This window comes from Lissotriton vulgaris, chromosome 4_1 (assembly GCF_964263255.1).
Source record: "Lissotriton vulgaris chromosome 4_1, aLisVul1.2, whole genome shotgun sequence".
NCBI lineage: Eukaryota > Metazoa > Chordata > Amphibia > Caudata > Salamandridae > Lissotriton > Lissotriton vulgaris.
Genome location: NC_141691.1, coordinates 535,464,596 through 535,752,953, shown reverse-complemented (window position 1 = coordinate 535,752,953; position 288,358 = coordinate 535,464,596).

The window sequence follows — 288,358 nt, the reverse complement described above, 5'->3', positions numbered from 1 at the left end:
CGCACTGGTCTGGCCATCCTACAATGCTGCGCCGAAAAACGGCGTGGGGCACCCCGGGGGGGGGGAGGAGTCCCAAACGGGCCTCCCCCGCCTTCCCAGGTGGAGGCTCCTCAGCTGCAGTGGGGCGCCCCTTGGCGTTTCAGTCGCCATCCAGTTGAGTTGCGCCCGCTCTTGCGTACAGTGCCTCACCCGCCATCTAGCTGAGTTGCGCCCGCTCTTGCGGCTACAGTGTCTCGCCCACCATCCAGTTGAATTGCGCCCACTCTTGCGGTGCAGTGATAGGCGGCTGCCACAGGACTCTCAAAATGGCGGCCGGCTCTTCGGATTTGGGCCTGGTCCACTAAAATGGCCCTGGGAAACCTTGGAACTCGGACATTTGCCTGCTAGGGCATGGGCCCCATTCCCAAAAGCGTCCCCTCAGCCTTGAAGATTCTACAAAAGTCACCGGGGCCCCGACTCCCGCAGGCTTCCGGTGGGGAGTGGCTGCCATGATTGCTTGCGGAATGGCCATGACGGAGCCACGAGATGGTGGTGCTCTCATGCTGACGCCAGCTTCAGTCTGAAACATCCAGAAACACTGTAGACTACCAATTCGATCAGTTCCGGTGGAGCCCGAACGTGACCCGGTAGGGAAGAACTTTCCCTCCCCTCTTTTGACTGATGGTTCTTGTTGCCTATCTCCTCTGTTGTCATTTAACAGAACCTTTTTTGACTGCCGAAAGGGGTTCTGGTCTGACCGCTGGTTGGTTGAGACATTTTGACTATATCCTGGACCTGCCCGGCCTCGCCCAAAATGGCGCCGGTATAAATGGGACTCGCAACTCCTTGTTGTGTACTGGTTGCCCAGCCTTGATATCACGAGATACGTATGCAGTTTTGAAGCACATGGCGGGCGGGGACGAGTACTGATTGAACATTTGGACATTCCTATTGATATTAAGTTCTGATGTGTTATTGATTACTGTACTATTGAAAGTTCAAATTAACGTCACCCATGTTACTTGTCCGCAAATGTATATCTAGATAATTTTATTGTAACTGGCCCTGTCGTACTTTAATTATAAAATTTACGTCCACCGATTCCGCAACTGTTAGACACCTTAGTTCTTCCAACCTAATGGCCTGCCCGTTACGTTCTTCTACAGTGTAAATGTCCCCTCATCATATACGATTTCAGATTTCTCCGTGGCCGGCCCACGTGGGTATAGGCCCATATTTGTATACTGACATTTTCACAATAAAGGTTTTTAAAACAAAACATGATAGTAGTACCTAGATTGGTAAAGCTTTGAATAATAGCCACTGTTTTCGAATCAGTAAAAGGCAAGTGATATAAAGCAGCCCGATTACATGACGGTTAAAAGGTATAATACGCAGGAATGCTGTAAAGATAAATGGTCAAGGGCTGTTGTGTTTTCCACTCCTGCAACATAAAGTGATCCATAAGAATCCGATATTCAGGCCTATCAGCGACTAAGACAGCAGGCCGAGCCTCTTTTGCTCAACGGCTCCCTCATGGGACGAAGAAACGCCCTTTTTCTCGAAATAGGAATATTTTACTTGCAGCACAGTTGTAAATTTCCCGGGAAAATACATTAGCCTGGAACATTGTTAGTGATAAACTGTAAATGTATCTGGGTCCTTTGCTTTACAAGTCAGGGTGAGAAAAAAAAAGGTGGGGCTTTCATCATTTGGGAATAAAAAAATGTTCTAAACCAATGAAAAGTGTTATTTTTAGGTCATATGACCAAGCCTTCCATCATTAGGAAACCAAAAGTATAATGAACCAATGAAAAGTTTAATTAACAAGTCACATGACCTGTTATGCTTATGTCCGCGCCCCGGATCGCTTCCTGGAAGCTGCGCTTCAGCCTCGAGCAACGGAGCACGTCCGGGTGCGCTAACGCGGCGCGTCATATGACGCATTACGCGACAATGCAGGTCCAGAATATAGTCAAAATGTCTCCACCAACCAGCGGTCGGAACAGAACCCCTTTCAGCAGTCCAAAAAGTTCTGTTAAATGACAACAGAACAGACAGGCAACAAGAACCATGAGTCAAAGAGGGGAGGGCTAGTTCTTCTCTACCGGGTCACGTTGGGGCTCCACCGGAACTGATCAAATTGGTAGTCTACAGTGTTTCTGGATGTTTCAGACTGAAGCTGGCATCAGCATGAGAACACCACCATCTCGTGGCTCCGTCGTGGCCATTCCGCGAGCAATCTTGGCAGTCGCTCCCCACCGGAAGTCTGCGGGAGTCGGGGACCCCGGTGACTCTTGTAGAATCTTCAAGGCTGAGGGGACGCTTTTGGGAATGGGGCCCATGCCCTAGCAGTCAAGCGTCCGAGTTCCAGGGTTGCCCAGAGCCATCCTTGCAGGCCAGGCCCAAGTCTGTGGAGCCGACCGCCATTTTGTAAGCTCCGTGGCAGCCGCCTGTCGCTGTACCGCAAGATAGGGTGCAATTCCGTTGGATGGCGGGTGAGACACTGTAATAGCAAAAGCAGGCGCAATTCAGCTGGCCGAGCGAGGCACTGTGTCGCAAGAGCGGGCGCAAGTCAGCTGGTCGAGTAAAGCGCTGGGGTGTAGCTGAGAAACCTCCACCTGGGGAGGTGGGGGAGGCTCGCTCGCGCCGCCTCTCCCTTCTAGTGCACCCCACGCCGTCTCCTGGTGCAGGTATATGTGATGGTCAGATCAGGGCACCGCAGGACGTGTCTTCAGGTCAAACGGATTGTGGGACAAGGTGTGGAGCAGGCGCAATTCAGCTGGCCGAGCGAGGCACTGTGCCGCAAGAGCGGGCGCAAGTCAGCTGGCCGAGTGAAGCGCTGGGGTGTAGCTGTGAAACCTCCACCTGGGGAGGTGGGGGAGGCTTGTTCGCGCCGCCTCTCCCTTCTAATGTACCCCACGCCGTCTCCTTTTGCAGGTATATGTGATGGTCGGACTAGGGCACCGCAGGACGTGTCTTCAGGTCAAACGGATTGTGGGACAAGGTCCAGAATGGAAGAGTCACCAAAAGGCAAAAAGTTCCGCCTGACCCCGGGAGCCGGCCGCCTATGTCGGGGGCGATCTCAGGCCACACCAGGGCAACAAGACTTGGGGAGGGGGCAGGAGCCAAGCGCCCCCTCCGAGTCCGCACCACCACACCGCCCCTCGGGGGCCTCTGTCAAGCGGTTCAGGGAGGCACCGCATCACATTGCTTTCCAATGCAGTCAGGTCATCAAACAGCCCCCACTTACTTTGAGAATAGTGAAGCTGCAGCAGGTGCAAATGAGCTTCAGACAGTGTTACAAGCGCTGCTCAGAACCCTCAACTATGGCACCCAACATCCAGGACTTATGCCATTTGTGCAAGGCAGTGACATCAAAGCATCTCAGGCACCAAGCAACATACCATATCCAGAGTCCTTCCTACAGCCTCTGCCTTCCTTCTTACCTAGTTATGGTTCTTTCAGTCCCACTCCAGGCTTTTAGTCTGTGGATGGAAAACCATGAACCTACACTCACCTATGAAAATCCTACTATTGATGCTTGACTGAGGCCAAGGAGATCAGAGTGCATGTCTGTGTAAGGTGATGAACCTCTGGGGAGATGATGTTACGTTTAAACGTAGCCCCTGAGTGCTTAGTTCGCTTCTGTTCTCTGTCACTGTTGTTGATTTTGAGCCCCAAATACAAAGGCTTGTTGTTGCTTGTGAATCCCCAAGTGTATATTTGCCCATACTGATCCATCTCGTAGGCCACAGAATAGTCGGGGAGAAATCCCGGGAATGGGGGCATGCATTTGGATCGATGTTGCAGCAGGCTGCCATGTAAATAGTTATTTAATAAAATGTTTTACCGTGTTACTTTGCTGGTGTGTTGTATATATTTATAATATTTGCATAGGGTTTGTCGTTATTTTGGGCAGGGTGGGCAGCGGAGCCGAGCTGTCTTGCAGCCATCATGGTGTCGAGCTCAGTTCCTCTCACTAGTTTCGTATTTCTCATGAGGGGTTGTTCCTAATGTTTCTATTTTAGCGAGGTCAAAAAGAGATCCGATTAGTGGCCTGTTGATTTTGCTTGATTCCTTTTGTTTTTTTTAACGATTTTTCACTATCTGCAAAGACTAAACAGAGTATTGCGACTCTGTGCTTGTTTGTAAATAGAGAATGAACGAAAGAGAACCAAATCTAAAACAGTAAATGCTTGGACAACAATCAATCAAATGGAGAGGGAAGCAGGCACGACGCATTACAACAGGGGCAAAGGCCTGCGTTCCCTACCCTTCACTATCTGCAAAGAGAGAATTCTCCTAAAAGAAAAGAGGGGGGGCAGCGTTCAAAGCACATCAGCGTGCATAAACACGAAAATGTTTTTACCTACCACGTACTTCACATTTTAAAGCTTTTGATATTTGCTATTAAAAAACCATTGAAATTCACTGAAAAAACCATAGGTTATTGACCATATATAGTTAGGAATTAGCATTTACAAAACCTTGAAAATTCACTGAAAAAAACATGGGTTATAGACCATATATAGTTAGGAATTAGCATTTACAAAACCTTATTTTACTCACACAAACCATTGAAATTTCATATATAGTTAGTTGCACTAACTATATATCGCGCACCCGCATTCCACTGCTGATGATGTCACATATTACATCATTCATGACATGGTCAGTGACATCACTGATGACATCACTGATGACATCTCAAATGACATCACTGATGGCATCACTGATGACATCTCAAATGACATCACTGAAGACATCTCAAATGACATCACTGATGACATCTCAAATCACATCACTGATGACATCACTGATGACATCACAAATGACATCACTGATGACATCTCATTTGATATCAATGGTCATATCACTGATGATATCATTCATGTGACAATACAATGCATCTCCTCACACTTTAATATAACCTCTATTACATCCAGTGTAAAATACAGAATATAATTTTTTAAACCATTGACACACCAATACTAGTTACTACATACGCACTCACTGATTCCTATGTCTACACACACATTCACTCATTCACCCATACAATCATTCATACATACAATCACTCATCTTTACAACACTATCATATGCACTCATACACCTATACAGACACTCACACTCTGCCACTCATCCATGGAGTTACTCACACACCTAGTCAGTCCTGTAAAGAATCAATCACACTTCCATTTTCTAATCAATACAGTTAAACATAGAGTACCTTACATTTTCAAACATATACTAACACATACTTACTCTCTTATACAATCATTGATACAAGAACACATTGATCTGCACAGAGTCACACATCTCCCAGCCAGCCACACACACACTCAGTCTCCCATACAAATACTTGGGCAACCAATCAATAACCCATATAGTTACTCATATAGCTACTGATTAACACATGCAGCAGTTTACAGAACAACAGACATAATGATGCACAAATTAAGACAGTTTAGTCACTAACCCATGCACTCAGTGAGACACATTTAATCACTCTCTCATACAGTCAGTCATGCACCTACTAAATCCTTCATCCAGACACTTATACATCCACTCATGCTTCAATATGTAAGACATATTTTAACTTTACAGAAACATACAGTCACTGGATGATGTCATCAGTGATGTCACTGACCATGTCATGAATGATGTAATATGTGACAACATCAGCAGTGGATTGCGGGTGCGCGATATATAGTTAGTGCAACTAACTATATATGCGAATTTCAATGGTTTTGTGTGAGTAAAATAAGGTTTTGTAAATGCTAATCCCTAACTATATATGGTCTATAACCTATGTTTTTTTCAGTGAATTTTTTATGTTTTGTAAATGCTAATTCCTAACTATATATGGTCTATAACCTATGTTTTTTTCAGTGAATATATATATATATATATTCAGTGAAAAAACCATAGGTTATAGACCATATATAGTTAGGGATTTGCATTTACAAAACCTTATTTTACTCGCATAAAACCATTGAAATTCCATATATAGTTAGTTGCGCTAACTATATATCGCGCACCCGCAATCCACTGCTGATGATGTCACATATTACATCATTCATGACATGGTCAGTGACATCACTGATGACATCACTGATGACATCTCAAATGACATCACTGATGACATCACTGATGACAACATCCAGTGACTGTATGTTTCTGTAAAGTTAAAATATGTCTTACATATTGAAGAATGAGTGGATGTATAAGTGTCTGGATGAAGGATTTAGTAGGTGCATGACTGACTGTATGAGTGAGTGATTAAATGTGTCTCACTGAGTGCATGGGTTAGTGACTAAACTGTCTTAATTTGTGCATCATTATGTCTGTTGTTCTGTAAACTGTTGCATGTGTTGATCAGTAGCTATATGAGTAACTATATGGGTTATTGATTGGTTGCCCAAGTATTTGTATGGGAGACTGAGTGTGTGTGTGGGTGGCTGGGAGGTGTATGACTCTGTGCATAGATGTGTGAGCAGTTGATTCACTAGATGTATGGGCTCAAGAGTGCATGTGGAAACAGCTGTATGGGCGGTTGACTGTGTGCATGAGTGTATTGGTGAGTGAATGGATATCTCAGTGCTACATGTCAAAGTAAGTACATATGTAAACACAGTACATGTGAGAGTTGACATATATAAATTACTGTGCATAAGAGCCAGTGAATGTGTGAGTGGCTGTATGGATCATTGAGAACTTGTATCAGTGATTGTATAAGAGAGTAAATATGTGTTCGAATATGTTTGAATAAGTAAGGTGTGTATAAATGTATAGTTGAGGAAATGGAGGTGTGATTGATTCTTTGCATGACTGACTAGGTGTGTGAGTAACTCCATGAATGAGTGACAGTCTGTAAGTGTCTGTTTACACTGAGTGTATCTAAGGTTATATTAGAGTCTGAAGAGGTTTATCGTATTATCATATGAATGATGTCATCAGTATTGTGATCAGTCATGTCAAATGAGATGTCATCAGTGATTTCATCAGTGATGTCATTTGAGATGTCATTTGAGATGTCATCAGTGATGTCATCAGTGATGTCACTGACCATGTCATGAATGATGTAATATGTGACATCATCAGCAGTGGATTGCGGGTGCGCGATATATAGTTAGCGCAACTAACTATATATGGAATTTCAATGGTTTTATGCGAGTAAAATAAGGTTTTGTAAATGCAAATCCCTAACTATATATGGTCTATAACCTATGGTTTTTTCACTGAATTTTCAAGGTTTTGTAAATGCAAATTCCTAACTATATATGGTCTATAACCTATGTTTTTTTCTGTGAATCTCATTGGTTTTTTAAAAGCTAACATCTGTAACTGTAAAATGTATTCTTCTTTAAATCTTAAAATATATTTTAGATGTTTATTAATAATTTTTTTTTTAATATTTTTTTTCCTTCGCTTCTAGTTCGCGAACCGGGAAGCTTTCCGTTAGCTCATCTTGATGCCGCGACCTAGTCCGCGAACCGGTCAACGTTACGTTAGCGGAACTGTGACGCGTCGCGGAAGCGCGACGTATCACGTTATCGCGTAATGGGTCTAATGACGCGCTGCGTTAGCGCTCCCGGAAGTGCTCCGGACCGCGAACCAGAAGCTATCCGAGACGCGGCGCGCACCGCGTAACGTAAGCGGAACAGGTCATGTGACTTGTTTATCAAACTTTTCATTGGTTCATTTCACTTTTGGTTTCCAAATGATGTATGACTAGGTCATGTGACTTAAAAATAACACTTTTCATTGGTTCAGAACTTTTGCTTTTCCCAAATCATGTAAACCCCTCCTTCTTTCCTCACTCTGACTTTCATCTTGGTGAGAGAAAGACCATTTACCTGAAGTTCAACAATGGCTTCCATTCTTGCTGCAGCTGGTGCACCCCCACCACCACCTCCACCTCCTCATAAGAAGAGAGGACCACCAAGCCAATTTACCTCCAACAGAGAGCAGGAAGAGGAGGAAGAAGAAGAAGAGGATCCACATTAACAACAATTTATCCCAGAGTTGCCCCGTGTTTCAAAGAGAAAAACTAGTTTCATCTGGCAGTTTTTTTCCATCCCTCCAGGGGAGAAGAAGGTGAATGCGAAATATGTCACCTGCCTCATCTGTGATTACAGATTGTCAAGAGGCACAGAAAAGAAATATAGTATGGGGAACTATACTATGCATCGACATATGACCAGGTGGCATCCCTTGAACTACAGCCGGGCTGAGTTAAGGGACCTACAAGACAATCCCCCGACAACTCCTGTTGCCAGATCTACCTCATCAATGTCTTTGTCAGGAAGAGAGGCACAGGCAACTGTGCCAAATATTCAACCAAATTTCCAACATATGAGGTTTACTTGTATATATTGCGGTGCAATGTTGTCGTATGGGAACATGAGCATCAACTTGATTAATATGGTGTTCGAAAACCATAAGTGCCCTAATGCACCCAAGAAGTAATTTTTTTTTTGCTCCTGTTGAGCCGTTTTCAATGCCTGTTTTTTTGTTGTTTCCCCTCCATAAAAAACACAAAAAAACATAAAACTGTTCTAAAAATACAAAAAAATCAAAAAATGTTCAGAAAAAAAAAAAATATATATAAAACAACAAAAACAAAAAAAAAAGTTCTTTTCAGAACTACCTCCCCTTTCAAATAAAATTGCTAGAATGTTTATCACTCTGGCAAGCTCTATTTCTTTTGGTTCGCTTCAAGTTCGCTGACCGGTTCGCGAACTTTAAGCGAACTAAAAAAATATTTTTTTTAAAAAAAGAAGAGTTAGTATAAGGGAAGTAAACAGAGAATAATGTAAAAAGAAAGACAGCTATAGAGAGTAAATGAGAGATAGTGTCAGTGACATCATCAGCAGTGCATTGCGGGTAAAAAGAGTAGAAAACATTTACCTTATAATTCTTGTTACCTTTTTAAAATATTTTTTCATACTTTCCATCTGTAAAACAGAGAACAAACATTTCCAAAAATATTAAAACATGTACTTAAAAATTAGAAAAGACAAGGGAAAAGGTTCAAGAACAAACAGTTTTTCAACAACTTTGACATTTCCAGAAGTCTCTGCTTCTCTACGTCCCCTAGACAATCCTAAATATATATATTTCACAAAAAACTGTATCTTGATGTTGAAGAACTGAGGCCTATTTTGGAACATGGTGCTTTTTTTGCACTGCTAATGTCTCACAATAGTGATGCAAATGCAGCGCAAAAAAGATGTAAAGCCATCATAAAATTGTGTCTAACATTTTAAATGATTGTTTTAGGATGCAAATAAGATGTGTACTTTCAAGAGCTTTCTTTGAGGTGAGGCCTATTTCTTTTTTTTAAAAAAAAAACAGTACCCAGAAGTACAGCACTGTAAGCATTAAAATTGACACTTACAGAAAACTCAGCTTCTCCATATCTACCTCACATTTCTAAATGTATATCATAAGTACAAAAAGCATAACATTAATTATACATGTTAAATGGTTTATTTTTGCTGTTCTCAGAATGTATCAAATTTCACTTAAATCAGTGACTTGAAGATATTCATCATGTAACAGCGGGGAAAAAAAACACAATCAAAATGACTGTGTTTAAAAAACCCATACAACCTAAGAAATCTGATTTCAAAACTCCTTAAAATTAACTTACTTTCAATGACGTCGAAGGATCTCCTATGAACAGCATCCACTCTGTTGTGCTATAAATATTTTCAGCCCGCCACTTTCTGAAAGAAAACCTCCATCGATACGAAAAATATGTTACATAGAAAAAAAGACTTCTCTCATTCTATCACATGTTTCCACTAGGCCAAATCATGTTGCCGCGATTCGCAAGTCTTGTAATTCTTCCAATCAAATCCCGACATTTTCTATTTTCGCAACTTGCAAAAAGAAAACATTTGAGATTATTTTCACAATCCTGGACTACTAATATCTTACCCTTCTTTGTCACTCATGTTCTCCTTTTCCTATGACACTGATACTGCTTACTATGAAGCAGACTTACTTGCATCAGGTTTATATAGTCGGATTTTACAAAATAACATTATAATTAAAAGTTTTGGGCCAATAATCTAGACAGCATTGCAGACTTACATTCCCTCAACTTGATGAACCTTTTCCAATTCTTCACAGGAAATCTCGAGATTCTTTCTTTAAAATTTTGGTTTTAAAAACACCAGGTAAGAATTTTTAAGGTCAAACGGCAATTTTTTTTTGAAACTTACAACGGAATCATTGCAGAATGACCAGCCGTTTCGAGACTTTAAATAAGCTGTATAATGTCCTGAAGTTGTTGAAGGACCATCGTGATAGATAATTGCTACAGTTACAAAAGTCCTTCCTGATATTGAAAGCTGAGAAGCCACAAATTTTTTTATTAAAGTTGACAATTTTGATCCATCAGGCCTACATCGTTGCATCATTAAAATGACATACTGTCCATATCTACGTATAAGTAATGTTGACATCATTTCAGATTTACATTGGCTACACTCCATGTTGTGATCCGCTGCATTTACTAGCTTATTAAAGGAAACTGATTTACTGTCTGGCAAAGTTAAATATATAAATCTTTCTGAGTCTACACTAGTAGTACTTGATACCCTACAATTCTCGCAGTCATGCTGCCATTGATAAGAAAGCCCAAACAGGTGATCTACATCTACACCCTCAACTTGCAATATATCAAGCATATACATTAAAAACTCCTGACAATCTTGCTGATTATTTTCAGAGAAGTCTGTTTGACCTGAACATTCATCTAACAGATAACGAACTTCAGACACACTTTCTACTTTTGTTCGATCAGTGCTACATTTCTCGAAAACAGAATTCAACAAACAGCATAAAATTTGTTCAGAATTCAACAGAATCTGTTCTTTTAAACTCTCTAGTGAAAAGAGAACATTAACCACTACATTTGCATAGCAGTTGACACCAGAACTGTTTTCAAATTGAAAACCGACAACATCTTCAACAGAATCCACTTTCTTTCTGCTAACAATTTTCGGTTCATTGACTTTTAGTCTTTTTGCAACAACCTCCCTACTATTACTGCTATTTCTACGTTTGCGGCCTACCACACGTTTCTCAAACAAAGGATATTGAGGCAAATGTGGCGCATACTCTCTTCTTAACCTATTGTATTCCTTAACACAATCTAGATCCGCACAAATGTTTGTGACATCACAGTCAATCAAGTACAATCCCGATAAAGTTCTAACTCGTGACAATGCCACATATGCCATACCCTCCTTGAACACAGAACTGCCAATATTCACCAATGCACAGTCTACACTTAAACCTTGCGATTTATGGATTGTCACCGCATATGCCAAGCAAACAGGAAACTGTTTACGGCGAACATATAAGTCTTTAACAAGCAAAAACCTAGCAGAACAACGACCAATTTGCTGTACTTCCTCAATGCCATCAAATTTAATTTTTAAAAATTCTATTCCATCTCTATTTCTGTATTTCTCAAAATCAACAACATTACCCATTGATCCATTTACCAGACCTCTTTCTACATGTAAATTCCTTCTCAAAATGATTCGGCAATTTAAACACACATTCAAAGTCTTTTCAAAACCCGCTGTTTTAGATATAGTCTTCTCTAATGAATCCAATTTTGATTTCAAATTGTCTGACAAAATAATTGTTGATCCCATATGCTCTAATTTGTCGATAGCTTCAAGTTTCACAATCTCTTGCTTTTCTAAATTCAACATTTTGTTGTTGAAGATGGCACATTCTGCAAGAGTTGGCATGAGACATATCCCGGATTTCTTCTCAGTAATTTTCTGAAAAATATTCTCAGGCACAATCTCTTGTTTGGGATATAAATTTGACAGTAATCGTGCATTTAAAGCTTCTTTCCCATGCTCAGTCACTTTTCCAATTCTAATATCTTGTAGAATATTCTTGTAATCTTCATCCTTTGCCTGACGCATATTTTGATGCAGTTCTGCATAATTGAAGTTTAACCATATATTGACGTTGCCAATGCTCCCTAGGCACTTCCTGGTATCTTCATGCGTGAGTATTTTGAACACAGGTTGACCTTTTACTGGTGTCAGCTGCAGAAGATCTCCGAAAACAATGATGTGTTTCCCACCAAATAACACATCATATTCAGTTTTAAGTACTTCTTGCATTCTCAAATGCACAAAGGCAAGCATGACATTGGAAACCATGCTTACTTCGTCAATGATAAGTAGTTTCATTTTCCTCAAGACTCTTGAAACTTCACAGCAAGCATCACCAGATAACTTGTTGTATTGTAATTTGTTGTCATGCTCCACCGGCAGCATCAGTAGACGATGCAAAGTAATACCTTTAAAGTTATGTGCTGCCAGTCCAGTAGGAGCGGTGACAACACAAGACAGCGATGACTCAGTCCTTTCCTGCAAATAACAAGAGATTGCTTTAATGAGGAAACTTTTTCCAGTTCCCGCTTCTCCACTCACGTACAGTCGGACAGGCTTCAACGATGTACATGAGCACTTGTTCTTCTCATGACTTAATCCGTGCTCAATTTCCGTGGTAACTTCATCATATATTTTCCTCTGCTCAACGTTGAGTTGTTTTTCCAAGTCTTCTAAGTTAACTGAATCCTCCTGAGCATGTGCCATGGCTCTTTCCACTTCATTCATAGCAGTGGCAGCTTCATTTTCGATAATAGGTCCTCCAAGTGGATCTTGACTCAATGAAACAGAACTCTGACTGTCCTGAGAACTGTCTCTGGCAATCTCGGCTGCAATCGTTGCTTCCTGCTCAATTTCCAAAGTTAGCATTTCTTGATATTTAGAAAAAGCAGGACATTCTATGGACTCCTTGGCTGCATTGAAAGAGTCTTCGTAACAGAGGAAATCTCCAAGCAGTTCCTCTTCTGCACGCCAAGGCTTGAAAAGTTGCAAAAGTCCTAAATAAAAAAACTCCTTTTTTTCTGGAGATTCACCACTCAATTTTCGATGGTTTACTAATTGGCATTTTCTTTGCTTGACCAGGCATCCCTCACTTCCAATTACAGCATACACTCCTTTCTCAATATCTTCTTTGATGTTCCTCTTGAATATATAATTTTGGAGAACCTCATATAGACAAACATTCTCAAGGTGACTGCTTCGATTTGGATAATATGTATCCAACATGTTGGTCTTCAAAATGTCGGTACTGTTTGGTTCCTTTTCTGCCAAATACTCAATTTCCCGGACAGGTTTTAGAACTCGATTTCGCGTTGCAGCAAGACCAAGACTCGCCCAAACGATACTCCTAGATTTGGCATAGAGACTTGCTGAAGACAACCGGTCAGAACATTCGTAAGCTCCGATTTCTCGATGCGACAACATCTTCAGACTGAAACTGTACAACTTCTTGCTGAGGCTCTTTTCATGGGAAATGTCCTCCCACATATCCTTCAGTTCGGTCTTTTCTTTTTTGGTGATGTAAGATGTCACATACCGAGCCACAGCCATACAGTTGTCAGCCACAAACTGTATATCCATGTTAGCATTCCACATGGACAAAATCACTGGGTTGTAGTCATTGATGTACTTGGACTCTTCGTTCCTTTTCAAATTGTATGTATTCTTGGGTGATTTCCTCGTCACATTATGTCGCAGCGAAGACATCAAACTGTTCACTCTTCCTTTAGAAATCACCGGTCGTGGAAAGTTGAAACGACATTTGGTGTAGAACTTGTCCTTGTTTCTGAATTTACGACGACAGTACTTTCCACAACGATGGCTTTGGAAACGTAGAACTTGTTCTCTTAGACTTTTCTTCTCCGTTGCGTTTGGAACAGCACACGTAGAATACTGTTCGATGAAATTCATCACTAAGTCATCCGGATCTGTTCCAAATTTAGGTGCATCCTTGATCCACAACAACATATGTATATGAGGGGCACCTCTTGCTTGGTACTCCTTTCTCCAGAAGAAATCCAACACCTCTCCAAGAGGTGGATTCTTTTTATTTGTGATGAAAGACATCATAGCTTCAAATCTATGATTGAAGTACCTGCATACATTCACTGGATCCAAAGAACACAGTTCTCCAGGTGTCTTGAATTCAATGTTTTCAATATTTCCATTTGCCTCTCGTAGAAATTCAAGTAAGTCTTCCCAGCCATACTCGGCACAGCTCAGAGTGAGGAACCATGTTGGAGTTCCTAAGTTCCTCAGCATACATTTTAAATCACCATGACGACGGTACCAGTACTCATTAGTACCACGCTGACACGCCATGAGATTAATTAAGTGAGAATCCAAAATACTGTCTTGGACATTGACTTTATGCATAAAGTCACTTGCCGAGATGTTTCGCATCTGTACACCACTTTTTAAGATGTGGTTCACTGCATATGACAGTCCAGACAGATCGCTTTCAAACAGGAGATGAAACAAATAGGGAATGCATTGCCGAAACCTAGGATCTGCTGCATACAATCGTAAAGTCCGGTATTCAGACGCAGGAATTTGATGAGGTCGCTCATCATATCTTCCTCCTTGACCTGTGGGAAATAGCTGTGGGAAACACCGAGCTTCCAAACTTTCCTCCCAAACACTAATGGGACTCCCTTTGGCTTGTTTCATTTGAAACAACTCAATAGCATTCCCCATGACTTCCTTGGAATGCAAAGGATGAACACTATAATGTTCATATATTTCTTCACTTTTAGAGGCCTCTACTTTCTCAATTTGGCCAGCACACAAATCGCTATCCTCTTCATCACTTACTTCCTCTTCTGCAACATATACATTCTTATAGTACTTATTATTTTTCTTCAAATACACTGTTGCCTTTTTGACTTTCCTAACATCCACTAAATCTTGCCATATTTTCTTATTCTTTGTCGGAACCCCATTAACCAAGATAACAAGAGGTTCCTCTTCCACTTTTTCTATTCCAATTGTGTTAATGTTTTTTTTCAAATCTAGAGGCAAATAAACAACTCTTCCCTTTAATCCTCTCTGTAAATCTGCTGGAGGCAACTTCCCTGTCTTTGGCTCCATTCTTACAATAGCCTGAAAGGGATGGATACTTTGAATCAAAATAGATTCATAAGTATTTAAATCCTTCAATTCAGAAGGAATCTCAACCAATTCCAGATTATTATGAACTGCCCTAGCAGGCATCTGGTTTTGGTTTAATTTATTACAACAATAAGTACACACACGTTGATCCGATCCCAAATCAAAATAATTTTCTACCATCAAGTATGTGGCAAAATCCTTCCATTCACTATTATTTTCCCTTTCACTTTTTGCATATAAATCCACTACCTTAGTCTGATTCTTATAATAAGTGCGTCGACAACATACACAAGTGAAATTAGGCCTCTCACTTGATTTCATCTGAAACGTGGCAATTTCCTTCTGAAAATTATCTGTACTGGAAACCTGTACATTATCTTCCACATTACCCTCTTCTTCTGGGTCAATTTGAACATTCTCATCTTTACTACCAAAGTAACAAAACTCAATTTCTTCACAAATATTCTTCACATCTATTTCAGAACCATGCAAAAGAGCAGCACATAATTGTTTAAGCATAATTGCTGGACTCTTAGCATAATACAACATTCTCACTAATTTTCTCACTTTATTATGATGCACTGCTAGCATCCTGAAATGATGAAAAACACTCTGGCATACTCTCCTGGAAAGACAAGCCAGTGAATGACCACGCAAACCTGTCATTTGTCTCACTCTGCAAGGATCTAAATCTTGCAACAACTTCATTTTCTGCTTCAAACTTTTCTTATTAAATGTCCGTATAAAATCACAAAGCAAATTGATGGAAACCTGTCGCACACTGCAAATAGAACTACACTTCCAAATGTACACAGGACCCTTAGGACGTCTTCCTAAAACCTCATCACTTAGCGCCTCTTCTGTCTCTGTTGTCACAAGTTGTTCTTTTTCAACTGGACAACCATCCTTCACTTCATAAGCTCGACCACTGATGTCAACTGCATGCACCAAATCATTATCCTGAAAATAAGTCTCCTCATTAAAAAATGCCTCAGAACTTGAACTATGCATCCATTCTCCGGAAAAAACTTCACAAAAGTTAGTACGATTTACTACTCTCTTCCATCTACTTTTTGTTTTGAAATCAGAAATTACCTTGCTTAGTTTCCTAATTCTATTGATTACCAAAATAAACAACTTTCGCTTAATTTCAAAAGCATGATCAATAATTTTCTCTACATTTTTCTTCTTCTTATAAAATGCCGCTTTCTGTTGGCCTTTCTTTTTAATATTTTTCAATAAATTAACTAATATCCTATTACGGAACATTCGATTTCGAATGTCCCTAAACTGTTGTTTCCTTCTACTATCATGCACAGAGTTATCTCTTCCTCTACCAGTAACATTTGTGATGGGTCTCTCCTTTCCATTTAAATTACTTTTCTTTTTGTGAACTGAAACATTTTTTTGAGCAAAACTTTTTTTACTACAAATATTTCTTAAGAATGATTTCGTGCTCTTACCCGGACCTTTCTTGGTGTTTTGACAAGTATTTGGGGAAGAGGACTGCTGCAATAAAACATCATCCTGCTGTCTTTGACGTTTTCTAGCCTTTCTTATTCTACTTTTGGAAGGCATTTTACAAACTATGAAAGAATCTGCAGTTGAATCTGTGGAAAAATATAATATAAAATGTTATTAACCACTATTACCAAACAGTAAATAAATAACAGTCATCTAAAACTTAATGCCGTACTAATTATTTAACATAGCAAATATTTTCCACCAGCACTGCATCACAAAAATGACACTCAATGGTACAAAACAGGCATACAACACTCATAAATCACTCCCTAATATTTTAAATCATTAATTCAGGATGACGATAAGATGTAGCCTATCTAAAGATTTGTTTAGGCCCAGATCTTTAGACTGGGGTGAATGTGTGTCATTGATCCACATTCAGTCCATCACCTGTTTTGTTTATTTGAGGTGAGGCCAACATATGGTTGCAGATAAGATTATCACTGAAAAAAACCAAGGTAAAAAAACATGTGAAGGCCTACCAATGAAGTAAATCATTAAATGAAAACCAATACATTTCTGGAAATATGCACTACTAGTGCTTCATAAGATGTTTTGGGTCATATTTATAAGGCATTTGAGTGTCTAGTATGCTATTTTACGTTGTTCATGGTGCAAATTTATTGTAAATACGCTCCCACCTGCGATTGGCAAATTTAGATTTTGATTATGGGAGTTAGATAGGCATGTTAATAATTTCCCAAAAATGGTGTATAACCCCAAACAACCTTTGAAGCAAATGCTCTTAGCCATGTTATCCACCTCCCATTGGATAACATGACTAAGAAGTGCTTCCAAATGTGAAAAAAAACGGCCGCAATGCATGAATATCGCAGAAAAATCAGCGATATTCATACATTTTCCAGCAAATGCTCTTAGCCATGTTATCCACTTCCTATTAAATAACATGGCTAAGAACTGCTCAGGGCCCCATGAGGAACGCTTTCCATTTAAAAAGGGAAAAATAACATCAAAGACACTAAAATGCCTTCTAAATATAGCCCCAAACAACCTATGAAGCTCTAAAAGTACATATCAAGAAATGTAATTGTTTATCACAAATGCGATTAAAAAGAGCCGCAATGCATGAATATCGCTGAAAAGTCAACGATATTCATGCATTATCCAGCAAATGCTCTTAGCCATGTTATCCACCTCCCATTGGATAACATGGCTAAGAACTGCTCGCAAATGCGAAAAAAAACGGCCGCAATGCATGAATATCGCAGAAAAGTCAGCGATATTCATGCATTTTCCAGCAAATGCTCTTAGCCATGTTATCCACTTCCTATTAAATAACATGGCTAAGAACTGCTCAGGGCCCCATGAGGAACGCTTTCCATTTAAAAAGGGAAAAATACCATCAAAGACACTAAAATGCCTTCTAAATATGACCCCAAACAACCTATGAAGCTCTAACAGTACATATCCTGAAATTTAATTGATTTCAAAATTCGTTTTTAAACACAGCATATAAATCAATTGTATACCTGCATTCATGAAGAAATGACTAAAAATGTCCTTGAGACACATGAAAGTGTTTTCTGGAATGCCCTAGCACCATTTTTGGGACACTATTAACATGGCTAGGTAACTCCCATAATCAAAATCTAAATTTGCCAAGCGCAAGTGGGAGCGTATTTACAAGACACTTGCCCCAAGAGGAACACTTTCCATTTAAAAAGGTAAACATAACATCGCAGAAAAGTCAGCAATATTCATGCACTTTCCAGCAAATGCTCTTAGCCATGTTATCCACTTCCTATTAAATAACATGGCTAAGAACTGCTCAGGGCCCCATGAGGAACGCTTTCCATTTAAAAAGGGAAAAATAACATCAAAGACACTAAAATGCCTTCTAAATATGACCCCAAACAACCTATGAAGCTCTAACAGTACATATGCTGAAATTTAATTGATTTCAAAATTCGTTTTTAAACACAGCATATAAATCAATTGTATACCTGCATTCATGAAGAAATGACTAAAAATGTCCTTGAGACACATGAAAGTGTTTTCTGCAATTCCCTAGCACCATTTTTGGGACACTATTAACATGGCTAGTAACTCCCATAATCAAAATCTAAATTTGCCAAGCACAAGTGGGAGCGTATTTACAAGACACTTGCCCCATGAGGAACACTTTACATTTTAAAAGGAAAACATAACATCTTAGACACTCAAATACCTTATAAATATGGCTCAAAACAACCTATGAAGCTCTAGCAGTACATATCCAGAAATGTAATTGATTTCTTAAATCGTTTTTAAAAGCAACATATCTGTTTCAGCTTACATAACAGACCATGGAATGGGCTCCATGTACCACAATAACTTGTGTTACTGCATGCCAGAATGTTACACCAAATATGCAATTACAATTTCTCTATGAAACTAATTCTATTACTATATCACTAGAGACAAAACCACATTTTAAAAACACAGCTTTCTTCATCATTTTCTCCTTAAATCATACTATTCTCTATCTAAATTAAATAAATCTTTTCTCACCTTAGCAAATATTTTTTGAGTTTTGAAAACAGTCTAAGAAATACACCAAATTGTCTTCAGCAGAAGAAAAAGGATGCACTCCAAAGGCTGTTTTTTTTTTTGCGTGGTAAGCGCCAAGTTCGCGAACCGGATAGCTTTCTGGGCAGCAAACTTTATGTATAAAAGAATGAAAGACTTTTCTAATACTGTATGTTAATTATTTGTTGGTTTTGTTGATTATTTTTTAATTTTTTTATTTTTTAAGCAATTATTTATTATTGTGATTGTGTTTCAAAATTTAATAACATTTCTAACATTTAACTAGTTTATGAATTACATATAAAAATGATTAAAGACTCAAACAATTTTTTAATATTACATACAATTTTATTTTTCGGATTGTTTTTCAAAATTTAATACAACGTCTAGCATTTCACTGTCTGATATGTGTTCTTGTTCAGTGAACATAAGTTCCAACATTTGACCGTCATCATAATGAAGTAAATGATCCACAGATTCTATACATTGAACTAATTCATGGTCCCGTGATTCATCCATGAAATCTGAGTCATCATTGTCCTCAATAACTTTTTCTGTGTTGTTCTCCAGAACAATTTCGAAGGAAACATTTTGCTCACCTTCCATTTTATTGCTGTAATTTGCATAAAAAATAAATATATCAGTAGAGATAGGGCACTGTTGGGTTTAAGTTCAGACAGGCACTTGTGAGTTTATAACAGAGAAGTAATCTATGGGCACTGTATGGTTTCAGGCGTGAAGTAGTACTATTAAAAAGTGCCTGTGAAGAAGCCTAAGTAAATTCATAATTATACCACAGAAACCTAAATCAGTCCATAATTATAATAAAGAAGCCTTTCTCAATGTCTAACTCTTACAGAGGGATAGTATATAACTATCTGAAAAAGTTTACCATATTTACTTATAGTGCACAATATACTTCAGTTTTAAAAATAACAACTTACCTTTAGAAACAAGTTGATGTTATTAGTGATATTCTAAATGATATATACAACAACAAGTAGTAGTCAAAATGGCTGTGTTTCCTTCTCTCCCTTTATATATATACAGGTATATAACCAATCAAATGTCAGGTAATAAAAGTAGAAAATGAAAGTAACATTTTCATTGGTTGTCAATTCCAACAATTCAGATGTGTTTTGTGAAGTAATTTACCTCACGGTACTTGGAGAGGTCTACAGGCTAAATGGCTAAATGGAATTTCAATGAAATTTGTGAGAATGGAAGGGATTGTTATGTAGTATGAGCTAATCTATATTTGGTGAGAGTGTCTCTAGTCGTTTTTCTGTAAATTACTTTCCCGCCTTTTTTTAGGACCGCTTTCCGGGAAGCGGCCCGGTTAGCGAACCTTAAGCGTCACGGGAGTCCACCATTTTGTGTTTCGGTCGCATTAAGATACAAGATGGAGGGCAAATAATGTTTAGAATGGGTAGAAGGGGTCATGGTAGACTTATCTTGACCCCCTAGGTTTTCTGAGCGTGGCTGAGGAGGCTTATATGTGCGGAAAAAAAACTTTTTTAAAAAAAATTCCGCGAGGTTAGCTTTCGGTTAGCGAACCGGGTAGCGCTCCGGGGAGCGAATTTTGTGGAAAATTAATGAAAAAAGTTAGAGAAAAATAATAATTGTGGGTGATCAGATGTAGGGTAGCTCTGAGAAGAGCTTTTGGGTTTATGGTACATTTAGGTACTTATAAGTAGGTACCAATGCACAGTCTTAAATTCAGAATGAAAATTCTGTTGCCCTCATCTGAGAAGTGAACTCCATCTCCTCTGTAGATATCTTGCATGTAGTAACGCAAGTTATTGTTGTACAGAGAGCCCATTCCATGGTCTCTCATGAAAGCTGAAACAGATTTGTTTACATGCTTCCTCGCTTTCTCAATTTGTGGACAAAATTGGTTGGACCACCTCCATTTCTGTCTTTGGCATATATTGGAATATACCAAGGCAGTTTGAGGAAAAAGTGCCATTAATTGCTCAAAGGTGTCCTTTAAAAGCATTTCCAGACCTACCCCAGTCAAAGTGCCCAAATCATTACCTCCACAGTGCACAATTAACAGGTCAGGTTTTGGCAAATGCATAAAGGTTTTCACCAATGGTATCAATTGGTGACATTTTAATCCTCTTTGGCCCAACCACTTAATTTCCACATCTTGTAAATTGAGGTTAGGTAAATTTCTGCTCTCAGCATACCTTTGAGCCCAGTGGATGTAACTATGTCCAACAATCCAGACCTTAAACATGGTGGGAGAAGGTTGTTCTGCAGTCAGATGAAGTGTGGTAATGAAAGGGCAGTTGAAACAGTAGGAGTTTCTAAAGAAAAAAAACTGTGGATTTCCAATGCTAATGATTCATTAGCAGTGATTGGTGAATTTCATTTCTGAAAACAGAAAGTTAGGGTGCATGGATGTGTTCTTTGAAAGATGTAATTTGAATGGTCAAGGAAGAAACATTTAATGAAAGATTGCACTGGATACGCAGGTGCACTGAGAGTTCAGAGTTCAATTGAAACATTGTTGTGTGAATTTGCAAACATGAGAGGTCTTCCAGGAGGTGGTTGCTATGGAAACAAGGCAGACAGGGCAGAGGGGGGAAGGGTTTTGATTTGAAAAAAGTGAGGGAAGAGGTATGATTGGCTAATATGAGAGATATGTGAAATGAATATCTGTATTTCTGTGCTTTCAATAGCTGCAGCCTTTGGAGTGCATCCTTTTTCTTCTGCTGAAGACAATTTGGTGTATTTCTTAGACTGTTTTGAAAACTCAAAAAATATTTGCTAAGGTGAGAAAAAATTTATTTAATTTAGATAGAGAATAGTATGATTTAAGGAGAAAATGATGAAGAAAGCTGTGTTTTTAAAATGTGGTTTTGTCTCTAGTGATATAGTAATAGAATTAGTTTCATAGAGAAATTGTAACTGCATATTTGGTGTAACATTCTGGCATGCAGTAACACAAGTTATTGTGGTACATGGAGCCCATTCCATGGTCTGTTATGTAAGCTGAAACAGATATGTTGCTTTTAAAAACGATTTAAGAAATCAATTACATTTCTGGATATGTACTGCTAGAGCTTCATAGGTTGTTTTGAGCCATATTTATAAGGTATTTGAGTGTCTAAGATGTTATGTTTTCCTTTTAAAATGTAAAGTGTTCCTCATGGGGCAAGTGTCTTGTAAATACGCTCCCACTTGTGCTTGGCAAATTTAGATTTTGATTATGGGAGTTACCTAGCCATGTTAATAGTGTCCCAAAAATGGTGCTAGGGAATTGCAGAAAACACTTTCATGTGTCTCAATGACATTTTTAGTCATTTCTTCATGAATGCAGGTATACAATTGATTTATATGCTGTGTTTAAAAACGAATTTTGAAATCAATTAAATTTCAGGATATGTACTGTTAGAGCTTCATAGGTTGTTTGGGGTCATATTTAGAAGGCATTTTAGTGTCTTTGATGTTATTTTTCCCTTTTTAAATGGAAAGCGTTCCTCATGGGGCCCTGAGCAGTTCTTAGCCATGTTATTTAATAGGAAGTGGATAACATGGCTAAGAGCATTTGCTGGAAAATGCATGAATATCGCTGACTTTTCTGCGATGTTATGTTTACCTTTTTAAATGGAAAGCGTTCCTCTTGGGGCAAGTGTCTTGTAAATACGCTCCCACTTGCGCTTGGCAAATTTAGATTTTGATTATGGGAGTTACCTAGCCATGTTAATAGTGTCTCAAAAATGGTGCTAGGGCATTCCAGAAAACACTTTCATGTGTCTCAAGGACATTTTTAGTCATTTGTTCATGAATGCAGGTATACAATTGATTTATATGCTGTGTTTAAAAACGAATTTTGAAATCAATTAAATTTCAGGATATGTACTGTTAGAGCTTCATAGGTTGTTTGGGGTCATATTTAGAAGGCATTTTAGTGTCTTTGATGTTATTTTTCCCTTTTTAAATGGAAAGCGTTCCTCATGGGGCCCTGAGCAGTTCTTAGCCATGTTATTTAATAGGAAGTGGATAACATGGCTAAGAGCATTTGCTGGAAAATGCATGAATATCGCTGACTTTTCTGCGATATTCATGTATTGCGGCCGTTTTTTTTCGCATTTGCGAGCAGTTCTTAGCCATGTTATCCAATGGGAGGTGGATAACATGGCTAAGAGCATTTGCTGGATAATGCATGAATATCGTTGACTTTTCAGCGATATTCATGCATTGCGGCTGTTTTTAATCGCATTTGTGATAAACAATTACATTTCTTGATATGTACTTTTAGAGCTTCATAGGTTGTTTGGGGCCATATTTAGAAGGCATTTTAGTGTCTTTGATGTTATGTTTACCTTTTTAAATGGAAAGCGTTCCTCTTGGGGCAAGTGTCTTGTAAATACGCTCCCACTTGCGCTTGGCAAATTTAGATTTTGATTATGGGAGTTACCTAGCCATGTTAATAGTGTCTCAAAAATGGTGCTAGGGCATTCCAGAAAACACTTTCATGTGTCTCAAGGACATTTTTAGTCATTTCTTCATGAATGCAGGTATACAATTGATTTATATGCTGTGTTTAAAAACGAATTTTGAAATCAATTAAATTTCAGGATCTGTACTGTTAGAGCTTCATAGGTTGTTTGGGGTCATATTTAGAAGGCATTTTAGTGTCTTTGATGTTATTTTTCCCTTTTTAAATGGAAAGCGTTCCTCATGGGGCCCTGAGCAGTTCTTAGCCATGTTATTTAATAGGAAGTGGATAACATGGCTAAGAGCATTTGCTGGAAAATGCATGAATATCGCTGACTTTTCTGCGATGTTATGTTTACCTTTTTAAATGGAAAGCGTTCCTCTTGGGGCAAGTGTCTTGTAAATACGCTCCCACTTGCGCTTGGCAAATTTAGATTTTGATTATGGGAGTTACCTAGCCATGTTAATAGTGTCTCAAAAATGGTGCTAGGGCATTCCAGAAAACACTTTCATGTGTCTCAAGGACATTTTTAGTCATTTGTTCATGAATGCAGGTATACAATTGATTTATATGCTGTGTTTAAAAACGAATTTTGAAATCAATTAAATTTCAGGATATGTACTGTTAGAGCTTCATAGGTTGTTTGGGGTCATATTTAGAAGGCATTTTAGTGTCTTTGATGTTATTTTTCCCTTTTTAAATGGAAAGCGTTCCTCATGGGGCCCTGAGCAGTTCTTAGCCATGTTATTTAATAGGAAGTGGATAACATGGCTAAGAGCATTTGCTGGAAAATGCATGAATATCGCTGACTTTTCTGCGATATTCATGTATTGCGGCCGTTTTTTTTCACATTTGCGAGCAGTTCTTAGCCATGTTATCCAATGGGAGGTGGATAACATGGCTAAGAGCATTTGCTTCAAAGGTTGTTTGGGGTTATACACCATTTTTGGGAAATTATTAACATGCCTGTCTAAGTCCCATAATCAAAATCTAAATTTGCCAACCGCAGGTGGGAGCGTATTTACAATAAATTTGCACCATGAAGAACGTAAAATAGCATACTAGACAATCAAATGCCTTATAAATATGACCCAAAACATCTTATGAAGCACTAGTAGTGCATATTTCCAGAAATGTATTGGTTTTCATTTAATGATTTACTTCATTGGTAGGCCTTCACATGTTTTTTTACCTTGGTTTTTTTCAGTGATAATCTTATCTGCAACCATGTGTTGGCCTCACCTCAAATAAACAAAACAGGTGATGGACTGAATGTGGATCAATGACACACATTCACCCCAGTCTAAAGATCTGGGCCTAAACAAATCTTTAGATAGGCTACATCTTATCGTCATCCTGAATTAATGATTTAAAATATTAGGGAGTGATTTATGAGTGTTGTATGCCTGTTTTGTACCATTGAGTGTCATTTTTGTGATGCAGTGCTGGTGGAAAATATTTGCTATGTTAAATAATTAGTACGGCATTAAGTTTTAGATGACTGTTATTTATTTACTGTTTGGTAATAGTGGTTAATAACATTTTATATTATATTTTTCCACAGATTCAACTGCAGATTCTTTCATAGTTTGTAAAATGCCTTCCAAAAGTAGAATAAGAAAGGCTAGAAAACGTCAAAGACAGCAGGATGATGTTTTATTGCAGCAGTCCTCTTCCCCAAATACTTGTCAAAACACCAAGAAAGGTCCGGGTAAGAGCACGAAATCATTCTTAAGAAATATTTGTAGTAAAAAAAGTTTTGCTCAAAAAAATGTTTCAGTTCACAAAAAGAAAAGTAATTTAAATGGAAAGGAGAGACCCATCACAAATGTTACTGGTAGAGGAAGAGATAACTCTGTGCATGATAGTAGAAGGAAACAACAGTTTAGGGACATTCGAAATCGAATGTTCCGTAATAGGATATTAGTTAATTTATTGAAAAATATTAAAAAGAAAGGCCAACAGAAAGCGGCATTTTATAAGAAGAAGAAAAATGTAGAGAAAATTATTGATCATGCTTTTGAAATTAAGCGAAAGTTGTTTATTTTGGTAATCAATAGAATTAGGAAACTAAGCAAGGTAATTTCTGATTTCAAAACAAAAAGTAGATGGAAGAGAGTAGTAAATCGTACTAACTTTTGTGAAGTTTTTTCCGGAGAATGGATGCATAGTTCAAGTTCTGAGGCATTTTTTAATGAGGAGACTTATTTTCAGGATAATGATTTGGTGCATGCAGTTGACATCAGTGGTCGAGCTTATGAAGTGAAGGATGGTTGTCCAGTTGAAAAAGAACAACTTGTGACAACAGAGACAGAAGAGGCGCTAAGTGATGAGGTTTTAGGAAGACGTCCTAAGGATCCTGTGTACATTTGGAAGTGTAGTTCTATTTGCAGTGTGCGACAGGTTTCCATCAATTTGCTTTCTGATTTTATACGGACATTTAATAAGAAAAGTTTGAAGCAGAAAATGAAGTTGTTGCAAGATTTAGATCCTTGCAGAGTGAGACAAATGACAGGTTTGCGTGGTCATTCACTGGCTTGTATTTCCAGGAGAGTATGCCAGAGTGTTTTTCATCATTTCAGGATGCTAGCAGTGCATCATAATAAAGTGAGAAAATTAGTGAGAATGTTGTATTATGCTAAGAGTCCAGCAATTATGCTTAAACAATTATGTGCTGCTCTTTTGCATGGTTCTGAAATAGATGTGAAGAATATTTGTGAAGAAATTGAGTTTTGTTACTTTGGTAGTAAAGATGAGAATGTTCAAATTGACCCTGTAGTAGAGGGTAATGTGGAAGATAATGTACAGGTTTCCAGTACAGATAATTTTCAGAAGGAAATTGCCACGTTTCAGATGAAATCAAGTGAGAGGCCTAATTTCACTTGTTTATGTTGTCGACGCACTTATTATAAGAATCAGACTAAGGTAGTGGATTTATATGCAAAAAGTGAAAGGGAAAATAATAGTGAATGGAAGGATTTTGCCACATACTTGATGGTAGAGAATTATTTTGATTTGGGATCGGATCAACGTGTGTGTACTTATTGTTGTAATAAATTAAACCAAAACCAGATGCCTGCTAGGGCAGTTCATAATAATCTGGAATTGGTTGAGATTCCTTCTGAATTGAAGGATTTGAATACTTATGAATCTATTTTGATTCAAAGTATCCATCCCTTTCAGGCTATTGTAAGAATGGAGCCAAAGACAGGGAAGTTGCCTCCAGCAGATTTACAGAGAGGATTAAAGGGAAGAGTTGTTTATTTGCCTCTAGATTTGAACAAAAACATTAACACAATTGGAATAGAAAAAGTGGAAGAGGAACCTCTGGTTATCTTGGTTAATGGGGTTCCGACAAAGAATAAGAAAATATGGCAAGATTTAGTGGATGTTAGGAAAGTCAAAAAGGCAACAGTGTATTTGAAGAAAAATAATAAGTACTATAAGAATGTATATGTTGCAGAAGAGGAAGTAAGTGATGAAGAGGATAGCGATTTGTGTGCTGGCCAAATTGAGAAAGTAGAGACCTCTAAAAGTGAAGAAATATATGAACATTATAGTGTTCATCCTTTGCATTCCAAGGAAGTCATGGGGAATGCTATTGAGTTGTTTCAAATGAAACAAGCCAAAGGGAGTCCCATTAGTGTTTGGGAGGAAAGTTTGGAAGCTCGGTGTTTCCCACAGCTATTTCCCACAGGTCAAGGAGGAAGATATGATGAGCGACCTCATCAAATTCCTGCGTCTGAATACCGGACTTTACGATTGTATGCAGAAGATCCTAGGTTTCGGCAATGCATTCCCTATTTGTTTCATCTCCTGTTTGAAAGCGATCTGTCTGGACTGTCATATGCAGTGAACCACATCTTAAAAAGTGGTATACAGATGCAAAACATCTCGGCAAGTGACTTTATGCATAAAGTCAATGTCCAAGACAGTATTTTGGATTCTCACTTAATTAATCTCATGGCGTGTCAGCGTGGTACTAATGAGTACTGGTACCGTCGTCATGGTGATTTAAAATGTATGCTGAGGAACTTAGGAACTCCAACATGGTTCCTCACTCTGAGCTGTGCCGAGTATGGCTGGGAAGACTTACTTGAATTTCTACGAGAGGCAAATGGAAATATTGAAAACATTGAATTCAAGACACCTGGAGAACTGTGTTCTTTGGATCCAGTGAATGTATGCAGGTACTTTAATCATAGATTTGAAGCTATGATGTCTTTCATCACAAATAAAAAGAATCCACCTCTTGGAGAGGTGTTGGATTTCTTCTGGAGAAAGGAGTACCAAGCAAGAGGTGCCCCTCATATACATATGTTGTTGTGGATCAAGGATGCACCTAAATTTGGAACAGATCCGGATGAGTTAGTGATGAATTTCATCGAACAGTATTCTACGTGTGCTGTTCCAAACGCAACGGAGAAGAAAAGTCTAAGAGAACAAGTTCTACGTTTCCAAAGCCATCGTTGTGGAAAGTACTGTCGTCGTAAATTCAGAAACAAGGACAAGTTCTACACCAAATGTCGTTTCAACTTTCCACGACCGGTGATTTCTAAAGGAAGAGTGAACAGTTTGATGTCTTCACTGCGACATAATGTGACGAGAAAATCACCCAAGAATACATACAATTTGAAAAGGAACGAAGAGTCCAAGTACATCAATGACTACAACCCAGTGATTTTGTCCATGTGGAATGCTAACATGGATATACAGTTTGTGGCTGACAACTGTATGGCTGTGGCTCGGTATGTGACATCTTACATCACCAAAAAAGAAAAGACCGAACTGAAGGATATGTGGGAGGACATTTCCCATGAAAAGAGCCTCAGCAAGAAGTTGTACAGTTTCAGTCTGAAGATGTTGTCGCATCGAGAAATCGGAGCTTACGAATGTTCTGACCGATTGTCTTCAGCAAGTCTCTATGCCAAATCCAGGAGTCTCGTTTGGGCGAGTCTTGGTCTTGCTGCAACGCGAAATCGAGTTCTAAAACCTGTCCGGGAAATTGAGTATTTGGCAGAAAAGGAACCAAACAGTACCGACATTTTGAAGAGCAACATGTTGGATACATATTATCCAAATCGAAGCAGTCACCTTGAGAATGTTTGTCTATATGAGGTTCTCCAAAATTATATATTCAAGAGGAACATCAAAGAAGATATTGAGAAAGGAGTGTATGCTGTAATTGGAAGTGAGGGATGCCTGGTCAAGCAAAGAAAATGCCAATTAGTAAACCATCGAAAATTGAGTGGTGAATCTCCAGAAAAAAAGGAGTTTTTTTATTTAGCACTTTTGCAACTTTTCAAGCCTTGGCGTGCAGAAGAGGAACTGCTTGGAGATTTCCTCTGTTACGAAGACTCTTTCAATGCAGCCAAGGAGTCCATAGAATGTCCTGCTTTTTCTAAATATCAAGAAATGCTAACTCTGGAAATTGAGCAGGAAGCAACGATTGCAGCCGAGATTGCCAGAGACAGTTCTCAGGACAGTCAGAGTTCTGTTTCATTGAGTCAAGATCCACTTGGAGGACCTATTATCGAAAATGAAGCTGCCACTGCTATGAATGAAGTGGAAAGAGCCATGGCACATGCTCAGGAGGATTCAGTTAACTTAGAAGACTTGGAAAAACAACTCAACGTTGAGCAGAGGAAAATATATGATGAAGTTACCAAGGAAATTGAGCACGGATTAAGTCATGAGAAGAACAAGTGCTCATGTACATCGTTGAAGCCTGTCCGACTGTACGTGAGTGGAGAAGCGGGAACTGGAAAAAGTTTCCTCATTAAAGCAATCTCTTGTTATTTGCAGGAAAGGACTGAGTCATCGCTGTCTTGTGTTGTCACCGCTCCTACTGGACTGGCAGCACATAACATTAAAGGTATTACTTTGCAGCGTCTACTGATGCTGCCGGTGGAGCATGACAACAAATTACAATACAACAAGTTATCTGGAGATGCTTGCTGTGAAGTTTCAAGAGTCTTGAGGAAAATGAAACTACTTATCATTGACGAAGTAAGCATGGTTTCCAATGTCATGCTTGCCTTTGTGCATTTGAGAATGCAAGAAGTACTTAAAACTGAATATGATGTGTTATTTGGTGGGAAACACATCATTGTTTTCGGAGATCTTCTGCAGCTGACACCAGTAAAAGGTCAACCTGTGTTCAAAATACTCACGCATGAAGATACCAGGAAGTGCCTAGGGAGCATTGGCAACGTCAATATATGGTTAAACTTCAATTATGCAGAACTGCATCAAAATATGCGTCAGGCAAAGGATGAAGATTACAAGAATATTCTACAAGATATTAGAATTGGAGAAGTGACTGAGCATGGGAAAGAAGCTTTAAATGCACGATTACTGTCAAATTTATATCCCAAACAAGAGATTGTGCCTGAGAATATTTTTCAGAAAATTACTGAGAAGAAATCCGGGATATGTCTCATGCCAACTCTTGCAGAATGTGCCATCTTCAACAACAAAATGTTGAATTTAGAAAAGCAAGAGATTGTGAAACTTGAAGCTATCGACAAATTAGAGCATATGGGATCAACAATTATTTTGTCAGTCAATTTGAAATCAAAATTGGATTCATTAGAGAAGACTATATCTAAAACAGCGGGTTTTGAAAAGACTTTGAATGTGTGTTTAAATTGCCGAATTATTTTGAGAAGGAATTTACATGTAGAAAGAGGTCTGGTAAATGGATCAATGGGTAATGTTGTTGATTTTGAGAAATACAGAAATAGAGATGGAATAGAATTTTTAAGAATTAAATTTGATGGCATTGAGGAAGTACAGCAAATTGGTTGTTGTTCTGCTAGGTTTTTGCTTGTTAAAGATTTATATGTTCGCCGTAAACAGTTTCCTGTTTGCTTGGCATATGCGGTGACAATCCATAAATCGCAAGGTTTAAGTGTAGACTGTGCATTGGTGAATATTGGCAGTTCTGTGTTCAAGGAGGGTATGGCATATGTGGCATTGTCACGAGTTAGAACTTTATCGGGATTGTACTTGATTGACTGTGATGTCACAAACATTTGTGCGGATCTAGATTGTGTTAAGGAATACAATAGGTTAAGAAGAGAGTATGCGCCACATTTGCCTCAATATCCTTTGTTTGAGAAACGTGTGGTAGGCCGCAAACGTAGAAATAGCAGTAATAGTAGGGAGGTTGTTGCAAAAAGACTAAAAGTCAATGAACCGAAAATTGTTAGCAGAAAGAAAGTGGATTCTGTTGAAGATGTTGTTGGTTTTCAATTTGAAAACAGTTCTGGTGTCAACTGCTATGCAAATGTAGTGGTTAATGTTCTCTTTTCACTAGAGAGTGTAAAAGAACAGATTCTGTTGAATTCAGAACAAATTTTATGCAGTTTGTTGAATTCTGTTTTCGAGAAATGTAGCACTGATCGAACAAAAGTAGAAAGTGTGTCTGAAGTTCGTTATCTGTTAGATGAATGTTCAGGTCAAACAGACTTCTCTGAAAATAATCAGCAAGATTGTCAGGAGTTTTTAATGTATATGCTTGATATATTGCAAGTTGAGGGTGTAGATGTAGATCACCTGTTTGGGCTTTCTTATCAATGGCAGCATGACTGCGAGAATTGTAGGGTATCAAGTACTACTAGTGTAGACTCAGAAAGATTTATATATTTAACTTTGCCAGACAGTAAATCAGTCTCCTTTAATAAGCTAGTAAATGCAGCGGATCACAACATGGAGTGTAGCCAATGTAAATCTGAAATGATGTCAACATTACTTATACGTAGATATGGACAGTATGTCATTTTAATGATGCAACGATGTAGGCCTGATGGATCAAAATTGTCAACTTTAATAAAAAAATTTGTGGCTTCTCAGCTTTCAATATCAGGAAGGACTTTTGTAACTGTAGCAATTATCTATCACGATGGTCCTTCAACAACTTCAGGACATTATACAGCTTATTTAAAGTCTCGAAACGGCTGGTCATTCTGCAATGATTCCGTTGTAAGTTTAAAAAAAAAATTGCCGTTTGACCTTAAAAATTCTTACCTGGTGTTTTTAAAACCAACATTTTAAAGAAAGAATCTCGAGATTTCCTGTGAAGAATTGGAAAAGGTTCATCAAGTTGAGGGAATGTAAGTCTGCAATGCTGTCTAGATTATTGGTCCAAAACTTTTAATTATAATGTTATTTTGTAAAATCCGACTATATAAACCTGATGCAAGTAAGTCTGCTTCATAGTAAGCAGTATCAGTGTCATAGGAAAAGGAGAACATGAGTGACAAAGAAGAGTAAGATAATAGTAGTCCAGGATTGTGAAAATAATCTCAAATGTTTTTGTTTTTGCAAGTTGCGAAAATAGAAAATGTCGGGATTTGATTGGAAGAATTACAAGACTTGCGAATCGCGGCAACATGATTTGGCCTAGTGGAAACATGTGATAGAATGAGAGAAGTCTTTTTTTCTATGTAACATATTTTCGATGGAGGTTTTCTTTCAGAAAGTGGCGGGCTGAAAATATTTATAGCACAACAGAGTGGATGCTGTTCATAGGAGATCCTTCGACGTCATTGAAAGTAAGTTAATTTTAAGGAGTTTTGAAATCAGATTTCTTAGGTTGTATGGGTTTTTTAAACACAGTCATTTTGATTGTGTTTTTTTTTCCCCGCTGTTACATGATGAATATCTTCAAGTCACTGATTTAAGTGAAATTTGATACATTCTGAGAACAGCAAAAATAAACCATTTAACATGTATAATTAATGTTATGCTTTTTGTACTTATGATATACATTTAGAAATGTGAGGTAGATATGGAGAAGCTGATTTTCTGTAAGTGTCAATTTTAATGCTTACAGTGCTGTACTTCTGGGTACTGTTTTTTTTTTAAAAAAAAGAAATAGGCCTCACCTCAAAGAAAGCTCTTGAAAGTACACATCTTATTTGCATCCTAAAACAATCATTTAAAATGTTAGACACAATTTTATGATGGCTTTACATCTTTTTTGCGCTGCATTTGCATCACTATTGTGAGACATTAGCAGTGCAAAAAAAGCACCATGTTCAAAAATAGGCCTCAGTTATTCAACATCAAGATACAGTTTTTTGTAAAATATATATATTTAGGATTGTGTAGGGGACGTAGAGAAGCAGAGACTTCTGTAAATGTCAAAGTTGTTGAAAAACTGTTTGTTCTTGAACCTTTTCCCTTGTCTTTTCTAATTTTTAAGTACATGTTTTAATATTTTTGGAAATGTTTGTTCTCTGTTTCACAGATTGAAAGTATGAAAAAATATTTTAAAAAGGTAACAAGAATTATAAGGTAAATGTTTTCTACTCTTTACCCGCAATGCACTGCTGATGATGTCACTGACACTATCTCTCATTTACTCTCTATAGCTGTCTTTCTTTTTACATTATTCTCTGTTTACTTCCCTTATACTAACTCTTCTTTTTTTTTAAAAATATTTTTTTAGTTCGCTTAAAGTTCGCGAACCGGTCAGCGAACTTGAAGCGAACCAAAAGAAATAGAGCTTGCCAGAGTGATAAAGATTCTAGCAATTTTATTTGAAAGGGGAGGTAGTTCTGAAAAGAACTTTTTTTTTTTGTTTTTGTTGTTTTATATATATTTTTTTTTTTTTCTGAACATTTTTTGATTTTTTTGTATTTTTAGAACAGTTTTATGTTTTTTTTGTGTTTTTTATGGAGGGGAAACAACAAAAAAACAGGCATTGAAAACGGCTCAACAGGAGCAAAAAAAAAATTACTTCTTGGGTGCATTAGGGCACTTATGGTTTTCGAACACCATATTAATCAAGTTGATGCTCATGTTCCCATACGACAACATTGCACCGCAATATATACAAGTAAACCTCATATGTTGAAAATTTGGTTGAATATTTGGCACAGTTTCCTGTGCCTCTCTTCCTGACAAAGACATTGATGAGGTAGATCTGGCCACAGGAGTTGTCGGGGGATTGTCTTGTAGGTCCCTTAACTCAGCCCGGCTGTAGTTCAAGGGATGCCACCTGGTCATATGTCGGTGCATAGTATAGTTGCCCATACTATATTTCTTCTCTGTGCCTCTTGACAATCTGTAATCACAGATGAGGCAGGTGGCATATTTCGCATTCACCTTCTTCTCCCCTGGAGGGATGGAAAAAAACTGCCAGATGAAACTAGTTTTTCTCTTTGAAACACGGGGCAACTCTGGGATAAATTGTTGTTGATGTGGATCCTCTTCTTCTTCTTCCTCCTCTTCCTCCTCTCTGTTAGAGATAAATTGACTGGGTGGTCCTCTCTTCTTATGAGGAGGTTGAGGTGGTGGTGGGGGTCCACCAGCTGCAGCAAGTACAGAAGCCATTGCTCAATTGTAGGTAAATGGTCTTTCTCTCACCAAGATGAAAGTCAGAGTGAGGAAATAAGGAGGGGTTTACATGATTTGGGAAAAGCAAAAGTTCTGAACCAATGAAAAGTGTTATTTTTAGGTCACATGACCTAGTCATACATCATTTGGAAACCAAAAGTGAAATGAACCAATGAAAAGTTTGATAAACAAGTCACATGACCTGTTCCGCTTACGTTACGCGGTGCGCGCCGCGTCCTGGATCGCTTCCGGTTCGCGGTCCGGAGCACTTCCGGGAGCGCTAACGCGGCGCGTCATTAGACGTATTACGCGACAACGTGATACGTCGCGCTTCCGCGACGCGTCACAGTTCCGCTAACGTAACGTTGACCGGTTCGCGGACTAGGTCGCGGCATCAAGATGAGCTAACGGAAAGCTTCCCGGTTCGCGAACTAGAAGCGAAGGAAAAAAAATATTAAAAAAAAAATTATTAATAAACATCTAAAATATATTTTAAGATTTAAAGAAGAATACATTTTACAGTTACAGATGTTAGCTTTTAAAAAACCAATGAAATTCACAGAAAAAACCATAGGTTATAGACCATATATAGTTAGGAATTTGCATTTACAAAACCTTGAAAATTCAGTGAAAAAACCATAGGTTATAGACCATATATAGTTAGGGATTTGCATTTACAAAACCTTATTTTACTCGCATAAAACCATTGAAATTCCATATATAGTTAGTTGCGCTAACTATATATCGCGCACCCGCAATCCACTGCTGATGATGTCACATATTACATCATTCATGACATGGTCAGTGACATCACTGATGACATCACTGATGACAACATCCAGTGACTGTATGTTTCTGTAAAGTGTAAATATGTCTTACATATTGAAGAATGAGTGGATGTATAAGTGTCTGGATGAAGGATTTAGTAGGTGCATGACTGACTGTATGAGTGAGTGATTAAATATGTCTCACTGAGTGCATGGGTTAGTGACTAAACTGTCTTAATTTGTGCATCATTATGTCTGTTGTTCTGTAAACTGCTGCATGTGTTGATAAGTAGCTATATGAGTAACTATATGGGTTATTGATTGGTAGCCCAGGTATTTGTATGGGAGACTGAGTGTGTGTGTGGGTGGCTGGGAGGTGTATGACTCTGTGCATAGATGTGTGAGCAGTGGATTCACTAGATGTATGGGTTCAAAAGTGCATGTGGAAACAGCTGTATGGGCGGTTGATTGTGTGCATGAGTGTATTGGTGAGTGAATGGATATCTCAGTGCTACATGTCAAAGTAAGTACATATGTAAACACAGTACATGTGAGAGTTGACATATATAAATTACTGTGCATAAGAGCCAGTGAATGTGTGAGTGGCTGTATGGATCATTGAGAACTTGTATCAGTGATTGTATAAGAGAGTAAATATGTGTTCGAATATGTTTGAATAAGTAAGGTGTGTATAAATGTATAGTTGAGGAAATGGAGGTGTGATTGATTCTTTGCATGACTGACTAGGTGTGTGAGTAACTCCATGAATGAGTGACAGTCTGTAAGTGTCTGTTTACACTGAGTGTATCTAAGGTTATATTAGAGTCTGAAGAGGTTCATCGTATTATCATATGAATGATGTCATCAGTGATGTGATCAGTCATGTCAAATGAGATGTCATCAGTGATTTCATCAGTGATGTCATTTGAGATGTCATTTGAGATGTCATCAGTGATGTCATCAGTGATGTCACTGACCATGTCATGAATGATGTAATATGTGACATCATCAGCAGTGGATTGCGGGTGCGCGATATATAGTTAGCGCAACTAACTATATATGGAATTTCAATGGTTTTATGCGAGTAAAATAAGGTTTTGTAAATGCAAATCCCTAACTATATATGGTCTATAACCTATGGTTTTTTCACTGAATTTTCAAGGTTTTGTAAATGCAAATTCCTAACTATATATGGTCTATAACCTATGGTTTTTTCTGTGAATATATATATATATATATATAATGCAATGGGGCCAGTTTTTCTCCAAGCTTCGCCTGCGTGCACATGGGAGCTTGGGAAGAACTGGTCCTCAGGGCCTGCTTTCACTGTGAAATGAAGAACACAGTAACAGCATTGCACCGCTCTATAGATGACCTTTTCGTGGTATGGAGACGTAGTCAAGAGGAGGCCGTGAATTTTGTAGATAGACTCAATGAAAATCAATATAACATCAATTTCACGGTCACTACGAGTCAAAAACAAGTACCCTTTCTTGACACCGAGGTGTATGCCAACGGGAATAAATTGGAGACCAGATTATATTGAAAAAGTACCGCTGGCAACACAACCTTACACGCAGGTAGCACACACCCGGCTCATTTAATAATGAGTATTCCATTCAGCGAAATGATACGCATCAGGAGACTGTGCAGCAATGATAGAGATCTACAACAGGCACAGGCAGCCATTACAGAGAGGTTTCTAGAAAGAGGGTACCATCGCAAGATCATTGACAAGGCAAGGCAAAAATCCCTGTAAATGTAAATGTATAGGCATTTATATAGCATACTACTTACCCGTAGGGTCCCAAGGCGCTTCGACCGCTGCGAAACCCTTCCTGGCTTCCCTGAGAGATGGTCCCTTAATGGGTATCTCCAGGGTGAGACCAGGCATCCCCGGCGGTCTGGTGGGGCCGTTAGTGAAGATGAGGCAAGCTAATGCCCAGAGTTGCCGAGTGTGATCGCTGATCAGAGTGGGCACCGAGGCGAGAGAATTATCGAGTCCGCTGACCCTGGTCCAGAAACCTGCCGCGCCGGGAATCGAACCCTGGTCCCGGGCCGTCCTCTGCTCTCGTGTCTGCCGCCTCTAACCAGTGAGCCACACTACTTCACTGATGATTAGTTGCCCTGCATTACTACCCAAATATGATGCCTCGGCTGAGACATCAGAGAACAAAAGTTGTTGGACAATGCAGGGAACACTGATGCAGTATATCCCTTTCAGTTCATCATTGGTTATTGTAACCAACATAAAGATATTCATAAAATGGTCAACAAGAACTGGCCCATTATACTCAAGGACCCTGTAATTGGCCATATACTACCCAAGAAGGCATCCATAACTTATAGTAGAGCCCCGAATATGAAGGATAGGTTGGTTGATACTGACCCTGAGGTGTTGGAAAAAAACATCTTGGCTACAAAGCAATAGAGGTTTTTTCAAATGTAAAACCTGTAAAGCCTGCACACACGGCATCAGCAGAAGGTCTTACAAGGATGATTTTAGCAATCAAGAACATCAGATTAGCAAAATCCTAACATGTAAAACCGAATTTGCGGTTTACATCCTTGAATGTCCCTGTGCATTACGCTATGTGGGGAGCACCAAGCTCCCCGTTCATAAACGTTTATTACAGCACTTTAGAGCCATTACCTCCCAAGACAATACCTATCCAGTTGCACGACATTTTAAGCAGCATCATCAAAGTAATAACAAGGGACTCAAATATTATGTTGTGGATACAGTTTTAGCGAGTAGACGTGGGGGAAATAGAGAGTCAAAATTGCGCAAACTGGAAACAAAGTACATCCTACAGTTAAACACCAAGCAGCCTGGGGGGTTAAACCTCACGGAGGACTTATACACATGTTTTCACTAGGCTTTGTAGGACAGTAATAAGATTTTTTCAGCAATTGTAAGGTGCTAGAGTCAATTAAGTTCTTTTAAATAGTGTTTTATGAGATTGTTTACTATTTATTGTTTTAACATGACTCCAGTTTCAACTATAGCTTATTGCACCATGTGTTAATTTATTGACTCATGATTAGTTATTTATTGCGCTGTTTTCACTACTTTACCCTGAGTCTCCAACCACTTGAGTTGTGATTAGTGGATAAAAATCTTCCCTTGAAAACTGTATATTCTAGTATTCTCTACCTCCTGTTCTTAGATTATTTTTCTAGCAATATTCTCCTCTGCAATTGATAGAGTTTGTCTCTCAACACATACTAAGGGAGCATATCTGGCAGCTCAAATCTACTGGAATAGACAGGCTGGGCTCAATCTGTCTGAATATATGCCATTTGAATTTGATGTTTTAAGTTTCATATTTCCTTGCACATTGCACTTTGCACTTCTACATGAATTTAGCACGTTAGGTATAGGTTGATTATGAAAACGTTGTTTAGTTAAGCATATGATTGCACTTTACCTCAGGATATTTAACACATAATTTTCTTGGCAATAATATATTTTGACGCATGAGAGTTACAATGTGACAAAATGCACTATTTGTAGCATGTGATTATGTGTCAAGGTTGTGCAATATGAGTAATTCAGTGTTGGTATTTTACCTGCATTATGACTTGTTTTTTTTAAATTGTACATATCGTTTATTTTAAAATGATATTGTATCAGGTCTGTTTACTATGTTTACTAAACTGTGACCCAATGAAACGGTAGCACTTGCACTTTAAAAGCACACTCATTTCCATGACACGCTGTCATGTGATCAAGGCTCGAGTGAGCCGAAACGTTATGGCGACAGCAATAAAGTAATTCCTGCATCCAAGACTTTGGTCTGTGCCTGGTTCCTGTACGTGGCTGAGTGTGAATCGGCAGCGTGAGGGAGACGGAGGTTTTGGTATACATATATATATATATATATGTATGAAAAAAGCATTCCTTGTTCCGTCTATGAACGGCGGAACTCAATAGGTCTGCACCTCCGAAGCCTCTCACAGTACAGCGAAAATACAGCCAAGAAACAGTCATTCCTCAAGTGAGTTTGCAGGAAGACGGTTTATTCAATGGAAGATGACGCGTTTCACTCCACTAGGGAGCTTGTTCACATAGCGCGCCCAAAACACTGAGAAATATTTATAGTAGCAATAAAGGTGGGACAATACAAAAAAGTGTGCACGCCCTCTCTGCATTTCATCATAAGAATAGTGAAAAGACTAACTGACATGCAAGTGCACAAAATAATAGAGGTCAGACTAGTATTTACAAAATCTATTGGAAATTCATATGTAAATAATGTGATCAAAAATATCTATACGATTTCAAACATAGAATGTAAAATGCATTATTAAAGAATTCAAATACATTAATGAGCAGTTTTTTCATAAATAAATGTTATTTTTCCTCCTATTTCATTGTGAAAAAACAAAGATTACTTTCAAAGAGAATAACGACATAGTGCCATAGAATAGAAAGAATCATGAATATTCACAGTGATTAAATGGAACCACAAAACCCATGTTGCGACATAATGTCTATAGTCAAATTTCATAAGTGATCACGTTATGATGCTAACAGTAAATTCCACTGTCTGCACAGAAAAAATTATAACCTAAAAAAAGAAGATAAGCTACGGTGTCAAAATATATATGAAAGGGTGGACAGATAAACAACAGAAATTGTTAAAAGACCACCGCCAAAATAATGACAGATGAAACCAATTTAGTCTCACACTGTGAATTTACAGTGTGGGAATAGCAATACTTAACACAATATTTCCATGTACAGTTTCTATATTAGTGTATAATATAGGTAGTCACCAGTCGGGACTAAATCAAAAATGTCACAGCCAAGCGGCCAACCAAGAAGTGAAAACAAGATAATTAGAAAATAGAGAATATCTGAAGGATTATCTAGGACTAGGGAACATAATGGGGATTTACAAGGACCAAATACATTGCAAAAATTAGAACAGTTCATAAAAAATTCATAAAAAATTACTCAGATCTTCTGTTAAATTCAGCCCGTTGGGGGCCATAGTATCTAAGGACAGTATGAGATGTGATTTCTTCTGCCTTAGTAGCCTCATACGGTCCCCTCCCCGGCCGGGTTGAGGTACCCAACACAGAACAGTATATTCAAAATCTTTGAGTTTTTTGTCATGAACTGAACGAAAATGTCTTGCAACAGGGTAACTGTTGTCACTATTCACAATCGCACGAATGTGCTGAAGAATACGTTGGTGTACAGGAAGCTTAGTACTTACAATGTACTCAAGATTACAAGTGCATTTCAATTTATATACAACAAATTCAGACCTGCAGGTGAGATATTCACGAATGGGAATCGGTGTTGTACTGAATGCTGTGACATAATGTGTGCTATTTTGGCGAAAGTGCAAGCACGACAGGAGGTACATTTAAAGAAACCTGTTTTGTTTACAAGATTCTTTTTGGTTGGCCCTTCTGGCATCGGCCTGTTGAGTGCATCACTCCTTCTGAATGTTATATTTAGTGTGTTGGAAAGCAATGGCCCAAGGATGACATCAGTCAGTATTATGGGCCATTCTGTGCAAATAATGCGTCTGATCTTACGTTCCTGTGTGCTAAAGTTGGTTATAAGCCTCAGAGTACATTCAGAGGTAGAAGTGTTGGGAACCTTTGGTGCAAGGAATGTGCTGCGATCGAATGAGCAGGCTTTCTGAAGGGCTTTTTCCAAAATATGATCGGAGTAGCTTCTATTAATGAAGCGTTGTTTGGACTGATTGAGACACATATCAAGAGAATCTTTATCACTACAGATCCTGCAAATGCGTATGAATTCCCCATAGGGGATACTGCTGATGGTATGGGCCGGATGAGCGCTCCGAGCATGCAAAATTGCATTGCCCGCTGTGGTTTTTCGATGTAGACGGGTTTCAATTTTGTTGTTCTTAATGAAAATGTGGACATCTAGAAACTCTGCTGCATCTGTTGTGATATTGGATGTAAATTTGAGATTTAATTCATTAACATTCAAATCAGTGACCAATGCATTAGCTTCCACTATTGACCCCTTCCAAGTTATACAAACATCATCGATAAAACGCCAGTAGTGTACAATGTTAGGTAGCCATCGTCGGTGCGTGGTCCTTAGCTCGTGTTCCTCCCACCAGCCCACATGTAAACATGAGTAACTGGGGGAGAAACATGAGCCCATCGCCACACCACGCAACTGTTGGTATATCTGACCCTGGAAACGGAAAAAGTTAGTGGTGAGGCAGATTTTAATCATTTCCATTATCATTGCATTATGATCCCGAAAACAAATGTCTTTCTTGCCCAGATATTGATCGTAGGCATACATTCCTTGCTGGTGGTGAATCGAAGTGTAAAGTGACTCAATGTCCATTACTGAGAACAAATAGTTGTCACACCATTCAACATTCATGATCTTGTGCAGAAAATCTGTGGTGTCCTTCAAATATGATGGGAGATTAGACATATGGGGCTGCAAAAAATAATCCACATATTTGGAGAGATTTTCATTCATGCTACTAATGGCAGCAATGATTGGGCGCCCCGGAGTAGGAGTCAGTTGTTTGTGTACTTTGGGGAGGAAATATAGGACTGGCGTGACTGGATGTTCATTAGTAAGGAAATTACATTCATATTTTGTTAACAGTCCCAGTCTTTTCCATGCTTGAATTTTTTTACGAGTTGTGTCATGGCTCTGGGTCATGGCAAATTGAGTAGACAGCAGATAGCATGAAGTGTCGCGTAAATGTCTCTCTGCCTCGATGATGTAGTCTTTTGTTTGCCATAACACCGTATTTCCCCCTTTATCAGCGTTTTTGATTATGACATCCTTATTTTTTTTAAGTTTGCTGACAAGTTGGTGGTATTGATTGTCATTACATTTGGTTTGTCCCTTTTGATTCAGAATTTCTCTGTTGAGTGCTTTTAGTTCTGTAATCACCCTGTCACTAAAGATATCCACTGCATCACGTGGTTTGATAGGTAGGAAGGTGGACTTTGGACGAAAGGGCGTAACAACTGAGCGTCCGACATCAATGTTTTGACTTACATTGGGAGTTGGTTGAGAATCATTGTCATAGGCTAGATCCAGCAGGTTCTGCAACCCCGTGATGTCCCATAACTGAAGGGAAGATGTTGATGCCTCGTCGGTATCCGCAGTCATGGTTTTATTGCGTTTAGATTCCAATTTAAAGTATTTAATTAGTTTGATTTTGCGGATAAATTTGTAGACATCTATTCTTGTCTGGTTGTAGGAGAACCTGTTGGGTGGACAATAAGAAAGCCCAAGTGAAAGCAATTGTTGTTCAGCTTTAGTCAAAGTGAGATTGGTTAAATTAATGACAGTATTTTCAATCGTACTTGTCATCTTCTCCAATTCTTTTTTGTTTTACGTCGCGAGGTACTTGCGTTTGAAGATCCACCTCCTTGAGTGCCTGCGCTGGCTGATTGATTGCCTGGTTTTATTTGAGGTTGCCGGGAGCACAGGGAATAACGCCGGTCCTCGCTGACAAAATTCAGCTCCTCAATCAATGAAAAATTCTCTCGACCACAAATGCCTGGGGTGGGTCTCACTGGTACGCTTTCTTCATCACTGGCAGAGGTGAGAGAGTTTATTGACACATTATCGCTGTTGTCTGTTAGTAGGGTACTAGTGAAAGTTGTAGGTTGGATGTTTGTTAAGTTGCCACTATTTTCCACCGCTTTCCGTTTTAGATTGTCATATTTGCGGGAGAAAGTGAAGATCCTGCCAGTGGCATAATCGTTTTTGTCACGTGCAAATTTTGTGATCTTCCTCTCAATAATTGTTTCCTCCAATATTTTTATGCGAATGTCAATCTCTGCTTTACTTTTAGTGATGAGATCAGTTTCACCTGAGGCTTCCAGAAGGCCAATAATACGATCAATCTTAATTAATAATTTATTCCGGTCTGATTCTGCATACCTGATGAGTATGTGTAACATATTCATTGAGCTTTTTAAATTATTATCGGCCCATTCTTGGAGCTTCTGGGGATCTGGATTCTCATAGGGAGAACCCTCAGACCACGTGGTATCCTGTCAGCATCTCTATATTTCTCGAGGGATTTTTTCTCCCACCACTTTGAGATTTCACCACGTAATAGTTTCTCTAATGTCTTAAAAAGTGTTTTCACATCGCTATTGGCAGCAATGGGTGCCACATCAGTAGAATTAGAAGTGTTCGTAGGCAAGCTGTCAAAGCGAGCTTCAGCTGTGGCTTCTCTGTTTCTGAGAGCGTTGCTTGATATCATGTTAAAGTGAATAAATGCAATTTTTTACACGTCTAGCTTGGTAGAATGAAATCCAAGAACTCTGCAAAAGCGTGTGATGTGTCTCTGCATGCAAAATAATAGAGGCAATCCCGTGACCCGCTACAGCTAAGTAAGGTAACCAGACACACGATCAAAAAGGGAAAGGGGAGTGTCTTACCGGAATCGGTGCCGGGCTGCCTGCCAGTCGGCCGACCGGTTATCCCCACAGTCACCACGCCGAAAGACCAGGCTCCCCAGCTCCTTAACGTGTGGCTTGTGATGTTGAATATTGAGCACGAGCGGGGGGCACAGCAAAAGCTGATTCCAACGGATCTAAATCCAATGGGCGCCGAAAGCGCCAGAAGGTACGCCGACGCCGTGCCTCTTCAAACGGGAGGGTCCAGAAGCCGGAAGCAGCCAATACCAACTTAGATGAATGAAAAAAGCAGTCCTTGTTCCGTCTATGAACGGCGGAACTCAATAGGTCTGCACCTCCGAAGCCTCTCACAGTACAGCGAAAATACAGCCAAGAAACAGTCACTCCTCAAGTGATTTTGCAGGAAGACGGTTTATTCAATGGAAGATGACGCGTTTCACTCCACTAGGGAGCTTGTTCACATAGCGCGCCCAAAACACTGAGAAATATTTATAGTAGCAATAAAGGTGGGACAATACAAAAAGTGTGCACGCCCTCTCTGCATTTCATTGTGAAAAAACAAAGATTACTTTCAAAGAGAAATATATATATATATATGAAAAACGCAGAACCATCCAGTACCCTAGCTCTCCACAGTGTGGATGCACAGTCTGCGTAGACGGCAACCCGAATAATATTTCAATTAACCACTTATCAACCACAGAAGAAACCACATTGCGCACTCCAGCTCAATTATGAAAATGTCTTTAATTTATTTCTGAGAAAATAGGTAACACACTTGTTCCAGCACCCTGGCCTTCTCCAGTGTTAGTTTGCTTAACATTTCATGACCTTTAAATAACAAGTTCACTTATTTGTCCGTCAGTGCTGTCCATTGACATAGACAAAGGACTTAGCTGTACATCATCCTGGCTCGCGTTAACATGGTGACCATCTTAGCCTGTGCATTGAATAGAGAGTTACTGCTCAACAATATTCATCTGTGTACAGTTTCATAAATTCTGTGTTGACCAAATGGTACAAATTTCACGATGAAGGAAATTAATTTCGATTTCCTTCACACAATAGGAATACACACATATTTCAGACATAAAATGAGCAATTATTCTTTTACGTGTATATGGTCGAAGAAATTATGACCACTTGCAATTAGATTTTTCTGGAGCTGTCAAATCGTCATCAATTCCACAATTGAGCCCTCAAATGGGCTTTAGCTCTCTTATCACACTTGCACAATGATAGTTCATACTGTTTCTGATAAAATTTGTGTACCATCTGTTACAATTATCCTATGATGTGTCTAGGGATGTGACAGTCATTGCTAATTAATATTACTCATGAGAAAAATATTTCATAATACAAAAACAACATACAAAAAATTCATTTACAGAAAAATTCAAAGAAGTTCCCAACATTTTAGTGTACCCAAACAAACTAACATTCTTTTAACCCCTTCCTTGCTGCGCACATTCCCCTGCTGAGCACATTCCCCTGCAGAGCTGAGTGGCACAGCACCCCCATGCTCATGACGAGCTCAGCTCGTCATGCAGTACAGTGCTCCTGTGCGCATGGCGAGCTGAGCTCGTCATGGCCACACCCGTTTCTTTAGAACGCTCAGCACAGCAGGGGAATTAGCCCAGCGTGCGAGCGATCTAAAGGCCATGACGAGCTCAGCTCGTCATGAGCACAGGAGCACTGTAGCTCATGACGAGCTGAGCTCTTCATGAGCATGCAAAGGGTTAACGAGGGGAAGGTACAATTCAATATAGAGCAAAGATGCCCTGCTTCCTGTAGGTATATGTAATGTCTATGAGAGTCAAATGTACATCATACATCTATGGAGAAGTTTAACCAATGAAGGACCACAATTCCTCTTCTATATTAAACGCCCCAGGGATACGATTCTGCAGCTCAATAATGTATCTTGCTTCAAGATGATGTAACTGCTTCACCCTATCTCCTCCCCTTTCAGTCACAGGAACATGGTCCAGACAGAAGTTACTTAGCCTACCGCTGCGTAACTCATGCATTTCAGCGAAGTGCCTCGCCACTGGATAGGCACTATCGCGATTGGTTTCGCCTGTGTGTGCTCCCATATCCCTTTTTTAGCAGGATGGATTGTGCTTCCGACATGCTGAAGACCACACAGGCATACCAAACAATAGACAACAAAACTTGTATTGCAATTCATTAATTTGTCAATACTGCGCTTCCACTTTCTTCCTGGAATTGGATACTCTTTTACTTTAACACTATTCTTACATGCCTTGCAGGTAGTGCATGGATAAAAACCTGTCACGTTATTCTTAGATACTGTCTCCGAAAAATGGCTACGCACTAGAAGATCTTTTAAAGATTTACTCTTCCGGTATGTGATTTCATGTCTGTTTGGTACGATTTCGCCAATTATACTGTCTGTTTGTAACACTTTCCAATTTCTCCCAACCAGCCTACTCATGGTACCTGATTCGGTGGAAAATCCCAGAATCAGTCTCACATTATCTGATTTCTCACTCTCTTGTGCATGACAGGTTTTTGTCCATGCACTGCCTGCAAAGCATGCAAGAATGGTGTTATATATATATGTAGCAGTGTTTAAAAAGAAATGATGGGCGAGGCAACTGTGAAAATTCAAATTATGGGGAGGAGCGGACATCTCTCTCCCCGAGCTTCAGCGTGGCTCCAGCATCCCCATCCCCGGGGACTGAGATTTAAATATAAAGGAGGGGGTACCTCCCCAGGCTGTTTATGGCCCTGGGAAGCCCATCCCCAATTGCCAACTCTTTAAAAGAAGGGGAGGGAGCACATTGCCCCCCTCCCTGAGCCAGCGCAGGCCTCAGGAACCTCATTCCCCAGGTCTGATAAATGTTTTAATAGGGTAGGAGGAGTGCAATCCCTGAACCAGCAATGGGCTCGGAAACCCCATATACTGAGGCCAACATTTCATTCTACGCTTGTTAGCATCACTGCAACATTTCAAATAACATCATTGATGACAAGGCTGTGCATAGTGAGGGCACGAGTTACTGCTACCTCAGGGCAAGAGTTATAGTTACTATACCTAGTAAATTCATATGTTTTTGTTTTGTTTTAAATGTTACGTTGTCACTGAAATTCTCACCTTACTAAAACATCACTTTAACCTTTGTTTTTGTTCTCATTGAATCTATCTGTGGTAACACCTACATAGCTATCATTAGATCAGACTGATTTTGTTTTTCTAAAAGTTTGGTACTGTTTGATGCAATTAATGTGCACAACACTTTTTAATGGGTTCTAATGGGTTTTTGATTAACAAAATAAGGTGCTTCAAATGTGACATTTTCGATTTTAATTCAAATAGGAATCTTTACTCCTCAATACAAAATTAATGGTGAATGAAAGTACCAAAAAGTTGAAAAGCATGACATTATAACTTTCTTTGAGGGGGTCCCTTTGCATGATTTGGTGTAAAACTGTTTGTTAATGTTTGAAAACGAGGGCACACTTTTTGACTTAGGAACTTTTTCTCCTGTTTTCTATTTTGGATTTTTGAATCTTACTCTACTGGAGCATAGCACTCCTCTGCGGCAGAATACAAAAGCGTCTTTTAAGCAGTGGTGTATTCTGTCCTTTATTACATATCATGTATTGAAATGAAACAATCTGTGTTACTTCTGTTGTCTTATTTTTGTAAATATGCTGTTTTAAATATTTTTTATTGTAAATTTTTAAGTACATGAGTATGTTCTTTTGTTTAGTGAATGAAGAGGTTATTTACTATTACATTAGTTTCACTCTCCGTGGATAATGTGGAAAACATGTCTAACCAACATTTTAAAGTACTAATAATTCTTGTTGTGTTTTTGAGAATGTTTGTTGGCTATTATTCTTCACTTTTTTCTAGGAAGTCAGATGTGACTCCTTTTCTTTTTTTAAGGTACAATTCATGAATGAGAAATTTAAGCAATGGAAATAAATACAAAGTTTTAAGAAAGCTTCTTCTTCTAATAGAGTAACGCAGGAGTAAAACATGATTAAAAAAACAGGCTAAAAGGGGCAGAGGTTTGGAATACTTAAAACTCGTAAGCAGTAATTATTGTAATCCTAGTTACAAAAAATATTAATTGATTTTCAACTACAAGCAATGTGCAACATCCGCAAACTCTGATCATCATAAAGTGCAAGTGCAATACAGTACAATCCAACCTAATACAAGCAATGTGCAACCTCCGCAAACTTTGATCATAAAGTGCAAGTGCAATGCAGTGCAATCCAACCTAGAATAAAGTGCTTTTGCTGAGAATTTTGCTTGTTAATTGAGTCTAGCAACATTTCATGACTGCTTTTAAAATCATATAAATTTAGTTTTAGTATTTAATCTTATTTCTAACTTAACCCCCCTTTTATTGCCACCAGATTCTCAAAATACTTCCATTTTCTTTCAAAACTCCTAACTGCTCCCACTCTACAGGCATAAGCTTTTCGAAATTCCGGGACCTCCTCATTTTGTTAAACTATTTTAGATGGGATGGAGGTTCCTTAGATTTCCAATTTTGGAGCATTAGGGATCGAGCGACTGTACAGGAAATAAACACAAATATTTCCTCGCTCTCATTGAGAGTACATTTATTCTTTAGATATGCCAAAGAGGGCTAATTCGGCAGAGGGTATTAGTGTTTTCCCTATAGCCTCCTCAATGTCTAAGGGTATGGCCTCCCAAAAAGATTTCAGTTGGGGACAAGAAAAAAAAGTATGGAGCCAGCCCCCATGGCTAGCGGCCTGGCATTTAAAGCATGTACTCTCGACCTCTGGGAACCTTTTCTCAAGTGCTTCCGGAGCCCAGTACGCCAGCCAGTGGAACAAGAAGTCCATCCTCTTAAAGTTAGCGGCACGTAATGATTTATAACCTAACACACTTATATTTTCCCATTCCTTATGTGTTAAAATACATAGTGTTTGACTAGGTATTTTCTCAAGATGGCTATCCACCATGTCTAATTGCCCGGCACAATGAAGCCTCTTGTACCAATTTCCTTTGCAGCTGGTTTTAGCCTCATAGAGAAGTGTTACCAGCTCACCCATTGTGGAGAGAAGTACACCAATAGTTCTTCTCAGGAAGTGGAAAATTTGGAGATATTCAAAATGCGTTGGTCGCACAGGAGTGGTTATTCTAGCCATCACTTCATGCCACGAAATCATTCTGTTCTGAACAAAGAAGTGTTTTAACTCTCAAAATCCCAAATTCTCCCAGTTTAATATTCGGCTATTACTAATTTGGAGGCCCAGACAGAAATACTCTTGTAAGCTTAAAAACTCGGAGGCAGAGGAACTAAGATTTTCCTTAAAAAAGGACTGTAATCTGGATAGATGTTCTTTCAGAGTCTTATATCTTGTCCTTTTCGGGAGTTTTGCGGTCTTTAAAAATACCTGAGTTTAAAAATCGGACTCTTGTAACATTTTTCGTAAGAAGAAGCTATCTCGTTTGTATTTCGAAACTATCAGACCTGCCACCAAATCCAGAAAGGCTGCCTCATAATATGTTTTTATGTGTGGAAGAGCGAGTCCCCCCTGCTCAACTGGAAGTTGAATTACAGATAGTTTTACCCTTGGGGTTTCCCCCCCCAAACAAAACTTCTGATCTTAGATTTGATATCTTTAAAAAAAGTAGAATTCAATTTAATAGGAACATTACTAAATAAAAATATTAATAAAGGTAGAATTGACATATTGATCAGAGATATCCTGCCAATCAAGGAGAGAGGGATTAAAAGCCATTGGGAGAGAAGATTCTTGATTTTATTCTTCATTCTCACATAGTTAAGGAGATAGAGCTGATGATAATCACAGGTTACATATATGCCTAGATATCTAATAGGGTCTCGACTTACGGCCTGGACACGCAAGCACGATGAAAGGTGGCTAGGACTGGTGTTTAAAGCGAGGACCTCCGTTTTTTTAGTATTAATTTTATAACCTCCTATTTGTTCATAAGCTTTAAATTCTTTTAAAATGATTTCTATTTTCTCCTTGTTTGGCTTTGCATAAAGGATAATATCATCCGCGAAAAGCTTGAGCTTCGCCATCCCGGAGATAGGGGGGAGAATATCAGGGTTGTTTCTAATTTAAATAACCAAGGGTTCAATAAAAAAAGTAAAAAGGAGGTGAGACAAAGGACAGCCCTGCCTTGTCCCGCGGTTAACTTGGATTGAACCAGCTTTTTCTGAATTTATTATAATCTGTGCTGAAGCACCTTGATAGATGTTCTGCAGCCCCTTAATCACTTGTTCAGGGAACCCGAATTTGGTAAGAGAATGGAACTGGATTGCCCAGTTAACTATGTTGAAAGCTTTTTCTGCGTCGACCATAAGAATACAGGCAGGGGTTGATTTAGCATTAAAATAGTCTAGTGCCTGGATTAGGAATTCGGTGTTAGAGGCCATAACACGGCCTGCTATGAATCCAGACTGATCGTTATGTATAACTTCTTGCGCCGCGTGCATAAAACGTTGGGCCCAGATTTTCATTAAGATTTTATAGTCAGAATTTAGAAGGCTTATTGGCCTGTAAGAATTAATATCTTCTGGACTTTTGTCTTTTTTAACAAAAGATATTAATATTGCTTGTTTAAAGGACGTGGGCACCACGCCTCCTAGCTTGATGTAGTTAAATAACGTCATTAGGGGAGTTACTAGTTCTTTTATGAAGATTTTATAGAATTCGATCGGGAACCCGTCTTGCCCACAGGCTTTAGCCCCTGGTGTTGCCTTAATAGCATCTGCTATTTCCCCTGTGTTAATTTCTACCCCAAGTTGTAAAGCCCGATTGGGAGTGATCTTTGGGATGTCTAAGTGCGTAAAATAATTCTGAATCTGACATTCCCCTATTTGATATTCAGTGGTGTATATGCAACTAAAATGCTCCAGAAAAGCCCTTTGGATCGAACTATTGTCTACTATCTCTTGGTCATTTAACGGGTTTCTGATTTTTACTATCGCAGCAGACTCTTGTTTTTTCCTCACAGAGTTCGCCAATAGCTTTCCTACCAATTGGCTATCCTTGTATATCCTTTGTTGGAAGGTTCTAGAACTGTTGATCTCTTCCAATACAAAGAAATCCCTTAACTCTGTCTTTGCTTGCTCCAGATGATTCGGGCAAAGGGGGAATTGTAAAACATATTCTTTATCTACGGCTTTTTGGAGCGTAGATATCTTTTGTCTCCTCTTTTTGGCCTGGGCAGATGTAAAAGATATTATCTGGCCGCGTGCTGCCACCTTGAATCCCTCCCAAACCGAGAATGGTTCTGCAGTATCATTGTTAATTTTTAAATATTCTGAGATTCTTTGAAACCAACCACCCATTCCTGATTCTGGAGCAGGGTGAGGTCCAGCTGCCACCTGGACTGTTCCCTGCCACCACCACCTAAATAAACTTCCAGCTCTATTTTCCCATGATCAGAAAAGGGATTACATCCAATAGATGAACTTAGAATCTGAATCGATCTTGATATCAAAAAGTAGTTGATTCTTGATGCCGTCTGGAAGCGGTGTGAATAGCAGGTGAAGGATGCCCCTTCAGGGTTTAGTAAACGCCATGGATCTATAAGCTGGTATTCCAAGATAAAGGCGCCCACAACTTTTTAAGTATTAGGCTTTAGTTATTTCTTATTTTTATTAGAGGTGTCTTGTATTGAATTGAAATCTCCTCCCATGATAATCTGTCCAGGGGCCCCCCTTAGAAGGTCGGTGATTTCTAAAATACTAGACACCTCGTCGGATATTTGCCCATAATAGTTTACAAAATTCATCACTTTCCCTTGGATTTTAGTTGCTACCCATAACCATCTCCCTTTGGGATCTCTTCTTATTTTTAAGATTTCCCCGGATAGTCTCCTTGAAAAGTAAATTGCAACGCCTCTCTGAGCCACCCCAGCTGAAGCGAAAAAAACATGGGAAAAATATTTTGGGATAAATAAATTGGGGGTGTTTGTTTTTAAATGGGTCTCTTGGAGAAATATCACATGGGGCTCTAAGAGACTGCCCATTTTATGAGTGCACCATATTTCTGCTTATTTAAAACACCATTGGCATTTACTAATAGGATACTACATTTGTTCATTTCCATAAAGTTTTCACATCATTAAATCCTTCATTCAAAATTTGGTACACACCCTGCCTAGAACTTCTGCTCCTTTTTACTGCTTTCTTTCCTACCCCCCTCTCCCTCCCCGGGTGAACCCCCACCCTCCCCTGAGATGTGGTCCCTTCCCTTCCTCCCACGCTGACCACATTTCCCCCCCCTGATGACCTGGGTGTCTTCTTGTTACACCCTTAGTGACCCTTTAAGCCCGATGCCCCCCTCGACAGTCAGGAACGTTTATCCTATTCTATTTTATTACCGGGAGACACAACATTTTTAGACTAATTACAATTTTTCCATTAGCACAACCATTCTTACTCAGCGAGCTGGTAGTGATTACTCAAAGATTACTAAAACATTTGTTTCTGAAGTTATCTCCTTTAGGAGAGACTGAGCTTCTTCAAGGTTGGAAAACATATAGAACTTTCCCTTTACAAGAACTTTTAACTTAGACTGCTGAGCGATTGAGGCTTGGGTGCCGTTCATTTTTAACAGGTGGAGAATTTTAACAAATTCTTTCCTCCGGCATGTAGCTGCAGCAGTCATGTCCGAAAACATTCTGCATTTAATTGTCTCAGTAACAGAAAATTGCCTTTGTTGAAATGCTTTTGATAGAATCTCTTCCTTGATCCTGAAATCAGTAAAGTTCATTAAGATGGTTCTTGGAAAAGTTGAATTGGCAAACCTCTGTGCCAGGACCCGATGTGCTCTCATAATGGACAAATCTCCTTCAAACTTTGGTAGTACTTTTTGATGAATAAAGTAGTAAAGGATGTGACTCATTTTCCATCATAGGACAATTCATGCCCGAAAAAAATCATATTTACTAAACAAGTGACTATGCATCCCTACTGGCCACCGCCCGCTCTATAGTTTAGTTTTAGTGAGGGGTCCCAAATCATGGCTTTGTAGAATAGCATATGTGTGGATGGATCTGCACACCAAAGTAAATAGCTTTCAGAACAATAGGAACTGTGTTATTCAGTTTCAAACTACTTTACAGCATGGTAGAAAAGCAGCCATCATGATGTCCCTTCTCCCTTAGACTCTCTACGTAATATAAATGCCCCATCTACAACCACCTCCTACATGTTCTCAAAAAGGCTACAACAGCTTATCAAAACATTTATCTGGGTTGGCAGGCGGGTACGCCTAGCTAGATAGTGCACCTACCTGCTAGTGATAGAGGAGGGACTGGTTATCCCTCTCTTGGTGTGCTACGATCAGGCAGTGCAGTTGAGGTACATGGTGGATTGGCAGTGGTCGAGCACGGAAAAACATTTGTGTCTTATAGACCAAGCAATCAACAGCATACACATATGGAAAATACCCTGTGTGAGACCTGGCTTTTTTGTGGGTATATCTCCTGACTTTTTGCTTTTGAGCCTCTGGTTTTTTACCCCATTTTTGTTGGTTTTAGGACTCTGGGAACTGTACCACTGATGATCAGTCCTATAGTGCATATGCTCTCTGTGTAAATTGTTATTATGGATTGGTATTTCCATGACTGTCTCATTTGATTTACTACTAAGTCTCTAGTACAGTGCAATGTGTGCGCCCAGGGCCTGTAAGTGAAATGCTGCTAGTGGGCCTGCAGCACTGATTGTGCCACGCACACATGCAGCCTTCAAAGGGTCCTCAGACGTGTCCCTGCAGTGTCTGTGTGCAGGTTGGTACTGCAATGTCGACTTAGCAAATACATCCACTTGCCAGGCCCTAACTTTCCCTTTTATTACATTTGAGTCACCCCTAAGGTAGCCCCAAGGTACCCGTGTGGGCAAGGTGCAGTGTATGTGAAAGGTAAGATATGTCCTAGTGTGTGTGACATGTTGTGATAGTAAACTACAGTCTATTTTGTTTTTCACTATTGAAATACTTTCTGCCCCATAGTATAGAATGGGAGTTTATTTATAACATCTTATAAATGTAACTTCCCATTCGGACTAGATAGAAAGGTGGAGCTTAGTATGCCTGAATTCAGAATATCAAAAATGCATCTTTTAGTAAAGAAGATTTTGATATTGTGTGTTTGGAAATGCCACTTTTAGAAAGTGGGTATGTACTTGCTTTGCCATCCTGTGAGCCTTTGATGTTTTGTGGATTTATTGTCTGGCTTTGGAGAGAGAGGGGCTGGGGATGTGCATTCTCTCAAGATAGCCAATGGGAGTATGGGGGTTGATGCGCGTCCTGCCTTTCCTGGATGAGTCTGGGCTGGGCAAAATAGACCTGGGCTGCATTTAGAGTAGAGGGAATTGATGTTGTGCTAACCATGTAGTATGTTTATCAGGTGTTACTTGTGAGGCTTCAAAGGCCACTCATAATTTGAGACATTTTGTGTGAATCCATATTTTGGGTATGTAGTTCATCTTGGTTTCATAATACCTTTTCAGTCATATTCCAAACTTGCTCGATCAGGCCCACTGATTTCAGCTGCGTGGACCTCATTGACAGTTAGCCTATTGCTTAGTGTACCCATTTACATTATTAAAATATATGTCTCAAGCAGTAATTAACATAATTCAATCCATCCTTAAAGAAGGTTAACACATTTCTTTCATTGTTTGGTGACAAGAAAGATCCACTACCAGATTTAAAACAACGATGGGCCCTAGTTAGAGTTTGTCAGACAAGAGTCTCCATCACAGATGTGGTGGATGTCACATCCACTGTAGTACAAGTGCATTATAGCCTATGGCATTTGCAATATGGGGGACGAGGCATTAGCCATGTTTGTGATGAGTAACCCATCCGTCAAACTCTATACAAGGCCCCTATTTTGTAGGAAGAGCCAGGGACGGTGCTAGGCAGTGCCCCATGCCAGCTCATAACTACGAGTCCCAGCACCATTGCATTACCATTTTAAAGGCATCATGGTTACAAGTTCCAAGTGGGTAGCCCGCTCCCTTGGTTCTTGCAGCTGTGGAACACTACCGTGAGGGCCATGGGAGGGAGGTGGCACTGCTCCCTTGGTCCCTTAGACATTGGCTGAAAGGGTAAAATGATCCACAACCTCTATATGAGATGCCCGATCTGATTAAAGCATTTTAATCACCCTTCTAAGGACATTTTCTTCTGAGCATGCTTTGTTGGCACCCCTCCCTTGCCCTAACTACTGAATCAGCATTATAACAGCGATTAGCAGGCACCTGAAGTTGCCTTAGTTATGAAGTGAGCCATGCCCCTGCATGAAGAAAAATCATGGTATCCTACAGGGCTCACAACAAAAGAAAGAAATATGACTTCACATTACAAAAGGTATTACTCAACTGGGATAAAGGGACAGGAAAATAGCAGGGAAAGGAGGGAGAGGCAATGTTATAATTTACAATTCTGTTTTATTGTTTTTGTATACAGGAATATGCATCCGAAAGTAACATAGAACTAAAAGAAGAATTAGCCCTAGCTGAGCACACGCAAGTGGTGTGTTTTACAATTGTGTAAATTTTATAAAGCAAAGGAATAGTGAATGATTGGGTCAGTAACAGAGCATCTAGAGATGGAGTTGAAGGGGTTGGAATAGAAGAAGGATTAGTCCGGCCTCCACCATTACCACCCAGAAAGCAGCACAATGAACCCTCACCATTCCTTGTTATGCACATCATAAAAGCTTGCACTAATTTGCAGCATCAGGCATGTTCACATATGATATTACAGCTTCCTGTGTTTGCTAGGAGCCTAAGGAGATCCGGTATCCCCCTTTGCTTTTAGTAGAAGTCTTTTGGGACGGGGAAATATAAAGGGGTAGGCCAAACAAAAGAAAGAGGCGGAGAGATGATAGTTGAAGAGTACAGCAGTGAAAGGAAAGGTGAAGGTAAGGATTATCTATCAGAAAGGGGAGAATGGACTATATAAATCTCAATAACAGAGACTCAGAACTTTTTGTCTTGGAGACCCTCAACCACATGTTCACAGACTGTAGTGTATGTAATATCCACTTAGTGTGGTTCGGTACATAGCGTCATCATTGAATCTTGTCACTTGAGTGTCCCGTTCTACAAGTGACATGTCAAGTCAAGTCAAGTCATAGGATTTATATAGCGCACTACATACCCAGAGGGTTTCAAGGCGCTTAGGAAGGGGAGGAGGATTATTTGTCAAATATCCACGTTTTAAGCTGCTTTCTGAACGCTAGGTGATTCTGGGTGAGGCGGAGGTAAGCGGGGAGTGAGTTCCATGTTTTGGCAGCCAGGTAAGAGAAGGATCTGCCTCCCATGGTGGTCTTATTGATGCGAGGTACAGTGGCGAAGGCTTGGCTGGAAGAGCGAAGTTGGCGGGAGGGGGAGTAGAAGGACAGTCGAGAGTTGAGGCAATCTGGTCCGATGTCGTAGAGTGATTTGTGTGCGTGGGTGAGCAGTCGGAAAGTGATCCTCTTATTGACGGGTAGCCAGTGGATATCTTTAAGGTGACCAGAGATGTGTTCGTTGCGTGGGATGTCTAATATGAGCCTGGCTGAGGCGTTTTGGATTCGTTGTAGTTTCTTCTGGAGTTTAGCGGTGGTACCTGCGTAGAGGGTGTTTCCGTAGTCCAGTCGGCTCGTGACCAGAGCGTGGGTGACTGTTTTCCTTGTTTCGGTGGGGATCCAGCGAAATGTTTTTCTGAGCATGCGAAGAATGTTAAAGCAGGAAGAGGATACGGCGTTGACTTGTCTGTTCATTGATAGTGAGGAATCCAGGATGACGCCAAGGTTCCGTGCGTGGTCTGTCGGGATGGGTGCATTTCCGAGGGCTTCCGGCCACCAGGAGTTGTCCCATGCAGAGGGGGATTTACCTAAGATGAGGACTTCTGTTTTGTCTGAATTCAGTTTCAGTCGGCTTTGTTTCATCCAATCGGCGACTTCTTTCATTCCTTCGTGAAGGTTAGTTTTGGCGGTGCTGGGGTCCTTGGTGAGAGATAGGATCAGTTGAGTGTCATCCGCGTAAGAGATGATGTTGAGGTTGTGTTGGCGGGCGATGGCCGCGAGGGGGCTCATGTATACGTTGAAGAGGGTAGGACTGAGTGAGGATCCTTGCGGTACGCCGCAGATGATTTCAGAGGCCTCGGACTTGAATGGTGGGAGGCGGACTCTCTGGGTTCTTCCGGTGAGGAACGAGGTTATCCATTCCAGTGCCTTTCCTTGGATTCCGATGTTTCTGAGGCGTTGTAAAAGGGTGCTGTGGCAGACTGTGTCGAAGGCTGCAGAAAGGTCGAGGAGGATGAGGGCGACTGTGTCTCCATTGTCCAATAGAGTTCGAATGTCGTCTGTTGCTGCGATGAGGGCGGTCTCAGTACTGTGTTTGGCTCGGAAGCCAGATTGTGAAGGGTCGAGTGAATTGTTGGCTTCGAGGAAGGCGGCGAGCTGGTTGTTGACAGCTTTCTCGATGACTTTGGCCGGGAATGGAAGAAGCGAGATGGGGCGGTAGTTTTTGAGTTCGGTGGGGTCTGCTGTTGGTTTTTTCAGAAGGGCGGTGAGTTCAGCGTGTTTCCAATCTTCTGGGAAGGTAGCGGAGTTGAAGGAACAGTTGATGACGTCTCGGAGGTGAGGAGCTATGACGGAGTCTGCTTTGTTGAAGATGTGGTGAGGGCATGGGTCTGTGGGGGATCCAGAGTGGATGGAATTCATCAGGCGGATGGTGTCCTCAGTGGAGATAGGGTTCCAGGCGTTAAGGGTGTTAACGGGGGGCAGATGGTCAGCTGATGGTAGGGTGGGTTGGCTTCCGGGTTGGTTGTCAAAGCTGTTGTGGATGTCAGCAATCTTGTTGTGGAAAAAAGAGGCTAGGGAGTCGCAGAGGAGTCACCAGGAGGGAGACTGTGGTTACTGAACAACAAAAAAGAGCAAGATTGTGGGGATTTGGATGTACTATATGATATGACTGTGGGGTCAAATCGTACAATACACACACAAATACTGTCTTGGATTCAGTCTGTCTCATTTACTTACCTTTTAGCTAAACCTTTCGTTGCTGTGGGTGCAAGCAGTAAGGCTTGACAAAGAAACTTAGAGCATTTAACAGCACCAAACAGGAAAGTTACACAGCAAGAAAGAGACACAACAATATATAAAAATAGAAAATATTTTTGTGAATTTTTAGAGTCCTTGATAATTAAAATCCCTCAGAGGGTTCCAGCGACACTGATTTTTGAAAAAATAAATACTTTTAACTGCAACTGCAAACAAGCATTGGTCAACAAAAACTTTGCAAACTTTGGACAATGTTGAAACAGTAAGTTACGTGACTTGGCCCAACAGGGCAGAGGCCTAGGAGTTCAGAAAGGTTACTTTGGGTAGTTACCTAGCCACCGGAGCCTTTTCTTGTTCAATTCCAACCGTTAGGAGACAGCCACCATAGATGACAATAAAGTGGTCCTGATGTTGGGTATGCAGGAAAAAAACATGCTCAAATATGCCCGTGGTGCTGTACTGTCAATGGGGGTGAAGTGTGGTTTATCGATCAGTTCATGGATAAGGTGATGCAACTTTGACCACGGCACTTGGGGTAACCTTGATGTCCTCTTTCCAACAGTAGAAGGCCAGATGCTGATGGGCTACCAATTTCACAACACAGCAGTCACTGCGAATATCCTTGATCGGGGCTAGTGTCCCTCTTGGGTGATGAATCCTAACACTGATAGCACTTCCGGCTCCAGCATGCTCTGTTGCAACTTCTGGCTATTTCAGATTTGTATCTTGGTGTGCCAGCAGCGGTTCCTCATACATGACTACTGCTTTGTAGGTTAGGGCTTCCTCCGCTTTGATGTAATCTTCAAGCGAGCCAGCCAACTGACCCTTGGAGTCATTGCTTCAATCTGGGGCCAGGAATCAACTTTTCCCTGGGCCAAGATACACAGGCACAGTCCTAACTCACAAGTCCAAAGTGTAGCAGGTGCAGTCCTTCCAACGATGCAGTCTCTCTTTCTGCAGCTTCAAAGGCAGAAGGGCAGTCCCCTTTAGGTCCTCTCTCCAAATACAACATGTACTAAGGACTAGGTTGCCAGAGGGATCTGTTTTATCATGGGAAAGTTCCCTGGGGGGACAATGTGCTGCTTAGCCGATGGGATAGTAGGTCCCTTCCTCTTTCGTGACAAAGTTTGGATGATGTTTGGTATGTGGCAATCCCAGAGTTCAATTTTCTTGCCACTCTCAAGATGCTTGACCTTTCCCTCAACTGTCAGGAGCTTGGTAGCCCCTCACAGAGGTATGATTACCTAAGAGCTACAAGACCACAGGAAAACTGGTTCAGGGACTGACTTTTCCTCTTTCTTCAGCTTGTCTGCAGGAACAAAAGGCATCCTGCTCTGGTATGTTGTTACAGGTGGCCCTTCAAAGGCGACTTCCCCTTTGAAGCTCGCCTTTTGGTCTAACACCTGAGTGGACATCCAAGAAGAGGAGGAAATACCTCACTCTGTGACAACTGCCTTTGTTTCAAAGCCTGGGATTTGCTCAAGTGTCTTCCCAGCTGGGCAGAAAGTTGTCTGTAGGTCAGGGCTTGTGCAAAGTCACTAGGCCAGTGGGGGCACACAGTGCAACTTTATAAAAATTACTCAACTTTAATAGGGACATTCATTACAACTTGGGCATCAAGTTGGACTTAATGCCATGGTTAATTTGATACTGGACAGTACCCAGTAAGGTAGTCCAATTCAGAAGTTAGCCAGGCAGGGATGCTAGCCGGTAACCCTGTGCTAGCCAAAGGAGGTACTAACTTCCCTCAGCAAAACAACAACTTTAATGGTTTTTCTGCTAAGACATATATTATCCTATATGTCGGGCTTACTGATATACAGTTCCCTTCCATAGACCTTGATAGGCTGTCTTTAGGGAAGACTAACACCTTGACTGCTAACAAAATCTAAACACTGGTGGTGAAACTGCACAATTGAGTTTTAAGGTCGGAGAGGTAATTGGGAGTATGTAAGGTAATGCCCCTTTTGGATGTGATTACGGCAGCCACTACAGAGGGAGTCAATGTGCCATAGCTCTACAACGAGATTAAATAATAGGGTATTTTGTTGAACAAGTGGCTATGACATACGGTGGAGGAAATATATTGCCCTTAATAGCTACGTTGAAATGGGATTTTGAGAAATGAGTACAACTTCAGTGATCACCCTGGGCTCAGGCCATTGAATTACTTACAGCTCACAGTTGCGACTACATTATAGACATATTACCCATCTCCATACTATATACCCTGTTAAATAGAATAAATTCAGAGACTTAAGTTTTAGTGTGAAGTTTGTATAGGCCTAAACTTAGGATGTCAAAACTCCATGTGATGACCAAAGCCGGTATATTAAGAATGCTGCACCTAGGCACCTATTTCCTGACATACCACCTGTTCAGTTGGCTTGTTATTTACACAGCATTAGGGACACTTCAGTTAGGATAGCTGTGAAACAAGGCTTTTTTGCTGGGGTGAAAAGACTCAATACCTTATACGTATTTAAGCAAACACACCTGATCTGGATACATTCACACTCTACTGCTGACTGACCCCTGGATTAATGCTATGGAATCCCCTTTGGTGCAAGACGAATCTGTGCATGAAATGCAGGACTGTGATGTGGCAAGACTAGGAAAAAACAGAAATATACACTATTGAGCAACAATTTTCCAGGTACAATGTTGCACCTTTCCCAGAATTGAGAGCTGGATATGGCATAGGACAGCAGCAATTATGAAATTCTACTCGGATAAAGCACCATCTCAGAGAGTGCCTTGGCAAGGACCCTCCCAACACCTCCTGTATCCCTGATTCATTCCCACTGACACACATGAAGTTCTTTCCAGGGTGTTAGTTTAGGGTATCTATGGATATCTTGAAGACTAGCTGTACGTTCACTGACATAAAATTGGCCTACAAACTTATCATTACAGTAATATTGATAACCAAAATATAGACAATGTATACTTAATAAAAAATACACATATACTGAGAATATATTATTGTCAGAAAAACATTGATAACTCATATCGAACACACAAATATCATTGACAAAAATATTGTCAACATTAAATAAATATTGCACGTAGCAAAAATATTAAAACTAAAAATATCCACTACTTAAATTTTATGCAAACATGAAAAAGATCTCTATAAAAGGATGGATTTCACATTTAAAATATAAACAAAAATATTTAAAAAAGTCACATATAAATAGATATGTTATTTTTAAATAAACCATACTTTACAAGTCTAAAATATCACAGTTTAAACAACTACATTGACCACCCAAAATAAATGACACATAGAAACATCACAAAATAATTAAAAACATATTTCTTAAATTAAATGGCTTACATGAAGTAGTGTGGCTCACTGGTTAGAGGCGGCAGACCCGAGAGCAGAGGACGGCCCGGGACCAGGGTTCGATTCCCGGCGCGGCAGGTTTCTGGACCAGGGTCAGCAGACTCGATAATTCTCTCGCCTCGGTGCCCACTCTGATCAGTGATCACACTCGGCAACTCTGGGCATTAGCTTGCCTCATCTTCACTAACGGCCCCACCAAACCGCCGGGGATGCCTGGTCTCACCCTGGAAATACCCATTAATGGACCATCTCTCAGGGAAGCCAGGAAGGGTTTCGCAGCGGTCGAAGCGCCTTGGGACCCTACGGGTAAGTAGTGTGCTATATAAATGCCTATACATTTACATTACATCAAAAAAATAAATACTTATATTTTAATAAACACACATTCAATCACATGTTTGTTAAGCGCTATTACTCACCCCTGAGCGTCTCAAGGCGCTGGGAAAGGGGGGTTTTGCAGATTCCAGTCCAACAATTAGGGGGTCTGTCGAAGAGCCAGGTTTTGAGGTTTCTTGTGAAGATGGGGAGAGATGTTGTCTGTCTGAGGTGGAGAGGGAGGGCGTTCTAGGCTCTGGCCGTGAGGAAGGAGAAAGAGCGGCCGCCTGATCTGGTCTTTCTGGTGCTGGGACCATGGCGTTGGAGATCTGGGCTGATCATAGGGTGCTTTGGGGTGTGTGGAATTTGAGTTGGCTGCTCAGGTATGCTGGTCCGGTGTCGTGGAGGGCCTTATGAGCGTGGGTGAGCACCTTGAAGGTGGCTTTAGCTTCAATGGGGAGCCAGTGGAGTATGTGCAGATGCTGAGAGATGTGGCAGTGTCTTGGCAGGTTAAGGACCAGTCTTGCAGTGGCATTCTGGATGTTCTGTAGCTTGTTTGTGAGGTTTTTGTTTATTCAGGCATTGAGTGCATTGCTGTAGTCGAGTCTGCTGGTGACCAGTGTGTGAGTGACGGTCTTTCTGTGTTCGAGGGGGATCCATTTGAAGGTCTTGCGTAGGAGGCAGAGGGTGTGGAAGCAGGAGGACGAGGCGGCATTGATCTGGCACTCCATTTTGAGTTCGGAGTCCAGGATGATTCCTAGGTTGCATGTGTGGTCTGTGGGGATGGGCAGACTTCTGCCGTTGGGAGGCCACCAGGTGTCATTCCAGGCATCGGAGTGTGGGCCCATGATCCATACTTGAATTTTGTTGGTGTTTAATTGAAGGCAGCTGTTTTTCATCCGTTTGGCAATGGCTTCCATGCTCTCTAGAAAATTGTGCCTGGCGGTATTCAGTTCGTTGGATAGGGAGAGGATGAGTTGGGTTTTGTCTGCGAATGACACAATGTTGAGTCCGTAGGTTCCGACGATGGGGCCTAGCGGAGCCATGTGGATGTTGAAGAGCGTAGGGCTGAGGGATGGCCCCTGGGGGGACTCCGCAGGTGGTTAGTGTAGAGTCCAAGAGGAAAGGGGGGTCTGACCCACGTCATTCTGCCGGAGAGGAAGGTGCGGAACCAGTTGAGGGCCTTGTCTTGAATCCCTGAGTCGTGGAATCTGTGTATTAGGGTGCGGTGCGAGACTGTGTCAAATGCCGCTGAGAGGTCGAGGAGGATGAGGGCTACTGTTTCTCATTTGTCTAGTAGGGTGCGGATGTCGTCTGTTGTGGCTAGGAGGGCGGTTTCAGTGCTGTGGGTTTTTCTGAAGCCGGATTGGGAGGAGTTGAGGATGTTTTGGTCTTTGTTGGCTGTTGATGGCTTTCTCAGTGACTTTCGCTGCGAAGGGGAGCAGGGCAATGGATCTGTAGTTTTTGAGGTCAGGATGGTCCGCCGTGGGTTTCTTGAGGAGGGGGTTGATCTTGGTGTGTTTCCAGTGGTCGGGGAACAATCCAGTTGCCAGGGAGCAGTTGATGGTGTGGCAGAACATGGGTGCGATGGTTTCGGCAGCTCTGTTGAAAATGAGGTGAAGACAGTGGTCCGTGTGGGCCCGGAGTGTATTGAGTTAATCGTCTTCAGTGTGTTTTTGGAGGTGAGGGCTGTGCAGTTGTCAATTGTTGGGTTCATGGTGTCGGGGGTGGTTGGTGAGGGTTCAGTGTGTTGGTTGTCTTCAATGAAGTTGTAGTTGATGCTCTTGATTTTGTGGTGGAAAAAGGTGCTAAGTTTGGGGCATAGGTCTTGTGAGGGTGGGATGTCAGTGGACTCATTGGAAGGTTGTGCGAACTCCTTGATGATGTTGAAGAGTTCTTTGCTGCTGTGTGCGTGGGTGGAGATTCTGTCTTCAATCTCTTTTTTCCTCGTTTTTCTGATGAGTTGGTGGTGGATTTTGGTGGCGGCTCTGAAGTTGTTTTGGGCTTCTGTGGATTTGGTGTTCTTCCGGTCGTTTTCGAGGTGTCAGCAGGTGCGTCTTGACTCTCGAATTTCAGTGGTAAATCATCTAGCATTCTTGGCGTTTAAAACTACATATACCATTAAACAAAATTAATTTGCATTTTCAATATAAGGATATAACTGAAAAAACAATTGAACAGATGCTACAAACAACAACAACCAATAAAACTATTCTACCAATTAAATAAACAATATAAAAATATTACAAACAAACTACCTCTAAAAATGCCAAAACTGGAGAAGAACAAAACTCTGTCAGATTTCTACCAAAACGCAGCAGCATTACATGTTAATGATATGTTAATATAATTTCTTAAGCGCAACGGTTACTCTAGGGTGTCCTGGCTATCGAGTTGCTGAGGTGTATGGAGACTATGTGGTGAAAAGCCATGTTTTCACGCCTTTCCTAAAAGAGAAGAGCTTGGTTGAGTTTCTGAGGTGGAATAGTAGTTTGTTCCAGGCCCTTGAGGCACATGTAATATGGCTCCCTCCACCCCAGTTCCCTTTTTTGACTGGGCGAATAATCACTCTTTTGCTCCCAATGAGTGAAGAGTCCCTCTGGGAAAATACCATTGGAACCGCTGTTTCAGATGGTCAGGGCCCACTTCCCTGAGGGCCTTAAAAACAGACCAGAGGGCTTTAAATTGAGTCCGTTGTTTAACTGGGACCGAGTGTAGTTGTTTTAATTCTTAGGTGTCCCAGTCAACCATCTGGCTGTCGCATTTTGCACAAGTTGGATTCTGTTTAGGTGTTTTCTTTAGATATTCAGATAAAGACTGTTGCACTAGTCTAGCCGTGTCATCACAAGTGCTGTGACAACTGTTCTGAGACTGTCTATCAGTAGAAAAGACTTTTTTTTCCTTATGATTCTAAGAAGAAAAAAAAAGTTTCTGAGACAACCCCACTTATCTGCTTCCCGAAAGTGAGTCTGTTGTCCACTATAACCCCCAGGGTATTTGTTTTCTTAGTCGGTTTGGGGAGGGTCCCCAATTCTTCCAGCCACCAGTCAGGCATCCAGAGGTTCATGTTGTTACCAAATATAATGACCTCTGTTTTGCTTGAGTTGAGTTTTAAGCAATTTGAGGATATCCACCCTATGATGGCTTTCATACAAGCATGGAACCTTTTTCCTATTTCAACCTCTTGCCCATGCAGGAGTGATAGCACTATTTGCGTGTTGTCAACGTAATGTGTCAATTGGAACCCAAAAGATCTTTTCAGGGCCGCCAAAGTTGTCATGTAAACATTAAAAAGTGTTGGGCTGAGGTACGAGCCCTGTGGTACTCCACATGGAAGGGAAAAAAGGTATGGAACAGTCTTTGTCTAGGTCCACTGTTTGAGTTCTTTCTGTGAGGAAACATTTCAAGAGGTTCCAGGCATTGCCTTGAACCCCAAGTTAAGAAAGGTGACCCCCTAGAAAAAAGATAACTTAAAGGTCAGGGAGCAGGGGGAAAGAAACAACCACAACTATAAAAGAGTATAATCCCTCTAGACTTATATTTCTTTAAGTATGGCTTCTACCAGCTCATAAGTGGGGCATAAGGATACACTCTTTTTCACACAAAACTGTTAGTTTTTCTTTGTTCACATTTTATTTCATTTTTTTCATTTTTTCATTATACATCTGGTACATTATTTTATTAAAAAAACATATAATATTGAGATTGACCAATTTTACAAAGATATACAAATCTTCATTATGCAGAAATTGTGCAAACATTATACAGTAAATAAAAAGCAGTTGAAATCAGCAATTAAGAATTCACAGCTAAATGGATGATCCAAACCTACATTCCCCTGCACTCAATCACACCTCTTTTCACTCCACATCCACATCTCTTGTACACTATACAGTCACACTATGCACCCCAAGACCAGACTGCATGCACAGATGGAAACATTGGGGTGATGAACTCAACCCTCAAATGCTGTGCTGAGAGCTGGGGTGTTTCACTCAGACTTGTCAACGTACGTTTCGATGGCTTATTGTAATTTCATTGCCATCTTCTTTAGGACCTGTTACTTTGAGAACTTGTAAAGGGCAGAATGGAGGGGGGAAAAGAATCTGTAATGATAACGAAGAGAGTTACTTGCTTTTTTCAGAGAAACCCCACAAAAGATATCTTACATTTCTCCAAATATATACATATTATGCGCAAATGTGCCGCTATAAGGAGTTCTCCTAGAGTATATCTGCAAAAGTAATCATCAGTGATGTGAAAAAAAGATGAAACATTGATACACACTGTTGATAGTTAATAAAATGTGTGTGTGTCCTAGATTGTTGCTAGTGCAATGTCTGAAGTACGAGTCACAGTTGTTTTTTATGAAAAAAGGCAGGTGCAAAAAAATACAATGCCTTGTACCCCGCCTTCTGATAACCGGTCCATCAAAACATTATGATGGACCGCATCGAAGGCCACTGAGAGATCCAACATAATCCGTCTCGTGTTGCCTCTATGGTCCAGGGCCTCTCCTATTTCCTCTGTAGATTTTATCAAGGCCAGCTCTGGGCTGTGCTCTGTTTTAAATCCATATTGTGTCGGGTCTAGTATGTTGTTTGTTTGGAGGAACATGCTGAGTTGGGCATTCATGGCTATCTCGAACATTTTTGCCAGTAGGGGGAGGCGAGAGATAGGTCTGTAATTATTAGAGTCCTTGGGATCAACATTTTTTTTTTAAGAACCAGGAGAATGAATGTTGTCTTCCATCTTTTAGGAAACTGGCCAGATTTGAATATGGCAGTGAACAGGGGGGGGGGGGTAAGGGCCGTACCAATAATCTCTGGGACTTGTTTGTTCTTGGACACAGGACAAGGGTCATATGGAGACCCTGATTGAGTGGAAGCCAGGAGTTTAATAGTCTTGTACCTCCATACTACACACACCAACTTTTCAAAGTAAGTATGCTCTCTAATTCCATACAATACCTAAGTAAAATATATTAAATGCAATTGTGAGTGGTGTGGCTCACTGGCTAGAGGCGGCAGAACTGGGAGCAGAGGGCGGCCCGGGACCAGCGTTCAATTCCCGAAGCGGCAGGGTTGTGGACCAGGGTCAGTGGACATGATAATTCCCACCTCAGTGCCTACTCTAACCAGGGTTCACACTCTGCAACTCTGTGTATTAGCTTGCCTCATCTCCACAACAGCCCCCACATACGCCGGGGGTGCCTGGTTTTACCTTGGAGATTCCCAGTAGGGACCATCTCACAGGAAAAGCCAAGATGGCTTCCCCAGCGGTCTATTCGCGCCAGGATACTCCGGTAGTAATTGAGTGCGGTATAAAACAGCATATAACATAGCATAACAATTGTTGACCCTCTCTAGCCATCTCTTCTTTATATCTGTAACTTAAGTTGTTTTCATCTCTCAAAAATGGAGTTTGACCATAACTGCTCTGTTTAGGCCCTCAATGTGAGTGTGAAGACCAGACTTTCGTGCCCCTGCCTGCCAATATATTAGCCACCCCACCTGTGTATTTAATCCGTGCTGTCTCATCAGCTTATCTTTTGCAGTCTGTTCTTTCTGTTGTTTGCTGCAACACTTGCAGGTCACGCATCTAAGCCAGCACATATTCCTTTGTGTTGATTTCCCCATGACTGCTAATAACCATTTTCCTTATTGTTCAACTTCACTGGCGTAACAGAAGGTTTGGTGAATCACCAGAAGACCCAGTGTGTAGCTGAAGGACAGTCTGTTTTGGAATTTTATTTAGGCACTTATCTGGAAACAATTAGTTCATCAAAGTAAAAATATCAGTTTTAGAAAGACCTAGGCCTTGCTTTTTTGCCCAGTTGGTGTATGTTTTGTATTTCCAAAAAACAGAGCTTACAGATATTTGTATTACATTTATTAGGGTTAATATTTGTATTTGCAATATCGATTCAGCAATATCGACTCAAGATAAGTAACTTCTTGCAAAGTTGCTTTAACAATGCCAGAAAATAAATGGTCAATTGATGCCAATTCCTGTGACATCACTTCCTGTGATTTAAAATCGTATGCAAATTAATGGGGCCTCGCATCTTCCTATTCAGCCCGGGGCCCCAAAATTCCTATAACCCTCCCTGGACTGAGATATATAAACATGTATTACATATTTACTGCATCACAGTAATGCTTTTCGAATGGCAAGAAAAACAGGTTACTGTGGTAGATAAACCAGAATGCCCCGGCCTGCCGGAGTGTTATCATCACACTAAAATGCTTTCGTCTTCTCTATAAAATATCTAGTTAATGGAAATATTAACATAAAGGCTAGACTAAGGGTTCGCTGCTGAATGTGGGCATGAGCAGTGGAAGAGAAGAGAAAGCAAAGGAGGGAGACTAACGAGCGTAAGATTGGTGTTTGATAATCAGCTGTGATGCAACATAAGTTCGTTAAAAATGCGCTTCAATACGGTGGCATTATTTTGAAATGAAGAACAATTATAGCGCGAATCCATCATGTCTGAGTGGATCTCGCCTTCCATCGGCATATGGCTGGTAATGAATCAGCGGGGCTCAATCAATCCTAGCGGATAGAGCAGCGAACATGCGGGCTGGCCCGGCGACCCTCCATATGCCGGTATCACGCCAGAGCAGACGAGAGGCGGCTCCACCTTGATGCCATATTTCCTGCGCCAGAAAATTTCTCCTTTCCCTTCTGTTTCCCAAAACGTGGATAATCATCTAGTTAAAAATTAAATAGCAGCCAAATACTTAACATTTTTACAACCTTTGCGTGGAAAAACAAGCTTCCTCTGCCAAGCAGGCTCTTTCGAAATGTTATGCGCCGCCCTTCTCGCTTATTGCAGTCTCCCGTTGTGGCGCACGGGGCGCTGGGGAAGATTTATGGCTCCGGTTAATAAGGATATGTACCTGGTTACATTTCCCTCACCACGCCGCGGGAGAGTGCAGGTGCGTGGCGCTCTCAGGAGAGCCACAAGCTAACAGGAAGCCGTGTTCTTTCCTTTTTCATATTCTTCCACAGACACCACGTGTTCGGCTTAATAAAATCCACAGCCTCCTTTTTTAAAGACAAACCAATTATCAAGGCAGAATAAAAAGCAACAGGATGCCTGAAAACTCTGCCAGAAGAGTGCAAGTTCAAGATGTACAAATGGCCAATTAAATCACAATGATGGACGAAGAGACAGGAAGGTCTGTATGCAAAAAGCATTTTCTTGTAGCTGGAAGTAAGCCCGCTCCGAAGAGATCACTTGAAAATGGCAATGATTATTGTGTCATTACTTAAAATCATTACAAGAAAAAATATTTAAAACCATAAAAATATTGTACTGAATAAGAGCCTTTTCTAAACGGTCTTTACACTAACATTGATATGTAAATTCATGTTCTTAATGTTACAATCGCTTAAAAATTATCAAGTACAAAAATCAGGGTATCCTTGGTGGAAGTGAGAAAGGAAAGCATAGCATTAAAGTGTTGAGTGCAGTGCCTGAAGGTATACTTTAGTGATGCAAACAAGGTGGTCCCAGATACTAAAGATGGATACTATTTCAAATAAATTCAAAAGAAGGATATCACAACATTGTTTTTAATCACAACGTGTACAGTAGAAAAATATTCATAACATACATCAATACTTAATCACAATTAGTTCCCCTAATGGAAAGGGAAGGGAAAGGTAGTGGTTGGAAGGTGAGGAAACTATACAAATAATGAAACAATGGTCACTATGACCTCAATAAAAATGCTAATAATTAATTATCACAGACTAAAAGTCACAATTCATAAAATAATGACTTAAACAAACTCATGCCTCACAAAATCACAAATGATACATCAGGAAAGAGGCTGAAAATAGAGAGGAGTGTCGACGTTTTGACCCAAATTAATGCAGGTATACAGTGGAACCTTGCTAGAGGGTCTTCATCAGGACAGGGACGGATAGGGGGCAGTCAATCTGCGTAAGAAATTTATCAAAATTAGTTATGGTCCAGCTGATCCATATTAATTATAAAAATATTGTACATGGTCTGTATCTGTCTCTATCTGTCTCTGACTGTCTCTGCATCTATCTGTCTCTTTTTGTCTGTCACTGTCTCTGTCTTTGTCTCTATTTGTCTCTGTCTATGTCTCTATCTATCTCAATCTGTCTCTATCTCTATCTGTCTCTGTCTCTATCTCTATCTGTCTCGATCTCGATCTGTCTCTGTCTGTATCTGTCTATGTCTCTCTCTCTCTGTCTCTATCTGTTTTTGTCTCTATCAGTCTCTGTCTTTATCTGTCTCTGTCTCTATCTGTTTCTGTCTCTATCTTTATCTGTCTCTATCTCTATCTATCTCTATTTGTCTCTGTCAATATCTCTATCTGACACTGTCTCTGTCTCTTACTGTCTCTGTCTCTCTGTCTCTACATGTCTCTATCTGTTTCTATCTGTCTCTGTTTCTATCTGCATCTCTGTCTCTATCTGTCCCTGTCTCTGTATGTCCCTGCCTCTATCTGTCCCTGTCTCTATCTGTCTCTGTCCAAACAGGAAGCTTCCTAAAAGGCCCTTTAGGATTCAGCTGTGAACGTTCTTACATCTGAATTTTAAAGGGCCTTTTGGGAAGGTTTCTGATGGTACCGTGATGAGCCCGGCAGTAAACACAGAAGATGGCCGCAGGAGCATACATAGTGAATACCTATTTAATACATATTCACTGTGAGAAGTTGACCTGGTATGTGATGCTCACTAATTCTAGTGATCACCTTGTACCATGCCAAGCAACCCTTATGATGATTGGTTGTAAGTCAACCTTATAGACCAGCTATCCTAGTAGCGTGGATAAAGCAGTCTTAGGCTAAACTCTGTACAGGCATGTGAAGCAAGCTGTTTTAACATACACAATCCCCTTGAATACCAAATGAAAGGACACCACACAGATATATATTGAAAATATATATATATTTATTTACTACAAAATCCCCTATACTCTTTATGAGCACAGAAGCAAATGCGTTAAAACAAAACACAGTTTAAATATACAAAAGTTGCACAATATGGATGAGCCCTAGGGGCCACCTAAACCATATACTAAAATAGTGGGATAAGAACCTCCTAGCTGATAGGAAGTAGGCCTAGGACCTGGGGAATCGCTGGAGCTGTTTGGGACTAACAGTGATGAAGTCGGGAAAGGCCTGCGTGACTCGGGTGCAGTGCGGAAAGTGCACGCATATACCAATGTTAAGTCAATGGTGCGTAAAAGTTACAAAGTTAGTTATTAAGGAACCTTCCGAGTGACCTAGAGGAGTGAAACTTCAGACACAGACACTAGAGGTGTGTACCAGTGTAGGAACACCGGCATTGCTGAGTTACCTCACCCACAGGAAGCGGGTGCACAGGTGCGAAGTAGAGTCGGGTTTCGTCACGCAGGTTGATGGTGCTTGGAGCTATGTGAAGAGTTCCGGTGGATCCAAGGGTGGATCTGAAGTGGTGAGGACCTGAAAGCAGAGTGGACAATGTTCAAAGTCACTAGCCAAGGGTGCCTCGGGTGCTACGCTGTCAGCTTTTCGGGGGTCTTCCAAGATGTCCGGTCCCACGTCTCTCGGTGCCTCCACGGGTCCCTTCATTGCAGGGACTGTGGATCGGGCGGTGAGAAGTCTGGGAGTCTGAGTCTCGTCAAGCTCTGGGCTCAGGCTCCGGCAGGAGGTGGCGGCAAAGCAGACATCGAGTTGCTGGATGGTGCCTGTTTTCACAGGGTGGCCACTCCTAGGCCACAAGGGAGATGCTCTTCAGTCTTCTATGCAGCAGAATGTCGAAGTCCGGCGTCTTCTTAGTTTTAAGTTGATTTCAGGATGATCTGAGGTGCTATGGCACTGCTCCCACTCTTATTCCCAATCTGAGGGGTGGATCACCTGCTAGGTCCCTCCTCTGGGTGGGACCAGGAAGGAGGGCGGTTACACCCCCTTTCCTTTGTCCAGCTCCTCGCCAGGCCTGGGTCTGGAAAGTCCCAGAACCAGTTTGGACTGGCTTATGCACGAGGACACCATGTGTTCCCCGGGCATGTCTGATTCTATTCAGCCCTGTCCTACCCAATACACAAAATCCTGTCTGGGGTGGTGCTCGCACCTCCCAAGGCAGGAAACCCTTTGTCCAAGCCTCCCTCGCTGGAAGGACTCCCAGCAGCAGGAGGTCAGACTTGTGTCTGTGGTGGCTGCATCCATTTTGTAATGCTGAGGCTCTGGTTAACTTTAACCGGGGTTAAGGCTATGTACATGTCGTGTCCCTCTAGAAGGGTGGAATGCTATCCCCGTCAACAGAGCTGTCGAGGGGATAGTATTCCAAATCGTATGACACCTTACTCGACATGTTTTGATAAAGCCAAACCAAAGTTAGCATATAACCGCAAGGATTATAATGCACTTAAGATTATATGGTATGGCAATATCCCGGAACAGCTAAGGGAGTTGTTCCCGACAGCTGCAGACAGGTCATGCTAGAGCACCATCTCACGTGAAACCACGCACTCTGCCCCCAGGATTGCTGGGGCCTTCCATAGGAATGGCTTATAGGTTAACATGTGTCCAGTTAAGGTTAGATATAGGGATACTATATCTAAGTAAGAGGTGATTACACCAGCTTACCCTAGCTGAGTGATCAGCCAGTTGCGTCAAAATATGGGGGCCAGGCCAGGGGTGGCACAATACATGCTGCAGCCCCTGGTAGGCCTTGGCTACACCTATGCCCCGGGTACCTATGGTACACTGTAACAGGGGCCTATAAGGTGAGCCAGTTCCAATTCGTAATGCACCTAGAGTGCATTGGCAATAATTTAGAGAGAGAACAGCAGGCTGTGGTGTGATTAGCAGGCCCACAGCCACATTAAGTCATAAATCAGTGAAGCAAAAAGCAAAAATTTGGGGTGACTATAGGATAGCAGACCCCACTCTCCTACATTCACTACGTTAGCTCCTGCGGTCATCTTCTGTGTTTACTGCTGGCCTCAATGAAAACGTTGAAATGGCAAGACAAGGTCCTTGGGTCGCTAATGAAGGCCTGCCGAGTCGCTGACGCCCCGCAGGCCGTACTATGAGTACAACGGCTCTATAGGATGGTTGAGATACTCAAGCAGTGCAAGTAAAGGGCAGGATCGTGCCAGGACGGAGGCGACATGTAGGTGTGAAGTTAAAATGAAAAATACAGTGCTGGACTTTGTGCAACATTTTAAAGTGCACATAATAGGTAGGGATACATTGGTTTTCTAAGAAGTAATAATGTACCCCTGGAAGTGCAATACAAATCGACAAAGCAACAGTATAAATCAGAGTTAGTTCTGAGTGCTGCAGACCGCTCTGTTCCAGGCCCTGATTCTGCTGGATGGTGGACAGCTTGTCTGCTGAGACGGTTGGTCATTCCTACTCCTTATCCTTAGCTGGTTACAGACTAACAAGATACAGTTCCCGAATTTGGCCATTTAAATCACTGAATCCAAGGTATATAGAAGAGAAATGGTTCATCACTAATATATTTCCCTGAAGTGAGAGTAATTTAGAACAGGCAAACCACCATATTATAATAGAAAATGGCTATTCACTGATGTATGTATCAAAACATTTAATTTTATTGTTTTGTATATAAACTGTATTTTTGAAAACTTTTTAAATCTTTATATTTCATTTACAATAATATAATTGTATATCTATAATATATGGTAAACGTAAGGATGATGGAGGCAGTGCGGCAGATGTCAACTACGCGCGTTTTGGCATACGTGCCTTCATCAGGTAGCCGTCTATTGCACATATAAAACTAAATTGATGCTTGTATTCGGATTTCTTAGCAGTGTTTCATAATCTTGATATATTTGGTTATTTAGCTTGAAGCCAATTTTCAAATTGCGGATATTAAGCTCGATCGTTAATCAAGAACGATCGTAATTTCTTTTCAGCAAAAATCTAAGTTTGTTTTCCCCCGTTGTATATATTTACGCGCTACATGGCGTTAACAATAAAGCAGCCAAAAAATGTTTTCGGGCTTTTCATGCGGAAGGAGAATGACCGATTTGACGGCAAGTGATTATGCACCTCTCTTCCCTTCGCGCCAAAATTTCCAAACGTGAAATGGCTGCTTTATCTCACTTCAGAGAAATATATTAGTGATGTACTGTTGAATCAATGCCTAGCTAAATTTTTCTTATTGTATAATTTCCCTATGTTTAGCTAGTCGTTATATAGGGGTCCCTTTTTTCCTAAAAAATATAGTTACACAATGGACAGCAGGTGGTGGTTTCAATACTCTGATTGGAAGCGGTACCAGTCTTGCTGATAGAATGTTTTTTAGGGCATGTTTAGCTGTAGCCTGGTGGAGATGGAGTTTGGCTCAGTTATTTAGTCGTGGCAGTTTTAGACACTCATGTGGGGCTTTGTCTAGGAGGGCTTCCATGACCAATTCTCATGAGCGCTGTTACAGTTGTTTCCTTTTTTCAGTTTCAATGCTTGTGTAGCTGATTGTATATGTGTCTCAGTTTCCCCCCGCAAGATGCAGATGTTTCATTTTTGCCGCTAACTTAGTGAACCAAGGGTTATTAGAACTTGAGAAGATTGTTTTTATGGACACTTTCATGGTGTTGGCTGGGCGGCCATTGCCTGGAAGTAATATTTTGACAGAGCTGCCAGATTTTAAAGGTTTTGTTGCACTAACCCGAATTCCAGCCTAATCAAGGTATTTTTGTGCGCTTTGAGAGCAGGAGTAGCATTTTGTAGGCTGTGCCCTGGATCCTTTCTAGGGCGGATGATAGCATGCCTGGAAATGCTTGTTGTTGCGCAATTGAGCATTGGAAGCAGTTTTGAGGGCACCACCCTTCGTATGGCAGCAGTCGTTGGCCTGACAATGGTGAAATTTATTTTGCACAAAGTGTACATGACCATTCTTGCCTTGCTTTTCGTCTTGTTTAGGTGCAGGGTCGATTTTCCAATTTCGCTTAGCCAGACTCCCAGATAATTGTAGTGTTGCACACAGTCCAACTTCAGTGGGCCTCTTCTTTGGATGTTTCCCAATGATCACTACCTTTCTTTTCTTCCCATTGCTGACAAGCTCGTTCCTTAGATTGCGCATGTTTAGAGTTGTGAGGGCTTTTTGCAGACCGTTTTTCGTGTGATCTATCAAGATTAATACACCAGCATACTTGAGAATTCCCAAAGAAGCCCATGTTCACACCAGAACATGGGCTTCTATGGGAATTCACAAGGGCATGTTATCAAGCCCATTATCGCCGCTGTAGCGGCAGTTTCCTGCTGCTAAAGCCGCGAAAATTTTAAAGCCGTTTCTTGATAATGTGCCCCTAAATTGTCAAACTCATATTTTATCCTGACATTGCAGAGCCTGTCACTATCACCAACATTTGGAACAGGTTATCAAACATTCTCTAGCTTCACACTCTGCTTTTCCTCTTTTTGTTACATATCCTTGTGTCTACTTGTGAGATAAATGTTGGAAAGCTTTTGTTATACAAAAGTCAAAATATTTGCTTTGTCAGTGCTTGTTTGGTCAGCTTTTATTCCTATGTGCTCTGATCTTTATATGGATAAAACATTATTAATACAGCAAGCTGGTCAAAGAAAACAAGTCGTGCAGGACCAAGTTTTGGAAAATGTGGCCTGCATTTAATCTTCATGCTCAATGATGAGCTTCACAGATGTAAATCTTACATAAGTATTTCACTGTCCTGAGTAACTTTCTCCATGATAGACAAGTTCTCTTTTTATAGGTAGAAAGGAATAGTTTTTTTTTGTCCAATCTTTGCACAAGGGCATAAGCAGAAGCATAGCAAGGTTACCATGGGCCCTGGTGCATGCAAGAAATATTGCTCCTTTAACTGCTGTTAGAACAGTGAAATACAGCAATTACCAGATTTGATTGGGCTCCAATGCCACTGCACGAATAGTAGCTTTTGCAAAAGAACAATAATAGATTACATTGCTTTTAGGCATGGGTAGATTAAGTGATTTTCCAAGACCCACAAGTACTGTGCTGAGGAAGGGGCTCACACTTGAATCCCCAATCCAATAGTTGGATATTCTAACAGGTAGGCCACATCTCTTTCACCCTTTTTGCCTTCTAAAATAGTTATGAGGTAGAGATTAGTGAGTTCAAGTGTTAGATGGGTTTGCAAGAGGAGCTGCTAGTATCATTGCTTCGTGTAGATACAAAAAAATGGCTGAATATGTTAACCCCTTCCATGCTCATGACGAGCTCAGCTCGTCATGAGGCACAGTTGAGCTGTGCTGATGACGAGCTGAGCTCGTCATGACACCAGCAAAATGGCAATTTCCAGCACAGGGGAAAAATAACCACAGCAGCGATGTCACACAACATTAGACAAAAGACAAATCACTAGCGTGAAGCTACACAGCACTTCACAGAACACAACACTTGAAGTCAATAATTTATTGCATTATTAAGAATCAGCAATCTATAACACATATTTAACACAGCCCTGTACTGTGCTGACATGTCCCCACTATCAAACTAATTGGTAATAGCATTATAGAGCCCACTGAGGATGAATACAATCATCAAATATTATCATAGACCTTCGGCATATTTAAATCCAAAATAAATGATTTTCTCTCCCCAAGCAGGGGCATAGTGCTTTGTGATTCCCTTCTGATGATCAATCTAATATGGCATGATGTGCTAAGTTACACAATGTTCTAATATAGAGGTGCATGCACTTAAAACTTGATGTAAGTGATATTGATGAAGAGGAAACACAACCAGTGCCAGAAAGGGAGGCACATATTCACACAGGATTAGGTAGAGAGTTTATAAATTCAGTTGCTGGGACATTGCCTGATAAGAGGGATAATGGAAAAGTGAATACACGTAGCACTAAAATGTATACATTTCAGCACAACTTCTTTTAACTGACCAGGAGGTGAAGCTCTGGTCTGTTGATATGGCGTTTTGCCCTTATCTTTATTTTTGATAGGTGCTGGCTATTTTGCATAACAAGTGTGTTAGACTTTTATGACCTATTAGAGTGTGTCTTTTCTATTACAGAACCTTTTGATTGTGTGCCAGGAAATATCTTCAGGCGGTGAAGAAAATGCAAGTTCTGGGTTAGACTCCACACAACTACCCCAGGTGCCAGAGCTAAGGGAGACATTTCTCCAGGGGATTCGGCTGGAGAGCAGTTCTGTACTTGAGCTGGATGATTTGACTCGACAGTTTAAGCATGTTGAACTAAACATAAGTGAAATCCGACCATGTTCTTTAATTTGCAGCCTCTCTTGCTTTGCAGGTATTGTTTCATACTGCATGTGGAGTGCAACATTGCACTGAAGGTTTCACCTGTATAGGAGATAACAGAAAAATAGACTAGTTGGGTAGGTAGGAATGGACAGAGTATTATAATAAATATGGTGTTTGCGTAATCTATGTCTTAGAATGAGCAGGCACTAGAAAATAGTGCAGGATAGAGAAGACTGACAGGAGCACCAGGACTCAATGCACAGATCTTTGAAGGACAAACATGCGCCAGAAAAAGGCCATCTGATCCAGCTGTCCTGGTTCCTTCACCAGCTGCACAGGCGCGCAATTAAAAATTGACCAAATGCAAGGGTATCTTTACGTGTGAGTGCATGATAAATTTCCTTTTACCCTCCTCAAGATGGGTTTGTGAGCAACTGAGGCTCCCCTTACCCTTCTTTCCCATTCCTTGCCACCCCTTCCTTACAGGATGAGCTGTGGGCAAAAGGGCTGCAGGCCATTTCTTGTTTAATAAGTATGAATGAAAGGGAAGCATTGGGGCAAAGAAATCTAAATAAAGCAACCCTCCAATGAAAGGAACTCCTGCTCCTGTCTGTGTTATGCATCATCAGTACATTAAAGTCTCATGCATTTTTCTGAAAAAGTGATTGGGACTCACTAGGGGCGATGGGAAGAAATACTTTTCTGAACACTCTACTGTAGATCTAGAACAGTGAGAGAACTTACACAAGAAGTTAAAAGATACTAAAAGCAAGATATAGGCCAAACATTGTCCTGCATTGTTTAATTGGCATAAAGAGGCCAACAAATGTAAACATGAATCAAAGGAGGCCAAGAAATGTGAACATGACTCCCAAGTCTGAAGTATGAAACCGACTCAGGAGAGACTGAAATACCAAGTAAGCCATGTTAGAATGAGTGATTATGATGTTGATATATACCATGACCATAGGCAATACCAATAAATGCAATGTCAACATATGCCATAACCTATGTCAACATAACAATGTCAATGCCCATAAATGCAATGTCAATGTATGCCATAATCTATGCACGCACAGCAGTGTTGATACAGGAAGAAACAATATCAATGTGTACCATAATCCACGCACGGATACCAGTGTCGATACCAGTAGAAACAATGTTAATGTACGCCATGATCTAGGCATGTATAAGAATGTCAATATCAGTAATGACATTGTTGATGTACACTATGACAACTGTAGGCACAATATTGAGAATGCCAGTAAAAATGATATCAATAACCACCACATGATTAGTAGAAGTTCTAAATAACTCGTATCATTGCAGTCGGATTCATCCAAGGTGACCTCCACATCAACCCCGAGTCAGAGAAATGTGGTCAGTCAGGCCCTGTGTCCCCAACTCACACCTATTGTGTGACAGGTCACAGGTGGGGGTCTCACTTAGCCTTAAGACAAAGGTGCACCCAGGAAAACCCCTGATAGATCCCACAGGTAGACAGCTGCACCACAAACAGTCCTGAGAAAACTGGCCCCAATAAAACACGTTTCACCAGGGGCACATGTTTCCCAGAAATACTACGAAGGTAGAAGACACATGTAGATAAAAACACTCAGCCATTCAGCACACAACATGCACAGCACGGGTAGTGATCACACGCTCCCCACACCCGACATCTGGCCACATACACACTGGCCCACACTAGCTCTCTCTGAGGTCGAGAGCTATCAGTGTTCCTTATAAGATATCAAAACGTGTTATTTAAGATTGATATGCTTTCCCAAGAATGCAGAATTGGTTTATTGTACCTCACAAGATGCATATATTGTTGGCTGAAACTTTGTACAAAGAGAGACTTTCTTCAGGTGCACTCTGTCGATACTCTCCTAGCTGCTGCGCTTAATTAAACAAACTTGCTCCTGCTTTGCCAAATGCCTCTTGTTTTTTAATTTCTTTCATTCCTACATATGCCTAATGGATTAAAGCGGTTCACAGGAGTTCCGCCTTCTTTACCATACCCGTTCATGAAAAGAGTAATTTCCTCTTCACATTCTTGTTTGGGGGATCTCAACATAGAAGACTTCAAAAGCAATTCTTCCTCCCTGTGTGCAATCATGGAATCTCCAGTGGAAAGCAACACCTGTCATCAGAACAGATTGAAGCCTTTCATCCACTGACCATCTGCCATTCCAGCTACAAACATTTTTTGGGTCTGGCTGGGTTTTGGAGATAGTGAATCCTTAGTTGTGCCGCAATGACAAAGCCCCTGCAGAAATATATGAGAAAAGAGACTATTGAACCTTTGCAGTGGTAAAGAAAAGCTGAAAATGCATTCATACTAATAAAACAAGCCTTTTCCTCAGCCCCCACATTGGGGCTCCCTCATTATGCCACATCATCCATTTACTCTCCAATGCCATGAATGTGATGGATTTGCCCTTGGTTTATAGTACTGGATCAGGGGAGCCAAAGACTGTAGCATGTTACTCTTTTTCTTCGGACCCTGTAACAGCTGGGCCTCATCCATGTCTCTGCTCTGTTTTGGCTCTTCTCATCACCACCACAACCCAGCAACCCTCTACTTCCATGTCCTCCCGATACAAAAATCTGATGTTGTCTTTTACCCATAATACCCTCGTCCATTGCCCCATCATAAACCTGGCATCTTTGATGCCCACCAGTGAAAGGGAGAACCCCGTGATTTTCTTATGGTAAATAAGATTGTACTAAAACCCAGTATTTACAAAACTGATGCACACGCACCAAATTTTGAATTAATGTGGTTTGTAGGCGAATCATGCCTTAGAAATGATGAAGATGAACTAGTTACTGAACTTGTTGCAATTACACAAGTCTGTGTCTTATTTGAGAAAAGGATTGTAACTTTATTCACAGATTCAAAGTATGGATTGTAGTCAAAGGGGATGACCAGGAAGACGGTTACCCAGACCCTCGTCACCAGCCGACTGGACTACGGCAACTCCCTCTACGCCGGAACCACTGCCAGACTCCAGAAGAGACTCCAGCGAATCCAGAACGCCTCAGCAAGACTCATCCTGGACATCCCCTGACACAGCCACATCTCTGGACACCTGAGAGACCTGCACTGGCTCCCGGTCAACAAGAGAATCACGTTCAGACTCCTCACCCATGCACACAAAGCCCTACACAACCAAGGATACCTCAACAGCCGCCTCAACTTCTACACTCCCACACGCCAGCTTCGATCAACCAACCACGCCCTCGCCACCGTCCCCCGCATCCGAAAAGCCACCACAGGAGGAAGATCCTTCCCCTACCTCGTCGCCAAGACGTGGAACTCCCTCCCGACCCACCTCCGCCTGATCTAAGACCACCTCGCCTTCAGGAAGCAACTCAAGACCTGGCTGTTCGAGCAGTAGCGGACCCCCCTTCCCCAAGCGCCTTGAGACCCTCCGGGTGAGTAGCGCGCTATATAAATGCTGTGATTGATTGATTGATTGATTGATTGATTGATTGATTGATTGATTGATGTTAACATCTGTGGGTATCCCCTCAACGAATTTTCTTTAATGTACATAATTTACTGTATGCTTTACTCTAACCCCTGAAAACTGCAGTTGTTAAATGTGCAGCTCGCCAATGTGCACATGATTAGGTGACCCGAGGGAATGACTCAGTGATTCAGCTACTAGACAAGCTTCCTTGTTGCAAGCTAATGATGCTGCTATGTGTGTTTTGCAAACCAACTTGTGTCTTCTTCCTTCTCTAAAAAAAATCCATCTCTATTACAAGAGCAAGCGTCTGAAAGTGAGAAACAGTTATGGGCTAACCAGAACTGTACAAGGGACCTGTAATGTTTATGGAGCGACAGTTCAGGGCATGTGGTTGCACCAACGTTCCTTCTCCCCTAATTTGCACAGTTGTATTATTAAGCTACTCATGTTGGTAGGGATGGCATGACCTGTGACACTGCAACTCGTTGGGATGCACCCTTACTCGTTCAGTTACCCAGAATTATTGCCACTCCTATTTCATCTGCCAGTCCCATAAAGCTGGGAAAAGGATCAAAACAAGGCCTGGGTGAATTTTAATTATGCAAGAATAATTGGAGTACTTTTGGACATTTTGTGTCTCTCTTTTGATGCAAAAGTACCTAAAATTACACAATAACGCCCATTTGCCATACCAACCCAAAAACAGTTATAACCTCTATGAGAGAGTTAGGAGATGTCCTATAATGTTACTTTCAAACCTGCTTGTCTTGGCTGTTAACTTAACTGGCAATTCATTGATGATGCTGTCCTCCAACACTACTGAAAACGTATTTGCTGTCTATACAGTCCATAGTCACATATTCAGTTGCCTTACCTGAGTGTCCACCAGAAGCCTGCCACAATCTCCAGTCCAGGGACTGGGTATATATCTGGATCAACCAGAGGACGGCTGCCCTGCAGCCCCACTGGCGCTGTTCATCAGCAACACAGCCGAGAGTTGCCATGGACTGCTGAAATAAGTTCATTCCTTCCAGTGCATGGGCTGCACTTCCCCAAGATGCCTGCCCATCAATGCCCATCTCTTGACTGGCATGAAGTTCCAGGATGGGGGCCCTCTGTCAGGGCAGCTCCTGTTGTTTCCTTAACAATTTCAAGTTGGCTGGCTCTCTGGGGCCCACCCTCTAAATGTGCCCCTCCACGGGTGTGCAATGATGCAATCATCATCTCTCATCGTCATCATCTTAACCCTAGTTAAGCAGTCACCTACTGGATACTGGATCTGCTTGGGGGTCGGGCATGCTCTCTTTGCTGCTGTCTTCAGTCACCGGCCACTCATGGGATACTCCATTACTGTGGATTGGTTAATTATTAGAAAGACACTCTGTATTGCACCTATCCTTGAACAAAGCTGTTGCAGGAGAAATATCACATCATTATTTCTTCTTCGTGCTGAATCTGCACACACTTGCCTGCTGATGTTTTAGTGGTGTGCATTTGATCATACTACCCCTTAGCAAAAGTGAAACTTGCTTTGATCTGTTTTAAATGGATATCAACAGCTGGAATGTGCCTTGTACCTCCCTTGAGGTTTACTAGGACCTCAAAGACAAAAACAAGCCTACTAGTTATTATCTGTCTGACGTCACACATCTTGCATACTTTTTTGTTTGCTTTTTATAGCACAAACTTGCCCTGAGGCTATCAGATTGTTTTACATGAGCGTCAGTTGCACATTCATTTTGTTAGGCAAGGGGTGATTTAGGGCCCGATGTAGGTAACCAAGTACCAGTCGGTAACGGCCGAAATTCGGTAATTTCGGCCTGACCAGTATTGAGCTTTTCAGATGTAGGTGGCATTTTTGAAAGATTTGGTATTTTACCGAATCGGTAATTTAAGGATTTGGTAAAATACCGAATTCTTAACATACCGATTCGGTAAAATACCGAATCCAGGATGTAGGAAGCACTCAAGTTAGTGCATTCCTCAGTAAAGGATTCGTTATTTACCACCAACTAGAAGTTGGTGGTAAATAATGAAAACCCTTGAAAAAGCATGTTTTTTGCTTTTCCAACAGTGCCATGTGCAGACATACATGCCCTTAGGGCATGTATGTCTGCAACATGTGCACCCATACACAATTGAGGGGTGAAACAGGGTGTCAAAGTGACACCCTGCCACCCTTCAATGTTTCCCCCAATTACCGAATCGGTATTTACCGATTCGGTAATTGACATTCATTCTTATGGGCCTCCAGGCCCATAGGAATGAATGGCAATTACCGAATCCGTAAATACCGATTCGGTAATTACCGAAAATTACCGAATCGGTAATTTTTTCGGTAAAATTACCTACATCCCATTTGCCTGTTCTTAAATACCGAATCGGTATGATTCGGTATATAAGAATCGGTAATCTTGGACTACCTACATCGGGCCCTAAGGGATTTGCCCAGAATCACAGGACGTGGATCTGTCCCTGCTGAGACTTGAACCTGGTCCCTCAGCTTTAGGGTTGACCACTCTAGCTGTTAGGCCACATCCTCTCCCCAGTCATTAGACCACATCCTTAAACGGGAACAGTTTATTAAGAATGGGGAATCACTAATTGGGGTATTTGTGTGGGCCAAAGTGAATGTGACACTGTCTTAGGGCCCGATTCACAGAATGAACTTAAGACTCAATCCTAAACTTACTACTATTTTGGTATTCACAGAATGTACTTACTACTTTTGGCATTCACAGAATGGACTTACTACTTTTGGTATTCACAGAAGTTAGGATTTTGTCTTAAGTCTGTCTTAAGTCTGTCTTAAGTCTGTCTTAAGTTTGTCTTAAGTCAAACTTAAGACAAAATCCTAACTTCTGTGAATTCCAAAAGTAGTAAGTTCATTCTGTGAATGCCAAAAGTAGTAAGTGCATTCTGTGAATACCAAAATAGTAGTAAATTTAGGATTGAGTCTTAAGTTCATTCTGTGAATCGGGCCCACAGAGACCAAATATAATGAAGCAGCACCCTACGAACACTGTCTTCCCTCTGGTATGTTGCTTGACAAACGTCATTATTAAAATGAGTATACACATTTCAACTGTGGAAAGTAAGCCTGCCGCTCACTGCCTAGAGACTGGCTAGGCCTGTAATGCTGATTATGTCGTTCTGCCATCAGACATTCACCCTCTCCAAGAGCGGCAAAACTAGTAGATCGTTTCTATGGTGTTTCTCAAATGTGGTGTGTGGCAGACTATCAGACTGATAAGAAAGACACAATGCTCAGGTACTGGAAAGTACTAGTAGAGGTAGCCAATGGCTAATCCATTTCTTTAAGTCTGATATTCCATCATCTGAATACCCAGAAGGCAATTCTCCTACAGAATAGATTAGCTCCCGATCATGTCCATGCAGCCAAGGGAGGGGGTTCAGAATGCTGTAATTTTCTTCCCAACACCTCAATCAGTATCCATGCACAGATAGATTAGTGGGGAGTGTAAGGAAATTAGATAAGATTCAAAGTGGCTTAGACTTCAGCGCGAGTGGCACCTGCTCTTGGTTAACTAGAAAATGTGGGAATTGGGGTCTGAAGATTTTTGATATAGTAATAGCAGTGATTCTTGTCGTAATAACACTGAATGTTTTATTGAACAAATGTTTTGCTTTGTCCAACATTCTTGCAAAAGTAAAGGCATGCCCCATGCTTATTTGCTTGATAGTATTGAAGAGGATGATGAAAATGCTAGCAATGAAGAACTCAAAGTTTAAATCAGCAGGCTCTGTCATTGAATAGTTGTAGTTTTGGCCTGACGGTCAAAAAGCGGCTGCCCAAGAATGCACATTTTTACATACCATGTGGTCTGTATTAGTAATTTCAATTTGGCAATTTGATTTTTATACCTGATTAGAACATTGGAATGTTGGGAGCTCCATTGAAAACAATGGAGTGCTCTGGGCTTATAATGGCTGGTATAAGCCCGGAGCTCCAACATTCCAATGTTTCTTTGTTCACAGCTCTGGCTGTGAACAAAGGCTTCAGGGAACCTGAGGGGATTCCAATCCCCTCATGCTCCCAAAAGGCTTTGTTTTTTTTTGTTAGAACATTCTGTCCTCTAGTGACAGAATGTTCTAATAGCCTTATAGCCCTTCGTAGGTGGGCTATACCGCTATTAAAGTCCTTCTCTCTTGTTAAAGGCCCTCCCCTTCGGCTCGGGGCCTTTAACGCTGGAGAGGGCCTTTAATAGCTGATATAGCCCTCTATGGCGGGCTATAAGGCTATATTAAAGCACACCAAAGCCTTATAATTATTTTAAATTTGCATGTATTTTGAGAATGTTACCCTTTTGATTTTCCATGTTCTACATTGCACTTTTCAGCTCCACTATTCTAGCAACTCTAGTATGAGTAGCCTTATTCTAAAGCTGAAAACTACAGAAACTGGTGGACTCAGCAGATTTATTCTAGTTGACTGTAATAAATAATCGAAGCATTATTCCTTCAAGAAGAGCTGAACACCTGCTTATTAGTGTCTATTTGAAGTTTCCATTTTATCACGTTTTCATCCATTTGTTTTTATTGAGACAAAGGGCCCGATTCCGATCCCTTTGGGAAAGCCCTCCGAAAAGACTCAGTCTGGGAGAGCTTTCCAAGCGATCAAGTTCTGGGAGTTCAAGCAACCTATTTCGATGTATCCGTATAGTGACAGACTCGGTTTGCTCGGACTCCCATTGAACTCTACGGGAGCCTGTGTACCGAACACATACACAGGCTCCTATTGCAAAAAGGGGTGGGGGAAAGCGTGCACCCTGTGGCGGACTAGTATGAAAAAAAATATACGGGGGCACACAGGCCCCCTGGGCCCCAAGAACCACCATCCCCCCAACACCACCACTTAAACATTACGGAGGGTGTCTGCACTGACCCAGTGCCCTGGGGATACCACGACCACTGGGCCAATTACTTTAAAAAAAGAAGGAGTGGGACCAGCACCTACCCAGGGCAGGCCCTGGTATAACAAAGGTGCTGCCCCCTCCTGGGTCCATATATGGTCCTGGGGACCACCCCCCACCAGGGCCGGCTCCTGCTATCTTCTGAAGTGCCCACCATCAGAAGATAGCTGTTTGCTTTTGCTTAGCAGGAGCTGACAGTTCACGCCAAGCAAAAACATACACTACCTCAGCGCCCAGCAAGCTGGAGCTCTCAAAGCCCTCCAGCTTGCTGGAAGTTGAGTTTTTATCTTTTTTCCTGCTCGCAGACATGGGCATGGGGACAGAGGGCCGAAATCAGCCCAGCATGGGGGGGGTGGCTCCCCTCCCATTTTTATAAGTAGTGTGCACAGGTCTTTCCCATTCTTCCACGTTGCTGGATTGCTTAACAAAAGGCACGCAAGCACATTTCCAGACGATTTTGGGGACGCACTACAGATTCAAAGGAATTCAAGAACAAATTTACCAAACAAAGAAGCACTTACTTCATTAAGTAAATAGGAAGTACCCCTGATTGTTGGAGATGCACCTCTTTGTAGTCTTGTCATCTTCTCTTGATGAGAATTCACGTTATCACATATTTGTGGATGAAGACACTCAAGGAACAATCACATTGCTGAAATTACCTGCATATAAAGTCACTGGAAACATTACCCTCAGTCCTTTATGAAGCTGTAGTGCAGAATATGCATGAGACATTTACTCAATGAGATAGCACTTATTCATTAACCAAATGAAACTACTCCAGTTGTGTAGATGTTGTGTATTTTATATAAATTAAATGTCCACGGAAGGCATTTATGAATATAAACATAGCAGGTCCCCTAGTTCAAGATCCACAAACATTTATAACTTCTTGGGCAGACAAATCAAATGTGTTTCCTCTAATATTACACATTGAAAATTAGTCTAAAATTCTTAATGAAGTTGAACGCGTTACTCATCTAATGGAGTGAAATCTGATCTGATCTGATCTGATCTGTATGTGAAGGTTTCTTTCTTGTCATCTCCTGGTGAGAGCAGAGTCCATGGTTCTCCCTTTGAAATGCCCTAAGTATGCAAATGCCCCAAATCCATAATGAAACTCACACACCCACTCAGAGACATACACAGGCACTCAAACACCCACTCACAGACTCACCCAGCCACTCATACAGCTACTTAGAGACCCTAGCACCACTAACAAACCCTGCTACAGATCCACACAGGCACTCACACAACCACTCAAAGACTCACACAGGCACTCCCATACCCACTCACAGACACACACACTCACATACCCTCTCAGAAACTCATATACTCCATAGTAATGTCTCATGTACCCACTCCCACACAACCACATATATACTCACTCACAGACCCTCTTACATTTGCTCACTTACCTGTACAGTCACTCACAGACCTACCCACTTACCCATACAACACTTGTGTACCCACTCACCCACTAATAAAGCCTCTCACACACCCCTGGACTAAGTCCAGGAAGTGAGCTTCGCACTGCTCGTGGAATATGCAGAGATTTCTCCACAGTCCGCGTTATGCGGAGCTTGCGAAGTTCGAAAAAACTCCACTTTGCTATGCAAAGCAGAGTTTTTTCCTCGCTCACGTTTGTCAACATCAAGTTGGTGAGTATGAACAAGGAAAACCCACCTCCCAGCATGATTTTTCCTCGTTCGCGTTCATGAACATCAAGTTGGCAAGCACGAGCATGGAAAATCAACGTCCTTGCGAGATTTCTCATTGCGAGTGCTGGCATATATTCGCATTGAGAAATTTGCAGCTTGAGTTAAAATCTACTCAAGCAGCAGAAAGGAAGCTGCTCCCACTTGCGCTGTGCATGTTGCCGTTAGCGATGATTGCACAGTGCGAACAAACACCTGGCACTGAAAATCACAGTTAACAGCATTTATCTAATGCACTCCGCTGCTTGCGGAGCTCCACGCAGCGCAGCAGAGTTTTTTTTGTACTTCGTGGGTTTCACAAATCGGAACTCCGCTAATTACACCCAGGCTTACCCTTCACTCAGATACCCATTCACTTACCTATACACCACTGACAGCTACACACACTCACTGACTTACAGCCACTCACACACCAATACAGCCACTCACTCACTCATACAAAGCCAATAGGTTTGACATATGTGAAATCTGTTAGATTTGTTAATGTTTTTCTTCATATGTTGGACAACAGTTGAGCTGCTGTGCAAAATAGCTTAGAATAAAATTAGAAAGTGCTATGATGTGATCAATTCTGGCCGTGTCATAGCTTTTCCTTGTATATCTTTTTAATCTTTAGTTAGACTAGGAAGCAGAAATGAGAACAGTTTAGATTTGGGAGATGTAGGGTCTGATGTTTTTTTTTTAATCATTTTCTCTGGTTAACCACTTCTGTGATCTCCTGTAGTGCCGACATGCAGAGAAAAAAAAGAATAACTGATTTTGGTTCTTTTTTTGTACCCCTGTGAATAACAAATGTGAATAACAAATGGTAAGACCCAAACCGGAAGAGTCAATGCTTAAACTATTGAAGTGATATGAAGTACTAAAGAGGAGCTGTTTAAGTGTAGGAATCTGTGGGGAGATGCTCAATTTGTGACACCTTGTAGAAAAAGCATTCCCATATAAACATTGATATTTTGTACAAAATGACCCATGCCATTGTCTTCGATGATATAATTAAGCAAAAACATTAGTTCACGCTCTATAACCAAAACCAAAAGTGCATTAATTTGGACAAGCAAATGAGCAAAGAGGCTAAATAACTCAATGGTGAAACAACCTCACTCAACGGTGGCACATCACACTGTGCCAACTACTGTTGCAAATGAGGAATATAAAACGTCTTAGCCTGTATTATGTGTTGTTTGCTTTTGAGCTTCAACCTTGTTCGAGGAAGAAAGATGGCAGGCTGATCTCACTGTGAGTGCCTTTCCACCCTTCATCTTCTCACTCACCACCACCACCAATGCAGCGATTCTGGACGGCAGGCAGAGTGCTGGATCCCAGGCAGTGTTTTCCAGCTGAGTTACAGTCAGTGTAAACCAACACCACAGTCTCTCTGTCGATGCTGCAGCTCTGATAATGTCTGATTCACAACAGTTTTCACTGGGTTGCTTGGTTCCAGTTCTATCAGCTCAGAACTCACTGCCAGAGACTTGTAATTCCCCCGCAGAAGGGTAGTGTCCCTTGAGGCCGCGAAACACGAGGGGCAGTGGAGTCCAGCCTGGAAGAACCAGAAGCACAGCCAGGGGGAGACAAGGTAGCGAACCTTGCAGCTACGCCCTGGGACACCCTATTTTGAAGCTGCTCAAAATGGGCAGTGAAAAAGCTGATGGAAGGTTCAACTAAAGAATTCGCACCTGGGGAAATCTCCTACTTAGCTCTGATAGTGGCAGCAGCAGCAACGGCAGGAGTGTGGCCAGGACCAGAATAATGAGTTTTGCAGTGGCAAGCCAACATTGAAGCCTGAAGATCCCTCCTGTCTGCAACTTGATAAAACCAGTTCATCAGCTCTTCCTCTCAGAGGGTTTTTACTCAGTGCTGGCAGTGCACAAACCATACAACCCAGGCAGGATGCCCGACCAGAGGTTTAGCTGGCTACATTAGGGTCAGCAAACATGAGTACTGTTACTGTTTTTTCAGGTTGGCCATGAGGGGTACAGATAACATTGGCCTGCCAGGTTATGCCCCCAGTGAGGGGATAGATTAGGATTTAACCAGTAAAGGCAATATAGAAATGCTAAAATGTCATTCCATGGCAGAGGTGCGCTCAAATATAACTGGTGAAATGGACCATTTATCTATCACTGGGAGTCTTGAGGCCCCTGCTCATAACCTGAAAACATTTTACAAGGTGACATTATCTCTAGTCAGGGGGTGTGATGCTCCAAGATCAGAGTGCACTAAGACAACCTAAGAAGAAACATATAGATCAGGTCACGTTTTACCATTTGTCTAAGCCTTCAAGACAGATTCAATCTACTAAGAAAGGCAATCAGGTGTCCAAGAGCAGCCCACTCAGGATGTGGGTGACTTCAAAGGGAGAAGTAAAATCACGAATTTCTCTATTATCTGTAACACTCCCAGATTCAGAGGTGAAAAAGCAACGTACTGTTCAGCACGCTCAACACTCTCAGCACACATGTTCTACCTCAAATCTCAGTTCTACCTAAGACATTTCCTCTGAGACTTTGCCTGATCAGTCCCTCCCACTCATGGCCATCGTGTTTTTGCTCACCATGCCATTCCAGTTTAAACCTAGCCATATGTAAATCAGTCTTGACCCCGATCCCCATGGGAACAGTCCAACTTAAACTACCAGGCCAGGTCCTCCTTTGATCGGGAAAAAGTATCCTTGGACCGGTTACTGGGTATCAGCCCTCCTGAGCCAGGGTAGCTTGACTACAATAGCATAGAGAGTACAGGATCCATGTCTGTGCATACTCGTCCCACTCATGGTGACAAATGCAAAAAGAACAATTAAGTAACAGAATGCTGACCAATGTCAAATATTCACCCCAGCTCAGATATCTGGGCCTTAATGCCTAGTTTTTTGCTCACCATGCCATGGTAAGCATTCGAATGATGGATTTAACTCAGATCTCTTGACTGGGGGAGAATGCTTGATATGTTTTGCATTTTGCCCATCATTTGTGTTTTTTGCTTTCTCGCCCCACGTGCGACGGGTATGCCCAGATGTGTGTCCCGCGCTCACTGTGCCACAGGATTCAAGCTAGCTGGCTGATCAGGGGTAAAACCCCCAAATTGGTCCGAGGATGCTTGTTTTTGGTCGATGGAGGAACTGGCATGGCATTTCGGGCTGGACTCTTCCCATGAGGAACAGGGTCAAGACTAGTGCATGTGGCTGGTTCTAAACTGGGGTGTCAAGGTGAGCAGAAGAACAATGGAGTTAACCTAGATCTCTTGACTGGGGTGAATGTGCATGGTAATTTTGCATCTTGGAACAACCCCTTTTTCTTGACCCACATGTGGATCACCCCGAAACTTTCCGTGCACAAATTAGGCAAAAAAGCACACTTTTTGGAACATTTTGTGAAGATTAATCAAAACGCAAAAATTAGCAATATTAGCAAAACAATAAAGGCATTTCCTATAGAAATTCTCACCTAGCTAAAACTCCAGTGGGGGTTACATTAACCTTATATTACTTAACATGCATTAAAAAAGTATGGCTGGCAAAGGCATGCATGATAAAGACATCTGTGTGGTACAGTGATACATTGTATCAACATATACCCATGTTTAGAGCATGGCGACTATGGAGTTGGCTGCATCTTCAATTGGTTTGAAGTAGAAGGTTCGGAAGGTGGATGCACTGTATCAAGCAGTGGCGTGTAGAATGTCAGCGCAGTTACAGTCAGAAACAGAGGCCTTGGAGGGCGTGACTCCATGAGCTAAGTGGACACTGAAGACAGAAACATCAATGTCCATTCGAGAAAGTAACCAGTGAATCCACCTTAAAAATATGGTGGCGCAGGGCGTGGCTAAGATGGCGGCTCGGTAAGACGTGTCCCGAGGAGGCTCCCCGTTACCGATCCACCGATCGGGCCTAAAAGTGGACCTTTTCGCCACTGAGCCCCGCTGCTGAAAGCCAAAGGCAAGCGGGACATCAGCTGGGCAGCCAGGTGCCTCAGCGAGACTCGGGGGCGGAGCAGCGAACCGCGAAACGACAGCACCGGCCGAGGCGGACCAGAGGCTCGAAACTACGACCCGGCTCCTGCAGGGAAAGGAGCGTACGGGCCCCACGCTGCATCCAAGTGACCGTGCTGCTGTACCAGAGGCTCCCCCAACGGGTACAGCAGTCCCAGAGCGAAGCCTGCTAGAATTAGACTGCGGGCCCCGGGGGAGCAGCCCGCGAAGTGAGGCGCCTACGGAGCCGGCGCCCGGATTCACTCGAGGCCCCAGCTTGGGCCTAATCGCCGGGGTGCGGTGACCACGGGCTGCTCAGCCAGGTGAGAAGGGCGGCGCGGCAAATCAGAGGGCTCCGCTCTGGGGGGCGAACTCACAAGTCCCCAGCGCCCAACGAAACTGAGAGACACTGCAAGGGCCCAAGACAGCGCTGTCACAGTTGAAACGATGGCGCCATAAGGCCTAGCATAACTAGGCCACAAACAAGAGCAGTGGAGCCGCCTGCACAGGGGCGAGAGAGAGGCAGCCCCAGGGCAGACAGGAGAGATCGGGGGGTGGTAAGCGAGCCTTTGAAGGGAGTCCCGGGCCCCTGACCGTGACAAAGCGAGTGGCCCCAACACCGCGAGCGCTGACCGTGTACCTCCATTGCCCACCAGGTCCACGAACTGGGAGAATAGGACGAAGGGAGCCGCCGGAACCACAGTAAAAAAGAGAGGGTTCTGGGGGCAGTGTTCGGGACTCCAGAGAGTGCCTACAGACAGACTAACGCGCCTGGGGGCTGACTCGGAAAGGGCTCAGCGATCTGCCAGCAGAACACGAGGCGCGGAGAGACCCTGCCGCAGGGGTAGCGACTCGGGGGGCATAACACGGGCCCCCGGTGTTGGGCAGAGACCAGGGGCCGTACCGAAGAGATGTGACCACGGAAGCACGATGGAGTGGGCCGCTGCAGGGCGCCACGAGACAGCACATTCCGATACCCTGGGCCTAGGGGTACACGACCCTCACAGAGACGCAACGCCATCCCGACGCACCACACCCCCTCCTCCCATTGTGCGCCCATCACGGACTGACTGAGGTCCCGCCAAGGAAAGCGACTCGACTGGGAGACTCCCGGACCGGCAGAGGAGAGGAGGATGGTGTCCTCCAACCGCAAAGGGGGCCGCACCATACCTGAGATGCTGACTAAAGGAACTTCTAAGAGCGACAAAAGCCCTGACAAACCAGCTCAGGCTCCCCCTCCTAAAGGAAAAGATCATGATGAGGGGGAGGCCCCGGTGACCAAAGCGTTCATGGAAGCCCTCTTCACCTCTCTTAAGGAAGACATCCAAACCCTCCGACAAGAAATGGCAGGGGACTATAAAGAACTCTGACGGGATGTCGGCGACCTTGGGGAGCGGGTGGCCGCGAACGAGCTCACGGGACAGGCCAGAAGCGAAGAGGTAGAGCTCTTGCGGCAGGAAATCATTAGGCTTAACGAGCAACAAACGACCTCCAATCTCACACAGAGGACCTAGAAAACCGTTCAAGGCGCAACAACATTCGGGTCCGAAATGTGCCATCCAAAGCAGAGGGGGACGATATGGCAGGATACCTACAAACCCTATTCCGAGCAGTGCTCGACGAAGACGAGGACTTTGAGATCCGTATTGATAGAGCCCATAGGGTGGGCCCAGCTCGCCCAGCTCAAGGTCCCCCGGCTGACATCCTGGCTTTCCTGCCTGACTACCCTCTCAAGGAATGCATACTGAAGGCGGCACGTCTCAAACAGCCTCTTCGCTTCCAGGGACACGCAGTGGAATTATTCCAGGATCTATCGGCAATCACTCTACAAAAGCGGAGATCCTTCAAGATAGCCACCGCCTTTCTTCGCAACGAGGGGGTCCCATACTCCTGGGTGCACCCGTTTCGACTGATCTTCAAATGGAACGGAGCCCTCCACCAGCTGCGATCCTTACGAGACACTTGCACCCTGCTGGGCATTCCACACGAGGAGGATCAACCGGACGACAACGAGGGAGGGCGGTCATCCGGGGCTTCATCCAGATCCCCACAGGCGACTGGCGACGGCTGGCAGAAGGTGAGACGAGGACGCCCCCCCTAAGAAAAGCCTCAAGCCAAATCCAGAGACAACGGCACAAGAACAAGCCGCAGCGATTCAGGAGGTCTCCAAAGACACTGGCGCCGAACCCTGAGAGACTGAAGCGATGGTCGTAATCAGCTAAGTTGTGGCGACACGGTTGGGGGGTCAGGACGGGGGTCTTGAACCGCCACTGCCACATAACCCACACGTTTACTCATCCACCACAGGCCGGGACAGACATTACAGAGGCCTGGGACAATGTTCACCAGTTGGGGTTCCATGTTTGGACTGGGGGGGTAGGGGAGGGAGGGGAGGGTGCGGGATGGGGGGGTTCAGGGGGTATGTCCAGGTGTGTTCCATTCGCCCAGGCAACAAGATCAGGAGGGCTGAGTGATCTTCCACTAGAACGTTGGAAGAGAGTGAGTGGATACATACCTCCTCATGGCTGAAGAGTCTATCCAGATTCTCACCCTCAATGTTAAAGGGCTAAACAACCCAATCAAGAGGAGAGCGGGGCTCTCATACCTAGAACACTCTGGAGCGGCAGTGTGTCTCCTGCAGGAGACACATCTATTAGCTAAGGACTGGCACCGCATGAGGTCCAGGGCGTTTCTGACCCAGCTCTACTCCTCCACCACAGAGAAAAAAGCAGGAGTGGCCAAACTCTTTGCTAAACATTTCAAAGGCCGGGAGGGGGAAAAAGTAGCGGAGATTAAGGGCAGGCTCCTAGCCCATACGATCCACATTGGGAACTTGTCACTCACAGTGGGGTCCATCTATGCCCCTAACACAAAACAAGAGGCGTTTCTTACAGGGGCACTCTCTGAAGTTCTGAGCACATAAATTTGGTCATGGATAACGAAAGGGATCGGTCAGGTCGTGGGTTTGGCGATTCTGGGGCTCTATCCATTGAAGGGAAATGTTGGCTCGCCGACCGGGGGTTCCTGGATACCTGGAGGGAAGCTCACCACACAGCCCCAGGGTATACCTTCTACTCTCATGTGCACCATACATATGCCAGAACTGACCATTTCCTCAGCTCCACTGACTTGGCCCCGATGGTGCGGGATATGGAAGTTACCCCAGCGGCCCTATCTGACCATGATGCAGTAGTAATGCGCTTACAGGTTCCACAACAACGAACACACAAGGGTAGTTGGTGTCTCCGTGAAACTCTGCTCTCCTGCAAAGGAGTCACGCAGCAGATTAGCCAGAGCATAACGCACTACTTAAGCCAGAACGACACAGGAGAGGTGGCAATGACAGCGGTCTGGGGGGCGCTCAAGGCGGTTATTAGAGGAGAGCTGATTGCAATTTCGGCTGCAGAAAATAGGGAAAGGAAGGAATGCCGCCAGGAGTTGACGGCACAAGTACTAGAATTGGAACAGGCGCACAGCTGAACGGGGGCCCCTAGAATCTGGCGCAAGTTGAATGCAGCCAGGGCACAGCTGGCGAGCATGGATCTTAATCGGGCGGAATACGCTGCACTGCGCCTCAAACACATGTACTACGTGGGGGGGGGACAGGACGGGCCGTTTACTTGCCAACAAGCTCAAAGCCAAAATCGTCCGAGCCAAAATCCCACTCATATGCGAGGAAGGGGGCAGAGAGCTTCGGGAAGACGACCATATAGCGGAGGCATTTAAGGCATTCTATGCCACGCTCTACACAGCTGATCCCGCCTCGGATGCTGAAACAGGAGCAGCATACCTAGATGGAGCTAATGTGAGGGCCCTCAATGAGGCAAACGCCCTAGCGTTGGATGCTCCCAAACAATTAGACAAAGTGATCTCCGCTATTGCACACCTCAAACCGCTCAAGGCGCCCGGCCCGGATGGATTCTCCATGGGCTTTTATAAGTCCTTCTGCCCCCTTCTGGCCCCGGTACTAACTAAACTGTTCAATTCCTTCCAGGGGCCTGGATCGATCCCTCCGGAGATGCTAGAGGCCGACATTATCGTTCTACCAAAGCCAGGCAAGGACAAGACCCACTGCGCGGCATACCGGCCAATCTCCCTCCTAAACCTAGACTTGAAACTTTTCACTGGGATCCTGGCTGCGCGACTAGGCCCATGTCTCCCTGGCATAATAGAGCCGGATCAGGCGGGCTTTACCCCCACCCACCAAAGCGCAGACAACACCAAGCGCCTGTTGCACGTGATCGATAAAGCATGTTACAACGCCACGGATGCGGCCCTCCTCTCAGTCGACGCTGAAAAAGCATTTAACCGGGTTGACTGGATCCATCTTGATCGGACGTTAGCGAGATTCGGAACGGGCGAAAGGTTCAGGGTATGGGTGGCAAGCTGCTACACATCCCCTCAGGCAACGGTTAAAGTGAACGGAACGAGCTCCAAACTGTTCGCCATATGCCGCGGCACGAGGCAGGGCTGCCCGCTCTCGCCCCTGCTGTTTGCCCTCTATATAGAACCTTTCGCCCAGCGCATGAGGGACAACCGGGCCATCACGGGCATTAAATTCGGGGGCGAGAAACACACGATAAGCCTGTACGCGGACAACATCCTGGTCGCCATGGACAATCCCAGGGTCTCGATACCAGCGTTCCCGGAGGAGATGGAACGATTTGGGGAGGTGTCGGGCTTTAAAATTAATATTAGCAAATCGGTCATTCTCCCCCTGGGGTGCAACACCCGCCAGGCCAACAGGGGCTCGGTAAAGCTGAGAGGTCTGTCCACACAAACTGCACTCCCATATTTGGGGATCGAACTAACGCCCAATACGGCTCAAACCGTGGAGCTGAATTACACTAAACTGCTCACACACATCCAGGAGGATACTCTGTGATGGAAACAACATCCACTCTCGTGGCTGGGTTGGGTAGCTGCGGTCAAAATGTCCCTGCTGCCGAAGGTGTTGCACTTGGTTCAAACCATTCCAGTCACCTCTCCGATAGGCATGATCAAGTAGCTGCAAGACACGATACAGCAATACGTATGGGCTGGCAAGCGCCCTAGGATGCGACATGACCTGCTCATGCGCGTCCCCGCAGAGTGGGGGTTGGGGTCCCCGATTTACGGCGGTACTTTCAGGCTACACAGATGCGATATCTTTTGGAGTGGTCCAGCCCGATGTCTGAGAAGCGCTGGCTATTCCAAGACAGGGCCGTGGCTGGGATACCGCTCTGGAAGATTCAGTTTTTGGCACGAACAGATAGACCAGCATACATTAAAAAGTCACCCATCACCAAGACGCTTCTACAAGTCTGGGATGCGCTAGCGGTAACAAAATACCTCACATCCTTTCCCTCGACAATGACGCCACTATTTGAAAATCCGGCGTTTCCACCGGGAATGGTTTGAGGTACCGGGTTTTTATGGACCCGGCGGTGCCAGGGGGAACACCCAAAGACCTCTTGAGTCCTTCCTGTTTTGGACCACAGAAACACAGAGTCTTCTAGGTGATGTCAAGGATCGAGTTTATTGGCTTCAACCAGTAACAGGTATCCTAGAAGTACAACAGCATATAGCGCATGTATGTTCTCAGGAGACTGCTCGTTTTTATAGAACCAGCCTCTTCCTTTTATACAAAATAATACACTTCGGGCAAGAATTCCTCAGTTTACAGTTGGTCATATAAATATTTCTAATACAAAGAAAAAGCAGAGTCATGATGGCAAGCCCATATTTTGGTTTGTCCAGTTCGTGATAGATTACCCAGCAAGGCCCAGAACTTCCATCAGATATCGATGAACCCCCAATAAAATCGTGCACCTCCTCCTTGTAAAACTAGTCATAAAGAAGAAACAGGGACAGGTGTGTGTGTGTGTGTGATAAAACATGGCTTGTATGCAATGAACGGTTTATGACATGTTGTGCTTTGATGCTAATCTCGCTCGGCCATTGGGATGGGAACCGCCCGAACAGGTTTGGCTTGAGGCAGTGGAGTCAGCTCGCCCAGGTCACAGAGGAGTCAGCAAAGATGTACGTGTCCTTTCAGATCGAATTCGGCCTTGGTCAATTGACTATTTAAGGGCAACCACAAAATGGATGCCGCTCACAAAATGGAACCCGAGGGTTCAAGACAGAAACTATGATTTCAGGGTGATTTCGTCACTCAATCATGACGCAAATGCATATGTATAATATCTCAATCATTACCGGTCTGCTGATACCAAATTCGTCATGATACGATGATATTTTTGACACAAGTGTAGAGCTTCTGCACCATACAATAGCGGGGTCCAGAATTTTCAGTACCACAGACCCTCCTTTTGCCCTTATATAGGCAATAACCTATACTCATGCTAATCTGAGACTAGGTCAGTATACATAAAGTCATTGAGATGCTGCTGTAGCATCATCCTGTTACTTAGTTCATCTCTTGATACAGGCTTCCTTACACATGATGTAGTACAGAGGCCACATATTGCAGGAGCGCACTGTACACACAGGCAGAACATGAACAGAATGGCTAAAACCATCCCAATGAATCACAGAGTTTTCCATCCCCAGGCAGATATCAGTTCTCAGAACCACCCCATTAAGGACCATTCCCCTTCATCCACGTGAATGGAATCAGAGATCTTATGTAGTTTGGAGATGGCCTGGTATACTGTCGGAGCGTTATCGGGGATGAAAATGCAGAAACTAGATTGGATCACTTTACATACCCCACCTCGGTCTGCAAGTATGACATCTAGGGCAACCCTGTTCTGAAGAGTCATAAGGCGATCCGACTGGAGCTCCGCAGTCAAGTTACTAAGGGCACCAGCCGTTTCAATCACGGCGGATTCAACTACCCTCGTCAATTGGCGAATGTTCCTCCTGTTCACCATAGGCCCCCAAAACGGCAAAAAACCTTTTGCGAAATTCCCAAACTCCTGTTCCGCAATGCCGTCTTTACTCACAACACCCCTAACTGTCCTTGTCCTATGGTATTCTGCCTCGGCCGTGTAGGTGGGTGGCAGCAGGAACGAGATGAAACATGTCCCCAAAAAGTCAGGGGGCAGCCATGTATATGCTCTATCATGGCAGACGAAGTAGGTACCCTTAGCTGCTAGGAATGAAGGGGAGGTCTGAGACGGGAAAACGTAGGTCTCAGTACAGACACTCTTCCCTAACTGAGCTCTGGGGTTTTTGCCATTTCCCTGCAGACATAGGTGATCTTGATGGGGTACTTTCCAGATTGGGGAGGACTTCTTTGCTTGCTGGCTCTCACTCAAGGAAATTCTATATTTCGTTATATTCCATCTACTGTACACCTTAAATTCATCTTTGGGAATCGTTCTATATGTGTCAATATCTCTGCTCATATTTCTGATTCCTGCGACTAGTGCCTTGTTGCTCGAGTTGCTTCCTGTGGGACGTGGGGGATGTGGTTCAATGGCAAATAGAAACATTGTTTGAAATGCCCATAGAGAACCATAGTAGGTAAATGGCAGGACAAAATACGGAATACCCTTATCTGTTGTGTGTGGCATAAGTCCACATACCCAACAATTTGTTGTGTTCATTACAACCTGGTGCTGGTGTAGGAGCTGGACGAATGAGTTATTTATAAATTCTAATCTTCTGGCAGACTCGTGTTCAGGTAGAGGGTGAAAAGAGTGCGAGGAAACAGTAGGAGGAGGTATGGGTTGTGTAGTGGGTGCAAATGAAACTCGAAAGGTGTGTAAAGCATAGCCAATTCGAAACATCCTTATACTACACAACATGAAAATGCATAATATTAAAATCGTGTTTTTGCCATCACAGTGCATATTCTCGTTTCAAAGTTCGTAGATCTGGCAGGTCTCTCCATCTTGGGAAACACCATCCTCTAAGTTGCTGCCCGCGGTGGGAGATTGATTCTGCTAAGGAGTGCTTCTGTCGGTTTAGGGCAATTCCCTTAGACCAACCAGAACTGTCGACCTAACAGTCTCCAGCTGCACTCCAAAGACTGTGGCAACCGCAACCCTAGCAGCAGAACCAGATGGCGGTTTGAAAATCAAAAATGAGCAAGTTTCTCGGAAGAGAGAGCTGGACAATCAAAAAGAAAAAGTATTTATTTGTCCATAGCCATAGGTCTCGGCCTCAAATTGTAGCGATCTCGACCAGGTGCTGTGTGGTCTAGAAACAAGAGTTCAGGCTCAGCAGTGTTCAATCGCATTGACAGAGGCACAGCTTCTTGTAAAATGTTATTGCTTTCCTTTTCAGAAGTAGTTCCTTTCAAACGTGCATCACTAAAGGGTAGGAAGCGAGGCACAGTCTCAGCCTCAGAGTCAGCAATTCCCTCCTGGACCCACCGGTCATAAGGCAGAGGTAACGGGACCCTCTTACAATGGGCGCCGTGCACCCAGTTCTTCTTGCCGTGGACACGTACTGCAGAGCGGGTAGCCAGCAACACTTGGAAGGGTCCGGACCAGCGAGGCTGCTCGTTCTTGGTTCTCTGGAAGTTGCGCACCAGGACCCAGGTGCCAGGTTCAATTGCGTGGCCTAGATCATCAGACGCTGGCGGGGAAGAACTGTGGACCTGTTGGTGTAAAACACGCAATTTAGTCGTCAATTCGCACAAATAGTCAAGCAGTACAGGATGCTCTATTTCACTGAACCTTGTGGGCCTTGGCACTCCCCATATGTTGGCTGGGTGGCCGAACACAATTTCATGTGGACTAAGTCCCACTCTAGAGTGAACAGTCATTCTTGTCGATAGGAGTGCCAAAGGCAGGGCGTCAGGCCATTTAAGACCTGTGCTTGCTTGAATCTTGGCCAGTTTCAAATTTAACGTGACGTTATAGCACTCTACTAATCCAGCTGATTGGGGGTGATTTGCAGCGTGGAACTTCTGTTGTATGCCTAGTCCCTCACACACTCTCTTCATCACTCGTCCCACGAATTCACTCACATTATCACTCCAGACTATTCTAGGCATTCCAAACCTAGGGAAGAACTCTTTGACAAGGGCTTTGGCTGTGGATAAGGCAGTATTGTCCTTAAGGGGATACGCCTCCACCCACCTGGAAAAGGCACAAACAACAACGAGTACGTATTTCAGATTGTTGCACCTTTCCATGTGGATGAAATCTAGCTGCAAAACCTCAAACGGATACGTTGGAGGCGCAAAATGACCAGCTGGAGTTGGGGTTCCCTTACCAGGATTGTACTTCAGACACCCCATACAGTTCTTGACCACGTTCTCTGCACACTTAGGGATTCCACTATTCTGCCATACTGGAGCCAACAACTTACAGATCCCTTTCACACTGATGTGCGCCATTCCATGAGCCATTGTCACCACTGCAAGCACATACGCATTGGGTAACAACCATCTCTGATGCTCTGACAATTCAATCCAGCAACCATTCGCATCCAATCTACCCTTTCTTTCTCTCCATTCATTCACCTCTTTCTCTGTGGCTTCGGCTTGGATGGACTTCACACTCTCAATCGTATCTTCACACATACCCACATCACCAATCCATCTCGCAGGACCTGCAACGTACATTCGACTCATTACATTCCTTGCAGTCTCTTTTGCGACTTCATCCGCAAACGCATTTCCATGACCAACATCATCAGTCACTTTTTTGTGTGCACTGCATTTCACAATCGCAACTTGTAGTGGCAAGGTCAGTGACTCGAGAAGCTCATTCACTAGCTGACCATGCTGGATCTTTGTACCATGCGACGTCAGGAACCCACGTTCTCTCCACAATCGTCCAAAACTGTGAGCCACGCCAAAGGCGTATTGGCTGTCTGTTTACACATTCACTCATTTTCCTTTTGCCAACACACATGCTCTTGTAAGTGCAATCAACTCTGCTGCTTGTGCAGAATTGTGTGGTATACGTGCAGCTTCAACAATTGTATGCAATGTCGTCACAGCATATGCTGCAGTCGTATCACCATTCTGCAACTTGAAACACGAACCATCAACCTGAGGTTCCGTGACGATTTGAACCCGTGTTTTCAATATTGTCGGAAATACATAATATTAGTATCAGCGAACCGCAAATGATCCATTTAGCATATCCTGGTGTTTTCGCTACGATACGAGCAAGAGCACTCCTGTTATGAACACATTGCTGATCTACCCACGGCATCCATCTTAGATCATGGCCGCCATTTTGTGTTTCTTGCCCTCACATACGCAATAAACCTCTGATCACTTCATTTCGATTAAGGACACGTAGCCTTAGCCGGAGATTCACCTCTTTCATGACACGTACACCTTAAACCAGATCACGCTGTAGCTGCATGACTCAACAAAGGCTGCCTCCTCTGCCCGAGGCCAGCCCACCTGAACTGGTTCTCGTGTCCATTGTCCCGATCATGATTAGGCGGCCGAAGCCGGTAGCCTTGCCCATTTACAACCCACAAACATCTCTTATCCCGCTTTCCTATCTTCTGCACCTGGCTCTGCTCCTTTCCTTCTGGGCCTTTATTAGGGGGAGGTAACGAAATTTACGATGAGGCGGTCCGGCTCTTGAATGCAATATTGACAAGGGATTGTGATGGACTAGTGGGAACCCCTCTTCGTGATGTTTGGCATCAGATATTATCGACAGTTCCTGTGTAACGCCAAATATTTATTGTTTAAGACACAAAGGTTTGGGAATGTACTGACATGTGAAATATTTGCCTAGAGCACAATTTTCAGTATATAAGGAGCAACCCTCTATGTACAAATCGAACAGGCTCCTGGTTACTGCCCATGCGTAGTTTCTGTGACTTCTGTGTCCCTGCAGTAATAAACCTTTGGTCTTTGACGCCACCATCGAGAAGCCCGTGTTTCTGTTCATTTGCGCACCAAGGCAGGTGGAACTCCGGGGTCTTTGGGTGTTGTTCCCTGACACCTCTGGACGGAACCAAAAAGTCCAGAACTCCAATTGGCGCCCAACGTGGGGCGACGTCATTCGGTACCGGTCCAAAAGCCTGAAGAGTTCGAGAAGCTTCGTGTGAAGATTCCTGAGGGAGGCGCCCCACTTCATCGATCCCGGCATATCGCAAAAGTGGCCCGAAGTTCTCTTCCACGAGGGTTTCCCGTTCAGGACGGCTGCAGTGGGCCGTTGCCTTGACCTTCGCCCTGTCTTGGACCCGAGGTGCAGCCCTCAGTACAGCGAAACGTGACGGGTTTCTCCTTGGTGACGTCTTCAGTGCCTCAGTTAAGTATTTAGTGATAGCTAGCTGGTTACTTTGTGAGGATTGTTAAAAATCCTTGATCGGTTCTTGGTTTGGTCTGGTTTTGTAGGATTATCACTAGTTGTTCTAGTTACGATAATCTATTTTGGTTCAGTTTGGGTATCGATACATCAGTTCGTTTTGGTAGGCCTAAGTTCTTGGTTCGAGTGCACATATTTGTTCCGTGTTTTGTTTGTTTTGTGTTCAGGACTGAAAATGGTAAGTCGGAAAATGTTGTCTTGTTTTGGTTGCAACCGTGACTCACGATTGGAGGACTCTTGTCTGGTTCCTCCGATTGGGACTCCCCTATATGACTTATATTGTAAACATGGTGTGGGTCCTATATCCTATAATGAGGTGTGGGTCCGCTATACTAAAAAGGATGGTGTCCTTAGTTGGCCACTGCATGGTAGTTTTGAACCCGAGATTCTCGACAACTTAGAAGCGAAATTGTTTAGGAAGAAAGCCCGGCCGGCAATGTTTGATTCTTTCCGTTACTGGCGAAAAGAATCCAAACAGAGAGAAATGAAAAGGTTGAAGAAAGAACAGAAAGAGAAAGAAGAGTTAACTCTAGAGCGAGCAACTAAACAGCTGCAAGATAATGAGTGTGAAAAGGCTATTGAGGTGGCCATTAGAGAGCATAACTTAGCGATTGACAAGTGCTATCCTGCCTTGCCATCGAAAACAGCTAAGATACTGGAGGACCCCGAAAACGATCCTCTGTTGTCTTATCTGTTACGGTCACCTCCACCGTATGCACAAGGTGCTACGGCTCCACTTGTACCGAATGTTCAATTGCCGGTTGCTGGACAACCTGGTGTTCCTGCCCCTCAGAATCAAGTTCCTGTACCTCCTGTGGTTAATGTGAATATTCCTACGGCTCCTCCTCTTCCTGGGTTGCCGACTTCTATACCTGTGTCTGTCTCGCTTACACCTACTACTTCACAAACTATTTTTCTCGATACTCCTACTGCCTCGCTATCTGTTCCTACCTCTACTGTGTTCTCTACGTCCGCAAGTGTGTTAACTCCACTTTCTGTTCGTCGAAGAATCACTGATTCTGTGTCTAATATACTGTCTCCTTTATATAAATCTTTAATTAAGACTCCTACTTCTGATTCTGTTCAGAGACGTAGTCAGCTACCAAGTACTGAAGAACGGGGAATTTTAGATTCCACGGCTCTCAGATGGATTTCGAAGAGTAGAAGATATAGTACGAGAGATGTGTTAGACACGTTTATGCAGTGGAAGGAACCAACGCAACGGTACGTCTTTGATGAGATGTGCTCGTTATTACGTGAGGACATAGAGGAAGATGATGTTGAATCAGACTTGGAAGATTTAATTAAAATTCAAAAAGAGTTTGCTGCTGGAATGATAGTGGGTGATAATATAAAAGAAGCGATGGAACTTATTCTACGTTTTAGGAATGATCCATCTCTTCGTTCGCCGAGAGATTTAGAAAAAGGTAAAATGAAGCTAAGTCGCCAATATCCTATGAGGGAGGTTCCTCCAATCTGGCGCGAAGCAATACAACGTGATGATAATGCGGGTATTGCTGCTGCTCCAGCACAGTTCCAACGAGTGTGGATACACATTCCGTGGAAGCGAGCTGAAGTGCTAGCGGTGAAACAGGCCTTGCCAGATCCGCGCAAGAATCCTGCTGGATATTACAAGGAATTAACACAGACAGTTGAGGCTTGTATAATGAACTTAGCGGACATCGATATGTTATTTGGAAATGTAGTTCCACAACCAGTGTGGGCTAAAATTCGTAGGGAGGATCATCAAGTAGCCTTAGGTGGTGATTGGGCAGCTATCACTGCAGCGGATGGTCAGCAAGTAGGTGGTGCAAAACCCGAACCCCTAATTGCTAATCTTCCAGGTAGAATAATTGACTTAATGAAGACTCTGATGCCTGCGTTGCGTGTTAATTGGGACAAATTATCTGCATGCAAGCAGAAGAAAGATAAAAGTGTCTCCGACTTCTTCACGAGGTTCGAAGAGACTTTTGTAGATCATAGTGGTCAGGACATGAGCACTGAAGGAGGACAGAGATTGTTTGTCGATAAATTTGTGCATAATTTGTTACCTGAGTTATGCAATAAATTAAAGGATTCAGAGAGTGCGTGGGCTGTTTCTACAACTGCGCAAATACTTGCGACTGCACAGTACTACGAAAATAGGGATAAAGAGGAAAAGGAAAAATCAGAAAAGAAAACGAAAGATTTAAAGACTAAGGTTCTTTTGCAGCAGGCGTATCCGCCTCGCACGAATCAGACTAATATGCAACAGAATTCGTATCAGAGGACAGATTATAGTTCAACGAGGCCTCAATACCAGTGGAATCAGTGTGCGTACTGTAAAAAAGAGGGTCATTACAAGAATGAATGTCCGATCTTAGCGCAAAATAATGCAGCAGCAGCTCAGAGAGGTCGTGGTGGTTTTGTGCAGAATTCTAGAGGTCGAGGACGAGGTGCTATGCCTCCGCAGACGAATGATCGACCCTCCAATCACTTTGATCAACGAAATGGACAGTCAGCTCAGCAGAATAGATCTCAGCAATATCTTGTTGAAGACTATTGTGAAGTGGATGAGGGATTTCAGCAAAATGGGTACTAGGAGAGCCATGGACAGAGAGAGGGAGTAGTATCAGTTCCAGTGGATCAGAGTGGGCCTTATGTCGCAGTAGCAACATCAGGTGTAGTCGAACCGTTTCTGTTGGATACTGGTGCCGCAAAAAGTTCAATCATTCATGCGAAACTCCCTGGCGCACCTTTGTCCGGCTCAACAAATGTTTCTGTAGGTTTTTCAGGCGCCCCTGTTTACAACCCGATATCTGGTCCTTTGTCTATTTCTGTTGGACCGTGTCAATTGAAAGCACCCTTGATTTTGACGACAGGTTGTAATGAAAATCTGCTTGGTTTAGACTTGTTAAAACGGCTATATGCGACATTGTACTGTTCTCCGGAAGGGGTACAGCTTACATTGGGTAAAAGAATCACCTCTCCGATGTACTTGTCAATGGATGCACTCCCGCCAGAGCTGTGTTCACTCCCTGATTCTCTTTGGGCGACTGGTCCTAATGATGTAGGCCTTTTAGAAATACCACCCTATGTAGTAACTTTGAAAGCAAATGTAAAATTTCCACGAATTCCTCAATACAAAATATCTAGTGAAGGTGAGCGTGCACTTTTATTGATTGTGCAAGATTTAATTAAGAAAGGTGTGGTTGAAGAAACTCGAGGAAATGTCTGTAACAGTCCTGTATTGCCGATTCTGAAACGAACTGATCCTACAAAACCTCCAGTGTACAGGTTTGTCATAGACCTTAGAGAAGTTAATAAGATTGTGGTTCCGCAGTTTCCTGTGGTTCCAGACATTACTGCCTTGTTAACATTGATTCCTGCTAGCGCCACTTGGTTCTCAGTCATCGACTTGAAAAATGCCTTTTTCAGCATTCCGATAGCCGAGGAAAGCAGGGATATTTTCGGTTTCTGTCTAGGAGGTCGAAGTTTCAGATTTAAACGCGCTCCACAGGGCTACTGTGAAAGTCCGTCTATTTATAGTCAAGCATTAAAAAGTCAGTTAGATTCTTTTGTCCTTCCTCCAGGTTCTGCCCTAGTACAGTACGTAGACGATCTTCTAGTGGCTGCCGATGACAAGGAAACTTGCAAAGCAGCTACAATTTCATTATTGCATCATTTGTCTGATTTGAATCACAAGGTGTCACCTTCCAAAATGCAATACTGCTGCCAAGAAGTGACCTACCTAGGTCATCTCTTGTCAAAGGAGGGAAGGAAGTTGACCCCAGAAAGAATAAAAGCAATTACACAGATGAGTGTTCCACGCACACAGAGAGAAGTACGTGCCTTTTTAGGTATTACCTCTTACTGTAGGCAGTGGATTCCGAATTTTTCTCTGTTAGCGAAACCATTGGTAGCCTTGACTGGGAAAAATGTTCCGAGTCCGGTACCGTGGTCTGATGAATGTCAAGAGAGCTTTTCTGAGTTACGAAAAGCATTGTGTTCAGCTCCTGTATTGGGTACACCCGATTACAGTAAGCCATTCACGCTATACGTTCACGAGAGAGAAGATTGCGCGTTGAGTGTTCTGACACAGAAATTTGGTGATAAACAACGCCCTTGTGCGTATTTTTCATCAACATTGGATCCGGTAGCCAGAGCGTTACCTAGTTGTTTGAGGGCTACAGCGGCAGCTGCGGCTTCCATTCGACAATCTGCTGGTTTGGTGATGAACAACATGCTAGTGGTCATGGTTCCTCATGCAGTGGACACACTCATGAACCGAACGAAGACACAACACCTTACTAGTGCAAGATTATCTGGTTACGAGCTGACATTACTAGCGAGTCATATTCAGATCAAAAGATGTAATGTATTGAATCCAGCAACGCTGTTGCCGGCTAATCAAGAGTCGAGTGATTCCGAGCCACATGATTGCTGTTTTAAAACGGAGGAAGAGACAAAAGGACGCATTGACTTGAGGGATACTCCATTATCAGATCCAGATGGTACGCTGTATGTGGACGGGTCATGTTTTAAATTGGAGAATGGTGATGTGACTGCTGCTTACGCAGTAACAACTTTGAAGACGATTGTGGAGACTGCAAGAGTGAGTCAGAATTCTGCCCAAGCTGCAGAATTAATAGCCCTAACAAGAGCATGTGTTTTAGCTGAGGGAAAGAGAGTAAATGTGTTTACAGATAGTCAGTACGCATTTGGCGTGGCCCATAGTTTTGGCCGTTTGTGGAGAGAAAGAGGTTTCATTACGTCCCATGGGACTAAGATTCAACATGGTCAGCTAGTTAACGACTTGTTGGAATCTCTAACTTTGCCGACTGAAGTTGCAATTGTAAAGTGCAGTGCTCATAAAGCAATCACGGATGATGTTGGTCGTGGGAATGCTTTTGCTGATGAAATTGCTAAACAGACAGCTAGAGACATGATGAGTAGAATGTATGTTGCTACATCTGCAAGATGGATTGCTGAGTCTGGAATGTGTGAGGACACAATGGAAAGTGTGAAAGAGATTCAGAAAGAAGCAACTGAGGAAGAGAAACGTGTATGGAGAGAGAGTACGGGCAAGTTGGACTCGAATGGATGCTGGATTGATTTGACAGAACAGCAGCGTTGGATGTTGCCCGATGCGTATGTGCTTGCAGTGGTGATGATGGCGCATGGAGTAGCACATATAAGTTCTAAAGGTATCTGTAAGATGTTGGCTCCAGTCTGGAAAAATGAGGGAATAAGTAAGTGTGCAGAAAGAGTGGTGAAAAACTGTATGGTATGCCTGATGCATAATCCTGGCAAGGGAACTCCAACTCCTGCTGGTCATTTCGCTCCTCCTTCCTGCCCTTTCGAAGTGATTCAGTTAGACTTCATTCACATGGACCGCTGTAATAATTTAAAATATGTCCTAGTGGTAGTTTGTGCTTTTTCCAGGTGGATAGAAGCATATCCACTGAAGGACAATACTGCCTTATCCACTGCCAAAATTCTTCTCAAAGAATATTTCCCTAGATTTGGAATGCCACGGATTGTATGGTCGGATAACGGAAGTGAGTTTATAGGGAAAGTTATGCAGAGTGTGTGTGCAGGCCTAGGGCTGAAACAGAAATTTCACAGTGCAAACCATCCCCAGTCTGCTGGTTTAGTGGAGGGTTACAATGGCACCCTCAAGCTGAAAATAGCTAAAATACAAGCATCCACAGGTTTAGCCTGGCCAGACGCACTTCCTTTGGCTTTGTTATCAACGAGAGCAACTGTACATTCTAGAGTGGGGCTTAGCCCTTACGAGATAGTCTTTGGCCGCCCAGCAAATATCTGGGGTGTGCCAAGGCCTAAGGAATTTAATTCTCTAGAATATCCTATGTTGATAGACTACCTTTACGACTTGACTGCTAAATTGAGTCTTATTCATCAACAGGTTTTCGATGCTTTGCCAAAGCCTCCGGAGAGTCCAGGGCATCAGCTGAAACCGGGAGATCTGGTTGTCATCAAGAACTTCGCGAGGACGAAGAACCTTCAACCGAGATTTGTGGGGCCTTTCCAAATCTTGCTGGCAACGAGGACAGCAGTTCGTGTAGCCGGACGCAAGCACTGGGTGCACGCGTCCCATGTTAAGCGTGTCCCTTTGCCGCTTCCTTACGACGACTGGGTGAAGAAGGGAATTGGTGCCTCCGAATCTGAAAGCACACCGAAGTTTATCCCTTTCAGCGATGCCGAATTGATTACTGATACTCCAAAATCCGACTCTACTCCTGAAAAGACTCCTTTGAACACTGAACATTTGTCTCCAGCATCAGAAGAAACTTTGCTATCTGCGAACTTAAACACTACAACAGCTGCTAGTGATACACTATTTGTCGACCAGACAGTACCTGCGAAGCAGAGATACAACTTGAGAAAACGTAACATGGACAAATAAAGCAGGCAACTGCATATTGTGATTTTGATATATTGAACTTTTGCCTTCAGCCAGGAAGTTTGCTATTGTTTATTGTTTTTTAAATTGCCTTGCCGTCTGGGTAGCCGTAGGGTCGTGGCTGTGTGCCTAGTTTGAATCTGCAGGGGTCTGACACAAGGTCGATCTTTCTGTTGGTTCTGGGAACTCCCAGGGCTGATAGAGGCATTTTCATCTACGTACACATCATCAGTGGTCGCGAGCGGATTGTAGAAGATGGAGCTTCCTGCGCTGCAACGAGAAAATGTGATTTATGTTCGCAGAAACAGACTTTATAGAATTCTTCATAGCAAATGCTTTCTGATGCAATGTGCCATTACATTCTTGATTGTTTTAGCAACATTGGTGGGTGGAACTGTTTTTAGTATAAATTTGATTTTTGTGCCAGTTACTACAGTACCTCCCCTTGATCCTGCCACTTCTACTGTTTCTTCTATACACTCTTTTCATTCGTTTCCTGAACATGAGCAAGCCCGACGTTCAGAATTCATTAACAACACTTTTGTACAGCTCTTGCACCAACACCAACTGGTAGTTAACACTACAGACTGCTGGGTGTGTGGCTTGATACCCCACACTATGGAGAAAGGTATTCCCTATCTGGTTTTGCCTTTCAGCTACAATGGATCATTTCAGGCCCTTCAAACCATCTTTGCTTATGCCCTTGAGACCTATCCTCCACGTCCACCACGTTCCACTAGATATGACTCTGCCAACAAAGCTTTAGTCCAGGGAATTATTGACATGATCAAGGATGTCAATAATACTCCATCATACCCTAGAGACGAACTGCGAGTGTATTTAAGTTGGAATACTTCAGAGTATCGCCTTAGTTTAGGAGAAAGCAAGCGTAAAAGCTCAACTCCAATCTGGGTCGTACCCCACCGAGGTCAGGTCTGTTTGCAAGGTAACGGGAGAAATCCGAGAGCTCAGCTGGGAAGGAGTGAGTGCGTAGAGACTTATGTGTTTCCGGCTAACTCTTCCCCTGCCTTCCTTACTGCTAGGGGTACCTACTTCATTTGTCGAGACCGGGCATATACATGGTTACCTGCTGACTTTTCAGGATCATGTTATATTGCTCGATTGTTGCCTCCGACATACACTGCTTCATCTGATTACCACAGAACCAGAATAGCGAGAGGTGTCTTCAGCAAGGAAGATACTGCTGGTCAAGAGGCTGGAGACTTCTTCAAAGGCTTCCTTCCGTTCTGGGGGCCTATGGCCAATAGTAGAAACATACGTCAGCTAACACGGGTAGTTGAATCTACTATTACCGAAACTGCTGGTGCCCTTAGTAATTTGACAGCTGAGCTTCAGGCGGATAGACTCATGACGTTGCAGAACCGTATGGTTCTAGATGTTATACTTGCAGATCGAGGTGGGGTATGCAGAATGATCCAATCGAGCTGCTGTGTCTTTATTCCTAATAATGCTCCGACAGTCTATGAGGCGATCTCTAAGCTACACAAGATTTCCGACTCTATACATGTAGACGAGGGAAACTGGTCCTTTATGGAGTGGTTTTGGACTCTGATCTCAGCGTGGGGGTGGAAGGTTCTAATGATCATCGGTGTCATCTTAGTATTCCTATTCTCATGTTGCTTGATTATCCAGTGTGGTCCCGCTTTGTGCAGTCTTTGTGCTGCAACCTGTTTTAGGAAACCACCTGCAATTGGAGAAAAGGCACGAGAAAGGATGATGATACAACAACATGTCACTGACCTGATGAGTATAGAACTAGACTCTGATATAGACTGAGTAATTGCCTATGTAAGGGCAAAAGGAGGGTCTGAGGTTCCGTGACGATTTGAACCCGTGTTTTCAATATTGTCGGAAATACATAATATTAGTATCAGCGAACCGCAAATGATCCATTTAGCATATCCTGGTGTTTTCGCTACGATACGAGCAAGAGCACTCCTGTTATGAACACATTGCTGATCTACCCACGGCATCCATCTTAGATCATGGCCGCCATTTTGTGTTTCTTGCCCTCACATACGCAATAAACCTCTGATCACTTCATTTCGATTAAGGACACGTAGCCTTAGCCGGAGATTCACCTCTTTCATGACACGTACACCTTAAACCAGATCACGCTGTAGCTGCATGACTCAACAAAGGCTGCCTCCTCTGCCCGAGGCCAGCCCACCTGAACTGGTTCTCGTGTCCATTGTCCCGATCATGATTAGGCGGCCGAAGCCGGTAGCCTTGCCCATTTACAACCCACAAACATCTCTTATCCCGCTTTCCTATCTTCTGCACCTGGCTCTGCTCCTTTCCTTCTGGGCCTTTATTAGGGGGAGGTAACGAAATTTACGATGAGGCGGTCCGGCTCTTGAATGCAATATTGACAAGGGATTGTGATGGACTAGTGGGAACCCCTCTTCGTGATGTTTGGCATCAGATATTATCGACAGTTCCTGTGTAACGCCAAATATTTATTGTTTAAGACACAAAGGTTTGGGAATGTACTGACATGTGAAATATTTGCCTAGAGCACAATTTTCAGTATATAAGGAGCAACCCTCTATGTACAAATCGAACAGGCTCCTGGTTACTGCCCATGCGTAGTTTCTGTGACTTCTGTGTCCCTGCAGTAATAAACCTTTGGTCTTTGACGCCACCATCGAGAAGCCCGTGTTTCTGTTCATTTGCGCACCAAGGCAGGTGGAACTCCGGGGTCTTTGGGTGTTGTTCCCTGACACCTCTGGACGGAACCAAAAAGTCCAGAACTCCAAACCTATAAAGCATCATTACATTCAGGAAGAGGAGTGTCCTGTAAATCTACTCTCCCTTTTGTCTCTTCTATTGTCCTAAAACAGCAGTCATGTTTTTCGACCTCATCTGTTTCTACTGGAATGGGCAATAACGTGGCTGGGTTTAGTGTATCACACCTCTTTATGTGTACATGACTCGCTAACAGTGTCAGCTCATAACTTGACAATCGAGCACTAGTTAAGTGCTGTGTCCTTGTTCTGTTTAGCAAAATGTCTACTGCATGTGGGACTATGACTATTAGTGTATTATTCATTACTATCCCAGCAGACTGTCGAATACAGACAGCTGCTGCCGCAGTGGCTCTCAAGCAACTTGGCAATGCCTTAGCTACCGGATCTAGAGTCGCTGAAAAGTACGAGCATGGACGCTGTTTGCCCCCAAAAGACTGTGTCAGGACTGATAATGCACAACCTTCCTTCTCGTGGACATACAACGTAGAAGGCTTACTGTAGTCGGGGGTACCCAACACAGGAGCCGAACACAATGCATCACGTAACTCGTAAAAGCTTTTCTGACACTCTTCAGACCACGGAATGGGTTTCGGTGTATCCTTGCAAGTTAATGCCACCAAAGGTTTGGCCACCAAGGAGAAATTCGGTATCCATTGTCTGCAATATGATGTAATGCCCAAGAAAGCACGCACTTCTCTCTGTGTCCTTGGGACACTCAATTTTGCAATTGCCTGTATTCTTTCTGGGGTCAGCTTCCTTCCCTTATTCGATAAGATGTGACCTAAGTAGGTCACTTCTTGTCGACAAAATTGCAATTTTGAAGGAGAGACTTTGTGGCGCAGATCACATAAATGACGCAACAATGACAAAGTGGCTTGTTTGCAAATCTCAGTATCCGCAGCGACTAGCAAATCATCTACGTACTGAATAAGGGTCGCGCCAACGGGTAAAACAATCGTGTCAAGCTGTGATTTCAGAGCCTGACTGAATATTGATGGACTTTCACAGTAGCCCTGAGGAGCGCGTTTGAAGCCAAAAATATCCCTGCTCTCCTCTGCAATAGGGATGCTGAAGAAAGCATTCTTCAAGTCAATCACTGTGTACCAAGTGGCTGAAGCTGGAATCATAGTCAATAGGGAAGTTATATCAGGAACAACTGGAAACTGTGGCACAACAATCTTATTCACCTCTCTAAGATCAATCACGAACCTATAGACAGGCGGTTGGGAAGGATCAGTACGCTTTAGAACCGGCAGAACAGGACTATTACAGATGTTCCCTGTTGTCTCTTCAATGACATCTTTCTCAATCAGATCGTAAATGATTGCTAACAACGCCTTTTCACCTTCGCTAGAGATCTTGTATTGGGGAATGCGTGGCAGCCTAACATTGGCTTTCAATGTTATAACATATGGCGCTATTTCCAAAAGGCCCACATCATTAGAGCCAGTGGCCCAAAGTATATCCGGAAGAGAAGACAAATCTGTTGGAAGTTTTTCCCTTGACAAATACATTGGAGAAACCACTTTCTTACCCAGTGTAAGTTGTACTCCCGAAGTAGAACAGTACAAAGTTGCATATAATCTCTTTTACAGATCCAGTCCCAACAAGTTTTCACCACAACCTGTTGTAAGAATGAGGGGTGCTTCTAATTCACATGGCCCAACAGAAAGGGACATAGGACTAGAGATCGGGTTCCTAACCGGGGTGCCAGAAAAACCTACTGAAACATTCATTTCGCCAGACAAAGGTGCGCCAGGAAGTTTTGAGTGCATAATAGAACTCTTTGTAGCACCAGTATCCAACAGAAAAGGCTCTGACACACCTGATGTAATCACCTCAACATAAGGTCCATTCTGATCTACTGGAACTGAAATAACTTCCTCTCTTTGTCCATGGCTGTCCTAGCAATCATTACCCTCATTCTCGTTCTTTGCATAGTAATCATCAGCATAGTACTGAGCTGTCCTGGAAAACGCATTATTCTGTTGGTCAAAACTATTCATAGAATTCTGGGGCGGAAAAGAAGGAGCATTCTGGGGGAAATTTCCACGACCCCTACCTCTAGGGGCTTGCTGAACACCTCTACCTCTTGTACCAGAAGCACCATTCAAACGCCGTAACAAAGCCAGACAACTACTCTTGAAATGACCCTCTTCCTTGCAATACGCACACTGATTCGGACCATATGGTAAACGCGGTTGAGAAGACTCGTTTCTTTGCGAGTTTCTCGAATACTGCTGAGGTTGCTGATAGTCGCGCTGACTATTATTACGAGGTGGATAAGCTTGCTGTAGAACGACTTTAGTTTTCAATTCTTTAGTCTTTTTATCTGCCTTCTCTAGCTCATCTTTGCGCCTATTCTCATAGTACTGGGCTGTGGCTAAAATCTGTGCTGACGTGGAGACAGCCCAAGCACTCTCTGAATCCTTCAGATTATTGCATAATTCAGGAAGCAAATTATGTACAAATTTGTCTACAATCTCTGGCCACCCTCAGTAGCCATATCCTGACCACTATGATCGACAAAGGTTTCTTCAACCGCGTGAAAAAGTCAGACACATTCTCATCTTTCTTCTGCTTGCACGCAGACAACTTGTCCCAATTCAAACGTAATTCAGGCATCAGAGTCTTCATATAAGTGATAATTCTACCAGGAAGCTCTGCTACCAAAGGCTCGGGCTTAGAGCCACCAACTTGTCTAGCATCAGCAGCAGCAATATTGGCCCATGTATCACCTAACTCTTGATCATGAGCTGCATGACAAATCCTTCCCCACAAAGGCTGTGGAACAACATTTCCAAACAACATGTCTACATCGGCTAAATTCATGATACAGGAGCTGGCAGTCTGTGATAACTCCTTATAATACCCTGCAGGATTTTTACGGGGATCAGGCAATGTCTGCTTGAGCGCTAAAACCTCAGATCTTTTCCAGGGAACATGTACCCATACACGCTGGAAATGCGGGGGAATGGCTGGATTAGCATTTGCATCGCCTTCCCTCCAAACTGGGGGAACCTCTCTCATGGGATACTGTCGCACCTTTTTCCTACCTGGCATGTCATGCTCAGATAGTGATCTAGAATTGCTTCCCTTACTCCTATAAGACAACAACGTCTCAATCGCTTGTTCAACCTCGGCACCCACAATCATGCCTTCTGCGAATTTGAACCGTACACGGAATAATTCAGGCATGTCGTGCTCTGGATCATTTCCCCTCAAATCTTCACGGAGATAGGCACACATTTGTTTCAAATACATATCTCTGTGTAGATGCTTCCCACTGACGGAAGACTTCCAAGACGGACTGGACGTCATATCTTACAGTATCAGTAACCCATTTACGTGCTAACTCATTCAGTACTTCTCTCTCTTGGTAGTCAGGCAGTCGACTCCACAACTGTCTTCGTTCTGTGTTAGGGGTCGTATTAGGCGACCCAAAGAAAGGTGAGAAAAGACCAGTGACAGTGATTGCCACTCTCTGTCGAACAGAAAGAGAAGCTGACGGAAAGGCAGAAACGCCAGAAAAGACAGGCTGATGTAAAGCAGAAGTGGAGGCAGTAGCAGAGGGAGTATTAGGATAGGCAGTTGGAGCAGTAGGCGAAGTCGTAGAAAAAGCAGATGGAGCATGTAGCAAAGGCGGCGGCCCCTGAGAGGGCTGCGCCGGAGGAGTAGAAACCAGCTGAAGAGGAGCTGGTGATTGTATTAGAACTTGTTGTCCAACAATAGGAGGTTGTACAACCAAAGGTTGTTGTGGTACTGTAGCACTTTGCGCATATGGAGGTGAAGAACTCAGTAGATGGGACATTAAAGGATCCTTCTCAATTGTCTCTTTTGATCCTTGTCCTTTATGTGGCAAAACTGGGTAGCATTTATCTACTGCTAACTTCCTACTTCTAAGCATTTGTTCATTTTCTTGTTCTTCCTCATTATCCCTGAATGCAACGGCAGCTTGTACCATTGACATACCTCTTTTATTCTTCTTTGCTAATTTCATTTCTTTCTGTTTGGCTTCTTTGCGCCATAGGCGAAAGGAGTCAAACATCGCCGGCCGGGCTTTCTTCTTGAAAAGTTTCACCTCTAGATTATCTAAAATCTCTGTGTCAAAGCTACCATATTGGGGCCATTTTAAAACACCATCGTTTCTGGTGTATTGGATCCATACTTCATTATATGTGATAGGGCCTACGCCATGTTTCACATAGAGCTCATATGTTGGAGTTCCAATCGCAGGAACCGGACACGAGTCCTCCAACCGGGAATCCCTATTACAACCAAGACAAAACAAGTTTCCAAGTCTGCTAAAACCAGGCATCTTCGCTCTCTAGTCTAGCTTCAAACTTCAAGGGATTATCGAATACGATAGTCTCGTTAATACACGAGTCCCTTGGCTTTGGCGCTTGCAAGTTCCAAATCAAAGCTATCCCAAAGGATGTCAAAGTAAGAACCAAACTAAGGACTGGGAGATGCTCCACTTATACTTAACTGAAGTATTGAAGATCGATGGCGTCACTAGAAGACTCGTCTATCGTTTCGCTCTACCAAGCATCAATGGGACCAAAACAGGGCGATAGTCAGGGTAGCAGTCCTTCGTAGCCGTCGGGACGGGGGGAAACTAGCAGCAAAGACCTTCGGAACCACGTCGACATACAGGGGTCGCTGAAGTGGCTGGCCGTCCTCTGGAATTTTCACTTGAAGCTCCTCACGAACATCTGGCTTGGACCGACAACGCTTGATACCGCCCCGAGTTGGGCGCCAACTGAGGTACCGGGTTTTTATGGACCCGGCGGTGCCAGGGGGAACACCCAAAGACCTCTTGAGTCCTTCCTGTTTTGGACCACAGAAACACAGAGTCTTCTAGGTGATGTCAAGGATCGAGTTTATTGGCTGCAAACAGTAACAGGTATCCTAGAAGTACAACAGCATATAGGCCATTTATGTTCTCAGGAGACTGCTCGTTTTTTACAGAACCAGCCTCTTCCTTTTATACAAAATAATACACTTCGGGCACGAATTCCTCAGTTTACAGTTGGTCATATAAATATTTCTAATACAAAGAAAAAGCAGAGTCATGATGGCAAGCCCATATTTTGGTTTGTCCAGTTCGTGATAGATTACCCAGCAAGGCCCAGAACTTCCATCAGATATCAATGAACCCCCAATAAAATCGGGCACCTCCTCCTTGTAAAACTAGTCATAAAGAAGAAGCAGGGACAGGTGTGTGTGTGTGATAAAACATGGCTTGTATGCGATGAATGGTTTATGACATGTTGTGCTTTGATGCTAATCTCGCTCGGCCATTAGGATGGGAACAGGTTTGGCTTGAGGCAGTGGAGTCAGCTCGCCCAGGTCACAGAGGAGTCAGCAAAGGTGTACGTGTCCTTTCAGATCAAATTCGGCCTTGGTCAATTGACTATGTAAGGGCAACCACAAAATGGATGCCGCTCACAAAATGGAACCCGAGGGTTCAAGACAGAAACCATGATTTCAGGGTGATTTCGTCACTCAATCATGACGCAAATGCATAGGTATAATATCTCAATCATTACCGGTCTGCTGATACCAAATTCGTCATGATACGATGATATTTTTGACACGAGTGTAGAGCTTCGGCACCATACAATAGCGGGGTCTAGAATTTTCAGTACCACAGGTTCCTGGCTCCTTCCCGCAATGGAAACAGACCGAGTGCAACTCGGCAGGTCACCTATTTGACACACAAGGCTTTATGACACTGAAAGCTATACAAGATGGGTACTCCATCAATAACCCATAAAACTTTCAATATTTCCAGCTGCAGCACTGGCTCACCAGTAAGGACATCATACCACACACAGGCCGCGCTCTTAAGCCATACGAGAAATGGCTTCTTGCCAAAACCTCGGATAAACGGGCGATTACGGAACTGTACAAGATATTAACTCCCCCCCAGCCAACAGCTAAATCCGCAGGACAGCAGCGGTGGGAGCGGGAGCTGGGCCGCGCGCTCTCACACAAGGAATGGCAGGACGTCTACTACCGGGCACATCACACGGCTCGTAATGTAGCCAGTCGGGAGGCGGCGGTTAAGGTGGCATATTACTGGCACTTAACGTCGGAGCGGCTACACAAAAGCAATCCTCGCCGGGACCCCCTGTGCTGGAGGGGCTGAGGACACATAGGGACCATGCTCCATCTGCTCTGGGAATGCCCGACGGTACTGGAATACTGGGAGGAGGTCCTCCGGGATGTAGACGACTGTTTGGAAACAGAGATTCCCCGTTTCCCCGCATACGTGATCCTAGGCCTGCACAACAAGCTCACCTTTCCACTCAAGTCCATTCGGGGACGCCAAATGGGGCTGGCAATAGGGGCAGCGACGCAACATATTTTCTCACACTTTTGAGCACCTCAAGGAAACTCACACACACAGGGTGGCTCCACAGACTATGGTATATACTGGGAATGGAGCGGATACAGGCGTCCCTAACACAGACTTCCGACATCTTTAGGGAAACATGGGCACCCTTAATCTCCCTGCTGTCACAAGAATTCCGCAAGCTCACCTGCCCAAAGTATCTCAAAGTCCTTAGACTAGTTGATGAATTCCATAAGCCACCAGAAGACGGGACATGAAAGGTCAACGGAGGATACACTTGTATGCCACACACCTACACAGCAGAACACACCGGACAAAAGGGGGAGGGAGGGAGGGGGTTAGTTCCGGGGACAGTGTGGTTGGGGTTAGGGAAGGTCTAGTTGGGAGGCAGGGTACGGGGGTTTTGAAAGACAGTGGATTACTGGGCGGGACTCGTGCCCTTTTGCATGGACTCATGGCACTTTGCTCCAGAGAACAGCCTCCTGATGCTTATCGCGGACTTTGGGGCGACAGACGCACTGGGGGCTATGTCTATCTGATTGCTGTAATGTTGTACTTGAATGCAAATGAAAATAAAATACATTTGATCTAAAAAATAATTGTGGCGCTCTTTGCAAGGTAAGAAAGGGTAATTGTGCCGTCATGGGTTTTGTTAAACTGTAGAGTATTCAAAATTATATATTATTTTGTGGTCCTAAGCATTTGACACCACTGATGCACAATTTGTGTCAGACAAAGTTTTTAAACAAATAGAGCTAATACCAAACAGTAATAAAAAGAGAGAGCAATAGCAGGGTGTATGGAAAAGTTCTGTTTGTTTTAATTATTCACAAAACAAAAATAAAATATACATGGGTACACCATTTGTTGCAAAAGCTACAATAGGAAAAATATCAATAAAACAGACGAATTGCTCCTGCCTGTTGAAATGCGAGGATCGCCTTCGACCTTTGTTTAACCAGGACCGCCGTTTTAAGTGAATTTCATTTAAAAGTGATCGAGGGCCTGCAAATCGCTTAAATACACAGATGATTGCACTCATCGCTACCATCTACTTGAATTTGAGGCCCATTAAAACTCCATGAGCTTCATTTATCTATAAGAAAGGGTATTCATGATTTGATTTGTCTGTCCTGAGGATGGTCTCCATAACGCAAGTCTAGAGACCGAAACGTCGACTGCGCTTATTCCACTGCTTTTAATGATATAACTTGTAAATGGGTGGATAAGCTACAACAATTGCTGCAAATAGGCTGTTTTATTGATATTTTTCCTATTGTAGCTTTTGCAACAAATGGTATACCCATGTATATTTTATTTTTGTTTTGTGAATAATTAAAACAAACAGAACGTTTCCATACACCCTGCTATTGCTCTCTCTTTTTATTACCGTTTGGTATTAGCTCTATTTGTTTAAAAACTTTGTCTGACACAAATTGTGCATCAGTGGTGTCAAATGCTTAGGACCACAAAATAATATATAATTTTGAATACTCTACAGTTTAACAAAATCCTTGACGGCACAATTACCCTTTCATACCTACCGCCCAAGCCCTCAAGGGTATATTGGGTTGCTCATTCTTAGTTGACTTTGCAAAGTAGTAGTCAGGGAGAAATGAAGCTGGTAAGAAGAAGGGGGTCTGAGAGGGCTAATGTATTTCTAATACTCTTTACTTAGAGATACAAAGTTGGGGATGCTTGGCAAAATAAGGGTAAACTATGGTGGAAGAGAATGTCTTGGTTGTCTGCGAAATGAAAAAGTCAACACCTAAGGTGAAGACCAGGCAAGCAATAGGCAAGATTTTGACGTCCAAAACAAATTTAAAGGAGATCGAAAATAGAAGAGTTGTGCGTTTGGTAGAGAGTTGCTTTAGGGGAAAGAATGGAATTGGGGGGCCAGGATGAGATTTCTTGGAGCTGTGAGCAGATAGCCCATGGAAGGGTGGGGGAAGATAGGAAGATGTCTCTCATAAGTGCACAGGCACAGATTGATTTGCTTACTTGTAGTTAGTTAAGGTGTGGACAGCCTGCATAATGGGGGATGGTTTGCATAAGCTGCTGCTGAAAGCCAGACCCCTGCTTCATTGTCATAGAAACTAATCAAGCTAATCCAGTTAGGAGTTTGTTGAGGATTAGGGGATGGGCATTCCCCCTTCTCGGTCTGTAGACAGTTTTGGAGTAAACAAGAGAAGAGGGGGAATTTCCATTGTGAATTCAAGGAGGGGAGGGGTCCCGGCGAGAGGAATAGAATGGGGCTATTAGAAATAGTTAGGCATGAGGGGGGCAGAGGTAGAGAAGGACATGGGGAATCACACAAAAGAGGAGAAATGCTTAGCCAAAAAAGGGCCCCAATTTCAAAGATCAGTGCATCTGTTGCCAAGACTTCATGATGTAGATGCCAGCTCACAAACGTCGGAAGTTGATTATTGAGACTGGAGGCGAACCAATCCTCTTCCAAGAGGGACCACAGAAAGGCAATCCTTAGGAAGCCATGCTGGCTGATCAATCAGTTGCTGAAATTGTAAATGTGATGAGAATACCAATCCATTATGGAATTGGAGCGCTAAGGAGGTTTTATGTTTTGATCCTGAAAATCCTTCCTAGACATTAGTTCAGCTATCTAACCAAAAAGAGGCCATGACTTCAGATTGCCCCCCCACCCAGTTTGTCAAAATAACAAACTACTGAAATGCTATCTAATCAAAGTAGGGGACAAAAATTTGATTTGTGTTTGAGTAAGCTTTTGATGGCAAAGATTTAGGGAAGGAGCACTTCAGAGTGGATACGCACCGAAGTCTCGACTTGGGGCCAGTGGCCTCCAAGACAAAGCCAAGATAAAGGCCTTGGAGATTGACACCCAACCTGACTGGCTTGTGTTAGATTTGATGACAAGGTCAGGGGAGGGTCCTGTCTTTCCCGGCTTCCATATTTTTTGCCGCCTCAGGAGTTCCACATGACAATCATGATCCGGGGAGATTTGGACTAAGTAAGGAGGCTAGCGTAAAGGTGCAAGGCTTTCCATTTTTCTAAGGGCTTTATAATGTACAAGACTTAAAAGACAAGAGTAGATCTGAGGGACAGAGGGGGGTGATAAAGAGTATGTTGCAGACCTTTTTGAATGTGAAGAAGTTTGCCCTTCGCAGCATCAGAGGACACAAATGAGAGTCTAGGGTGATTTCAAGAAACTCTATTGACTGGAAGGGGGGGCAGATCACATGTTTTGAAGTTCACAATGCAGCCCTTGGAGCAATGGAGGTTCATGGTAAGAGAGAGGTAAAGATGAAGAGTTCGCATTTGAGGATATTGAGCCATTAAAAATATGTCATCTAGGTAAAGGATTAAGTGAACACACTGAAATCATAGGAGAGAAACAACAGTCCATTGAAGCTTAGTGAAGTATCACACACCTTGGTATATATTTTTAACACTGCATCAATGTTTGTAATGGCTCTCTGATGCTCCAAGGTTCTCATCTTGATTGGATTTATTGTGCTGCCCACGTACTGTAGGTTGCATGGGCAAACCAGGCAATACACCTCATCTGTAGTACTACAGGTCATAAATGTCATTATCTTCCTCTTTTTGGTAATGCCCTATATTCTATATGACCAGACTCTTTTGCTGTTTGCGCAGGCCCTACACATTCCACATGGGAAGGAGCCGCTGAGATCTTGTAAGCCTGATTGTTGTTTTAATGCTAGTAAATGGTTCTCCACTAAATGATCTTTTATGGACCCTGATCATCTAAATGTTATTCCTGGTTCCGGGGGCAGGTCCCTACCTATTACGGTGTTGGTCTTTATAATTTTCCAGTTTTTTCGCAGAATAGCTCTAATTTCTTTTGCTGCATTCAAGTAATGTGTAATCATTCTAAAATTGCTGGTAGCTTCTTCTTCCGTCTGTCTACGCTCATTCTGTAGAAGTTCTCCCCTATCCTTTCCTTCAGCCTTTCCCTGTGGCGCTTTCAGGGTTTTCTGTGGGTATACCCTCACTCTATAGCATTGTATACTCTCTTCTGCTGCTTGTGCATAATCCTCCTGTCTTGAGCTGTTTCTTTTAATTTGCAAGAGTTCCCCATTGGGTGACCACTCTGCCCATGCAGGCCAGAGTTCCATGCAGCTGTTTTCCTATACAGGGCTGAATGAATCCTGTTCAAAGTCACAAATACCCTTAAATTAATGAAGTTCACCTGTGTGGTGCTTAATTCTCAAGCTCAGGTTAATATTGTTGAGGCAGGATATATATTGATCAGCTGGTTCTATTGACCCTCTCCAAATTATGAAGAGGTCATCAGTATACCTCCTCCAACAAACAATTTTGTCCACCCATTCATCCATCGTATCAGCCTATACAATTGATGAATTTATTGGAGGATTAAGTACCACACATGTAACTGTGTGTATGAGTGGCTCTTTGTGTAAGTGAGTGGATGAGTGTGTAGACCTATGAATCAGTGAGTGGGTATGTACTACCTGGTATTGGCTTGTCCATGGTTTTGAGAATGGTGGTCTGAATTTTGGAGTGGGTGTATGAAAGGTTATGTTAGGGTGTGAGTAGGTGCATCAGTGATTATGTGGATGATGTAATCAGTGATGTCATCAGTGATATCATTTGAGATGTCATCAGTGATGTCACTGACCATGTCATTAGTGATGTAATATCTGACATCATCATTACTGCATTGCAGGGGCATGAGTTATAGTTAGCTCAGCTAACTATAACGGCTGAAATCCACAGGTTTTCTACAAGTGAACGTTCCTGTAGCCAGGGTTTTTTCAGTGAATTTCCAAGTTTTTTCCAATGCAAATTCCTCACTATAACTTCCCTGAAACCTGTGGTTTTGTCAGTGAATTTGTAAGGTTTTTTAAATGCTAATTCCTAAATATAACATCCCTGAAACCTTTGTTTTTTTCAGTGAAATTCTAAGGTTTTTAATTACCAGTCATGTTTGCAGATTGGCCTCCTACCAGCTCTCAGGAATTATGCAGTGTAGGACTTTCAGAAGGTAGCAGGAGGCCCTCTTGGGCCCAAAGTGCCTCTGGAGTAAAGTGGTCTTCATCTTCCAACCAGTAGTGCACCAGGAGGGGTGTTTGCAGAGATGTGGAGAAAGGAGAGCGTGGTCTCCGAAGACCTCTTCAAAATCTTACTGTGTGAGACTTACTGGAGGTGACAAGAAAGGTAGTTCGCCCCAAGGACATCCTTGTGGGCCATCTACCCCTCCTGTTACCTCTCAGCAATCCCACTGTATGGATCTTACTGGAGGTAACAGGTGGGCTCATAAGAGAAGGAGACTTCATTCACCAACCAAGAGAGTGCCAAGAGGCACGTTTGCGCAGTACTGCATAGAGGAGGATGGGTCTCCTGTGAGTTGCTGGCTTTGTTTTTTTTTATTTTAGGAAGGTCTGCTGTGTGGCCCCTTCCCTTAATCCATTTTGGGCCCCAGGGACTACATCCCCCAGGGCCTAACCCAGTTGCTTTCAATAAAAACGGAGGAGGGCTATGTGGCCCCTCTCCTGAGGCTGATTTTGAGCCCGGGTACCCCATCCCCCGGGGCTAGGCCTTTTTTTTGTTGCAGGTAAAAAATGGGAGGGAAAGGGGCCTCTGGCAAGTTGGCAACTTTGTTTTGTTTATATTTTAGGAAGGGGGCTGAGTGGCCCCCCTTCACTTGATCCTTTTTGTGCCTTGGAGGCCCCATCCACAAGGGCCTGACCCATTTGTTTTGTAAATAATGAAGGAGATGGGCCCGGTGGCCCCCCTCCCCAGGCTAATTTCAGCCTTGATCCCTTTTTTTGTTTTTTACCTTTTTTCTACCTTTAACCTCATGACTGAGTTCAGCCGAGTCACAAAATGGCTGCCAACACTTCCTCGTTTGAAGTGTTGGCAGCCAATCAGATTGCAGGCATGAGAGATTGGGAGGGTTTGTGGATCCACCACTTCCTCACTTGGATATCAGAGAAATATTAACATTTCTCAGGAACTACTGAACTGGTTTACACCATTTAAAAAAGAGTGCTTTCTGAAAGAAGAGCTACCTTTTTGCCAAATTTGGTGCAATTCCATTCAGCGGTTCAGGCTGTAGCTGTGTCTAAAGTTTCCCATGGAAATTAACATAGAGAATCTGTTAGTGGAAGATTCTGCCATCTCTTCAACAGAAGATTAACCTCTTTAGAGACTCCAGCTATATTTGTTTTGGGGAGTTCAGTCAGCTCTTGTGTGATGGTTATTCCTAGATACCCTAACTGCTTTGCAGCCTTGAAACCCTGCACTTCTGAGTTCCAGGTCATAATCTCAGTTTATTGCTGTTAATCTCTTACCCTGACAGTTCTTCAAAGGACTGCACTTCTCTGAATAAACTGGGTAGAGCTTGATTGACATCAGATGTAAAAAGTATCAAATCATCAGTGTACAGTGCTAGTTTCCTTAAAAAAACATTTTTAGAGAAGGGGGGATATTTCTTTATTTAGCCGTAAACTTTGAGCGAAAGGCTCTATATATAAATCAAAAAGAATGGAGGACAACGGACAACCCTGTTTGGTACCCCACCCTATTGAAATTAGTACTGAAAAGTTTCCGTTTACTAAAATTTGGGCTTGTGGTTCACTATAGATTTTCCAAGAAGATCTCTAAAGGTGCAATCAAACCCAAAAGCCTTTAATAAACTGGAAAGGTAACACCAGTTAACACGATCGAGGGCTTTTGCAGCATCCAATGTTATAATTATTAGAGGAACTTTACCCACTGTTGCCAAATCTATTGCACCAATTAAAGAAATAACAAGGCCCTTCATCTGGCGCCCAGGGAGAAAGCCCTTCTAGACTTCATGTATTAAAGCACCTGCAATTTTACTTAACCTGGTGTTCAGAATTACGGTGATGATTTTATAGTCGCAGTTCAGCAAAGATATTGGGCGCTAAGATTGACACTTTTTAGGATCTTTTCCAGGTTTTAAAATCAGTGTAATTACTGCCTCTTTCCAAGAATCAGTCAATAGAGAAAACCCTCTTAGAATATTATTAAATAGTTTTCACCATATGGGGATAACTTCAACAGATATTACAGTATAGATCTCGTTCTGAATCAAGTCTGGACCTGCAGCTTTGCCTCTCTTGATTTTCTTAAGGGCTTTCACAATTTCACTTCCTGTTATATCTCGATTAAGTAGCATTAATCTTTCAGCACTCAGCTTTGAAAGCTGTTTTTGTGCAAGTCATTGATATAAAGTTGGCTTATCTTCGTCTAAATCCTCCTTGTACAGGTCCTGGAAAAAGTTACCAAATTCCCGTTCTATCTCACCCATGTTGTCAGAAAACTGATCGCCACCACTTTGTATTCTGATCCTTCTGATAAACTATTGAGACCTGTCCATTCTACTCTTTATTGCTAGAAGTTTCCTGCAATCCTCACCCTGACCAAACTCTCTCATTCTACTTGCTTCCCATTTCTGCAACATTATTCATTCCACCGCCAGCCAGTATTCGCGTTGCAAATTTTCGACTTTACTCACCATTTCATCTTTTTCCTCCTGCTGAGCTTGCCCGAAATTTAGACTTGCTTCGGCCTTTATCAGCCTCTCCTCTAATGAGGCTATCTTTTCTTTCTCCAGTCTGACCCAGCCTGCCTCCGCCCCTTCAACATCACTCTCAGCCAGGCTTTGAAAGAGTCCCAAACCCAATTAATGGGCGTAGACTCTAAGTTTTGGTTGAAAAAGGCAGCCGAGTCAAGTTTAATCTTCTCCATGACATCAGTTTGTGAGAGCAATCTTCTGTTCAGTGTCCACCTGCTAACTGAGGGAGTGAAGGGAATATCTATGCTTAGTTCTATTGCTCCATGGTCCAATATATGAATGGGCAAACATTTAATGTTCCTGACCTTATCTACTTCTGATACATAATCGATCCTAGAGAAGTGGCCATTCTTTTTGCTGAAAAAAAAAGTCCCTTGGGTCTCCCTTCTTCTTTTGCCATACATCAAATAGATTGGAATTATCTGGCATGGCAGAAAGACAGGCTCTAACTCGAGGTGCCCTTATTTGAGTACGCAGTGAAGATCTGCCCTACTTGTGTTTGGTAATAAATTAAAATCCCCACCAATTATCAATGGAGCCTCAAACTCGAGCAGAGAGGAGCAAAGACTATTAAGGAAAGTAACCTCATCCTCATTTGGACCATAATAGCTAGCCAGTGTATACGTGCTAGTATGGGGATTTATTTCTGCAACCACCCAGTGCCCTTTAGTGTCCACCTGCATTTTACCCAGCTCTATTCCTGTGTTTTCTTTGATGACAATTGCTACTCCTTTAGAGCAGCATTGCTGATCTGTAGCTATCACCTTATTCACCCATTTCTGCCTATTAAATTATGCTAAGCACTCTGACTTCAGAAGATGGGTCTCCTGGAGCAAAAGAATGTTAGAGGAGGTGTTTTTCAAATATTCTAAAATCAATTGCTGTCTCCTTTTAACTCTAAGTCCATCTACACTCCAACAAAGTATGTCCAGACGCTCCCTTCTTTTAACCATATTCCTATCCCCCATCTTCAATATTGTTGGCTATATCAAAAGAGGATGCTTTTCCTATTCTTTTTTTCTTTTTATCCCTATGCTCCCCACCATGCTCCCCACCACCACCCCTGTGCCCCCTTTCCCTGCTCCCCCGGGAACCCTCCCTGGCTTCCTATTGGCTGACGTCAATTCAAGCCGCAATTCAACACCCGCCTTCATTATCTATTAAAAGATAAAATCGAAACCTAAAGAAATATATCACATAGTGAATTCTCTGATAAAACCTCCCCCGCCCGCCTCAGATAATAACAATTCATCGTCCAAATGCAATGACTTGGTGGAATTATTTTTCCAAAAAGTGAATAAAATATACTCTTCCTTCCTAAACTCACCCATCGACCTGCCCCCTCAATGCCTGGACTCTGCTCTGGACAGGGACATTGAGCTGAAATCGTTTTCCTTGATAACAATAGAAACCCTAGAGAAACTAGCCCTACAAATAAAAACCGGCTCCCCATGCGATCCGGCCCCTCCAGGTCCACTGGGCCTAGCCAGTAACACCATCTTCCCCACCCTCTTAGAACTGTTGAACTCTTCTATACTGAGCAAGACAGTACCCGTAACCTGGAAGCACGCAATGGTGCGGGCCCTCCTAAAGAAACCTTCCCTTGACCCAGCTAACGCCAGTAACTACCGCCCAATCTCCCTGCTCCCATGGGCGTCTAAAATCCTGGAGAAGCACGTCAATACCACTCTGACGACATTCCTCGAGGACAACCACCTCCTTGATGCTTCCCAGACGGGGTTTCGCCCTAAACATGGGACAGAGACCGCCCTACTAGCTGTAACCAAGGAGGCAAGACGGATCATGGATCGAGGGGGATCAGTGGCAGTGATCCTCCTCGATCTGAGTGCCGCCTTTGACACGGTACACCACAAAATCCTGCTGAACCGTCTTGCCGACCTGGGAGTGTCCGGAGATGCCCTGCCGTGGCTGGAATCCTTCTTGTCAGACAGAACCTTCCAGGTCTTCGACGGCACATCTGTGTCCTCTAGTAGGCCACTAGGGTGCGGAGTGCCGCAGGGCTCTTCCCTAAGCCCTACGCTCTTCAATGTATATATGAGGCCGCTGCCTGGGATTGTTCGTCCGCATGGTGTCAATATCATCACCTATGCGGACGACACCCAGCTGGTGGTCTCCCTTGCACAGAAGAGCGGTCTCCAGTCCCCACCTGACCTGGCGGCCTGCCTGGAGGACGTAAAAAGCTGGATGTTGAGCTCATGCTTGAAGCTCAACGATGATAGAACTGAGCTTATGCTCCTTGGCCCAGCGACCCCCTCCACTCTCGAGCTAATATGGCCCCCAAGCATGGGCACCCCCCCACTCCCCAAAGACAACATCAAAAGCCTGGGAGTATGGCTCGACAAATCGCTGAGCCTTAATACACAGGCCACTAAGGTCTCAGCCACCTGTATCGGCCTTCTCAGGGTGATCAAAAAAATCCTTCCCCTCCTTCCATTCGAGGCCAGACAAATTGTCATACAGGGCCTGATCCAATCACGGCTGGATTTCAACAATGCCCTTTATCTTGGAGCCCGGGACTACACCCTACAAAAGCTTCAGCGCACTCAAAACTGTGCTGCCCGGGCGCTCCTGGGAGTCCCTCGGAGGACTTCAATAAAATCTGGCTTAAAAACTCTACACTGGCTGCCTATCAGGGACAGAGTAAAGTTCAAGGCTCTCTGCATCGCCCACCAGACTTTCTGGAAAACGGGCCCAGAAATCAACTCCTTCCTGATCTCCCCATACTTGCCCAATAAAACTCTACGCTCCTCAACTGCTACACTTGCCAAAATCCCTAGAATACTCAGAACTAGAGCAGGAGGACGCTCGTTCTCATACAATGTTGCCAAACTATGGAACACCCTCCCTCTGCAGATGCGAAACAATGTAAATCCCACCAGTTTCAGGAAACAGCTTAAAACCCTCCTGTTCAACAATTAGTAACCTCAGTGGTCAGGTCTGTTTTTAGCTCCAGCGCCTGGATGCCTCAGGGCAACTGCAGCGCTCTACAAATTTAATTTTCATTTCATTTCATTTCATAAGCACTAACCTCTCTAATTCAAATCAACTTATTCTATTTTATTTCTTTATAAACTCACTCAGCTAATTGCTTTCCTTACTACTTTACAGAAACTCATCAACCTCCTCAGGGGAATGAAAGTTGTACATTTTATTGGCCCTCATCACTTTAAGGTATGCAGGGATCCTCAACTGAACTTGGGCGCCCAGTTGTCTCAAGGGATCCATCCATTTGCCCAGCTCCCACCTTCTGTCTTCTGTAACCCTAGATATATCGGACCTTATTTTAAAGGAGATATCCTGAACCTGGATAGTTTTCAGTTTTAGAGCATCTTCTAAAAGTTTTTCTTTGAGGGAGTACGATTATATGTAAACCAGGATTTTTCTAGGCTTCTTCCGGCCACGGTTAAGTCTGAAAGAGGTGGAGGCGACTTGAGGGAAAGATTTAGACCGAATCTCTACCACAAAAGCTTTAATATTTTACCCTTCTGCACCCTCCTTTATATCCAGAATCTGGATGTTGTTCAGTCTTGAGTTGTTTTCCGTCCTTTCTTATCTGTCTGATAAATCCTTTTCCCTTGGCTTGAGGCTATCCAGTTTGTGAGAGTGGTCTTGTACATCTTTCTCTAGTTCTAAAACCTTATTTTCAAAATCCTCTGTGTGTTTTGTTAATATTGATAAGTTCTCCGCCAAGCTACTACATGTATCTTGGATTTTTTTCTGATTGGCTTCTGACGTAGAGAAGCGATCTTTTATCTCTAAGGAGAGCTGACTCAGTAGGCTCTTCACAGCTTCTAGGCCTGAAATGTCTTTGGTAGCCTCTTTAGCTGGTTTGTCGCAGATCTGGTTGGACCTTTCTGGCATTTTAGGATCCCCAGAATCTGAGTTGGGAGAGGCAATTAACTTGCTCAGGGGGGAGAACCTGTTCGAGACAGATAGCTGGAGAACTAGCTAGTTGTGTAGTTGGAATATTTTGTGACACAGCTTCTACCTCTACTTCTGTGGAAGGTTCCATGTTACACTGTGTATTAACCTGTGAGTTTAGCTTGAAGTAAGACTTTAGTGATGGGGTTACTCTAGGGGCTAGTGGGACTGGTCTCTTTTTCCTTTCTCTTACAGGAGTACTCTTTCCTGTCTTAGTAAGGGGGTTCCTGTTCTTCTTTTTGCCTAACGGGAGGGCTAATGGCTGTCCTGCTTGTGCCGCTATCTGGAAAACCACTGCTTTACCAAGAAAGTAACTAGATTATAGTATATATCTTCTTCCCAGTATTGGTTCCCTGTCTGTTATTTCTACAATTTTTTCCACTAAGTCTTTCCCATTAGGTAGTCTTGCAGCTCCCTCTCTAACTCACTCCCTTTACCCATCATTTTTATATTCATTTGAGGCGGGGAGGCAGTATCTATGCACACTGTGCTCATGCCATGCTTTTGGCTTACCTCCTTAGTCAGCTTTGTTTGCTCAACCCGCTCTCTGTCTATTGCGGCCGTCTCCCACTCTGAACCCTCAGCTTTCCTTGACTCCCCATGAAAGCCACTTGTGCTGATTCTGCCCTGCGTGAACCGGGAGCTTAAGCTGGCCTCACCAAGGCGGGGGTAGGTGCGGAGTGCAGCTCGAGATTCTCCGAGCACACCAGCCGCCCTACAAATTGCAGGGCCAACACACATCCAGCCACAAACTCCCCCCAAACTGGGGAAGACAAAAAAACAGAAGAAAGAACTCTTCTGTTTTTGTCAATACCACCGCCGCCCTGCCCAGATGTCCCGCAGAAGCACTACCGAGTGCGGTCCCGATAGAGACCAGAAGAAAGAAAGTAGGTAGGTTCACAAGTATGCAGAGAGGCTAAACACACAGATTTAATCCATTATGATGCGGGTGATAAAGAGCGACTCCCGGCCAGCTCGCTAGCTAGCCGCCTTGTTTGGCGATATTAACTAAAATCCAAATTTGTATTTGTATGGGCGCAGATCCTCAATGGATCGACAGTTCCCATGCTATAATCTAATTGGCTGCCAACATTTCTACCAGTTTGTGTTGGCAGCCTTCTTGGGTCTCGGTTTAAGCTGAGTCTCACAAAACACATAAAAAATGTAGAAAAAGTGGCAGAGTAGGAATACCCTAACGCGCTAGATGTTGTGGCGGGCTAGGGTTTAAAAATATGTTTTCCCAATTTTGCCTTGCAATCTGGATGGATCCACAAATTTGTGGCAAATTTGGACAAAAAATAAGTGTGGTCTCCTGTGGTTCTTTTTAATAAAGCCCTTTGGTGGTCCAGGTCCTGGGGGCATGCCTCTTTAATTAATTTGAAGGAGGGGGTGCTCGTGGTCCCCTCCATGGGCATATATATGTCGAGGGGACCACCACTTACCCTGGACTTATGATAAAATGTTGGCGGGCCCACATCGTCCCCCCGTTCCCGGAGACCACCACCTCCTCAGGCCTAAAAATAAAATAAAGTGTGAAAAGTGTGGACCCTCTGAAGCTCTGGGAACCACCACCTCTCCGGGAGTTATGTTAATTTAAAATGTGGGGAGCATCAAAGACCCCCGGTCTCCGGGGACCACCACCTCCCTTGGACTATAAATTAGATGAATAGGGGGGTCATGCAGACACCTCAAGCCTCGGGACCAGCACCTCCCTGGGGCTGTAATGAAAAAAAATTATTACCCTGGGAACCACCACCTTCTGGGCCAGTTCCTGCTATGTTCCAGGGTGCCCACCCGAGGGACATTGCTGTTTGCTTTTGCTTGGCAGAAGCTCAAAGCTTCCATCAAGCCAAAGCAAACACTTCGGTTCCAGCGAGTGGGAACAACCAATGTGCACACGCCTGCTGGAAGTGGAGGTTTCATCTTTTTCCCTTCCTGCAGATATGTGGGTAGTGAAAGATATGACACTTTTGCTCTTGCACACAGGGAGCAGCATTTGCAGCAGCTCCCTGTGTGAAATAGTAATGCCAGCACCCACAGGAGCAGAGGAGCCTGCTGGGACCATCGGGTCATTGAGGATCCTCCATTGTCCCATTGCACACTGGGTGCCCTGGGCAGGATTGAGGGCATCAAGGAGACATGGCAGGTTCCTTGGGAGATGGGGTCCATGGGCCTAAACCAGCATAGGAGGGGCTGTTGAACGACCCTCCTCCCCTGCAAAAAACAGAGGGCAGAAAAATTAACAGAAAGAGACAAAAATCAGAAGGCAGAAAACCAAGCAGGAAAGGAAAACCAAAGGGCAGAAAAATTAGCAGACTCATGTATCGATTCACAGATCCACACAGACACTCATGCACCTACTCATAGCCTTACTCAGAGACTCACGCACATACTCACAGATCCACTCCCACAGCCACTCATAAACCCACTCAGAGACTCAAGAACTCACTAACAGACCCACTCAGAGACTCATGCACTCATTCACAGACCCACTCAGAGACTCAGGTACCCACTCACAGACCTACTCAGACACTCAAGCTCCCACTCACAGACCAACTTAGACACTCAGGCATCCTCTCACAGACCTACACAGTGACTCATGTACCCACTAATAGACTCATGTGCTAACTCACAGACCCACTTAGAGACTCATGTACCCATTTAGAAAAGCATGAACTCACTCACAGAAAAACTCAGAGACTCATGTACTCATTCTAAGACCACTCACAGACACACACACCCACTCATTTTAACTACTGAGAGATTCACAAAGCCACTCACAGACCCATTTAGTAACTAATGCACCTGGGGACATGGCCTGGCTGAAGACCAAGATGACCACTCATGCCTGAAGCTCCAGGAGCCACACTGCTACTTTTCTGCCCAGAAATTAATCCGACCCATCTCCACACCTATAGAGCAGCATGAAGAATCGAGTTTAGCCTCTTCATATCGTCTGTGCTGTGGTCTGCTCACAACCTGTCCCAAAGTGTGGAGAGACGGCTACCGGTGCCCGCTGCCTGACGTGGCCCTCAGAGCCCCAGCTGCAATAGGGCCACGGGTGAGCCTGAGTGCAGGGTTGCAGGCGCGCCTGGCAACACTGGGAAAATCTAGACCCACAGGGCGGCCACACGGCTGGCTGAAACCACTGGACAGATGTGGCTTTAAGAGGTGGTGTCAGTGAACATAATTGCTGTGGTATGGCTGCTGTGAGGATCAGGCCTCTGTTCCATTGGGCTTTGATGTCTGCGCTGCTGTGTGGGGCAGAGAAGTGTACTTTAGAATACCAGAGTACCATCACCATCCTGGGCCACCGGACTGCAGGGCATGCCTGGAAGTGGGCATTTGTTCCTTCTCACTATCACTGGGGTTTAGTGAGTGCACCCTTTATCCAGTCTCAGGGACTAACATGCATAAAAAGGGTCCATGACGTGCTGCTTACATTCTGACAAGAAGGGAGTTCTGCATCACTCAGCCTGATAGTCCCCATGTTCCGGCACCACCGGTCTCTATTCACAGCTTTTAGGGTCTTTAACCCACCTCTGCACTCATGCTCACCCACGCCCACTGTTGGGGGTCACTGCCTTGGAATGCTCCCATGCATTGTAGTGTAGTTCCTATATTCCCAATAGGCAATGCGCATTGGAATAATATATCCTATAGATTTGACATAGGACTTATGTCTACTAGGTCTCTATTGAATATATTAGACTTAATTGTGAGTGCCAGCTAGCTCAGAGGTCACTAGAAACTTTCTTGAGTTCACAAGAAGGGATTTAGTTTCTGACAACTGCATAAACATGACAACTTTGTTACCCCAAGATAAAACTGATCTTCAGAATCGTGGAAACAATAGATAGATATTTTACGCAGTCAATCGTGCATGCTTTGTTTCACCAGAGTTTGTAGAGAAGTAGATAGTTGGGCGTTTTCAATAAAAGTATTAATTGAACAGTCTTCCTTCTCAAGCAAAAGAAATGAACTGCTACAATCATAATACTGGTTGCAAAATATAATGCATACAGTAAAAAGAGTAGGATAAAATAATACTGTAAGAGCATTGCATGGTTCCTAGACCATAGATAAATACATACATAAATATTAAAGGCTAAAAAGTACTCAACTGGTGCTTCTAAAATACGCCTACCCCGATGTACCTAACCTAGGTCGAGTATGAGGGAAGAAGTAAGTGAGGTGTAGCATGAATTTAGTATTCTTTGCCAAGAATCTATCCAAGATTTCTCTTAGGGTCTAATCAGCTCCGTACCTTGGTTTAGAATGAAGAAGGTCAGGCACAGGACTCGATTTCCCAACAACCCGCAAGGGTAGCTTGGAAACACTGGAGCGGGGTTTCTCGGCAAGAGAAAAGACAGTGTCTCTCTCAGTATGTCTGCTGTAGGGTCGGCTTCCTTCAGCACTTGCTGTAGTAGGATGTGCCAGGCAAGTAGATAGTAACTGCTCCAAACCACTGTGTGTCTGCTATGGCAAGTGTGGGCATATTTATACCTTGAAGGTGCCAAGTTTGACGTAAAGTTGGACATAAAAACGTCATCAAAGAGTCTCAGTTCTTTGAAAACTCCATGAGTTCTTGGACAAGTCAATATTCCAGCAAGGGGAAGTCCCTAGCTGCTGAAGCCGAGTTTTCCAAGAAATCGTTGTGGATTTTTGGAACTAGTGGAAGTAGCTATGCCGTATTTGGACTGCATGAGCTATGTCTAAATAAGGTTATGATTTCTATGCCTATATAAGGATATGGTGATTTATACCTATATAAGGGCTGAATCGGTAAATTTACACTAGGGTCCCAAAATGCTATACAACAGCATAGGATGCACACATTGCTCCATCGACCCATTTAGCAATCACGACCCTACTCTAGCTCTGGTACACATGCACTCCCCTAATTCTTCACCTTCCTCTTTAGCACCACCAACTGCAAGACCTTAGCGCTTCTACTCCTTTGCGCCATGGGGTGCACCGATCCCTGTCAATGCCCCCTTTCATTAGAGGTGCCCAGGACCCCCGGGTGAGGAGGACGAGGGACCACATAGTGCACCCTCAGAGTCACGGATCCTGATCCTCTTGCCCCAGATGGCACAGCAACTATCCTGGCAGAACTTCACACAAGCTTCAAATCAGTTGACAACCGCCTAGATTTAATTATGGCCAGCCTTGAAAGTATGAATGAGAAAACCGAGCAACATGAAATGCATATTACTGCCGCCAAACAGCTCATCTTGGACTTAGAAGACGACAGTGCCTCCGCAGGAAAGCATATGGACAAACTTGAGAGTCTACTCAAACAGAGGGCTGCAAAGGCGGAGGACTTGGAGGCACGATCATGCAGAAATAAAGCAAAGTTCATCGAAACCATCAATACTGACCGCATTGGCCTTTACGTAGAAAACCTCAAGCGAGCCCACAGAACCCTCGGCTCCTGAGCTCCCTCTCATTTGATAAGCTGTTCAACTACCAAGACTGTGACACAGTCCTGGGGCTGGCTTGTGAGCATGCCCAACTACAGTACCAAGGGATGACTCATCTACCCTGACTTTACCTCCATAGTGCAGGAGGCACACCACAAGTTCACAGGCTAACCTAAAGTATTGCATGCTATACCCAGCGCATCAGCGAATACAACTTAAAGGCAAAAGTCATATATTCGACACCCCTGCAGATGTCATTAGCTTCTGCAAACAGCCTCATGGTTCACGCAACCCACCACCAGACAATGGCCCCACCGGCTCCCCATTGCGCCTGCTGGTGACTTAATGAACATAATCACGCACTTCTTAACACTTATTCCATTCCCAACTTGTAAGCATATTTTGGCTGTAAGGTGCCGGCTCGGGCTGGAGCTCCCCTATGCACATTCTTTGTCTGAACAGTATGGCTCTCACCAGTACTTGCCATAATTTCCACTCAATGCATGGCCTCCTTGCTGCCAAACTGCATCAATGTTTCATATGCACTCTCTCTAGAGTGTTGCCCCCCCCCCCCAGGAGTATGCCGCTTGTTTTTGATTGGCATTCTTAGATTGATTTATTGATGGGATTCATCGGAAGCAGGCTGTTAGCTGTCCGATGTGGGTGGGGGGAGGGTGGATTTGCAAAATTGCATTATATAATTGTTCATTTGACTGTTGAACAAAGGAAGGCACAAACTAGAATAGCTGAGCCGCACAGTACTCCTACATTCATAAAGGCACTGGCTCTACTTTACATATCTCTTAATGATTATTCATACTTCCAAGGCCAATGAAGTACAGTTGAAAGGCATCAATTGGAATGTTCGCAATCTATCTAATCTCCGCAAGGGATGGCAAGTCTATTTTATCTAACTAGACATGCATACAAATATCCTATTTACAAGCGACTTATTTGCTTCCGGGCTCAACTCTGCACTTTGTCCCGAACTGGGGTGGGAATTGATTTTTTGCAAATTACAGCACATATTCAAGAGGGATATGAATGTTAAGTCATAAAGCAATTCCTTTCGCACAGTGAGAGATAGTTGCGGATCCAGATGGTCGTTACCTTTTAATATCAGGTTTGCTAGCCTTTAACCCTGGTCAATATCTATGCACCTAATGTGGATGCCCCAGCTTCTTTACATGATATATGTGCACACCTTACATGAATGCAAGCACACACTGTACTCATGGGAGGGGATTTCAATCTTACATTAGAGTCCTCTCTAGAAACAACTTGCTCCAGGTTAATTACTAAGCCTCACTCTACCCAAGCTCTCTCCATGATTCTGCAGTCTTTCCTTCTGATGGATGATTGGCGCTCTAGGTACCCCTCTACAAATGGCTACACCTTCTAGTCTGCCCAACATGGATCATGGCCATGCATTTATCATTGGTACCTTACTTAAAATCTCACACTTACACACACAAAGGTTGAGCATCTCCCCAGAACATTATCTGATTACGCTCCGCTGCTCCTGATTCTGGAGCTTCGGAAGTTACACAGCCCCAGGGCTTTGGCACTCCCCATTTAATGCCTTACTTGTTGACATATTCCGATTTGAGATCCAAGATGCCATACTCGACTATTTTCAACTCAATACAGGCTCTGTGTAACACCATTCCACACTTTGGTAAGTTTTCAAGGTATATATCATGGCATATGAATTGCCAAGCACTCAGAAGTACTTCGCTCCATACGTAGGGAACAAGCTTCCGTCTGGCAAATATTAAAAGACCTTGACACACAAGCATTGGCAGATGACTCCCTGTCTCTTGCTCATCAGTGTGCTACCTCACTACAGGAATTCCAGGAACTGGCATTACTGGAAGCCACTCACCTGTGCAAATGCACACGTCCCTATATTTATGAGAACGGGGGAAGACCAGGCCATACGCTGTCTAGTCTACTCCGCCCCCCTTATCAGGCCTCATTGATTATGCAAATCTAACCAGAAGACGGCTTCATAGCCATCTCCGATGATGCTATAATAGACACCTTTCTCTCTTACTACACTTGTTTGTACAAGACAAGATGTGGAGCCGCTATGGAAACAATCGCAAATTACCTGGCTGACATAGCCATGGTGTGGCTTGATCCGGGACTTACTTCCCTTATTTTGTGCGATGAAAGGCCAATGACAATTCAAACGGCTCCAGTGCCCTGGGCCTTGATGGCTTCACCTGTATTTTTTATAAAGCTCACAAATCAATACTTGCGGCACATCTACATGAGGTATTTGCAACGTCCCTAACGTGTGGTACTCTTCCACGACAATGCAAGAGGCCGTCATCACCCTACTACTCAAGACGGGCAAACATCCAGGCAAGTGCACATCTTATAGGCCGCTGTTTCTGCTGAGCTATGACAATAAAATCTAAGCCAAGATTCACGCTAGATGCCTCTCATTGTTAAGGTAAAAGATAATCTCCACTTACAATCGGCCTACATCAATTCATTTGCAGAACCATATTTGCCGTTATCAACCAAATCAATCCTGAGCTCCCTGCTGTGGCAGTTCTGCTCAACACCAAAAAGGCGTTCAATTTATTAGATGGCCTTTGCTGTTAGCCACATTAGAAATCTCAGAATACCCAACACATGTCGTGCGCTGGTCTGCCATCTCTACACAGCCCTTTTAGCTCGCCTCATAATAAACTGTGCCCTAACAGATGAATTCATACTGTCCCGGGGTACCAGGTAGGGACGCCTGCTGTCCCCACTATTATTTATAATTGCAATGGGCCCCCTTGTTCGACATTTCCAAGAACGTCATTTACAGAGGGGTCTTCGTTTCCATCACGGCCCGCTCCTGGCCTCCATCCATGCGGATGACATAATGCTATTCACCATAGACTGGGAGATTAACCTTTTGCCTCTGATTTGAAGAATAATCCGCTTTGGAATGCTCTCAGACCTTGCAATCAATTGGAGCAAATCCGAAATTTTCCCATTAACAGAGGCCACTTCGCAATGCTCCCTGGAATTTCCCTTAATATGGTGTGTGGGTCCACCTGGATACCTTGGCATTTACCTGCACCATCAAAGTTCAGAAGTAAAGAACTTAAATTACGACCCTCCGATAGACAAACTGACAACCCAAGTGCAACACTGGATCAAGCTTACCTTGTAAATGGAAGGCAGAATACTAATTATAAAGATGGCGGTATTGCCCCAGTTCCTATACCTATTTCTTAACATTCCTATAGGACTTACCTCTGCTTTCTTTAATACACTACAAAGCCTCCTCCCACAATTAAAATGGACCAGGAAGCAGCCTAGAATCAACTGGTAAACTTTAAATATGCCATATGAATGCGGTAGCTTTGGCGTCCCTGATTTCTAATTTTATTCCTTGAAGGTGCAGGCACACTTTGCATACCACTGGTTCCACTACAACCCTTGGATACAATTTATGAAACCAAAATGGTCACAGTCTCATCCATACCCACTTTCCACAATACTATCCCGGGGTCTCCCAAGTAATACATCTGAAATACGAAATACGACTCAACCATATTTGGGATTGTACTAAACTCCAATGGCATCTCGGTTATGACCATCTCTACTCCTCGCACATCCCCCTTGCCGACAATCCCTGGTTGCCAATAACTAATGATGCACTCACTAAACATACCGTATCCAATTGCCGGTTACTATGTTTTGGTGACCTTTTTGCTAATAATGAAGTGAGAACTGTTGCGTCCCTAACGAAAGGTCGCACCGCAACATACATCGATAGATTCATATTGCACCTGTTACACAATACAGTATGTGACATTATCCTGACTGTACCATTGGAGCCTGCTGAGTTTCCCTTATTATCACTGAATATTATTACCTGAGATGGCTCAAATTTAGTCTTGCGACGACCACATGGCACTCGTTTTGAAAGCAGTGCTGGAAAGGGGTGCATGAGTGGCCTGGTAAGCGGATTTGAGTGGCCCTTTATGGGAAGAGACATGCCAACACTGCTGTACCGACTAAATTAGTTTCCAATAACCATTGATTTAGGCACCTGCATTTTAAATATTTACATTGAGTTTACACTACCCCGTATCTGGTGGCCAAGAAAGCACATCATTGTGCCAGATGCCCCAAAGTCCAGGCAGATTTTTCCCACTTGGCCTGGGATTGTACATCCATTTTTAATTTCTGGGAAGAAGTAGTTTGTGTCTTATCATAAATGGTTGAAATAGAACTGTCTCCATCCTCATGAACAGCACTGTTGAGCTATGTTATGCCTATGGCCACTGATGTCAGGCGCGTTGCCGCTATTACACTCTTATTGGTGACGTGACAGGTCTCCTTACATTGGGGTGCTGCATAAGTCCAGATGGCGAAAGGATAGTTTTGTGACCTAATGTGTTGCAACACCATGTGCGACATGTTCATCACACTACAGCCTCTAGGTCCAAAAACATATGGCAACCATTACATAATTATTTATTACTTCACCCCCCAAATGAGGCCACACCTGTTTATTCTGAGAAATATCCCTGCCCATACTGGGTATGGGAATAGCATAACACAATGCAGAGACCAGTTCCAAAGATTGATGTAACTAGGTACTATCCCCCTAGGTCATTTGCTCCCTGCTCCGCCTGGAACCTCATTCTCTGATTCACTACTCCTTGAATCTATGACCACTAGATAGGCATCACGCCCTTTCCTTTTTTTGTTCTTCTGAGGCCCGCTGGACATCACCTATGTGCTAGTGAAATTTATGTTTGCAAACAATAATGATCCATGTATCCTTTTTGTGTGTATAGGAGTATGCAACTGGACTAGAGCCTATTTCATAAAGTGCATTTCTCATTTGTGTGTCGCTATTCCTTTTAATTTTTATTGTAAATCCCGTTTAAGCAACACCCTTTGTGTGTATTGTTTTTCCTGAGTTTTACTGAATAACCAATAAATACATATTTTTAAAAACCTCCTGCACCCACTCACAGACCCCCTCAGAGACTCACACACCCACTCACAGACCCAGTCAGAGACGTGTGCACTTACTCACAGATCCATTAAGAGACTTATGAACTCACTCACAAGCCCACTCAGAGACTTATGTACTCACATCCCCACTCACATACCCACTCATTGACTCACTGAGATACTCATGCAGCCACTTACAGACCCACTCAGGTACTCATACACTCACTTGCAGGTTGACTTACACACCTATGGAGGCACATGAAAACCCACTCAGACACTCTGACACTCAGTCACAGACCCCCACTCAGACACTCAAACACCCACTCACAGACCCACTCAGACAATCACACACCCACTGACAGACTAACAGAGACACTTATGCACTCACTCACACACTCTGTGCCAAGGTTTACTGGTTGCATTTAGGTAATAAAAATGTTAAATCCTTAGAAATTCACTTAAAATATGAAGATTACAGTGATATTATAGTTGGGTAATAACATTGAAAGCTGTTGAAATTCACTATGGTTACAGGGACATTATTGTAAGGAAATTGAGTTAAAAATCCTTAGAAATTCACTGAAAATCCCAAAGGTTACAGGGACTGTATAGTTAGGCTCATATTTGACTCATACAAACCATAGAATTCAGCAGTTATAGCTACCTGAACTAACTATAACTCGTGGCTCCGCAATCCACTGCTTATGACCTCAAATATTACATCACTCGTGACATGGTCAGTGACTCTAAGAGAGTTGCCTCTAATCCGGCATAACTCTGAGGAGTTACGCCGGATTAGAGCCAACTCTCTTACCTGCTCACTCCTCGACCCATTAGCTAATGACCTGGTGAAATGCCCACATTGTAACTTCGTATTCAGTCACGATACTGTGTCCTCAGTGCCTTCATCTTTACCCTACAAGTTTTGGAGCATTAATTGCCGCTCTCTGCCAAAAAATAAAGATCACATTTTTGATCTCCTGACTTACGCCCAGCCAGACGCTCTGTTCTTGACAGAAACCTGGCTTCATGCCAGCTCTGGTCCAGATGTGGCGAGTGCTCTGCCACCCGGCTATGTTATCGTCAGAAAAGACAGGTACTCTGGGAAAGGTGGCGGGATAGCTATCATTTTCAAGGCCACTCACTCTTGTCAATTGGAAGCTCTTTCATTCACCGACTGTGAAGCCGCTCTATTTAAACTCGCAGTCTCTTCTCAATTGACACTCTCGGGAAAACTCATCTATCGCCCCCCCGATAAATCTAGTCAGTGGCTATCATCGTTTGCCGAGCGAGTAGCCCTACTTGCGTTGAAGTCAGCCAATTTTACGATTCTGGGGGACTTGAACCTCCATTTAGAAGCCACTCAAAATAGCTTAGGTAGCATGTTCTTATCTGACTGTGAGGCTATTAACTTAATACTTCGGAATTATGGCCAGACTCACCAGGCTGGTCACTTACTTGACCCAGTTATCTCAAATATCTCACTTGACTGCAGTGCCCTTGCTCTTCCCCTTGACTGGTCAGACCATTTCGCCATCTACTTCAGCCTGACCATAGAGAGTGTTAGGAAAGCGTCTCTCTCTGGCACTATGGGCAGTTACAGAGCTTAGTATAAGCTGAATATTCCTGAGTTTAACGCCACACTACTTGCCAGCCGCCCTGACTCCAAGCTAATGTGTACTTCTTTAAATCAGGAAGTCTTCCACTGGCTGTCCTGTAACATTAACTGCCATCTGCCGTTAAGCTCCAGACGACCCATCACACATCTCCCTCCAGCTCCGTGGTTCACGGACGATTTGAAAATTTTGAAGTCCAAATGTAAACAGGAGGAGAGATCCTGGAGAAAAACATACACCCTAAGTGATAAACTGACATATCGTTTAGCGCTTAGGCAGTACCACCGAGCCTGCAGAAAGGCGAAAGCCTCCTACGTCTCAGAGTCCATCAACAGTGCCACTAGCCAGCCGAAAGCTCTCTTCTCAATGGTGAAGAAGCTAGCAGGCTCAAATACCTCCCCTACCCCACTTGCTTTGGGGGAAACTCAATGTAACGAAATCGCCAATTTCTTTATCTCTAAAGTTGATACGATGTATAATTCTCTCTCCTCGGCTCCCTCCAGGACACTTCATGACTTTCCCATCCTGGGCACAGATGGCTCTCCATCCCATGTGGTACAGATTTCAGAGTGGCCCCAGTTTCATCAGAGCTCGCTTCACAACTGCATGGCCAAGGTAAACTCAGGCTCTCCAATTGACCCAATTCCTATTGATATCTTCGACAGCTTTCTCCTGACCTACTCCTGGTCATTCAAGAGCTCTTGAATTCCTCACTACGAGAATCTATTGTCCCGTATGAATGGAAAAGAGCCATGGTGGCACTCTTAAAAAAACCTGGCGCGGATCCCAAGACATTCTCTAACTACCGCCCCATCTCCCTGCTGCCTATGTTCTCAAAGTAATTAAACAACAGGGGGTGGTGATGGACAGAGTTCCTGAATTAAGCAGAATACTCTCACCCAGTCAAGAGATTAGGGCTTAATCCAACACCGTTTTTTAGCTCACTGCACCATCCCAGCTCAGAACCTGGCTATATGCAAATTAGCCTGTCCCTGGCCCAGTGCATCATGGGAACAGGGCAAACCAAACTACCAAGCCAATTCTTTCACTGGGAAGGAAACAAGCTTCCGGGGACCGGTTTCTGGCATTTCAGCCGTCTTCAGCCCCGCTTGCTCGAATCCTGATGGTGCAATGAGCAAGGGACTCACGTCTGAGTATACCCTTCCACGCTTATGGTGGACAAAATAATTAAACAACAGGGGGTGGTGATGGACAGAGTTCCTGAATTAAGCAGAATACTCTCACCCAGTCAAGAGATCAGGGCTTAATCCAACACCGTTTTTTAGCTCACTGCACCATCCCAGCTCAGAACCTGGCTATATGCAAATTAGTCTGTCCCTGGCCCAGTGCATCATGGGAACAGGGCAAACCAAACTACCAAGCCAATTCTTTCACTGGGAAGGAAACAAGCTTCCGGGGACCGGTTTCTGGCATTTCAGCCGTCTTCGGCCGGCTTGCTTGAATCCTTATGGTGCAATGAGCAAGGGACTCACGTCTGAGTATACACTTCCACGCTTATGGTGGACAAAATAATTAAACAACAGGGGGTGGTGATGGACAGAGTTCCTGAATTAAGCAGAATACTCTCACCCAGTCAAGAGATCAGGGCTTAATCAAACACCGTTTTTTAGCTCACTGCACCATCCCAGCTCAGAACCTGGCTATATGCAAATTAGTCTGTCCCTGGCCCAGTGCATCATGGGAACAGGGCAAACCAAACTAACAAGCCAATTCTTTCACTGGGAAGGAAACAAGCTTCCGACGACCGGTTTCTGGCATTTCAGCCGTCTTCGGCCCGGCTTGCTTGAATCCTGATGGTGTAATGAGCAAGGGACTCACGTCTGAGTATACCCTTCCACGCTTATGGTGGACAAAATAATTAAACAACAGGGGGTGGTGATGGACAGAGTTCCTGAATTAAGCAGAATACTCTCACCCAGTCAAGAGATCAGGGCTTAATCAAACACCGTTTTTTAGCTCACTGCACCATCCCAGCTCAGAACCTTGCTATATGCAAATTAGTCTGTCCCTGGCCCAGTGCATCATGGGAACAGGGCAAACCAAACTAACAAGCCAATTCTTTCACTGGGAAGGAAACAAGCTTCCGACGACCGGTTTCTGGCATTTCAGCCGTCTTCGGCCCGGCTTGCTTGAATCCTGATGGTGCAATGAGCAAGGGACTCACGTCTGAGTATACCCTTCCACGCTTATGGTGGACAAAATAATTAAACAACAGGGGGTGGTGATGGACAGAGTTCCTGAATTAAGCAGAATACTCTCACCCAGTCAAGAGATCAGGGCTTAATCCAACACCGTTTTTTAGCTCACTGCACCATCCCAGCTCAGAACCTGGCTATATGCAGATTAGTCTGTCCCTGGCCCAGTGCATCATGGGAACAGGGCAAACCAAACTACCAAGCCAATTCTTTCACTGGGAAGGAAACAAGCTTCCGGGGACCGGTTGCTGGCATTTCAGCCGTTTTCGGCCTGGCTTGCTTGAATCCTGATGGTGCAATGAGCAAGGGACTCACGTCTGAGTATACCCTTCCACGCTTGTGTTTTTTGCAATTTTCACCCCGAGTGTGCTGGGTATACTCAGACGTGAGTCCCAGGCTCTCCACACCACTGGAGTCAAGCTATCGAGGCTGATGAAGGCTGATAGCCAGAAACCGGTCCTTGGATGCTTGATTCCGGTCTGGGAAAGACATGGCTTGGTAGTTCGGACTGTACTGTTTCCATGAGGCACAGGGTCAGAGCTGATTTGTATATAGCCAGTGTCTAACCCAGGGTAGTGTGGAGTGCAAAAAAAATGATGGATTTCGGCCCAGATCCTTGTACTGGGGGTGAATGTATGACATTGTTCTACATTCTGTCCATCAACTGTGTTTTTTGCAATTTTCACCCCGAGTGTGCTGGGTATACTCAGACGTGAGTCCCAGGCTCTCCACACCACTGGAGTCAAGCTATCCAGGCTGATGAAGGCTGATAGCCAGAAACCGGTCCTTGGATGCTTGATTCCGGTCTGGGAAAGACATGGCTTGGTAGTTCGGACTGGACTGTTCCCATGAGGCACAGGGTCAGAGCTGATTTGCATATAGCCAGTGTCTAACCCAGGGTGGTGTGGAGTGCAACAAAATGATGGATTCAGGCCCAGATCCTTGTACTGGGGTGAATGTATGACATTGTTCTACATTCTGTCCATCAACTGTTTTTTTTGCAATTTTCACCCCGAGTGTGCTGGGTATACTCAGACGTGAGTCCCAGGCTCTCCACACCACTGGAGTCAAGCTATCCAGGCTGATGAAGGCTGATAGCCAGAAACCGGTCCTTGGATGCTTGATTCCGGTCTGGGAAAGACATGGCTTGGTAGTTCGGACTGGACTGTTACCATGAGGCACAGGGTCAGAGCTGATTTGCATGTAGCCAGTGTCTAACCCAGGGTGGTGTGGAGTGCAAAAAAACGATGCATTTAGGCCCAGATCCTTGTACTGGGGTGAATGTATGACATTGTTATACATTCTGTCCATCAACTGTGTTTTTTGCAATTTTCACCCCGAGTGTGCTGGGTATACTCAGACGTGAGTCCCAGGCTCTCCACACCACTGGAGTCAAGCTATCCAGGCTGATGAAGGCTGATAGCCAGAAACCGGTCCTTGGATGCTTGATTCCAGTCTGGGAAAGACATGGCTTGGTAGTTCGGACTGGACTGTTCCCATGAGGCACAGGGTCAGAGCTGATTTGCATATAGCCAGTGTCTAACCCAGGGTGGTGTGGAGTGCAAAAAAACGATGGATTTATGCCCAGATCCTTGTACTGGGCTGAATGTATGACATTGTTCTACATTCTGTCCATCAACTGTGTTTTTTGCAATTTTCCCCCCGAGTGTGCTGGGTATACTCAGACGTGAGTCCCAGGCTCTCCACACCACTGGAGTCAAGCTATCCAGGCTGATGAAGGCTGATAGCAAGAAACCGGTCCTTGGATGCTTGATTCCGGTCTGGGAAAGACATGGCTTGGTAGTTCGGACTGGACTGTTCCCATGAGGCACAGGGTCAGAGCTGATTTGCATATAAAAGCTACACTATCAATACTGAGTCGACTAGATCTCAAAGTTTGTACATCACAAAAATAGTGTAAAATGACGACGAGAATAAAGAGGAGTGGACTCAACATGCATAGAAGACCGATACATTATAGAATATTCATAAGTGGCTGACCAGTCCAAAACCGATGATATAGGCTTTCCATCAAAAGAGACTTAATGATCAGTCATATCATCTGGCCAAACCCTGTTGTGTGGAAGGCTGGTCCCCTGATCATAGGGACCAAACCGCACATTGTTGATGTTTTGGGATTTGGTCCACCAACATTAATGAAACATCCGTAATGACTAATCAATGATGTTAGGAAAACAGGTGCAACAAAACAAAAGGTGACTTAAAATAGGATGGAATGCCCTCCTTTTGACAACTTTATTCTATGGACATGACATGCCTCCTAATTAAAAACAGAACAGTGCAAGAAGACAGTAACAGATATCTGCCTATAAATGGGCCATTTATAGGCAGATATTTGTTACTGTCTTCTTGCACTGAAGGCGGCCGGGGTGACTGGTCCTGCATTGGCCTGGCTTTCCTGCTTTCTGAGTGGTCATTCATTCCAGGTCTTCTCTTCCAATTCATCCTCCTCTGTCCGTTCGTCTGCGCATGGGGTGCCCCAGGGGTCCTCACTTAGCCCTATGCTCTTTAACATCTATGTGAGGCCCCTGGCAAGCATCGTGGAAGACGCTGGTCTCTCCCTTTCCTCATACGCAGACGACACTCAAATCATCTTTTCCCTCTCTCCGGCTAAGTCGTGTGTCCCGTCCGCTCTCAAACTGGGGCTTAGCCGAGTGGCGGAGTGGATGCAGACTAATCTCCTAAAACTGATCGGAGATAAGATGGAGGTGGTCATTCTGGGCAAACACAAACATCTCTGGGATCCACAACATTGGCCGCCTGAAATGGGCCCACTACCCCTGCCTGTTGCACAGGTACGGAACCTTGGCTTTGTTCTGGATGACTCGCTTTCTATGCAGCACCAAGTAGTTAGAGTGGCAGCCTCCTGTTTTTCCATCCTATGATGGTTTCGCATAATCCTCTGGATGCTCCCGGACTCGACAAGGCGCTCTGTAGTCCAGGCTCTGGTCATCTCGCGCTTGGACTACGGTAATGTGCTTTACCTTGGAGCTACCGTAGAGTCCCAGAGGAAACTACAGCTTGTTCAGAACTCGTCCGCCCGTCTTCTCTGCAAAGTTCCATGGAGATCCCCCATCTGCCCTATCTTAAAGATCTACACTGGCTCCGCATCGAAAGCAGAATCAAATTTAAGGCCCTCTGCTTTATGCATAAGATCAAGCAGGGGTTAGCTCCAGCTAACCTCCAGTCTCTTGTACAACTATACTCTCCATCCCCCTTCTCAGATCCTCTTCTCAAGGAAACTTTCTGATTCCACGTTTCAAATTGACAAGAATGGGCGGACGCTCCTTCTCCTGTCTGGCCCCTAAACTGTGGAACTCTCTTCCAGCTGCATTGAAACTTGAACCATCCCTGAAGAAATTTCGTAAAGATCTTAAAACCTCGCTTTTCCCTCAATGATAACTGCTAGACTCATGTCACTGCTGCCTCTAATTGGCGCCGGGAGACCCCTTGCGGGTAGCTGTGCGCATTATAAGTTTAATTACAATACAATACAACAATACATCACTGATGACTCCACTGATGTCTTCACTGATAAAATCATCCAGTGATTATGAATGTTTCCTAAATGTTTATGAATGTTAAACATATATACTAAGGTTTTATTTATTTATTTAAAAGTTTTATAGAGCGCGAACCAGACCCGTGAGGGTATCAGAGCGCTTTACAGTATTAAAGGAGGTGTACAGAGCGCAGGGAAGTGAGGGATCATTGGGTAAAAAAAGGGGATACATAATGCAAGGAAACAAGTAGTCAACGAACAAGCTACATGTGGGAAGGAACATTGAGTAAAAAAATGGATACATAATGCAAGGAAACAAGTAGTCAACGTGCCAGCTACATGTGGGAAGGAAGTTGCAACAGGTAGATACATTGTACAGGAAAGTACAAAGTCTCAACTCTTGCTCAATTTCAATAGAAGGATAATCATGTAACATGTTTGTTAGGCGAGGTATTTACCCATTAAGAAGGTTTTTGTCTCCTTCTTAAAATTTGCCAAGGACGGTACCACAAAAATTAAATTAGTATACTTCCTGTACTACTGAGTAATTCCATTTTATAACATAGATTATGTGAGTGGCTGTGCGACTGTGTGTCTGAGTGTGGCAGTGTGTGTCTGAGTGTGTGTATGGGTATGTGAGTGGGTGTGTGACTGGCTCTATGAATATGTACCTGGGTGTGGGACTAGCTGTGTGGGAAACTTAGTGGCTTAATATGTCAGTGGCTCTATGGGTGAGTGAGTGGATGTTTGAGTGGTTCAATGGGTGTGTGAGTGATTGAATGGGTAAGTGAGTGCCCAATATTTTTTTGTTGTTAAATAATCTTTTTTACTTTTCTCCATTGTTTACATAGGGCCATCTTCCTGCTGGTGGTGATTTCCACTCATGTGTAAAAAGTTACTTATAAATAAGGCTCCACGGTTCAGGTAGTGGGGATATGTAAGTCTACATTTTGTCAGAAATGTGCACTTGTAAATGGTGAATAGCCAAAACCAGTACATTTAGTGTAAGAGTAAATTGCCATGTGCATAGCCGCAAATTGTGATAGGGTCCTCTACAAAAACTGAAAGAGATTCAACATTTCAAGCGAAAACTTCAAAACACCTTAGTAAAGAACTATTCTGAACGTTTTCAAAATAAGTGGTAATTCACAAAGCAATTATATTGCAAGATAGGTGGTTTCTTAAAAAAAAAGCACACAAAAGGTGTGCCACTTTGCATATTTCCCTACCCTGTGCAGAAAATATCAAAACGTGTTAAAGAAAAGAAGGCAGGTTTTGCATGCAGTTTTTTCTTTAAAAAGCCATCTTCAAGCAACAATAAATGCAAATAGCAAGGTAATGTAAAAGAATAAACAAAACCACTCGTCTCCCTGGATAGAGCTCTATTGATTGCTGTAAATCAATCAAGAAAATAGAAAAATAGCCTGGAAGAACACTAACCAAAACTAGTCCAAACATCAACTTAAGAGGTCACCTCTGTGCAAATTCCAAGAAACCCGTTGTACTGATATCAAACTAAACAAATTGATTAAGAGCTGAAATTAGCATATAGTACAAATAGGCCTAAAAGGGAGTGGCTGGTAAAAGATAATTATGTTGATGGGAAACTGTTACAAGCATAATCAGTGGTAGACATTATTACGAAACTTAGTAGTTAGCAGCATCAAATGAAACAAGAAACTGTGTCCCACTTAACCAAAAAATCTTTATAGAACAACTTAAAATCAGGAAACCAAAACGGCCCTAAGGAAGAGGATGATTTCTAGCTTTCTCCTTGTCTTTTATATTATGTAAGTGTTCTGTATGCACGATAGAAGACTTCCCATTTGATGGAAGGACAAGGAGGTGTAGAGTATGTGCATGCTCAGTAACCCTCGAGTGCCCAACTAGCCAGATGCTCAAAGGGTCTGAAGTGGTCACCCTAAACGGCTGGAGATCAAGAGTTGAGTCACCAAGGGGGAGCTGAGTGAAGCTGTTTTTCTCTCTGGGGTCCATATAATGAAATCCACTCCCCTAAGGTTTAACCAAGAAGTTGTGGTTTTGTGATTGATATTTGGGCTCATGCCTAATATCATTATAGTGTATAGTAATGGACATACCCAAGTTTAGTTGTCCAGTAGACGAGGCAAATGATGTGCAAACTCAAGTGATTGCTGCCAATAATGGGAAAATGGTGGAGCTTCTGTTGTATTTGTGATAGGAGCATCTGTTGGCCACTGTTAGTCAGTCAAAAATTAACTTTATTTGGTTTGTCACAACCATAAAGTATACATATACATTTTACAGTTTTAGATGAAAAAAGATAAAATTTATTTTCTTAAAATATATTCCTATTTTTTCGATTCTTTAAAAGTAAAACATTATTTTACGGTTCCCACTATTAAATTAATTCGGTTTTTAAAAGCAAAGTCTCTACTTTATTCATAAATTTCACCCCGCAGCATATTAAGATGTTTGAACCCACTGATATTTTTCAGGATTGAAGCACCATTCTCTCCACCGGGTAAAACATTTTACAATTGCTGAATTCACACCCCTTATTGATGCATTTAAAGTCACAGGTTAATCAACTGATACCATTTTTTCTTTAGTAGAAGATGAACGGAGAGGCTCTACCAAAGTGTTTTAGAGCACGTAAGTGGCTGCTATGAGTGTTTTGGAACTGAGAACACTTTTTGAGGGATGAGGCATTATAGTCCAAATGATGTGCCATGATAGGTACTCAAATGTTATTCACTGTTGCTCTCTTAGAATGGCCAAAGATCAGACAAACTAGACACCATGCTAAACCATGTTCGAATACAATTTTTTTTATCACATCCACACTCACTTCCAATGTGCCCTTTTCAAAGGGGTTCTTAAGAGGAACCTCGTTAGACTATTAAATCCATGGGACACCAGAGGATAATGTACGATAACGTAGGTGGCAGGTACATCAGCCTCCTGGGTGAACTCAAAAGGAAACACAAGTCTGACTACAGTTGGCTGACAACTACGCTGAGTAGCAGAAGAATGCGTAGCCCCTAGTACTAAGACCTGAAAGCATAAAACTCTTTACTGTCAAATGGATGGGAGTGTAAAAGAATCGGAAAATATGGGCAAAGGGATTTTCAGGAATGTATATTGCTAATCACTTAAAATGCTCAACAATTTGACAATTTTAGAACAGAATCTAGGCATTGTATTCTGTGCTAAATCACTTGGCTTTGTATTGGAGAGACCAACCGAATGCACTACTACGGCAACATTAAAGGAAACAACAACGTAGAATTAAACACCTCATTACTGAATATGATGTTAAGTAAGTTACCCAGGCTTTATTGCTTTCAAAACTATACTGTGGCAAGTCTCTACTTTGTGGTATATTCAAAATTCACCTAGCTCCACTCCATGAATATCTCCACTCAGCAGACGTGCTCATTACTTGAACAATACATTTCAATCCTGTTACGTCATTGTTGATTTCAATCAGTTGGCAACCTCTAAAGCAAAATAAATATACAAACTAGTCTTGGTTGCATACACATATGTGTACAGAGGGTCTAACTAACTCACTCAGAAACTGTCCACCTCAGCTAACCAAAGCTCTGTGGAAAAAAAAGAAATTCTGAGTTAAATATTCTGAGTTAAAGAAAGAAAAGACTAGAAAACTGTGCTTCTCGTGAAATACACCCAGGAATTGAAACTCCATATCACCCCAGTCTTCACTATATCTTCCTAACTACCACATCTTCAAGAAATAACTCAAACATCTAATGTTCCTATTCTCAATAGTATTCCTCTGTCCTGTCCGTCCACACGAGTCTCACATGGGTGTCCACTTTCTCCCAGATAATATCAGATCTCTTTAGTCTTAACAATATTCAAGTACACTTCCACTTTCACACAGTATCTTGGCCTCCAGCTAATCTTCTCTGTTTTAAATATAACATATGTTATATTGTTGGCAGTGTGCAAGCTGTCACTAGTATTTGCAAAGCCATCACGTTTATAGGTTTAGTTCAGGCTGTATACAACTACTAATACATAAACAAATAATCATATCAACTCGAACAGCAATTACTTTCAGTTAATCGAATTAAAAGCTTCAGTTGTCTCAGCGATAGTTTGCTCTCTCCTCATGATCACCGTTTATATTGACCACTCAGGCAAATGAAAACTTGTCTTCTTTTGTGATTTGACTAATTTTCTTATGGCTACGTAGGGTTGAGGGAGAAATACTGTCTTACAATAAGAAGACTTTAACTTTAATCTGACTTATATTATCTATGATGAAGAATCTATCATAAAGAATGTTCAGCAAGATGTATATAGCCTGTTCCTCAATTCAAGGCAAAGGGACGAGTGGGCTAGATTTATCCTTAAACTCACTTAACCTGTGTGCATTGAATGGAGAACACTTCCTGACAACCCTATCCAGTTCATGCATTTCTTTTCTTTTAGAAGTGTCTTAATGCTTAATACTTGTATTTTAGCCCCCTTCTTCACAAATGTTTAAACCCTAGGTAAGTACAAAGCGTAGAGAGATATCATGCAGCCAAATGGCTGATTTTGGGAAAAGCATGCAACAAGATCGATCCGGTATGTTTCTTATGATAGGATATGGATCCCAAAAAACATAAAGCCAATATTGTGGCATATGAATGTAGATGAGAAGCACATGATGCCCTTAAGGAAGGGGCATAACATTCACTCTATTGCTGAAGTATGTAGGAATGTGTGATTACTTTATTGCAAAAGGTATTTAACACCTTGACCTCGACCCTGTTCTCAGGTCAGGTCGCCCCTCACACTGCACAGCTCCTCCTGTGAGCCTGTGGCTCTGCCCCACTGTTGCCGCTGCCGGGAGTTCGCCGCTGGTGCGCCCTGCGGCCTGGTGACTGTTTTTTCTCCCCTCTGTGCTGCTAATTAGACTTCATCTTAGCACCTGTATTACTGGTATCCTGTTCTTGGCTTTTGTTTACTGTTCTGTTTTTACTCTCTTCTTGCGCCCCTTGCCCTCTGTGCCCCCCCGCTCCCCGCTTCCTGCCGCTGCTCCAGTGCGGCCCGCCCCCTTTTTCCTTCTATGTTCCGTCCCTCGCCTATTGGCCACCCCGCTCCCGCCTCCCAGCTGCTCCTCCCTCCCACTTGACCTCTTATGGAAGACGCCGCGCGGAAGCGCAGCGGACGCGCCAAAGGCAAGCCTGTCTGCACCCGTCCGTGCCTGGACCGCGCCCAGCGCAAGAACCCCTGGATATCGCGCCCCCGCAACACCAGACTGCACTACAACTCCAGCACCCTCCATGCACTCAACATTGGATGGGACCACCCCTGCTACCAGGCCATCCCCGAAGCACACCCAAGGGTATACAACTGTTACAATGCATCTTTTACCACGCAATACCATTACCACGCATCTTTTACAACGCACAGACTTTTACCACGCATACATTTACAACGCATACTATTACAACGCAAGTACCTTTAGAACGCAGGTACCTTTAGAACGCATTTTTTTTGGAAATTAGAGTATTATTATTATTATTATTAGAGTATTTAGAGTATTATTTGTAAGTAATTTTTATTACATTTTATTTTGAATTATTATTATTACTAGAGTATTTTTTAAGTTGTATTAATATATTATTATTACTGGAGTATTTTTTTTATTTTTTAAATCTTAATTATAATGCATTATATTATTACTAGATTATTACTAGAGTATTTTTTGAAGTCTAAAAGAATGTTTGTAATAGTATAAAATAAATACTTGAGAATGTTAACTGTTTTTTTACAAAAAAATGTGCATATAATTATATTTTTAAAGATAATAATGACATATTTTAGGATGTATTTTTATTTATATGAAAAAAAATAATTTCTATAAAATGTAAAAAATTAAAAGTTATGCTAAGCTATCTGTAAAAAAAATTGATATTTTATAATACATAAAGATAATTTTAAAATACATTTTTTTTAAGAAAAAATGAGTATCTGGTTTTATACTACAGTATTTATTATAGTATTTTTTTAAATAATTACTAATGTTTTTAAGATTATTAAAGTTTTACCTTTATGAAATGTATGTATTAGAAAAAAATATAGCTTTACATTTAATTTTTTTAATAATACATAAAAAGAAAATTTTGGTTTAAAAAATTAAAAAATTAACATATTAATGTAAATGTCTATTTTAAGTATGAAAAAAATAAAATAAATTGAAAAGAATGTAAGAGATAACATTCATGAAAGTTTTGGTTCCCACGGTTTTACATTGATTTCAATGGGTAATATTGTCCTTCTTTTATTTTCAGGATATTTGCTATGAGTCCAGCGGAACAGAAAAAGAATGTTGAAAAGAAGAAGAAAGAAGATATAAAGAAGGGAGAAGAAAACAGAAAACAGGTAAGGAGACAAATAAGTAAATTTAGAAATTATAGAAAAATAAAAATAAGTATTGCATATATAATTGAACACAATAAAAAGACGATAACTTTTTTATAATAATTTTATTATTTATATAAAATTCATAGTAAATTTGTAGGTAATTTGTATGATTTATTACATATTTTTCAAAATTTTTAACTTAGGAAAACATTGTGTAAATATTCAAATACATTTTTTTATTATTATTAAATAAAGTAGTCCCTTTTTAATCGTTGCAGCATTCCATTACGTAACGACGTAAACGTGAGCGTAAGCAGCCATTTTGAAGAGTATCGAAGGAGGAAGCAGCTGGAGGCTGATCTGCATCCAGGTAGGAAACATTTTAAACTTTATTTTATAGAAATTATTTTAAAAAGGTATACATTTATTGTAAGGGAAGGATAAGGAGAGGTTGCTATATTTGAAAATTATGTTATTTACGTAAAAAAGCATGTCGCTAGTCGTATATTTGGAGTATGCCTATGTCGGGTCTGTGGGGAAAAAAGTTTGATAACTTTATCAAGTTTTGAAAAAGTTGTGTTTAATTGAAAAATTGTGAAAAGTTATTTATGTTTCTGACTTATGTTATCGCAACGGATGCAATGTTTAAAAATGCATTTTTGAATTTATCGATTGCTTTTGGTTCAGAAAAGAAAGAAAAAAATGAGGTTAGATAATTGTAGAAAAAAGCTTCTTTGAAAGTAAACAGTTGTATTATCAATGTTTTTGGTTATGGATTGTATTTTTTGGATTTGTGGTGTTGTTGAACACAGATCACAGAGATTACGTAGTATGAAAGGGATTTGTCGGTTTTTAAGTTTTAAGGTTAAAAAAAAATGTTTTCGGATTTTGTTGGACATATTTTTGAGAGTTATTTGTTTTGTCTTTTTTTGAAAATAGTTCATTTGTATAAGGAAAGTTCAGTTTGAAAATGTTATTATTTGAAGTAAAGATTGTTTACATTACAGTTTTTTTATTACGTTGAATTTTGAGAAAAGATTCATTGAAGAAACAAGAACATTTTGTATTACACATGGAGTGCTTTGAGAAATATGAACTTGTACAAGTGAAGTATGAAAATGTATTGAAATATTTTTGGAAAAAGAAAATTATTATTACATCTTTTTTATGATTAAAAAATATGTTGTGGCATTCTAGAATATGCCAATGAAGATGGGTGAATTTAAAAAAATCCAATCTGAAAAATGATGGATTGCTTTAAAATTTTGGAATAAAAAATATGTTGTGACCTTCTAGCATATGTCAATGTAAATGGTTGAATTATTAAAAATCCAATTTGAAAAATGATGGATTGCTTTTTTGTTTTTGAAATGAAAATAAATTTAGAAAAAATATATTTTCAGTATAGAAAATATTTTTACAAATCATGCTTACTCATTTGAAGAAGCTTATTTTTAACAATTTCTGTGAAAAGAGAAGAACAGAAGAGTTTTAATATTTTTCAAAAATGCATTTTTAAATGATTCAAAAATTGGATAAATATTTTGAAAAATACAGGATTATTTTTCTTACTTAATGGAAAGAAGAAATTTCTTGGATTATTTGGATTTTTGGATTGATTTGCAACTAAGGGTTTTTTAAAGTTGCATAAAGGAGAAAAAAAAGAAAATAGAAGACAACTTAAGGTAAGGAGACCCGACTGTATTTTTTGAAAAATAAAAATTTAGAAAAATGTAATAGCCAATTAAATTTAGAGAGGAATAAAATTTGGAACAAAGCAGGAAAGTAATGTGTAGGAGATAATTAAAAACTAAGAATGTTAGCAAGATTTTCCAGGTAATCTAGAGCCACACACAACGTAAACTGTTGTAATAGTGCCAATAGTCTCTCGGACATTTCCTTTGTTTTTTGAGTAATTTGTGAGTTTAGTCTACCTGTTAGAGTTTGAGAAATTCTCATTTCCTGAAAACTTTGCTCCTTCTTCAAAGTTTCCAAAAAAGAGTAGATATTAGGATGGGTTTTCCAATTAGATGGTTGAAGGAGTTATGCCATCCCTCAATGGCATTATTTGTTTTAGCCTCTCCCTGTAAGCAACTCGAATAACTGTTCCACCACTCCACATGGAAACGTGGCTTCCTCCCGCGACCCGGTCTGCTTAGGTGTCCAATCCATGTGTCTTCCATATAATTTAGAATGGGTGCCAATTTTTCCTCATTTACAATATAATAATCTGATTCTGTAATGGCAGTGTAGTACTCGTCTACACTTTCGGGAGGGACAAAACAAAGAGCAGTCAGTTTTTTTAATTCAACTTGTAGTTTGCTGTCTGAGGAGTATTCTGTAACTAAGGGTGTTTTTTGTAACTTACGCCAGAATGCCTGGGAAAAATGGAAAAAACACCCCTGAATTTGGGTATCCGTGTACGTTTTGGTGATCACATTGATCATGCTCAATTCAAAATCAATAATAATTTTCCTAGGGCTTTGGTTTGTTTTTGATTTTATAACTGACAAAAGTTCAGTGTACGTTGCAGAAGTCTTATCAGGCAGCAAACTATATACTAGGGGGATCACACTATTGTTAATTTTAGCATGTATAGTATAAATTTGGGTGAATGGATGGGGCGTACTTTTAAACGTCCCAGCCATCATCCAAATTTCACTAGTTTCAAGCTTTAGAAGGTTGCGGGGTATACTAAAAATTAATATATGTTTTTGAGGGTTTTCATTATCATGCCGAAGGAAAGGTTCATCAGCAAAAGAAATAGTGAGTTCGTGAGGAATAACTATGTCAGAAAAGGTATGTGGTGTATTTGTTTGTGTATTACTTGCCTGCTTTTGACGTTGAATAATTCTTCGCAAATTATGGATGGTAGGCATATCACTAGCGACATGACTAGGGACATGCTGAGCAACCTCTCTTAAAATGGATCCTGTAGAATCATTGGAGGTGCTTGCAAGTACTTTCATTTCGTTTACCGTTTCTCTGACATCAACCTCCATTGCAGAGGCAGGGTGGTTATGGTCAGTTGTTTTTACAATTACATCATCAACCGTAACCGCTCTGCTGCTGCAATGGGTTGAAAAGTATTGCACGCACCTCCAATGATTCCTAGGAAAACGTATCCTTTCCTTACAATAAATGTAACCTGCATGATTTAATAGTCGGTTTCCTTTTCTGGACTTAATATATTTCGCAGTTGGATGACTAGACATTTTCTGCAAGGAAAAAAATTAGGTTATTAAGTTTGTGCATATATTTACTTTTTAAACATAAATAAATAGTTTCTAGACTGCAACATTTTATAGGAGTTAGATTAGTAATTGAAAACTCCATATTATCCAGCACTTTTCCTACTGCAACACTTACCAGGAGTTAGAATAGTCTTTAATACCCCCACACTATCCAGCACTTTCCCTACTGCAGCACTTATCTGGAGTTAGAATAGTAATTGATACCCTTACACTAACCAGCACTTTCCCTACTGCAGCACTTACCAGGAGTTAGAATAGTAATTAATACCCCCACACTATCCAGCACTTTCCCTACTGCAGCACTTATCTGGAGTTAGAATAGTAATTGATACCTTCACATTATCCAGCACTTTCCCTACTGCAGCATTTATCTTGAGTTAGAATAGTAATTGATACCTTCACACTATTCAGCACTTTCCCTACTGCAGCACTTACCTGGAGTTTGATTAGTTAGTTATACGCTTACACTATCCTGCACTTTTCACTACTACAGCACTTTCCTGGAGTTAGAATAGTAATTGATACCCCTACACTATCCAGCACTTTGTCTACTGCAGCATTTACCTGGAGTTAGAATAGTAATTGATACCTCCACATTATCCAGCACTTTACCTACTGCAGCTATTTATCTAGCACTTTTTAAAATGTGTTTCACGTGTAATGGTATTTATATACCTCAAAGATTGCTGCTTGTATTTGTGGACTTCTTTTGATAGCTTGTTTTTCTGTTTTGTGGTTTCTTTAGATGTGGAATTTAGTATTGTTGAAAGATTGATTTGAGTTTCTAAAAAAAGAAAATAAGAAATGTAAATGTTTAATTTGTTTTTTGTTCAATGTTGCTGGATTGTCATGAGAAAATTACTCATTATATTTATTCATCACTATTCTTACAGCTGTACATTATTTGAGTGGGAATAGATAATTGACACCTTTACACTATCCAGCACTTTCCCTTATTACAGCACTTTCATGGAGTTAGAATAGTAATTGATACCCCTACACTGTCCAGTACTTTCACTACTGCAGCACTTACCTGGAATTAGAATAGTAATTGATACTCCAAGACTATCCAGCACTTTCTCTACTACTGACTTACCAGGAGTTAGGAAAGTAATTGATATCCTAATACTATCCAGCATATTCCCTATTGCAGCACTTACCTGGTGTTAGAATAGTAATTGATACCACTACACTATCCAGCACTTTCTCTCTTGCAGCACTTACCTGGAGTTAAAATAGTAATTTATACTCTTACACTATCCAGCATTTTCCCTACTACAGCACTTACCTGGTGTTAGAATAGTAATTGATACCCCAATACTATCCATCGCATTCCCTATTGCAGCACTTAACTGGAGTTAGAATAGTAATTGATACCTCCACACTATCCAGCACTTTCCCTAGTGCAGTCCTTACCTGGAGTTAGAATAGTAATTGACACCCCCACACTATCTAGCATTTTCCCTACTGTAGCACTTAACTGGAGTTTAAATGGTATTTGATACCCCCCACACTATCCAGCACTTTCCCTACTGCAGCAATTTATCAAGCACTTTTAAAAATTTGTTTTTCGTGCAATGTTATTTATTTACCTTTAAGATTGTTGCTTTGATTTATGGTCTTCTTTAGATCGTTGGTGTTTGGTTAGTCTTCTTCAAAGATTGTTTTGAGTTTCTAAAGGAATGAAATATGAAATGTGATTGATTATTTAGTTTTCGTTTGAATGTAGTTGGATTGTGAAATGAAAATTATTCATTTTGTTTTTATCAGTTTCTTTACTGCAACACTTTCCAGCAGTTACAATAGTAATTGATATTCAAACACTATCCAGCTATTTTTCCTACTTCAGCACTTATCTGGAGTTAGAATAGTAATTGATTTCCCCACACTATCCAGCATTTTTCCCTACTACAGCACTTTCTTGGAGTTACAATAGTAATGTATACCCCCACCATATCCTGCACTTTCTATACTGCAGCACTTACCTGGAGTTAGAATAGTAATTGATACCTCAATACTATCCAGCACTTTCCCTACTGCAGCACTTACCTGCAGTTAGAATAGTAATGATACCCCAACACTATCCAGCACTTTCTCTACTACAGCACTTACCAGGAGATAGAAAAGTAATTGATACCCTAATACTATCCAGCATATTCCTTATTGTAGCACTTACCTGGAGTTAGAATAGTAATTGATACCCCTACACTATCCAGCACTTTCCCTACTGCAGCACTTACCTTTAGTTAGAATAGTAATTGATACCTCCACACTATCCAGCACTTTCCCTAGTGTAGTGCCTAGTGTAGTGCCTACCTGGAGTTAGAATAGTAATTGATATCCTAATACTATGCAGCATATTCCCTATTGCAGCACTTACCTGGAGTTAGAATAGTAATTGATACCACTACACTATCCATCACTTTCCCTACTGCAGCACTTACCTGGAGTTAGAATAGTAATTGATACCTCCACATTATGCAGCACTTTCCCTAGTGCAGCCCTTAACAGGAGTTAGAATAGTAATTGATACCCCCACACTATCTAGCACTTTCCCTACTGTAGCACTTAACTGGAATTAAAATAGTATTTGATACCCCCACACTATCCAGCACTTTCCCTACTGCAGCAATTTATCATGCACTTTTAAAAATGTGTTTTTCGTGCAATGTTATTTGTTTACCTTTAAGATTGTTGTTTTGATTTCTGGTCTTCTTTAGATCGTTGGTGTTTTGTTAGTCTTCTTCAAAGATTGTTTTGAGTTTCTAAAGAAATGAAATATGAAATTTGAATGATTATTTTGTTTTCGTTTGAATGTAGTTGGATTGTGAAATGAAAATTATTCATTTTGTTTTCATCACTGTCCTTACTGCAACACTTTCCAGCAGTTACAATAGTAATTGATATTCGAACACTATCCAGCACTTTTCCCTACTACAGCACTTACCTGGTGTTAGAATAGTAATTGATACCCCTACACTATCCAGCACTTTCCCCACTGCAGCACTTACCTGGAGTTAGAATAGTAATTGATACCCCCACAATATCCAGCACATTCCCTAGTGCAGCACTTACCTGGAGTTAGAATAGTAATTGATACTACCACACTATCCAGCACTTTCCCTACTGCAGAACTTACCTGGAGGTAGAATAGTAATTGATAACCCAACACTATCCAGCACTTTCCCTAGTGCAGTAATTACCTTGAGTTACAATAGTAATTGATACCCCAACATTATCCAGCACTTTCCCTACTGTAGCACTTAACTGGAGTTAAAATAGTATTTGATACCCCCACACTATCCAGCACTTTTCCTACTGCAAGCAATTTATGAAGCAATTTTAAAAATGTGTTTTTCGTGCAATGTTTTGATTTCTGATTTTCTTTTTATTGCTGGTCTTTGCTTGGTCTTCCTCAAAGATTGCTTTGAGTTTCTAAAGGAAGAAAATTAAAAATGTGATTTGATGGTGTGTTGGTTCTAAGGATTTTATGTTGTTGATGATCTGGAGATTACTAAGATTTTTTAAAAAAAGGATACATGAAATGGCAATGTTAATTGAAAATAATACCCTTTTAACATCCTACACTTAATACATTGCTGCCACATTTGGAAATTTGTTTAGAAATTCTGACCACTAAATTATTCTATAATTTTCTTACAGCAGTTTCTTAAATAATTATATAATTACATTTTTAATTTGTAGACGTTTCAATTTTCGAAGTAGAAAAAATTTAATAATTTTTTCAAAAATGATGTTCTCTGTTTAAAAGGAAAAAAAATATGTGTATTAATAAATTTAATAAAGTTTCGTGTGTTTAGAATTGTTGAATAAAATACTTAAAAGTACCTTCAAATTATTTTTGAAGAGCAGTGTTGGCTGTGTTATAAAGTACTATTTTTTGATACTGGTCTTTTGCGGCGTTGTTTTGAGTAGTTCGACTAATAAAAAATCAACATTTTGACATGTTAGAAAAATATATTATATTTATTTTTTTGATTTCATTAGAAAATATTACACGCATTTTATTATATGTATTTCTCGGTTTAAAAAATGTAGGGTTATGTAAATATGTATATATGTTTAATTAATTGTACTAATATGTGTGTGGTTTAAAATTGTCATTAAATAATAAACTTCCACATATTAGGTGCAGCGTTAATAATGATTAAGAATATTATTTCGAAAAGTATTTCAGTAACTCACTTGTAAACCGAAAAATAATTCTCCGGAGATTCGATAAGGATTTCGTTTAGGTGAAGAGGTCAGAGGGTCAGGTTTTGCGTCTGATCACTCTGGTAGTTGAGAATCAACTGTTTTAAAAATGGTGTCTGACTCGTATTTATAAGTTTGGGTTACTGTCTCTGTTTTTTTTTAAACATAGCGTTGGTATGATAGTATTATATATGTTTTATTTCTGTGTAAACATATAATTTAAAACTTAGTTAAAAGATATGTAATTTGCGTTTATCGTGCCGTTTTGGCATCCATTTTGATTGTAGTGTTGTGGTATTATTTCATAGAAATAGTAGTAGGACTAGTGTATGAATTACATATTGAAAATGGCGACTGTTTGTGAGTACGTGTATGTATGAATTTGTTGGATATAAATAAATAATTTCAGTCATTCCTATATATGTTTAGTATATTTGTTACTAAAATCGTTGTGTTTGTAATATTTTCTTCAATATGGAAAATATGAGTATTTTTTTTAAATACTCAAGTATTAATTTTAATACTCGAGTATTCCTTTGTAAACATGATAGCATTTTTGTTTATTACGTTTTAGTTTATCTTATACATTTTTAATACACTTCCCCACCCAAAACCCGTATTTTCCCTGCATCCCGTTCCAGGTTTTAGAGTACAAAAAAATATATATATATATTTTATTTGCGTTGTAATGGTATGCGTAGTAAACGTTTTTGTTGTAATAGTATTTTTCTATTAATAGTGCTATATTGCGTTGTAATAGTATTCGTTGTAAAAACATGCGTTGTAATAGTATTTGCGTTGTAAAAAATGTGTTGTAAAAGTATGCGTTGTAAAAGTATGCGTGGTAACGTCATATATCCACACCCAAGGGCCCTTCACCTGCCGGAACTGCAGACTCACCAGCATCCAGCCCACCAAACCACCAACCAGAGAATTCAACCACCTCCGCTGCATCCTCCTCAACACCCGCTCCGCTCGCAAGCAAGCCATCGAACTCTGGGACCTCCTAGACTTTACCGCCCCTGACATCGCCTTCCTGAAGGAGACCTGGCTGAACGCCACCTCAGCACCAGACATCGCCATAGCCATCTTTGAGGGCTACAAGATCTCCCGCAGAGACCGCACCAACAGAGTGGGAGGGGGAAGCGCCATCATCCACAAGGACACCCTCAGAGTCTCGCCCAAAACCGATGACACCCTCACCACTGCTGAGCATATGCACTTCCAGATCCACACCGACCCCAACACGACCCTCAGAGGAACTCTCATCTACAGACAACCCGGACCACGACCATAGTTCAACTACACCATTGCCGACCTAGTCAGCACCCACACTCTCGCCTCCACGGACTACATCCTCCTCGGGGACCTGAACTTCCACCTCGAGAACAACAATGACGCCAACTCCACTGCCCTGATCGACAATCTCGCCAACCTCGGACTCAAACAGCTTGTGACCACACCCACCCATGCTGCTGGACACACGCTGGACCCCATCTTCTCTGTAAGCCCTCACGTCTCCTTCAACCACACCACCCAACCCCACTGGACCGACCACAGATGCGTCCACTTCACCTTCAGGAAACCTGCCACACACCACCGCACCCAACAGCTGCCACGCCGCTGCTGGGGCAAGGTCACCAAGGACCAACTGACTACCACCCTCGCCCTAAGACTACCGGCCAACCCCATCGACCCCGCCACTGCCACCACCAACCTCAAACAGTGGATCAACGACTGCGCCAACACCCTCGCCCCTCTCAAGAGCTCCACAACCAACCACACCAACAAGAAAGCTGCCTGGTTCACCGAAGACCTCCGGACCTCCAAGCGCACCTTCCGGAAACTGGAGAAGAAATGGCTCCACGACCGAACACCAGACAGCCACAGAGCCCACAAGAACGCCACACGCAGACACCACCAACTCATCAAGACCGCCAAGAGGACCGCCTTCAAGGACCGCCTAGACAACAAGGCACACAACACCAAAGAGCTCTTCAGCATCATGAAAGAACTCCCCAACCCCAGCTCCAACACCAACGACATTCCACCATCACAGGACCTGTGCGACTCCCTGGCCACCTTCTTTCACCGCAAGATCACCGACATCCACGACAGCTTCAACCGTGACACCCCGCGCCCACCACAGAGACCACCACCCCTGCGTCCTCCACCCGCACAAATCGCCTGACCGCCTGGTCCACCATCTGCGATGAAGACACCATCAAAATCATGAAATCCATCCACTCCGCATCCCCTTCCGACCCTTGCCCTCAACATGTTTTCAACATAGCCAGCACTACCATCGTGCCCCACCTATGGTAAACAATCAACATCTCCTTCAAGACAGCAACCTTCCCAGAAAGCTGGAAGCACGCCGAGATCAAAGCCTTACTGAAGAAACCCAAGGCGGACCCGTAGGACCGCAAGAACTTCCGGCCCATCTCCCTGCTGCCGTTCCCGGCAAAAGTGACAGAGAAGATCGTCAACAAACAGCTAACCCGCTACCTCGAAGACAACAACATCCTGGACGCCTCCCAATGCAGTTTCCGCTGCAACCACAGCACTGAGACCGCCCTCATCGCCGCCACTGACGACATCAGGATCCTGATGGACCAGAGAAACAGCTGCCCGCATCCTCCTGGACCTATCAGCAGCCTTCGACACGGTCTGCCACCGCACCCTATCAGCACGCCTCTGTGACGCCGGAATCTAAGAGAAGGCCCTGGCCTGGACCACATCCTTCCTCCCTGGCAGAACCCAGAGCATCTGCCTCCCACCCTTCCGCTCAAAAACCACTGAGATCATCTACGGGGTCCCACAATGATCCTCCCTCAGCCCGACGCTGTTCAATATCTAAATGTCACCGCTCGCCCACGTCGCACGACAACACAACCTCAACATCATCTCCTACGCCGATGACACGCAGCTGATCATATCCCTCACCGAAGACCCCTACACCGACAAAGCCAACCTCCACAAAGGTTTGAAGGCCGTCGCCGACTGGATGAAGGACAGCAGACTGAAGCTGAATTCAGACTAAACGGAGGTCCTCATCCTCAGACCCACCCCATCAGCCTGGGATGACACCTGGTGGTCCATTGGCTGGCACAGCCCCGGAACCCACCGACCACGCGCGCAACCTGGGGTTCATCCTCGACTCCACCCTCTCCTTGATCAAGCAATTCAACGCAGTCTCCGCATCTTGCTTCAACACCCTCCGAATGCTTCACAGGATCTTCAAATGGATCCCTCCCGACACGAGGAAAACCGTCACCCAGGCCCTCATCACCAGCAGACTCGACTACAGGAACATCCCCTACTCAGGAACTACCACCAAGCTCCTGAGACGACTACAACAAATCCAGAACGCCTCGGCACGATTGATCCTCAACGTCCCCCGACGCAGCCACATCACACCCCACTTGAGAGGCCTACACTGGCTCCCCGTCAACAAGAGGATCACCTTCAAACTCCTCATCCACGCACACAAAGCACTACACAACACTGGACCTACATACCTCAATGACCGACTCAGCTTACACACCCCCACTCGCAACCTCCGCTCTGCCAACCTCGCCACAGTTCCCCGTATCCGGAAAACCTCCGCCGCCGGCAGATCCTTCTCCTACCTCGCTGCCAAGACCTGGAACGCTCTCCCCATCAGCCTACGACAGACCCAGGACCTGCTGGCCTTCGGAAGACTTCTCAAGACCTGGCTCTTCGATCAGTAGCAGCCCCACCCCCCCAGCACCTTGAGACCCTCACGGGTATGTTGCGCGCTTTAGAAATGCAGTGATTGATTGATTGATTGACCTTGCTTGGCCTTTAGTGATACCAGTCGGCTTAACATTAGCACACCAGTAACAATACATAGCTTAATAATAAACTTAGAGCTAATAGGCAACAGATAAATTGTGATTTAAGGAACATAGGGAAGGCTTCCTTGAGGTAGGGAAAAAGCTGTACTATAGCTGCAATGAATGCACACAATTACAACAATGTGTGCAGAGCTGGTGTCTTCTAGGTGGTGTGACAAATCTAGAGGAAAAAACTTCACCATAGGAAACCTCCATAGAAAACCTCCAAGGACAAAGATATCAATAGTCTGGATTGAAAACGAAGGAAGAGTAGTTGAATTTTAGGTCCAGGCTAGGTTAGCACCAATAAAGTACTGAAGAACTGGATTGAGAAGTACTTGGGATGAAACTAGGGCTAAAGGAGCAATGATCCAACGGAAAAATACTACAGCTGCATTGCAAGACAGCTTAGTGGAAGAAATGAGCTGCTTATAAAGGGTGAGATAGTAACGGGAAATCCGGGAATTCATGTGATTAAATATCCTTATTGAATTGGAACTTTAATAAGTCTATAATGGTGTCAGCCATCTCGGTCTAGAGTCTAGAAAACAATCAATCCAAAGTCAGGAACATATAATGAAAAGGCCTTCAGAAAATGTGTCTCCGATTCCTCGACTGCAACTTAGGCAACATGATGATGTATCCAGTCTCTCTACCCGGGCCCAAGGGAAACCTGAAACGCTACCATGCAGCCTGACCACAACCATTGACAGTCATGTGACACTGAAATTGAATTACCAATGCGTTTCCTGCTGCAGATGAAGGTGAGCTGACCCAGCAATGCACCCAGAAAGAGCCCTGCAGGGGCTTTAACTACACAGGTAAGTGTGGTAGTGCAGGAACCCATCCTTGTGGAGATTTGCATATCCCCCTTCTCTGGCAAATGGACAGCATTGGGGCCCTTCATTAGGAGCCTTACATCCAAGATTGTGCCTTTTTGGCAGCAGGCATACAGTATAGCCCACTCCTGAGGCACCGGGTTTCCTTGAGAGAACCCCGAAGAAGAACCAAAACAAAATTGGCACTTGGACTTCCGAAGTAAGATCCAAGATCGCTTACTAGGCGGGTAACTTTTTCAGGGAACCAAGAGTTGAAGATGAATTTTAAAAAAGGAGTAACACATTTTACTGATCTCATCCTCAGAATGTCCCCAACTAAAATTGATGGATTCTGTGTCAGACAATAAAAAGGATCAGTAACATAAGATATTAACTGAGAAACATGGAATTATCCTTCCAAGAAGATGACAAATGTAGTGGAAAGTTACAGGATTAATTTGCTTGGTGACAGTGCAGGTTCCAAAAACCATGGACAAAATTTAACAGGCAGCGATCAAGAGGATAACTGTCAGAAATTGGCCTATTAGTAAAGGTGGGGTTGTAAAGTAATTATGCAGTAGCAAAACAGTAAGAAACACAACACAATAATAATTGCAAACCAAATGAGACAAACAGAGTGCATTTTAATAAATAAAATGTCACCAAAACAATAAAAATCCACTAAAAGTAACCAAAGATATGAAATTATAAATACATTTAGCAGCGAAAAGTGACTGCAATAGAACATGGGTTTTACCTTGGGGCTTGTTCTCAAACATGAAAGTCCAAATTCTTCAGTGCTGCAAGGAAGCATGTTATAGTCAAAGAGGGTTCCATGTGATTGGATAGCCTTTGGACTTGATGAAGAGCGGGTTTGGTAGGAAAAGCTCTAAGCAGGAGAAATTAGAAGTTTAAGCCCTGGTAAGATCTTTTGCCAGCCAGATGCTTTTGGCGCTTTTGACTGGTCAAGATTTCTACGTTCGCCTTTGTCAATTTTATGGAGCTCTAAATCCCTCAGTGGGTCAAGGATGAAGTCTAAAGCCAAGGTGGGCTCCTCAAGGCTCAATACCTTCTCCATGAAGTCCAAATGATTTGCTGCTGCAGGGAAACTCCGAGCAAGAGAAACCTGTATCTTCAGCCCAGTAGCAATGCAAGCAGCAATGCACCTTAAGAAGATCAGCTACGCTGGCTGTCCAGTCCTCCGGAGGTCTTGAAGTTAAAAACTTTCTAAAGCCCCAGGTTTTCAACAGGATTAGAGGGCCAGTCAGAAAAAGCCAAGGGTTACAGGATCTCAGAAAGAGCACATTGGGGACAGGATGCACTCCATCAGAAGCCAACAGCAGGGTCTATGGCAGGTTCAGTTAGAATGGTGAGTTGAGTAGTTGAAGTAAAATGCCTTTTGTAACTTGTTTTATCGATGTAGGTTGAATCAGAGGTCAGTCATATTACCATTGGAGTTCTTTTCTTTTTCCTGGGCACAAGAGAGGGTAAGTCTAGTCCTTAGGGCTCCTCTCAGGTCACACACAACATGTTCAGTTCTCTTCTGTTCTTCCGCAAGTCCATCACTGTTCTGAAGAAGGTAAATTGGGGTGCCATTTTTATGCCAGGCACTAGTTTCTGGGTGGAGGTGACTCATAGCCCCTCCATAACCAAAATGGTAAAAGTTCCCAGAGGTATCCTTACCCACTTTTGTACCAGTTCCTGTGTACCCCACAGCACACAATCCCACAAAGCTCATCACTCTCTAAATCCAAGATAGAAAATCCCTTCTGCCTTTGTGCAAAACCTGTGCGCCCTTCCAGAGTTGTGGCCTGTGTAGTGAGCAGACCTGATAAAGCAAATTAGTGTGCAGTTCCAAGGTGTAGGTGGGAATATTCACCTGGCATGGCATGCTTCATCATTGGGCTTTGCTCCTCGTCTGGCCGGCGTTGCAATGCCCGACGGGCACCCGGGAAGGGGCTCTTTAGCGGAGATCTTTTATTGATGAAGCTGTAAGGTGCATATGAGTCTGTGGGCTACCTAGCCCACCTATACTTAGGAACTGCACACTAATTTGCTTTATCATCTTACGTTCAGGAGTACATGTGCAGGACCTGGAAAAAACTCCTGGTTGCACTTATTTGAAGTAAAGGCAGACCTGCCACTGTGGTCACTCCAAACTAGTTTCTGTGGAAGATTTTCCCCCCACATGGTTTTGTGACACAAGAAAGGAGGCATGCGCAGGTGTCAGCTGACAGTAATTTGTAACAAGGGAAGCCCCTTTGAAGTAAATTCAATTCCTGGGCACAGCCCAACTGGCCTACCTGTCAGAGGAGCATAACATTTCCCAGACCCAGGACTTTGTCTATGCTCTGGGAGCAGTTCTCACGCCTCATAATGGTTAAGCACCGACTGGCAACTGTTGTAGAGCAAATGCAAATGATCCTTTAGTAGCTCCAGGTGAGAGAAAGATAAATTCCTAAAATGTACTTTTCCTTAATATGTATTTAAAATCCAATCTCAGTACTAAGCTGGATTTTTGATAAATATTAAACATAGTGGGTTAATCAAATATCTAGCTGGCCCCAATCTGGAGGTAGAGGAATTTGTTTTATAAGCGTCCCAGTGTCAGTCACCCTTCCTACAATGAAAATCACTTTTGGGTGCTAGTTAGTATAGGGACATGTTACCTTTATATTTATGCTTGTTCTTATTTTAAATATCATGCACTCTGATTTGTGGGCTGCAAGGTCTGCATAGGGGTGACTTATTAATATTTAAAAAGAAGGTTTTCTCCTGATAAAGAGGGGCTATTTTGACAGGTCAATCTACAGGTTTAGACTGCAGCTGCCATGCTGTAGTGGTAGGCTTTGAGTCATGTGTGTCTGGTCACTGTAGTAGATGGGACAGTAGTAGTCAATAGGTGACATTTAACTTGCCAACCCATATGGTGTACTTTGTGCCATGTGGCCTTATAGGAAAGGAGTTAGCCAGTTTCAACATGTCACATGCACTAGAACCTGGTTAGCAGTGTCCCAATGCAGAGAGCCAAAAACACATCAGCACCAGTCCACATTAAATCCACTGCGCATCCATCACCATGTTTTCAATGCCCTAAATGTGAAGGGTATGCTCATTTGTGGCTATGTTCTCATTGTGCCACTGGAACCAAGCTATACCTGGCTGATGAGCCCGAATAAGATTGAAACCTCTCCTGGGTTACTTTTATTCTGTTCAGGGAGGACCTGGGCTGGACTGTTCCAATAGCAGCAGGGTCAAGACTGATTTCCATATGGCTGAGTCCAAACTAAGGCACCATGGTTGGTGGTAAATTATCAATCGGAATGCAGCCAGTGGCTGAGATGTAGTGAACCATTCCACCCATCACCTTGTTTTAATGCCCTACATTGTGAGACCCAGCTGCTTTATTACTGTGACAGCTAACCCCACAGAATTCTGGAAAGTATCCGCAACATCACACCTCACAATTGTTGAAGCCAGGACTGTATCAGCAGCAAAAATAGACTCAAGAGCTGGTGACCAAACTTTAAACTTGCCCTGCACAAATGTAGAAAACAGGAAGTGATAGAATCATTGGTCTCCATCATTACTTCAGTAGGAGCTATGCTTTAAGAATATATGCATGTGACCTTCAAGGACTCCGGATCTACATTTACGTGTGTTTTTTTTTCCATAAGCTCTCAGCTCTCACAATTACTGAGAGCCAAGGTGAGCCTTATTGCGGGAAGAGGAAATAGCAGGATTGTCTCTAACACTTAGCATTTCAATGGTACAATCCCTGTTAAAAGGGTATGCCAGAGGTTAGCTGTTTGATGTTTCAGCCTACTGGCCTCGTGGATCCAAGGTTAAATGTGAGACACGAAACACAAAAAGGGAACAGCCAGGGGAAAAAACATATTCAGTCAAGCACGGCTCTTCTGCTTAGCGCATGCAGATACATTCATGGAAAACAAAGGGGCGCGAGCAGGTACTTAACGCTCGTCTGGCAGTTAAACAAATATTGATTGCAGCCGGTAACAGCTGATACCTTCCGTCTTGGCTCGTTGCCTCGCAGCGCGCAACGAACTGCTTTAGCTCAACACCGACTCGTACACGCGCTAGCAAAGGCATGCCATGTACATCAGCTCAAACGCGCTCTCCATCTGCTGCTGGAAGAGTGCCTTGGAAATTGTGCAGAGGCAACGAGCGGGGAGGGGTTGTGATCACTGCGGGAGGAAAGGGCCGTTATGGAGAGAGTCAAACCTTCGGGCTGAGGGGGCCTTTCCAGTCTCTGGCTGATGACCTAGATTGGACTGTGAAGTTAGTGCAGGGGCTTTTTAACTCTACTATGCATGTCCTGCTGCGGTCATCAGGAGCCAGCAGGTGGGATGCGACGCTTGTACCATAGTTAAGCAGACCCCCCAGGATATAGCGGCATGGATTAGCAAATTTAGCGGCACAAAATGGAAATTTAGCGGCACAAATATGGAAATTTAGCGGCTATTTTGCGGCATTTTATTTGGCCATTTTTCCTACAACAAACACAGATATCTTAGTTTTTTTTAGTTATTTAAAAACATGAAGCTATGTATATTTGGTTTATTTACAATGTAGACACTTTGTTTCCCTCGAAAAGCAAAAGACTGCCCGTCAGCTGCCCAGGGCATCAAAACAGCATTGCAGGCAGTAGGTGTGACACACTCGCATACACAACAGACGCAGTGAGTGCAAGGTTCTCTCAACCTAATATAAACTTATTTTCACTTGTGCTTGTGTGGGTTGTCTATTTACTTATGCTCTATTGCGCGACTTCCTCTGATGTGTATGCAAAACGTACCTTTTGTCCCGAATTTTCATCCTGAATTCTGACCTTCTGTCCTGACTTTTTGTCCTGAATTTTGACCCTTTATCCTGAATTTTTGCACTCACTTTCCTGAATTTGCACCCATGCCAATTGGTCACCCTAGTGGCGGCCTGGAATAGACTGAATTGTCACAATTGTAGGAGTGTTAGTAATTGTGTTTGTCCTGCCTGGGAGGGCAATGTGGGTGCAAACTGGAGTAGCCTACTGACAAGCGCCTCAGCACATATTTCTTCGCAAATTAAGCACTGGGGTTGAGTGGGAAATTGATCAGTGAGGTTGAATGAGGGACCATGAGGTCCGAGAAAGTTCAAATGGAGACTGAGGTCTGAGGGTTTGTTGGAGCTGGAGGGGTGAGGGTCTCTGAAGCCTAAGCGTGGGAGTGGGAGGGCGTTCATGTGTTTAACGGAGGGAGGTTTTTTCTGAGTTTGTTGTTTCTAGCCCCTGTGTTTTCCACCATTAAATGCAACCTTTCTTTCACAAAACTCCAGCATCTGTCTCTGTCTCAGACTGTGCTGCGAGAATATGAACAGAGATTTTCAGCCGTCTTTTCGTGCCCCAAACCCACTTCCGTTTTTTCGGTACTTTCAGCTTTAGGTTTTCCTGGCCAATAGCCTTTGACCTTTCACTTCCTCGAACTTTGTGACCTCTAAGAACTAGGTAACACACAGGCGCAGACTGGTTCATGGCACCCCCGCTTGGAAGTGAGACAACACCCCGTCAGAGCCGTCACCAGCCAATGAGCCCCCAGGGCTGGTAGAAGATAACCTATCAAGTGAGAAACAAGACAGGTGAAGATAAACACACGTCTGCGCATTATCTCGCTAATCTCTCTGGCAGAACCCCCAGGATATAGCGGCATGCATTATCTTTTGTACAAATGCTGTGATTTCTACAAAAGTGCCGATTACGCGGGCACTTTTGTAAAAATCGCGGCATTTTGACAAAAGTGCCGATTTCGCGGCAAACCGCAAAATCGCGATATCCTGGAGGGTCTGGTTAAGGGAGGAAACTGGCAACGTCGTGTCACACGAACAGGAAAATGCAACCCACCGAGCAGGTGGCGAGCGAGCATCTGCTTTCTGTGCAGTGGAGGTGTAGAAAACTAAAGGGCATTTTCATGCTGTACCTGGATACAAACATGCACTGAGACATTAACATTGAAAACCAGCAAATATGGACAAGCACCAAAGGAACTTAAATCGGAATTCCACTGCTCCGAAACACCGGGAGACACACTTTCATTCCGGTCGCTATTTCAATAGTAGATCGCAAATGACCAGTTCGCAAAACCTTTCTGAGTGGCTTTATTTCATGTCCTTGGTGGTAAGTTTAAGCAGTCCTTGGTACGGGCACATTTTACCACTGTATTATGAAAACAGGATCTGGAAGTTTGAGTATGTGCTCTTTGAGTACCTGTGAACTCGTGTAGTCATGGCTTAATACACAATCTCGTTTCCTGCCAGTTACTTTGCAGGTAAATTATCACCCGGTGTTCCTGGCGCAGGACCCGGTGGCCAGTCGCGGCTCGTCTGACTCGCGGAGTTAAAAAAAAACTTACCTCACCGGGTCCTGCGCTTAGGGGCGTAACACAGTACCCTGCAGCCCCTGCGGTGCGAGGGGCCCCTAAGCTCCAGGGGGCCCCCTCAGCAGATTACTCTGCCTGGAGAGTTCCTGATTGTGCCCAGAGGGGGCCCCTCCAAATACCTTGCAGGGGGCCCCCCTTCATTTTCGTTACGCCACTGCCCGCGCCTCCTTCGCTGCTGGCCGGGTTCCAAGTTTTCCTGCTGCTTCAGGAGAACAGGAAGCAGGCATCCTCCCTCCCCTCCCCTAAGCCAATCACACCGCTGCAATGAGGAGTTGTGATTGGTGCAGACGGCGCCCAGGCAGGCGCCTGTATGGAGTCAAATTTTCTCTATGTAGGCTGCCTGCAGCCTTAATAGAGAAAATGTAAAGTGTGCATGACTGCTTCGGTCGGCCCCAGAGGGCCAACCAATCAGGGTCCACAACAGTGGGAAACCCACTCCTCTCATGCCCACCCGCCCACCCCAACCCGGCAAACCCACCCGCCCCAACCAGGCATACCATTTTGCTTTCTCGCAGCACAATAAACACATTCGTAAAATGGTATTTAAAATACAATTTTATGTGTCTGATTCTCGCACTACAAGAAAGTAGTTGGGTCGCGCTCCTCCACCCTAATGAAGGAGACTGCCCTGGTGTTCGGTAGACAGTCGTGGAACAAAGCATTGGTTGGGTTTTGTCTTCCAGGAAGTACTAATTTTCAACAATGTCCATTATTTGTGGTTCATTTCAGACCTATCATGGGTCTAGTCAATATTTGTTCCATTTCTTTGGGATTCTGACCTTATAAAGGGTGTGCTGACTTTGAATAGTAGTGAGTTTGGAGCATCACATCTAATGTTGTAATGTAGGTAAGAAAAAAATTATTTTGTTTGACTGCAAGGAGCAGGAAGCAAAATTGTCCTTGCTCGAGCGAACCTAGAAGATCCGTGAAGACACAGCTGGGGGAAACCTATAACCCCCACCATCATCCCTGATGGTCTTGTGCTGAAAAGTACACCGCTGGTCTTGCCCAGGCAAACCCACATCAAGAGCGGTACTATCTGCACCGGTCCATGGCTGGAGGCGGCTGGGCTGGGCCCCCTTTCTTTGATTTTTGCCTTAAAAGGACCAAGTGGAATTGTGGGGCATGTGGAGTACTTTTTGTGTGAATGTGAGCTTCTTGACGCTAAATATAATGGGGAAACACAAATTGCAGGTGGTTCTGCTGCCACACACCCCTCTGTTTCAATCAATAGTATGCTTGAGTGGGTTGTTGGGATTGTTGCAAATGAATTAGAACTGACAAAGGGTAGACTCTCATTGGTCAATGAGGTGCTGCCAGCACAGCAACTTGATGTTGATGTTGTTGTTGATTATAGTGCCTTACCAGAGGTTGGGGCTGGTCAACTGCTAATTCTTGCCTGCCTCAAAAACAGTGCTGATGTACTTGATCCTGTTGAGGCCGTATCCAAACTGGGCAATCTTCCAATATTGTAGTCTGCCCCTTCTATAGCTGTTAAGCGTGAAAGACAATTGGGGAGGAACAAGATTTCAAATTGGAAACAGCCCCTACCTAGACACATCAACAAGAGTGAGTTACTTTCCTGGAATAGCCCTCATGGCACCTCAAACCCAAACACAGTCTTTTGCCAGCCAGACATGTGATCCACTATTACTTGATCCTCTGTCATTGAAAGCACTTTGCGTGACATTTGGAAATATTCTTGTGGGTAAACTAATCATTCTGGGATCAGGAAGACTCTTCTGAAATCCTATGATCTATTCTATACCAGACACCCCAAGATGGTTTAATTCGAAATGCTCAGCAGCAAATCAGGCAATTCACCTAGCCCTGGTATCTAAGCCTGCGGACTCAGTATTAGTGGCTCTCCTATGCAAGCAATACAAAAAAATCACTGCTAAACGGTGGCAGTAGGTAGTTGTAACACAAGGGGAAACGTTAGTCCAGGTGTCACAGTTAGGCAATAGTAAATCGTTTTGGACCGCTGTATCTGAGTTAAAATGTAATATTAGGCCCTCCAGTTCTATTACAAGTCAAATTGTTAGTAATATCTCGGAGGAGCATTTCGGTAAAATATATGCAGTACCATCATCCCCTCACACTTTTACTATATATCTCTGCTTTGTATCACGCTTTCAGGTGACCCTAATGAAAGTTGAGAATGCCATTAATCAAAGTGTTGGTGGCAAGAAGTCAGGCCCTGATCGGGTTCCTGGTGATTTCATAAAAAGTATGTTTATCTTCTGGGCTCCCCTTCTCCCAAACGTTATTAATATCCTCACCCACGTTTCTCTGCCCAGTATATGGGGTACATCTATCATAGTGCCTCTTTTTAAACAAGCATTTGCAATACAATAGGTCTCGCATTTGCAAAAGTTTGAGCTATTGGCATTGTAAATGACAAACCTTTTATTTATGTGTTGGTTTTGAAAACAGATGAAATAATAGCTTAAACTCTCACAAATGCGAGACCTATAGGTCTCGTATTTATGCGAGTTTAAACTATTGGCATTGTAAATGACAATGCCTTTTATTTAGGTTTCAAAAACCAAAACATAAATAAAAGGCATTGTCATTTACAATGCAATTTGCTCAGAGTCGCATAAATGCAAGATCTATTCCATTGAAGTTCCTGTCAGGCAGAAGAATAGGGCAAAAAGGCATCACGTTTCCTGGAGACTGAGGCTGGAGCGGAGAGGTCTGTTGTTCTTGTAAGAGCTCGCAGACTTTCCATTTGCTTGCTCCCGTAGATGCCAGTCGCCACTGGATATGACCACAGAAAAAGAAAAAAGTAATGAGTTTGTTGACATCTGTGAGGGGTACATTGAAACTACATTCACTCTCAAGACACTTGCCTGATGCAAATTTGTATACAGATGTAGGTCAAAAGCACCTGTTTTGTGACATCTGTATTGCTAGGAAAATTGTTGTGTGATAATGTTTTTATTACAAAACAACTGAAAATAAACTGGGCATGATAGTAGCTACAGAAGTATTTTTAAACATTACAAAAGCTTGCATTCAGTATACAAACTCAACTTGAAGAGTCCCATAATGCTGTAAAGTACTTCTGAACTACATTTAAAGTTGAATTTAAAGAGCTGGTGTTTATCTGTATTCAGTTTACCTCAATGTCAACCAAGGAATGGAAATACCCTCACAGAGCAGCGACTCTCTGGTTTATAGTATACCTAAATGGAGTGGATTAACCTCCTCTCCTTCGGTGGTAGGAGGTGACAGGGGTGACATTGTAATAAGGTTGAGCTTTGTAAAGCCACTGCAGGGGTCTATTTTTAAATGACCCTGGTTTCTCAGTTTTCTTAGTTAAATAATAAAAAAATAAAAATATATATATATTTCTATTTTTAAACCAACAGCAGGGTGCCACTGTGCACCAAAAAATTGGAACATAATCAAAAGATCTGATTTTCCCTTAAAGAAAATGATTGTTTCCAGGGAGGTGCAGGAAAGAGCATACATTAGAACTACGGGCTGGCTCTGCCTCCATTGAATTCGCCCTAGTGTAGAATGAAGCATGTAAGAGGTCCGCACAAGAGCAATATCAGGCTATGCGGCTTGGTTTACCAGCAGTGGACAAATCTTGCCTTCTCCCTCCCCTCCCGTCCAATTTTTCAAGAACTCTTACATCTGCTGCTGCCAACCTGCAAGTGTATGCAATAACCTCATTAACCCCTGTTAAACAAAAGTGAATAAAAGTATACATAACATTAATAATCACTTCAAGAGAGCACACTGCATTGATCTGACGGTGGGCACTTCTGTTTACAAAACATTCATCCAAATATTGGAGGGGGTAAAAAAAGAGAAAGTCCTTCCGCCTCTTTCTACTTTACTCATTTGTCTCCAAACAATGATTTTTTACTTTCGAAATCACTGTAGATCTTTTAAAAGAGCAAAAGGTTGATACAGCGTATTTTTGGTAAAGCGCTTTCCACCTTCCTTTTTGTCTAGTTGCACTTTGAATACAAGTCTCCGAAAAAACCTATTTTAAAATGAAAGTATGATGATGGATAAATCGTGGCTAGATATTTTGCTAAACTTATGAAAGGAAATACAGGAAAGATAGGTGGTCTCCGCAGGAGCAGTACAATGAAGGGAAAGGGAAAGCAGCGAGATTGCACACTTTTATCTCGCTCGTCCAATCAAGAAGGCAATGAGAGAGTGCTATATAATGTATAGATGTAACGCTCTTAATAAAGGTATTCCCTAGAGGATCTTTTGTGGTGAACAATCTAGATCGGGAACTAGTAGCATATATGGTCAAGTACTGTTAAAGATTGCATGGATCGCTGTTAGCATGAGCTGAAAGCCATTTTGTACTTGGCAGCCATCTTAGTTAGCCATGTGCTTGCCATGTGCTTTCTCCCTCTTCCAGAGCATTGCATATGCTCATAAAGACCTCGCTAGTAGATTGCACCTGCTCCTAGTATATAACTGTCAGGCTATTCTTGCTGATGTAAGGAGAAATGTCTCTCCTCCCACTTTGTTAAGCAAGCAAATTTTGTATAGCCATATTAGTCAGCAAGCATGCTTGTATGTGCCTGGACCTCCCCTTGGTTTTATGCTGACTATGTAAACCTATGCATATATAAGGCCCCTGTTCTCTGTACTCCTTAGAATACCTCCCACAGTGGCCTGAGGGTACTGTGTGACATAGTCTCCTTCATCTGAGGTTAATAAATATGTTTTCTTTATATTACTGCTTCTGTGCCAATCTCTTCTTCGTTGTTTAAGAGAACCAGGTGTATCAGTGAACCCCCTTAGGAGGTTTATATTTCTTCAGTACATATAAATATATAGCACACAGACATGACTAGACTCAGCCTTCTAACTCCTGCAGCCAGAGTAAACCCACTGTTGGAACTTCACCTGGTAAAGGTCTCTGAACACGGACTCCGCTGATGTCTCTGTAGTTTCAGCAAAGAGTTCTGCAGATAGGGCACATTATTGCTCTGAAGTGTTATTACTTGTAAAATCACACAAGGCAAGCAGCCCGAATGTCTTCAACTGCCAGAACAGAGCCAGCAATAATGCTGAAGGACTAGGGAGCCACCTAGAAAAGGCAGAGTGTAGATAACAAGGCTTCCGCAGAAAAGGAAAGCAAGTTGTTTTTCTTTAAAAGCCTTGCATTGAAAAGAAAAGTAGAATTGCAAAAGCTGCTTCAGCATGCCTCCTACCTAAAATTAGGTCCCGCTGAAGTGCTCCACCACCACGGACATTTAATGACCCTCAACTCCCACAAACATGTACCGTATGTGCTTCTTGGAGTCGCCAGCTCCAAGTCTAATTCCGGAGGCATTCTGGAGGAGTATCTCGCCGCACTGGCAGAGCGGGGGGAAGCTGCTGGTCTCGCGCTGCCCAGGAGCTACGGAAGAGCCGCAGGGCAGCGGCACAATGTCTTCTCGGGTGTAGTGGGAGCAGCACCAGCACAAGCGCAGCTCCCCAGGTAGCAATTCGGGACCTGAGTGCGACAGGATTCCCAGCAGAGACTGCATCATTGGACAAATAAGGAAGTAGTGCCTATGCGAATAGATAACGCCAAGCAGCGGAACACAACTGTAGTTGGTCGGTGCTGCTTCTGGCCGAACGGAACCAAAAAGGAAGTGCCACATTGGGCTGCAAGCCAACCATAAGCCCGCTAACAAAATTAATGCCACAGTTAACTAATGGCAAGCAGCAGGAAAAACTATCGGCAATAGGCTAAGTTCCACCCAATTATATAGATTACTTGATGCCTCGTAGAAGCAGCGCATGCGCTGCCTATGCGAGACCTAAAAAGGGGATCGCTAACTTCCAGGTTGCTACTAGGTGTGGGCGGAAAATCCGTTCCGCTCGCGGATTTTGCGGATTTTCGGGAAATTCGCAATCCGCGAGATTCGCGAATCTCCCGCAAAATCCGCAAATCCGCGAGCAGCGGATTTTGCTCGCACTGCTCGCACTGTTCGCGTGAGTTCGCGCCCCGCGAATAAGTGCAAAATTGCAGAAATACGCTCTTAGCAAAACTGAAAGTAACTACTTACCAGGTTCAAAAGTTCAGGCTCATCATTAGTAGCCATTTCCTGTAGTGCTTCCTGAGGGGCCCCTCCAGAGTTCAGTTGCCAGTTGAAACTATTATGTGACCCTGCTCTGAACCTCAGAATAGTTACACATATGCCACAAAGGTCCTGAATTACAGCTAAGGGAGACAAGCAGGAGCCAGGCTGGAAGTTAAAATCCATTAATCAGCCCCTAATTCATTATTGTCAGTTGGGGCAGGGCAGGTGTTGTAACTAATTTTGCAACAATGAAAGCACTTAGCAAGTGCAAAAGATCACTAATCAGGGCGCACTAAGGAAGCAGGTGCCAGCTAAAAAAATATTCTGTGACACATTAATCAGCCCCAAATTAATTCAGGTCACTTGAGGCAGGGAAGGTGTGCTTTGCTTTGCCGAAAATAATGTACACTGGACAACCAGAGGGTGTGGTGATGAAACAGAGGGTGGCATGGGTGGGCCAGAGGGTGGCATGAGTAGTCAGAGAGTGGCAGTGGTGACAGAGAGTGGCAGTGATGAAGAAGAGTGTCCCAAACAGGCTGGACACGTAGAAACAACAAGTTCGCAAAACTTGCGACCCGACAGGTAAGTTCGCAAATTGCGAAATTGTAAAAACCCTCGCGAACTGGCAGAAACACGGGCGAACACAAAAAAAAAAAAATCCGCAAATTCGCGGGAATTCGCGGATTTTGCGGATTGCGAATCCGCAAATCCGCAAAATTCGCGAACGCGAGATCCGCAAAATTCGCCCATGTGTGGTTGCTACCAGCCAATCTCACTAATTGATACTACTACTAAAATACTCTGTAGAATTACCTATAATAGGATTATGGATGGTGTGCAAGATGAGTCAGTGTGACATCAATGCCAATATGAGTTTAGGCATAAAGTAGGAATGATTGAGCAGTGTCTCAATTTAAATTTGGTTCTAGGAAAATACGTGGTGACTAAACAATCCCCTCTTTATTTAGCATTCTTGGACTTATCATCAGCTTTTGACTGTGTGAACTGTGTTAAATTGTGGTGTCTGCTTATTGCTTGGGCTTGGATACAGTGTTTGTTCATTTCCTTGCTTATCTACATAAGCTCATGAGAGCAAGGGTTCGTATCGGAACACAGGGGAAGGTACGAAGAGACATAGACATTAATCATGGAATGAGGCAGTAATGTGTGCTGGCCCCCTCTTTTATTTATACTTTATATTAATAATCTTTACCCGTTCTTAGTAAGTGCCACTCTAGATGCACCCATTATCAAAGGCAAGCCGCTACCAACACTCATTTATATGGATGACGCAGTGCTTACGGCACACACCCACGGGCCCTATATCATTGGGGAACAGCCATGACAACGCAGGGATTACCCCGCACTGCCATTATAATGCAGGGATTACATCGAAAGTCGTTACAATGACTTTCGCTGGAGGGCGCTGTTGTATAGGGAATAGTTTAATTTTCTATCCAACACCTTCCCTACTGTCAACGTGGGCTGGAGTTGGAATAGAAAATTAAACTATTCCACTATCCAGCGCCCTCCAGCGAAAGTCGTTGTAACGACTTTTGTTGTAATCCCCGTGTTGTAATGGCATGCGGGGTAAAAGCCAGCGTTGTAATGCCATACAACCACATCAGTTAATGCATGCCTTTGTTAATATTATGGCCTCTCTTGATCTACAGACTCATTTTGCTAAGTCTCTTATTAAGTATTGCTGCCCTAAGTGCAGACCCTTTTGAATATGACAACTGATACTCATTGCTAGAGCAGTATTAACTTTTCATATCTAGGCATTATTTTTTCTGCTCACAGGTCATGGTCTCCCAGTATTGTGCACCATTCTACCAAATTCTCTGTGGCCAATGAGTCGTTATGCAGCTTTCCACAACAGGGGGGATGGGGGTCTCTAGCATGCCGTTACAAATATATTAGTCGCAATGGTTATTACTTGCTATATATGGAGCTGAGGTGTGGGGGATCTTTAACTGTTGGGCCATCCAGCATGAATAGACCAGATTTTGTAGAAAGCTCTTATCTGTTGCTATATCAGCCTCACATTTTATTTATCATAAAGACATTGCTAAACGGTGGCAGTAGGTACAAGGCAGATTTGATAAAGGTGTGGCCAGTCTTCTTGTGGCTTACAATTTGGAGAATTCCTGAGGCTTCCTTATCAAGAGATATTATTATGGGCTGTTTATCTTTAAATAGAGAGTTATATTTCGTGGATTGCATATGTGAAGGTCGAATACTCAAAAATTGGGATGCAATCTATTTTTAGGCATCTATTTATGCCAGTGTAAATAAGAAGGGAGTGGCCAATGCATTTTATTACTCTGAGGAATATTGATGGATAAGGGACTTGGAGGGGAAGCCTAATGTGATTAGATATATTAACTTGAGCTAATCAAATCATACCACCGACTATGGGGGTCATTACGATGGAGGATTTTCCGCATCCTCCGGGCCGGCGGAAGCCACCGCCGGCCCGGAGGATGCGGAAAATCCTCTGCGGACCCACCAGGACCCACCGCCACATTAGGATGGCTGGTGGGTCATGGTTTAGGTCCGCAGCTTTTCCGCCGCGGCTGGCTTACAACCGCGGCGGAAAAGCACTAAAATGGTGACGGTGTCTTCCAGACACCGTCAGCCAGATTAGGATGTGCTTTTGAACATGCTTTTCCGCAGCGGCTTTTCCGCCGTGGAAAAGCATGTGTAACTGCACTGCGGGGGCCCGTTGCGGGCCCCCTAGGTGTAGTGGGGGGTGTGGGGTGCACATGGGGGGTACCTATGGTACCCCCCTGCATTTGCGTGCACAATGCAGCAGGCACCGCGCGGTGCCTGCCGCTTTGTGCACGCAAATGCAATGCGTGCTTTTTTAACATTGCCGCAGGTGCAGCTTGAAGCTGCACCCACGGCAATGTTAAAATAGAGGATGTGACCGCCACCATGGCGGTCACATCCTAATCTGCACAGAGGGAACGCCGCAGCCCATGCGGACGTTCCCTCATGCTCTGGGGTCGCGGACGGACGCAAGTCCGTCCGCGATCGTAATGACCCCCTATATTTGGTGTGCCTGCAGTTGCTGTGAACATTCTTTTCTTTGTCGTTTTAGATCAGACACCATGAAATACAGGACTGGATGAAGGCTTCTTAGGGCCCAAAGAGTTTGAATTTCTAAACAAGAAATCGCCAGTTCTCTACTTCTTACCAAAGATACACAAAAATGAAAAGGCACAACCAGGGAGACCAATAGTGTCCGGGTGTGATTCCGCGCTTGAGCCGGTATCAAAATATATCGATTTCTTCTTAAAACCTTTCATCGTACAAGTGAAATCATATCTCAGGGACACAACAGACTTCATCACCCGAATTGAGGGGCGCACATTCAACGAACAAACTGAATTGATGGTGACATTAGATGTCGCCTCGCTTTACAAGCAAATACCGCAAGATGAGGCACTTGAAGTCATTGAGCTTTACCTAGAACAACGAGACAGGCCCCACCGGGTGCCCACGTCATTCATTGTATCACTGGCTGAAATCACCCTCCGGAGTAACTATTTCAAGTTTGAAAATGATTTTTTCATTCAAATCAAAGGGACAGCCATGGGCTGTCCATATGCGCCGGAGCTGGCAGTGCTGTACATGGCACAATATGAGGAAAGATTCATATATAATGGCAACCCCTTCTCAGGTCACATCAACCAATGGCTGAGATACATCGACGACGTCTGGCTCCTGTGGCAGGGGAGCCAGACGGAACTCGATCAATTCCATGTATGGCTAAACTCACGGCACCCTGACATCAAATTCACGCTGAACTCCAGTCCACAAAAAATGACCTTCCTTGACGTCACTGTAGGTACCAGCGAATCTAGGTTGACAACCATTTTACACAAAAAGGAAACTGACAGAAATACAATTCTCCATTACACAAGCTCACATCCACAATGCTTAAAACAAAACTTACCTTATGGTCAACTACTAAGGATAAGACGCAATTGCACAAACTTGTCTGACTTTGAGTCACATGCAAGAACATTTTTGTAGCGAAATGGCCAAACGGGGGTGCCCCAAAAAACTATTAAAACATTCAAGGAACAGGGCCAGATTCACTCCAAGGGAGACATTACTCCAGACAAAAGAAAAAAGTGAATTAGACAAATTGGTGTGTGTCACCACATTTGGTCAACACACAAACCAATTTAAAAACATCATTCGAAAGAATTGGCACTTACTGGAAACGCTTGAGTACCCTCTATCAAAACCCATCTTCGCCATGCGCAAAAACACAAGTATTGGGCAACAACTCATAAAAGCGGACAGTCACATTCCGCCACCAAAAAGCGACCTCATAGCACAGTGGAATCTGAAACCTATATATGTGGGCACCACAAATGTGGCAATTGCGTGTCGTGTTCTACAACATTGGAAGGTGACATTTTTATCAATAATGGCATCAAATGGAAACACAAATCATTCACAAACTGTAAGACCCGAAATGTCGTCTATGCGGTGGTTTGTCCGTGCAACAGAGTGTACATTGGCAAGACAAGCCAACCCATCAATGCCAGAATAACCCAACATCGCTCACGCATAAAGAAAAAAGTCATGTCCGCGCCAATGGTTGAACACTTTGTAAACAACAACCACAGCGAAAATGACTTCAAATGGACAACATTGGTTTGGATAGATTCCAAACATCAGTCTGATGGTGATACCATGCTATTGCACAAGGAAGCATACCTGAGTCTTAAATTTGACAGTGTCAATAAGGGCTTAAACAGTCTCAGTGAAATCAATAGGGCTTAAGACTGATCAACCCCCGTACAAACACCATATCCCAGAAGGCATCAGAAGTCTCCACAGGCTCCGATTGGTCAAGAGCAAATCCCATGGGATATGTATGTCAGAACCGGCACTGCTGCGGACACCTACAACCAGAGTGTGCCGTGCTGGAGTGAGACTGACGAGTGGTGCTAATTGCACAGTTCTACGGTAAGCCCGAAACCCTTGACACTGTGACTCCTGTCCGCGCCAAAAGTAAACAACTAGCTGAGTGATCCTTCTTCTCCTCCTTGCCCCCCCAGAACCCAAAACAGAAATCAATCAAATACCGGAGAAAATTTCCCGCTCCGGCAGAACCGTTCACAAGTAAGTCTCCACACCCCGTGTTCACATTGATTTCACGGGCCAGCGGACTAAGACCAATCCCAATGTTTTGTAAATTTTCTTACAGAGATGTAACCAGGTCAACACACAGATATATTCCCGGGCAACGGCACACTAGCCGCTGGACCAAGAAAAGCAAAGGTAATAACCATTTTATCCCGCGCACACCGACTTAGGTGAGCAATTCCCGCCTGATCGGGGCACTTACCCAAATCTCACTCTGTTGCAGTTCAAATTCCACGGCATAGACGAACCCCAAAAACAAGAGCAACCTTGGGCAAGAACAACGCAAGGTATGTCGCATCCAGAGATGCGCACATTCTCAGTGATATATTTGGCTAGAGGACCCCGTTTTCTAAAACAATCCTTTTCCTTTTCACAAATAGTTCCCATGGACCCGAATCACACCGCCCTGATGAGAATCCTGTAAACCATGTAACAGGATTCGAAACGCGTCTGCATTTTTCCTTCTCAGACATTTATGCTAACGTTACTGGTGCAAAAATGGGCAATTTTTCCTGAACTGTAATGATTCATTCTATCTCAGGTCTTGGGATTTGATTTTGAAAAATTATTCTCTTTCTCCCAAGTTGTGTATTGTTGATTGTGATTTTTTCATTGTTTATAATTTATTTTGTTCACAATGTCCATGACTAATTTGTCCATGTCACAACCATGCATCCATTGTTGATGTATATTTTTTCACATGTTTACTGTTGATTTTTCGCACTGTATATATGTACAAACTGTTTTTCAAACTGTATATGGCCAGACATGAAGTTGAAGGCGATCTTTGGTTTGTTTGTGTAAGAAAAAACATTTTTTGATAACCGAGTTATAATCAAAAGACATAAATCAATGTCAGGGTAAACTAATAAAGTTTTGTTTATCCTTAACCATTCAGTGTTTAATTCGAAATTTGGAGGCATAGGCAAAAATCCCTTGGTTTATACAATTTTGTGGCCCTGCCTACCCTCCTTCCCACTGGGCCCAGCCACCCCTGTTTTTTGAATCCCCTTGGGCTGAGCAAAAAATCTTGAAACCAAGTCATGTCCTGTGATTATGTATCTGGCCAATCCTTGCTACATTTTATGTGTCTTATACATTTTATGTAAGGTACACCAGACTCTTTTTAATACCATTTAAAAAAAATATTGCTGTAATATTGGCGAATGTAGACCTGCTTTTAGATTTTTATTACCATTAATTAATGAGAAAGACGTTTTGCCCATTGGGTCTTTCCTAAAACTGCTGTGCAACCATGTTGATTTATACTGTCCTAAACCTCCGCTATTATTGCTACTCTGATCATCTTCTATTGTATTTTATGTATATATTTATAAGTGCATGTTATGAATTGTATATTCGCTATGGTTGTTGGCACTGTGAGATGCTTTTTATGGATGCTATAATGCCTCCAAATAAAGTTTTATTGAATTTAATTCAATTAACTGTTAATTATAAAATGTTTGGGCTATCATTAAGTTCTACATTTTTGAGTTACCATTAAGTTTAGATTTGTTCACAGACTTTCATACATTTACTGATCATATTTATTGGTTGCGTCTTAATCCATCCCAGAAGGGGGAACAACCACCCAGTGACCTTCTGGCCATCTACTGGCACTTCCCTCCTGACATTCCATGAATAATAAGGAGGGACACCGCATGACGGTGTGTAAACAGTCACAGCTTATTAACATCACATAATATCACAGATTATAATTATCACTAGTAAACTGTAATTCGTATGCTCCATGCATCATGTACAGTTCAACATGTGACAGTTATAATTCTTAGCATTCTGTCCCCTCATCCATTGAGTCACCCTAAGCCCTGATAGTACTTTCTGCACAGCCATGTTTGGAGGCCTCTTTCTTGGGGATTAGCTTTTTGCTGCTTCTATGCTTTCCTTGATACTGAAGTTCTGCGTAGGAGGCCCTCAGACCTTGCTTGGGCTGCAAGCGCTGTGTCTGCCTGGCACTGAGCCTTTGCTGGCATTAGGCTACCCCCAGCGCCCCTGCCTTGAGGCATCCCAAGGTCACTATTCTTGTGGCTCTTCTACATAGGTTATTGTTCTTTTATTAGCTGTTTTCTGTGTGCTGTCTTCGCCACACTGCCAATGGTTCCCTGACTGCCAGCAGCTCCCCCACTTTCCGTCCACTGTTCTGCCTACCAATGTTAACCTGGTTTCTCAAGTGAACGCACAATGTTAAGCAAGAATATGTCCATCCCACCCAGTCCAAATGGACTCCATCCGCTGCAATTTTTCCAGAGGTTTTGCGATTTATGACCCCATGCCTAATAAACCTCCATTCATTGACTTTACACGCTTTTGACATTAAGATGTTCCGTTTCCTCCTGGACCTCTCCACCACCTTTTGATCAATCCCCCCCTCCACTCAAACCGGGCTATCATTTCAGACTATATGCCTTTTTCTGGGTGGATCAGTCTAGCAAATGCCATAGGTCTGCTGTTATTGAATCAATAGCTCTTTTCTCCTGAGGCAGGCTACATCATTGGCCCCCAGATGGACCAGGACAGCATCAGGTCTTTCATTCTGTCGTAACATGTTCTGGTTAGTGGGTAGCAACTGGGCCCAACTGATCTATGGTATCCCACTAGGTTCATCCCTCAGCCCCACCGTGTTTGATACCTACATGATGCCCCTGGCCAAGAACGACAGAACACAAGACATACAAATGACGGTCGGAATGCAGAAAAAAATCGAAACATTCACCCCCAGTCAAGAGATCTAGGATAACTCTTGGGGGAGAATGTTTGGGTTGTCAGCATTCTTTCCATCATTTGTTTTCTGCAACAACGACAAAACCCATGGCTATCATATCCTATGTAGACAACACCCAGCTCATCATCCCACTGCCATATGACCTCTACACTACTAGGACCAACTGCCACAACTGCATGTTGAGCGCCACCGACTGAATGAAGACCACCTGCCTAAAGCTCAACATGGACAAGATCCGTGGAATGACACCTGGTGGCCTTACAAACTCTGAACCACACCCACATCAACAGATCACAATCGCAAGCTTGCCATTATCCTGGTTCTACACTTTTTTCATGCTCCGAGAGATCTTCAGAAGGCTTCCTGTCAGGACCAGGACAACTGTCACTCAAGCTTTAGTCATCAGCTGGGCTACAACAATGGACTCTACACAGGAATCACCACCCAACTCCTGAAGAGACTCCAGATAATACTGAACTCAGATGCCACATTTATCCTCAACCTCCTCAAGTAGACCCACATCACCCCCATCTCAGGAATGTCGACTGGTTCCCCATCCAGAAAAGATGCAGATTCAAGATGAAGACACACACCCACAGGGCACCTTATGACCAAGGACAAGCATACATCAACCACAGACTGAACTTCTACCAATTCTCCAGACACCTGCACTCTGCCTCCATCACCCTCACTCATATTCCCTTCAACTGTTGAAGCTACAGTGTAGGATATTCCTTTTCCTACCTTGCCGTCAAATCCTGGAGCAACCTTCCCCTTCACCTACAAACATCCTCTTCCCTCCCTGAATTTATAAAGAGGCTCAAGACCTGGATTTTTGACTGATCTCAGGAAGAAACTAGTACCTGGACACCCTCACCCGTGATTAGCCACACTCTACAAATCTAAGCTGATTGACTGATAGATTGATATCCTGTCATCCCAGCCATGTCACTGATGTGTTTTGCAGCGTAATCAACCTGTAGTCCTTCCTAGCTGTAGCCCATTGCGGGGATCTCATGATGTAGGAGTGTCTCAGGATCCAAACCTGCCACCTGCCTCCAGTGGGCACTGTTGTGAAAGAAACATTGCTCAGAGGACTGTGGGTTTGATGTAGCTTTTAAATGCTCCTGAAACTCAGCGGCCAATTCGTTTTATGCGTTCCTCGAGAAACCCAAAAGCTGCTGCTGTTGTGATGGAACATATGTGAAAGGAATGTAACCCAAATTCCATAAAGAGCCGGCCTACCTTGTCTATTGTCATATTGAAAACTGCTGTGAATTGGAACCAGCTGAGGCATGCTGCACCTTGAGGATTTCTCTGCTGCATTCATCCCAGCGTTAGGCACACTGGGAAGCACTCACTTTCCTCCATACAGTCAGGAGGATGTATGTGCCCGCTTTCCTTGTCTGTAGTTGACCAGCAGAGTTTTATGAACATCGCCCAGATAGATGTTCCTCGCACTGAGTGCACACATTCCCTGGGTTGGTCTTGGAAGGTGCCACTAGGTTGCTAACCCTTTAATGCCCAAAAAAGACAAGTGCAAAGGTTGCCCTGAATAGCACCACCTCATCCTCCCAGTTGCCTATGCAGGGAAACTCATGGAGCAGCAGCTTACGTTCTCCAAAGTCAATGGGCTGCTTCTGGTCAGGCAGTAAAAGGAGTATGCTGGGGTTCCTCTCTGTAACCAGTTTTCAAAGTATGATACTGCACTAAGATAGACATTTGCCCACACTTTGCTTCTTCCACCTGTGAATGGCCAGTGGCAGAACTATTTGACATCCTTGTTTTCTACATCGTCATAATCCTGCATGTCGGTTACTCTTTGGAATAGTACCCAGCACTTAAGACATTTTTGTGTGCTCCTGGTGGCTAGTGCATTGTCCACCAGTGCCATTAGGTTAGATCTGCCAGGCTTCACAACCAAGCGGGGACGGGTTATGTCTGGTCAGCTCTCTGAATCTCTTCTACTGAAAATGAGACAGAAAATTATCTTCTGAATTATTGCTACTTGAAATGTGCCTGTGTAATGGTTATGTTTGATCTCAACTGGCAACAGATAATCCAGCGTAACAAGCATACCTCTGCCGGGCAGCATGAAGTTCCCAGATTCAGTGCTTGCACTACTGTGTGATTGTCAGACTGTAGCATAATTCTCCTGTTGGCGAGTCTGTCCTCCGAGATAGAAAATGCCACATTGATGATGAACATTTCTAACAGCGGGATTTTTTTTGTGATTCTCCTTGCTTGCCCTAAGGCAGGTCAGCAGGCTGTGGACCAGGTCATCTCTAGGACAACACCAAATTCTTCCCCCTCAGCGGCATCCATAAACAGCTGAAGCTGGTTGGATGTGTTCCATGGTTCCCGCCATATGAAGGTGCTGTAGTAGGTGACTGAAAAGGTGGCCCACTGACACAAATGCGCCTTTACCCCATTTGTGAGGGCCTTTGTATGTAAACCAGCTTGTCACCTGGCAAACGTTCTGTCTACTGGGATTACTCTTGTGATGAAGTTAAGCTTGCCTAGCAGCTGTTGCATCTCCCCCAGAGTTGCCTTGTGCTTTGTGACGAGTATCTCAATTGCCTTCTTCCACACCTAACTCAATGACTAAAAAGGCTGAGCAAGTGGTGGGGCCTTCTTTTTTGTTTTGCACCTAGAGAAACCCTAGCTTCTCTTCCATTTAGATGAAATGAGGCAGGAGGGTCCCACATTGTCTATGCCTCATTTTCTGATGGATAGGGAGTTATCCAAATAATGCAGGTATCGCCTTCTGGGTGACTTGTTCACAGTTTCCAATAGGTAGTTGCTGTCAGGGTGTACCGAGAAAAGGCGGAATGCGGTTTTGGTTTCAGCCAACAAGTCCCCTTTCCCTCTTGCTCTCAGCATATCAATTGCATCATCCAGTGTGGAGTAGGAAATTGAGCATTTATGCTGGTCCAGTCAATCATTGACTGAGGCCCCCTTGGGATATGACAGATGAAGGATGAAGCATAATTGTCCCTCTTCCTTATTGGGGACCACACCCAAAGGGGAAAGCATGAAATGGTCAAAGGATGGTTCATGGAGCAAGGTTTCGGACGCAAAGCGTCTTGCTTGGACTCAACCCTCTCAAAATAATAGATAATGTATTAACCAACATGTTTCATCTTATTTACAATGCAAAACACGACATTTCTAGTAAGCTGGGGAAGCTTGCATATGTGCTTTTAGTAACCATAACTCGATTAAACTAAAATGGCCACCGCAACGCTGGAACTTTTCTGCGCATGCGTCTGTCACACTCACGTGACATGATGTATTCTCTCTGCTTGGTGGGAAATTCTTGCTTCTGCACACTAGAACTAAGATGGCTACTCTGTGTGTTACCGTGCTAACACTTGCAATGCTTTTTTTTTTAAGTTGATCATTCTGCTTAATCCTTAATGCTGTAGTTAAAATAATGTAATGGGAATAGAGTAGAGACAAGTGGCATACAGTGCATTCATTTATTCTTTGTTCTAAAACTGTTTCTCTTTGACTTTGCTATTAGGTCGTATTTGGGCCTGATGTAATCCATCTTGCAATCCTGCGACTGCGGAGAAGAGCTCAAGAGTCTACAAGCCATGGCATTGAATCCATGCCAACTCCTGACTTGCGAGAAGATGTTCATTTGAACTCGATCTCCTGAACTTTCAAGAGAATGTCAAATTATACATTGTATTTACTATTGGAACATTCATTGCCGGGTGGAATGAAAGTACATGGGAAAATAAAACATTGGGCGGGAACATTGACTTGAATATTGAAGAGCATGACTTCATGACTGGTATGGTGTCTGACCTCTCCTCATCTTTTAACCAATCAAATTGAGGGAATACACACATTTGCAACATTTGGGGGTGGTACAATGCCCTGGAAAAAGCGTATATCTAAGGTAGGCTTAGCCAGTTATATTGTCCAACTTGTCCGAATAGCTGACCTGTCACTCACCCAAAGCACTCAATAGGCGATCGAGAGCAGAGGTGCTGGCGGAGCACTCTGTCAGAAGATTCGGTAGCAGAGGTGCTGGTGGAGCACTCTGTCAGAAGATTGGATAACCCAATCGGGGTTCTGGGAAGGAGTTCGATAACCCAATCGGGGTTCCTGAGGGCGAAGATTCGCTAACCCAATCGGGGTCCGACTGTTAGCTACAGAGAGGGGTGTGACGTTGGTGTTGCACTTTAGCTGTGGGTGCCGGTCCTGACCTGCGCTGGTTCTGCCCTGATCCAATTTGGTACGTACTTATCCTGATTCTGGTGGGCACCTGTTCTATCCTGTTGGCACCTACACTATCGGGGTCCTGTCCTTTATCCCAGCCTGTGGCCAGGGTTGGTCTTCGCACCATTCTAGGTAAATATAAAGCTGAGCAGGATATGTCATTGTGCTGTTTCCCTCTTCTTGCCCATCCTATGTTTCAATGCTTAAAGAACATCTCATGATATTTCCACATCATCTTGCTTTGATTTTATTCTTATTTGATTGAGCTCTGATTGATTTAGTATGGACTCCAACATTTAAGAAATATTTTAGATAAAGTGTTTAAATCTTTCCAGAGTCTGTGGTTATTTTATGAGTGCAAATGTTTATTTACTACATATTTTCTTGCTAACTCCCTTGATACCATGGGACTCTAGGTACCAATGACAAGGATTGGTAAGTAGAGGTATAGGTCCTAAAAGGATAAAATAAATCACTGGTTTAGCATAGGTTTACCTGTTCAAAGTTTGTATGTGTTTATGGGCCAGGGTGAGTATGGTGAGATCTTGGGCAGGTGAACCAGTGCTCTATCAGGCGAGGCAGGGAAAAAGCCCACCAACCTACCCAGCTGCAGCTCCTTTGCCTTTCTCTGTCTGGCCACTTCAACATTTTCTCACACGGATTTAAGGTTCTTACTATGGCGAGTAACTTTTGGGCCTTGATATGGGATGATGAAACCTGAGGAGGACCACTGTGCTAACAACTGCCCTTCCCCCTGTTTGTAATATCTGTTTAGGAAACAAGTTAACTCACTCACCCATATTGGAGTGTGTACATTGGTGGGTCCAGGATCCATCTGCGCCTTGACTGCCCCAGTCAACCTGCTGATAGTTTCCCTCCTATCTAGTGCTCCCTTGACCTTTTCGCTGTCAACAGTTGGGTGCAGTCCCTGGCAATTGCTGAATGCATGCCTAAACTTGTGTGACTGCCTCCATTTGCAGTCATCCTTGTCATATTTCCAGCATTTGGTCATGCTTTTCTTACTGGATTCCCCCTGCATATGTTTTACCCCAGGCATTATGTGGATGCCTATTGTACTTCCCTTTGGCCCCTGACGGACAAAAAAGGTGCACCTGTGTGCTCACTCCTCCCTTGTCTGCTACCATGTGATTGGTGAAACCCACAATGTCCTGATGGTCCCACTCTATTGTTGGCCATGTCTGCATCTTCTTCCTACGTCCCTTGTCATACTACAGCCATGTGTCCCTCTGGTACTTCCGCTATGCATTGTGCACTTTCTGTTTGTAGCAATAGGGTGCAGCTGCGCTCTGCAGGAGATTTTCTACAAAGACGCACACCAACGTCCTAAATGCTTGCAGACAGTTGTCCATAGACCTTTCACCTTTGCACCTACCATTTTTTTCATCATCTTTTTTATTATGTGTTGTTAAGACTAGCCCTTACTGGCACAAGAGGGAAAATAAGTCAGTGTACTCCTTACACCACATCCTTTCTTCAACTACAAGGAGGATGAGGCTGACCAAGCCTGTTTCCCACGATATGATGTGTGGACACCCAGGGAAGACCTGATGTATTCACTGGCTGGCTTTCTGCACACTGCCCCTAATGGTCCTCCCCCTGTACAGGCCTTAGCAGAGTCAGCATCCTCGTCTGATTCCCTGGTCCGGTTCCCACCTTGAATGGTTTGCTGGTTTGCCCTGCGGGTTCCTTGCAGCTAGCCTTATCAACTTTTCCCTTCTCTGCACCACTCTTTGTCTGATTGGAACCTGTGGTTCTCCCTTCCCATTAGTAGGCTCTGTGCCCTGCACACCTGGCTGTTCCTCAATGTTTGGACCCTTTGGTACCTCTCTGCCAGGACCCCTGCAGGTCCATGGCCCTGCGAGGCCCAATGGTACGGAGATGACACGGCGCAGGGGCTGCAGCTACCTGCATTTTTTGACTTATGCTGGCCTCACTTCCTTTATTCCGATTGGATGCTTTGAACCACAGTAGCCTATTCTAGGGATGTTGTTTTGCTGGCTTGCAGCGGCCACAACTCTGGCTGCTCCGCCATTGGTAGGCATTCCTTGTGGTCCCCTCATTGGTCCAGCTTTGCTTCCCCATCCCTCGACTCTTATTGACCTCTTATAGATTGAATATGGGCTATTTAGTGAATTGAGTGATAATGATAATATAAGACAGGTTCTTTGTACCACAAAGATTTTTCTGATTGATTTAAATTTATGGGAAGCATATAAATGGACTCTTAGTTATAGTGAATTGAACTCATGCAATTGCTATGTGGTTAATCATGGTTTATTAAGGACGGTTGTATCTAATACGATGAAAAAGTAAATAAATCCAATTCTATTATGATGTTCAGAAGTAAGGTGATACTATATAATATTATGTACAGAAATCATGGGCAATCGTGGAAGAATTCCCTTTGCTATATCTGCTCCAGCCCTAGAAAAAAAGCATTTTTGAATTACTCCCATCATTGTTTGTTGCAGAAACCGTTTATCTTGATATATTGCTGCACAAATAAAAGTTCACATGAATTGTTGAATATACTGGTTATAATCTAGGACCATCATGCATGTACTATGTGTTGTGATGTAAATTCTTATAAAAAGTATATATTACAGTATCTCTTGCTTATTAGAATATATCTCCTAGTTTTTGCTATATTTCTTTCTCTTGATGTTTCCTATTTAAGTTTTAATTGTGTCCTTATGGTGTAAAATTCAGGGAACAATTACTCTAACGTTTTGAACGTAGCACTAAAGTTTAGCTATAAATATTATTTTGTGGTCCACTATAGCATATGTATTTTCGCCTTTTTTAATAAATCTTTAATGGATTTGTTATATTTTGACACTGACTAATTAGAATTGGATAATACCCATCTTCTAAACTGAATAGAAAACAGTATTAATTTGCAAAAATCCATAATGACGCCAATGAAAATAGGTATTTCCTCATTCAGGTCTTGAGGTAAATAAATTAACATCTATTTCACTTTTACTTCATGTTCTTCTCTTTTATTGATATTATCCAGTGACTTAATTATCTGTATTCATGGTTATACATTTCAGAAAATCTATTTGGAAATATTAAAAATTAGAGTTAGGGGAGTCAAATGGTATAACTATACAGAATAGTTTTTTAGCTACATCAACAGATCAAATTTGAACTTTGGGTATATTGGTGATAATAATGATGCATTCTTATTTTGGGCTTTTCTTACAGCATTGAAAAAGCAACAGGTGCCGCAAAACATGTGTTGGTTGTATACCACAACTTCAATTTAAACTGGAATATCATTTGTTTATTTCTCCTCATTGTTACGATTAACATTTATAGTGAATTTTGTGTCTTTTTAAAATGGGAAAAAATTGATCCAGCTAGTCTCCTTAAAAATCTCTTAAAGCTGAGGTGGGAGGAGGTACACACGTGTTTGTCCCTGACTGAACAGCCTCAAACAATCCTTGAAGCTTTTTTAATAATACAGGAAAGTTTAAAAAAGCTACTTACCCGCCAGTTTAAGCCAGGCCCTATTATTCCTAAAGGGTGGTTCGACAAAGACTGCACTAGAGCCCTAAAATTGTTGAAGAAAGCTTTACATTCGAATCCAAAGTTACCTATGGAGATACGTCAGGCTAGACTTCGATACCGCCTTGCTATAAATAGTAGGAAAAAATCTCTGAAGGCGGAAGCCTGGCGGACTCTGTTGCCAACCTGTGAAAGCCGCGATTCCTCAGCATTTTAGAAATTTGTAAATACCCCACACCCATGGGTCATAATGCCTGAGAGGAGGTTGGACCTTGCAATTGATGGAGATACATGGGCCGCTTACTTTCAACAGCTATACAGTAGACCTAGTTCTTCTAACATTTCTCCATCAGATCCTATTCCTTCCTCTAATAGCACTATAATGAATCTGAGAAAGGGTCCTTCTAACACTGTCTTTTCATGTGAGGAGGTCACGCTCGCTATAAGAGAGAGCCCTGCTGGGAAGGCTCCTGGCCCAGACGCCATCCCAGTGGATGTCTTCAAAGCGGAAATAGATTTTTGGGCCCCATTATTAACCTCTGCCTTGAACTCTGCTAATGCTTATGGTCAAATTCCAACTTGGGCAGAGGCCATTGTGGTACCCATATATAAAAAAGGAGATAGGCATTTACCATCTTGTTATCGGCCTATCTCCCTGCTTGACTCACTAATGAAGGTTGCGGGATGTATTATTTTAAAACGTATCCACAACTGGACTGAGGAGGTGGATGTGCTTTCCAGACTTCAATATGGCTTTCGAACTGGAAGGGGCACAGTTGAACAGAGCTTGAATTTATACTTCCTTATGTCAAAATACGTGGAGGCTAAAAAGGGTAACTTCTTTGTAACATGTATAGACTTGAGCTCAGCTTTCGACTGCGTGGTCCATGAACAGTTATGGAAAGTCCTTGAGCATTTGGGGATGAATCCATCTATCCTCAATGTTATCATTAATTTGTATAGAGATGCGGGGGCCAGGGTGCGGTATGGACTGAGGGGGGAGTGTTCTCCAAGATTCACTATTACTAGAGGGGTGAGGCAAGGGTGCATTTTAGCCCCCCTGCTTTTTTCTCTCTATATAAATGCCGTCGGTGACCATCTGAAAAACATTGAATGTGACTATCCGAAAGTGGGGGGCCACGCCGTCCCAATCCTGTTGTATGCCGAATATGCAGCTATATTGTCTCAAACAAGATTGGGGCTGCAAAGGGCAGTCACCGCTTTTACACACTTTATGCATGAAAGGGGCCCGAAAGTGAATATTGGTAAGACATTTTCCATGGCATGCAGTAAGGGAATAAAGAAAATCCCATGTCCCATATTCATTGAAGGTCAAAAAATAGATACAGTTGAACATTTCCCATATCTGGGCATCTGCGTCCACAGAAAGGTGACCTGGCAGTCTGCCGTTAAAGCTAGGAAACTTGCTTTTACTAGAGCGATTGGGGCGCTTCGAGACTTTGCCAGTAAAATAGGGGGGAGACCAGTAAAGCAGCTTATCACCATCTATAAAGCTAAATGTGTCTCAACTGCAATCTATGGGGCCGGTCTCTGGGGGATCGATAACACATTACCCATCCACATAGTGGAAAATCAGTTTCTAAGGTATCTATTAGGGATACCGAAGTCAACATCCACCTATATGATCCACATAGAGTTAGGGCTACCTTTCATTTCAGATGTAATTAAAACCGAGCCCCTTCTTTTGTGGCATAAGATGGACTACCACTGAGACTGCATTAAATTGAGAAATAATTTTGGACAATCAAAAGTTGGAGGGGGTGAAACATACAAAGTGGTTGGCATATGTTAAAAGTGTGTTCTGCGATATTGGTCGACCAGAGTTTTATACTGATCCTTTGACTCTGGAGCACATTTCAAGGAAAGCTCTGAGAAAGCTTCTAATGGACCAACTGGAAGCCAAGAGGTGGGCTATTCAAAAACTCAAGAAAACAATCCTGGACTTTCAAAGGATTACCTTGACTAAGGGGCTTCAACTGTACCTCTCCACTGACTTTTCTTGCTTTACTAGAATGCTTCTCTCCAGACTTAGACTGGGCTCCTTTTTTCGCCTAATAACATTTCCTTCCTGCAATGACTGGCCACGAAATTTGTGCCCCTGCCCATGTGATGACATTTCACCTCAAACGAACATCCATTCCATACTGTTTTGTAAATACTATGTAGCCCCTAGAAAATCTTTATTGAGACCATTATTGAAGAAATGGGGCTTGAGGTCTTGTAAAGATGCTTTTGACCGATTACAGTTGGAGGACAGGGATGTCATACGCATTATGGAAAAGTTCTTGAAATTGCTTCTTAAATTTAGGAACTCGATAGGATAGCTTATGTATATTTGCGTTTTTTAACCTTTGTTCTTCTAACCTTTAAAACACAGTTTATATGAAATATGTTTTATCTCCTGTTTTTATGCTTATGTTTCTATTCTGACTGTAGATTTTCTTTTTAAACAATGTAATGAATGCTTTTATGATATCCTTGTGAATATCGAATAAAGCTTATTTTGATTTGATTTGATTAATCACTTACTTAATGAATAATCAATATATGAAATACAAGCAATATGAAGTATTATGAATTATTTACAGCGTAAGGAAGAGCTTTTATGAATTGAAATGGAAAGCATATTTTGTATCACATGATCATGGCAACAGAATAAAAAAGTTTAAATTCTTCAGTTTGGAATTGGATTCTGGATTTTTATAGGTGCCTCTTAAATTTTATGATGTTAGCATTACACTATTAGTGAATGGTAGTGTAATCATCATCTTAGGGATCACTTAGAGTCTGCTGTACATTGACTCTATATACCCTCTTGTGAGCTGACTGGGTCCTCTCCCTCCTTTGGCGGGCTTGCTCTTGTGGCTCTTTCTCTCCTGATGCCTGTTTCGCTGACATTGAAACTCAGAGTGAGTAGTGTTTTTCCGTCACTCTGGATCTGTCTTGTTGCTCCATTGCCTACTCTGCATATGCTGCTCTACATAAAGATGCCTTCCTAACAACGACAATCGTTATTCTACTTGCCTACCTCCTGTGATATTGGCCCTCTGGTGGTGATTTTCTCGGTCGTCATTCTCTCGGTAGAGGTGATCAAGGGGGCTGTATGGCAGAAAAGTGCTGCTGGCGGGAGGTCTTGCATTGCTAACCCCATTGGACCACAGTTAGTGGTGAAGCAGTTCAGTAGTTTTCTGTCTGACGGTGGTTAGTCTTAACTTTTCCGGATATTTCTTGCTTTCTTCTTGATGCACTGTGGATTTGCCCCTAATACTTCGCTGAGTGAGTTGGCCTGTAGTGTTCAAAGTGTTTGTGCAGCACCTGCCTGGGCACAGATTTTCTATAGAAGAGGGATAACATTCATATTTTATCAAGGATTACAGGCTAGTAAGAAGTTGAATTTTCTAAACACTCCTACTTCCAGCCAAGAGAGAAAAGGTAGCCCCCATCAACCTTTTAGTAGAGTGGCTCATAGAGCCCTTAGTTCCTTGTATTTTTCATAGCAAAATCATTATTGGAACTGATACATTTTGCTGCGCCATTCCATTTTCTCATTGAGGCATTAAGCTGCCGGCAAAGTGGAGGCAATGTAAGAATCTACAATCTCCATCAATAAAAGGAAAAACATTGGAGGCCCAGAGTGAAGAGGGATCATTAAAGACTGCTACTTCAGAGCCTGTGGGCAACACTGTGCAGATGGGAAACAACCATCACAAGCCAACTTTTACAAAGCACTACCATCACAACGCAACTTTTCCAACGCAGGATCCATTACAACGCATGCCATTACAACGTATGCCATTACATCGCAGATGCTATTACAATGCATGCCATTACAACGTAAGTATGGGCAAGTATTTAATTAAAATAATATTAATTTATTTCTTAAATAATTTTATTAAAATAATTATAATTTAATTTATTATAATACATTTGAATATTTTAATTTAAGTTTATTTAAATCAAACAATTAAAATTAAATTAATCTTAATTAAATCCCCTGGAGTTAGAATAGTAATTTTTACCCATACACTATCCATGCACTTACCCTACTATTACACCCCCCTGGAGTTAGAATAGTAATTTTAACCCCTACACTATCCAGCACTTACCCTACTATTACACCCCCCTGGAGTTAGAATAGTAATTTTTACCCCTACACAATCCAGCACTTACCCTACTATTACACCCCCCTGGAGTTAGAATAGTAATGTTAACCCCTACACTATCCAGCACTTACCCTACTATTACACCCCCCTGGAGTTAGAATAGTAATTTTTACCCCTACACTATCCAGCACTTGCCCTACTATTATACCCCCCTGGAGTTAGAATAGTAATTTTTACCCCTACACTATCAAGCACTTACCCTACTATTACACCCCCCTGGGGTTAGAATAGTAATTTTTACCCTTACACTATCCCGCACTTACCCTACTATTACACCCCCCTGGAGTTAGAATAGTAATGTTAACCCCTACACTATCCAGCACTTACCCTACTATTACACCCCATTGGAGTTGGAGTAAGAATAGTAATTTTTACCCCTATACTATCCAGTACTTACCCTACTATTACACCCCCTGGAGTTAGAATAGTAATGTTAACCCCTACACTATCCAGCACTTACCCTACTATTACACCCCCCTGGAGTTAGAATAATAATTTTTAGCCCTACACTATCCAGCACTTACCCTACTATTACACCCCCTGGAATTAGAATAGTCATTTTTACCCCTACACTATCCACCACTTACCCTACTTTTACACCCCCCTAGATTTAGAATAGTGAATTAAATTTTATTAAATAAAAATAAATATTATTTAAATAAATTACTTTAAAAAATTGTAATAAATTAAAATTAAATCAATATTAATAAAATTATATACTTACCTACACTTACGTTGTAATGGCATGCGTTGTAATGGATCCTGCGTTGTAAAAGTTGCGGTGTGATGGTATGAGTTGTGAATGTATGCGTTGTAACGTCATCCATTACCCTCGTCTAGAAATCCACGAGAAAATAGGATCTGATCTCCCCTTTTTCCTGAGACATTCCACTGTTGGTCTCATCTATAAAATTATTTGCGGGGAAGAATTTAGGAAAAAATCCAAGGGTGTGACAAGTTCCTTGTCAACTGTCAAAAGTGGTAACTTGCACAAATAATCAATAATCAAGGTGCTCAATTTGCAGGGAAGTACATTTCTTTCCCAACAAGAGGTGAATTTGTCATATTTGCTAGAGTCACAATTATCTTTCTCCCCAGTAATTTGGCGGGTAAGTACGTCTCACCATGAAATGGAGCCCCCTCATATGATTACAGGACACTAAAGCCTCAGAAAGAACCACTATCATCAAATGGGGAATACATCTGATTGGCATATTTAATTTACGTATATGTCCCTTGCAGAGTAGTATGCCATATACCCATCACGTGTAAATTAAATGCTATTAGTGGGCCTGCAACACTTATCATGCCACCCACTTTAGTAACTTCTTAAAACAAGCCTCAGGCATGCCATTGGAGCCTGAGTGCAGTTTCAAACTGCCAATTCTACTGGTCCATATAACCCCCTTATTAAGTCTTAAACTCCCCTTTTTTTGCATATCAGTCAGCCCTAAAGCAAGCATTAGGTAGCCCGTAGGTCAAGGCACATCGTAAATAAAAGGTTAAATACACACTCTTACGTTATGCATGGCCCTGGTAGTTTTTCACTACTGAGAGGTCTACCTCTCCCATAGGATAACATTGGGTTGGATAACATTGGGTTGCCTTCTTACATTAAATAAGTGCTAACTTCTGAGTAGAAACAGGCACAAATATCTTGTTTGGTGTCTGAGAAGTTGTAATTAAAAATACCCTTTAATGGTAAAGTCGTATTTTAAGTTATAATTTTGAAAATGCCACATTTAGAAAGTTGACATTTTCCTTCCTAAACTATTTGGTGCCTGCAGCCTGTTCCTTGGACACATGACTAGATGCAGTTGTACTATGTTTTTTTTGCTTAAAGACAGTCACACAATAGAGGGATTACGTGTCCCTTGATGGGCCATCTTGTTTGTCTTACTGCAAAATACAACAATTCTCAAGCAAATCCAATATGGCAGTACCCTCTGCCTTTAAATGTTTTTGGTGTTCCAGCCAGGGATGTGTTTAGAGAAATGAAAAGTTCCCTCCTCCTATACTACACCAAACCGGTTCTGGGATCAGACCAGAACCCTCTTCCAAAGAGCTGGTGCCAAGCAGGCTGCAGATGACCCAGAACACAACATATTGTATTTTTCAGGTCCACTGTTACACTTTGGTATGAATGTACAATCCTCACCCTAGTCCCTTACAAATAATACATGTCCGGAACCCCTATCAGCTGCAGTTTTGAGAGCCTTTCAGCCAAAACCAGTGTTTCTGCTATGGGAGAAGTTTTCATGCCCCTCTAAGGGGATGCACTGATAGGGTCCAGCTACTAGCAGGCTAATGCTAATTAGCTGACTTGAGGGTCAGGCAGGAATAGAATTGATTTTTAAAGTGACTTTTCCTGAATATTTATTAAAAATTCAAATTCACTAGTAAATTGGATTTTTAGTAAACATTGCAAATAGTGGTAGAACCACCTCTGTAACATATCCCAAACTAACAATAGCAGAATTATTATTTTACCTGAACAGTTTTTTTTCATTGGATCAACTACAGCCCCATCCAGTATAGCTTTTGGGGACTAATCAATGTTTTGTACATATCAGCACACAATTCTTGCATGACAAGTAAGTGGTAAGTGAGGAGGAGGAGTTGGCTGTTGCCATTTCCACCACTGGCATCAAAGCCTCAACCTTTTTATGTAACATGGCAACATGACCTACTGTTGCAGCTTCCACTATGTAGGAAGAAGCCCAGATGTAGATCATACCCAGATCCAAAAATGGCACCATCGGGGGCGTGGCTTGGCGGGTGAAGATGGCGGTCGCAGCTTTGTAGAGCTCCCGCCGGCCCGGACTTAATCCGTTCATTTATCCTGGCCCCAGAGCCCGCAGTTGGTACCTGGCAAGTGGCATCGGTCCAGGAGCGTGTCCTGCCTTCTCCGGTGTCTTGATCCCGCAATTCCATCTCTTCTGGGACCCTGAGGCGACGGCGGTGACGTGTGGCCTAGTGACCGGCTGTAAACCGGGGACCTCGATTTTCAGGACGCCGAGTGGCGGTTGCGGGCGCGCTGCTGAAAGTGGCATCAGCGACGCGAATCTCAGCCCAGCCCTGCAGCTTCAGTTGCCCACGGATTGCAGGGGTGCCCTGACTCCTTGTGCCTTATGAGGACACTTGCAGGCGACACGGCGTGGTGGAGGCCTGTCCTGCCCTTGTGAAGCCGGGGCCTCGAGTTCCACAACACCGGGACCGCATTGGCCTGTCACTTCTCCCTTCGAGGGCACCAGAGCCGACGTCTCGACCCGGGGCCAGGGGCCTTCTGCACCCGCAGCAGCGAACTACTGGAATTGTCGCAGGTGGCGCCCGCCCCGTCCAGTGAGAGGATCCGCTGTGTCTGAGAGCGGCCATGACCAGGGGCGGTGGAGGAGGCCCGCCTAAGCATGGCCCTATTGATAAGTTTACGGGACCCAGTGGTGGCGCCGGGGCATCTGGCGGCGGTGGTGGATCAGGGCCGGACAATGCTACAATCCTTGCTGCCATTACCCAATATCGGGACATGCTTGATGCCAAAATCGGGGCAGTGGGGGCGGACGTCACACTGCTTCGTCAAGACCTCCGCAACGCGGTGGCGCGGATCACTGAGACCGAATCTCGAATCTCGGTGACCGAAACGGACATTGGCGCACTGAAGAAAAGAATGGCGGAGGTGGAGTGTATCCAGAAGACTCTTGCGGCCCGAGTGGAGGATGCCGAAGGGCGTGCACGGAGGAACAACCTCCGCTTTATCGGCTTTCCGGAGCGGTGTGAGAAAATGGCATGGAGCGGTTCTTGACCCAATGGCTGGAGAGCTGGATCCCCGAAGGGACACTGTCTGCGTGCTTTGTGATCGAGCGGGCGCACAGGGCCTTGAATCAGCGGCCGCCGGAGGGTGAGCGTCCTCGGCCAGTTATTGCTCGGCTGCTGAACTACCACGACCGCGATGTCATACTGCGGGAGGCGAGGAATAAGGGCTCGCTTACATATGAAAACCACACCATTATGATCTTCCCAGACTATACAAAAATGGTGCAGCAACAGCGACAATCCTTTGTGGCCGCCAAGGCCAAGTTGCGAGGCGTGAAGCTCCAATACTCTCTCCTGTACCCGGCCCGCCTGCGGGTGGTGCACCAGTCCCGGACACACTTCTTTGATACGCCCGAGGAGGTATTTCGTTGGACCGACGAGGCAGTGAGACTTCGGCCGCATGCCCAGCCGGGGCTGGACCCAGGCGGGTCCCAGAGATCGTCGCCGGAGCGGACGGACCGCACAAACCGAAAAGGACGACATCGGAGGTCCAGATCGCGGAAACGGGCGGCCTCCGCTAGTGCGACACAGACCAACGGCACGATGGACTCTGAACACTCTGATGCTGGCAGTTGAACCCTGGTGGGGCCTGGACTTTGGTGTTGCCCTATATCGTGATGGATCGGCTGGTTGAGACTGTTCTTTGAGACTCTATTCATGCCAGTCTGTATACTTCTGAGACACCCTGAGATTCTGAGTGGGAACGCTGTGGGGCTCGGGAGGCGGCTTCTATGGGCCTTAGACCCTCACGAGTTGTGGGTGTTGTTGGGGGGGTGGTGAGTTTGTGATAATCGGGGTGTTGGGATCCATTGGTATGGCGGGCCCTGGGTCCTCTGTTTTGGACCCGGGTCTCTCCATGCTGCGACAGATACTTCAATGTTCTATGAGGTATTGGGGTGGGGGGTGCGGGGCGAGGAGGGGTGTTGTTCTGTTGTTGGCGTTCGGGGGAGTTCGGGCCTGGGGTGGACTGGTGGGTGTTGGGGCTGGGGGGGTGGGACCACACGTGTATATTGCTGCTGAATCGATCGGATGGTGGGATGCACCGGGGTGGCGCGGAGGGTCTGGTGGAGGGAACTGCCTCGATGATGGCTGATAGTACGACAGTGTCTCCTCATAAAGCCATTCGTGTTGTGACTTGGAATGTGAGGGGGATCCTTGATAAAATCAAACGTGGAGCTGTGTTGCGCTGGGGGAAAAGGGAGGCTGTAGATGTGCTGTTGCTTCAGGAGACCCATATGTTGGGCTCCAAGGTCCTTAGTCTCCAGAGATTCGGCTTCCAGCAAGTGTATCATGCGGGCTTCGCGAGAGGCTCCCGGGGGGTCGCCATACTGGTTCATCGCAGGGTGGCGTATGTGCATGAAAAGCAATGGATTGACCCTCAGGGCCGTTATGTTTTCATCAAGGGGTTGCTGGGTACCGAGCAGGTGGTTTTTGGTAGCGTGTATGCCCCCCCTCCTATGCAGTGGGCCCTGGCTGAGAGACTGTTTACTCTATGGGACGAAATCCCGGATGTGCTGACTGTGGTTGGGGGTGATTGGAACGAGGTTATGGATGTGGGATCGGACCGCCAGAGACGGATGCCTATTGCGGTGGACCCCTCCCCTGTAGCTGCTCACACTAGATTACGTGCGACGGTGGATAGCTTGGGCTGGGTTGATGTTTGGCGCCACTTTCATCCTGCTGCGCGTGAATTCACGTATGTGTCGGCGGTGCATGGTTCCTTTTCGAGACTTGATTATCTGTTTGTGCCTGGTGCCTGTTTGAGTCGTGTAAGGGATGCCGCAATACTTCCCAGGGGTCTGTCTGATCACTCCCCAGTTGTGGCTACTGTGGACCTCCCCTCGAAGCGGCAGCCGTTTCGTTGGCGGATGTCGCGGTGGCACTTACAGCAACCCGAGTACGTGCATCACTTGCGTGAAGCGATCGATAATTATTGGAGGGATAACCTAGTGGGCGATGTGGATGCGATGGTGGTGTGGGAGGCACTGAAGCCCACGATACGGGGCGTTGATATTGCTTGGTGTGCGGCTGCACGGCGGAAGCATCGGGAGGCCATTGTGGCCGTTGCTGCTCGAGTGGAAGAGTTGGAACGGCGTGGCCGGGATGGGGGCGGTGAGGACGCGATACGGCAGCTCCTGCAGGCCCAGCAATCGTACGCCTCGGTCCTCTATGACGAGGCCCGGCAGGCGTGGCTCGCCACGCGTAGCAGGATTTATCAATGGGGCGACAAGTCCTGTACGATGCTTCACAGGTTGTGCCAGGCGACATTCCAGCCTCTCACGTTGCCGGGTCTCACGGCGGAAGACGGCTCGGTAGTGACAGACCCTGACGTGCTTGCTGCTAGCTTTGCCCGTTATTATGAGACACAATACGCCTCCCAGGACCACCTGGAGACAGAGGAGATCTCCGCCTATCTCGATGGCCTACTGCCACAGGTCGTCTCGGACGAAACTAGGACTGCGCTGGACGCCCCACTCACGGCCGAGGAACTCGGGGAGGCTCTGGGACAACTAAATACGGGGAAGGCACCGGGCCCGAGCGGCTACCCATGTGAATTCTACAAAAAGTTCCACCTCCAGCTGGGGCCTCAGTTCCGGCGCGCGCTGGAGGCGGCGCGGGCCCGTGGGGAACTGCCGCCTGACTGGCGCCATGCCGAGATCGTGCTTTTCCTGAAGCCGGGCAGGGCGCCGGACAGACACGACTCGTACCGGCTCATTTCTATTTTAAATATCGAGGCCAAAATTCTGGCTAAGGCCTTGGCGAACCGACTGCTGCCCCTTATTACTGACCTGGTCCATCCTGACCAGGCCGGATTCATGCCCCATAGGGCCACTCGTCATAATATTCGGAGGGCGCAGGCGGCGGTTGACGCCATGGGCGTTTGGGATGAGCAGGCGGCGCTCCTACTGGCGGACATGGACAGGGCCTTTGACTCTGTAAGCTGGGCATACTTGTTTACCCTGTTGACCCACCTTAATCTCGGCCCAGTGTTCCTGTCGTATTTGCGGTTACTATACACTAACGTCACGGCCTCCGTCCGAGTGGCCGGGGCCACCTCCGGGCGCTTTCGAATTGGTCGGGGCACTCGGCAGGGTTGCCCATTGTCCCCATACCTGTTCGCCCTTGCAATGGAGCCCCTGGCATCCCGAGTACGGGCGGACGCTCAGCTGCGCGGATTTGTCTGGAATGATGACCTCACGGATAGGATCGCGCTGTATGCGGACAATGTCCTCTTCTTTCTCACCGACCTGCAGCGCTCGGGTCCCCGGGTTCTGGAGGTCATGCGTGTCTTTGGCGAGATCTCTGGCCTTCGCCTCAACCTTAATAAGTCGACCCTGTGGGTACTGGGCGGCGGAGTTGTGACTGACCCCTGGGCTGAGGGACTGCGGGTGGCGACGGATGGTCTGAAGTATCTAGGCATATTCCTGTCGCGAGTCGTGGCTTGGCCTCGCGGCGTCCTGCCAGTGTGGGATCGGGTCCAGGATGATGTCAAGACTTGGTCCAGGATGCCCCTCACCATCTTTGGCCGATCGGCCATCTTTAAAATGGTGGCGCTTCCACGTCTCCTATATCAGCTTCAGAATTTCCCGTACCCTATCGGCCAACAGTGGTTTCGCCAAGTTAATTCTGTGCTGGGTCGTTTCCTATGGGCTGGCGGTGCGGCCAGAGTGGCGTTGAAAACTTGCTTCCTGTCTACCTATTGTGGTGGCCTGGCCACCTCAGACCTCCTCTCCTACTACCAGGCCTCCCAACTGCTTATTCTTAATGACTGGTGGTACAGTGATAGGGGGGACCCGGCGTATGCCCTGGAACGGTCGCTAATGGGTGATCATACACTCCACACCATTCTGTATTCGGCTCGCCTGCGCCGCGCTTTGCCGTCGGTTACTAGGGTGGTCTTTGCTGTGTGGAGGCAGGCCCTGCGCCGCATGGGCTGGTGGGGCAAGTTAACGGCCGAGACGCCGCTCTGGCACAACGGTTTGCTCCCGGAGCTGGCGGCCCTGTCCGGTTTTGAGGGCTGGGAAGCCATAGGTATCACGCTACTGGGCCAGGTCATGTCCGGCGCTACCCTTAAATCGTTCGAGGAGCTCCGCACTGAGTTCCAGATGCCTCAGTCCCAGTTCTTCCGATACTTGCAGCTGCGCCATGCTCTTACCCCGAGCATTGCTAACCTAGACTCCCTACCGGAGTTCAGCCCGGTTGAGGCAAAAGTGTTTATGGGGGATCTGGGTGACAGAAAGGTTTCCCGGATATACCAGACGCTGGTCATTCATTGCTCCTCTAGCCTACACTCTCTTCGGGCGGCATGGGAGGTTCACGTTGGCCCTCTCGATGAGGACGATTGGAGGGAGGCGCTAGAATCCCCACGTGGGACCGCCATTGCTGTCCGGCTCCGACTCATCCAATTTAAATACTTGCATCGGGCCTATTATACTTGTGAACGATTGTGGAGAGCTGGGTTGATAGCTTCCCCGGAATGTTTGCGCTGTGGGGCGGTGCCTGGGTCCCTGATGCATACTGTGTGGTCGTGTGGTCAGTTGTCTGGTTTCTGGAGGGGTGTGTGGAGTTGTCTGTCCGAGGTCCTGAGCTGGGACCTTCCCCGCACCCATCGGCTGGGATTGTTGCACGTCATGGATGGCATTGGTGGGAACATTTATAAGCGCCATCTGCTGCTCTTGGGGCTTGTTGTTGCCAAGCGGGACCTGGCCTGGGCATGGAAAGCGGTGAGGGCCCCCCCCCTGTCTGCGTGGAAAGCTGGGCTGGACTATTTCATGGGCCTGGAAAGGCCGATCTTTGAGGCGAGGGGCTGCCCGCGCAAACACTACAAAATTTGGAAGTGATGGGCCGACTACCGGGGTCTGTCATTGGATCCCCCAGCGGAGCGAGAGGAGGACATTTGATGGCAGAGACAGTGCTGGCCCGAAGCTGTAACGCCCCGGGTGCGCTACACCTATACTCGTTATTGTATTGCTGTATGTACGCGTGTGGTCTGGAGGTAGGGGGGGGAGTTTGGGAGTTGGGGGCTCGGGGTTGGGGGATAGGGTGGGTTAGAGGGAATTTTTATACTGAGCCTATTCTTAAGACCTGCTAGAACATTTGCTACCTATGTGATTTACTGTACCAAAATTGTCGTGGTGATCTCTGGTCTTGGGGGTGCCACGTTTTTATTGCTCATTTGCTCAATAAAATTGGTTGTGGAAAAATGGCACCATCATCACCCAAAGTAGATATGTCTCAGCAATGCTGTAACATGTAGACAGCAGTGAATTAGTAATCAAATTATCCCAGTAGCATATGGTATCTTACTGGAAAATACAACATCAGCTGCAGTGTGCTACTCCTGATCTTCCAGAGGTAGGAGCGGAACTGGAAGCTGAGCTCTCTGCTTTGCAAAATATTGTGACAGCTTTTCCATTGATTTCACGATCTCCTGCAAAGAAAAGAAAGCACACTCCCCCATCTTCTCTAATGTCCCTTCTGATTACTTTGACATGGATTTGACCCTGTTCGAGACCCCCCAAAGATAAAAAAGGAGGTTCCAGAAATTCTAAGAAGTGAGGAAGATGATGACCAGTAATTGTTCTCATGGAGACTGGCACAGATGAAGAGTAGATCACCTCCATTAAACCTTCTAGGATCAGTTAGTACCACCAACACTATCTGTTTCTATCTTTTCAGGAAGCCAAGAACCTATAGCAACTGCTGCCACTTTGATTGCAGTCACAGCTGACCCTAGAGAAAGGCAAATATAACTGCCTAACTCCACATCAACAAGCATTGACTTGATAGCTCTTCTCTCTTCTAATGAGTCAGTGCACAGGCACTGGCTGAGCAGGGGAGGTAAAACACCTTACAATATATATGAACGATACTACAAACCTCTTTTTAATTAAGCCGCATGAGGAGAAAATTACAGAAAGCTCACTTTGCTGCAAACCACTGTGTCATGTTAAGCCTGGAGGACGCTACACTAAACCTGGGCAGAACTCATGGAAATTCACTCTGCAGATTCATGAAGAGTTACATAAGCCCTCAGCGAGATTCAACAGAGTTCTGTCAATGGGTAGAAATGCATGTCATGCAGCTCATTCCCTGATTTTAGCATCAGTAGCATATTCCACACTGTAACATAAGTGCGAACTGCACCACGCAACGCCGACATTGTTTTATCCAGGCTGCACATTTTGCATTTAATCCAATGTCATCCATAAATCAATAGATGTATTAAAGAAACATGTAGCACAGAAAAGGTTTTTTAAAATACACCCCAAGCCAAATGCTGGTTGGGCATGGCCCATGGACAAACTTTTCCCCAGACAGTAAAATTAGCAAAATAATGCAAAATTCACAAACAACACACTGGAAAATAGAAAAAAAGTACTTTACACTTAGGCCCACAGCCCTCCTACAACCGTGCAAACATATTCCCTTAGAAAAAAATAATAAAGTTAATGCAAAATATGCCTGTACTGCAACTACAGGTCACCTACAATCAAATTTAAAAATTTGAAAAACCTAAAAAGGTAAAATAAATACTGGTGCATGCCGCCATCAAACAACAAACCTATCCAAAAGTTATTGAACTTAAGTTTTCACAAAAACCTAAAAATTAAATTATTTAGATACACAGAAGGGATAGCAGACAAAGAGAGTGATCCTTTACTCCAAATTCAAATGAAAAGTTACCAAGGGATGAACAAACTAGTGGGAGGAGCCTTCTGAACGGGAAGAGGAAGATGAAGACTTTGTTGCACTTCCTTCCTGTTAAAAAAACTGTAAAATAAAGAAATGTGTTTTGCTCTAAAAAAAGACTTTAACTATCCGTTCGGGTAGAATACTTCCTTGGAAATTATTCTGAACTTGATTTTGCTCTCGCTCGAGTAGAACATCAACTCAGGAACCAGCCCTTTGACCACGACTGTCATAGTAACCCCCTACTACGTTTATGTTCAGCAAAGAGTCACCACAATACCAAATCCATGAAAATGCCCATCTACCCACTGGGAAGCTAGCCAGCATTCTAGCAATTGACCTCCTGCCTCTTTATCAATAGAAGGAGAGGGGTTTCGTGAATTTGTACAGACCCTCTGTCCAAAACAAAGGTTTCAAATCGTAATTGCATGGCACCTGTGAGACATGGCTTGAGAACACCATGAATATATATGGTGTATGAAAGACACAACTCATTGATGTGTAACTCAGCTGAAACATGTAGGTGCATGTTCTGGAGGGAGAAACCATTAAGTTTCAGGATACATCCAGCATTTTATATTTTAACAATGTCACAGATATCCATGAAACAAAGAGCTATCTTGGGTTAATCAAAGGTATTTTTAATTGGAACCCTGCATTTTCCAGCAAAAAATGTACTTCGACCTCCAGGATTCATTCTAGTTGTACCCACTAAAGTGGTATCAACCTACCCTGATGAGAGGATGCACCCATGATGAAGCATGCAGTTAATTAACGGGTGAAGCGATTCCTCTACTCTCTTTGAGAGACCTTAGTACGACAGTAGGAGAGCACAAAATAGGAGGGATTAGGTTATGACCCATTGCACTTCTTGTGAGGAGAACTGTCTTCTACCAAATTGGCATATTTCATTTAATTATAAGTTCCTAGTAAAATGGCACTACCTGTGCCCAAGGCCTCTCAATTTGATGCTACTGGTAGATCCGCCTCACTGATTCTGCCACCCACATAAGTAGCCCTTACCATGGCAACCTGTGTGTGCAGTTTTGAAACTGCCATTTCGACCTGACAATATAAACCTTTTGCCGGGCCAAAACCTTCATTTTGTAATACATATAAGTCACCCCTAGAGTAGGCTATAATAACCCACAGGACAGTGTAGCAATTTAGTTAAAATGTAGGATATGTAATTTAAGTTTTGCATGTCCTGCTAGTGAAAAACTTTTACATTCATTTTTCACTACTGCAAGGTCTACCTCTCCCCTAGGATCACATTGGAGCTACGTTACTGCATTTTTAAAAATTGTAAATTCCAAATGGAATAGGTAATCAGTTTGTGATTGTTGTCTTTGAAATAGTAATGAAAAATACTCTTTCATGGTGAAGTTGGATTTTAAATTACAATTTTGAAAATGGCATTTTTAGAAAGTTGGCGTTTTTCTGCCTTAGGCATAGAGTGCATACAGCCTGTCTCTGGGACACATGACTTGGTGTAGCTGACAGCTGGATCGGCCATCACTGGCAGGATGAGAGGGCAATACTGGCAATATCCCTTCTTATCCTAGAAATGTCTGTGTTCTGCCTCCACACAAAGTTCTGCATGCCCCCGTAGTAAGTCTGAAGCCAGTGTAAGGAAGGTAAGAAGCATGTGAACTTCAAAGGGAAACCTCTAGAAGCTTCTCCCACTCCACAGGAAGGCCCAGGTATAAATATTAGACCTCAACATGAACCCTTCAGTGCTCTTCTAGACCTGTGGAACTCTGCCAGGAAAAAGGACTGCTGTGCTGCTTGAAAGGACTGCCACTCTGCTGGACTGCTGTGCTGCTGTGCTGAAGGACTGCTGCCCTGCTGTGCTAACCTGCTTCTCTTTTGCCTGGGTGAGATGGTCTGGACCTGCATCTGTGGAACCCAGGTCTCCAGAGTGACTCCAAGTGCTCGTTGGATGACCTCCTGGCTAGAACCTCAGGGACGATGGCTCCGACAACCTTGAACCTAGCAACTGGACTCGGCCATCTATTAATCTTACCCTGCCAAGTGGTCCCTACTCCTGGACCCTTGGAAGTGGGCCTGAAGGTGCTCTACCAGCCCATTGTTGGACCCAGCAAAATCAATGCATCTCCTCTGCTGAGCAGCGTAATCTAGAGCAGAACTAATGAATCGCCTCTGCTGCTTGATTTCTCTCAGCAAAAGGACTCGGCATGGATCTCGTAGCCTGCATCAAAACCACCAATGTGTAAAGTCTCTGCGACGCAGGCTCTCACATCACAACATTCTTGTCGAAGAAAGCCTCTACCATAAAACAGGTTCTAGCATTGCAGCTTCGCAGCTCCTTGGAACCAAAACATTGCCTTGACTGAATGACCCATTACAGATGCCGGACTTCCATTGCAAGTGCTATTCAACGGGATCCTAAACGATGATGCAGGATATTGTATCGCAGGTCCACAGAACCTGACACATCGCCCTGGCTGTGTAGTACATCTTCGATGTGGGACCTTGCAACACTCTGCAACCAGGACTTAGGGCACGCTTCTCCATTGAGCCTAACTGGGTCCCTGTAGCTAGCCCATTCTCCATCAACAGTCGCCCTGAAATTGTGACTTTGTGCCATTCCAACACAACCAGATAGCCACAGTTGGTGCCCTGTCCTTTTTGATGCTAGTTTCACAGAAATATTCAACGTTGCATAACTCTGGTTCTACTATTTTAATTTTTGTCATTTTGGTCTTGTTTTATTTATTGAAGATTGATCTATTTTACAGAATCTGATGTGGAATCATTTTGTGGTTTGTTGTCACTGTGTTACTGTTTAAAGTGTTGCACACATACTTTACTCATTGCCTCTAAATTAAGCCTGCTTGCTCTGTGCCAAACTACCAGTGGGTTGAGAACAGGTTGATTTTGGGAATGATTGTGACTATGCCCTGACAAGGATTGTGGTTTCTGCTTGAGTAGGGTTTTACCCCCCCTCACCCAGCAACCCAATTTCTTACACATAACAAAAAACAGTTTGACAAAAGTGTCAATAAAATTAGTTCATTGGGTGAAACTTTCAGTGGGCATTTAAACTGGTTTGAAAAAGAATAACTATACTACAGAGTTCGATTGCCATGGAAAAAACACCAAATTACATTTTTGCTGTACATTTTGTTTGACAATATTAAAAAAAATATATATTGTGCAACACTAACAAGCTCGCCTAGTGGAGCAGCATGATTTTTGGACAATTATTGATATACAGTACATAAAAACTGTTATAATTCCAGTGGCCCCGCTCTTTCCCTACTCCCAAGTCTTGTCCAGAGTCCAACTCCGAGTCCCGACCCACACCACACCCTCTTCCCTAATTAATTACATTAAAACAAATATATTATTCCTACTTTTGGAAACAAGTAATCATTAGGTAAAGTCTAAAATGTCAGGAGTTGGACTAAGTTTAGGTTTGGCTATGGACAGGCTGAGTCATGTGAAAAAAGCAAACACCAACAGATGATGGACGGAGTGCTGAAACTTTTCAGACACTCATGCCCAGTCACAGATCTGGGTTGAACCCATCATCATTCTTTAGCTCACTTCGCCACCTCAGTTCAGACCCAGCTATATGCAAATCAGTCTTGACCCTGTCCCTCATGGGAACAGTCCAGCCCTGAACTGCCAAGCCAGGTCTTCCCTGAACCGGAAACAAACATCCTGAGATCGGTTTCTGGGTAACACCCTTCATCAGCCAGGCTATCTTGAATCCAGTGACAAAGTGAGCAAGGGACACACTTCTGGGTATACCCTGCCAACTGAGTGCGAAAAAGGGAACACAAACAGATGATGGAGGGAGTCTTTAAACTTTTGTTTGACTATATTAAAAGAATATTTATTATGCAACACTAACACGCTCACCTAGTGGAGCAGCATGATTTTTGGACAATTATTGACATACAGTACGTAAAAACTGTTATAATTCCGGTGGCCCTGCTCTTTCCCTACTCCCAAGTCTTGTCCAGAGTTCGACTCCGAGTCCCGACCCACACTACCCCCTCTTCCCTAATTAATTACATTAAAACAAATATATTATTCCTACTTTAGGACGCAAGTAATTGTTAGGTAAAGTCTAAATTGTCAGGAGTTGGGCTAAGTTTGTAATGTATAGGCATTTATATGTATATGTATATGAAGTTTAGGTTTGGCTATGGATAGGTTGGGTCATGTGAATCACACATCAATTTGTGAATGGAAGGTTGTAGACAGACCAGTAGAGGCGAGAAGAAGAAATTTAGGGAAACGTTGTGGAAGAAATGCGGCACGTGCTGGGATGGAAATGGGCAGCACTGGGAGGTGGTAGAAATTTTGCATTGGCAGTGCGCCCTGAGCAACAAATCTAAGTGGCAGATAGGCTGCAGGATGGAAAGTGGACCATTTAAAAAAGATTGGGGACTGTGCCTAGAGGCATGGATGGAAGGAATACCTTAATGAAAATACTAGCTGTCCTTGAGAAAAGATATTAACTTACCACTCATACCAGCAGTGGTCGCTGCCTCCCCACTTGTTGATCATACCGGTCTTCTTCCTTTTTGGTGTCATTTCACTTGTATTCCTCCAAAGCATGGGTGCAGGTAGGCCACTTGTATAGGGGTGGCTGCTGAAAATCTTTAAATATTAGATCTTTTAGTCAACCTATTCTGTAAAGAGCTGAAGGTTATGCCAGTAGTGTGTTAACGATTTGAAGAAACCTTAGACATTTTGAAAAGTAATAGTAAGACATTTTATGAACGGGGTTTAATCTTTAATCTCTATGGCACTTGCAAATGGTTTTCTCCACGACATGTTTCTCTCAATCCAATTGAGGTAACCCACAGCGAAAACTGAATGATTTATCAAAATATGATCAATTATAGCAATGGTCACATCTTCATTTATAAAAAATATAAAAAATCCTGTATGAAATGTTTGAACCAAAATGAATTGTATAACTATTGTTTTCAGGATGATGTGCGCTACCTTGTAAGATAATGACTTCAACCGATGTTCGCTGATGTGCTGATCAATGTAAATGCAGGGAAAGGAAGTGGAGAAAACATATGCTACAAGCTGTAAATCAGAATACAAAAAAGAACAAAAAATATATCACTGCGCTATCAGAGAGGCAAGTTCTGCCTACTTACTATACATCACAAATAGATAAATCATCTAATTTAGCTAAAGGAGTATTTAAGATAGGTAATTATTTGGCAACTCCAATGCAGATGGACACTACGGCGGAGCAATCTGAGAACCACAGTAATGAACTGGCTAACTTCTTCTTAAGAAAAGTCAAAAATATATATGCCTTGTTCTCAAATAAGGCGATAAATCTAGAGGGCTTGACATCTCATACTCATGACATCCTGTCTGGTAAAACGCTCTCATAATTTCCCATTGTTAGTAAGGACGATTTAGCAGGTTTAATGAAAACAGTTAAATGTCGCACTCCGCTGGACCCTGCACCACTTCCTAACCTTCTACAAGGCATTGGTTAAGTTTTTCCTGGATTTTTCCTGGATCAACTACTGCAGCCCATCCAGAGGTCAGATTTTCCTGCAAGGTTGGTGCACTCCTTTCCCAACAGCTGTTGAATATTTCGCTTCAGGGTGATATAGTGCCTACTCCTTCGAAACATGTGATTGTGAGCCCTTTATTTAACAAAATATGTTTTTAGACCCTACATTAGTAGAACATTACAGGCTGATAGCCTTACTCCTGGGGATAAGTAAAATCTTAGAAAAATTATATCAATCACCATCTTTTATAATTTTTGAAAAATCGCTATAGTTTCCATGCCATCCAGATGGGTTTTAGGCATGGACATGGAACAGAGACTACGCTGTTAGAGGTCATGAACGAATTGAGAAAAATACTTGACCATGGTAGCTCAGCAGCAGTAATACTGCTGAATTGGAGTGGATCCTTTCATTGCAGAGACTGAAAGAGACAGGTGTTGTCTACCTGGTCTTGAACTGGTTTTCTTCGTTCAAGGTATGTGAGAAGCTGTTTTATTCAAAGATCCTGGCTTTGAAGAGTAGAGCACCTCAGGGTTCATCTTTGAGCCCACACTTTTAATCTATATGTATGCCTACTGGTAGAAATGGTGCAATCCTATGGGCTCACAGTAGTGTCAAATGCTGATGACACTGAGATTGGTATCTCTCCCACGCCTGATACAACTCCTAAATCAGATCAGCTTAAGTTAAGGAATGGATGTCAGATAGTTGTCTCAATATAAATGGAGACGAAACGGAATTTATGGTGGTTGGTAATGACTTAAATTGGTGGTCATTGATGTGCTGGCCAGATTCATTAGGTCGGCCTTGAAGCTGGGGATCGGGGGTCAAGTCTCAGCAGGGACACTCAAACTCCTGTGATTCTGGGCAAGTCACTTAATCTCCATGAGCCTAACAAATACAACAACAATAAATGTGTCCATCTGTAATGCAACTGGTGCTCTTGTAAAAGTGTTCTGATTCCTCCAGGTCGAGCTTGTGTTATAATAAACCTCTCAAAAATACAGTCATAAATGTGGGCATTTAGCTGGACAACAAAATCACCTTAGAAGTACAGGTATGGATCTTGGCAGCTAGTTGATTTGGAATTCGTATTTCTACCTTTTGCATCCTGGAGACTAGTGGTTCAGGCAGTAATTCTCTATTGTATAGATTACGGGAACTCGCTTTAGCTCGGAAGTCCACAATATATAGCTAAAAGACTTTAGGTAGTACATAATGCAGCTGCACGTCTCTTGCCAAGGATTCCAAAACACACACCAGTATCTGGCTTGTTAGCCTCTCTACTCTGGCTAGATTAAGTTTAAAGTACTGTGTATGGCTCACTGAGTCTGATTCATATTAACTGATGACCGCCCAAGATCCGGAACGCTAGAAGTGGGTCTGTTCTTTTGCATATCTTGCCCCAAGACTTTAAATTGCTTTACGTGAGAAGATATGCAACACTAGGGAGAATTGAAGTTTCAGAAAGGAATTAAAAACTTTGCTACTTGTTTAAACTAGCTAAATACGATCTTGATATTAGCTGCATAGAGTTGTGTGGCCCCCCTTGCCACCATTGTCTCACCCCCTCAGCTTGAGACAACAACTGATGGCCCATCACCTTCGGCCTCCCTCCAACCCCACGGCCACACCGGGAACCTTGGCATCATACTCTATTCTTTCCTCACCATGACCCACCAGATCAACGTCGTTGCCTCCTTGCTTCAACACCCTCTGCATCCTCCACAAGACTTTCAAGTGGATCTCCCCAGAAGCCAGAAAGACTATCAACCATGCGCTCATAGCAAGCAGACTGGACTATGGAAACACGCTCTACGCTGGAATCAACAAATCCCTGCAACGGAAACTCCAGACCATCCAGAACACCGCTGCCAGACTTGTCCTCAGCATCCCACGACATGAGCATATCACCCAACATCTACGAGACCTCCACAGGCTCCCCGTAGAGAAGAGAGTAACCTTCAAGATACTCACTAATGCCTACAAATCCCTCCACAACACCGGATCCAAATACCTCAACAAAAGGGTCTCCCTCCACATACCCAAAAGAAACCTCTGCTCCACCAACCTCGCCCTAGCAGAAACCCCCACGAATCCGCAGAACCAGAGCAGGTGGGAGAGCCTTCTCCTACTTTGCAGCCAAAGAATAGAACAAGCTACCGTTCAATTTCAGATGCTCTCCTACTCTGTACTCCTTCAGGACGAGCTTTAAGGCCTGGCTTTTTGGCTGACTCTGAGCTGCACCTCCCCTTCCCCAGAAGCTTGAGACCCTCACGGGTGAGTAGCATGCTTTAATCTCCATGATTGATTTATTGATGAGCTATAGAAAAGCCTGGCTAGACTAGACTAAAATAGGTGCTTCAGAGCCATTTCTTCGCATTATTGAAATAATGTAAAGGGAGTGAAAAGTTAAATGTACGGGCAAATAATTATGCTTTTTTATATTTCATTCTAATTATTAAAGAAAATAATACAACACAAGCTTGGAGTTTTCAGGAATTAGAAATACATTTCAAATAAACATATATGCTTTGAAAAATCCCTCTCTGATTTATGACTTTGCAAGGCGGTTGCTCATTTTAGCGGCTGAGTTTTAAGTCCTAAAGCCCTTATACATCAAATCCGCCTCTTGAATAATTATTATTCACCTAGCTGCAAAGATGGAAAACCTCTAAATGTTATGAATATACTTGTTGTATAAATTGTGTGATATCAGACATCTTAATAGACGAGTCTTATATTATCTGTTTAAAAATGCCTGAAGCCATTAAATAGAAATTGTAAATTATACAAATATTTTCTGTTTTTTCTACTTTTTCTTCTTGTCTTCTGCCGCTTTTTCTATGTCAACATTATAAATATATGTTTTAAATATTTCCTAATCATGGTAGTCAAATATAGACGTTTTTTAAAAAGATTTTGCATGCCCTGAGGAACAACTACCTAATTAATTGTCACAAAACTCGTGCTATCATTTTCGTTTACTGATTTGAGGATTTGGACAAGCAGTCCAAATTTCAGTTAATTCTTTAATGCAAATGACAGCATTATATTCTCATACCTTATAATAAGTAAGGATTTTCTTTATTGTGCTTTGACAGAGCTTCAACTCCTTCACAAGCACTCATATTATGTTGGCCATCACTAATCCCAATCGGTGTAGTTCTTTCCCAGGAAAGGACCACCACTCTGGGTCTCTTTGGAGCACGAAATAATGCCGTCCATGGTGGGTCTATCCAAAATATTTAGATACGCATCCCTACCATCTGTACTAGATGACCCAGTTGTTCGAGCTATGCTGAGTAAGTGGCATTTTGTGTATAAGAAATTAACCGTTCAACCGTAGGTGAATATGCAAAACACACCTGGCTAAACACAGGAGTACAGAATGGAAACAGATCATTTGCCTGATACGACTAGGATGACAAAAGGATATCCACGGTTCATCAATTGGCCTGTGAAGGTATAATTAAAACTGTTGATTTACTGTATGGCAAATTAGATCTGAGCAATATTGCAGACTATGCCACTGTCTGAAAAAAACGTCTTGAGCTTTCCCTTGCTACTTGATATGTCACCAGTTATATAGTACCTCAAAGTACTGAGTGGTTTCGCATCTGTATAACAAACTCATGCATCGTTCCTACTCGACTGTCACGAGACTTTAGCCAGTCTGTTTTGTAGGCTGCTCTGCAATGTGACAACACTAGGAAGACTAACTGAACAGATGAAATCACATGATAGATGTCTCGGAAAGCCAAAAAACAATTACTTTAGCATGTGTTTTAATTCTACACTATTTATATTGGCCACGACTTAGATCAAGGAGCTGAATTCCTACCACGCTCACTTTGCATCAGGTATACAGACTCACACTGTGATATACTACAATTACTCTGGAGATTCACTGCTCTGCTAAAATGCTGGCCTGATGTATGGGATGCATTGACCCCCACTTGTGATTTTCACTGGCCCTTCTTGGTCCACTTGGCAGTGCTGCAGGACACCTGTAATGCTGTAGGGCTTTCTGCACATAGATGGATAGCTACATCTGCAGTAGTGGTCAGGGTGTGTATATGAAGACACTGGAGATCTTCTACTGTGCCCATCCATGGGTAAAAGATGCCTGCAATGCTACATAGAGTAACATTTAAACAGGTCATATAAAGTGAATGATTATATGGAGGTTTTCATGAGCATCATGGGTCCCTTTCTGACTATTCTTGATGATGGTATTTATCTGTGTCCTGAGAATGTACTATATTTGGGGTAGTGGGGGGGGGTGTTAGGTGCCTTATACTCTGACTTACATAGGCCTGTCTGGGTTTTCTATACTAGTGGGAGCTACAGTGGCTTATGTTTGTTTTTGGTGTTATGCTCCGATGTGATGGTGCATGGAACTATACAGAGGGCCTGCTATTTGACTCCCTGACACTAAACTTGCATCCGAGTTACTGCTGGAAGTTGAATGTATGTTTCTTTTTCACTATATTCAGGGATGCACCCTCAATGGTGAGTGTGTGTGGGCAGGCCGTAGCTGTATCATTGTTTAGAAAATGTTATTAAACAATTGTTTCACAAAATATGCATATAATGGGCTTTGAGTTAGCCCATTACTTGTGATTGGATGGCTGTGTTGTCTATCTCAGATCCCTTAATGCAAGTGCAACAATTGCAAAATTGATTAGCAATCCTGATCACGCCATTCAAGCAGTCTTTCAGTCTCTTATTATTTGACAGCTGCACCAGGATCAACTACTGCAGCCCGTCCAAAGGTCAAATTCTCCTGCAAGGTTGGTGCAGTCCTTTCGCTCTCACTCAGACAGAACCCATTAGCTCCCAAGACAAGGTAATTCTACTTCTTAATCCAAAAGTAGAGGTTGCCCCTCAGCTCTGAGGAGCTGGCTGTCAGGCAGGCACCAACCCTGGTTGTGCAGTAATCCTCCTTGTACTCTGGGAAGCCACGCTCCACGTTTGAAGAGAACGTGTGTGAAATTCACGTATTTTGCGTTCCGATAATTACGCTAAATTTCTGTAAAAGTTTTTGAAATTATAAATAATTAGTTCCAAGGCAGATCAGTCATTTCACACTATATATCACATAAAATTCCTCCTCTCACCAATTTGTGACATGAGAACACATTTTGTGGTAATAAAAATAGTATGAAAAAAATACAAGAAACTTGAATAACAACAAGTCCTGTTCTAGCCATTCACTTTATTTCCAAATGTTTTTTTGAAATGTTGTCACAAAAGGCACATAATTACACAGTGTGGCACAATGGCACAATGGTGAGCAACACAATTATGCAAATTAATGTAAATTTCTCCTGGAGTTGGTTAGCAGCCAAAAAAACACAGGAGGTACTTTCAGTCTGAGTAAGGGAATGGACCCAAGTGGTGTCCAAAAATGCATGCAGACCACACAGTTGATCTTGAGAGAAGACAATATTATGTCAAGTCAAAGAGAAGATGAAAAGGAGAAGATACAGAGTCTTTGAGACTAGAAAACAGTACCCATCGGCCCACTCAAAAGCGGAGTATCGTCATCTGGGTAGTGGGAGAGAAGGTGTCCTATAGGCTCATCCTCAGCCGGAGTCTAAGGTTGCCTGATCATGGACCCTTTAGGTCGAAACATCCAACCCACAGAAGACAGGATGTGAGCAGACAGGGCAGAAAGAAAAAGTTGCAGTGCAGAAAATAAAGGAAAAGTGTTCCAAGTGTTTAAAAATGCCTAGTTTGATGACATAAGGTAACTTTATTGGGTTTGACCATCAAATTGGCATCATTAAAAGCAGTATGCTGATAGCATGGAAAAAATGGTTTGCTATCTGTCATGAGTGTTACTTGGTCGACATGTTTCAGCCTTTAACGGCTTTCTTCAGGACCATGATAAGCTACCGCAACACATACTTATCGTGAATAACGACCAATGTCCCATGGATTCAAAGGAAAAAGGTGTATCTTCTCCTGTATATATAGTGTGGGAAACAAAAAACAAGACATCATGTTAAGATATATACATAATGTAATACACATATCATGATTGTGCTGTCAGAGGCTATTATAATCAGCACTCACCCTAAATGCAAGGAGAGAAAACCTCACCTCGCCTGGCGACTGCTCAGGTAAGAAGGAGGCCACGCACTGTAAAAAAGTGCATGAAAAAGAAAGTTAATTTATATTGAAAAACGTGTTCCAAAAAGCAAAACCACTGAGGCAGATAAATAGGACCGGATCTCTGAGAGAGACCAGTAAAATCCAACTCTAAAAGAGATTAAGAGAGACTGGAGAAAACTCCATCTAAACAGAAGGGCCATTATAAACCAAAAAGGTTTCTTCAGAAAGACCGTAGCTTAAATCAGCATATTAGCGCTAGACAGATGCCAAGAAAAACGCTCAACTAGCTTTGGCCCTGAGAACCTAAAAGGGCGAGTGCAGAGCTCCAAGTACCCTACCTCTCCGTCGTTGCCTCGGGTCTGTAGACTGAGCCGAGGGGGAGGTAACGAACTCACGTAGTGTGAGTGTTTTTAGAGAAAAGCGGCGGACCTGGGAGAGGCCTCTCTTCAAAATCCCCGCTATTGGTTGAATGGCGTGAGCCAATCGTAAGCGGTGTCAGCTAGTTAAACAGGAAGCGCGCGGATGACGCCTTCCAGCTGGTTAGAGAAAAGCGGCGGACCTGGGAGAAACCTCTCTTCAAAATCCCCGCTATTGGTTGTATAGAGTGAGCCAATCATAAGCGATATCAGCTAGTTAAACAGGAAGCGCGCGGATGACGCCTTCCAGCTGGTTTGTATGTTGTATGGCTACCAATCAAAATGGGCACGTCGTATGGCGGACTTGAAAGGAGCTGATACTTGGAAAGAAACCATTGGTTGAAGAGATCAGCCAATGGTCGTGTGTCAAAAAGTAAACATCGCGCGATGTTTACTTTTTGACACAGGTCCAGGTCCGCCGCTTTTCTCTAACCAGCTGGAAGGCGTCATCCGCGCGCTTCCTGTTTAACTAGCTGACACCGCTTACGATTGGCTCACGCCATTCAACCAATAGCGGGGATTTTGAAGAGAGGCCTCTCCCAGGTCCGCCGCTTTTCTCTAAAAACACTCACACTACGTGAGTTCGTTACCTCCCCCTCGGCTCAGTCTACAGACCCGAGGCAACGACGGAGAGGTAGGGTACTTGGAGCTCTGCACTCGCCCTTTTAGGTTCTCAGGGCCAAAGCTAGTTGAGCGTTTTTCTTGGCATCTGTCTAGCGCTAATATGCTGATTTAAGCTACGGTCTTTCTGAAGAAACCTTTTTGGTTTATAATGGCCCTTCTGTTTAGATGGAGTTTTCTCCAGTCTCTCTTAATCTCTTTTAGAGTTGGATTTTACTGGTCTCTCTCAGAGATCCGGTCCTATTTATCTGCCTCAGTGGTTTTGCTTTTTGGAACACGTTTTTCAATATAAATTAACTTTCTTTTTCATGCACTTTTTTACAGTGCGTGGCCTCCTTCTTACCTGAGCAGTCGCCAGGCGAGGTGAGGTTTTCTCTCCTTGCATTTAGGGTGAGTGCTGATTATAATAGCCTCTGACAGCACAATCATGATATGTGTATTACATTATGTATATATCTTAACATGATGTCTTGTTTTTTGTTTCCCACACTATATATACAGGAGAAGATACACCTTTTTCCTTTGAATCCATGGGACATTGGTCGTTATTCACGATAAGTATGTGTTGCGGTAGCTTATCATGGTCCTGAAGAAAGCCGTTAAAGGCTGAAACATGTCGACCAAGTAACACTCATGACAGATAGCAAACCATTTTTTCCATGCTATCAGCATACTGCTTTTAATGATGCCAATTTGATGGTCAAACCCAATAAAGTTACCTTATGTCATCAAACTAGGCATTTTTAAACACTTGGAACACTTTTCCTTTATTTTCTGCACTGCAACTTTTTCTTTCTGCCCTGTCTGCTCACATCCTGTCTTCTGTGGGTTGGATGTTTCGACCTAAAGGGTCCATGATCAGGCAACCTTAGACTCCGGCTGAGGATGAGCCTATAGGACACCTTCTCTCCCACTACCCAGATGACGATACTCCGCTTTTGAGTGGGCCGATGGGTACTGTTTTCTAGTCACAAAGACTCTGTATCTTCTCCTTTTCATCTTCTCTTTGACTTGACATAATATTGTCTTCTCTCAAGATCAACTGTGTGGTCTGCATGCATTTTTGGACACCACTTGGGTCCATTCCCTTACTCAGACTGAAAGTACCTCCTGTGTTTTTTCGCTATATAAGTTGGGGGACTAGGTACCTATTCTGTCTATAAACCATTTCCCCTCGGACCCTCCAAATACTCTGTATATTGTTGGTTGGTTAGCAGCCCCCAATTTTATGGAGAAGTGGCAGAGATGTGCATTCACTATCTACCTTTGCTAAACAGTTTGGATTGGGTCACTTTTCATGTGTGCTTCACAAGCTATCTTAAAAACTCAGATATTGGGCCTTGTTTGAAGTGGGGGTGGGTGGTAAAAACCACTCACCAGAAGGAGTTTGTGGGATTTTGCAACGCTACGCTCCTTTTGGGGCACAGAGGTCGGAAAAAGCTCTGCCACTCATTGCGTAGCAGAGTACACTTGCAAAAGTTGATCTCTGCAGATCCTGTCACATGTTTAGAAAAGCCCTTAAGACCTGGCTGTTCTCAGGCAAACAGTAAGCAGAAGCTCCTCCATTGTTCTTCTAGATGATGTGTTATTTGCGGTCTTTCTCTAGCGCCTTGATGCCCTCGGGTGTTGCACTATATAAATATCTAAATCATATAACTATCAAAATCAAAATCATGTAACAAGGTGCCATACTCAAACCTTTACGGTGCTCTAAATTGAATTATTTCTTCTCTTGTGAGAACAAAATTATATAAGTATTTCTCATATTTTCAGCATAATTAATACATAAATGACACTACCGTTTAGATAGCAAATTAACCAATAGATAAACACTGCAACTATATAGCAAAGATTGACAATGTTTAATTTTCAAACAGTGCTAAATTCATGTTCAGTCCTGTTGTTCCAATGCATTTTGGGAGTATTCTGGAAAGTTATTGTGGGGTCAGAGTTCATAGGGATGTAGGTGTCACCATGAAGTATGTGCTCTTGTACTTTTGCTTCATAGTTAGATGTATTCATGACCACTAGGGGTCCTCCCTTGTCAGCCGGCTGAAATGTTAAATTCTCATTGTCTGCCAATTTGCGTAGTATGCAAAATTCTTTGTTGGTTAAGGTTTTACGTTTTTACGCATAAAAGTACTTTTTGGTTTGAAGACTTTCTCTGTGGTTTGGGTTGATGCATTTGTATCTTGTGAAAGGTGATAAAAAAGAACAGCGTAATCTGAGTGTACGCATGAATTTAAACAACAATATCTTTGTTTCCAAAATATTAGTGGAATATGTTGGGACAAATGACATTCCTTGATTCAGTATTGTTAATTGAATGGTGGAAGAGTTAATAATAATAATAATAATCCACATTTGTAAAGCGCACAATCACCCGTAAGGGTCTCTAGGCGCTGGGGGCCGTCGGGAAGATTAAGCAAGCTATTGCCCAGAGTCACATGGTGCTGGGCTAATCTGCCGCCGGTGCCGGGGATTGAACCGTGATCCCCAGATTCCGGAGTCAGTCGTCCTAGCCGTGGTCGGAGATATTCATGATTAGGTCCTTTTGTCATTCCTCTGTACGTTTTCTGGATTTTTTCTTTTGTCCCCTCCTTGTTAGTTTGTTTTCCCCTTCCCTCTCTCTTCTGGGGGGTGAATGGAGGTTTGGCCTGATTCTAAAAAAGACTCCTTGGATGTGCCACTTGTGCTCTATGCTCCTGGTGCATCACCTGATGTGCTTATTGTACTCAATGCAGAGGGACGTGTGGGTAATGTGTCTGGTTTCGTTGTTACCCTTTCCTCTGAGGATGATGCTTCTGGTTGCTTAAATGTGCGTCCCTGGGTATAAGCATCTGACCAGGTATAAACCTCTTCTAGTTTGTAGTCAATCCTGTCCATTTTAAATTTGCGGAGTTTGTGTTCATGTACTTCCTTGGCATGTTCATCAAGTTTTTCAATAATCTCATTTAAGATTTTAGTGCAGGTGTCTGCATTCAATCTTTGTTCCAATTCTGTTTTTAAGTCTTGTATTTCAGAAGCCAGTTCTTTAAGAATGTTAGAATGTTCCTCTATGATTAGTAGTATGAGGTCAAGCCAGTATTTATTGAGTATAACATATCATCTTGTAATGAATGGTTTATTAAACTTAAACAGCACAGGTTGGAGGGGGATACTTAAACCTCTTGGAATGCGCTTAACCTTGTGATTCTGGATGAGTGTTGTTGCATAAAGCCTTTGGTTCACTTATTTTCTCAATAAAATGTTACTTGCTACCAAATCTGGTTCCCTGCAAGACCCTTGTCCACCTATGGTCTTGCACCTAGCTTCTGGGTTAATTAGCACATACTTAACCCCTCTTTCAAACCAAGTGCTTGACTTGGAAAGTTACCCATCGGTTTGGAAAACAGCCTGCATAAGACAAATCTGAAAGAAACCTACTCTCGATTCCACGACGGTAAAGAATTACCGACCCATCTCCTATCTGCCAGTTAGAGCTAAAATCCTCGAAAGGGCAGTAAATCAGGAGCTTCTGCAATATCTAGATATCAATAATCAACTTGACTCTAGTCAGCATGGCTTCCGGTCATGTCACTTGACCGAGACCGCCCTGATTATAGCAACAGAGAAAATTCTCAGACAGGTGGATGGAGGGATACAAAATGCTGCTGATCGGCTATTGTTAAACATTCCTAGAGGACACTCTACTTCTGCGGCCATTAGGTCATTGCACTGGCTCCCAATCCAGCAAAGAACGCAGGTCAAAGCCTTATGCGTAATCCACAAGACATTATTCGGCGCAGGGGCTGGTGATCTTCAGAATCTCTTCTCCTGGTACATTCCTACTAGAAACCTTAGATCTAGTGAAGCAAGCTTTATTTGTATTCCCAAGATTCGCAAGGCCAGATGGGGAGGAAGAAATCTATCCCATTGTGCAGCCAAATTGTGGAATCAACTGCCCATTTCTATGAGAGTAATGTCTAAAGGGCTTCTTTTCAGGAAGGCATTAAAAACATGACTGTTTCCACCTTCTTATAATCAGTTATAGCTGCTATCATCCCCTATCTCACCTTTTAGAGCCAAGACGACTCGGCATTCGAGCGCTCTATAAAACTATATCATATCATATGGATGTGTATTCTAGTTGCTTTAAGATTTGATTAATAGAACTGGCTGTTGCCTGAAAAGCTCTAGTATTTTGAATGAGTGAGTATATTGATTCTCATTCCTCTTCTGTACACCCTTTGGCATCTACTTGATTTGTAGTTAAGTGCACTTTGTCTTCAAAAGACATGATTGAAGGGTGCTGGTTATATGGTGTGGAGCCGTGAAAGTATATATTAAGAATAGATATAACCTGAAAACCTATTAGATGAAAAACTCAGGTACAGTAAACAAATTAAACTTATTTTATCGGTGTGTGCTACAATGTTATCCTGACCTGCTCCAGTCAGGTTATAGGATCAAAGCTTGATGTGTACAGATCCTGTCACATGCAGCAAGGTGCAATACTCAAGCCCTTACGGTGCTCTAAATTGAATTAATCCTTCTCTTGTAAGAACAAAATTATATAACTATTTCTCATATTTTCAGCATAATTAATACATAAATGACACTACCATTTAGATAACAAATTAACCAATAAGTAAACACTGCAACTATATAGCAAAGATTTACAATGTTTAATTTTCAAACAGTGTTAAGTTGATGTAACATTTATTGTGCAATTCATTTTAAAATCATGTTCCACAATTCATGCTCAGCGTCGTTGTTTCCAATGCATTACGGGAGGCCCTTCATCAGGGCAACACTACAAATGCAAATAATACGGAATTCAAAATCATGATATGATACAATTTCAAAGTAAATCTGGGAGCTTTTTAGGACAAAGACCCTCATTCCAAAACACCTTGTGTCTTCAGGCTCTTTCTCACAAGGCAGTGCTGCCCTTAAGTGTATGAGTACCTAACAACTAGTACCTAACCTGCTAGTAGTACACCAAACTCATGGTGGCCCATTTCTCAAGTGTCTAAAACTGATTTTCAGTGTGCCAAGTGAAGTGCACCAACAAGATAAACCCCTTATTTAGTGTGGATAACCACTTCCTAAAAATGCGATGCGCTCTCACCTACAGTTACATTTGACAGGATCTGTGCACATCAACCTTTGATCATATAACCTGACAGGAGCAGGTCAGGATAACAAGGTAGCACGCATCAATAAAATACGCTTATTTTTTTTTACTGTACCTGAGTTTTTCATCTAATAGGTGTGCAGGTTATATGCATACTTTATTTAGAGTTCACTGGCACCCACAGCTAATGTGTATGTGGTATAAGTGGTAGCCAAATACCCAACAATGGCCCTGAAGGGAATGGTTTAACTCATCATCTCGAATTTAGAATTAGTGGGGCCCCCTTGTGCCATCCACAACTCTCACTTGCTGTACCACATATTGTTGGGGTTCACTCGTAATGCTCCTGTACAAATAGAGCAGATTCTCAATGAGCGTAGCATGCCGCTTCCACTATATTTTGCCAAGTCTTAGCACTCAACGTACACACTGTTTTAGCACTGTTTGGGTGACGATTCTGTATTTAGTGATGCAGGGATTTTATTTTTCTTGTTTATTATGACTACATCACATAGGCAGTTAGACATATCTTGTAAATAACACAACTCTTTCGCGATAGTGCTTCCCTGCTGCGAAAATGGAATGAGAATCTTGTTTACTCATAACGATGTCTGTAATGTTGACATAACAAATTGTTCTATGAAACAACAAATATTAATTTAACAAAAAAAAGTGCTTCGTTGAATCAACTTTCTTGCGTGATATATCGAGGTTGGCAAAATTCTAAATCCTCTCTTCTCAACCCATTCATTGGAGACACACCAGTGATGCATAGTGCACAATGCCTATATAGAACACCCGTTCTCAACAGCTGTGCTTTAAAAACCGAATGTAAAACATTATATTACCACAAACATTTTCACCCAGCTAGCATTTGAATATCGCTTTGTTGTTTTCATATTTTTTGCAGATGAATTACACATTTGGACTTGCGGAGTGGTGAAGAAAATTGGGATAGGAGATGAGGCATTTTTGACTTTTGACCCAGTAGCTACATCATCCCAGGTGGTCCATTATGATCGTCAGGCTGCTGCTGTCACCATAGGTGTCTTAAAATTGCTATATTTTACTCAATGACAAGTGCGAGTGGTAGGTAATCTGACACGTCAGGTTTTCTATCTACCTTCACATTGTTCTTTGTAATTGTAACAATGAAGGCTGTGCCAGAAATAAGATGGTACGAACAAATGTTTGCTATGTGGCCACATATTGTTTACATCTTTAAAATCCTACTTTACAATCACTAGGTTTTGGATGATTAAATATATCATTTTTTTATTACCTACCAAGCAGGTTTAAAGTTGAAGTACTTATGTAAGGATGTATCAAACAGAAAATTGTTATTACCCAAATCACTGTCTGCGGTGATCTGGGCTCGGCTGAGCATGCCATAATGGGTGATACCGAGTGTAAGCTTGTTCCTAGACGACTATTGTTCAGTGCATGAGGGACGAGGCAAACACCAGGATCACACATTGCTGAGGAGCCAGGATTAGAATCAAACTACCCTAAACCTATGACTCACAATCTAACCATTATGCAGCTTAATCTCCAGCGCCTACAACAATGAGCCGGTGCTTCTAACACTTCCAAAGGTACAGATATGAATATAGCAGCAGGATGGATCCTTCTGTTATATGACGTCTTCAGTCAATTCATACTTTCGAGTCAATATTACTTTGCATGTACCGATTACAATATTTTTGTCGATAATACATGCTCTAAAATGCAACGTGTTATTATTGGCTAAACAGCCAGAACTGACTGAAGGGGTCTTTTGCATGACATGGGGGCAGCAGCGGTGTTACAGCAATTTGCTCAAAATCTCAAGGCGTGTAAAGTCTGAAATAAGTCGCAAACGTTCTTCTAGTCACAAAGTCAATGCTATGATGCCAGCTGAAACCAAAGAGGTCAAGCACCCGAGGGATGTATGCCCAAGTTGAGAGATCCAACCCGAAAGTTCAGTGTAGCAGAATTGAAGAATGCTTCAATTCTGTTCAAGTTGTATGAAGTCTGTTGTTCTAGGCGGTATCGCCAGGGGTTGTAGGATGGAAGCACGGTTGGTGACACCATCTACTCTATGGTTCTAGTTTCTAGCGGTGCTCCTCTGGAGGGCTTCGACTTGGTGGTTGTGTAACCTGAACCAGACTCCGGTGCCGCAGCACGCGCTGCTCTTGGCAGCTGGCAACCTGCTGTCTCAGTGGAAAAATGCCTTCAAAGCCTCTGCATGTCTGCAGTCATGAAATCACAGGTCAACAACGGACTGGCTCAGAATGGGCAAGAAGAAGTTGGTACGATATTTTTATATTCTTTAAGTGCCTACAGGGGTGCGTGTTGTTACTACGCGTGGCTATACACTAGCAGCACAATGGTCTCTATTTGTCCACCGCTGCCAGCTTGTGCACTGTCACGCTCACCGCCTCTCCCACTCACCAAAGGTACATGTTGAAGGATGGACTGGATTTCTATAGCCCAGGCTTTCAAGTGAATAATGCCCATAACAGTTTACTGCACCTCAACGTGGCACTCCACAGAATCACGCAGAATTTTACAATACCTCTGCGGAATTCTGCATGTAGTGGAACTCCACAAGCTCCGCATAGGCCTAGTTTAGATTTCAGTAGGCAAATTACTCCCTCACTAAAGTTGCAGATATCCTGCCCGCAGTATTACAAGAGCCACTGGATATAACTCACTTGTAAAATGGCAGACAGTATGTGCGTCAAGTTTGTGATGGAGCAACCCATCTGTCCAACTCTAAATCATGTCCTTTGCTTTGAATGATGCTCTTCACAGCAGGGCTGCCTCCAGAGTGGAGCATCCACAACAGAGGTACTAACAGATGCAAGCAAACTTAACATTGACTAAGAACGGTGCTAGACCTGTCCCCATTGGTGTGGGTCTCCCCTGCATTTTTTGCCTTTGCCTCCTGTGTTTTTGCTTTGTTTTTGCTGTTTGTTGGACTTTGTTTTGCTGGTCTGGATTAAGCATGAGCGGATTTTGCGGATTGGCAATCCGCGAATTTTGCGGATTTGCGGATTCGCAATCCGCAAAATCCGCGAATTCCCGCGAATTTGCGGATTTTTTTTTTTTTTGTGTTCGCCCGTGTTTCTGCCAGTTCGCGAGGGTTTTTACAATTTCGCAATTTGCGAACTTACCTGTCGGGTCGCAAGTTTTGCGAACTTGTTGTTTCTACGTGTCCAGCCTGTTTGGGACACTCTTCTTCATCACTGCCACTCTCTGTCACCACTGCCACTCTCTGACTACTCATGCCACCCTCTGGCCCACCCATGCCACCCTCTGTTTCATCACTACACCCTCTGGTTGTCCAGTGTACATTATTTTCTGCAAAGCAAAGCACACCTTCCCTGCCTCAAGTGACCTGAATTAATTTGGGGCTGATTAATGTGTCACAGAATATTTTTTTAGCTGGCACCTGCTTCCTTAGTGCGCCCTGATTAGTGATCTTTTGCACTTGCTAAGTGCTTTCATTGTTGCAAAATTAGTTACAACACCTGCCCTGCCCCAACTGACAATAATGAATTAGGGGCTGATTAATGGATTTTAACTTCCAGCCTGGCTCCTGCTTGTCTCCCTTAGCTGTAATTCAGGACCTTTGTGGCATATGTGTAACTATTCTGAGGTTCAGAGCAGGGTCACTTAATAGTTTCAACTGGCAACTGAACTCTGGAGGGGCCCCTCAGGAAGCACTACAGGAAATGGCTACTAATGATGTGCCTGAACTTTTGAACCTGGTAAGTAGTTACTTTCAGTTTTGCCAAGATCGTATTTCTGCAATGTTGCACTTATTCGCGGGGCGCGAACTCACGCGAACAGTGCGAGCAGTGCGAGCAAAATCCGCTGCTCGCGGATTTGCGGATTTTGCGGGAAATTCGCAAATCTCGCGGATTGCGGATTTCCCGAAAATCCGCAAAATCCGCGAGCGGAACGGATTTTCCGCCCACGCCTAGTCTGGATGTGTATCTGTAATGACGTCGTTATAACTCCAGGTGGAGTTATTTGGTTCTACAAACTTTATTTGAGTGAACAACCTTTTTTTAGGGATATCTTGATAACTGTACTGTGGATTTTTGTCTTTTGGTCTTGTTTTGGTTTAGATAAAGAATAACTACTTTCCTAAGCTGGTGTGGTTTTTTCACAGTACTATTGTAGGTGTTCACACACGTTTTACACACTGCCTCTGAGATAAGCCTGTCTGCTCGTGCGAAGCTACCAAGGGGGTGAGCAGGGGTTGTTTTAGGAGTGTATCCCCCTTACCCTGGCTAGAAGCAAGGGTCCCTATTTGAGCAAAGTAGCAAACCATTGCCAACCAGATACCCCTATTTCTAGCACACAGCCACATGTGACAGTCATCAGGAAATCAAACAAAGTGCAGCTCCCCTTCTAAAGGTCCCCACACACCATGACATCACATACTGAAGCCCCACCCTTCCCCATTTCAGTGTCTGGGTTCGCCTCTCTTCAGTCTCAGAAATATCACAATGCACTTACACTGTCTAGAAAAGCAACTGCACCTGCAATTTATGCACAGGAACAGAGGCTTCCAAAACAGAATCTACAGGCCTGTGCCAATCTGGTGCTCTCAGGAACCCATGCACTGCATACCAACTCCACTAGCATACATTCATATGTCCAGATACATAAGATACCAGCACTGAGATTCCGGGTTTGCCATCAGCAGCAGAACTTTGGGTGTATGGGCCAGTAGGCTCTCATTTGCATGATGCGGGTAAAAAGGCCTGGTCAGAGTATAATTTCTATGAAACATAAATGCTGCCATCCCCCTACTACACCTGCCAAATCTATGACAGGGTCATCAATCCTACTGTCATTATGAGGACTAGCTAGGCAAACCCTTCCAGGACTAGGATAAATCCAGAAGCCATTGTAAATCAAAGGCATGATTTAGTCCTCAGACACACTGAATTAGGGCGAGACTGGGGCCAAAATCCAAAAACCTGGATAACAGATACTAGCAGGTTGGGTTGCAGGTCAGGAAAAACAACTGTGTAGCATGCAGGTGACAATCAACTACGTATTTTACACATTTGTTTTAAATTGTTGTTCCATAAATGTTTAATCTCATATTTTTCAAATAAATCTCATATCATTTCCTTAAAACAAAACATTCAGCTAGCAATGTTGTGTCAGTGCAGGTGCAGATACTTGTGAGCCAATCAGAGAAGGAGGCTCATTTAGGTTTAGCGAAATTGCATTGTGACTGTGTTTTGGTGGGTGTCTGTTTTTTTTTAGCAAGGAGTTAACATTATCCAGATTATTTTTCTTCATTATGTTTAAAAAGCATAAAGCTATAAATATACAAAATATATTTTTCCTTCAATTTTAGATCTGGCTTGACAGTGCAGCTTTTGTAGACCTTACGTAATCAACTGAAAAGGAGCCTTTCAGATGTATCTCTAAGATAATGTCTTAGCCTCTCCCACTTGTTGGTTAAGATTGAGTACAGCATTTAATTGGGCTGAAGTTGTCTGCATCCAATCAGACAAAGTGCTTGTACTGCATTTTTTACCTGCAGAAATGATTATGCTCAATAAAGGGCAACCCATTTGGTAATGGAGCTAGCTAATGACAAGCCTATAGAGTTGATAAGTTTATTATGAAACATTGCAATAAAGACAGTAGGCCTTACATATTTATTGTGAAAATCATATGTTAAAGGCAATATTCATTGCAGGGTGAAATATAACTAATATAACCTGCAGAGAAGTGTTTTGTTATAGGTAATGTCCGGGATTTACATTGTAGGTAAGGGTTTTAATATTGGTTACCCCCTGTGAACTGTATCAATAGAAGACTCACACTGTGATAATCCAGATTTCTGGGTGTAGAGGTTTTGAAGTGTGATTATCTCTGTTAGGGCCTTTTGAAAGCGATTGTTTATTGTTTAGCCAACTGTAATTGTGTACAGATTAGCCATGTTATACCTGTAAGCATGATATTAGTAGTCAATACGTGCTTCAGTAGGCGTGTGTTCGCTGTATTGTCATGCAAATGAAAAATGAATAGTCTTCATTGGTACATTTGGAAACATTATAGCAGATTACATCAGGTTGATCTGCATATTATGATAAAGCCAGTAGACCTGTTCAATTTATTGTGAAAAGCATGTGTTATAGGTAATAGGCTTTAAAGGTTGTATTAAAGCTACAGCCTGTAGGCATGTATTTTGTCACATGAAATCTCACGAGTTACCTTAATAGGAAAGGGTTTTGGTGTTGGCGTTTCATTCGAACAAACTGTGGAGACATACGATTAGTATTTTAATAATCCTTATTAGAGCTTCTTAGTCGACAATTTAGATTGTTTTAACCATTGTAAGTTTTGTACATATTTGTAATTTGATTACTGTCTACCGGATTTTGGCCCTATGAGAAAACATATGCTCAATATAGTTCATCTGAATTGGGTATTTTAGATGTCATAGGCCTGATCTGTTTATTATGAATTTTCCAACAAAGGTAGTGGGCTTTCTTTTTTATTATGAAACACATATATGCCGATTCAAATTTGCACTCTGATAAAGCCTGCAGATATGCATTTTGTTACATGAAATCTCACAGATTACCTTGGGAGGTAAGGATTTTGATGTTGATTCTTCCCTTTGAGAAACCCAATGATTAGAAGGTTTGCATTGTAATACTTCTTGTTAAAATCTTTTCAAAAGGCTGTCTGGCTAAGTTGTCAGCCAGGATATTGTGTAATAAAAAACATGAAAAACAAGAAAATCCATACACAGTGGTACTTTGGTTTAGTATTTTGAGGATTGCGGTGAGTAGGCGGCTGCCTGACCCCACCAACATCCTTTGTGACGAATATTGCCTGGTGTCCTACTGTATAAATTGAGCAGCGCTTTTAAAATACTTTTACAACTCAGCAGTGTTTTTAGAATGATTCGCGATTTTAAAGACATGTAAATATTGTATATTTACACATTTATACTTTTGTAACTCTGCTCCCGCCTCGGTCCCCACAGCTGTGTGCTGTTTGTGTGGAGGGCGTGGAGACCGGGCACTAGAACGTGCAGGGCGTTCCCAGAAGCACATGGGGCGGAGCTTATCACAAGCTCCGCTCAGTATTTAAGCTAAGAAATCTTCCCTGCACTCGGAGTATTGCGGTGAGTAGGCGGCTGCCTGACCCCACCAACATCCTTTGTGACGAATATTTCCTGGTTTCCTACTGTATAAATTGAGCAGTGCTTTTAAAATACTTTTACAACTCAGTAGTGTTTTTAAAATGATTCGCGATTTTAATGACATGTAAATATTGTATATTTGCACATTTATACTTTTGTAACTCTGCTCCCGTCTCGGTCCCCGCAGCTGTGTGCTGTTTGTGTGGAGGGTGTGGAGACCGGGCACTAGAACGTGCAGGGCATTCCCGGAAGCACATGGGGCGGAGCTGATCACGAGCTTCGCTCTCTACATAAACCATGTGTCAAAGCGCGTGCAGCGGGCGAGCGCAGCGGGCGCGCCTAAGGCAAGCCCGTCTGCGCCCGTCCGCGCCTGTCCCACGTCCAGCGCTGGTTACCCTGCCCAAATCGACCCACTAGTACGCCGCGGATGGTCCAGACACAGTCTCTTAGAACTAAGACCTCCTGCAGCAGATAATCACGCAAGGTACAACCCGGCTTCTCCCCCGGACCTCTTCAGCTGTTCTAACTGTCATTATTCTTTACATCCCCCGCCGCCTTTCTTATGTAAAGACACAAGAAAGAGATGCCCCCACACTCCCCCACGGCAACTGAAAGCCTGCTTAGTCAACTGTCGATCCCTGCCCAAATACGCAAGCGATATCTGGCTCTCTTTGACAACGAACGCCTGGGACCTAATGTTCCTTACGGAAAGATAGGGGGAGGAATAGCTATTATCCTTAAATCCCATTGGAAAATTTCATCCAGAAAGTTAGATAACCTGGGACCTATAGAAGCCATGTACTTCAGTATCTCTGAGGCCTCTCTCCTTATTGGGGCAGGGGTATTGATCTGCAATCCCCCCAACACTCCCCCCACCCATACCACGAATTTACTCACAATTCTGGCTGATCTCTCCCTAAAACACCCCCATTTTACTGTCCTCTGGGACTTTAATTTACACGAAGATGACAAAAACTGTGCAAAGGCCTGCTCCCTAGTAGAGAATATGGTGGGCATTAACCTCTCTCAAAAAGTTGTGGGCCCCACACATACTGCTGGTCACACTTTAGACCTGATTTTTACGAACCTACCCGGCCTCTCTACCCTGGCCCCCCTCCCTGTGACATGGTCTGACCATTTTATTATTCCATTTAAACTCATATTTCCACCCACTATGACCTCCACATGTAGGACAGAGAAGGTAGGAAGAAAGTGGTTCAAAGTAACGCTGGAAGCAATTGAGCCGGCACTTGCCGAGCTCAGATGGCAACCCTCCTCTAACATAAATGAGGAGGTAGCTAACTTAAATCAATACTTCACTACGGCCATCGAAAATATCGCCCCCCTCACCATTCTCTCCTCAGCCAGAACCAAACCCTCTGCTCCCTGGTTCTCCCAGTTGTTACAGGAAGAAAAAAGCAAATGCAAAAAACTAGAACGCCTTTGGCGCCGCACCTACGATGCAGCCGCCAAAACAATCTATAGAATGGCGCAAAAAAAAATTCATAAAACCAAACAAAGCATTATGAAGGAATACTTCGCCAGTAAAATTAAATCCACAGACAATTCAACCAAAGTGCTCTTTCAAATTGTAAAAGATTTTACTAATCCTGCGGTCCTCTCACACAAGACAGAGCCCTGTCAAGAACTCTGTGACGGAATGTCGAATTTCTTTCACGAGAAAATTAATCTCATTTATGCTTCTTTTAATATAGCACAGAGATCAGTCACAGAAGTTGTGCCGCCTGAACTACTACTGCTAAGGACGTAAGGCTTAGCGCGTTTCAACCTGTCACCTTGGACGCACCATTAAACAAACTTCAGCTATGTAAGTCAGGTTCTCCCCTAGACCCTATGCCCGCTCAAGTCTTCTCTACCACTGCCCCTGCGATCGTGCAACCCCTTGTAACAATATGGATCTCCTCTCTCCTATCAGGTCAGTTCCAGGAGATATGGAAACAAGCCACTCTCATCCCCCTCTCGAAAAAACCAGAAGCTGACCCTGCTGTACTCAGTAACTATCGCCCGATATCTCTGCTTCCAAAACCAGCCAAAATCCTGGAAAAAATTGTCCAGGAACAACTCTCTGACTATTTAGAAAAGAACGATCTCCTACATGACTCACAATCAGGATTTAGGACAGGGTATAGTACTGAGACAGCACTTTTAGAAGTCTCAGAGACCGTGCGGGAGTGTGTGGACAGGGGTGAGGTAGCCATGCTTGTGCTCCTCGACCTGTCCGCAGATTTCAACACGGTCTCCCATGCCATCCTCCTAAACAGACTCCGTGAGATAGGGATCTGTGACATTCCTCTAGCCTGGATCACCTCTTTCTTAAAAGACCGTACACAACAAGTATGGTGCCGACCATTCTGGTCTAAAGATAAGAAACCGATGGGCTGCGGGGTGCCCCAGGGATCTGCTCTAAGTCCCCTTTTATTCAACGTGTATGTCGCACCCCTGGCTAAGGTGATTGAGACATCTGGGTTTAGAGTGATCTCATAATCTGATGATACTCAGCTTATTTTTTCCATCAGAGATCACTCACCCCTGGGTTTTAAAAATTTTAGAACCTGTCTATCCAATATTGTATCTTGGATGACCTCGAACACACTAAAATTAAATACGGACAAAACGGAGGTGCTGTTTTTCAACCAAGCTATCCCCTTGACACCCACCACTTGGTGGCCTGCGGAGCTCAACCCACCGCTCACCCGGGTAAAAACAGCACGTAATCTTGGAGTCCAATTCGACAACAAATTATCTTTTAAAACCCAGATTCAGAAAGTCACTTCCTCATGTTTTGGTAAACTCCGCATGCTAAAAGAAATCTCCCCCTTTCTCCCCACTGAGTCTCTAAAAACAGTGACGCACGCCTTAATCACTTCGCACTTAGACTATGCGCACAGTCTGTATATAGGATTGCTTGCTTACCTACTACACAGGCTACAGATCGTGCAGAACGCCTCAGCCAGGCTGATCTGTAAAGTCCCCTATCGCCATTCCATCTTACCCCACCTGAGGAAGTTGCATTGGCTTCCTATCACTGCTCGTGCCAGATTCAAGGCCCTCGTCCTAGTCTTTAGGGCGTTGAATGGAAATGGCCCCAGATATCTTAGACACAGACTAAAATCTGTCAAATCAGCTCTCAACCTCAGATCTAACCACCTCTGGCTCCTACTCCCACCTAGATTCCGTCTTACGAGGAAGGGGGGTAGAGCTTTTGCAGTGGTGGTTTCTAAACTCTGGAACTCTCTTCCCATCAGCCTCCACCTTATGGACACCGAATCCCAATTCAGGATCAAATTAAAGACCTTTTTATTCGCTGGATGTTAACTTCTTCTCCTGCTGCTTGCAATCCTCAGCTCTGGGACACCCCGGTTGGGGGTAGCCATGCGCTTAACAAATGTCAATAATAATAATAATAATAATATTTTGTGCCACTGATAAGTGCTGTTTACACTCTCTTATTTCTATGACACCTTACAGCATGGGTTAATGGGTAAGCCCATTTCAGCCATTAGCTGTCTTGCACATGCACCTGCAAATGAGTGAACTTCAGTGCCAGGTCTGGCGAGCCAGTTCTTTGTTTCCATACATTTTTTTATGTCTTGCTTTTATTACTTTCATTCCTCTCTTAAACTTTATGAGAAAAATACTACAGCTCAGTAGACCATTCTAATTAGCCTCATGCTTGCACTCATTTAATCTCTATTGTGTGGCCTCTCGTGCGGTATCTGCCTTTAAACCAGTTGACCATATGGAATGGTATTGTCAATGCCAAGCTTGAACTTTAAAACAAGAATATATTATCTACAACACCTAAGAAAGCTGGGCACCTGCTGTTATGCTTACTTTTATTTGTCATTGCAAGCATAGTCCCGGCATGTTTAGGCAGTAGCATGACTTTTTTTTTTCTTTCTGTTTTTTAATTACACTTGCATATGTTTTTGAGTTTTTAGTGTGTTCTGTGGTTGTATAAAAGGGTAACTGAAATAATAAATCGATGGATGGATAATAAGATGCATGTTAGCACAGATGAGTGTGAAAGGGCACTTATTGAGTGCCTACGCCCATCAATGACTGAAGAGGCTCTTCAAACTGTAAGCCCGACCCATTGGCATTGTGAAAGCTTTACTGTTATTGATTTTTCTTAGTTTTTTTAAAACATGATTTTCATCAAAACATTCCTCAGTAAGGTGAGATCCTGTTTTACAATAATTTTCATTTGTAAAATATTTGCATTTTTATTTTACCAGGTAGGTGTTATTTTCAAACATGATAGAAAAATCATTAGTTATCTCACATAAAAATGACACTAAGAAGGATGGCTATCTGAGAAAAGGAAAGTGTAATTCTACAAAACTGTGAGAAATGACCTCTTTTTGTGTGGTCACTTCCAATTTTTGTGGAATGGTGCTGCTGGTTTTTTAACTATGCCCACCGGGTTCGGTTATGATCCCTAAACCATGAGAGAATTGGATAACTCCTAGTTGGCATATTTAACTTTTCAGTACAACTATAGTATATAGTGAGAGAAAATACAGCAATAGCACTAGGTGTTAAATGTTAGATGTGGACTGCAGCACAAGTTGTGCCATCCACAATGAAAAGGCCTACCTGTGTATTCTTACTATTGCAACTTTTAACCTTTTTATGACTGGAAAATATCCTACTATTAAGTAAGTCATCCTGAAAAGCAGCCCTTGTAGACCACAAGGCAGGGCGCCTATTATTTAAAAGAAGTACATGTAATAATTTAGGGGCATATTACCAAGCAATAGCGATAATTATCGCTATTGCTTGGTTAGAGACAAAAATTTACCGCAGCGCTGCAGCGATTTTTACCGCAAATAAACCTTGGTATTACCAAGGTTTAACGCAAATGCGGTAAAAATCGCTGAAAAGCATGAATATCGCTGAAAAGTCAGCGATATTCATGCTTTAGCGAGCTAATGCTCTTAGCCATGTTATCCACCTCCCATTGGATAACATGGCTAAGAACTGCTCAGGGCAGGTGTTAGCTTTTGGAGATATTCCCGCTTAGCGCGAATATCTCCAAAAGTTGGTAATAGGAGATAGCGATGTTAGCGACTGTTTTCAGTCTCTAACATCTTGGCACGCCCACTTTGCATCTCATTAGTGATAAATATCAATGACATGCAAAGTGGGGCCCAAGATGGTCGGTATCTCCTACTAGCTGTCGCTAACTGGTGTTAGCGACAGCTTGGTAATAGGGAGATCATTTTATCTCCGCTTTCTTGGCTTTTAAAAAAAGCGGAGATAAACCCCCTTGATAATATGCCCCTTAGTGCTGGCATTATCTACAGTGATTAGCCTGAAAATCCATCCTACAAAGACACATTAAATTTCAGTAAAGCAACAATTCCGCTAACCTTGGTTTGCGACAATCTGCCAGGATTATTTAACCACTATTTTAGTATTAAATACAATCCACTTCACTGGTGAAACAAAAACTTTAATAAGTTTTTAGGAAAAGTTGCATTTAAAAAGTTAGACTTTGTCTATCTGAACATCAGGTAGGCTTATTAGCAGCAGTCTGCCAGCAGCTAGCCCTATCAGTGCTTCCCCTTAAAGAGGTGTGAAAACTGCTCCTAGAGCAGAAACTATAACTTATTCATTTTGGCATGAGGACCTAGGTGTGAGGTATATGACTTGAATGAATGAATAACTTTATTGTGTGGTTACTTAAAACCATTACATTAAGACCAGAGTATAAAATTACAAAAGTTAAAACCGAAAATGTTGCTGCAGGCAAGCATTTATGAAAAGTTCCCAGAGTTCAAAGTGGCACACGCAGTCGGGGACCTGTAAGGGCCACCCAGTGTCCCGCAACAATGTCTCTATTCCTGTGCGCCCTTGGCTGCCATCAGCTCGGACCGGGTCTGTTGTATAAACTTTCCGAACGAGGCCATCTGTTTTACTATGCTCAAGGAGTATAAATGGTGGATTGCCTCCTTAGCTGTGCGTGTCCCCACGTCCCTAAGGATGGACCTGAGGTAGAGGGTACGGGGTGCATGTAGGGCAGGGCAGCAGAATAGTAAGTGGGCCAATGACTCACGTTTGTGGTTACAGAGTCTGCATTCCCGAGCTCCCGTGCCCGCATTTCCCGGATGGTATAGTTCTTTGAGCAGGAGGGGGTGCAGTCTGTAGGCTAGGATCTTTTGGAGGGCTGGGAGACCCACAGCCTGCATGAGATGGTTTTGAGGGTTGTACGCAGTGTGCGGCAAGCATAGAGACTCATGAAAGGCTCTTTTCGCGAGAGACTCAAGGTCCAAGTCCCGAGAGCAGGCACGCACTTGCTTTTTTATCGCGTGTTTGATGGTCGTGTAGTTGACAAGGTCTGAATTCCACGACTCGAGCGCCAGGTTAAGTTGGGTTTTTGCCATTTCAATGGTAGCTGACCAGGGGTTCCCGGGTACCATGAAGATATGTTTCAAGACAGCCTTCAGTGTGTTGTCACGTGCCACTGTTGTTAAGTAGTAATATTTGCTTAGGGCTGCCATCTCTTCCAGATTTTGTTGGTTGAGTGAAAATTCCAGGCGAATTAGAGTGTTTCTTGTACATTTTGGTAAATGATACAGTCTCTTGTATGCCCCACAGTGAATTTTTTCCAACTCCTTCTTCAGTTTTCCTGGGTGCGCCTGTTGTGCGTAATTGAGGGCCGGCATTAACTTGGCCTTGAGGACTCTTTGAATGGCAGTTGATGATGGGCTGTGTAAGGAGGCTTGTAGTTTACATAGGGCGAAGGTGATGGTCTTCCCTTTGCCCTGAATTTTCTTTAGGTGGGTGCCACACAACCCCGATTCATGAAAGGAGACCCCCAGGTATGTGTATTTCTGTGTGCTCTCCAAGGTCAGGTGGCCGAGGCTCCATTTTGCTCTTGTTTTTTTGGGGTAGTGCCCGAAGATGACTATTTTTGACTTGGTCGGGTTTGCTACCAGCCTGTTTTTGTTGTTGTATGTTGCCAGGGGAGCGGTGAGTGCCTTTTGAAGCCCTATTTCTGTGTGATCCAGGATTAAAAGGTCATCCGCGTATTGCATGAAATGAATTTTGGTTGCCCTGATCTTTGGTGTTGCTGAGGTGGCCCCCGACAGGGCTATCTCCATATCTGCTGTATATAAATTAAACAGCAGGGGTGCCAACAGGCACCCTTGTTTTAAGCCCCGGTTCGTTTCAATCTTGTCGGTTGCAGAATCGCTTGAAAGTTTGATTCTTACCCCGGTGTTTTGATTTAAGGATTGTATCGATCTTAACAGAGAGGGGTCGATGTTCCAGTGGACCAGCTTTCTCCATAGGATGGTGCGATCTACTCCATCGAACGCAGCTGAGTAATCGATGAAGCAGGCGAATAATGGGGGGCTTTTACGCGGCCGCGCTTGATTGGCTAGGTAGGAAAGTGCAATGATATTGTCTACGGTCGAGGACCCTGGACTAAAGCCGGTTTGACAGAATGGCAGGAGATTTTCTTCGCTTGCCCAGTATGTGAGGTCCTTCAGGATGGCACTGGCGTAGGCTTTGCCCTCGATGTCCAAGAGAGCGATCATGCGGTAGTTGGTTGGATCTGACTTAGTCCCTTTCTTATGGATTGGGTGCAAGAGCGAGCCTCGCCATGAGTCCGGCACATCCCCCGTTAGCCAGCAGTCAGTGTATAGATGAGTCAGATTTTCGGACCAGAATTCAATGTTTGATTTGAACAAGTGGCCTGGGAGGCCATTGGGGCCCGGTGCGCCGTTTGGTCTGATTTTTTTTAATATTTTGGACACTAGAGATTTTCCGGGAGGGGGCGATGTTTCGATGATTAAAGCCGGATTCTCTCTTAGTGGGGGCGTGTCGTGTGGCTGAGTGATTGGTCGATTTTCGTTGTAGAGCGCTTTTACGTGGGAGACCCAGGCTGATGCCTTATGGGAGTTTTCTTTGTGATTTGTGCCTCGACCAAGATGGCTTATGTACCTCCAGAACTCCTATGATTTCCCAGGGCTCAACAAATCGAAGATTTTCAGCCACTGAGCCTCGCAATGGTTACGCTTTGCGGCCCACACTTTTTTGGAGTGGCTCTTTGCCGCCTCCTGCAGTTGTATTTTGTTTGTGATTGAGCAGTTTTTACTGAGGGCTTTTAATTTTTTATTTAAGTCCTTTGCACTTGTTTTGATTTCTGCATTAAATCCAAAGGCCGTCGGGGATGCCAGTAGATTGTCGTTTGTTTATCCCCGCGTCCCCGAAGTATTGCAGCTAAGGTGACGGTGATTCCATCCGCTATTGCGTCATGGCTGTGTATGCGCGGTGGCCAACCTGCCCACGAGTTTGCCCAATTGTTGAAAGTTGCAGTGGCTACTTGTCCCCATTTAATTTTTCTGGGAAGCTTTATTAATTCTTGGCCGTCCGTTTCCCCTATGCATACGGGCCTATGTCGTTGATTCACTGATAAATTCAGGGTGATTGTTAGAGCTGCATGGTCGCTGTCATTGCGTTGGTGTACAATGAAGTTTGTCATTTGGGCTTGTAGTTTATCGCTTAGGATGATGTAGTCGATCTTCGTTTGTTTGTTGTACGTAGGACCGAACAAGGCTCCCGGGGTATTCTTTAGGAGCACTGTGTGCGCCGTCGCCAGATTGTAGGATTTTAAAAGTTCATTCAGTGCTTTGGCGGCCCCGCGCTGTTGTTTTTGCTCAGAAGGGACCCCTATGTTGTGGATGTTGAAGTCACCGAGGATAATACAGTCTAATGATGAGTGGTGTAGCAGTAAGGATTCTAATTGTTTTGCAAGTGTGAGCGAATTAGCTGTGTTCTCCTGAGTGTTATGATAGATGTTGATTAGTAATATTGAGGCAGTGCCGTAGTTGGAGTGGGGGAATTTCAGAATGCCCGCCTGAAGGGTGTCTGGTTGGTTATGAAGTTCCATGAATTCTATGTTCAACGAGTGTTTAATGTAGACGCAGGTCCCCCCTGAGGGTCTTCCAAATATGTTATTCTATTTGCTGCTTTGCCATATTCTGCATATCCTCTTAGCGACAGCAGTTGGCTCAGCCAAGTTTCCTGTATGCATATGATGTCTGCTTCCTCCAAGAATTTCACCGCTGCTTGGTTCAGTAGCAGTTTTTTTTTTTTTTTAATTTTTGGAAACCTTTATTGTGCAACATAAGCTTACAGGTACGGGCCCACAACCACTCAGGCCGGCCTCGAAATCAAGTGGTAGCACAATAGGCAAAAGCAAAACAGCTCAGCAGTCCCAGAGACGAGAAGCAGCAATTATCCGAAACATCACATACTGGAAAAGGGGGGACCACTGAGTACAGGATAAATGAGGTTAATTTTTAAAAGTTTTAGGTAAGAAGGATCAGACGCATTCACTTCACCGAAATCACATGGCGGGCAAAGATCCCAGCAGATTAGCAACAAACTAAGCTATAATCAGAGGATCATCAGAAAAACACTTGAGGATAATAACAAACATTACAATACATACTGGTCAGTACCTGCCCCATGATCGTGGAACACCTTGACTAGTGTTAGTGGAGAGACTAACAACAGAAACAATAAGCAGCACTACACCTAGCCAACAAACTGACCCAAAGGAAAAAGTAAGAAGAATCAAGAAAGAAAGGAGAGAAATAAGGCCCATAGAACTAAAACGAAACAAAAAACCCACCCCCAAACCCCCCACCCCGCACGCATGCAGAGGCTACGGCCTACCCCCCCCTCGCAGTGTGCCTGTCTCCCAAAAACCGAGTCCCGAAATATAGACTCAGAGAAGAGAAAAAGGAAAGGAAAAAAGAAGATATAAAAAACAGTGGAGGAGGAAGACCATCAACAAATATAATCTCGGCCGCCCACCCCCAGACCCCGCAACCGAAATGACACCAACGGTCAATTCAAACAATGTCCCGCTTATCTCACCTAGTCCCAGCAATACAAGCAGTAGCGATCCAAGAAACGCCCTTAACCTTTCCCCCTGCGATCAAGTTGGTCGATGGAGTCCAACAGTTCAGCCGGCGCCGCGAATGATAGAGGCGCCCCGGATGGCCAACACAGAATGGGGGGTCGTCCACAAAAGTCTACGAAAACCATTGCTGCTTGACCGAGAATGATACAAAAAGGACCAAAGCAAAGCAACAATCCATCGGAAGCAGCAGGCCAGAGCGAGAACACCAGCTCCTGGAAGGGATGAAGAGTCACGCCACCAGAACACAAAGGAGACGGCAAACATGGCGTCCGAGGACGACGCACCAACCATTGCATGAAACCACGAACACCAGACCTCCTTCGAGCCACTGCGGTCAGCACTTCAGCAGAATCAGGAGCGTGATCAGCCAACGCCTCCATATGCACCTGGGTAGGTAGTTCACTGTGGTCTGGTGTAGAGTGTGGCGCAGTGTGCAGCACTTGGGGGCAACCACGGCCGACAGGAGAAATAACATCGATCCGGCTTCCCAGATCTCGGGCATTGTCATGAAAAGCAATTCGTACAGCCTCCAGAGAGCCCAAAACATCACATATCCCCAGCGGTGTCTCAGGAAGCGAGGATGCAGCAGTGTCCTTCACCCAAGGCTCACGGACGTGTAGCAGTTCTGGAAACAGGTCGCCATTTTCACTCATCGACCACAAACCACCCTGCCGATGATCCGCTGAGCACCGCTGGGCCAGAAACATGGGGGCAACTGATTGCATTGCAGTACCAGCTGATATGATTTCAGCGAGCATCCGGACCCCCGATCGCGATCTGAGGACTCCACTTCCAGGCGCTGAATGCGCGGTGCAGAAAATGGCGTCCGTCACAGGACAGGAGCAACAAAGAAACTGTTCGGGCCACTTCCAAGCCAGGAAGGATACAATGTATGCACCGCAGGCACAATGTATCCAGGCGTGCAAAATCGATGAGCGGAATGAAGCGCTGCAGCGAGAAGCACAGCGTGACAGTCTCTCACCGGCTGATCGACTCCGCCTCCTCTGCGTTGGCCGTTGTTGTTGTGGCCGCGTCCGGCCGTCCCCCACAAACAAAGATCCGGTTTCGATGCCGCGAAGGGCTGGGGAAGAAGCAAGGACGCCTCACCGCCGCTATCAGTCGGAATGAGACGGGAAACACACCATTGTGTTCAGGATCATTTTCCCAGTTCACTCGCTGAGTTGAAATGCAGGATGAAGTACAGGATAATGGAAGAAAGCGCTAAGGTCGGCGGAGCCGAGAGTCTAGGCGGCCATCGCGGCTGCAGGCTAGGCTCCTCCCCCAGTAGCAGTTTTTTGAGGCCTGATACGTTCCACGATAATATTTTTAAGCTCTCGATAATTCTCTTTTTGTCTAAAGTTTTTACTCGCTCAATAGGAGTGTGTTGGTAGGATCGGGCTAAATTTGCAGGACAGAGTGTGTTAGGAGCTGGAATTTAGTGCTGATGACAACCAGGACCAATCATTGCTTGCATGGCCCCTGGTTATGCACAATCGATTTCCGTGGCTGGGATTAGTTGTAATCTTGATTGGGGTTCCATTAATTGAACTAGTATTTATGCCGCTTTTACATCCCTGGAGAATGGACACAACTTTTGGCCTGTAGTTCGAGGAAGCATTTACACTTGTGACTCCTGCCACACCCTGTTCCTGGTTGTCCAGCTTAGAGTGTGACATCAAGGTTTTTAAAATTGAGGGATATTTTTGTGCCGGCTTTGCCTTTATCTTTATGCCCCAGCTTTCCAGTAGAGAATGTTGGCTCCTCAGTGCCTCCGCCAGGGCTGGGCTGATGAAAGTTAGTTCCGTTGTTTCGTTTTTTTCCTCCGCATCCGTGGGCAGGAAAGAGATGGTTTCGATATCTGTGGTTTTTATGCCTTCGAGTCCCGGTATGTTTGCGCAGAGTGTTAAGAGATCACTGCGGTTGAGGATGTCCCATTTTCCTTGCGAGGTATATTCTGGGTGTAGCAGTATTTTCCGTTCATTCGCGCTTTCTTGGCTTGCAAAGCTTACGCTGGCCTCGTTGGGCCGAGTTTTACCCTGAGTACCGGTTGGGAGTAGCGGTGTCGGACCAGACTGGTGAGAGTTTGTCTGATGTTTTAGGTATCTAGAGAGAGGGTACCCCACTATCTCCAGGGAACAGGGTACAGTGACAATAAGTCAAAAGGAAATCCCTGGGTGAACACTCGTTATACTTTCATACCACTATAGGTACACATACAGACTTAAACAGGGAAAGCTACTATACTACAAAATAGGGAATACATATTAATTTCCACACCAAAATTGGATCGTTCACAATCTATTTTTAATAAAAAACATATACATAAAAAGATAAGCGCTTGAACAACACAGTTTAAAACTTCAAAGAAATATTCTTTGAAAAGGAAAAGTAAAAACAGTTAATCATAACACTTCATCACATATATTAACAGCTCCACTTTTTAGAATTAAAGACAAAGAAAAACACATACATAACATTTCATCACATCATAATACATACGTGAAAGCAATAATCAAAGACCTATTAGTAAACAACCCCCTAGATTCACTGTGGCTTCTTGATATTTTTGCCACTGTTTGTCTCTGGATCCAAAGGCCTCTAGTTCTTTTATCAATATAAACAACAGTAACAATAGTGCATGTACATCAGTTGTTCACTGGGCCCTGGTTGGATTCTCTGTGTGTAAAAAATGCGTTGACGCGTTTCGGTGCAGAACAAATGGTACTGTGGCACCTTCTTCAGGACTTCTTTAACCCCTTCTCTGCTAGGCCTTTTCCCCTCCTGTGCTAAGCCCTTTTTTGGCGATTTGGGGTAGTGCGCGCTTAGGCCCTTGTAACTTTTTGACCACATAAGGTATCCACGCCAAATTTGCGTCCTTTTCTTCCAACATCATGTGGATTCTAAAGGTGCCCAGGGTTTGTGGATTACCTTGGAGGGGTCCCAGAAATTAACCAAAATATAGTGATTTTTTTGTTTTTTTCAGAAAAATGGGAAAAACGGCCTGCAAATGAAAGCCTCTGGGTTTTTCCCTGAAAATGTTATCAAAAAAGGGTTTGTGGGGCTGAAATCTCCATTTTCTCAGCTTTTAGGAAATGACAGTCTTTTGTCAGAGAACCGACATTTTTCACACAGTTTTGGCATGTTTCTGGGACATAGCCTATTTTTGCTATTTTTAGAGCTTTCCACCTCCTTCCAGTTAATGGTAGAAATGAGTTTGAAAGCAATAATGGATCCTAGAAAGCTGTACATTTTCAAAAAGTAGACAAAATTCTGAATTCAGAAAAGGGTCATTTGTCTAAATCCATGAAGGTTTCTTTATAGAAACTAACAGTTAAATATTGGAATAATTGAAAATTTGTTGAAAAAAACAGCCTTTTGTCTCAATGTTTTCACCTATAACTTTTTCTAGTTTTGACAGCTCTTAGAAAGCAATATACCGTTACATCCGTTAGACCTTCCTGGTTGTGGGGATATATAGGACTTGTAGTTTCACCAAGAACCCGACGAACCCAGATCCAAAAACTGAGCAGCAACTTGCAATGGTATTTTTTCATTTACTGGGTATAGAGCACTTTGTCTTGGAAAATGTATACATGGAAAAATCTGTATGAAAGACACCTATGTATTTCTGAATTGGGTACAAAATATAGAGTTCAGAAACAGTATATTATTGCTAATTTTCAAAATTGGGAATACTCATACTAGCATGAGAATTATTGGTCATTTTTCAAAATTATTTTTTTTTTACACAATGTCTTTCATTGAAAGGGAGAAATGCGCAAAAGCTCAATTGGTAATAACAGTTGATTTACAAATCTGAATTACCCCAAGTCTCCCGATAAAAACGGTACCTCACTTGTGTGGGTCGCCCTTGTGCCTGCGACAGGAAACGGCGCAAAATGCAAAGTGGTGACACCTAAATTTTGCAGTTACAAATTGACCCTTTTTTAGCAAAGTGCCTACCTGTAGTTTTTGCACCCTGGCTCTGCCGGCACCTAGGGAAACCTAGCAAACCTATACATTTTTGAAAAGTAGACACCCAGGGGAATTCAGGATGGGGTGACTTGACTGCCTACCACCAGGTCTTGTTACCCAGAATCCCTTGCAAACCTACGAATTTGACAAACAAAACACATTTTCCTCACATTTCTGTGGAGGAAAGTTCTGGAATCTGCTTGTATCAACAAATTTCCACCCACCCAGTGTTCCCCCAGGTCTCCCGAAAACAATGGTACCTCACTTGCGTGGGTAGGCATAGTGGCTGCGACACGAAACAGCGCAAAACGCAATGTGGTCGCACCTCAATTTCCCAGTGAAATCTTGCGCTCTTTGGACAAAGAGACTACCTTTTGTTTTTGAGCCCTAGCTCTGCCAGCACCTAGGGAAACCTAGCAAACCTATACATTTTTGAAAAGTAGACACCCAGGGGAATTCAGGATGGGGTCACTCGACTACCTACCCCCAGGTTCTCTTACCCAGAATCCCTTGCAAAGCTAAGAAATTGGAAAAAAACCGCATTTTCCTCACATTTCTGTGGTGGAAAGTTCCGGAATCTGCGTGGATCAACAAATTTCCACCCACCCAGCGTTCCCCCAGGTCTCCCGAGAAAAATGGTATCTCATTTGCCTGGGTAGGCATAGTGGCTGCGACAGGAAACAGTGCAAAACGCAACGTGGTCACAACTCAATTTTTCAGTGAAATTGTGCACGTTTTGGGCAAAGAGACTACTTTTTGTTTTTGAACCCTAGCTCTGTCGGCACCTAGGGAAACCTAGCAAACCTATACATTTTTGAAAAGTAGACACCCAGGGGAATTCAGGATGGGGTCACTCGACTGCCTACCCCCAGGTTCTCTTACCCAGAATCCCTTGCAAAGCTAAGAAATTGGAAAAAAACGCATTTTCCTCACATTTCTGTGGTGGAAAGTTCCGGAATCTGCGTGGATCAACAAATTTCCACCCACCCAGCGTTCCCCCAGGTCTCCCGAGAAAAATGGTACCTCACTTGCGTGGGTAGGCATAGTGGCTGCGACAGGAAACAGTGCAAAACGCAATGTGGTCGCACCTCAATTTCCCAGTGAAATCTTGCGCTCTTTGGACAAAGAGACTACCTTTTGTTTTTGAGCCCTAGCTCTGCCAGCACCTAGGGAAACCTAGCAAACCTATACATTTTTGAAAAGTAGACACCCAGGGGAATTCAGGATGGGGTCACTCGACTACCTACCCCCAGGTTCTCTTACCCAGAATCCCTTGCAAAGCTAAGAAATTGGAAAAAAACCGCATTTTCCTCACATTTCTGTGGTGGAAAGTTCCGGAATCTGCGTGGATCAACAAATTTCCACCCACCCAGCGTTCCCCCAGGTCTCCCGAGAAAAATGGTATCTCATTTGCCTGGGTAGGCATAGTGGCTGCGACAGGAAACAGTGCAAAACGCAACGTGGTCACAACTCAATTTTTCAGTGAAATTGTGCACGTTTTGGGCAAAGAGACTACTTTTTGTTTTTGAACCCTAGCTCTGTCGGCACCTAGGGAAACCTAGCAAACCTATACATTTTTGAAAAGTAGACACCCAGGGAAATTCAGGATGGGGTCACTCGACTGCCTACCCCCAGGTTCTCTTACCCAGAATCCCTTGCAAAGCTAAGAAATTGGAAAAAAACGCATTTTCCTCACATTTCTGTGGTGGAAAGTTCCGGAATCTGCGTGGATCAACAAATTTCCACCCACCCAGCGTTCCCCCAGGTCTCCCGAGAAAAATGGTACCTCACTTGCGTGGGTAGGCATAGTGGCTGCGACAGGAAACAGTGCAAAACGCAACGTGGTCACAACTCAATTTTTCAGTGAAATTGTGCACGTTTTGGGCAAAGAGACTACCTTTTATTTTTGAACCCTAGCTCTGCCGGCACCTAGGGAAACCTAGCAAACCTATACATTTTTGTAAAGTAGACACCCAGGGGAATTCAGGATGGGGTCACTCGACAGCCTACCCCCAGGTTCTCTTACCCAGAATCCCTTCGCAAAGCTAAGAAATTGGAAAAAAACGCATTTTCCTCACATTTCTGTGGTGGAAAGTTCCGGAATCTGCGTGGATCAACAAATTTCCACCCACCCAGCGTTCCCCCAGGTCTCTCAAGAAAAATGGTACCTCACTTGCCTGGGTAGGCATAGTGGCTGCGACAGGAAACAGTGCAAAACGCAACGTGGTCACAACTCAATTTTTCAGTGAAATTGTGCACGTTTTGGGCAAAGAGACTACCTTTTGTTTTTGAACCCTAGCTCTGCCGGCACCTAGGGAAACCAAGCAAACCTATACATTTTTGAAAAGTAGACAACCAGGGGAATTCAGGATGGGGTCACTCGACTGCCTACCCCCAGGTTCTCTTACCCAGAATCCCTTGCAAAGCTAAGAAATTGGAAAAAAACACATTTTCCTCACATTTCTGTGGTGGAAAGTTCCGGAATCTGCGTGGATCAACAAATTTCCACCCACCCAGCGTTCCCCCAGGTCTCCCGAGAAAAATGGTACCTCATTTGCCTGGGTAGGCATAGTGGCTGCGACAGGAAACAGTGCAAAACGCAACGTGGTCACAACTCAATTTTTCAGTGAAATTGTGCACGTTTTGGGCAAAGAGACTACCTTTTGTTTTTGAACCCTAGCTCTGCCGGCACCTAGGGAAACCTAGCAAACCTATACATTTTTGAAAAGTAGACACCCAGGGGAATTCAGGATGGGGTCACTCGACTGCCTACCCCCAGGTTCTCTTACCCAGAATCCCTTGCAAAGCTAAGAAATTGGAAAAAAATGCATTTTCCTCACATTTCTGTGGTGGAAAGTTCCGGAATCTGCGTGGATCAACAAATTTCCACCCACCCAGTGTTCCCCCAGGTCTCCCGAGAAAAATGGTACCTCATTTGCCTGGGTAGGCATAGTGGCTGCGACAGGAAACAGTGCAAAACGCAACGTGGTCACAACTCAATTTTTCAGTGAAATTGTGCACGTTTTGGGCAAAGAGACTACCTTTTGTTTTTGAACCCTAGCTCTGCCGGCACCTAGGGAAACCTAGCAAACCTATACATTTTTGAAAAGTAGACACCCAGGGGAATTCAGGATGGGGTCACTCGACTGCCTACCCCCAGGTTCTCTTACCCAGAATCCCTTGCAAAGCTAAGAAATTGGAAAAAGAAACGCATTTTCCTCACATTTCTGTGGTGGAAAGTTCCGGAATCTGCGTGAATCAACAAATTTTCACCCACCCAGCGTTCCCCCAGGTCTCCCGAGAAAAATGGTACCTCACTTGCGTGGGTAGGCATAGTGGCTGCGACAGGAAACAGTGCAAAACGCAACGTGGTCACAACTCAATTTTTCAGTGAAATTGTGCACGTTTTGGGCAAAGAGACTACCTTTTGTTTTTGAACCCTAGCTCTGCCGGCACCTAGGGAAACCTAGAAAACCTATACATTTTTGAAAAGTAGACACCCAGGGGAATTCAGGATGGGGTCACTCGACTGCCTACCCCCAGGTTCTCTTACCCAGAATCCCTTGCAAAGCTAAGAAATTGGAAAAAAAAAAGCATTTTCCTCACATTTCTGTGGTGGAAAGTTCCGGAATCTGCGTGGATCAACAAATTTCTACCCACCCAGCGTTCCCCCAGGTCTCCCCAGAAAAATGGTACCTCACTTGCCTGGGTAGGCATAGTGGCTGCGACAGGAAACAGTGCAAAACGCAACGTGGTCACAACTCAATTTTTCAGTGAAATTGTGCACGTTTTGGGCAAAGAGACTACCTTTTGTTTTTGAACCCTAGCTCTGCCGGCACCTAGGGAAACCTAGCAAACCTATACATTTTTGAAAAGTAGACACCCAGGGGAATTCAGGATGGGGTCAGTCGACTGCCTACCCCCAGGTTCTCTTACCCAGAATCCCTTGCAAATCTAAGAAATTGGAAAAAAAAACGCATTTTCCTCACATTTCTGTGGTGGAAAGTTCCGGAATCTGCGTGGATCAACAAATTTCCACCCACCCAGCGTTCCCCCAGGTCTCCCGAGAAAAATGGTATCTCATTTGCCTGGGTAGGCAAAAACTGGTGGTATTGAATGTCAATCCCACCAGCTTTTGAAAGAGGGGTTACCTGGGTTTTTGTCCCCGTGCGAGACGGCCATGTAGGAAAACCTACCAAACCCACACATTTATGAAAAGTAGACACCCGGGGGCTTCCAAGGAGGTATGGCTTGCGTGGATCCTCCAACGTTCCTTTACCCAGAATCCCTTGCAAACCTCAATTTTTGCAGAAAAAGTCAGTTTTTCACACTTTTTTGTGTGGGAAAGCGTGGCGTCACTGGGCTCACACAAATTTCCTCCCACCCAGCGTTCCCCCAGGTCTCCCGAGAAAAATGGTACCTCACTTGCGTGGGTAGGCATAGTGGCTGCGAAAGGAAATGGTTCAAATTGTACGGTGGTGAATTTACAATCCCAAATTGCAAAACAACCTTGATTTTGGGGGGGGGGGGCACCTGAGTTTTTGGCCCGGGGCTCGGTGGTATTCTTTGGAAAGTACAAAACCCAAACAGTTCTGAAAAGTAGATCCCCGGGGGAGTCCAGGGAGGTATGGCATGCGTAGGTCCCCCAATGTTTTCCTACCCAGAACTCCTTGCAAACCTTAAAATTAGGTAAAAATATCACTTTTCCAAACTTTTTTGCGTGGGATCTCCGTGTCGGCAAAAATGTCCTACCACCCAGCGTTCCCCTTGTTCTCCCGAGTAAAAGGATACCTCACTTGTGTGGGTGCTCCAAAGCAGAACAGTCCGAAAATGAATTTTGAAAAAGTAGTATTTGAGCTTTACAAATTAAGCCCCCTGCCTTAGACACAGGCCTTTGGCCCACCCACACAAGTGAGGTATCCTTTTACTCGGGAGAACAAGGGAAACGCTGGGTGGTAGGACATTTTTGCCGGCACGGAGATCCCACGCAAAAAAGTTTGGAAAAGTGATATTTTTACCTAATTTTAAGGTTTGCAAGGAGTTCTGGGTAGGAAAACATTGGGGGACCTATGCATGCCATATCTCCCTGGACTCCCCCGGGTGTCTACTTTTCAGAACTGTTTGGGTTTGGTAGTTTCCAAAGAATACCACCGAGCCCCGGGCCAAAGACTCAGGTGCCCCCCCCCAAAATCAAGGTTGTTTTGCATTTGGGTATTGCAATTTCTCCACCGTACGATTTGGACCGTTTCCTGTTGCAGCCACTATGCCTACCCACGCAAGTGAGGTACCATTTTTATCGGGAGACCTGGGGGAACGCTGGGTGGGAGGAAATTGGTGTGAGCGCAGTGACGCCACGCTTTCCCATGCATTAAAAGTGTGGAAAAACTGATTTTTCCAGCAAAAATTGAGGTTTGCAAGGGATTCTGGGTAAAGGAACGTTGGAGGATCCACGCAAGCCATACCTCCTTGGAAGCCCCCGGGTGTCTACTTTTCAGAAATGTGTGGGTTTGGTAGGTTTCCCTACATGGCCGTCTCGCACGGGGCCAAAAACCCAGGTAACCCCTCTTGCAAAAACTGGCGGTATTGACATTCAATACAACCAGCTTTTGCAAGAGGGGTTACCTGGGTTTTTGGCCCCGTGCTAGACGGCCATCTAGGGAAACCTACCAAACCCACACATTTCTGAAAAGTAGACACCCGGGGGCTTCCAAGGAGGTATGGCTTGCATGGATCCTCCAACGTTCCTTTACCCAGAATCCCTTGCAAACCTCAATTTTAGCTAAAAAAAATCTTTTTTTTCACACTTTTTTGCATGGGAAAGCGTGGCATCACTGGGCACACACAAATTTCCTTCCACCCAGCGTTCCCCCAGGTCTCCCGATAAAAATGGTACCTCACTTGCGTGGGTAGGCATAGTGGCTGCAACAGGAAACGGTCCAAATCGTACAGTGGAGAATTAAGTTTTCAATTTGAGAGCGTGTGATTCAAGGAAATTGTGACAGACAATTTCAAGTTTGCAGGAGATTCTGGATAAAAATCAACAATAGAATTCACCAGAAAGACATGACCATATACTTCCATGGTTTAACAATAATAACTAAATTTAGTAAGTTATTTATGGCTATAATGTACACCGTAACAGAGTTACTCAAAAGTCAAACATTCAAGGCACGGCTAACTATTCCTCAAAGACACACACATACAGGTTGGATTTGGCACGAGGGCGAGTGATGGTTCAGTACATAAAATTTAATTAACAAGATATTTCAAAAAATGAAATGCTCTGTCAATAAATAAATGCATAAAAACCGAACCAGTGACTCGCAACTCGTGAGCTGTAAAGCCACGACAAGGCACCAACCGTTTTACAGGCCATTCACGCGCCTTTCATACCTGATACAAACCAGACCATTGACACCATCCGGAAAGAACAGCAACACATTACAACAATCACAATAAGGGACAAGGTACACCCTACTTCAGAAAGAGATAAAAGACAAACATTACTGCACAGTCATCAAATCCGCAAGCACACACACATTCTGGTTGGATTTGGCACGAGGGTGAGTGATGATTCTGTACATACAATTGTATTTGCAAGTAATTTCAAAAAATGAAATACACTGCGTATAATTGAAAGTATGATAAACTGAACCACTGACTCACAGCTCGTGAGCTGTAAAGCCACGTCAAGGCACCAACCTCTTTACAGGCCATTCATACACCTTTCGTACGTGTGACACATACAAAACATTCACACCGCCAGCCGCGGACCCATCACATTTCAACACTCACACCAGCAGACAGCGCCATTCAAGGTCCCATCACTTTCACACGCCCACATTTCTGAAATTTCAACAACACAAAATGATGGACTGCGTGGAGTGTCACTCACCTAGCAGTGTGTGTAGTGACCAAAGTAACTACTCACACACCGCCAGCCGAGCGCCAGTCCACCGACACCACCACCCAAGCACCAGACCATGCACACCACTAGCCAAACACCACTCAGCGCACACCGACAGCCAAGTACCACTCCACACACACCACCAGCCAAGCAACGCACCACGCACACTGCAAGCCAAGGGGCACTCCACACACAACGCCAGCCAAGCACCACTCCGTGCACAGACAGCCAAGTACCACTCCACACACACCGCCAGCCAAGCGCCACTCCACGCGCACCACCATCCAAGCACCGGACCATGCACACCGCCAGCCAAACACCACTCAGCGCACACCGACAGGCAAGTACCACTCCACACACACCACCAGACAAGCACCACTCCACGCACACCCCAAGCCAAGTGCCACTCCACAAACACCGCCAGGCAAGCACCACTCCGTGCACAGACAGCCAAGTAGCACTCCACGCACACCACCAGCCAAGCGCCACTCCACACACACCACCAGCCAAGCGTCACTCCACACACACCACCAGCCAAGCGCAACTCCACACACACCGCCAGCCAAGCACCACTTCGTGCACAGACAGCCAAGTATCACTCCACGCACACCACCAGCCAAGCGCCACTCCACGCACACCACCAGCCAAGCACAACTCCACGCACACCACCAGCCAAGGACAAATCCAAACACAACACCAGGCAAGCGCAAGAGCACGCACATGGCCAACAAAACACCAGACCACGCACACCGCCAGACAAGCACCAGTCCACAGACACCGCCAGACAAGCACCAGTCCACAGACACCGGCAGCCAAGCGCCAAACCATGCACACCGTCAGACAATGGACACTACACGCAAACCAACATCATACTTTAGTTTTTTTTGAAAATGAAAGAAAAACATAAACAAATTGCAAATTGATACAAATCTACTAACTCAACAACTACACTAAAAAGACTACACAAATGCAAACTTTGAAACTGAACAATAAGACCAACCAGTTCACTTTACCACTCATTGATACTCCCAAAAATTCTTTTGCGTGTGGTACAATCTATAACAAGCAGGTACACACAGCCCGGGGTTTGAAGGGCAGTCAGGGCAGTACATACGAACCTCCTTCTGCAAACCTCTTCGCCAACAGACTCTACATCTCCGACTGGGAAAGTCTTTTGAGGTTGTAGGAGGAATTTGACCAGGAAAATGGCGATCTTTCAATCTGGCAATATCCTCCACCACTCCAACTCTAGGAACACTTGCCTGTTCAACTAAAACAAGGCTGCCTATTACAGACTCCTGAAACTTTTCAAAAGTAATCTTTGACTGGGGACAAGATTTCTGGAACACAACAAAAGCATTAAAGGTTGCCAAGTGGAAAAGATGGATAGCCAACTTCTTGTACCAAATGTAAGCCTTACGAAGAGCAGCATACGGTTCCAACCTCTGATCTACTCTGTCAACACCACCCATGTACTTATTGTAGTGCATTATGCACACAGGTTTGCGCACTTCTGCAACCTGACCCCAAACAGTCACCGGTTCAGTGCTTTCATCATGTATTGTAGTCAACATGTAGACATCTCTCCTGTCTGAAAACTTCACAGCTAGAAGCTCCTCACAACGCAATGCACTACACTGTCCCCGAGCGAGCTTCTGACACACAAGTTCTTTTGGGAAACCTTTACGGTTTGAGCGGATTGTGCCACAAGCAACAGTGTCCACTTTGCCCAATTCCCTGAACAACTGCACACCAGTGTAGAAGTTATCGACATACAAATGATGGCCTTTGTTAAAAAATCCACGACCAAGTTCCCACACAATTTTCTCAGTCACTCCAAAAGTCGACGGACAACCAGGGGGGTTAATCCTGGATTCCTTACCAGTGTACACCCTGAAATTAGAGACATATCCAGTCTCACTGTCACACAGCATATACAGTTTGATTCCATAGCGTGCCCTCTTACTAGGAATGTATTGCCGAAATACCAAGCGGCCTTTGAACAACAGCAAAGACTCGTCCACTGCAATTTCTTTCCCAGGATAAAAGATCTCAGAAAATCGATCAACGAAATGATCAATGACAGGCCGAATCTTGAAAAGACGGTCACAATCAGGGTGATCTCGTGGCAAAGCAAGACTATTGTCAACAAAATGCATCATCCGAAGCAGAAGCAAATACCGATCACGACTCATGACTGCCGGAAATATAGCTGTAGCCATCAAGGGACTAGTAGACCAATATGAAGCCATTGATGGTTTCCTAAGCAAGCCCATCAAAAAAGTTAAACCCAAAAACTTTTTCATCTCCTCCAAATTTGTGGGAGTCCACCGGGTAGCTCTAGCGTGGGGCTTAAGGCTGGCACTGTTCACCCTCAAAAAAATTTCAGCATACAAATTAGTCTGCTCTACAATCTCTGCCACAAACACATCATCCATAAACAACTTGAAAAAATCAATAGGCAAAAAGTTTTCTGTGTTCACCCTATACCCTGGAACACCAGTAAATTCAGGCAATGCCGGCTGCACCATGCCTGGTGCAACCCAGAGGTCAGAACTTTCAAAATCAAGTCTTGCAGCCGCAGGCTGCCGCCCAGCTGCCTCTCGTCTTACTGCACCAACTGGAATACTAGCAACCCCAGGCTGCAGCCCAGATGTCTCTTGCCGCACTATTGGCACAGGAATGTCCTCCGCAACCACAGACACAACAATGTCCTCTGCAACCACAGGCGCAGCAATGTCCTCTGCAACCACAGGCACATCATCCACACCAAAAGTAGCTTCATCAGCACTCAGAGTGTCTTCATCATCAGATGAAGCCATGTGTAGAGAAAACTCACTACCTGAATCTTCACCTCCCACCTCTGGTTCAGAATCAGAGTCAGACTCTGGACCATGGTCAGAGGAAGAATCAAAAAGCAATCCAACAACTTGCTGAGCAGTAATCCGGCGGCTAGCCATTATCCTTACAAATAAAGGAGTCTGCACAAACAACAACAACCCCAACACTGCGCAAAGTAAGATGAAAAATGTAAGCCTTTTTAAAAAAAAAACTAATTTAGAAAATATATACAATTCACTTACAAGACACAACTACACTCACCAGCACCTACTCTGCAAAGACACAGCAAAGGGGCAACGATATCCCACTAGAAAGAAGAAGAAAACACACTTACATCTACAGAAGGACACATCAAAAACAAATGCAAAACATGTTTTACAATCACAACAAACAGAAACCAAACATACTCGTATTTTACTACACACTTTTCAAAAAAATACAATCACAGTACAATTGAACAAAAAAGAGGTCTCTTACCAAACACATACAACTACAGAAACAGCAGAACAACCAGTAACGGAACCGCACACTGCAACACTCTAAAGAGAAAAAAAAACAACACACATTACAACAGGCTATGTCACAGGGTATGTCACAAATGGGGTGTCTGTCCCCAAGGGGGGAAGATTATAAATCATTATAAACGTGGGCCCCCTGGAAGCAACCCTACGGAGGGCAGAGAGGCCAAATAAAGACACGGCAGAACATACTGAAAACAAATGGGCCAAAGGAAGCAACCCTTGGCCAAGGGGTCGCTCCCTATAAAAAACAAAAACCTGGAGTACAGTGGGCTTTTCTACCCCCCCCCCCCCCTGGGACCAGAAACTGTAAAAAAAAACAGCCACTCCGCCCCCAGGGGGGGGGGCAGAATAGTCTACAATATTTATAATGCCCCCTGGAAGCGACCCTTGCCCAAGGGGTCGCTTCCGTTATAAATATACTAAAATCCCTGGTGTCTAGTGGGCTTTTCTACCCCCCCTGGGTCCAGATGTGGCCCAAAAAATGGGTGATCTGCCCCCAGGGGGGGGCAGACAAGTCTACAAAAAATTATGGGCCACTAGGAAGCGACCCTTCCCCAAGGGGGTCGCTTCCTTTACAATTAGAAATAAATCCCTGGTGTCTAGTGGGCTTTTCTGCCCCCCCCTGGGTCCAGATAACGCACTAACATGGGTGATCTGCCCCCAGGGGGGGCAGAAAAGTCTGCATTGAAAAATGATGGCCCTAGGAAGCGACCCTTCCCCAAGGGGTCGCTTCCTTTACAACTATACATAAATCCCTGGTGTCTAGTGGGCTTTTCTGCCCCCCCCCTGGGTCGAGATCGCTCGCTAAAACGAGCGATGTCGACCCAGGGGGGGCAGAAAAGTCTGAATGACAAAATAATTGCCCCTGGAAGCGACCCTTGCCCAAGGGGTCGCTTCCTTTTCAAACATAAACAATCCCTGGTGTCTAGTGGGCTTTTCTGCCCCCCCTGGGTCGAGATCGCTCGCTAAAACGAGCGATGTCGACCCAGGGGGGGCAGAAAAGTCTGAATCATAAAAATATTGCCCCTGGAAGCGACCCTTCCCCAAGGGGTCGCTTCCTTTACAATTATACATAAATCCCTGGTGTCTAGTGGGCTTTTCTGCCCCCCCTGGGTCGAGATCGCTCGCTAAAACGAGCGATGTCGACCCAGGGGGGGGCAGAAAAGTCTGAATTACAAAATATTTGCCCCTGGAAGCGACCCTTGCCCAAGGGGTCGCTTCCTTTTCAAACGTAAACAATCCCTGGTGTCTAGTGGGCGTTTCTGCCCCCCCTGGGTCGAGATCGCTCGCTAAAACGAGCGATGTCGACCCAGGGGGGGCAGAAAAGTCTGAATTACAAAATAATTCCCCCTGGAAGCGACCCTTGCCCAAGGGGTCGCTTCCTTTCCAACAAAAAACATCCCTGGTGTCTAGTGGGGGCATTACTGGTGCAGGATTGCGACGCTGTGCGCGATCCTGAACCAGTAATGCCCAGCATTGGGACATCAGGGGAGAGGAAACAGTGTTTCCTCCCCCCTGATGCCTCAAGGCACCGAGAAATGCCCCCCCCGCCCCACCGGAGCACCAAACACCGACCTTGTTCCTGGACGCGCTGGAAACAAATGGCTTCCAGCGCGTCCAGCGCTTCCTGATGACGTCGGCGCGCGCTGTGTGCGCTGACGTCACCAGGAAGCGTGGGGGGGCCAGGGGGTGGCAGCGGAAAGTCTTCAGATGCCACCCCAGCAAAAAAAAACAAGATCGCTGCACAGGGGGGGGAGCGCCAGCGCTCTCCCCCAGGGCTGTACTGATGACGGAGCGGTTCCGTCATCAGCACAGCCCAACCGATGCTGATGACGGAACCGCTCCGTCATCAGCATCGAAGGGGTTAATTGGGGTTACTCGCTTCAGTAAGTGGTGACTGGCACCCACTCCCTTCTATGTGAGGGAGAAGATCCAAGCTGGTATATTTATGGTATTCAGTATATTTCTTCAGTCTTTCAAATCTTAATCCTCTTTCACATAAGATGAGCTCCCTGTAATGGGGTGTCTTTTCTGTTTTTCAGATCTTTAAGGTGCTTGGCTGTATATCTTAAAATTTAATAAAACTCTCCTCGAACGGACATAGGACTGGTTATCTCCTTCAAAGAACCGGACACGTCGAGAGTTCAATTCTGCTTATCATCGGTTTTTCGTTGGCTGGCCTGTGCCCAACTTAAATGCAATGAGAGTAAATCAGAAATCTTGCTGTACGGCTCCTTTCCAGATAACTTCAGTGACTCTCTCTGGCCCACCGATCTCCCATGCCCCAAATCCATTGGTGGACCTGCAAAAAATCTAGGAGTCTGGTTTAGCAACAATCTCAGATTTGAGGACCACCTGAAAAAACTCACTGGAATCTGCTTCTCTACCCTCAAAACCCTGCGCAGATTTCTCCCTCTGCTTCCGAGAGCGGCCAAGGAGACGGTCATTCGCGCTCTTATATTATCCAGATTGGATTATGCGAATGCCCTCTACTGCGGACTCCCAGCCTATCTGATTCACCGCCTCCAAGTCATTCAAAATGCTGCGGTCCGGCTGCTGTTTATCATACCCAGAAGATCTAGTGTCCGCCAACCTCTTAGAGATCTTCACTGGCTCCCAGTTGCTCAAAGGATCTTATTTAAGATCCTTGTGCTAGCATACCGAGCACTCCATCAAACGGGTCCAGCCTATCTGAGAAAAAGATTTTCCCTTTATGCTCCCAACCGCCCTCTTAGATCAAGCAATCTCCACCAAATGACTGTGCCAAAGTTTAAATATAGCAGGCTCGGCGGCCAATCCATCTCTGTCAGAGCAGCGAGAGCTTGGAATACCCTTCCTCTTCATTTGAGAACAGCCCCATCCATCATGGCGTTCAGGAAAGGCCTAAAAACCCACCTCTTTAACATCACTGCCTAATGGTTGTCTCTCTATTTTGCACGTACTGTGATCTGTTCCCCTTTCTCTCGCGCCAGGATACTATACTTTTTAGTAACAGAGCGCGCTACAAAAGCCTCTATAATAATAATAATAATAATAATAATATGTTCTCGCATACGCCGGAGCCGCGTCTTTGCCTCGTTTCAATACTCAGCCCTGTTGTAGGATGTGGCGCCTCAGTGGGCATTGAGCAGGGTGGGCTGTTCTTCCATAGCCTGTTCACGACGTGCTCCAGTTTAAGGCACGTTGACCCGGGGAGGGCCCTCTGAAGATCTCCAGTGATGTCATTGGGGGTTTTTACGTTGTCAGAGTCTAGTGCTCTGCTCTGTGTGCACTGAGTTTGCGGAGAGTGCTCATAGCTTGTTTGATGGAACTCCCGCTCGTGTGGCGTAGGTTTGTTTGCTTCATCATGGTTGTGTGCCTGTGATTCATGCACGTATTTTTCTCTTATCGGAGCTGTAGCGGGTTGGGGGGCCACAAGGAGGGCTGGCGAGCTTAGATCCGGTGCTGAAGTAACTATGTGTGGATTTCCCGTACTTAGTTCGATTACTTCTGCAATGTGCATGGTGGCTGCCAGATTGGGTGTTTCAACTGTTATGGTGTTACTGGGAGGCTGTTTATTGGGCCGTAACCAATTATGAAAAACGCTGGTGGCATATGCATTATTTTTCTTCTCCTTGTTGAGTTTTCTTAATTTTTTCTTGTTTTTCCTTGACAGATTTTGCGACTCTGGGCTGGTCGGTTTAAGGGTTTGTTGAAGGACTTGGTTTTCAGACTTGGTCAGGGTAATTCTTGTTCCATGAGCGGTGGGCGTTGTGGTCGAGGCCATGGAAGCAGTCTTTTTCGGACTGCTTGGGCAGAGGATTGCTGGGCCATTGTCCATTGAGTGTGCCTGTGTGGAACCCTGTTTGATTAAAGGCAAGCTCTTCTGGCAGTTTTTTTTATTTGCTTCACCCTTGAGGTCCTCTATTAATGTGGTCATGATGTTTGGGAGTTTTTCTAGGCTGTGTAGGATCGGACTGCAACTACATGACTCTGGCTTGAATTGTGTACTGTCCTGCGCTCTGCGTATCAGAGCATTCAAGTTATCCAGTTTTGAGTCTATCCCAGAGATCAAGGTTGCCACTATTTGTAGTATCTGGACATCAAGCTTGTCCGCGTGCATTATCGCTGCACCTGTCATTGAGAGGAGGGCTTCGCTGATCAATGATAGATGATTTGTGTTTGCAGAGCCGCTGTCAGAGAGCGGGGGCAGGGCCCTTTTATCGTGTTCCGGGGAACCTGGTCTTGGCGACTTCAATAGCTGGTTTAGGGTCCTGGCGAGGGGTTGTCTGGTTGCTCCTCCCTTTGTAGAGGGGGTGCCGTGGGCCGGGCCTGAGTGCATCGCTATGATAGGGGAAGTTGTTCCTTTCTTATCAACATAAGTGCTGTCTGAGGTGTCAAACTTATTAGCATTGATTGAGGGAGGGATACTCCGCTGACAGTCCTCTGGTGTAGGAAGGATCATGTCCGTTGTGTTTGATTGGATGGGCCCGAGCACCACCCTATCTGGTGTCATAAATTTCGGAGGTATTCCGCTCTTGAGGGTAAGTACTGTTGGTGAGAGGGGAATCCTGTTGGCCTGAGGACTTGCGAATGTTGGACTCGGCCCTTCCTCCCTTGCTTGCATGGTACGTGATGTGTTCAAAGTCCTAGGACGGGTGGGATGGGAGGTTGTTTTGGGGCTCAAAAAACTTCTTATGTCTCTGTTTCCAGCGGCGCAATTTGTGCGTTCTTTGGTGCTGAGCCTGGGCTTGTGCGCATTTAACGTCGGGGGGCTATAAGGCTTCCCCATAGTGTCAGTCGGGGGTTGAGCTATGAGGGAGTGAGCCGGCGGTTCCACATTGAAATCGATGTGGGGTCCCGGGAAGGTTGTAGTTGCTCCAGTCGTACCCGTTGATCCTGAGTGTTCCCCATCCCAGGGCCCTGGGCCTTGGTAAGTCCCCCCTAGTTCTAATACTGGAGGATGAAATAGCTTTGCCTTCCGTCTCTTGGCAGAGCTATGTGGCCAGGGCCTCTCCTGGGATTGGATTAGGGTAGAGTTTCTGGTCCTCATTTTGCGATTGGTTTTGGGTGGCTTGCCGGGTCCCGGCAGCTGCTCCTTGGTTGGTGGAACCCACGTGGTGAAAGGAATCTGTGGGAGCTTCCTGGAAGCTCCTGGAAACTCCTGCTGGGTTGAAAGGTGCCCTGACCTCTCCTACTGCTGCAAATCCGGTGCTTGTGCTTATGCTGGTAGGCAAGCGCTTGTTGCCCGGGGGAAGGACCAAGCTGTATGCCAAAACTGTGGCGGCCCCTTGGCCACGGGGAGAGCGTTGTTGGCTGGATGATGTTCTGCGGCTCTGGGCTCTGGTTATAGTTCTGCTGTGGGCCAGCTGGTGCTTTTACGGGGAGTTGTAGTTGGAGGCTCGGGGCTCTGGCTCTGACCTGCTGCTGGGTGCTGTACTCCCGTCACGCCTGTGACCCCCGTTGATGCGGGCAGCGCTAGGCTTGGCTTGGCTTGACGCCCCCTGGCCCCCTGGCCTCCGGGCCCAGTGGAGGGTTGTGGGGAATTTTGAAGGTGGCACCGGCAAAATCCGTTCCGCCCGGCAACCCTGGCCCCTGGAAGCGGTCCTGCTCCCCCTGGCCCCCCCCCCAGGTGCTCTTCCCCCTGTGCGCAGACCTGTAGCTAAGTCCGCTGGTCCGGCAGCTCCCTCAGGGGCAGGGGGGGGGGGCAGGGGGGGCTGGGAAAAAGCCTTTTGGGATGTATCACCCCAAATCGCCCTTGCAAAATAGGGAATCACAAAACTTGCTAATCCCTATTTTGCAAATGCATTTAAGGAATCGCAAATTGGGATTCCTTAAATGCGATGTATAAAGCACCCAAATTGTGCGATTTTGGCTTAGGAAATCGCAAATTACCACCAACTTCAGATTGCTGGTAATTTGTGATTTCTTTGAAGAATGCACTTTTTTCCATTTTTCAAAGTGGCAGGTGGCACACATACATGCCTTTAGGGCATGTTTGTGAGCCACATGCACACACATACATATTTCAGGGGTGCTACAGGGTATCCTTTTGACACCCTTGCACCCTTGAAGTTGCATTCGCAATTTGCGAGTACCTAATGGGTACTCGCAAATTGCGAATGTCTTCCCATTTATTCCTATTGGCCTAGACCAAAGGAATGAATGGGAAGGTATTCCTTAATTGCCATTCACAATTTGCAAGTCTCAATTAAGGCGTACGAAGGAATCGCAAAATATTTGCGAATTGTTTATTACATCCCATTGTGCGATTCTCAAATAGCGATTTTCTAAAAATCGCTTTTTGAGAATCGCAATAACAGTATTTGATATTTATGCCCCTTTATTGTTATTTTTCTAACAACCTTTGTTGCAGGGGGAGCACAGGCAATAAGGTGGTGCGTGCCTGTGGCCCTGGAGCAGTGATGCCACTTGCTTAGCGGTTTGCTTGCTGCTTTTCTTTACCTTATGCCTTGTGCCTTGTGCAGTCTTGTGCCGTCCGCCACTTCACTTGCGTGCTTTTAAATTTCGCCGCTCCTTATGGAGTTCACCGCTATTTCGCCACTGAAACGCCAGCCGCCACTGTAGCGGGTGAAGCCGCAGGTGAAGCCGCGGCTGTGAATGACAGAGGGCGGAGGGCGGAGGTGGCGGCGGCGGGAATGTCTGGGAACCGGTGCTCGCTTAACGCTTATCGCCTACCGCTTACCGCTGCCCCACCCGGCTGTGGTGGACTGTGTCGGGGTGAGCTGCGGTGTGCTGCGGCGGCGGCTCTGGCTCTGGCTCGCGGTTCTGGTAATCCCGGCGTCCCGCTACAAACTGCTGCTGCTGCTGCTCTCTGCTTCTCTCTGGCTCTTTGGCGCTCTCTGGTGGCTCCCGGAACCTGACCTAGAGCATCTTCTTACAGCTTGGAAAGGACAGCTGGGCGGATGAAGGAACCTTGAAAGAGATACCATGGTGAATCCATGTAATTCACACTTAAGCATAAAGGGAAACCTGGGAAAGAGAAACTTTTGTAACCTGGGCCATCTATATCCTGAATTGCTACCAGCCTGTGAGAGGGGAAGGTGGTCCCAGAACCAGTTTTTTGTTGTTGAGGAGAAGGGGATTGTTCATCTCCCTAAGCACACCTGTGACAGGCATGCCAGCAGTTTTCATTGGCAGAAGGGTGCTGCCTCTGAATAGTGCATTCTTTGATAGCTTGCCTTAAATTCAAACAGGATATGCTGCAAAAGTGTGAAGGGTTGCCCAATGAGATTTTTTTCTCATTGATTGGCGAGCGTCCAGGAATTATCTCACCCACTGGCTAGTGAATCATATAAAAGTGGCAACTCACCCACAGTTCATCAGAACAGATCTAGACATGAGTAATGATATATCTGGGCCAGAGGAAGAAGAGGACTGTACCTTCTGTCTCTGACTTGTATGAAGACTTGAGAGGCAGGATCTGCTCCCACTTCCATCCAGGACTGAGAAGTTGATTCCAAGGGTCAGCTGGCTGACCTCCTCTGTGGCTACAGGCCTACAACAAGCTTTAATAGACCTTTTCCAGGAGTAACAACTGAGAAGTAGCACACAGACCTGGACTGAACAGTGCAAGTGATTTCTGCTTTGGTGAGTCCTTTCTCTAAGTACTTTCGCTGAGCTCCTGGGAGTTTTAGATGAGATGAGACCAAGAGAAACTTCTCCAGAAATTCTAAAAGGTTGGGACTTTGAACATTTTTGAACTTCCAAAACTAACTACTTCAGTGGAACCTCCTCCAATGGTTTCCCAACTTTCAGAGGCGTTCACTGATACAGTCTTAAGCCTTGCCCACTGGAGGATTTTGACTTCTATTTCAGAGACTATGTCAAAAGGTAAAATATTTCACAGGGATGTCCTGCTTGGGGTATACAACCTTTATCATGGCTAGCCTGAAATTGCACCTCGGAGGTAGTCAACCACGAAAAGTGATTTTAGGTTAGTGCTTAACTTTTTCTGGCACTTTTATCCCTAAAACTTTAAAAATACATTTCTTTGGTTTCTTTTATAGATTTTAGTAATGTTGGGGCATATGTATAGAGCCAATTTCCCGTTCTCAAACGGGCTGATTCTCAGAATCGGCCCGTTTCCGAACGGGAAAAAGCCTTTTGGGATGTATCACCCCAAATCGCCCTTGCAAAATAGGGAATCACAAAACTTGCTAATCCCTATTTTGCAAATGCATTTAAGGAATCGCAAATTGGGATTCCTTAAATGCGATGTATAAAGCACCCAAATTGTGCGATTTTGGCTTAGGAAATCGCAAATTACCACCAACTTCAGATTGCTGGTAATTTGTGATTTCTTTGAAGAATGCACTTTTTTCCATTTTTCAAAGTGGCAGGTGGCACACATACATGCCTTTAGGGCATGTTTGTGAGCCACATGCACACACATACATATTTCAGGGGTGCTACAGGGTATCCTTTTGACACCCTTGCACCCTTGAAGTTGCATTCGCAATTTGCGAGTACCTAATGGGTACTCGCAAATTGCGAATGTCTTCCCATTTATTCCTATTGGCCTAGACCAAAGGAATGAATGGGAAGGTATTCCTTAATTGCCATTCACAATTTGCAAGTCTCAATTAAGGCGTACGAAGGAATCGCAAAATATTTGCGAATTGTTTATTACATCCCATTGTGCGATTCTCAAATAGCGATTTTCTAAAAATCGCTTTTTGAGAATCGCAATAACAGTATTTGATATTTATGCCCCTTTATTGTTATTTTTCTAACAACCTTTGTTTCTCTTTTTAGAAATGGTTGTGGTTTATTTATTACATTGTGGTTTTGCTGTTTTTTTATCTGTTTTAGTGCTGATGAATATTTTACAAATGTTAAACCTGGCAAGATGTTGGGCTTATATCTTGAGAGGACACACATCTTTTTCATCTAATAACCCATTTCCTTACAAAAACCCTCACATAGATGCAGAGGATTATCACATTCATCAGAAGAGAAGGAAAAATATGGATGAATTTGTCATGTGCCCTGATGCAAATATATCTTTTGATTTAATTGGATTTTGCAGGCTCACAGTCAGAGAGCCTACTTAGTTAGCATGTTAACTAATTCTACTATTTGATTAAAGTATACCTAGGTGTGCATAAGAAACCAATAATATATTTTCTCTTTACGCAACTGCCCAATGTCCCTTCAGCACTGAACTTACAATGTTGTTTGAAGAAAATAGCACATCTCATGGAGAGCAAAGCCGTAACTCTTTCATACACAAATGAAGAAGCTCAATCGGTATACGTCATGATTCAAGAAGCCAAACTTAGCAAGACATCAGACAGCACACTAGAATTTAAAATGACTAGAATACCTGCTGCGAAGAGCTGTAAATTAAAGACTACACGCTGCTACACTGATACAGTACCAAATGGAATAAAAATAGTCATGCGTCCAATTCTGTCCAAAAACAATCAACAATTCTTGGGTGATTGGTACTCAATTCTAAATAAATAGTCAGTGGAGCTTATATTATTGATAATAGAGGAGCTAGCAGAACAACTCACAGAACTGGAAGAAGAACTATACAATTTAAAATTGTCAATAGAAAAAACATATGGAGGATGAAACACAGAAGAAAACTTTAGAGGAAATGAAAGCCGAATTTCCAATTACTCAAAGAAAATAAATGAGAGAAAAATGTAGACATTTAAATGAGATACCATTGACTCTAAACTACAAGAAGTATATATGTTGGCTGAAAAATATGCAAAAAGAAGAAGAATCAAGAAATTTACTGACAGCACGAAAGAGCCCGAAAGAGGATAGTATATGAATCAGGGATAAGATAGAACAACACAAACAGCAGAAACGCCTCATATACAATCAACAGATAAACCTGTAGCGGTAGGTGCACTGTCTGGTACAGCTTTTTATAGGGTAAACCCAGGTGTCGGCAACGAACTACAAAACACCAAATTAAAAAGAGAAAACCAGAAGAGGCAAACGAAACAAGCACTGGTATGTGTGCTAGGTTTCACCTATGTAATTGACAACAGGCTGTTTGTGCAGGTGACACCTACACCCAAGCAACATAAAACCTGAATAGAAAATATATGCAAGAACAATTTTATATTCAGTTAAAAAAACAACCAGTAGATTGCAGTGTTGTCTAGTTCTTCAAATATGGGGAGAGAGTGACGGGAGCTTTTCAAACGTCTCATGCAGGCAACTGCCCACAATAAAGTCATAAAACCAAGTTCAAGAACTTAAGCCCATATAAGTGAGAGCAAATGAATATTCCTTGTTGGAATCAGAATGAAAATATCAGGAATGTAACACAGCTGTTTCAATGTGTGCAGCCAGGAAAATTAAACAAAAACAAAAGTTCCACACAATAGCAGATGGGTAGAGTAATTTGGCTACTAGAACTGATAAGAGCCCCCTTTCAATATATATTAAATACAAGAGACTGCATAAGCACAGCACTAGAGCTATGCAGGCGAAACCTGAAAAGCACAGAAACAGCTAGCCGCACCCTAAGAAGTCAAAAGAAAACCTAGTGGTTAATTTGACATATTTCACATTAAATCAACACCAAACTTAGGTATTGTCTAAGGTAAACAAGTCGGACCAACTCCTTCCCTAGTGTCCGCACAGACTCGGACTTAGAATAGTAAATTATACTATTGCAACATACAGCGCTCCCCCTCCGTAAGTCGTTGATCCGACTTGCGGAGTAATGGTATGCGGAATCACAAAGCGGTCATTGTAACAACCGCGTTGTGATTCCCTGCATTGTAAAAGCCAGGGGAATAACGTCATAGATTCATTGTCTAAGGGTCTATCATTACTGTCAACTTACCATTCTATTAAACTTGAAATCCAAGGAGCCGAACACTGCCAGACGCAACTTTCGAGAAGGCATGGAAGCCGTCACCAAATGGATGAAAAACAGCTGCCTACAACTAAACACCAACAAAACAGAAGTACTCATCATGGACCCAAACCCCGACACCTGGAGCGACACCTGGTGGCCCACCGCCCTCGGAAACCCGCCAACCCCCACAGACCACACACGCAACCTGGGAATCCTCCTGGACTCCGACCGCCAGATCAACTCCGTCTCATCTTCCTGCTTCCACAACCTCCGCCTCCTTCGTAAGACCTTCAAATGGATCTCCCTCGAACACCGAAAGACAGTCACTCACGCCCTGATCACCAGCAGACTTGACTATGGCACCGCACTCTACGCCGGAATAAACAAAAACCTCATCCGCAAGCTACAGAACATCCAAAACGCCGCCGCAAGACTGGTCCTCAACCTGCCAAAACACTGCCACATCTCCCAGCACCTGCGCACACTCCACTGGCTCCCCGTCGAGGCAAGAATCACCTTTAAGATGCTCACCCACGCACACAAGGCCCTCCACGGCACCGGACCAGCATACCTGAACAGCCGGCTCAAATTCCACGCACCCCAAAGGACCCTACGATCAGCCCAGCTCTCCTACGCCATGGTCCCCCGCACCAGAAAGACCAGATCGGGAGGCCGCTCCTTCTCCTTCCTCGCGGCCAAAGCATGGAACGCCCTTCCGCTCCCCCTCAGACAGACGAGATCGCTCCCCATCTTCGCAAGAAACCTCAAAACCTGGCTCTTCAACAGACCCCCTCCTTGATGGAATGAAACCTGCACCCCCCCCCCCCCCACCCCTAGTGCCTTGAGACCCTTACGGGTGAGTAGTTGCGCTTTAACAAACTCCTGATTGATTGAAACTCCTGAAAGTGAAGTTGCTGTATTTAAAGATTACTATGTTGAAAAGTGTTTTCCACTTACACTCTACACCTATGAAAGAAAATTCAGATGAAGTATACAAAGAATTTAAACTAAAAAGCACAGCGTTGGCACCCATTTCACACAAAACCTCAGATAATTTTGAAATTTTAAATAATGATTTGAAAAAAGTACAATTCGTAAATGAACAGTAATCAAATCTACTAATACATGACAAAGACAACTTATAGGCCCATGCGAATAAAAACATTTGATTATTCAAAAAGCTGACAAAGGAGGTGCAATTTATTGAATGAATTTGGAGCACACTACACGTAAACTAGATGTGCAGGTGCTGGACACACATCCATCTAGGATTAGAAAGTGATCCCACTGCAGAATTACAGAAGCTCTCACTGTCTATTTTAGGTAATTCAGGATAATTGGATGGAATAATCAAAACACCAAAAGATTCCTGATAGTGTACGTGCTCGTAGACCACACCTATATATTTTACCTAAGGTGCACAAAAACCATGAGGTTAAGCCATTTTGACCTATTGTATCATGCTGTGACTCTATTTATGAATCTATAGGGAAATATATCAATTAATTCCAACAACCACTAATTCAGAAACCTCCTTCCTACATGAAGGATGCAACATATTTCTTGAATACATTGAAAGCCATTGAATTTACAGCTGAAGCAGATATTATGCTATGCACCATGGATGTAAAGTATTAATAAACATTTGTTTCACACAATCAAAGAATGGAAGCAGTGGAATGTCTATTTTAACAAGATGGTGTAATTCAATAAATAAATAAAGAAGCTAACTAATAATTGTAGTTGTAACTGCTTTATTCTCACTATAATACAGCTATCTTAAATGGCAAGAGAAATGAGTAGGACATCTATGGGATTTCCAGGAGCAGCAGCATATTCTAATACCTTTAGCTTTATTTGAAGACCAACATATATACAAGAACAAAGACTGGACAGATTCAGAAATGATGGACAACAAATACATTTTGTTTAGATACAACAATAACAAGAATCAAATAGCTTATCTAGATGTATTAGTTATTTTGACCGATAAATGGATTTTAACTAACATATTCTGAAAAATACAGGTAAAAACACTAAGTCCACTTTAGCAGTATTCATCCTAACAGCTTGAAAAAACATATACCACCGTTTCAATTTACTAGACTAAAAGATGTGTATCAAAACCAGCTGAATTAACAGTTGCCACGAAAAAACAATACAAAAGATTCTAAAATAGAGGCTATCAAGACAAAATTCTGAAAGCATCATTACAAAATGTCAGGAAGTTGCTCAGAGAACATTTATTGTTAATACATACAAATAAAATACAAACAAGGGTAACATTTGTATCAAGATACTCTACCAGAAGCTATGAGTGGAAAAGCATTATCAAGAAAAGGTGGAAGATACTACAAGTAGAATCTCATTTTGGTGCTTTACTTATGGAACCACCGTTATTTGCATAAAAAGGTCAAACATTTTAAAAGAACTATTATCTCACCTCTACACCAACTGATTACTTATTGTTAGACCTGGCATCCTTGGCGTGGTTCCCCCTATATTTTTGCCTCTACCTCCTGTATTTTTGATGGTGTGCTGGATTTCGTTTTTGCTGGTTTAGATGCTTTGGACACTCTGCCACTGCTGATCAGTGTCAGAGTGTAAGTGCTCCCGGTCTAAATTGTTATTGTGATTGGATACACATGATTGGCATATTTGTATCACCAAGAAGTCCCTAGTAAAGTGCACTGGATGCGCCAGGGCTGGTGATGACAAGTACTACTAGTGGGCCTGCAGCACTGATTGTGCCACCCACATGAGTAGCCCCAAAATGGTGTCTCAGGCCTGCCAATGCAGTGCCTGTGTGCTGTCTGTAAACTGCCATGTCCTCCTGGTCAGTGTCCCCACTAACCAGGCCTAACCTTTCCCTTTCTGTGCACATTGGTCGCCCCTATGGAAGGCCCATGGTACCCCTCTGGGAAGGGTGTCGTGTATGTGAAAGGTAGAGCATGTACTAGTGCAGGTGACATGCTCTGGTAGTGAATGGCAGCCATTTTTGTTTTTCACTATTGTAAGACTACCTTGCCCATAGGCTATCATGGGGAATGCTGGCTACAGTGGCTACCAGCAAATCTTCCCATAGGAGCAAGGTAGGACATAACAGTTTGTTATCCCTGAACTCAGAATTTAATAACACATCTTTTAGGAAAGGTGGTTTTTAACTCCTGTGTTTGAGAACAGCACTTTTAGAAAGTTGATGTTCTCTTGTCTGACCTTTCTGTGTGCCTTGGCCTGTTTGTGACAAGGGCCAGATTTCCTGGCCCCCTTGCTGCTTAGAGCAGCCAACTTTTCGATTCTTGGGGACCTAAATATCCATCTCGAAGATTCCGACTGTACGTCCACTAAACAGCTTATTTCTACTCTCGAAGTTTTTAACATTCAATTATTGAACTCTGCCCCACACATCTTGCTGGTCACTTATTAGATCCCATCTTGTCAAATCTACAGTTGGACTGCTCTCAGAAAGCACGCCCAATAGAATGGTCCGACCACTTTGCTGTTCCTTTTTCATTGGATATTACCAGGACAGCATCACAGATCGGAAAGGAAATAAATAAACGGACACGCAGTTGGGGGAGAATTAACATGCCAGAACTTAATAAACAATTATTGAGGACACTTCCTAACACCGACCGATCTATCTCTGCACTAAATTGTGCAGTTGGTCAGTGGTTAAATAATGTTGTTGATTCCATGCTTCCCTTGACACATAAGAAAACTATGCCTCATCACCCACCTGCACCATGGTTTTCCGACAAGCTTAATTGCCTTCGCACTCAATGTAAGATTTTAGAAAGGAAATGGAGGCGTAATTATTCTCCTACCCGCAAAGTAGCTTACAGAGAAGCTCTGAAGGGCTATCATAACAGCTGCAAAACAGCCAGAGCAGACTATACTAAAAAAAATAGTTTCAGATGCACAAAACTGCCCTAAGGTACTCTTTTCAGTTGTAAAAAAACTGACAGGAGCGGATTCTATTCCTACGCCTCCTGCGCTAGACAAGGTTCAATGCCAATCCTTAGCTGACTTTTTTGTTAAAAAAGTCGACTTGATCTATGATCTTTTTACCCCGCCACGGATGGAAACACCGTTTGCATCTGGCGCTGTGCAGTCATCTGCTAATGTTGACAACGTTGCCAAACTCTTTGTATGGCAGCCATTAGACAATATTTCCTTTTCTTCTTGTCTAAATAGCGTGCGCTCTGGCTCTCCGTGCGATGCACTTCCGGCTAAAATACTCAAACAATTAGATTCCTCCACCCATCAGATTTTTGTTAAATTGTTAAACGCCTCACTTACTGAGGCATATGTACCCCAGCCATGGAAACACGCTATGGTAGTGCCCTTGTTAAAAAAGTCTGGTGCTGATATTTCGAATCTTGCTAATTTTCATCCAATATCCTTGCTACCCATCTTCTCGAAGGTGTGGGAGAGACACATTAATACCCAGCTCACTGAACTGGTGGAAAGTTCTGGTTTCTTACATTCTTCCCAGTCGGGTTTTCGGTCCTGCCACTCGACCGAGACAGCCCTTCTTGGGATGACAGAGAGTCTCCGACACGGTGTCGACCAGGGTGAAACCATGGCGCTCATCCTGTTGGATTGGAGCGCAGCTTTCGACACCGTGTCACATTCCATCCTTCTTGACTCTCTGCGGTCACTCGGCGTGACTGGTAGGGCCTTAGCCTGGGTGGCCTCCTTTCTTGGCGAGCGAACCTTTCAAGTTTTCTCCCCTAAGGCGGCATCAGCGGTCTGTCCCTCAGCGCGGGGTGTCCCCCAAGGGTACATACTCAGCCCCCTATTATTCAATCTTTATGTAAAACCCTTGGCTAACATCGTAGAGCAGGCGGGGCTGACCCTGTTCTCTTACGCTGATGACACCCAGATCGTCTTCTCCCTATCAGGGCGAGACGAGAATAACCCCTCTGCACTAAAGTCGGGCCTCATTCTTGTGGTGGACTGGATGCAGAGGAACTGTCTCAAACTGAATGGGGAGAAGACAGAGGTGGTCATTCTGTGAAAAAATAAGAACCTCTGGGGCCCTCAGCATTGGCCAAATGAGATGGGTGCACATCCTGTACCACACATGCTGTACGTAACCTGGGCGTTCAAATTGACGACAAGTTAACAATGAAGCAGCAGGCCACTAAGGTCGCAGCAACCTGTATTTCTACTCTTAGGTGGCTACAAAAGATCTTATGGATGCTTCCCATTCCCTCCCGTAGAACAGTTGTCCAGGCATTGATAACATCTCGCCTGGACTATGGCAACATACTATATTTGGGTGCTGATGTAGCCACTGTTAAAGTATTGCAGGTTGTACAAAATGTAGCCGCGCAACTCTTGAAGAATGTCCCTAGAAGAACTTCTGCATTATCTGCCTTGCATGATCTTCATTGGTTGAAGATCTCCAGCCGCATAAAGTTTAAGGCATTATGCTACATGTTTAGGATCAAGCAAGGCATTGCACCTACTTACTTACAAAAGCTGGTGCAACTTTACAGGCCCAAACACACCTTATGGTCCTCGGAAATTGGCAATTTCTCTATACCAAGATTTAAGCTGGCAAGGATGGGGGGACGTTCCTTCTCCTATCTTTGTCCCAAATATTGGAATGCCCTGCCCACTGCCCTTAAATTAGAGACCAGTCTTCTTCGTTTTCGCAGAGCACTGAAAACGCTGCTGTTCACATAAGTAGTTGGTACCTGCATGCTGGCTATCTGATATCTTCTTCTCCAGTCTGTCCTTAGCGCCGGGAAACCCACTGTGGGTAGCTGTGCGCTGTAAACGTTTAAATAAATAAATAAATGTCTGGTTTGAGAGTGACAGAGGCTGGGGAGCCCCCAGGAGGCTGGCTGGGTCAGCCTTGGACTGAATGACTGCATTTGCAACTTGAGTGGTGGGACGAGATAGCACCTGGGCCTGAATAGGGCTGTGCCTGCCTTCCACAATGCTGGCTCCACCTCCTGCTGGGCAGCTGACAACCCTGCCCCTCACTCTGGAAGGAAAGGAGAAGCCAGGAAAACAAAGTGCTCAAGGAACATTCAGAACTTGTTCAGACCGGGCTCAGGGCCCACTTGCATGAAGAGAATTTTTTTTTAGGGGTATAAGTACAGGACCCCTGACAACAGAAAATTAGATCATCCTGGAATCAAGAAGGAACCTCTGCCAAGGAGAAAGCTGAAACTGAAGAAGGAAGACTGCCCTGCTGTTGCTCTGCTGGACTGACCTGCTGTTGCTTTGCTGCCAAGGAGAGGGGAAGGACTTTGCTTTTGGTGCTGTGTCCCCTTGCTTGAAGGAATCTCCAAGGGCCTGAGAAGAGCTGGCTCCCTGTTAAGAAGTCTCAGGAACAAAAGGACTTCATCCCCAGCTTCCCTGAACTCTGCTGAGAGAGTTCTGTCATTCCAAGAGTGCCTGGGCCAGTTGCGGTGCCTCTGGAAGTTGTACCTGTGTTGGGAAGCCAGAAACCAAGCTTTTAAAGAATTTCTGCAAGTTTTGTCGCATCACTCGCTTGCGGAGCGCATCCCCGACAGTACGAGGAAATCCCCGCTGCTACGAAGGCCGAGATCGTCGAGTCAGCGCATCCTTCCTTTGCAGGATGTAGCAGACCGGTGCCGGAAGATTACCATCGCTGCTAGTGTTGTTGCAGAGCCTGTCATCGCTGGGTGAGATTGCCGCACCGCTTGCTTGCGGCCCGCTTCACGTCGCTGCGAGTGTCGTCGCAGAAGCCATCGCATCGAGGAGCTGCGAGAGAGAGATCACCGCTGGTCCATGCATCGCCACCCCAGAGATCGTCGCAACCCCAAAGATCATGGCATCGTGCCTTTGCGAGAGAAAAACTTTCCATGCACCGGAATACATACAAGTTCGCCTTCCTGCCCATACAGACAGGATTTGTCGCAACACGCCCGCTGCTGCAGCGGGGTTGTCGCATCGCCTCTCCAGGGTCTCATGATCAATGCATCGCTTTTTTTCCACCGCACCAGCTTCTGCTTTGGAACATTGTCGCTTTTAAAAGGTACTGTTAGCAAAACGTGACGCAACTGTGAACTTTTCACGCAACTGTGGATTATTTTATCGCAACCTTAAGAACGATTTCGCAACCATATTCTTTAACTGTGTATGTTGGATTTTTGTTGTTTTGGTCTTGTCTAGTTTAGATTAAATACCTTTATTTTTCTAAACTGTTGTGGAGTCAGTTTGTGGTGTTTTCACTGTTTTCTCATGAGTGTTGGTACAAATACTTTACACATTGCTTTTGGATAAGCCTGACTGCTTGTGCCAGGCTACCAAGGGGGTAAGGAGAGGTTATTTAAAGAGTGTTTCGGACAGTGGTACCTACCTCTGCCAACTAGAGACCCCCAGTTCTAACACTTATCTACAAAATGGTAATTCAAACACATTACCTTTTCACAGTGATTGTAACACAACAGAAACTGCTCTGGGAAACCACAGTTGCTATTCAATTCAATGAAGCAAGATAAATATCTCACAACCAAGATTTTAAGTGATAGAACAAGTGCCAATTAGTTCTGAAATCAACATGCTCAAAAGACTCTTACAAACAGAATTATACTGGATGCGCAGATTGGATACTTTACAGAATTGAAATGTTATGTTTTTTGGGGGTGATGAAGGACCATGACATTTCATAGCACTGACCAAGCTGCATATATTGTAATGCTGTTTCTCTTGATAACTTTCAATGTGACTTTGACTCTTCCAGTATAAATATGGAGAACCCATTTATTAGTTGGGTAATATAACATGAAGAGTAACATGACAGGTTTGAAATTAACATATTTATTTTAAGGCTGCTATGTTGTATTTTAAATTTTATTTTAAACTTTGTATAGGTACAATTGAATGTCCTAGATGTCATCACACTGGTTTGAAAACCGGTATTAGGTTTCCTCTATTTATCATGAGTAACAGGTTGACATACCACTTTAACATGGATGCTACTGGAGTGGGAAAATCATGTGACATGTACGGTACACCGGAGACTATGAACACATGCTTACACTGATCTGATTGTGGCATGCATGACACACAAAACTAGGAACACTGTTGAAGGTTGGATTCGCACTTGTAAGGTAAGCACTTCAATGCAAAAATAAAATTAAAGGTGATCTGGTTGTACTTTCAGCATGCCATGTCTTTCACTTTAACATTGTGGTTTCGTTTTTTTTTACCTGGCGGCGTTGTGTCAGGGAGATTACCAACAGCGATAGTTCTGTGTTAGGCCTGTCAGCCTTGGGGCGGTCTTCCCCCAAACCTTTTCCCTGTGTCCCCTTATTTTTGCTGATCTAGATTTAGCTGACCTTAGGAATCTGCACACTTTACCACTGCTAACCATTACTAAAGTGCATGTGCTCACACCTTAAAACATGCTAACATTGGCTTATCCTCAACTGGTATATTTACTGTACTTGTAATTACCTAGTAAAGTGGTACTAGATGTACCCGGGGCCTATAAATTAAATGTCTCTTTGGAGCCTGCATCACTGATTGTACCAACCTATTAAGTAGCTCTTTAAGTAGGTCTCGGGTCTGCCATTGCAGCCTGTGTGTGCAGTTTGAAACTGCTGTTTTGACCTGGCAATATAAACCTTCTGCCAGACTGAAACCTTCAGTTATAATGCATGTAGGTCACCCCTATGGTAGGTGATTGACATCCTAGAGGGGAGGGTGCTCTGTATTTAAAAAGTCAGCCATGTATTGTTACGTTTTACATGTCCTGGTAGTAAAATATTCTTAAATTAATTTTTCACTATTGCAAGACCTACTTCTCCCATGGGACAACATTCAGGGCCATTGGAATTATGCGTCAGGAGAGGGCCAAGTAATGTGACAGGATTCGATAAAATATGTGGCAAAAAAAGCCAAATTATGCAGCATAATGCAGCAAATTTTTTAATAGTATTGCATTATTATGTAATCATTTTTATACTAGGTTGCACCTCCTCAGCACCAGTTTAACACCTAAATATTGCAAGAAGAAACTAAAAAGTAAACAGTATAGCTTTGTAAAGGGCCTTCAACTGCACTGAAACATGTGTTGCTCTATTTTAGTAACTTTTGAACAATTTGAGCTAAAAACTATTTTTGTTTGTTAAAATCTGCCGAATGTGTGGCAGATGATGGATTTTGTGACTCATGTAGCAAATCTATAACTATGTGAAAATCACCACAGCCACGCAATTGCATAATTCCAGCGGCCCTGATAACATTGGAGTTACCTATTACATTTAATAAGCTGCAACTTCCAAATGGGAACAGGTGAGCAGTTCATGCTTGGTGTCCTTGGAATTGTAATGAAAAATACTCCCTTCTGTAAAGGCGTATTTTAGATTACAATTTTGAACATTCCACTTTTAGAAAAGTGGCATTTTCCTGCCTTAGACATTTAGTTCCAGCAGCCTGTCTCTAGCTCATTTGATAAGATGTAGCTGACAGTTGGGCATGGTCTATTTCTCATACAGCCAGTCACACACAATGGGGAGCTTATGTATGTCTGAATGGGCCACTACTGACAGGATGGGAGGATGGAGCTGGGCACAGCCCTACTTACACTTGAATTAGCTGTGTCCTAATTCTACACAAAGGGCTGCATACCCCCTGTAGTTAGTCTGAAGGCAGGAAAGGCAGGAAGTTTATTATAGTTCAAAAACATGTTATAGTTGAGGACTTGTCTGTATGAGGTGGACTCCTGGATGGACCTCAATTGCCTGAAATTAAATGCTGGAAAAACAGAGGTCCTAATCCTGGGGGTCAGATGTACATCTGGACTCCTAACTGGCAGCCCCCATCCCCTGAATCCCATCCTGAACCATAGCTTGTGGTGAAGAATGCAGGCTTACTGTTTGACGCAAACCTGACATTTGACAGCTAGAACACGGCCTTAGCAGGCAAATTGCTCAAAAGGATCATCAAGCTTCTACCTGATGCTCCGACGAAACGAAAGCAGTTATCCAGGCCACTATCATTTCTCGGTTTGTCTAATGTAATGTTTTATATCTAAGAGTCTCTCAGACATGGCTGAGGAGACTCCAACGTGTTCATAACTCTGCTGCTTGACTCCTGCAGAATCTCCCTAGACGAGTCTTGATAGGTGTGGCCCAGCACAAATTGCATTGGCTTCCAGTTATAAGGTAGTTGTGCCTCCCTCTGTTAGCCCTGTTCACTCTGGTTGCTTCGACTTGGTTAGCTCTGGGGCACGTGTACTGAAGCAGCCATGCACTTTTTAAATCGCTTTACTATTATTATTACTAGCTCCTCCCACCTTCCAGAAAACTAGCACCAGGTATAAATATTGGACCTCAGGCACCCTTTTTTCTGTACACTTCTGGACCTGTGGATATTCTGCCATGAAGAAGGACTGCTGGGATGCTGAAAGGACTGACACACTGCAGGACTGCTGCTCTGATGCCCTCTTGCTTGGGTCAGAAGGATGGCCCTTCATCTGTTGAACCCAGGACCCAAGGTGACTCCAAGGGCTAGTTGACTGGCTTCCTGACTAGAGCTTCAGGAACACACCGCTCCAACAACCATGAACCAGCACCTGGACTCTGCCATCTTTGGGTCCTACTCTGCCAAGTGGTGCCACCCCAGTTCCGGACCCTTTGAAGTTGGCCAGATGGAGCTCTGCCAGCCCATCTGTGGAGCCAGTATCTCCTGTGCTGTGCAACCCCAAGCAGAGCCAATGCATCATGTCTGCTATGAAGGTTCTCTTGTTGCAAAGGACTCTGCATCAACCTCACAACCCACATCAGAACTGCCATTGATGTGAACTTTGATGACACAGGCCCTCGCACCACAAATCTCTCATCAATGGCAGCCTCAATGATGAGGAAGGTTCTCGCATGGCAGCTTCACAATTCCACAGAACTGATGCATTGCCTTGACTGTGTGACACATTCTGAAACAGAGCTTCGCATTGCAAGCCATCATCGATGGGATCCACAATGATGACTCAGAATCTTGATTCAGAGCTTCTCAGATCCTCACAACGACACCTCTCCTCAGGTGCTCGATACATCCTTGGCGGGGACCTCACAGTGCTCCACAAACCAAGATCTCAGTTGCTTTTATTCAGCGGCATCACTGTGTCCCTGTAGATGGCTTGCACTCCATCATGGAGGTCCCAAACATGTGACTTTTTTCCCGGTCCACAGTTGCCACCTTGTGCTTTTTGGTGCTATATTTGAAATTTTTCAACCTGTATACCTCCAGTTCTACTGATTGGATCTTGTCATTTTAGTCTTGTTTTATTTATTTGAAAAGTTCTATGTTTTTCTAATCTGGTGTGGAATCCTTTTTGTAGTGTGTTTTCACTGTATTACTGTTTAAACTACTGCACAAATACTAAACACATTGCCTTTACGTTAAGCCTGACTGCTTTGTGCCAAGCTACCAGGAGGTTGAGCACATGTTAATTTGAGGTTGCTGGCGTCTTCACATTGACAAGGATTGTTGTTTCTGCTTGAGTATGGTTTTACCATCCTCAACCACTAACCATTATATTCTGCAATTGTACAAGGGTAACAGCATTTATAGGTGAAATGTTATCAATTTGGTTTATGTTCAGTGGTGCACTTTATCCGTGTTGTAAAGCCGCTTTTGCTTTAGTTCATGGCTGGTAAACTTGTTGTGATCAATGAGAAGCAGTAAGGTGAAGGTTCCATTGAACAGCCAGGTCTTTAGTACCTTTTGGAATTCCAAGATAGAGGTTGAGGTTCGGAGGTACAGGGAGAAGTTGCTTTTGCTGAGGTAGGAGAAGGAGTGTCCTCCACTGTTGCCTGAGCGGATGCACAGGGTGTGTACGGTGGAGAGGGAGGCAGAGTGGAAGTGTCTGAATTGTAGGTGGAAGTTTGGTGGTGGTTGAAGTACCCCTGTCCTTGTTTACGCAGAGCCTTGTCGGTGTGGAAAAGCATCTTGAATGTATGTCTTGTCTGTATGGGGAGCCAGTAGAATTTCTTGAGGTGAGGGGTGATTTTCCATTTGGGGAGGTTAAAGATAAGTCTGGCCATCGAATTCTGTATGCTTTGCAGTCTCTTCAGGTGGCAGTGGTGATTCCTGCGTAGAGTGTGTTGCCATAGTCCAGGCAGCTGTTAACTCAGGCTTGAGTGATGGTGTAACTGGTGTTGATGGGGAGCCATTTCAATATTTGCAAGAGTATGCTAAGAGTGAGGAAGCAGGTGGATGAGACTGCATTGATCTGGGTTTTCCTAGTGAGTCTGCTGCCCAATATGATGCCGAGATTCCAAGCATGGTCTAACAGAGTCAGAGAGTCATGGTGGTCATTGTACATGCAGGTACTCCAGTGCTGAAGGAGTAGAGGCAGTGGATGCAGGTGAAAAGTCCTACACTTTATCTACGAGAGAGGCAGCAGCAGTTGTTGTAGCAGAGTCTGGGCTCTAGGCCTCGGAGCTTGGCAGTGGTGTATCTGCGAGCACGTTAAAGCCAGGAAACCTGGTATGATCCAGAACTGATGAGCGCAGACAGGCCTGCTTTGGCATGCTTTTGGCATGCAAGTGGCATTTCCGATGCAGAGTAGAAAAATGGAGTGGAAGGATCTAACAAACAGAATTAAAATGGGGCAAAAGCAGAGAAAGCCGAAGAAAGAGGCAAAATAGAGAATTAAATCAGAAAAAAAGCAGTAGAAAAATGATCAGACAGAGAGAAGAAACAGGGCAAAAGTAGTGAAAGCAGTAAAAAGAGGTTGCGGAAGAGGCAAAAAGCAAACTTAAAGCAGGATCAAATCAGTGGAAAACTAGGGATTATATGGCCTTGTGACATATAGCAAATGATCTGCCCTTAGTCAGGAACTGGGGCTGAATGTATTAAAATGATGGAGAAGTGTATAACCACTTAACAGTACTACTAATGGTGATCATTTATTCATATCCATATTTTTGTGCACTGATAGACGGAGATCAGTGAATGTTGTTTGTCATTTACTGTTACATTTTTGTGCTAGTGCTTAATGTCACACTCAAAGGCATGGCCATTACAAGCAGTTTCTAAAGGAATTAAAAAAAATAAATGACTCAAAAACAGCTTTCACATCAAGGACAGCTATATTGTGCAATAGCTGGAGTATCTTCTTGGGCAAAGAAACAGCCACTTGCTGACATGGCCACTGGCTCCAGATTGTAACAGGTAGTCAGGAGATTTGATGGAAGTTAGAAGTGAGATGGAAGGGAAAAAACTATAATAGTGAAAAAACATTCCACCAAGCCAGGCCAATCAGCAGGGCAAGCAGAAGAAGGACAAGAGCAGAAGAAGCCACTAAGTCCAGCGGGTAAGCAACAAGCTAACATGCCTAATTGAGACACATGTTGAACCTGGTCTGGTCTAGGCTTGTGCAGGACTTACAGAGTTCTGCTCAGTGGACTTTCGTGGAGTTCCCCAAAAACTCGGCGAGGTTTCCCAGAGTGCAACAAACAGGTGGAACCATGCTCTTCTGCTCGTTCATGCTACTTTTCAGCACACTAGCACATTCCGCTCTGAAAAATCAACACAAAAGGCACCACATGTTGCACATGGGCGTGATCATTTTTTTTTACCTGCTTTCTGTTCTCTGCATGGTGCTGGGCCTCTTTTTTGTATCCCTTTCATATCTATTTAATCCTCCCCCATCCAAATCACCCACCCCTCATTTACCTTGTTTTTATTAGTGTGTGTCTTTGGGTTTCTGTATTTATTTTTTGTCTTATTTTCACTTTTTGTATAAAGTTAAGCATTTAAGCAACACAAGTCCTGAATGATTTTGTTGACGAATGATGTTCTATGCTCCAGAGACTTAAGTTATTATATATCTAAATGTTCTGTCATTTAGGTTTGACAATTACTAATTTATGTAGGCATGAACTCACATAGTTCTGAAAATTATGACTGTTAAAAGCAAAAGGATACTGTATAAATTCCAAATTGGGTGGTGCATCTGCATTCTTCTTGTAATGTTCATCTTCTTGGGTGCCTGGCTGAACCGGTCCAGTAAGGTAAGAAGGAGTGTTATGGAGCTTTTGCCTTTCATGGGAGAGAAGAAAAGACCTGTGGATTGCAAAAACAAAAGGATATTGTAGAATCAAGGAGAAGGACAGAAGGTAAGCTTCATGAGTAGTGTACCAACATTTTGTGGCAGCACCAGAGCATAGGCTGCTGCAATCATTTATTATGACTTGTGCGATTAACTGAGACGTGAGAGCAATTTTACAACCACTCCCGGACAAGTAGTTGCATGTACCAGGCTGATCAAATTCACAAACTGTCATCATAACATTTAGCTGAGTAGGTGCATCATGTAATGATGTGACATCACATGTCTGTCTCCAGTTACAACAGTCCCCCAACTACATCTACATAATAGAGGAGTTTCACAGTTTACCAGCACACACACACACACTCAGAAGCATTTCTCAAATCAACGCACCTGTTTTAACCCACAGAGCTGAGTAGTCCTCTTAGAGTCATCATCATGTTGGTTTCCCTATTAAAATCAATAGCTTCCCTCTGTCTGTTGAGGTAGTCCGACTCTGAGTCCTTCCTTACTCTGTGTAGTGTATCAGTCCGACTCAGTCCTGATCCAAATGAGAATGAAAGAGATAGCCTCAAGTGTATTACTGTTGGTGAACAAGAAGAGATAAGAATTTGATTTTTTGTGTAGATTTGTGGTGTTAACTAAACTCACTGGTCTGATCTCTGAAGAACAGAAAAAAAAATGCAAGGAGTGGACCCTGCAAGTAAATCTCGCTAAGTGTGAAATGGCCAATCACCTTCTGAAAAAGTCACCCATCAAGCTGCAAACACTGCAAATCATCTAAATCATTTTTTACAACTACTTTAACACCTTCCCTCACAGTCTGCCAGCACATGCATCAATCATCACTCACAATCATTCAACAATATATCACTCATTGGTGCAATAATTACCTGTTCAAATCTAAGCATAGTGGTACATAATTGTATCTCTGCTTTAGATGGAACCAAAACTTTGGCAGTCTTGTAAATAAAATGGTCTTTACTGGGGCATCCTTGCTAGGGGATGTAAAAAAGAAGGATAGGCTTGGGACGGAGGTAGGCATTTTCTCCAATGTCCTTTAAGGAAATAGGGAGGCTTCTTCACACTAGTCCAACTTCAATCAATCCATACATGTGCCTAACATGGTTGAACTTCACAAGTCAGACAGAAAACAAATTATATAATGCTCCATTTTGTTTGCAAAGCAAAGCAGATCAATGATAAATAATAACAAATTTCAATGGTGGCCTACTCAGTCAGGGAAGTAAAGGGGTTTGCCCAGAAGTTGGTTGCCTAACACACTTTAGTCTGACCAATCGTCCTCATCCTCCTTCTCCTCCGGTGGTATTTCAGGAACAGTGTATTGGTGTGGTATGAAGTGCTGGGCCATTTTGTGCAAGGTCACATTTTGAGGTGAGAGACTGGCCCTTCTCACTGTGACAAATGTGCCAGCTGCACTAAACACACGCAAAGCAGACTCACTGGTTACTGGACAAGCCAGATACTTTATTGCCAACCTGCTGAGCTCAGCCCATTGGTGCATCTTCCCATAGCAATAGACTAATGGGTTTTGATCCACATAGACCTCTAATGGTTGATTCAATTTACTCCAGGAACATCTTCTGAATGGTAATCGGTGCTGCTACTCGATGGAAGTCTGACTCTCAGTGTTTGGAAGCAGTGGCTATATTCTAGATCACAGATGCCAGCATTGTGGATTCGTGCACAGTGGGTGTGGTAGAAGATGGTGTGAAAGGTGGCCGAGAGGTTCAGGAGGATCAGGACTGAAATTTTGCCTCTGTCTAGGAGGGTGCAGATGTCATCAGCAGAGGGGAAGAGTGCTGTCTCGGTGCTGTGGTTGCTTCTAAAGCCCAGTTGTGAGAGGTGCTGGATGTGACTTGTTTCGATAAACTAAGAAATTGGACATTAATTGCCTCCTCAATGACTTTGGTTGGGAAGTGGAGCAGAGAGATAGGTCTGTAGTTCTTACGGTCTGTCGGGTCGGCAGAGGGTTTCTTCATTAGGGAGTTGATCTCTGCTTGTTTCCCATCTTCATGGAATGTGGCAGACTTGCTGGAGCAGTTAATTGTACAGCAGAGTTCAGGACTGATGGAGGTGCAGGCTCTATTGAAGATTTGGTGAGGACAGGCATCAGAGGGGGCTCGGCAATAGATGCTCTTCATGATCCTGAGGGGTGTCGTCTGAGGTAAGGCTGGTGCAGTTGAGCAGGGTCTGGAGTCATTGAGTGTGGGGATTGTGGGTTGGTGGGTCTTGGATTGCAAAGCTGTCATAGATCTCCTTGATCTTGCAGTGGAAGAAGGTGGCAAGATTGTCGCAGAGGTCTTGGGTGGGGGGAATTTCTGTTGTCTCCATGCTGGGTTTGACAAGTTCTTTGACCATGGTGAAGAGTTCTTTGCTGTTGTTTGCGTTGGCATTGATGCGTTCCTATATTGCAGTTTTCTTTGTTTTTTTGATGAGGTGGTAGTGTGTGGTGACGACGGTTTTGAGGGCTGCATGGTCTGCCAAGATCTTGCTTCTCCTCCATCTTTTCTCTAGATGTCTGCATGTGCGCCTGTACTCTTGGCGGGTGCGTGAGAACCAGCCAACTTTCTTGGAGGGCTGCTTGCCTGAGGGTTTCTTCTGGTGAGCCAGTGTGTTGGCGCAGTTGTAGATTCATAGGTGGAGGTTGCGTGCTGAGGCTTTGTTGTCCGTGGATGTCTGTGGTGGAATTTTGCTGGGGAAAATGGGGAACAAGTCTACTGTGACCTTATTTCAGCTACTGCGAGGGCAGTGGTGGGCGTGGTAGTGTACAGTGGGTTTAGTGAAGGAGAAATGGATGCAGTGGTGATCAGTCCAATTCAGCTCCGAGGTGTGGGTGACCGAGATTTTGTTGTTTGTAGGGAAGATGGGGTTGAGCGTGTGTCATCCGGGATCGGCTGGTGAGGTGGCAAGTTGTTGGAGTCCAATAGTGGTGAGTTTCTCCAGTAGGATTGAGGTGTTGCTGTCGTTGAAGTTGTACCTGTGGAAATTAAGGTTGCTGAGGAGGATGTAGTCCATGGAGGTGGGAGAGTCGTGTATGATGATCTAGATTATGAATTGGCTGAAAGGGGGATGGGGACCGGATAGTCTGTAGATGAGGGTGCCACGGAGGGTGGTGTTCAAGTTGGTCTTGACCTGGAATTGGAGAGCTCCATGTTGGTTGAGTGGTTGTCCGAGCTAGTTGTGAGGCGGAGGATGCTTACTACTTTTGTGTACGATGGCAATGCCCCCTCCCAGTCGGATGGTACGGTCCTTGTGAATGATTTGTAGCTGTCAGGGACGGCATTTGTGATGTTGGGGATGAGGAGGTTTCATCTAGATTTCCATGAAGGCGGATTGACACCGCCAGGAGTGGAAGCGCTGAAGTAGGGTCCGGGTCCAGGTCTGAAGCAGTAACCGCGCTATGAGCGCTATGACCCGACACAACATACAGCGTACAGCGCTGATCGTGGACCGCTGTTTTACAAATTAAAACTACAGCATAGAGCACGGAGGAATCTTACCTTGAATGTGGCGGTAATACCGTGAGCAGTGGGTGATGTGGAAGATACGGCAAGTCCGGAGCCGTTTTCAAAACTTACTTTCACCCATCTTCACTGATGTCAAAAGGAGTGTTAAAAGAAACGAGATACTGCAGCAGCAGCAGCGAGTAACAGCAAGGTCTTGGCGGGGCTGGGTAAGCCTGCTAGCGTGGATTAGGCTGGGATCGACTTCAGCCTCAGCAGCGATCCGTTGGCCAGGTCTGCGTTCCTCCACAGCACCGGCAGCAGCCCAACCAGAGAGAGCGAGCGTCAGCAGGATGGCGCCGAAACCTCCCACTCGGACAACGCGCAATACCACAGCGAGCGGGAGAGCAGGAGCCTCGGCAGTTTCTTTGTCAGTGACTGCTATCAACGAGATCCTTGCAAGTAAGAAAAATATCGTGGACACGGCGCAGAGCTCGGCTCAGAGCACTGGGCAGGAGATACAGAACGGAGCAAATGGAGGAACAGGTACAGGCACAGCAGTGGCAGCAGCAGCAGCCGATAGCAATGGTGAAAAGGCACAAGGTAATGCAGCTGATAAGGGTCAAATGGGAGGCAATGCTGCAAATGTGGAGGAAAGAGAGCAGAATAACTTAAAAGACCCTGTGAAGCATTGTCAAAATGCCACTACTACAGTTACTACTGATATCACAGCTCCTGCAGCTCAGGGTAATATTGGGGTACGGACATCAGACACCGATTTAGTGGGAAGTAGAGTGATAGTGGTGGTGACGGAGAATACTGCTGATTTAAATCTCAACGTTAGTACTACCACTGCCACTATTGACAATACTAGCAGTACTTCTGCCCACCGCAGCGAACCTGAAGCATTCCAGTCTTCAACCTGCACTGACATTTACGCTAAAACCCCTACAGGTACTACTAATGTTACCAGTCTCTCCCTCGATAAAAGCTGTGGTGTGGAGGCTACTGAAACGGAAGGAATTGAAAATGATGTTAATGTTGACATAAGTGAAACAGATGAGGAATATGTGGATGTCAATGAACAGGGGAGTAACACACCCTTATGTTTGACTAAAGACAAAAACAAAACAGTATCCAAAAAGTCCAAGGGGAAAAATAAGAATAAGGTGTCTAAAATGGCGGGCAAATCGAAGTCAAACGGCTTGAAGGCTATCGCTGAAAATAGCCCTATCAGACAGTGGGTACAGGCTAAGGGTGGGGTGAAAACCATGGCTTTACGTCTATCTGGCAATAGTCCCAATGATGTAGTCATTGTATCCACCGACAAAACAAAAGGGGATGCTCCACCCAGCCCTACCCAGTCTATTCTTACAGAGAAATCAAAGGGCAGTGGAGCTAGCACTGGAGCTAGCACTGGAGCTAGTACCATGGATCAGTCACAGCCTCAGTCTTCTGCATCCACCCTGAAATCTACCGAAGATAATACTGCCTCAACTTCTGCTTCAGGGTTAATTGATTGCAATAATACCAGCAATAGCGACAGCCTAATTGGTGACATGTGTGATACGCCGAAGGCTACTACTCCTGAGGTTTCTAGGACCCCACTAGGTGAATCTATTCAAACTGTGCGCATGGGTGACAATACTTCATCCTCATCATCTGGGGCTACTGAATGGATACCGCAGGGCGAAGTGACTGCTTCTTTTCAGACAATTTTACACCTCTTAAACGAACAGAAACAAGAGGCTAAAACTCATTACCAGCAAATGAGAGAGGACAACAGCAGAACTCAAATTTCTTTACAAGAGATGGCATGTAAATTGGGAGCTGTGTCACAGGACATAGAAGAACTGCAGCAGAGAGTGGCCGATACGGAAGAGAGATCGCAAAACTCTGAAGCAGAGTTGAATAGGCATGATTCACAAATAACCCAGATGCAGGCCAAACTGGAGGATTTGGAAAATAGGAATAGAAGGCAGAATCTTCGTGTCTTTGGTATTGTGGAAGGTGCAGAGGGGGCAGATCCGAGGGCATACATTACCCATTTATTTCAGAAGGCTTTCCCTGATCTCTCTGACTGGGACTGGGATTCACAGATCCAACCCGCGCATCGTTTACCCTTGTTCCAGAGAGATAAGAGCGGGAAATTTCCAAGACCCATTCTGATTTACATTGGCAACTTTCTGCTTCGACAGACCATCTCTTTGAAAGCACGGCCTAATACCCCAGTCACTATTGAATCAGTCACCTTTTTTGTGAGATCGGATTTAAGTAAACTGTCATTAGAGAAAAGATGGAAGCTAAAACAGTTCATAGATCCGATTAAAGAACTCGGATTTCAAGCTTATCTGCAAGAGCCTGCAAAGCTTAAAGTGATAAAAAATGGTCGCTCATATCTTTTCTTTGATGCAGATGAGGTTGAAAAAGCAATTACCTCCTGGAAAGCTGGGAAATGATTGATTGAACTCAAGACTAATGTGAAGTAAATATTGGTGCAATAGAGATGCTAAAAAAAAAAAAAAAAATTCTTTTTTCTTCTATCTTCTCATTACACATACAAATGTTTTGCAGGGCATGAATTTAATGCTTATATGACATTGAAATAACTAAAAGAAAGGCATTGAGAATATGTGTAGGTCTGTATTGTACGGACTAACTATAAATACCTGGACCCGATTAGCGTTTTTTTCCACCCACTTACTGCCAAGTGAACGGCAGTCAACAGGAAGGGGGGATCCACAGGTAAACACGGGGTGGGGGGAGGTAATATCAGAGTGTGGGGTGGGTTAAGGGAAGTTATGGGAAAAAATTAAGATGTTTTACAAGACACTGATTGTGATTATTTTTTTTGGTTACATAGGTTACATAGGGAAGGAAATATATAATTTAGAATGCATTTAATAAAGTGCTTAACCTGGAATGTTTCAGGATTAAACAATAAAATTAAGCGCCGGCTTGTCTATGAGGAACTTAGGATGTATAGTCCGCAAATAGTAGTTCTAACTGAGACACATATTGCCTATAAAGACAAAAAATTTATTAAACAATTAGGATTTGATCCAATAGTTTGCACGGAATTCAATGCTTCTATTAGGGGAGTAGCGATTTTAAAACATAAAGGGCTGAAATGTGAAATAATTAAGACTTTAACCGACAAAGCTGGCAGATGGGCGATAGCGCAGATAAAGTTAGAAAATTTCAAACTTACAATATGTGGAGTCTATGCTTCTAATCAAGATGAACCTTTAATATTTGACCAAATTAATATGGAATTATTGGGATGGAGGGGTGAGATAATTGTGCTAGGAGATTT